Genomic DNA, 288,358 nt, shown 5'->3' with positions numbered 1-288,358 from the left:
ACAAAATGGTGGACTCCCGTAACGCTTAAGGTTCGCGAACCGGGGCGCTCACCAGTTCGCGTACCGGGTCGCTCCCTGGGAAGCGCACCATCAAAAAAGGTGGGAAAGTAGTTTACAGAAAAGCGACTGGAGACAATTTCACCAAATATAGATTACCTCATATTACATACCAATGCCTACCATTTTCACAAATTTGATTGAAATTCCATTTAACCATTTAGCCTGTAGACCTCTCTAAATACCCTGAGGTAAATTACTTCACAAAACACATCTGAAGTGTTGGAATTGACAACCAATTAAAATGTTACTTTCATTTTCTACTTTTTTTACCTGACATTTGATTGGTTATGTACCTGAATATATATAAAGAAAGAGAGAGAAACACAGCCATTTTGACTACTACTTCCTGAATTACATTGCAAGATCATTTTCACTCACAACTTAAACTTGTTTTTAGAAGGTGAGATATTATTTTATAAATTTGAAAACATTTTCAGATAGTTATATACTATCCCTCTGTAAGAGTTAGACATTGAGAAAGGCTTCTTTATTATAATTATGGATTGATTTAGGTTTCTGTGGTATAATTATGAATTTACTTAGGCTTCTTCTACTATCCCTCTGTAAGAGTTAGACATTGAGAAAGGCTTCTTTATTATAATTATGGATTGATTTAGGTTTCTGTGGTATAATTATGAATTTACTTAGGCTTCTTCACAGGCACTTTTTAATAGTACTACTTCACGCCTGAAACCATACAGTGCCCATAGATTACTTCTCTGTTATAAACTCACAAGTACCTGTCTGAACTTAAACCCAACAGTGCCCTATCACTACTGATATATTTATTTTTTATGCAAATTACAGCAATAAAATGGAAGGTGAGCAGAATGTTTCCTTCGAAATTGTTCTGGACAGCAACAATGAACAAGTTATGGAACCCATTGATGACTTAGAATTCATGGATGAGTCACGGGACTATGAATTACTTCAATGTGTAGAATCTGTCGATCATTCACTCCATTATGATGACGGTCAAATGTGGGAACTTATGTTCACTCAACAAGAGGACATATCGGACAGTCAAATGCTAGACGTTCTATTAAATTTTGAAAAACAATCTGAAAAATAAAATTGTATGTAATATTAAAAAATTGTTTGAGTCTTTAATCATTTTTATATGTAATTCATAAACTAGTTAAATGTTAGAAATGTTATTAAATTTTGAAACACAATCACAATAATAAATAATTGCTTAAAAAATAAAAAAAATAAAAAATAATCAACAAAACCAACAATCAATTAACATTCAGTATTTGAAAAGTCTATCATTCATTTTTCATTATAGTACGCTGCCCAGAACGCTTCCCGGTTCGCGAACCGGGCGCTACCCACGCAAAAAAACAAAAAAAGAAATTATTTTTTTTTTGCCCCGCGGGGCCCTTTTAAAGCCTCCACATTAAACCTAGGGGGTCAGGGAGGATATACTATGCCCCCTTATGGTCATTTCCCCCTTTGTTTTGGCCTCCTCTTGTCTCTCAATCCTACCGAGAGACAAGATGGCGGCCGCTCCGGACTGTTTAGAATGTTGACAGACACCGGAGAGCCAATCAGCTTCGCTACGCGAAGTTCCGGTACGCGTAAAGTCCGCGAACCGGAGCGCTGCCCAGAGCGCGCTTACAGATATATATCTTTTTTTAAACGTTAATTTCTCAAAATCCACTGAAGCACATATATTGAGACCTAGCAAAGGCACATCGGGCTACCAGTCCCTACAATTTTGCCAAGTTTCGTGCAAATCCATTCAGCCGTTCGGGCTAAAAGTGAGGCCAACGCCCTATGGAAAACTCAATGTTAAAAACACGTTTGGGACCCCCCTTTTTTCTCGGCCCCCCCTTGACGAACCCCCAAATTTCCAGGGGCTGCTCAGAAACAAAATGTTCCATTTTCCAGAAAATTTCAGCCAATTCCGTCCACAAACGCCAAAGTTATTAGACATAGAATTTTCAAAAACCCCATAGGGAAAAAATCCTAACTATATATACCTACTGGCGACCGCCAGTAGGTAATATATATATATATATATATATATATATATATATATATTCACCACAAATGCCTCTTGCATTGGAGAGTCACACACGATGTCCTGCCCTCCGGCTTATTCTTGCAGTCAGTCTTTCCAAATGCGCGTTTGTTTTTTGTAGCTTGCCTACGCGTTTCAGGGTCACAGCCCCTTCTTCTTGGGCGGCGAGTCATCACACAAGAGCCAGCACATTTGGTTTTTCGAACTTTATTGACATGCCTACCTCATGGGTGTGTCCGTTTGGCGCCCATGGCATTGTGGGGCATGTAGTTCAAGGTGCCAGCGATTGATCCAGTTTGCAGATAATTCAGGTGTGATTTCTCGCAAATATTATTTCTTTAAAGTCTCTTAGTGAGTTGCACACTTGTAAGGCTGACTAATGTGCATTTGGAACATCGTACCGTTCACAGGCTGAAGGTTCAGTACTGACGGCTTCATCCAGCTGGGACACTCCTTTCGCTCAGCCGGTGATGGTGCCCTCTCCCACGGCTGAGGACCGCCGCGTAAGTTTATTCACCACAAATGCCTCTTGCATTGGAGAGTCACACACGATGTCCTGCCCTCCGGCTTATTCTTGCAGTCAGTCTTTCCAAATGCGCGTTTGTTTTTTGTAGCTTGCCTACGCGTTTCAGGGTCACAGCCCCTTCTTCTTGGGCGGCGAGTCATCACACAAGAGCCAGCACATTTGGTTTTTCGAACTTTATTGACATGCCTACCTCATGGGTGTGTCCGTTTGGCGCCCATGGCATTGTGGGGCATGTAGTTCAAGGTGCCAGCGATTGATCCAGTTTGCAGATAATTCAGGTGTGATTTCTCGCAAATATTATTTCTTTAAAGTCTCTTAGTGAGTTGCACACTTGTAAGGCTGACTAATGTGCATTTGGAACATCGTACCGTTCACAGGCTGAAGGTTCAGTACTGACGGCTTCATCCAGCTGGGACACTCCTTTCGCTCAGCCGGTGATGGTGCCCTCTCCCACGGCTGAGGACCGCCGCGTAAGTTTATTCACCACAAGTGCCTCTTGCATTGGAGAGTCACACACGATGTCCTGCCCTCCGGCTTATTCTTGCAGTCAGTCTTTCCAAATGCGCGTTTGTTTTTTGTAGCTTGCCTACGCGTTTCAGGGTCACAGCCCCTTCTTCTTGGGCGGCGAGTCATCACACAAGAGCCAGCACATTTGGTTTTTCGAACTTTATTGACATGCCTACCTCATGGGTGTGTCCGTTTGGCGCCCATGGCATTGTGGGGCATGTAGTTCAAGGTGCCAGCGATTGATCCAGTTTGCAGATAATTCAGGTGTGATTTCTCGCAAATATTATTTCTTTAAAGTCTCTTAGTGAGTTGCACACTTGTAAGGCTGACTAATGTGCATTTGGAACATCGTACCGTTCACAGGCTGAAGGTTCAGTACTGACGGCTTCATCCAGCTGGGACACTCCTTTCGCTCAGCCGGTGATGGTGCCCTCTCCCACGGCTGAGGACCGCCGCGTAAGTTTATTCACCACAAATGCCTCTTGCATTGGAGAGTCACACACGATGTCCTGCCCTCCGGCTTATTCTTGCAGTCAGTCTTTCCAAATGCGCGTTTGTTTTTTGTAGCTTGCCTACGCGTTTCAGGGTCACAGCCCCTTCTTCTTGGGCGGTGAGTCATCACACAAGAGCCAGCCCATTTGGTTTTTCGAACTTTATTGACATGCCTACCTCATGGGTGTGTCCGTTTGGCGCCCATGGCATTGTGGGGCATGTAGTTCAAGGTGCCAGCGATTGATCCAGTTTGCAGATAATTCAGGTGTGATTTCTCGCAAATATTATTTCTTTAAAGACTCTTAGTGAGTTGCACACTTGTAAGGCTGACTAATGTGCATTTGGAACATCGTACCGTTCACAGGCTGAAGGTTCAGTACTGACGGCTTCATTCCAGCTGGGACACTCCTTTCGCTCAGCCGGTGATGGTGCCCTCTCCCACGGCTGAGGACCGCCGCGTAAGTTTATTCACCACAAATGCCTCTTGCATTGGAGAGTCACACACGATGTCCTGCCCTCCGGCTTATTCTTGCAGTCAGTCTTTCCAAATGCGCGTTTGTTTTTTGTAGCTTGCCTACGCGTTTCAGGGTCACAGCCCCTTCTTCTTGGGCGGCGAGTCATCACACAAGAGCCAGCACATTTGGTTTTTCGAACTTTATTGACATGCCTACCTCATGGGTGTGTCCGTTTGGCGCCCATGGCATTGTGGGGCATGTAGTTCAAGGTGCCAGCGATTGATCCAGTTTGCAGATAATTCAGGTGTGATTTCTCGCAAATATTATTTCTTTAAAGTCTCTTAGTGAGTTGCACACTTGTAAGGCTGACTAATGTGCATTTGGAACATCGTACCGTTCACAGGCTGAAGGTTCAGTACTGATGGCTTCATCCAGCTGGGACACTCCTTTTGCTCAGCCGGTGATGGTGCCCTCTCCCACGGCTGAGGACCGCCGCGTAAGTTTATTCACCACAAATGCCTCTTGCATTGGAGAGTCACACACGATGTCCTGCCCTCCGGCTTATTCTTGCAGTCAGTCTTTCCAAATGCGCGTTTGTTTTTTGTAGCTTGCCTACGCGTTTCAGGGTCACAGCCCCTTCTTCTTGGGCGGCGAGTCATCACACAAGAGCCAGCACATTTGGTTTTTCGAACTTTATTGACATGCCTACCTCATGGGTGTGTCCGTTTGGCGCCCATGGCATTGTGGGGCATGTAGTTCAAGGTGCCAGCGATTGATCCAGTTTGCAGATAATTCAGGTGTGATTTCTCGCAAATATTATTTCTTTAAAGTCTCTTAGTGAGTTGCACACTTGTAAGGCTGACTAATGTGCATTTGGAACATCGTACCGTTCACAGGCTGAAGGTTCAGTACTGACGGCTTCATCCAGCTGGGACACTCCTTTCGCTCAGCCGGTGATGGTGCCCTCTCCCACGGCTGAGGACCGCCGCGTAAGTTTATTCACCACAAATGCCTCTTGCATTGGAGAGTCACACACGATGTCCTGCCCTCCGGCTTATTCTTGCAGTCAGTCTTTCCAAATGCGCGTTTGTTTTTTGTAGCTTGCCTACGCGTTTCAGGGTCACAGCCCCTTCTTCTTGGGCGGCGAGTCATCACACAAGAGCCAGCACATTTGGTTTTTCGAACTTTGAATAAACTTACGCGGCGGTCCTCAGCCGTGGGAGAGGGCACCAGCTGGATGAAGCCGTCAGTACTGAACCTTCAGCCTGTGAACGGTACGATGTTCCAAATGCACATTAGTCAGCCTTACAAGTGTGCAACTCACTAAGAGACTTTAAAGAAATAATATTTGCGAGAAATCACACCTGAATTATCTGCAAACTGGATCAATCGCTGGCACCTTGAACTACATGCCCCACAATGCCATGGGCGCCAAACGGACACACCCATGAGGTAGGCATGTCAATAAAGTTCGAAAAACCAAATGTGCTGGCTCTTGTGTGATGACTCGCCGCCCAAGAAGAAGGGGCTGTGACCCTGAAACGCGTAGGCAAGCTACAAAAAACAAACGCGCATTTGGAAAGACTGACTGCAAGAATAAGCCGGAGGGCAGGACATCGTGTGTGACTCTCCAATGCAAGAGGCATTTGTGGTGAATATATATATATATATATATATATATATACATGCACATATATCCATATATACAGGCATACATTTAAAATACTACATTTACTTAACATTATCTATGGCAGGACCACCACCCTATGCTCTTCTCCCCACCCTGTTTCCCCTCTGCTGGGAGCATGCAGCCAAACTCCCCCTGTGCTGCCTGATGGAAACTGAATAAATAACTTAATTTTTGCATTCTTCTGAAGCGCCCATGTAAGGAGATCATGTCGTACAATTCACCTTAAAATTGCAATGACTTGACCTCTGTCCCAAAAACTGGGATATTTATTCAAAATGAACAAATGTGCAGGGGCTGCAGGACAGTCCACCAAAGATGAGGACAGGACGTCTGGTCACCCTACAGATGGATTAGTGATTCTTTTTAGGTCGAGCTTGATCGACCTGTTATATCTCTTCTGAGGGGTTTGGCACACCCACCAATTGCCATTGGCTGTTATCTGGGTCGTATAAAAATGCTGGCTTGTAATTGGTGCATTTGCTTAAATTTCCCTCCTTTGTAGGCTTAGCTCCCTCGCTGGTGATTTCACTAGGAGATCATTTTGTTTGGCCATCACACTGTACAGGGGTGATGGCCTCTCCTCTCTCCTCCCTCCTGTCTGATTTATTTATATTTGTTTTTGTCTGCACTCTGCACGGCTGCCTGCATGCCTGAAATAAGAGCACATGAGTGCCGTGTTTTATTGGCAAATTATTTCACTATATTATTCCCAATGCCGGGGGCATTTTTTATTGTCCTGAATCCTTTTTGTTATATTTTGTTGAGATGTAAATTAATGTGTATTTATATTTAAAATATATATATGTGCGTATGTTCGCTGTATAGTCTCGCAACTGCCTCTACATACCTTGCACATTGGAATTGTGAATCTCAGTGGCGTGGAGAAAAGACTGCTTCGTTGATTTGTTTATTTTTTGATGAAAAACTTTGTTTCTGATTGGCCGCAAATGTCCCAGCTTATTTTCAGTGGTTGCCTTCTTCAATAGTGGTAGATGATTGGCTGTTAAGCTTTGCAGGGCGGGCGGACTCGCCCTCATACCACCTCTTTTTTTTGCAGAAGATATCCATTAGGGTCGCCGTCTTCTCTTTCCTATAAAGCTGCTGCCAGAAAGGAGGATCTCATAGAGGTGCTCCAAGAATATGAGTATGAGCGAGATCAACCAGAGAACCTCTCATCTGGTTAGCATGGTACATAGGAGGATGTCCTGACTTAACAAGTAGGTGAAAAAGATGAGAGCCAAGATCTCATGAGCTTCCCACGACCCCCCTCACCAGCAGGTAGTGGCAAAGGTCACTCTAGTAGTAGACCTGTAAGTAGGGTGGTAGGAGACCATTGAGGACAACCTTGCCCAAATCTGCCTGCAGGAGAGAAAACTTGAACTTGAGGAGAGGAGACTAGACCTAGAAGAGAGAAGGGTTAATCTGGGCCTAGAGCCCAAGAATGGTTCGAAGTAAAGTTAATGGGGTCAGGGAAGAACCTTGTGGCCCTATAATTGCAAAGGCTATAGTTCCCAGTTACAAAGATGGAAATAACACATATAAAATGGGGTGCAGCTTTTGAGAGAGCCTGTAACACGAGAAGAGTAGGTCATCAACACTAGGGCTTACTACTGTGGGAATTACTACCAGGTAAGGGCAGAAATGGGACGTCTGACCCTAGATGGAGAGGTAGCTGAGTCCTATCATCACATGAAAGGCTCCCTCAAAGAAGGGTGTAGACTCACAACAGAGGAGTGCAGGATCAGATTTAGGGAAACCCATAATGAATAAAGCCAAACTTGAGTAGATTTTTTTGACTCCTCAGTTAAGGCACAAGAAGGCTGGATTAAAGGTAACCATGTGGATACATATGGAGGGCTATATAATCTATTGATTAAAAATAACTTTCTAACAAATTGTTCCGAAGAAGAATTATGACAGCATCTGGTAGAATATGAGTTATCATCTCCTAGAGAGGTGGGAGACATTGCAAATAAATGTTTCATATCCAGCGTTACCCAGAACAGGGTTCAAGGTGGAGGTTACTCCTAGAAGGGTTCTCAAACTTGGGGAGGAAGGTGAGCACTGACAAGGATAAAAAGACAGTCTTCTTCAGGCCCTCAAAAAATTACATATAGGTGGGCCCAAAGACTCTTACCAGTCCAAAGGAAATGGGTATCAGGGTAAAAAGTGGGATCTCAAGAAGCCTGGTAGGTGCTTTGTCTGTAATCAGCTAAGGCAGAAGAAGGGTGATGCAATTTGCACCAAGAAGTCCCACAGGTATGAATATGGCAGCCTGTGGTTAGACCGCTGCAGGGGCCTGGTGCTCGCAATCCCGCCCGGCTCACTGTTGCCAGCCTGAGTACTCCCGCTCAGTCAATCTGACTCACCAGGTCTCCGGCTCCATACACAGACTTACCTGCATCTCTGAGTGAGGATTTCTTCATATCTCTCTGCCTCCGGTCGTAGGGTCTCACCTCGCAGCCGGCAGCCCTGGGGACAGGCTTAGGCTGAGTTGGGGCTCAGTTTGGCTCTGCTGAGGCATCATGGACCAGAGTGTGGCGGCGTGACGTTGGCCCTTTGTAAACACACATCTCACCCTGAATGTCATTTAGGTGGGGGGAAATCGGCTTTGAGCAGTTCAAGCATTCTAGTCTGTGCCCTCCCCAAGTGTTAAGAAGGATTAGCTCTGCATCTTGATTGCAGAGCAACATTGTTACAAGTATGAACTCCCAGTTACAGTACCTTTGCTGTAGAACAGACCCCTCTTGGGTCAACAGTCTTAGCTGGACTGCGAGTAAACAGATGGTGGGTGGCAAGAATTGAGGTGATACAGAAAAGGAGGCCCCGGAAACAAAGAAAGGGAGGTGGCAGAGGTGCTATAAGGATTTTGGGTGGAATGCCCATCAAGGGTTCAAAGAAACTTTCCCGAGCACGGGCTGATGCCTCCCACAAGCCGGAGAAAAGATAAGATGCGTAATACCGGTCAAAGAGGGCAACAGCTCTCTGAATACCCATATGAATCAGTGCTGGCCTCTGATCTCAGTGGGAGTATGTTATCTGTAGTCATGGACTTTACAGCTACTCCTTTCCAACAGAGAGTCATGCATGGCAACCTTCTAGGGGATGAAGCTCAACAAGGGTAGGGTCACATGCTGGAAGCATTTGAGCAATGTGTAATCGTTCCCACTCCCTCATTTGAGGCAGAAGATGAACTACAATGGGATTCTGATTGGAAGCAGCTCACTCCAACAAAATCTCTCCCCTGGGTGCACCCCCTGTCTATGCCATCTTCATTCTCTGATTTGGAGGTGGGGACATCCATTTGCTGTTGCCCAACCCTGGCTGTTCCGCCACAAGATTTCCTGACCTTGGGGGCTATCTATATTCTCCCCATACAACACAGAAGGGACTATCGGAAGCACTCCTTAGCTCTAAAGGCGGTACATCCTAAGACCCAAGTGGTTCTCTGGAACCTTTCTAAAAACATTGATATTGTTCAGTCATGACTTGGAGTAGTCGAAGCTTTCCAGTCAGCTCTTCAGAAAGTAGTGGAAACTAATACCTCAGAGATTACCCAACAGCAAAGGCATATCACCAATGTATCTTCAAGGTTGCAGGACTTGGAAAATCGGTCCTAGAGGAAGAACTTGTGGGTGCTAGGGATCCCCGAGGGGGCTGTAGGGGATAACCCAATGGCTTCATTGTTAGTCTGTTTCAAGAAGTCTTCCCTGCATTGAATGACTGGGATATGGATTGTATGATTTAACAGGCACACCAATTCTCTTTTCGACTTTTCATGAAGCCCTCTAGGTATCTTCAGGCCATATTAAGCTACATTGGCAATTTCATCCTCTGCAAGAGATCTTCAGGGCCGCAACTCCTAAGCAGCCACTGAAAGCTAGCAGCATCAAATTCTTTGTCCAATCAGATTTCTACCACCTGTCATTAGGCACTGGCCACTCTGTGAGCACATTCCAGCAATACAGAAACTTGGGACCCTTGTCTCACTTACGGAGCCTGCAACTTTTCAGATGGCCAGACCTTTTATTGTTATGATAGTGCAAAGGCCCAGGAACTGGTAACTAAGTGGCAACCACAGGGCTGAGGACATTTTGTCTTGTTGTGCCTTTTTTCCCCCTTTCTCTCTTTCTTTTCTCTCTCTCTTTTTCATGATCCTTCCACATCCATGGGGAGTGGAAGTGGGGAGGAGAAGAAGGGGTAGAAGAGGTGGCAGGAAGAGAAGTCTTAGGATGAAGAAGGTAGAATGATTTCCCTCTTTGCGCAGGGAAAAGTTATAGTTAAGGATAAGCTCCAGGGCGGGGGGGCGTAGCTTGGCCGGCTGCAAGATGGCCGCACTCTAAGTGGGCTCTGCCGGCCAAGCATTTTAATCCGCCACTATCCTGCAGTTGTCGCCGCACCTGCCACACATCTACGCCTGCTTTTAGACTCACCTACTGATCCTGTTCTGGCGTTCCTGGGTGCTCCTCCGGCAGTGACCTGGATCCTGTGGCTGGCGCTGGGCACTCCTCGCTGAGCGACTGCCCGCGCCCCTTCCCGGGTCGACATCGATTGTGGGACGTGGTGCATCAGAGCTCCAGGCTGCAGTCCAACTTGTGCTATGCGGTAAGCCGCGCCTTTGCTGGGGACCCCCTGGTGGGGTTGGGGGCTGCTCGCTGCATGGCCTGCCTTGTGGCACCGTGGCCTGGTTGCGGCCTGATCCTCGGCCTGGTTGCGGCCTGGTCCCCGGCTCTGGCCCTGTGTGGGCGCGGCGCTGCCGGGGCTGCACCCCATGCGTGTGTCTCGCCTCCCCTGCTCCTTCCGCTGGCGCCTCTCCCTCGGCGGGCACTGGCTGCTGCTCTCCGTGAGCCCCCACTATTCCATACTGTGAAGGCCAGCCTGTCACTGCGCCTCTACTGCCTCCGGTGCTCTCAACGTTGGGCCTTGCTGTGCTGCTGCTCCCGGCCTTGGCTGCTCCGTGGTGGGAGGTTGAGTGACTGCAGCCTTGCGCCCCCCCCGGGTTCGCATCGTGTTAAGGACCGGTTCTGCGCCTTTGTTTGCTGTCACAGTGGTCTACTGCGCCCCCCCATTGTGGTGAGACGCCTCGGGCCGCACCTGCTTTTGTGAGTCCTGGGCAGCCCCTGGACTCGGACGGCAGCTGTTTGGGCCCATCTGTGTCTCGCCTAGCCTCAGCCCTCCTTGAAGCCTGGAACTCTGTCACTTGATCGCATATTAACCCTCTGGCGCCTCCTGCTACTGTTTGGGGTGGGCTGGGCCTCTCTCCCCCAGGCCCGGACCAAGGAGAGACGATCCCGCCACCCATCTCCCAAAAGCCTCCTGCTTTGGTTCATTGCTCCCCCCAGCTTGGTTGGAGCCTCCCAGTTCTGCGGGGCCTGCACAGGACTTGTCCCCACCTCCAGTCACTCCAGTTTGGAGCGACCTCGCACTGTGGCGCACTCAGGGCTTCTTCCTTTCTTCCCATGCTGGTGGTGCTCGGGTGCTGTCTGCTCTTCTGGCTTCACACGTGAATAGCTTACCTCCATCTGTGTCCCACGCAGTGTTGGGGCGACGGCCCTTGTGTGCTCCCCTCGCCGGTCTCTCCGCCTCTTACTGCTGATTGCCTGTTGACTCTCCTGTGTCTGTGACTCCATCTTCACTCTGTGCGCCTCTTGGCTCTACAGTGCTGCGTTCCGCCATGGGGAAATCAGACCCGAAGCAGCCTAAGATCGTCTTTGAACTCCGAAAATCCTCTCGCCAGGACGGCGCGGGCTCGGAGGGTGCTGAGTCAGCCCGGTCGACAGATCCCCCCCCTAGCCGAGATGACGACCTCAAGGCGATAATCCTTGAAGTTAAGTCAACCCTCACCGGCATCGCCTCTCAACTGGATCAGCTATCTGCTCGCCTGGATTCGGAATAGGCCCGAGTTGACTCCCACGACAACAGTCTCCTTCATGTTGAGACCCGGGTTTCCGACGCGGGGGATGCAGGTACCCAGGTAGACAGAAGCTGCTCCAGATGGATAAGATCCTGGCCATCATTTGTGAGAAGAACGAAGATTTAGAGGCTCGCTCCCGCCAGAGTAACCTCCGCCTCACAGGCCTTCCCGAGTCCACCAATATTTCTAGGATGGAGGACTTTATCGAGAAACTCATCAAGGAACTCTTTGGGATATCCTCTCCCCCTTCTTTGTCGTGGAGCGAGCCCATCGGTCCCTAGGCCCGCGGCCTGGCGCTGGTCTGCTGCCCTGTCCCATAGTGGCGAAAATCCTGAACTTTCGAGATCGCGACGCCATTCTCGAGGCGGCGCCCGACAAGGGCATCATCACGCACCAGGACAATACTCTTTCCTTTTATCCTGATTATACCTTGACCATCCAGGCCGCTAGGAGAGAGTTTCTGCCAGGTAAACGCATCCTCTAAAAGCATAAGGTCCCCTACTCCCTGGCCTATCCGGCGAAGCTGAGGGTCCGCCAAGGCTCCAAGACACTTATTTTTCCTGACCTGCGGGAGGCACTTGCTTTTGCTAAGACTGGATAAGGAATCCAAATCCAAATCCTCTCCCCCCGAGTCTTCACTCAAAGCTACCAACCGCTTAAGTGATAATGACTAACTGTGTGGACTGGGGTCATTCTTGTTTCACATGCGCATTGTTCTTGTCATTGTTTTCTTCTCCTCGGTAGGAATATTTCCTTTTCTCATCTGCGGGGGCATAGGACTTTTGCTTCAAGGACTAAAGAGACCATATACCTCCCATTTTAGTTCGTCATAAGTTGGTGCTAGCTGCAGTAGCTATTTTGACTGTCTGTGCAGGCAATACCTTTTTGTTCAGTATGATTTCTGTTCTCGATGCTGCGATTCACCCGTGCTTGGCCACCCTGCTTTACAGCAGGGATGTTCGTCGAGTCCTGCCATGCCCTCCCTGGGATTATTCCCACTTCTGATGTTCTGTCACCCTCTCAAAGTTTTGGGTTCCTGGGGTGGGGCGGGGATTCTCTCAACCTGATTGGGGGGTTGTAGTGGGTGGGCGGTCCCCACAGGGCCTCTTGGTTTTAGGTTCTCGTGTAGGAATTGGTGTGGGGACATGGGGGGTGGGGCATTGTTCTGTCCCTCTAATCAGGTGGCGGCTCCACTTTGCCGCTGTATTGTTGCTCCATATTGCATCTGCATGTTCTACTTTTGACACTGTACCATGCTTGACGCCTTGGTTAATCGCTCTTGTTTTTATTTGTCATGTTTTATACACTGTGTTATGCTCACTGCTTTGGCTTCCAACATTCAGTGCTGCTTGCTATGTCCTATTGTGCTGTCTAACTTGTTCTGCTCCTTTGGTTCCAGGTCACCCTGTTGTTCCTTTGATCGCATTCTCTCCCACTATGTCATCTCCCCTTAGTGTTGCCTGGGGCCCAGCCGTCACACACCCCGTAAAGATCTACATTCTTGGCACTGTTTATCCGCTAATTGCTGGCTTACCTCGCACCTACGGTCGCGCTTGCTCTGCCCATCTGCGGCGCATCCCTGGCGACTTCCACTCCCCCCGGTCCGTACAGTTGAACACCATACCTCTCCTCCTCTTCTCCTGGGGTTGGCTGTGCTCATTTGGGATGTCCCGCCACTGCTGCGCCTGCTGTCAATCCCATGACTGTTCCCTCATGGCTGAGCTGGTATGTTGGTCCTGGAATATCCAGGGCTTGAATGATCATCGTAAAGCCCGTCTGATCCACGCCCATTTACAGTGCCATAAAGTTGATCTATGTCTCCTTCAGGAGACCCACCTGTTGCCGGGGACTATCTCCAAACTTCGCTCCAGGTATTGGGGTGAATCTTACTCTGCCACCTATTCCTCATACTCCAGGGGCGTCTCTATTCTTATGCGTCGGGGTCTCCCTTGACAGACGGACAGAGCAATCCTTAACCCGGAGAGCAGATATGAGATTTTACATGGCTTGCTTCTGGCACAACATGTTACAGTTGCTGCTGTTTATGGCCCCAACTGCGACCCAAGTTTGGCACCTCATCTCTTCTTGCGGTCCAGCGGCGATAATCTGGGGTGGTGACTTTAATGTTACTCCTTCTGCTGCTCTGGAACGGTCGGGCTCCCACTCCTTTCACCCGCGTGCCGCTGCGGCCTTTTCAGCCATATGCACCGAAAATGCCCTCTATGACGTTTGGCGACATTCCTTTCCCGAGGTGCGGGAGGGCACTTGCTTCACTGGCGCGCGGGGCTGCTGGTCTCATATAGATTTTTGGCTGACCTCCCCGGACATTCTATTGTGGCTCTCCGACGTGAGGCACATGGCCCACACTTTCTCCGACGATGCTCCTGTCCAACTCCGTATACATCCTCCTCATTTTCCGAAGCGGGCTTACACCTGGCGCCTCTCCCCTGCAGCCCTCTGAGACCCCGTCTTTTGTGCAGACATCCAGACCGCGATCACCACTTATTTTGACCTCAACGTGGGCTCTGGAAAGAGGGGCCCACCTCCGAAATAGCAAAAAGGTGGAACCACCAAGCTCCCACCCTCCGAGCACATCATACCTGCACCAAGAGCCTCAACTGATAACTCCCTCCAGCTTCACTGACACAATATTGACACCTAAAATATCGACCTACGCAAATATCAAGACACTAAAATCACATACAAAAATATTGACTACATATGCTTACCATTAAAAATTCAAAATTATTGATTTAAAAAAATCTTAAATAAAACTGATATAACTAATATCGAATACAAAAATATTGTAAATAAAAATATTGCAAAAACTTAAACAGAATTTGACAATACCGAAACTCAATTTTGACAACATAAATAGCATTAAAAAATCACTTACATAGCTAAACATAAAATACACACATTATATATATATATATATAGAAACCTACTAAAACATACCACATATGTTAATATCAATTAGTTCAAATAAAACATATAATATAATTTGTTTAAGTCAAAATTGCATTTCTAAAATATATATCATAACACAAACATATATATTAAATTTAAATTAAAACATTTTTAACAAATAAGATTCACTTCCATTAAAAATTTACTAAACATGTGTTAAACGCAGTAACTGTTTTTTGAACATAATAAACATGCATATTTCTTAACATATATACATATAAGGCCTGGTTACGAAGGGGGTTGGACCGCAACCGACATCTCATCGGTTGCGGTCGGACCGATGTATGCTGTTGCTGTCCAATTAACGCATTACAATGCATGCGGTCGGAGGCCGAAGTTGGAGGGACCGTCCATTGCTCTTCTGTCAGTGTGTCAGAAACAGTTCAGAATCCCTTAAAGACGCCGACTTCACCACCAGGATTATGATGTTGGGTTCCAACAGCCATTCCAAGTCAGCCTTTCCAACATGGAAAGGCTGTCAGAAAGGAACATTAGGGACCCAAGCAGGGCCTCCTTCCCTCCTGGCCCCCCGCATTTGGGCCTGGGAGTCACCTATGGTGCCCCCTAAACATCCCTGCACCATGTGGCAGGCACTGTGAGGTGCCTGCCACACAGTGCTGGGATGTTTGAAAACAGCAATTTATCAATGGAAGCTTTTGCTGTGGGCCTTTTCTGCCCGTTGCACAAGCTTCCATTGAAAAATTGATGTTTCAGACCACCCTATGAAAGTCACATCCAAATTGGGATGTCGGAACCGCCCACTTAAGGACTAGATTGTAGTCGGTCGGCAGTCCAGTCCAGACCACCTCATTAGGATACGACCGAACACTGTTCGGTCACATTTCCATATTTCACTAGGGGAGCATGCATTATGGCCGGAAAACCGTCTGTAATGCATGCTCCCATAGTGAAATGGGAGGTGCAGATCATCATCAATGAGGTGCCTGCCACATGGTGCAGTGATGTTAGAAAACATGCATTTTTCAATGCAGGCTTGTGCTGCGGGCCTTTCCCACTCGCCACACAAGCTTCCATTGAAAAATGGATGTCTCCAACCGCCCTAAATGTGGGCGCATCCACATACCGTGCTCGGAACTGCCGACCTGAGGTTGAGCGGATCCCAATCCACAATGGTGTCAGGCGTAAATTAGCACATGTGTATTTATTCAAAATCTATACCAATATATACAAATTTTATTTACTCCTCTTTTTTAAAATACTGCAATCAAACTTAAGTAACTAAAGATTCTACACTACACTTTAACAATTAACTTTTCCAACTACATTAAAACTGCAGTCACAAAAATTAGAAGACCCTTAACCCTAATAATTTATTATTTATACACCAATATAACTTAATTCAGGGAAAGTGCTGAACACCAAACCCTACAAAGTAATTATCTTTACTCAGATTCAGATTAGCTTTATTCGATTTTTGTAATTTAAAATCATAAAAGCAACAATACATATATATACAACATTACATTTCATCCTGCAATAAATAACATTTATCTTAAGATAGGATTAAATCATTATTATGAATCAGCTAATCATTGAATTACGATTTTTTAAAACATTTTTTAAAAATCCAATCATCACCATAGTGCAAGTAATATTTCCCAGTTGCTGCAAACTAAGAAACGCAGGTTTGCATTGCCGCCAAGCACCTTGCCTCAAATACTGTTTAATCCATCTTTTTCGCTCCCTCTCGTACAGTTTGCAAAACAGTACTACATGAAAGGTGGATTGCAATGACATGTTATCACAGGGGCAAAGAGCTATGGTTCTGGACCAATCATTTTTACTTGGAAATGTGACCAGCCGGTGAAATAAATTAAACCTAAATCTGGTCAAGATGAATCGGTCAAAGCCCACGATACTCATGGTTAGATACGGTTGTATTGTATAGGTTGTCAGCAACAATTGGTGATCAATTACTGTTTTCTTCGTTATCTCCCCTGCACATCTTAGTAAGTCGAAATGGGCCATGCATAACCTCTTCAGTTCTTTTTTCGAAACATTCCTAAATAAATCCGGCTTACTAAATAGCTCAGGCCGTTGGAGGTCAGTTAATGTTTTCCTAATATACTCGAGCCAGATAATGCGCTTCGCATTATCTAGACCCATGATGTCCCTAATAATATCCTGGTTTAGGCCAAGAGCTTCTGAGACCCATACTCTGTGCCAGAGCAGGATAGGTTGCAATTTAATCAGGTCAGTAATGTGGTCCATCCCTAATTCCGCATGACAATTAAAAACCGAGGTGCCCTTTGGGAGTGCTAACAGGTATCTAAAAAATTTGTTTTCTTCAAACTGTAACAATGATGTATCCTGGTATCCCTAGATCCCTGCCCCATACAATGCGATGCTTCTGCATTTGGCAACATACATTTTTAGCATGATTTCAGGGGGTCTTTTGCCCAGCTTAGAGGAGAAGATCTTCAGTGCTGCTATTGATGGTTTAAAAGATAGGGTCCTGTTCTTAACCTCAGGTCCCCAGGTGCCAGAACCATCAATTAATACCCCCAAGTATGGGAAGGTTTTAATGTATTCAATTTCAAGTCCTGAGACTTTCCCGTAGCACGACCTTTGCCACAACGCATCACATATGATTTCTTTGCATTGATGTGAAGGCCCCTTGCTTCCATGAATTCTAAATATTTTGTAAGGGCCTTCTGTGCACCCACCTTCGTTCTTGCCATCAATACCGAGTCATCCGCGTACAAAAGTGATACAATCTGCTTGTTTCCAAACCTTGGGGAGTTGATTTTGCTGGCCTCCAGTTCAGCCTCAAGGTTATTCGTATAAAGGGAAAAAAGAAAAGGGGCCAGCACACAGCCTTGTCTCACGCCTTTTTCTATTCTAAAGGACCCCGTGCACTCCCCCCTCAGCCCGTGTCTTACTTTGGCCGTTGCCCCTGAATAGAGCTGCCGTAGAAATAATACAATGGCTGGCTCGACTTCCATCTTCTCAAGTATTTGCCACAATTTAGTCTGCATAACGCAATCAAAGGCGGCAGAGAGGTCGACAAAAATTGCATAAAGACATCCCTCTTTAGCCCGAGTATATTTAGCTTGAAGCAAAACAAAGTTTAGGACCTCCTCTACGGTGCCCATCCCTACCCGGAAGCCATACTGGACGGGGCTTAAAATGTCATGCTCCTCGGCCCACGATTGCATTTTATTTAAGACCACTCTCCCTACCATTTTCATGAGGGAGTCTAATAGGGATATTGGTCTATAGTTAGATGGACTCTGCCTTTCCCCCTTTTTATATATTGGTATTATGACCAATTCTGACTACGTACCGATAAGCTTTTAGCACAACAAGCCTTGATGACCCGTGTGCAAAGTGGGCCCCATAAATCTGTATTTAGTTTGTAAATATCATTAGGGATCCCATCTGGTCCCGGGGCTTTATTATTTTTACTGGCATGTAGTGCTAAGTGTACTTCTTCAAGGGAAATCTCCATAGCTAATGGATGATGGCCACCCCCTTTCGGCGGATACCCTCTTTCCTTGTCCTCGTTTGTGGGTTGTCCCTGCGTGTTACTATAGACCTTTGAGAAAAAAATCGATCCAGGTTTTTTCATCTATGGCAATCTCTATCCTTGCCGCCTCCTTTTTAGTAAAAAAGGGTGCATTGACTGCCTGCCAGAAGGATCTGGAGTCTCTACACTGTGAAGCACTCAACAGATTCTGCCACGCTAGATCTTTGATTTCCTTCTTTCGTTGGCACCTTACCTGGGTGTACACTTTCCTACAGTTTTTTATTACGTCATGTTCCCTTGGTTTGTTACTTAGGGCCACCTTAAGGGCAGTATACGCCTTAGTGCACTGAGAATCAAACCAGCCCATCCCTTTATTAGAGTTATTACTCTGTACCCTGGTTAACTTGTCCTGAATGATGCTAGTGATATTACTAAAAGCCTCCAGGGCTTGTTCATAAGAAGAATTCTCATCCAGACAGACCAAAATGTGTTTAAGAGGCGTAGTTATAATTTCATTAGATTTTTTAATTGGATCTACAATGCTCCATTTTAATGCCAGTCAATTTGGCGTGCTATAGCGATATTTTGTGTCCAGATCAGGGACTCAATAGTAGATACGCTAATAAGCTCTGAGGTGCTTATAGTCACGCTAAGGGGGAGATGATCACTTAGCCCAATTATGGGAATGTCAAAATCTTCCACACAATTAGACAATCTATTTGGTACAATCACAAAGTCTATGACAGAGTGAAGCCCCCTAGCAAAGAATGTGGCACTAAATTCAACTTTAGGAGAACACAGCATATTAGCAAATCCAAGGTCGAAATTGGCCATTATACCATTTATGATCTCTCCTCTCTCAGTATGCATAACGTGACTCCTACCCACGTTTTCTCCCCTTCCATAATCCTCAAACCCACATGTTTCATGCTCACATATATTCATATTGAAATCCCCTACCCACATCAATATGGTATTTTCCCCCTTAGACAGGTTATGGCCACTTAATTCCACCTGTAATTTGTGCAAGACTTCTGCAAAATCCTCGTTCTTTATGTTGTTATAGAAATTAACTATTAGTAGCTCTACACGATGGTTTAGAATAACAGAAACCAGTTGAAAATAATGTGAACAATTTCTACTAGCAATCTTGACAACTTTTAACAAATTGGACACATAAATGCATATCCCTCCTTTATGCCTACCGTACAGAGAACGTACTGCTGGAATATGGAAAGTTTTAAAGCCATCAAGGTGTTTCTCATTTATAAGCCAACTTTCCTGTATACATAGGATGTCAATATCTTGCACGAACTCCCCCCAAATTGTATTATGTACTTTGCTCTCTAGCCCACACACGTTCCAGGAAACAATCCTCACTTGGCCACCCCGCTGCCTAGGGGAAAACTGTTTTGACCATGATTTTTCATTGTCGGGGCTCACCCGCTGAAGTTCTGACAATAATCCAATCCTTATAACTTCTTGCTCATACTTGCGTTCTTTACTATTCGGAGTCAATAGTGATGTGCCTTCGCTATCCCCTACAGTGGGTGTAGTCCTGAGTGAGTTATCCAGTAGTAAATTTTCTTTAATAGTAACTGTTTCCAGCGTGGGGGAACTTAACAGAGTAGGCACTTCTCCTATTACTATATTGCCCTGGGTTGCATGATCAAACGAGACATACAGTTTTGGAGTCTTCCCCAACAGCGCGCCATGTGTGGATATCTGTGTTTCTTTATTTTCCTCATCACCCAGTCAATCACAGTCATTAGGACCGGAAAGTGCTGCAAACCTGTTTAGTCCTTCAAAAACTGGGACATAACCCACATATCCCCGCTGTATGTGGTGTGGATTACATGAAGGACTCTTTCTAGGATATCCCCATCCCTGGTTTACTTGTGGGTGCGGCATCCTGTTGTATCCCCACCCATTACCTCTATTGGGGTTTATTCTGTTCAAATCTCTGTAAAAATACTCAAGAGGAAGGATCTCATTGCCTTGTCTCCCTGTCCCTGCATAAAACATGACCTCTCTAAGGATTCTCCCCACTGGTTCAGGGTTATTAAAATTCACTATAACACAGTCCCCTGTTTTATTCTTTCGTGTCCTACCCACCCAAGCCACCCTTCGTACCATTATGATATTATGGCATATCTTACTACCCTCAGTGGTGTTATTTGCAATCCAATGAGCCACCTTATTTTTGAGCTGACCATGGTTCTCCCTTGTTCCTTTATTCAATACCGGTACATTTCCAAGAACTAATACCAGAGGTGAGGATTCAGGCGGAAAATAATTACAGGCAACGGAACCTGATCTTCCAATTGAGCACACCTATTGTATGCCCCCTTATTCTCAATTGGTTTCACTATTGATGTGTTTTGTGATTTATTTTCAATGAATTTATTTCCTGCAGATTTTTGCGGGTGGCCAATATTATTTCGATCTTTAGCTACTACCTTAGGAACTGTACAGATAGCTGGCGTAGCTTCAGATGCTATGGTATTGCAATGCTCAGACATACTGTCCTTATTAGGTTCTGGTGGTACTAAGATGTCCAGCTTTCGTGTATTTTCCAGAATTGTTTCGCTTAGGGCATCAAGTTTCCCGTTAATGACCCTTAGTCTTTCTATCAGGGGAAGAGTGAAAGATCTTAATAGTTGTGTCATATTAGAAAATTACATTTTGGATAATGTCATATCTAACTCTTTCTCTTTCCCCGTTCTTTGTGCCATATTTTGTAGCTGTGGGCCCAGGGTATCCGTGGCAATAGGACCTTTAACTGTTTGGTTAGGTTTAGTGGAGGCTTTTTTAGGGGTAGGTATACGTGGTTTATATGACAATTTAATGATTTTATGTTTCCTGCCCAAATGGCGGCCCCCTACCCTCTTTCTTTTAACAACTTGCTTGGAGCAAGTAGGTACTATAGATTGTAAGTCAGTGGCCTGTATACTTTTCCTGGCCACTATCGGGTGGAAGCCCTCTGAAGATAGACTACTGCATGAGGAAATGTTCAAAGGTGATAGCTCAGCGTCCAAGTCAATAGATTTATCTTCATGTGATGCCCCTTCTTGATCGTTAGAGCTTGGCGTAACTAAACTTTTTGGTCCATCATGGACTGGTGTAACAGCATTTTTCAAATCCCCTAGCGAGGAGCGCTTAGCACCCATAATTTCATGTGATAGGCGTTTTTCGGCGAGTGCAATCTCTCTGTCAAAAACCCCAACAGCTCTTATGAAAAAGTCATCCAATGTTCCGTTCAAGATTCCCCCAGGTCATGTGGTGCTGCGTTTCCCCCCCCCTTCTAGGGATGCGAGCCTTAATCAGTTACTATATATGATGGTGGCGTACAAAGTTAATGGGTAGGAAATCTTACCACGGAGGTGGAAGCCTTGAAGGTGGGGCCCAGCCCAGCCTTAACCGGCCCTGGACGGCCGTAGACGGCCCGCCCTTTGCCCCGGTTTCGCCCGGCGTCCCGCGAGGGGGGGCTGACGCTCCTCTTATGCGCCTCCTGGCGCGGTCAACAGCTAGGCGGCCCGCATGGGCCTCTGGGGGTTGAAGTCCCCTGGCCTGCTCTCCACTCGGCGGTCGCACTCCGTAGCTGGCAAAAGGAATGGGACAGCGGGAGACAGGCGGGTGACCTGGGCATGTGGCTCCGGTGCGAGCAAACAAACGGCAAACAAAGGTGGACAGAAAAAAGCCTCACGGGCCTCACGGGCTCAACGGAGTCTGCAGGTAGGCTTGTGGCTTGTGGCAAACTTTTCCCCAATCTAACTAAATCTGGAGAAGGTTCTGGACACTAAACCCTAAGAAATTACTATTCCTACTGAAAAATCACTAAATTCAAAGTAAGTGCTGGACACTAAACCTTAAACATTACTATTCGTAATCAAATATCAGTACATTCAAGGAAAGTGCTGGACACTAAGGGGCTAATTATGATTTCGAGCAGAATCACTTTTGCCCAACAGCAACTCGATCATGAGACAGACCAACACCGGGTTGGTGGTCCAGACCACCTCATTAGGATGCAACCGAACACTGCTCGGTCACATTCCTATATTTCACTAGAGGAGCATGCATTGCGGCCACAAAACCATTTGTGATGCATGCTACCATAATAGGGAGGTGCAGTTCATCATCATCAATGAGGTGCCTGCCACACAGTGCAGGGATGTTTGAAAACATACATACATTTTTCATTGCAGGCTTATGCTGCGGACCTTTTCTACCTGCCACACTAACTTCCATTGAAAAATAGATGTTTACCACTGCCCTAAGGGTGGGCGCATCCGCATACCACAGTCGGAACCGCTGACCTGAGGTCGGGCGGTTCTCAATCAGCAATGGTGTGAGGCATAAATTAGCCCCTGTATGTTTAATTAAAATATATAACAATACATACAAATTGTATTTACTCCTCTTTTGTAATATACTGTAATAAAACATAAGTAACAAAAGATTCTACACTCTACACTTTAACAATTAACTTTTCCAACTATATTAAAACTATAGTCACAAAACTTAGTAGACGCTAAACCCTACAAATGTATTTTTCCTACTCCAATATAACTAAATTAAGGGAAAGTGCTGAACACTAAACCCTACAAAGTAATTATCCTTACTCCAATCTAACTAAATCTGGAGAAGGTTCTGGACACTAAACCCTAAAAAATTAATATTCCTACTGCTTCGAAGTAAGTGCTGGTCACTTAACCCTTAAAAATTACTATTCCTACTTCAATATCATTAAATTCAGGGAAAGTGCTGGAAACTAAACCTTAAAACTTACTATTCCTACTCAAATATTATTAAATTCAAGGAAAGTGCTGGACACTAAGGGCCAGATGTAGGTGGCCAAATAGTAAGCGCTAACGCTGAAATTTGCAGAATTTCAGCGTTTGCGATGGCTATTTGGCAGCGAGCAATATTGGTAAGTTGAAACCTACTAGCAAAATAAGGAATCGCAAAATTGCGATTCCTTATTTTGCTCTTGCATTTAAGGAATCGTAAATTGCGATTACTTACATGCAGTTTAAGTAGCACAAAAGAAAGTGCACTTTAGCCTTAAGGAATCGCTAATTACCACCAACTTCAAGTTGGTGGTAATAAACGATTTTCTGTAAAAAAAAAGAACTTTTTGCTATTTTTTAAGTGCCATGTGGCACACATTCATGCCCTTAGGGCATGTATGTGCGCCACATGTCCACACATGCACATTTTAGGGGTGCAACAGGGTGTTCATTTGGAACCCTGGCACCCTTGAAATTGTGCCCGCAATTTTCGAGTGCCTCTTGGTGACTCGCAAATTGCGGGAGCAATTCCGAATTCATTCCTATGGGCCTCTTGGACCATAGGAATGAATGGGAAGGTATTCCTTAATTTTGAATCGCAATTTGCGATTCACAATTAAGGAATATTAAGGAATCACAAAAAATATTGCGATTCCTACCTACATGGCATTATTAGCGATTCCCTAAAAATTGCTATTAAAGAATCGCAAACATGCATTTAACTACATCTGGCCCTCAGTAGCTTATTATGATGTCAGGCGAATCACTTCCGCCCGAAACGGATTCGGTCATGGTACCAACCGACACCCGGTCAGCGGTCCCGACTGCCTCATTAGGATGCGACCGAACACTGTTTGGTCAAATTCCTATATTTCATTAGGGAAGAATGCATTACGGCAGTAAAACCGTCCATAATGCATAGTGAAATGGGAGGTGCAGTTCATCACAGCACTCCGTGGCAGGCACTTCACGGTGCCTGCAACAAGGTGCAGGTATCAGTCAGAGGCAGTGCACCAAAGGAGGCCTGTGGGCCCCCAAACACACTTTCCTACATGGTTTCCATGTCTGACAAACCAAAACCATGATCGTAATCTCAAGGGCGGAAAGAGCTGCCCTTGATATTACAGGCTGGATTCCGACTGGTGACCAGACTCTCAAGAGCCCATCAATGTCGGACAGACACCGTTGAGGGAAAGAAACTGCGCACTGTTTCGCAATCCCAATTAGGATGTGACCCCACATAGGGCCCCATTATGATGTCGGGCACAGTTTCCTCCGCCCGACATCATCTCATTCAAGGGACCAACAAACACCTGGTCGGAGGTCCCGACCAACTAGGATGTGACCAAACACTGTTCTGTCACATTCCTATACTTTACAATGGAAGCATGCATCCCAGCGGAATGCATGCTCCCATTGTAAAATCAGAGGTGCAGGTACCTTAAGTTGCCTGCCATGGGGTACAGAGATCAATGGGGGGCACAATAGGTGCCCCCTCGGCCTCCAACTGGAGAAGATACACCCATGGGGCCCTGCTTGCGGTCCCCCAATGTCCAGTTCTAACGGCCTTTCTGTGTCAGACAGGCCGGCCCAGAAAGGCTGCCAAATCCCGGCATCGTAATCCTAAGGGCGGAAAGAGACGCCCTTAGGATTACTGACAGCATTCTGACTGACAGATGGGCTCTCTGAGCCCATCCAAAGCCAGTCGGAATGACCAGTTAGATTCATTTCCGTAATGAGATGGGTGGAAAGGAATCCGACTGGAAAATGATGATGCAGTCGGAGAGGCTCCGACCAACGCTCAGAGCCTTTTCTGACAGCATTGTAATCAGGCCCATAGTGCGGCCATAAACTTCAATTCTTCAATGGGAGTTTGTGAATCGGGCTGAAAATACCCGCAGAACAAGCTCCCATTGAAAAATGGAATTTTGAAAACATACCTGCACTATGTGGGAGGTCCCTCAAGGTGCCTGCCACACTGCGCATGGTGCAGGGATGTTGAGGGGGCACCACAGGGGCCCCATGAGGGCAGTATGTGGAGGGCAAGGGTGAAGGGTCCCCCAATTGCACTTTCTGACAACCTTTCCATGTTGGAAAGGCCAACATGGAATGGCTGTCGGACATCAACATCATAATAGCAACAACAGAAATGTCGTCCTTAAGGGATTATGCTGCCTTTCCAACTAGAACCACGTCAGAATCTCCTGCAGGTTTAAACTATGAAGGAGTTCGGACTTTAAACCTACCTTGTTGGGTGGAAAGCCTCTGACCGCTGGTCGGAGGCTTTCTAGCCAACATTGTAATCGGCCCATAACAATACAAAAAATATTTTCCTCAAATATATAAAAACAAAAATACTCATAAAATGTTTCTAAATTTACCCCCAAAAATTAAAACTACAAATAATATAACCTACTTTTAAAAAAAATCTCAATTTGTTAAATTTAAAAAAAAAAGTTTTTATCTTATTAAAAAATTTCTAAATTTCTTTAAATATGAATAAACTGCCCAATATATGGGCTGATTAGGATGTTGGTCAGAGTTCCCTTTGACTGGCATCCCTGCTGTTTCCAAACTGACTGACCTCGGGTCGGCGGTCCAAAACTGCAATTATGATGTGCCCGCACATCTTTGCGGTCACAGATTTCCGTTTCCATATGGGAACAAGCAGCCAGAGAGAAATGGGAGTCACTGTAAATCCCTGCTCCATGTGGCAGGCACCTGACGGTGCCCTGCCATACGGTGCAGGGATTCACAGGGGGACACCATAGGTGCCCCCTTGACCCCCAAATGAAGGCCCGGGAGCGAGGGGGGGCATGCAAGGTGCTCCCAAAGTCGTTTTCCAACAGGCTTTGCATGTTGGAAAGCCTGACATGGAAAGCCTGTCAGAAGCTAACATCATAATCCCAATGGCGGAACCAGCATGTGTAAGGGATTATGTAACGGTTCCGCCTGGCTGACAGTGGAACCCTCACAACTTAGGGCACCCCCACACTTAGGACCCAGAACCCTGCCTTCAGGACTGAAAGGCCTGCCTTAGGGGTGACATCAATTTTAAGTGTAGTGACCTCAGATATAGGGAAACCTATTTCTGTGATAAGTGGGGCTACCACCAGCTTACACAGGCTGCAATGGCAGGCCTGGAGTCAAAATTTGAGTGGTCTCTCATGGGTTGCATAATACATGCCGCAGTCCATGGGAGACCCCTGGTGCACCTATGCCCTGGGTACCTTAGTACCGTATTCCAGGGACTTATAAGAGTACACCAGTAGCCAGTCTGGAGGGTACCTAGTTACTCACCATGCCCAATTTAGCGAAGAAGCACTGAGATGGGGGTCCTGATTAGCAGGATCCCATTCAGACTAGTCAGAAAAACATAAAGAAACCAGAAAAAAGTGGGTGTGACCATGAAAGCAGATCCTACTTTCCTACAGCTGCCAAAAGGTGGAATATTCAAACTTACTCCCTCACCCAAACACAAGCACTTGGGTAATCTTTGTAGACTGAAGGGACAAATGGAGAAGGCAGCAAAAGGTAGAAGTACCTAGCTTCCCCAGCAAGGAACACCAGCACTAATGAAAGCTTCATAGAATGATGGGCAAGTGGCAATGTCATGAAAATGACGAAGCACCAAGCTCGCCCACCCTGGAAAACTAGTGCCAGGGCAAGCTTCCCTGGCTAAAAGGCCAGGCAGTAAAGCTGCCAAACACTGAACAGCCAATCTCTTTCAACCCTAGGACACAAATCCTAGGGAAACATAGACACAAGGACCTTGCCACCAAAAATCTTCCTCCTGATCCCAGAACACCAGTGCTAGAGCAAGCTTCATGGGCTGAAGGGCCCTTCTGAATGGCCATAATTCCCGCCATTCCAAAAGCACTGTTACTGGGAACATCTTCACTGACTGAAGGGTTTGATGGTGAAGACATCAAAATGCAGAACTGCAAAGCTCCTTCCTCCACCGTAGAACACGAGCACCAGACCAGCTTGATGAAATTAAAGGCATGGCAGAGAAACAACAAAGGGTGGATCTGCCAACCTGCCTCACACTCTGAAACACCAGCACCTGGGCAAGGTTTAAAGACTGCGTGCTCAGCAGTGAAGCTGCCAAAATGTGCAATGGCTAATCTTAGCTTCATGGAAAGAAGAGACTGGTTGTGTAGCCCCCAAGCTCCACCCCACACCAGAAATCCAGCACCAAAGTAAAGTTTAAAGATGTAATGGCCCATGGACAAAGCATACAAAAGGCGGCAATACCAAAATATCCTCACCTCAAACACCAGCGCCTTGTGTAATCATCAAGGTGACCCCACTTAGGAACAATTTCTTAGGGCAAGCTTCCTGGAATGAAGAACCTGATGGCGAAGCAACCACCAGTCAAAACTGGAAGCTTTTCTCCACTCCAGAGGACCAGTGCCAGGTCAAGCTTTATGGACTGAAAGAGGGCAGAACCTCCAAGTTGCACCCAACCCGGAACACTAGAATTCCAAATGCCAAGATCTTGCCCACCTCAGAACACTGGTGCTGGGGCAAGCTTCACAGACTAAAGTATTATGCAGCAAAGCCACCAAAAAGTTAAACCACCATGGTGACCACTACCCCTGAACACCAGTGCTGAGACAAGCTTCACAGAATGAAAGGATGTGATGGAACCGCCAAGAATTCAACACCCTGGAACACCAACGCTGTGGCAAGTTTTATGGAATCAATGACTCAGCAAACAAAGCCACGAAAGCTTCCCTACACCCCAGAACACTAGTTGTCACAACCTAAATCAACTGAAGGTCACAGCAGCTAAGTTGCTAAAATGTGGGTCTGCCAAACTCCCCCCCTCAGAACATTAGCACTAGGCCAAACTTTACAGATGGAAGGCCCTGTGGCAAAACTGCCAAAAGATGGTACCACCAAATCGCACCCCCCGTCCAACTCAACAGAACACCAGTGCCAGAGTAAGCTTTACAGACTGAATGGCCCAATGGCAAAGTTGTCAAAATGTGGAACCGCCAAGCTCCCAAAAACCATGGAATGCCACTACCAGCGCAAGCGTCAAATAATGAATGGCACAGCAGCAAACCGGGCGAACTCTGGACTTGTCAAAGTCACCTTGGAATATGAGTGCCGTGACAAGTTTAACAAATTGAAAGAACAGTGGTTTAGTTGCAAAGCACCCCCCTACCCTGAAACATAAGGCCAGTGCAAGCTTGACGGACTGCCGGATCCGGTGTCAAAGCCACAAAAAGGCAAAAGTGCGAAGCTCTTTCCACTAAGAAACACCAACACTAAGGCATGCTTCACAGACTGAACAGCCCGTTTGTGAAACTATAGAAGGCAGAACTATCAAGCTGTACTCCACCCCAGAACACCAACAATAGGATACGCTGCAGGGACTGATGGCCCAAGCAGAGAAACCGTCAAATGTTGATCTGTCAAATTCCCCTTCACTCCAGTGCAATGATGCAGGAGACTGAAGAACCCGAATATGAAACTGCCAAAAGGCAAAACTTTTAAGCTCTCCCAGACCCTGGTACACTGATGCCAATGCACCTTTCACAGACTGATACCACCAAAGATAAAACTGCCAGGCTCCCGCTCCCTATAGGACACAAAAGCCAATCCAGGATTCACGGGCTGAATGGCCTGGGTGTGAAACTGCCACAGGTAGTACCCTCAAGCCCCTCCCCCCGCCACCAACAGGACAAGCTTTTATTTCATTTCAGCAGGCTTTATTTTGACAATGCATGTCATGAAAGCAATACAGTACCATGAGAAAAAAGAAGGCATAGGTAAACAGGAATATTTGCCATTCAATCAACAATATATGAAAGCCTAAATGTTACAATTATACATAATTTAAGTAATATTCGCATGTGAAATGCATAATTGAATATCATAAGATCGCAAACAATGAAATATACAATAAAGGTAAATGAAAATAGTAAAAAACAGATAAAAACCATAAACATATAAAATGCAATGAATAGGAGCTTGTCATGAACGATTACAGTGCAAAAGGGTTACAGATTAATACCATCAAGGCACTAACTAAAGGAAAGCTAGGGATTTCTAGATTATGTTGGTGGTGGTATTGATAACCTCTAACACCTTGTAGTCCACATCCAGCCTGGGAACTAAGAGACTGAACATGCGAAGAGAGGGCGGGAGTTGGTCATTAGAATTCTCAATGCGTAAGAGCTGCTACTTGTCCCCAGAGACTTACATACAGGTTTCAACCATTTTTTGTGGGGACCTACATATGCAGGACAGACAATCAGAACATGGAAAATGCTTTCCCTTGAAGCAGAACAAAAGCGGCAGCAAACGTCTGATTTTGAATTGCATATATTAGTGTAGGGTTTTAATGAAGGCGATCCAGCCCTGAGTTGGAAATAGATTTTTCTATGTAGGGGTACAGATATAATGTCCCAATATGCTTCCTGGGACGGTTAGATTTGAATTAAAGGAGCTTCCCAGTCAAAGATGAACTTTCTAAGAGAGATGGTTAGCCAATACAAGTATTTCAGTTTTTTTTGCAGAGGAAATAGGAGCTCCGGTAGGATTGTCCCATAGTTCCTTCAGATCGAGGATCATCAGTGTGTTTTCGACATAAAGGAGCCAGTCGATCCTATGGGAACAGACGGCGTCCATGACGTCCCTTCTGGCTGTGGCAACTCAGGGGTGGACTAGAGTCTTCACCAATATAAAAGTGGATGAAGTCTAACTTTGTTGGCTACCGATTTCCTACCAAGGTCTGGCAACAGCAGTTTGGCGGTTGTGCTTGGCAGAAGGCCTGTTGAGTGCCTCAGAAATTTGTTCACAGAAACAGTAAGAGTACCTACGTTAGAGAAGCCCCATAATTGTTATGTTATGTTATGTTATGTTATGTTATGTTAAAAAAAAATTGTTACCGCGCACGGTCACCAATTGGTTTCATGGCGCTCAGAGACAAGTAGAGAGAAGGAGCAGGTGAGTAAGGGACTATTCATAAGCTAATTGGAACAGATACGTTTCAAGTTTTTACGGAAAGTGATGTAGTCAGGAGTAAGCCGGATTGGAAGGGGGAAGGAGTTCCAGGTAGAAGGAGCAAGGAAGGAGAAACAGGCACCGCCATGTTTCTTCCGTTTGAACCTGGGGGTGATCAGAAGATTGTGAGCAGAGGACCTGAGATGCCGTGAGGAAATGTGACGGTTAAGGCTAAGAGAAATAAAGGCAGGAGCAAGAGCAGATAGAGATTTGAAAACGGTGCAGCCCAATTTAAAGATACAGCGGGACGCGACCGGGGGCCAGTGCAGTTTTTTCAACAAGGGCTTGACATGTTGGTACTTAGGTTGTTGAAAGACCAATCTGGCCGCCTGGTTTTGTGCCAGCTGAAGCCGATGAAGGTGGTACGCGGGGATCCCCACATACAGGCAATTCGCATAGTCAATGCGTGAAGTGACCAGGGCCATAATAACAAGTATGAGAGCCTCTGGGGATAAAAACCTTCAGATTTTGCCAATTCTGCGTAGGTGGTAAAAGCAGGCCGAGGTAACGGAGTTGATTTGAGGCCTCATCGACAGATCACTTGAAATGATGACACCAAGGCTCTTCACGGACTTGACTGGGCAGGGGGGGGGGGCCAAGAGCTGGGGGCCAGAAGTTAGAACTCCAAGGGTTTGTGGGCCCACCGGTCAGGACCAACTCAGTCTTGCTGGGGTTGAGCTTCAGCTGGCTGAAGTTCATCCACTCATAGATGGTAAGCATGATCGATTGAAAATTAGAGCAAGAGAGAGGCTAGTTAATCTTAAGAGAGACATTCAGGATTTCTTATTATTCGACAAGAAAGAGGAAATAATGGAATTCACTTTTTTAAATAGTTTAGCAGGGATAGGTACTGGAATGTTAGAAATAGTATGTAGTACTATGGGTGATAGCATCATCTTTATAGTATCCAAGCGTCCCCAACAAGACAACTAAAGGAGATGCCATTTAGTGGTTAATTCCGATACCCTTTGTATACATTTATTGATACATAATGTATAACTGTATCTGAAACTGAGGAAGTGAAGTGTAATCCTAAATACTTAATGTGTGTAGGGCTCCATGTGAAATTAGAAGCATTAAAGTCTGATTTAAAAGTATATTTGGTTAAGGGCAGAATCTCACATTTATCATTGTTTAGTTTATATCCAGAAATAAGGGAGTATGAACGTACTTCATCTAAAAAAGCCGGAATTGAATCTTCTGGTCTTGACATAAAAAGTAGAATATCATCAGAAGACGGCTGTAATGCCAGAAACCGGTCCCCGGAAGCTTGTTTCCTTTCCAGTGAAAGAATTGGCTTGGTAGTTTGGTCTGCCCTGTTCCCATGATGCACTGGGCCAGGGACAGACTAATTTGCATATAGCCAGGTTCTGAACTGGGATGGTGCAGTGAGCTAAAAAACGGTGATGGATCAAGTCCTGATCTGTTGACTGGGTAGGAGTGTTCTGCATTGATTCGGAATACTCTGTCCATCACCACCCCCTTTACTGTATCGTTTTGGCCACCATAAGCGTGGTAGGGTATACTCGGATGCGAGTCCCTTGCTCACTGCACCATCAGGATTCAAGCAAGCCGGGCCGAAGACGGCTGTAATGCCAGAAACCGGTCCCCGGAAGCTTGTTTCCTTTCCAGTGAAAGAATTGGCTTGGTAGTTTGGTCTGCCCTGTTCCCATGATGCACTGGGCCAGGGACAGACTAATTTGCATATAGCCAGGTTCTGAACTGGGATGGTGCAGTGAGCTAAAAAACGGTGATGGATCAAGCCCTGATCTGTTGACTGGGTAGGAGTGTTCTGCATTGATTCGGAATACTCTGTCCATCACCACCCCCTTTACTGTATCGTTTTGGCCACCATAAGCGTGGTAGGGTATACTCGGATGCGAGTCCCTTGCTCACTGCACCATCAGGATTCAAGCCAGCCGGGCCGAAGACGGCTGTAATGCCAGAAACCGGTCCCCGGAAGCTTGTTTCCTTTCCAGTGAAAGAATTGGCTTGGTAGTTTGGTCTGCCCTGTTCCCATGATGCACTGGGCCAGGGACAGACTAATTTGCATATAGCCAGGTTCTGAACTGGGATGGTGCAGTGAGCTAAAAAACGGTGATGGATCAAGCCCTGATCTGTTGACTGGGTAGGAGTGTTCTGCATTGATTCGGAATACTCTGTCCATCACCACCCCCTTTACTGTATCGTTTTGGCCACCATAAGCGTGGTAGGGTATACTCGGATGCGAGTCCCTTGCTCACTGCACCATCAGGATTCAAGCAAGCCGGGCCGAAGACGGCTGTAATGCCAGAAACCGGTCTCCGGACGCTTGTTTCCTTTCCAGTGAAAGAATTGGCTTGGTAGTTTGGTCTGCCCTGTTCCCATGATGCACTGGGCCAGGGACAGACTAATTTGCATATAGCCAGGTTCTGAACTGGGATGGTGCAGTGAGCTAAAAAACGGTGATGGATCAAGCCCTGATCTGTTGACTGGGTAGGAGTGTTCTGCATTGATTCGGAATACTCTGTCCATCACCACCCCCTTTACTGTATCGTATTTCTATCTAGGACCCTAATTCAATATTCCTGAATTATGACCTTATATGGCTATAATAAATAATATCCTTATAAAGGCATGAGATTCATATCCATATTTAGTAATAGCCCATGCAGTTCAAATACAGCAAGGCTACTCCCCTAGACTCCTAGAAAGTACAACGCGTTCTTTAAACAAACCAATCCTCAGCAACCTGGGAATTCCCCTTGCTTTTGTTTTGATTTGTCCAAGAACTCCTGTGAGCACTGAAAGAACGGCCAGTTCTTAGTGACATCTTTATTGATGTCTTATGTCCAACCTTACGTCAAACCCGGCACCTTTCAGGTATAAATATACCAACGTTGCCTTAAGCAAACACACGGTGGTTTGGAGCAGAGCGGCTATCTACTTGCCCGAGAGCCCAGTTGAAGCGAGAGCCCATGGACGCCGCCCCTCCCTTTTGACGCACTGAGAAAGACGCTGTCTTTTTGTCCAGCCGAGAAAATCCAGCTCCGGTGTTTTCAGCCGCCCTGCGGGTTGCTGGGATATCGATTCCTGAGAGAGAGATACCAGACTTCCTGCTTTCTATTACCCAGGTACGGAGCTGATGAAACACTTAAAGAGAATTCTTGCTTCAGATTCTTGGCAAAAACCAACTTAACTTAAACTGCTGCTTACTTACTCCTTCCCACGTATTAGGCTTAGATCAGGTACACTGGGGTAGGCGTATTTAGAAGCACCAGTTGAGTACGTTAGTCAATGTATTTATGTATGTATATACTTTATCTATTTTAAAGTATCATATGGCTAAGAAACCATATCAATGCTTTTACAGTATTATTTTATAATACTCCTTTTACTGTACGCACTTTACTTTATACTAAGTATTGCAATTTGGCAATTCATTTCTCTTGCATGAGAAAGAAGACTGCTCAATAAATAACACCTTTTATTGAAAACGCCCGTCTTTCTATTCTCTGCACTCTGGTGAAACTAAGTATGCACGATTGACTGAGTAAAATAGCTGTCTATTGTTTTCACATGACTCTAGAGATACACTTTTATTCTGAGGGAGCGAAGTTGTCATGTTTTATGGTTGTCAGAAGCTAATCCCTTCTTGTCTATCAAGGGAAGTTAAACTCCTCCTTGTTTATTCGAGAAAGTTTCTAGTGACCTCTGAGCTAGCTGGCAAAACTAATTAAGTCTAATATAGTCAGTAGAGACCTAGTCGACCTCAGTCCTACGTCTACACTGCTGTTTATATTATTCCAATGCGCAGAGCCTATTGGGAATATAGGAACTACACTACAGAGGTGAAGGTAGCTGTAAACACCGGATCTAACAGAAGGGCATTGTTGAAACGCCATTTTCGAGGAGCATTACCTCTAGGCAGAATATCAAGACCAATTGAGACAGGGGCATGATCGGACAGTAGGATAGGACTAATGTCTACATTTGTGAGGCTTACGAAATATTGTGAGAAACAAATATATAATCAATTCGTGATTGAGTACGATGAGTTGGAGAGTAGAAAATATATTCCCTAGTTGTCGGGTTGCAGAAACGCCATGCATCAAGGAGTTTATGTTGAGTAATTGTATGAACAAAAGATGTATGGGGTTTATTAGGGACAAAAGAAACTGTAGAACATCTGTCTGTAAACGGATCATAGATCTGATTACTGTCACCAGCCAATATAAAATTGTATTTCATGCCATGAGTAATTTGCTTAGCCAGTGTGTGCCAAAAAGAGGCATCACCACCAGTGGGAGCATAAACATTAAGAAAGAGACTGGAACACCTTTGAGAGACATTTTAACATTCAACTATCTGCCATTAGCATCTGATTTCTGTGATAAAAGTTTAACAGAAAGTGATTTGCGAAAAAGTATCATAACTCCATTACGTTTGCGATCTCCTTGAGAAAAGAAGACTTCCCCAACCCAATTTCTTTTTAGTTTTAAAGATTCAGCTTCCGTAAGATGCGTTTCTTGCAGAAAAGCTATATCAGCACTCATTTTAGCTAAATGAGATAAAACTCTTTGTCTTTTTATGGGAGAGTTTAATCCCCTAACGTTCCATGAGATCAATTTTAAAGACATAGGATTTCAGAAAAGGAATGGAAAAGGAGCATGAAGTGAAAGTCCGACTCATGAAAGTGACAGTGGAGAATATAGGAAGAGGAACAATAGAGAAAGATAACCATTTCAATTACAGCGTGAAAGAGGATAAAATTTTCAGACATCTTAAACCAAAAGTGGAAACTAGAAAGGACAATATAGCACAAAAAACATAATCTAAATAAGTAATATAAGATTAAGTAAACAATAAGATTTGAAAATATAGCAAAAAGCATATTGACAGACATACGTGTGTAAAGAAAGATGAATATATTAAGGACACCTAAAGTGAAGAGAACAGAGAAATACATTACCGAACAAAGAATAAAAAACGAAACAAATAACATGCCTACATAAATACTTGAATTTGCATCTATAAAAAAAAGCATAAGCATGAGAATGCAAGAGGATTTGGGAATACTGAAGACATCAAATAAGCAAAAAACCAGGGTATGTGAGACAAACCAAAGAACAAAAGACAAGACTAAACAAATAACCAAAAATAAAGCAAATAACATACCTACACAGAGGGAACTAGAATGCGGGGACGGGTGGAACCATATCGAATAGACCGAAGGAGGACCACACCATGACAAGACTTAACTGTGAAGCGTAACATAACATGGTTAACATTAATTTAGAAACCGAACATTAAACATGAAAACAATAGAAAGAAAAACTAGAACTAAGATTCTGTTAAGGAAACGTTACCAGCATAAGCATGAGGCTAACATCATAGAAACTTCATTCAGCAGAAAAATAACATCTCACATATACGGACCAAACAAATCATGTAATATGAGATGAGGGGGAGCCCGAAGAGTCCATGTTAACCGTCTTTTGCGAGTTTATGAAACTTTGCCGATGAACTGGATCTTCATATGTTGTTGTTCTGTTGTTATAAGTAACCTTAAAAAGGCAAGGGTGAAAAAGACCATATCTAGCACCCATGGAGCGAAGGTCAGCTCTCATGTTAAGAAAGGCTTTACGTCTGGCAGCTGTAGCTCTAGCGTAGTCTTGTGCAAAGAACAGGGTGGAACCAGACCATGAGATGTGTTGCATAGGTTTAACTTCTGCCAGCACTTTCAGCAAGTCAGTATAATCTAGAAAATAGAGAATGACACCTCTTTGTCTTTGTGAAGATGACGTTGTAGTAGGAGCTCGTCCCAACCTATGAGCACGTTGTATATTAAGTGTAGTATCTTCTGGCATATGCAGAATTTTAGAAAGGAATGATGTGAAGAATGACAGAGAGTCCGTACCTTCGGCCCCTCCACCAGGTCATAAATACGCATGTTGTTCCTTCTATTGCGCTTTTCAAGGTCCTCGACCTGCTTTTGGAGTGTTGAAGCCTGAGAATGCAGAAAAGTGACACTCTTAGTAGTTTCGTTGAGGGAAGAAACATTGTGTTCTACTGCTGTAAGTCTGGTATCCATTTGCGACCAATTATCGGAGAGGATTTGTAATTTAGAATTTGTCTCCTCCATAAAGGGTCTGAGGGCCCCTATCTCCTGTAATAATAGCTCCATTGAGACTGGAGAAGCAGGTTTAGGTGGTGAGGGAGGATCTTTTTTTAAGCGTTTCACATTAGACTTTTCTGATGCTCCTTGTGAGGAATCCATTATTGCGGTGGTATGCTCTACTTCAGTTAATCCTGAGTCCTCCAGCTTGGAAAGTTGTGAAAAAAGTGTTGAATTCTTAATAAAATAGCATTGTCATTTTTGTGTGCTGTGACTAGATCCTTTTGTTCTGCCCATGAACACGAAAGATAAGCAAAAGAAAAAGTCTTGAAAATGGCTTCAGAGAAAGTTGGCACAAAATGGACAGATGAGGTAACAGCTTCAGTTTGGGAAAGGTAACATTTTAAAATGGAAACAAAGCAGCTAGGCTTGGTAATGTATCCTTCATGAGCTATGAGATATGAGCAGGCATTAAGGACCATGGACTACTACAACCTTTGCTACAAACATAACTGTTTTGCCCCTTCAAATATGCATTTCGTCCTCGTGAAATGAGCCACGTAGGTCAACAATCGAATCATTTAAGATATTAGAAACATGGGGGCAAAAGACAAAAAAGTAGTCCCTTATTGTGATATCGTAGAGTAAAGTAAATTAGCACATTCATAAATTGCCAGAGCGCTTGAGGTATTACCATGAGGTATTCGTGGAGGTTCCCCAAAATGGCGGTCGATTCTTTATCTCCTCAGCAAATGTAAGGTAATGAAAAAACGTTGGGTAAAAATGCCCCCTCGGATTTCCTTTAATGAGGCCCGGAGAGTATTTATGTTTCTAAATCGCAGGTAGGCATATATGCGTGACTCGTTCTCTCCATATTTCAAACAGCAGGGTGCTCGTATCCCAGAAGGGACATTTAAGATGGCGGCCGCAATGCCGCGAGCTCACGTCGGGATGTTTTACCAGTAAAAAACCTCGTTCCGCGGTGTTGAAAGTACACTTCAGGTTTCAGCGCATCTTGTTTTGCAGCACTTCACAGACGCGCTTGCCTGTTCGGCTTCACTCGCAGTTTCGCTGACATGGGAGTCTGCCTCACCAGTGCCGGGAGCCTCAAATAGTCGCCACCATGCTCACCGGGCGCCAAGCCACGCCCCCAACTGTAAACGTTTTAATTATTCATTAACCTGCTGAAGATTTTTTTATTATTAGTGAATTGTTACACCACCAAAAGGTAAACCAACAAATACAATATTCAACTTCAGCTGGTCGTAATGGAGCCTTCAGTAGGCAGCATTGCAAAATATGATGCCTGCACATTACTGCCAAGGGATGACGGGTAATGTATAACCTATTGGCCTAAGAGCTTATCTTATGTTTACTGTTGATTGTGTTAAAATGTATAATTATGAGGTGGAGGAAAAGACCCAAACATGGCACGTGCTTAAGGGCCCTACCATTAATTCAGCAATGGCGTTGGAGCTATTGTCAGCTGCAAGAAAGCTTTGGAAGATGGAAACCATCTACTCTAATTTCCTTTGTGTGATAACTAATGATTTGTGGAATTTACCATTAAAGCCAGATTTACAACTTGAAACTCATCTTGCTGCTTGACCTATGGCATCCATCTAGGCTCGTGTGGCAGGTGCAGCTAAAGTGACAGGCATACCTCTGCATTTCAAATTTTTTAGGCGGGTTAAATACCAGTTCCTTACTCAAAGATGGGTTCCAGTTCACCATGTAAGAACAAGAGAAGGGCCAAGTTATCTCCTAATTTTTTCCTCTGCTGAGTTTCCCCCTTTTATCCGATGTACCTTCTCATGACTACTCTCCCATTTCCCATCTTGCATTCTTATGGGTTATATGAGACCAGTTGACCATCCTGTCCAGACACTGTAAGCCATATGTACAATGAAGAGGTGAAGAGAGGCATTAGCCTTCCTGGCTCAATGTCTCTCTCCGCCACTTCTGAAACGCAAGGCTGCACCATATTAACAAGAATGTGGTGCAGCCTTGCGTTTTCCCCTGCAGTGAGGCTAAGTTTACCAACTTAGCGCCAACGCAGGCACTCTTGCACCATAGTGCAAGGGTGTCTGCATGGAGGGGAGGATTGTTTATGCGTAGGAAGGTGCCCCTTCCAGCACATGAACAATCCTAAAATACCATTTTGTCACTTTCATGTTTGCTGCTTCATGCAGCACACATGCAAATGACAAAATTGCATTTTTTTAATAGATTGTTTATGTACAGGAAGGGACACCTTCCTGTACATAAACAATGCATGTCAATATGCTTTTCTGTGTGTGCTGCACAAAGCAGCACACATGGAAAAAGCAAAAACAAGTAGAAATAATGCATTTCTCCTCATTTCGCCAACTTAAGACAAGGATTTACCTGGTCTTAATTTTGGCGCTGCCTCCTATGTACACCACCCTTGTACATAGGGTGCAGCATCAAAATGAATGGGTGTTGCGGTGGAATGCCCACTGCAACACCTACTGCCCACCCCTTTCACTTTCAGAAAGGGGGCCTTATTTAAAAGGCAGCATTAAGCCACAGTAAATGGCTTAATGCTGCTTTGTAAATAAGGCACAGTCCATATCGCCACCACGTCAGTAATAGGGGCTTGTACATATGCCCCTGTGTTTCTTCACTGTTCCATGGATCAGCTGGAAGAAGGGAAATCCTGCCCTGTACATGAAATTGCCCCACCTTTTCCATGCCTATGTGAAGATTTGACATGGCAACCAGCTCATGGTGTGACAAAGTACTAACCTCTGGCCTCCTACTGCCCATCCCTGGTAGAATTTATAAGAATTTCGGTGAGAATAATAGCAGGTCGAGTGCAGTTCACAAGCTCATCAAAACAAATAATAGTGTAGACTCAAGACGCCATATTTATGGTAGAGCGCTGGAAGCGGCAGTATGTTCCACATAAGCCATATGATGCTGTGTATGGTACCCTGCACTGCTCCCTTGAAACAGGATTTGGTAAAGTCCATATCTTCTCTCCTCAAAGGTCTCTGGAAGTACTACAGCAAATCAAGGAGATGTTACTGCTAAATAGTAATGGGCCTAATTCGGAGACCTATTGTAAGGCTCATTTGGAGGTAAAAGAGAATGTGTCAAAATGATATCCTACCAAAGGATACCATAAACGAGTCATCAAACGCGTGAGAAAGAGGGTGAGGTTCTGTCCATGTGAGGGAATACTGACACCAAAAAAAGGCACCATTTAATACTATGACTGGCGGGACTTCCAGGTCCAGGTTCCTTTTGGTTCGAGTGGAGCTACTGCAATCACCTGATCTTGCTCCAGCCTCCGCAGCACTATAAAGACCACTCTCAGCTCCTGCATCACAAATCGCACCTGGGCAAAGCCCAGGACATGGGCTGGTCATTCCTGTCCCCGTCCACGCCAGGAAGATGCAGATGGTCTACCCCCTCTGGTTTTATCACTGGATGTTGCCGAGCCCCCCCAACTCTATCAACGGCTGTGCATATAGTTACACTCACAGTCTTTGGATATGATACTGATTATACCCCTTTGATGGACCTCATTCAGGGTATAACTTGGTTTATTTTCAGGGTCAAAGAGCTAGGATTGGGGTGTACAGAGAGACATTACTATTTGCAGCACGTGAGTGGAGTGGCAACTAAACAGAAATGCACGCTATACCTTCAACTGAGGTTTTGTATTGTCTTTAAGTGCTTGTTTTTGCGGCATTATCTCTGGGGGGATAACAGATGAACTTACATAATTTTTGCCTACTGGTGCATAATGCGGATATTGGGACATTACACGTGTGGAAATTTCATTTTGTAAAATTACCCTAACAACAAAAAAGTATTAAGAAACAGCATCACATGCCCACTTCAAAAACTTTGTAACTACAACTGAAAAACAATCTACTCCAGTTGGTGTCTGTCCTCACTTATCTAAACTCATCTATGTAAGTCAGTAAGCTAAAGAGTGATATAAGAGATCAAAAAATATAGACGTTAAATAATATGTATAACACCTAAGGATTACACGAAAGATCACGTTGCAACTGTATTCAAACCATATTAAAGGAAACTCTCCCTGTAGGGTTACAGTGGAATATTAGGTTACACATGTGTAAGACCACTCGGTTTCCCCAGAATGGCTAGTTTACTGTTGAAGTCATACAAAGGCAATTTAAAAGTCAGCGAAAATTTTTTTAAGTCAACTTGTCAGTCGGGAAAAAGCCACGCAGCTGACTTAGTTATCTAATTTCCTCCCTTGTATATTTAAGATAGCAGAATATAAGTGGTGAAGTTATAAATCATTAGGTCCCAACTAAACAAACTATACACTAGATCTCATGCACACACAATGTATGACTATCCAATATTTAGAGTAGGTGAAAAAGGACCACACCTGTTCTAGTACATATTAGAAAATTTTAATGGCAGATTCATAAATGGTGGAACGCATTTTGTTAACATTATGTTATCTTGGGGTTATGTTAGGTCTGCCTGAAAATGGAACACAGGTTACATATATAGCACTTGTTAATTCTACAGTGAATAATGGTTAGTATGGAATTACTCACGATAAAAATGCACACAGATTTAAGACTTCATAAAAATATATACATCTCGAATTGGAAGTCACAATAAAAATTTCTCTGTGTCAAAGTAATGGAATTGATTGTCCAGGTTACATGTTTAACCATCTGAATATAGTGCAAGGGATTCTGAAACCCTGTATTAAAACCCATCTCTAAGTTCTTTATAATCTTCGACTTGCGATGCAAGAAGTCACCAATTATTTTTTTAAAAGACGTCAGAACTCAACTGTTGTAACTTCTTACAGTTGAGTTCTTATATCACAATGCCTGCTGCCAGCAGCCAGGGGAAAGGTAGGTCTGGCCATGGGCTTATTTAAAGCAGTAGTTAAAGGCAGCAAAGGAAACATGTACTTTCATTCTTCCTGTCTGTTTATCTAGCTGATCAGTGACAAACAAAAAGGAGATATTCATAGAAACATTTTGTTATTGTACTCCTTATGTAAGTAGAGCAGAAAAGGTTGAATCTTTATGCATGCTATGTGAGAAAGTCATCCTGTTTGCCTGGTCAACCCCATAGTGTCTGGCCGATACCAATGGTAACAGACTCTGAATGCGCCCTGGGCTCTGCTAACCAGGCCCAGGGTTACTGCTATGATGAAAAAGGTACAAGATAATTAGGTATAATTGCAATTGGCTTTGACAGACCCTGTACATTCCTAGTATAGAATAGGGCAAAAAAGATTCAAACTACCTATAAGTTCTTAGTATATAATAGAGCAGGAAAGCTTAGAGGCCCAGTCGATTTTCTTCACTCAGTGTGCCCTAGTGTGTTGCTTGCTGTTACTTTTATAGTCAGACTGTCTCTGACAATAAATTTGCATGTAAATCGACTTTGGTGGTACAGGTACTTCCCAAGTGATAATCTACCTTATTGTTATATATAAGTCATCCCTGAGGTCCCACCTAGGTGCTCCATAGGGGTGGAGCACCATGTAACTATAAGCAAGGACATTATAAAATATGTTTTATATGCTCTTGTGAGGGAAGAACTGCCAATTCCATTTATTTTTGTTGTAGATAATTAGCTCCATAGGCTAACATTGGGATATTTTATTGGAATAGAAATATGGCTAGGAAAATAGCTAAGATGTCATTCAAAGACTTAAAATATTGGCTATGATAAATCCAACAAGTTGTCAGTGTTAAATGTATCATGACTGGTTTAGCAAATATGTTATAGACTTTCATTTCTGTGACCCAAAAGCCAGCTTTCTAGCAGCCTCCCCTGATTGGTCAGCCTTAACAGGCTTAGCCGGGCTGCTTCGATGAGGTAATAAGTGACCGCAGAGAGTGGAGGTTATCTGATGGGGAGAGCTCTGCAGAAGATAGGCCAAGGCAGGGGTTGGGTAAATCAAGCTGGGCTTCAAAGGAGAGCAAGACAGCAAGGAATGACCCCCCCCCTCTGTTGTCCTGGACCCCCAGTCAGATGGCAGGCTCTAGGGACGGAATATGCAGGGGCTGAGTAGGGGGTGTTCATGAAAATGAGTCACTCCAAGTTATTGGTTTAGATAGGTCTTGCTCCAAAGGACAGAAAATCACCATCTTGAATTTTAAAGTGCAGAGCTTTGTGGGACAAGAATATGCCACACTTTGGAGGAAGCAGCCATGTTTTTGGGTGGCACCTTGCACCTCATTGGATGGGGTTGCCCCCTGCCTGTCACTCCAGATCATTGACTACAAGTTTGAGAGATGCACAGCAACTCAGTTCTGAGTTCGAGTTTTGAATTTGATGCCTAAAACTACAAGAAGAAAGACTGCCGTACTGGAACCCTTGTCTGCACCCCAAAAGACTGCAATCTGAAGGACTGCCCCTGCTTCACACTTGGAACTACACCCCTGAGGACCTTGCCTTGCTTCAAAAAGGATTAACGAGTGGACTCTCTGAAAGCAACAGGTTAACAGCGCTTCCATGCACCATCTCCCTCAAGAAGCCTTGGATTTGTGTTTTGGACACTTTGAACCCTTAGGAGGAACTTCAGGAACAAGCTCTAGAAGTTTGGAGAAACTTTTGGAAAAAGCTCCATCAGTGGACCGACTCGCCGTCGATAGTCAAGACAATCAATCAATGTCAAGCGTTACCTGGCAAGGATTTCAGGTCCTTCCTGCTGAAAGCTCTGGAGCTCAATTCTTCCAGGGATAGACCAGGAGCTACTGTGGAACCAAGCCGATGAACCCTCTGTGAATAGCCTGATGAAGTGCCTTGCACGACGTGAATGTACATTTTTGACACTAAGGGCCTCATTACGATGGCATGCGGACTTTGTCTGCCCTCCACCGTAATGGTTAAAGGGACCGACCGCCAGAGGTGCTGCAGTTCCGCTAGGCCAATTAGGATGTGACCGCCACCCTGGCAGTCACATCCTGCATATTTTACATTGCGGTGGGCAGTGCTGTAAGCAGCACCCACCTCAATGCAAAGTATGCATGTTGTGCATTTGCATGCACAAAGTGACAGGCCACGCGCGGTGCCTGCCACCTTGTGCATGCCAATGAAGGGGGTACCCCCCAAGTGCACACCTCCAACACCCGAGGGTCCGCAATGGGCCCCCAAGCCAACGACCGCATGCCTTTCCATGGCGACATAGCCGCCATGGAAAGACCCAATTCCGCACACATCATAATAGGGTGGGCGGTGCCTGCTAGGCACCGCCACCATATTATGGCCAGGGACTGCTCTGCAGGCAATCGTAACGATTGCCTGAGTGTGGAAAAGCAGCGATGGTCTTTCCATCTGCCGCGGTGCCCCCGCCATATTACAATGGCGGGGGTAAATGGCGGGCGGGCGGGGAAAGATCTTGGGCGGATCGCCACTGCCAGTCAGGCGGTGGCAATCTTCCCAGCATCATAATGGCCCTCTTAGTGTATCTGTCCAGGGCTCCATCGCGGTCGACTTCAAACTTTAGCTTTACCCCGGTCAAGCGCAACCAGATGTCCTAAGATGGCGCTATATGTTTTTAAGCACTAGTTACAGTTTTATAATTCTTTTCTCCGGTTCCTCACGTTGGACTTTTGTCATTTTGTTGTCATTTTAAAGATAAGAATATTTCCTAATTTTTATAAATTGGAGTGGCCAGCCAACAAGGGCTGAGCCAGGGGCTAAGGTTTTGAGACCTTGACTTGACCATATACTTGGTTGGTGGCCGTATTGCTAGTGGTAGGTCTCTACCTGCACCTACTAATAAACCACCATCCCACATGCTGCTACACATTTTAAGCTCCTGCACTTTTTTTCTAAAAAGACTCACTCACTTGTAATACACTGATCATAATATATTTTTGCAACAACTATCTAACAGCTTTTTCATACATATAATTTTGCGCTTGAGGGTCTACTTTCATACTTCATGTTTGCAATCATGCTCTCTCTTTAATATGAAAAGTTACATACTAAAGGGTCTCATTTTGGAGTTTTTCCCATAGGTAAATGCCGCAAGCCTTCCTGCTGCACTGCCTTATGGCAAAAGAAAAGGGCAGGAATGCGCCTTATCTATCAGATATGGCACATTCCTATCCTTTTTCTCTGCACTGGTGCACAATGGTCTGCCATGCGCCAATGCAGGCACATTTGCACCATGATGCAAGGGCACCTGCATTGCAGGGATGATTATTTTTGTGCAGGAAGGGAAACCTTGATGCACAAAACACTTTTTTCTGCAGCACATATAGAAAAAGGAAAAACGAGGAGAAATTAAGATATTTCTCCTTGCTGTGACTCCCTTACGCCTCCCCTGGGTAGGCATCATTTTTTGGTGCTGCCTCAGAGTTACGATTTCTCGTAAATCTGGAGGCATAGTCAAAAACGCATGGATGCTACACCCACTGCAAGTCCCTTTAGCATGGAAAACTGTGTTAAAGGGAACAATATCTAAAATCAGCATTAGGTCAGAAACAATGGCTTACTGCTACCTAGTAAATATGGAGCAGGCTCCTGCGCCACCGGGCATCAGAAAAAGTGACACACCAGCAGTGCAAGGAACTTATAAATACATTGATAAGGATTTAAGTGGTTGGTGGGAAAGGTAAGGATGTGACCATATATTATGGGGGATAAAGTACCCCTTGCCGTACATGATATGGATATTGCAAGTCACCGTGGAGTTCCATAATCGTATATAGGAACTCAGCAGTCAACTTTGTTCCTCTATACGGTTATGGAACTCCTCTGTGACTTGCATTATCCTTATAATGTATGGCATGGGGAACTTTATCCATTGTATAATAGGAGACTTCTTATTCACCCAGTCATCTATTATTCAGAAATGAAGTCACAACTAAACTGTAGTAACTTATTACAGTTAAGTTCTGATGTCATAATGCCTACTGCCTGAAACCGAGGGGAAAGGTAGGTTATGTCACAGAACATAAATAAAGCAGCATTTTAAAGAACGAAAACAAATTGCTACTTTTCATTTTTCTGCTCTGTTTTCTAGCTTATTAGTAAAAAGCAGAAAGAAGATATTTATGGCAACAAATTTGTTTTTTGCGCTTCTTCGGTAATTATAGAAAGGGTAGAACGTTTATGAACATTCTGAGCTACTGCACCTTTTTTGAAAAAAAACCGACTTATATTAAAAGGATTCTAATAGATGTTAGCAGCAAATATCTAGCAGGTTGTTGATGTGTTCAATTTAGCACTCCAGATTGTATTTTAATTTTGTATGTTTGTAAACATGCTCTCTCTTTCATATGAAAGAGATGCAGATCAAGGATTTGATTGGTTAGTGGGACAGGTGATGATGTGACCATGTATTATGAAAAATAAAGTACTGCCTGACATACATGATAAGACTATTGCGAGTCACCTCTGACTTCCATAGCCTATATGGTCATAGAACACTTAATTGACTTGCAATACCCTTATAATGTACGTCCAGGGTGTTTTATTCCACATATGAGGTATTATATGACAATGTATTAATAATGCACTTTTTATGAAGCTGTTAGGTTAAATGGTAGATACTAGGCTATGTTATGCACCCTTAAATTCACCAGAACTTTTGACAGCTGATACAGAAATACAATTTCACATTTTTATAAACAAACTTTTGTTTTTTGTTTGGTCATTCAAGGAGATACTTATGGCACCCTCAAGACATTCACGTGATGTTTTAAAGAAACAATTCCCACTTGTGTGTCTTACTTCAGAACGTCGCCTTTGAGCAGGTTCTACGGATTGCTCGTCTGATTCACTTCCAGGAACGTCATCATATGGGATTGGCACTGGGGGCTGTTGCATAGAAATGCCCTCATCACTGAATCTGATTAAATCCTCTACAGGCTGGTCTTGTATAGGAATGCCCTCGTCACTGAATCTGATTAAATCCTCTACAGGCTGGTCTTGCATAGCAGCGCGCTTGTCTCTGAATGTGATTAAACGTGATAAACCAGGGACTCGTAAAGGCTTAGGCGCTTCCGTTAAGTCTTCAAAGGGCACCAAGCCAAGGCGTGCATAATCACGTTGTCTGTAATACAAATAAAGTACAGTATTTTTGTTAAATGAAATATATGTTGATATTTAAAGAGAAATATATGTATAAAATAAACATTGTCTGGAAACAGTAAAAAAGAAGTTATGTTTGCAAACCAAATAGTCAATAAGATTTAACTTGTTATGGAGACAATTGATGGAAGGATGGACCGATAAACAGATAGATAGATAGATAGATAGATAGATAGATAGATAGATAGATAGATAGATAGATAGATAGATAGCTAGATAGATAGATAGATAGATAGATAGATAGATAGATAGATAGATAGATAGATAGATAGATAGATAAATTGATTTAAGCCACATCAATGCATATACATGTGGCCCTGATGGAGCAAGGTGGCAAAACAAAATTTTGTGTATAGCCCTTGTAAAGTCAATGTTCCATAATGTTAACATTTACTAATGGTGTGTTGTGGTGAAATAATCAACAAAGTATAAGATGCACACAAATGCACACATGGGAATACTAATTTTGCCTGCATGAAGCAATATAATTAACTAATTTGTATTGTTATTGTGATGTGAAGTAATGCACAGCTTAAAAATAAATAAACGCAGCATGAATGTGCCTATTGTACATGTTATTGTGCCAGAAAGTCATCGAATATGTAAGTATGAAATGCATTTATGTGGCTTACTTGCTAGATAATAACTAATGGGGAAACATTAGTACGGTGGGAGGTAAACAGAAGGGCTTTAGTTCCATATTTAACATGAATTTGTGTTTGTTTCTATGATAGTTCCAAAAGTGGCCTCTGAGTCCTAGTGAAAACATGGCTGCTTTGGTAAACTGCGAGCAAGTGCCGGACTGCGCATGCGCACCCAAAGCCTGCAAGTGAGAGTGAACTGCCTGTGCTCGGATGGGAAGTTCAAGGCTACTGTGCCCTGGAAGTCAGGATGGTTGCCAAAACATGGACAGTCGAGTGTTCTGAACGTGGGAAAGAAAAGTGAAGTTACCAGTCAAGGAAGTGACTAGGCCAAAGACTGTCCTAAACAATACCCTTTTATTAAATCGCTGATTCACCATGCATATGATGTTGTAATGGTGAGGAGATGCTCACCCATCCCAAATTTGTCCAATCTGAACCCGAGTTGGTGATGTTAGATACTTTTTAGATAGATTAAGTTAGGAAATTAGTGTATAAAACCCCTTGATTTTGCTTAGAGAGGGTCGCTCTTTTGATTTCATCTCGAAGTGCTGTCGGATTGCAGATCGATTCCTGGATGTAAGATACTTTGATTTATTTCTTGTTTGCTTTGCAGGACTGACGGATAAGATGAGGGCGTTAGTTAGGGATGTTAAGAAAGAATGAATTTGGAACTATCTCTTCTTTGCTAGACTTTCAACTGATTTATAAAATAAATGACTATTTTTCCGAGCTCTAAATAAAATGATTATTCTGAATTAAAGTACAAGATTTTTACTGAATAAAGAATTAATTAATGCCTAAATGTCAGACATACTAAAAGTTGGCTTTTAATAAAATTAGGAAAATAGAATATTAAAGCTGGTCTTGTAATTTTTCCTACGCCTGATTTTCTTTCTAGCAGATCCATTGCCACTCTGGTGGTGTGTCTGAATAAAATTCATTGTTTGATAACACCATGACAAATTGCTTAAACTATAGATGTAAATAAATGAATAGTTAAATAGGTTTAGACACCCTGCCAATGTTACAGCATTACTCCTTTGTATTTCACCAATCCCTGAAGTCAAATTAAATGAACCAGAGAAAGTGTGCAGTGTTATGGGCCGCACTAGAGAATAAATGTGTGTCCGGAGGTTTCAGGGAAATGGTGAGGCTGATTTAAAATTCATTTTTGGAGTTCCGCTGTAGCAGTTATTACTTGGTAGCAGAGTAGTGGTTGCTAAGGAAATTAGCTAGGGTTATGTATAATGTACTATATAGAATTTAATGTACAAAATTATGAATTAACATCTGTTGGGTTCGTATTACGTTATATGTAGTCCTGAAAAGGCTTCCAAGTGTTGCATGAAGCTAGTGCCTCTGTCTGCAGGCAGAGGAAGTGTGACAAGTAAAGTCGCACAGTGCATTGGTCTGTTTCACAGAAGTAGTATTGTCATATACTGCGGAGGTATTGTCGCATATCACTGTTTAGGGACATTAGGAGTGAAAGGATACATGTATAGAGAGGACAGTCTATAAAATCTTAGCCTTCAACTTATTGCTGGGAGAGTAGTAGGACTTAACCCGAGCTTGATAGAAGGGCAAAGGAGTGGTGTCTACTTTACTAACGATAGAGAAATTCTGTGGTGGGCTAGAGGTAAGTGCTGCCTACTGGAAATGCAGAATTATAGTATTATGAATAGGGATTTCTGTGTAAAAGTGTGTAAATGAAATAGCAATATGTGTTCTTGTGAAACTCTGGGTTAGACTCTAAGGAGGTGGAAAAGATCTCTGTAAGTGTTTTTCCTGGAGAAACGGGCTCGTTATTGCCTGATAGAAGGGTAAGGTAGAGGGTAGTGCTACTTTATCGACGAGTCTAAAATTCTGTGGAGGTAAGCGCTGTCTACTCTACATACAGAATACTTGTGTGATTGAGGAAATGATATCACTTTATTTAGCGAAACAGGCAAATGGTTTTGTTTTCTGTAAGTTACTAACGGATTTGTAAAATATCTTGTAAATACGGCTTCTCGATAAACCTTGTAAAGGAGGGGTCAGTCGGCACTGCAGAAGGTGGCGCGCAGGTGATGTCAAAAGTGTCGTGAAGGGATTGGTCCTTGTGACCAAGACAGAGTAAGGGCTGATTGGTGCATCAGCGAAGGCAGCAAAGTAATTGGTTAGTGTCAGACTCTCGATTGTATTTTTTACACAGGAACAGAGATGCTAATTCCCAAATCCACCCCAACAGCAACTTGGAGCTTGATACAACAAGTCTCCACAGAGGCTATTATGGGGGAAGGGGGATATTGGATAAAATAACAAAAGAGAAAGAGAGAAGAGACGTTTCTGGTGAGTTTCTTCAGTAGTCCGCCCTGCAGACCGCTTGCTGAAGACCTGTAACCAAGAATTACATCAGTATACTTCTACTACTTCTATGGCTTCTTAAACTCTTATCTCTCACTACCTTACCCTCTAACTTCCAGAACTCTGCTCCTCTTCTAGTTGTGTGCGTGCGTTCTTAATGCGTGTTGTTTTCTAATGGCAGAAGGTTTCTGTCTGCAATTATAAGATACACCTATTAGATAACCTTTTATTCCTATACTGCCTCTTATTTTCCTATAGAGCCTTACTTACTTATTTATCTATTTCTCCTTGTATCTTTCCTTTCTTTATCTCTTGCTCTCTGCCTTATCTGTTTTTTTGTTCCTTTCTGGCACACCTGTAATGCATTAATACTTATTAGTCACCTAACCCTCTTATTACTTTTGTTGTTGTTTATGTTCTTATGAACTACTAACTTACTGTGCTTTTCTTTGTGGTTTTTCTTATTAGTAATAATTCTTCTGCATTTCTTGTATTTTCTCTTTCAGTATTTGGTCGTTTTTGCTCAAGAAGCTAACTGGAAAAGAATTACTTCTTGCCTTGGGTGAGTATCTGTCTTGTTTTAATAACCTTGTTGATTTGAACACAATGACTCTTTTACTTTAATATATATTTAACCATTTCTCGCGTTTCCTCTGTTTACATTAGAATTGGCTAAACTGCATACTGATTCCACTGTTTCGAATCGAGTATTAGTTCATTTTCTGTTCATTTACGCTTTCTTAGAAATTCAAGTACTTATGATTTTAAGACGAGATAGCCATTAATCACTTAGCTCTGGTTTTCGTCTTCGTCAACCTTTTCTCAAGACTGCTGAGGGAAACACTTGTGACTCGACGTCTCCTCTTCGAAATCACGCTACTCGAGCTTTCTTCAAAGCAGCACTCGGGTTCAGAAAGGTTTGCTGCGAAACCCTATCCTCTCTGACTAATTTATTTTAACAATTAACAACGTTGACTCTCTGACTAGAAATTACGGACACTTCTGTAACGCTTCCGTTCACGGTCAAATCCTCGGTGAAGTGCGCAGTTCTCCAGCAGCGCGCGCTCCTCACCAGGATTCGCCAGCGTTCTCTGCAAAGACTAGAACGCTACTGGCTACTCGATTCTGGCGGCCTTCTCAGGCGCCATTTTCGAGTTAAATCTGTCCAAGTCGCGTACCTGAGCCTTTCTTGCGTTAATGACCCTATTTGCAACTGGGGAGGCCTGACAGTACCCTCCAACAAGGTAGATTCTCCCCTCCGGGGTTTGGTTGGAAATTGTCGATGAAAGGCCTTCACTAATCTTGGAGCATGAACATCATCTTCTCGTTCCCAAGATCTTTCCTCAGGCCCATAGCCTTTCCAGTCTACAAGATAATACAACTCTCCCCTTAATTCTTTCGAGTCAAGGATCTCTTTGACTTCAAACTCTGTACCAGTCTCTAGCTGCAAGGGCCTCGGAGGTAAGTTTTTTCGCAAGTTCTCTGGTGCCTTTTTCAGTAAGGATATGTGGAAAACTGGATGGATTTTCAACTTGGATGGTAATTGAATTAGATAGGTCACCGAGTTTACCTTTTCTTCTACCTGATATGGACCTATAAACCTCGGTTGAAATTTTCGGTTCCCTTTTAGTCTTAGATTTTTTGTACTTAACCATACCTTGTCTCCTACTTCTAACTGAGGTCCTGCTCGCCTCTTCCTGTCTGCATAGATCTTGTATTTTTCCTTAGCTTTTCTTAGATTTTCGATTGCACTCTGATGCACTTGCTCTAATTGTGTCACTACCTCCTCTACTGCTGGAACTGAGATTTCCACCTGTCTGAGAGTCGAATTTGGGTGCCTACCATAGTTCATGAAGAAAGGGGAAAACCCTGTGGAAACATTTCCTGCATTGTTATGAGCAAACTCTGCAGCCCAAAGATAGTCTGACCAGTTACCTCCTTGTTTCAAAAGAAACAATCTCAGATACTGTTCAAGTTCTTGGTTCACTCTCTCGGTTTGACCGTCCGTTTCTGGATGATAACTGGTGGAAAACCGGACTTCTGTACCCAATCCTTCCATGAATGATTTCCAAAAGTGGGAAATAAACTGGGGACCTCTGTCCGTTATCACTATTTTCGGGATTCCATGGATTCTCACTATCTGAGCGCTGAAATGAGCCGCCAACTGTTTAGCTGTCGGCACTCCTTTCAGGGCGGAAAAGTGAGCCATCTTAGAAAAAGAATCTACCACTACTAAAATGGTGTTATACCCCTGACTAAGTGGTAAATCTGTGATGAGGTCCAGTGTAACAGTGTGCCAAGGATACGGTGGAGTGGGCAGGGGTAGGAGCAACCCTTTTGGGGCCTGTCTTTCGGATTTTCCCTGAGCGCAAATCTCGCAAGTTTTAACATACTGCTCTATATCTCGAGACATTCCAGGCCACCAATAGTGTCGCTGGACCAGTTCCTTGGTCTTTGTCTCCCCTTTGTGTCCAGCCAATTTTGCATCATGACTTTCTTTCATTATTTGTTGCTGCAATTCTTTGGTGGGAATATATAAAGCTCCTTGGTAGTATGGTAACTGAGCACGAATCTCTCCTCCTTCTTTCCTTGCCCAATCTTCCATTGCCTTCCCATCCATTGCTTCTGAGATTCCTTGCTCTAAATCAACTGAAGAGATTGCTCCAATAATTTTTTCACTGGGGATAATTGACTGATCTCTTATTGGCGTCTTTTGATTTTCGGTATCAATTCGAGAGAGAGCGTCTGCTTTTCCATTTTGGGCTCCTGGTCGATAAGTAATGATGAAGTCATAATCAGCGAAATACAGTGACCATCGTAATTGTCTTGGGGTCAAGGTTCTCGCTGTTTTCAAAAATTTTAAATTTCTATGATCTGTGTACACGGTGACTTGATGCTGTGCTCCCATCAGGTGGTGTCTCCAATCCTTGAATGCGTCCTTTATGGCCAACAACTCTTTCTCAGTTATGGTATAGTTAACTTCTGCCGGGGTTAACTTCCTTGATCTATAAGCAACTGGATGTAGTTGCCCCGTTAACTTGTTTCGTTGAGATAAGACTCCTCCCACGGCTTGATCGGAGGCGTCCGTCTCCACAAAGAAAGGCTCTGTTGGATCTGCGTGTTGTAGGATTGGGGCTGTAGTAAAACTTTTCTTTAGGGTTTTGAAGGCTTCTTCTGCATCAGTCGTCCATTCGAATTTTGTCCCTTTCTTTAACAGTCTAGTGAGTGGCAGAATCTTGTGTGAAAACTCATTAATGAATCTCCGGTAAAAATTGGCGAAGCCAATAAAACTTTGCACTTCCTTGACGCTCTCTGGAGACTTCCAATTAGTCACAGCTTCGATTTTCTTTTGGTCCATTAATATGCCAGTGGGCGAGATTACAAAACCTAAAAATTCGACCTGTACCACCCCAAAGGCACATTTTTCTAGCTTTACAAACAACTTGTTTTCTCTTAGCTTCTGCAAAACCCCTCGGACTTGATCTTGATGCTTTTCTTCATCCATGGAATATATTAAGATGTCGTCGATATATACGATGGCACACTGATCAATGAATTCCTTCAATACATCGTTGATGAAGTGCTGGAAGGCCGCAGGCGCATTGCATAGACCATAGGGCATTACCTGATATTCAAATAGGCCGAATCTTGTTCTGAAGGCTGTTTTCCATTCATCTCCCTCTTTCATTCTCACGAGATGGTATGCCCCCCTCAAGTCTAGTTTGGTGTAGATCTTTGCCCCCTTTACTTGGTCTAGTAACACCGATATCAAGGGCAATGGGTAACGATTCTTTTTGGTGATTTTATTGATCGCTCTGTAGTCAATGCAAGTCCTCAAATCTCCTTCCCTTTTTGGCACAAAAAACAGAGGCGAGGAGACTGGGGACTGCGATGGCCTGATGAACCCATTTGCCAAATATTTGTCCAAATATTCCCTCAAATGGTGATGTTCCTTCTCCGTGAGGGCATATACTCGACTACAAGGCAAGTTCGAACCTGGTTCCAATTCTATCTTACAGTCGTAAGGTCTGTGTGGTGGTAGTTGCTCAGCCTCCACCTCATTGAAGACATCTTTGAAATCCTGGTATTCTTCTGGTATTTCTTGTACATGGATTACACAAATGGACTCCCCGGTTTGACATAACATGTGTGCAGGATTTACTTCTCGTTCTGGTTGTTGATCTCTAAAACAGTTTTCCAAACAGTAGCTCGATTCCATTTTAACTGTTCTTGTACTCCAATTTATGTTGGGGTTATGCTCGGTGAGCCAGGGAAGCCCAAGAATTAACTGGAATTGGGGAGCATCTATTAAGTTAAACTGGATTGTTTCTTCATGTCCGTCATTAGAGATCAGATGTATTAATTCAGTGTGACTGACTATTGGACCCGAAGATAAGTTGGTGCCATCCACTGCTCGGACTGGTTCACTTCTTAACTTCTTGATGGCCTTGATACCCACTTTCCTCGCAAATTTTAGATCACAAAAATTTCCGGTGGCTCCTGAATCCACCATCACGGAGACTTCCATTAGCGTCACGTGTCTAAATCTGATCTCCATAGATAAGGTTAAATGTGGAGCCGCTGATTGCAGGGTATTTGCCACTCGGTGTTCTTTTGGAGTTTGGTCTGAGATCGCATCCACCTGTTCAACTCCTCCAACAGATGGTGCTGCTAGTTTTCCTTCGGCTTGAAGTTCACTTTAGGTTTCTTTGGGCAGTTACGCACAAAATGCCCTCCGGATCCACAATACATGCAAAGATTGCTGGTTCTTCTTTTCTCCTTTTCTTCTTTAGTAAGTGGACCCCGTATGGTTCCTATCTGCATAGGTTCGACGCCTTGTGACCCTTCGTAACTCCGTCCTCCTTCCGACCTGACTCGATCGAATCTGGGAACCACCGCTCTGAAATCCTTCTTCCTTTCTCCTTTTCTTTCCCCTTGACGGAAATCGATTTCCAACACCAAGTCGACTAATGCAGAGATTTCTGTGGGTCTGTTTGGTATTCCAGCTAACACATCCTTCAATTCGTCCTTCAAACCACGATAAAATACTGCTGCCCTTTTACTCTCTGGCCAGTTTGTTTCCACCACAAGCTTGTTGAACTGAGCCAAATAAGAGACCACATCACGATTCCCCTGTTTCAAATCAAGCAACTCGTTGTCTACAGCCTGAGATATTCGTCTTCTGTCGAAGATACGGAGAAACTCTTCCTTGAAATTCTCATAATTCCTCAATATTGGGTCATTCTTTGTTATTAGAGGCAAAGACCAAGAGGCTGCATCCCCACTTAAATACGATAGTACAAAGGCAACTCGAGACTGCGCATCTGGGAAAATGGAAGGACGGCACAGGAAATGCAGCGAACATTGAGTGATAAATATCTGGGCCTTTTGTGGATCCCCACTAAAACGCTCTGGTGCCGCTAAAGGTATGACAGGAGATAGGGAATGAATTACCTGAGTGGTCGTTCTAGTTGTCCCCTCTACTAATGGAACGTGAGTGTCTGACCCAGAACCAAAAGGCTGTCTAACTCTTTGTGCTAGTTCTGCAGTTTCTTTTCTTGAGTTTACTATCTCCATTCTGAGGTTCTGGTTTTCCTCCCGGACTGCGCTCAACTCTTTTTGTATGGAATCTAGTATGGTTCCTAATCCCTGCAAATCTATACCCTCTGCCATCTCTGTTCGGGTGTAAGATGCAACTTGGGCACTTCACTCTGTCAGACTCTCGATTGTATTTTTTACACAGGAACAGAGATGCTAATTCCCAAATCCACCCCAACAGCAACTTGGAGCTTGATACAACAAGTCTCCACAGAGGCTATTATGGGGGAAGGGGGATATTGGATAAAATAACAAAAGAGAAAGAGAGAAGAGACGTTTCTGGTGAGTTTCTTCAGTAGTCCGCCCTGCAGACCGCTTGCTGAAGACCTGTAACCAAGAATTACATCAGTATACTTCTACTACTTCTATGGCTTCTTAAACTCTTATCTCTCACTACCTTACCCTCTAACTTCCAGAACTCTGCTCCTCTTCTAGTTGTGTGCGTGCGTTCTTAATGCGTGTTGTTTTCTAATGGCAGAAGGTTTCTGTCTGCAATTATAAGATACACCTATTAGATAACCTTTTATTCCTATACTGCCTCTTATTTTCCTATAGAGCCTTACTTACTTATTTATCTATTTCTCCTTGTATCTTTCCTTTCTTTATCTCTTGCTCTCTGCCTTATCTGTTTTTTTGTTCCTTTCTGGCACACCTGTAATGCATTAATACTTATTAGTCACCTAACCCTCTTATTACTTTTGTTGTTGTTTATGTTCTTATGAACTACTAACTTACTGTGCTTTTCTTTGTGGTTTTTCTTATTAGTAATAATTCTTCTGCATTTCTTGTATTTTCTCTTTCAGTATTTGGTCGTTTTTGCTCAAGAAGCTAACTGGAAAAGAATTACTTCTTGCCTTGGGTGAGTATCTGTCTTGTTTTAATAACCTTGTTGATTTGAACACAATGACTCTTTTACTTTAATATATATTTAACCATTTCTCGCGTTTCCTCTGTTTACATTAGAATTGGCTAAACTGCATACTGATGCCACTGTTTCGAATCGAGTATTAGTTCATTTTCTGTTCATTTACGCTTTCTTAGAAATTCAAGTACTTATGATTTTAAGACGAGATAGCCATTAATCACTTAGCTCTGGTTTTCGTCTTCGTCAACCTTTTCTCAAGACTGCTGAGGGAAACACTTGTGACTCGACGTCTCCTCTTCGAAATCACGCTACTCGAGCTTTCTTCAAAGCAGCACTCGGGTTCAGAAAGGTTTGCTGCGAAACCCTATCCTCTCTGACTAATTTATTTTAACAATTAACAACGTTGACTCTCTGACTAGAAATTACGGACACTTCTGTAACGCTTCCGTTCACGGTCAAATCCTCGGTGAAGTGCGCAGTTCTCCAGCAGCGCGCGCTCCTCACCAGGATTCGCCAGCGTTCTCTGCAAAGACTAGAACGCTACTGGCTACTCGATTCTGGCGGCCTTCTCAGGCGCCATTTTCGAGTTAAATCTGTCCAAGTCGCGTACCTGAGCCTTTCTTGCGTTAATGACCCTATTTGCAACTGGGGAGGCCTGACAGTTAGGCACTAAGAAGACGTATCTTGTTCTAATTGGTATGCTAGTGTAAACCGCGCATAGATAGACTGGTGTTACGGAGCAGCAACAGAAGAGTACGCAATCTTTTGAAAGCAGGAAATTTACTGAAAATGGCTTACTATTATTATGACGGAGACAAGAAGAAACCTTCATGGTTTAAAAAACTGAAAAACATTTTTGAAAAAGACAAAGAGATAATTACGAGGGAGGGAAAACATTTCCTTTGCCAACAACTCCTGCTTCCTATATGATGTCAACATTTGGTTATCATACGTGTGTTTGGTTGGAGAATTGGGTAGGGTATACTCAGGATGATGGTGTGTTAGCTTTTCCAGAAGGAGGATCTTTTGACTTGGCAGTTTTAAGAAATTTGAGAGACAGGATGATGCAGCTTGAACCAAGACCTAGACCGACTCAATTTGAGGCACTGGTTGAATGGGAAGATGAGATGCATGAAAGGGAGAGCGAGAGGTTAAGTAGGCATATTAGACCAAGAGGTAGAGGTCGAGATTTATGGGGAGAAACATATGAGAGTAGAATGCGTAGATGGAGAAACGGTAACATGTGTGATGGCATGTATCCAGTTAGATTAATGGATAAATATGAGGGACAGAAATGCACAGAAACGAAAAAAAATATGGAGATTGGGAACCAAAGTTATGGTGAAAGCGCGCAAGAGGATGCTGTATTTGAGGAAATATTAAATAGGAAACATCCACCGTATCAACCAGGTTCTTTATGGACTACCCCGAATGCTCTAATAGCAGATGAAAGAATTAGTGAAACTCCGAGACAACCATCACATTTCCGAGAATTCCCTGAAAGAGTAGAAACAAGATATATTCCAAGTACAACGAATGGTGAGGTTAGAATTACAGGTACTCCTGTACAAATAAATGACTCGCACAAAACTGTGCTAAGTACTGAAAAACAAAATAATGTACAACCAGATATTTCTGATTATGAACGTTCTGCACATGAATTGATCCAAAATCTTACGAAAAATAGGGAAGCAGTGACTGTCCCGGTAACAATAGGGCCTGTAATACTAGTGTTTGAGAATCAAAGAATAAAAGAGCCAAGCTTGACAGTTCCATTGCAACATAGTTTACAGAAAGTAAAAGAAAATATTTATCCTGATTTGTCAGAAATAAAGAGGAATACCAATGTGAATCCACCTGAATTGACTTTTAATCAGAATTCGTCATACAGATACCCGACTGGAGCAGAATCTGACTCTGCAACACCAGAGAAAAGTGTAGATAAAATAGATTTAACGCAAACACCTGTAGGACAATCAGATAGAGAATTGAGTGACTGGATTAAAACTTTAAAATTAAAAGAGCATGAATCAAAAGTGTTGGATGTGGCAAAACTAAAAGTAGATATAGAAGAATTAATTATTGGAACTATTGGAACAGACAGACTAAAAATGTACCAGGATGATGAGCTTATGTTTATGTGTAAAAGCACAACATGGAAAGCCAAAACGGTGTATGATCAGTTGGAAGAATTGGCAAGTGAATTTGGAATAGAATTTTCAAAAATTAAATCATTGTAGAAATCATATAGAGTAGATTTTGCAGAAAAATACATTGAGAACATGAATACTACTGGGAAGTTAGCACAAATAACAGAGCTGATTGTACTGATGCGAAAATGGGGAGATGTGAGTACATGGAGGGTTAAGTGGGCAAAGAAGAAAGAAGAAAATAGTGATAAATCCACATTAGCTTGTCCAATTAAGGAAAAGGAGACAGTGACAACTGAGTTTCCCATGAGATAGATACCTGGAGGAGGATATGTACATGTTCCTTGGAGCAGACAAGATATAATGTCATTTACAAATGATTTTCCTAGGTTGAGAGAGAAACCAGTGGAATGGTATCGACAAGTAGACAGATTTGTAAAAGTGTCAAAAGTTTTATCGATCAATTTGGATGGATTGTTTGGCATAGTGGTGCCAGCAGACTTATGGACAGAATGCAAAATAGCTGTAGATTGGCCAAGGGAAGAGTATCCAGAGATAAAGTAACAGGAGTTCCAACACCAGATGTAATGCGAAAGTATGAACAAGTGATAGTATGGCTGAAAAATAAGATACCTCCAAAAGAAACTGATTTGGTAAAAATAGACAGGACCACACAAGAGCCAAAGGAATCTGTACATTCATTTTATGAAAGATTGCTGTTAGTTTTTAAACAGTATAGCGGTTATGAAGAACTAAATGAAAAATATATGAGCCATTTTATATATAGATTTGTATATGGTTTGAGACCAGAAATTTCAGACATGATTAGACACAGCATGATAGGATGGCAGTCGAGCTCAGTAGACAAAGTATTGAGACAGGCGAAATATTGCAGTGAAGAAATTGATGCAAAATAGAAAAAGTTGAAAGAAAAGGTCATGTGGGTACAAGTGAAGGTAGAGGAACAACAAGTAGCACAAATGGAGAGTAAAAATGCAGGAAATCAAGGAAATGTTAAGGTTAAACCTAAATTAGTAGGAAATATTGACGAATTGAAGAAGAAGTTCCTCTGTTTTAATTGTGGCAAATTGGGACATTGGAAGAAGGAATGTAAATGTCCGCCGAGAACTAATGTGGATAATACATAATTGAATCCGCAGGAGCAGTTTGAGGTAAATCATCAACAACTGCAACAACAGCAGATAGCAAATCAGCAAAGTCAGGTGCCACAACCGCCACTGCCACACAGTGTAAACCAGCAGAGATACAGTTCAGAGACAGGATTCAGAGGAGGTGAGCAGGTAAAAAGACCGCAAAGAGTAAATGCGTGTCCTCAGTATTGGTTACAAGAGGAGGGTAGCAGTTAGTCGGATGAAAGTTTCTGACGGTGCCTGAGAGAGGAAGAAGAGTGTGTGCTTGGAGCCACTCCTGAGGTAGATCAGTCTGGTCCATTTGTGAGCGGAAAAGTGAATGATGTAGAAATAACTTTTCTAGTGGACACTGGTGCTACCCATTCTACTGTTAGATCAGTGGAAGTTCAAAATCTTCCTCTCTCGGGAGAGTCGATCCAAGTTGTAGGTGTAGCTAATAGACAGATAAAAACTCCCTTGACAAAACCAGTTGAAGTAGAAATTGGAACTTTCAAAGATATGCATCGATTTGTGGTGTGCGATAGTAGTCCTGTTAATTTGTTAGGAAGGGATATTTTGTGTAAAATGAACTGTGACATATATTGTTCTCTGGATGGCATAGAATTCCAAACCCCAGATGAGGATAGTTTGTATAAAATGACAATGCTCATGATTGAGGCAGAGCAGAACAAGCTATTTCCTGTTTTTTACCGAGAAAAGATTCCTGTTGAACTGAAAGAGGTAAGGAAAGAAGGAGTATGGGATTTCACTGGAAAAGATATAGGATTGATGAAAGGTGTTGATCCTGTAAAAGTCACAGTAAAGGAAGGTGCAAGTTACCCAAATATTCCTCAGTATAAAATGACTGCGGAAGTAATTGACGGAATAACTCCAGTGATTGACAAAATGATTGAGCAGGGAATACTGAGAGAAATAGAAAGCATTCCTTGTAATTCACCAATCAAGGGATTGAAAAAGCCTAATGGAACATTTAGAATTGTGCAAGACCTTACAAAGGTTAATAAAATTGTTGTCCCATGTTTCCCGATTGTTCCGAATCCAGCAGTGATTCTGTACCAAATTCCCCATGATGCAGAATGGTACACTGTGATTGACTTGTACAATGCGTTCTTTACTGTTCCATTGCATCCAGAAAGCAAACCAATTTTTGCGCTCCAATTCCAGAATCGTATCTTGGCATGGTGTAGAATTCTGCAAGGGTACACTGAGAGTTCATCGATTTTTAATCAGCTGCTAAAGAAATCATTAGAAAATTTGAGCATGCCTGGAGAGTCTGTGTTAGTACAATACATTGTTGATCTTTTGGTTGCATAGAAAACAAAGGATGCATGTGTAATGGACACGGAAGCATTGTTGAATCATTTGGCAGAGGAAGGACATAAAGTGTCTCCATCAAAATTGCAGTTTTGTCAAAATGAAGTTCAATATTTGGGTCAGAAGATTGCTAAAGGAATCCGTCAAGTCCCAATAGAAAGAATCAAAATGATACAAGGAATGCAGCCACCTAAAACTCAAAGACAGGTGAGAATGTTCTTGGGAATGGTAGGTTATTGTAGACAGTGGATTAGTGGATTCTTATTGATTGCAATACCATTATAGAGACTGACAAAAGCAGATATCAGAGACCCCATCGTTTTGACCAAAACAGAGATGGAAGCTTTTGAACAGCTGAAAACAAAACTGTGTGAAGCACCAGCTTTAGGAATGCCTGATTCTGAGAATGGATTTGAACTGTACTGCAGTGAGCGAGAAGGATGTGCATTGTCAGTGTTGGTTCAGAGACATGGAAAATTGAGAAAACCAATTGCGTATTTCTCAGCTGTTTTAGACCCTGTTGCAAAAGCTTTGCCAGGTTGTCTGAAAGCAGTAGCAGCTACTAGTGTAAGTTTGGAACAAAGTGAAGGAATAGTGATGGGATTTCCTGTGAGGGTGTATGTACCTCATTCTGTGGAGATTCTCCTCACTAGGGCCAAAACACAGTATATGACCAACACCAGAAGGACCCGATATGAGAAAATAATTTTGGGAGCTGAAAATGTAACAATTATCAGGTGTGTAAATGTTAACCCCTCTACATTCCTACCTGACACCATTGAGGCAGAAGTGAAAGGTGAGCTTGTTCACAAATGTTTGCATGTTCTTGAATATTGCACAAACCCAGACCAGATATCAGAGATGAACCTTTGCCTGAATCAGATTTTGTGATGTTTGTGGATGGATCATGCTTGAGAACGGCGAGTGGTATTCTAAGTGATACTTATGCCGTTTGTACTGCGGCAGAAGTGTTGGAAGCATCTTGTCTGAAAGGAATTCATTCTGCTCAAGTAGCGGAGCTGATTGCTTTGATACGAGAAAGTGAATTGGGAAAAGAGGTAAAGGTAACTATAGTGAATGATAGTCAATATGGTTACGGAGTTGTTCATGATTATGGACAGCTTTGGTCCCAAAGAGGTTATTTAACTTCTGCAAGAACACCTATCCGGAATGCTGAATTTGTAAAAACACTAATAGATGTAACTCATTTACTGGAGAAAATAGCTGTTGTAAAATGTTCAGCCCAAAAAAGAGTGAGGATTACATTACCCGTGGAAATAATTTTGTGGATGCAATTGCAAAGCACTGTGCGAAATATCAAATTTCAATCAACCGAGAAAAGCTTAAAGAACATGTTCCGAGTCCTCTAATGCTAACCACTGTAGTTGATACTTGACAGGAAGTGAAACAGATACAGGAAGAGGCAGAAGCAGAAGAAAAAGATATTTGGCTAAAAGCAGGATGCAGACAAAGAGAGGAAGATGAAATTTGGGTTTACAAAGATGAAAGACCAGTAATGCCCGATAGCATGATTTCAGACATGGCCCGAATGTACCATGGTCAGGCCCACATTGGTAGAGATGCCATGATTCGTCTCTTTAGGTAGACTTGGTATAATCCCAAGTTCAGGATGATTGCTAAAAGCTTGTGCCAAAGGTGTTTAGTATGCCAGCAATTCAATCCAAACAGGAGAACTGTTGTAAGCCTGGGAACCATAGGACGGGAGCGTGGTCCATTTACAACGGTTCAGATGGATTTTGTGGAGTTGCCTCCATGAAACAGGATATTAGGTATATTCTTGTAATAATCTGTTTGTTCTCCCAATGGGTGGAAGCTTTCCCCACGAGAAGGAATGATGGGTTGCCTGTTGCTAAACTGTTTTACGTGAGATAATACCATGTTACGGTTTCCCAGTGACGATTGAGTCAGATCGTGGACCTCATTTCCAAAACGAGCTCATGCAAATGATCTGTGAAGCTCTGGACATTCGCCAGAAGCTGCATTGTGCTTACAGACCTGAGGCTTCAGGGGTAGTGGACCAGGTGAATGGAACAATTAAAAACAGAATTGCAAAAATGTGTTTGGCAACAGGACTTAAGTGGCCAGATGCTTTACCGCTTGTCCTGATGACATTAAGAAGTATTCCTGACAAGAAAACCGGACTAAGTCCACATGAGATTTTGATGGGCAGGGTGATGAGGCAGGCCTCTGTACCTGTTGATAAGTTGTTGACAATTAATGATGACATCATACTGGATTACTGCAAAAATCTGTCTGATGTGGTAACTTCTGTGCTCCACCAGGTGGAAACTGAGTCAAATTTCAAAGAGGAAAATCCAGCTCATGATCTGGTCCCTGGAGACTGGGTTCGAGTGAAAGTGCATCGCAGGAGAAATTGCCTGGTACCTCAGTGGCAGAAACCATGCCAGGTTATCTTGGTCAGTACTACTGCAGTCAAGTGTGCTGGAATGAAGAGGTGGGTGCATGCGAGCCACACCATTCGTGTGCCTTCACCTGAATACCCGTACGACGGTGAAAGTACAACTGACTCTGATTCTGAAGCTGAACCAGAAAGAACTCCAGATACTGAAGATCGACAGGAACTTCGACATCTGGAAGTATCAGAAGCCAGTTATGCGTCTGAAGGTGAAGGTGAAAGGGAGGTTGTGGAGATACCAGATTCTGAGGATCAATCTGAAGATCGAGAATTGGTAAAGACAGACGTCAGTAAAGATGCAAAAGGAAGTGAAGACAAAGTTGTTGAAGAAGAGAAAACTGAAGAGCAATCTGAAAACTCTGAAAGCAGGAACGGAAATCCTGAGACTGGGAAGAGGAAGTAACTCACAATAAGGATGAGATTCCAAGTACCAGTTATGAAGGTGTTCCTAACAGAGTAACAGAAAAGAAAGTTGAGTCTGATGAAGACAAAGACATTGTGAAAATTATAATCAATGATACAGTTGAAGATACTGAAAGTGAAACCGAGGACAGTGCAGATGAAACTGCATTAAGGAAAAGCCCAAGGAAAAGAGCTTGGGGAGTGGAGCATAACACAGTAGAGCCAAAGACTAAGAAAATCTGTAAAGGAGATAATTGGCCAAAGGAAACTGCTGGATTGAAATTTAAACTAGTGAACAGAGCAAAAGAGACAGAAGAGCAAGTGAATGAAATCACTAGCCAGAAAGAAACACTGGGAAAAAAATTAGAAATTGTCCAAGGACCAAAAAGAGTAAGGCGACCAAACCAGAAGTATTAATCACCTGAGTGGACATACATTTTCCTACCACCCATTGTTGAAGTTAATAGGAGCCAAGAAAACCTGTACTACCCAAAGATGATTGGAAAAACTGAGTAAAGAAGTCAACTTAGGGAAAAGAGATGCTCAAGTATATGATAATAAGTAAAAATTCTAAAGTCCTGTGAGACGGATATTGTAAATATAGAAGAAGTCGGAGTTGACATAAGGTTGAAGAAAACCTGTTAGAAAAACTAACTATAGTATAATTTAGAATAGAATTGACATAAGGTCAAAGAAAACCTGTTAGTGAATTGAGTGGTGTATAATTCATAGGTGACGCTAGGTCAAAGAAATTGTGTTAGAGAAAAATGGCTATCAGTAATCATAAAACAAAATGTTCTATTTTTTGAAAATGGTGTAGATGCTGCTCTATAGGCATGGGATTATTGATAATATTATGGGTAATTGTAGCTATTGTTATTCCTTTCCAAGATAGTTTAACAAAATTGAAACCAAATGTGAGTTTAAATAAGCCAAGTGAGAAAGAAAAGTTCATGAGATTAATGTGTACAAACCAGAGGTGCATCAGTATGTCTTAAGTGACTACACAAAGAATACCTTTTCAAAGTTATTACTTGAGTATATTAAAACTATGAATGTTGATGATTGTTATGTTTGTGTAAAATTGCCAGCATCAGTGTCAGAAGGGGTGACCTATCACCACCTTCCTCTCACATATGGAGTGACTTGTAGTGTAATTGCAAGCTTGTTTTATCAAACTGGGAAATTGGAATATCATTATTCCAATGTAGATGACATTTTTGCAGAATTAAAAATTGACAGTGCATTTAACAAAAGGAAACCTGCAAAATAGATGGGAGAGTATTTCCTAGAATTAGAGGAGTTGACATATGAACATGCTTTTAATAATAATTTGACATGTAAAATGAGAGTTGAAGAGAAAACATTTTTTAATATGGTTGAAGAAAGAAGGGTTGCTTACAAACGAAGTGAGAAAATAAAACATGGGGAATCTCAATACTGGACATTTAATGATGAGAATCTTGATGATAAAAATGTGAATGTGACTATAAACATAGATACTCCAATTTTAGGGAAAGTTTGTATTATATGTGACAATACGATGTAAAATAATTATTTTGTGGGTGCAAGTCAATGCAAAGACACTTATAGAATTATAGGGGGTTGGGGATTTAAAGGAGGAGATGATCCTGTTTATCCGGGTATATATTTCAACTGTGGGAACAGAGCTTACTATAGAGGTTACCTGACCATTGGTATGGGACCTGATATGTGGGCTTGGTCTTTCCTAAAAATTTTCATGTAGATAGAGGTGCTAATGGAAAGCATGAGATAGGCAAAGTCTTAAGTCAAAAAAGAAGAGAGAGTGTAATGGAAATAATAGGTGATGACTTTGGAGCACTGATACCAGCAGTGGGAATTTCGTTTAATGCAAATAAAATCCGAAAATTGTCCACAATAGTTGATCGTCTGTCAACAGAGACCGCAGGAGGATTCCTGATGGTTGATACTGAAATGGTTGCTATGAGAGCTATGGTAATGCAAAATCGACTTGCCCTTGATATAATTTTAGCAAAAGAGGGAGGAGTCTGTGGAATTTTAAAAGTGCAACATTGTTGTACTTATATTCTAGATAAAAGTCAAAATCCTGAGAAGTATATAACAAATATTACAGATTTACATAGAGAAATTGAACCACTGGAGGTTGAAGGTGTTCTTGAAAAATTAGGTAAAAGTTTTTCAGCAATTAAGCATTGGTTCCAAGAAATAGGTAGTTCAATTATAAGTAAAATACTAATTCCAATAACAATTTTAGTGATAGTGATTTTCCTGATAAGATTATGCTGTATATGCAAAGGTAGGAGAGATTTTAAAAAAGCAATAAAAAAGACAATTCAAGAATGAAATGCAAGGGAAAGAGAAAATAATGAAATAGAAATGGAAGAAATTAGAGAGAAGATTTTTAAAGAAACAAAAGAGAAAGATACTAGAGTGTAGATTGTACTAATATGAAGAATTCAAAACATGTTCTGCTAACTTTTTCACAATTTTGAGAGATGTTTGGTGATAAAATCACCAGATGAGGGAATTGATGGAGCAAGGTGGCAAACCTAAATTTTGTGTACCCGTTGTAAAGTCAATGCTCCATAACGTTAACATTTACTAACGGTGTGTTGTGGTGAAATAATCAACAATAGTATAAGATGCACACAAATGCACACGTGGGAATACTAATTTTGCCTGCATGAAGCAATATAATTAACTAATTTGGATTGTTTTTGTGCTTAAAAATAAAGAAACGCAGCATGAATGTGTGAATCATTTGGCAGAGGAGGGACATAAAGTGTCTCCATCAAAATTGCAGTTTTGTCAAAATGAAGTTCAATATTTGGGTCACAAGATTGCTAAAGGAATCCATCAAGTCACAATAGAAAGAATCAAAATGATACAAGGAATGCAGCCATCTAAAACTCAAAGACAGGTGAGACTGTTCTTGGGAATGGTAGGTTATTGTAGACAGTGAATTAGTGGATTCTTATTGATTGCAAAATCATTACAGAGACTGACAAAAGCAGATATCAGAGACCCCATCGTTTTGACCAAAACAGAGATGGAAGCTTTTGAACAGCTGAAAACAAAACTGTGTGAAGCACCAGCTTTAGGTATGCCTGATTATGAGAATGAATTTGAACTGTACTGCAGTGAGCGAGAAGGATGTGCATTGTCAGTGTTGGTTCAGAGACATGGAAAATTGAGAAAACCAATTGCATATTTCTCAGCTGTTTTAGACCCTGTTGCAGAAGCTTTTCCAGGTTGTCTGAAAGCAGTAGCAGCTACTAGTGTAAGTTTGGAACAAAGTGAAGGAATAGTGATGGGATTTCCTGTGAGGGTGTATGTACCTCATTCTGTGGAGATTCTCCTCACTAGGGCCAAAACACAGTATATGACCAACAGCAGAATGACCCGATATGAGAAAATAATTTGGGGAGCTGAAAATGTAACAATTAACAGGTGTGTAAATGTTAACCTCTCTACATTGCTACCTGACACCATTGAGGGAGAAGTGAAAGGTGAGCTTGTTCACAAATGTTTGCATGTACTTGAATATTGCACAAATCCCAGACCAGATATCAGAGATAAACCTTTGCCTGAATCAGATTTTGTGATGTTTGTGGATGGATCATGCTTGAGAACGGAGAGTGGTATTCTAAGTGATGCTTATGCCGTTTGCACTGCGGCAGAAGTGTTGGAAGCATCTTGTCTGAAAGGAATTCATTCTGCTCAAGTAGCGGAGCTGATTGCTTTGATACGAGCATGTGAATTGGGAAAAAGAGGTAAAGGTAACCATAGTGAATGATAGTCAATATGGTTACGGAGTTGTTCATGATTATGGACAGCTTTGGTCCCAAAGAGGTTATTTAACTTCTGCAGGAACACCTATCTGGAATGCTGAATTTGTAAAAACACTAATAGATGTAACTCATTTACCGGAGAAAATAGCTGTTGTAAAATGTTCAGCCCATAAAAGAGTGAGGATTACATTACTCGTGGAAATAATTATGTGGATGCAATTGCAAAGCACTGTGCGAAATATCAAATTTCAATCAATCGAGAAAAGCCTAAAGAACATGTTCCGAGTCCTTTAATGCTAACCACTGTAGTTGATACTTGGCAGGAAGTGAAACAGATTCAGGAAGAGGCAGAAGCAGAAAAAAACGATATTTGGCTAAAAGCAGGATGCAGACAAAGAGAGGAAGATGACATTTGGGTTTACAAAGATGAAAGACCAGTAATGCCCGATAGCATGATTTCAGACATGGCCCGAATGTACCATGGTCAGGCCCACATTGGTAGAGATGCCATGATTCGTCTCTTTAGGCAGACTTGGTATAATCCCAAGTTCAGGATAATTGCTGAAAGCTTGTGCCAAAGGTGTTTAGTATGCCAGCAATTCAATCCAAACAGGAGAACTGTTGTAAGCCAGGGAACCATAGGACGGGAGGGTGGTCCATTTACAAGGGTTCAGATGGATTTTGTGGAGTTGCATCCATGCAACAGGCTTAGGTATATTCTTGTAATAATCTGTTTGTTCTCCCGATGGGTAGAAGCTTTCCCCACGAGAAGGAATGATGGGTTGCCTGTTGCTAAACTGTTTTTACGTGAGATAATACCACCTTACGGTTTCCCAGTGACGATTGAGTCAGATCGTGGGCCTCATTTCCAAAACGAGCTCATGCAAATGATCTGTGAAGCTCTGGACATTCGCCAGAAGCTGCATTGGGCTTACAGACCTGAGGCTTCAGGGGTAGTGGAGAAGGTGAATGGAACAATTAAAAACAGAATTGCCAAAATGTGTTTGGCAACAGGACTTAAGTGGCCAGATGCTTTACCGCTTGTCCTGATGACATTAAGAAGTATTCCTGACAAGAAAACCGGACTAAGTCCACATGAGATTTTGATGGGCAGGGTGATGAGGCAGGCCTATGTACCTGTTGATAAGTTGTTGACAATTACTGATGATATCATACTGGATTACTGCAAAAATCTGTCTGATGTGGTAACTTCTGTGCTCCACCAGGTGGGAACTGAGTCAAATTCCAAAGAGAAAAATCCAGCTCATGATCTGGTCCCTGGAGACTGGGTTCGAGTGAAAGTGCATCGCAGGAGAAATTGCCTGGTACCTCGGTGGCAGAAACCAAGCCAGGTTATCTTGGTCAGTACTACTGCAGTCAAGTGTGCTGGAATGAAGAGGTGGGTGCATGCGAGCCACACCATTCGTGTGCCTGCAGCTGAATACCCGCACGACGGTGAAAGCACAACTGACTCTGATTCTGAAGCTGAACCAGAAAGAACTCCAGATACTGAAGTTCGACAGGAACGTCGACATCTGGAAGTATCAGAAGCCAGTTATGCGTCTGAAGGTGAAGGTGAAAGGGAGGTTGTGGAGATACCAGATTCTGAGGATCAATCTGAAGATCGAGAATTGGTAAAGACAGACGTCAGAAAAGACGCAAAAGGAAGTGAAGACAAAGTGGTCGAAGAAGAGAAAACTGAAGAGCAATCTGAAAACTCTGAAAGCAGGAACGTAAATCCTGAGACTGGGGAAGAGGAAGTAACTCACGATAAGTATGAGATTCCAAGTACCAGTTATGAAGGTGTTCCTAACAGAGTAACAGAAAAGAAAGTTGAGTCTGATGAAGACAAAGACATTGTGAAAATTATAATCCATGATTCAGTTGAAGATACTGAAAGTGAAACCGATGACAGTGCAGATAAAACTGCATTAAGAAAAATCTAAAGGGAAAGAGATTGGAGAGTGGAGCATAACACAGTAGAGCCAAAGACTAAAAAAATCTGTAAAGGAGATAATTGGCCAAAGGAAACTGGTGGATTGAAATTTAAACTAGTGAACAGAGCCAAAGAGACAGAAGAGCAAGTGAATGAGATCACTAGCCAGAAAGAAACACTGGGAAAGAAAATAGAAATTGTCCAAGGACCAAAAGGAGTAAGGCGACCAAACCAGAAGTATAAATCACCTGAGTGGATATATATTGTCCTACCACCCATTGTTAAAGTTAATAGAAGCCAAGAAAACCTGCCCTACCCAAAGATGATTGGAAAAACTGAGTAAAGAAGTCAACTTAGGTAAAAGAGATGATCAAGTATATGATAATAAGTAAAATTCTAAAGTCCTGTGAGACGGATATTGTAAATATAGAAGAGGTCGGAGTTGACATAAGGTTGAAGAAAACCTGTTAGAAAAACTAACTATAGTATAATTTAGAATAGAATTGACATAAGGTCAAAGAAAACCTGTTAGTGAATTGAGTGGTGTATAATTCATAGGTGACGCTAGGTCAAAGAAATTGTGTTCGAGAAAAATAGCTATCAGTAATCATAAAACAAAATGTTCTAATTTTTTTAAATGGTGTAGATGCTGCTCTATATGCATGGATTATTGATAATATTATGGGTAATTGTAGCTATTGTTATTCCTTTCCAAGATAGTTTAACAAAATTGAAACCAAATGTGAGTTTAAATAAGCCAAGTGAGAAAGAAACGTTCATGAGATTAATGTGTACAAACCAGAGGTGCATCAGGATAAGTCTTAAGTGACTACACAAAGAATACTTTTTCAAAGTTATTACTTGAGTATATTAAAACTATGAATGTTGATGATTGTTATGTTTGTGTAAAATTGCCAGCGTCAGTGTCAGAAGGGGTGACCTATCACCACCTTCCTCTCACATATGGAGTGACTTGTAGTGTAATTGCAAGCTTGTTTTATCAAACTGGGAAATTGGAATATCATTATTCCAATGTAGATGACATTTTTGCAGAATTAAAAATTGACAGTGCATTGAACAAAAGGAAACCTGCAAAATAGATGGCAGAGTATTTCCTAGAATTAGAGGAGTTGACATATGAATATGCTTTTAATAATAATTTGACATGTAAAATGAGAGTTGAAGAGAAAACATTTTTGAATATGGTTGAAGAAAGAAGGGTTGCTTACAAACGAAGTGAGAAAATAAAACATGGGAAATCTAAATACTGGACATTTAATGATGAGAATCTTGATGATAAAAATGTGAATGTGGCTATAAACATAGATACTCCAATGTTAGGGAAATTTTGTATTAGAAGTGACAATATGATGTAAGATAATTATTTTGTGGGTGCAAGTCAATGCAAAGACACTTATAGAATTATAGGGGGTTGGGAATTTAAAGGAGGAGATGATCCTGTTTTTCCAGGTATATATTTCATCTGTGGGAACAGAGCTTACTATAGAGGTTACCTGACCTTGGTATGGGACCTGTTATGTGGGCTTGGTCTTTCCTAAAAATTTTCATGTAGATAGAGGTACTAATGGAAAGCATGAGATAGGCAAAGTCTTAAGTCGAAAAAGAAGAGAGAGTGTAATGGAAATAATAGGTGATGTCTTCGGAGCACTGATACCAGCAGTGGGAATTTCGTTTAATGCAAATAAAATCCGAAAATTGTCCACAATAGTTGATCGTCTGTCAACAGAGACCGCAGGAGGATTCCTGATGGTTGATACTGAAATGGTTGCTATGAGAGCTATGCTAATGCAAAATCGACTTGCCGTTGATATAATTTTAGCAAAAGAGGGAGGAGTCTGTGGAATTTTAAAAGTGCAACATTGTTGTACTTATATTCCAGATAAAAGTCAAAATCCTGAGAAGTATATACCAAATATTACAGATTTACATAGAGAAATTGAACCACTGGAGCTTGAAGGTGTTCTTGAAAAATTAGGTACAAGTTTTTCCGCAATTAAGCATTGGTTCCAAGAAATAGGTAGTTCAATTATAGGTAAAATACTAATTCCAATAACAATTAGGGATTTTCCTGATAAGATTATGCTGTATATGCAAAGGTAGGAGAGATTTTAGAAAAGCAATAAAGCAATAAAGAAGACAATTCAAGAACAAAATGCAAGTGAAAGAGAAAATAATGAAATAGAAATGGAAGAAATCAGAGAGAAGATTTTTAAAGAAACAAAAGAGAAAGATACTAGAGTGTAGATTGTACTAACATGAAGAATTCAAAATATGTTCTGCTAAATTTTCCAACATTTTGAGAGATGTTTGGTGATAAAATCACCAGATGAGGGAATTGATGGAGCAAGGTGGCAAAACTAAATTTTGTGTACCCGTTGTAAAGGCAATGCTCCATAACGTTAACATTTACTAATGGTATGTTGTGGTGAAATAATCAACAATAGTATAAGATGCACACAAATGCACACGTGGGAATACTCACTTTTCCTGCATGAAGCACCATAATTAACTAATTTAGATTGTTTTTGTTCTTAAAAATAAATAAATGCAGCATGAATGAGTGAATCATTTGGCAGAGGAGGGACATAAACTGTCTCCATCAAAAATTCAATTTTGTCAAAATGAAGTTCAATATTTGGGTCACAAGATTGCTAAAGGAATCCGTCAAGTCACAATAGAAAGAATCAAAATGATACAAGGAATACAGCCACCTAATACTCAAAGACAGGTGAGAATGTTCTTGGGAATGGTAGGTTATTGTAGACAGTGGATTAGTGGATTCTTATTGATTGCAAAACCATTACAGAGACGGACAAAAGCAGATATCAGAGACCCCATCGTTTTGACCAAAACAGAGATGGAAGCTTTTTTACAGCTGAAAACAAAACTGTGTAGCACCCGCTATAGGAATGCATGATTATGAGAATGAATTTGAACTGTACTGCAGTGAGCGAGAAGGATGTGCATTGTCAGTGATGGTTCAGAGACATGGAAAATTGAGAAAACCAATTGCGTATTTCTCAGCTGTTTTAGAACCTGTTGCAAAAGCTTTGCCAGGTTGTCTGAAAGCAGTAGCAGCTACTAGTGTAAGTTTGGAACAAAGTGAAGGAATAGTGATGGGATTTCCTGTGAGGGTTATGTACCTCATTCTGTGGAGATTCTCCTCACTAGGGCCAAAACACAGTATATGACCAACAGCAGAATGACCCGATATGAGAAAATAATTTTGGGAGCTGAAAATGTAACAATTACCAGGTGTGTATATGCAAAGGTAGGAGAGATTTTAGAAAAGCAATAAAGAAGACAATTCAAGAACGAAATGCAAGGGAAAGAGAAAATAATGATTACTTTGGAAATTGCTGTGCCTGGAGCTGGGACCCTGGTCTGCTGTTTGTACCTTTTGCCTTCATCCTAACTGCTCGCGGAACCCGCTGCGCGGGTCCCGCTTCGTGTGGGGCTCCTTGTGGGAGGTTGACCCTGCAGGGCTGCGAGCATGTTGCGGCGCAGGACTACAAGTCCCAGGAGCGCCAGCAACCCCCAACCGCTACCACCTGGGACGCTCTCCCTGCAGCTCCTCCCTGCAATCCTCACAGTGAAAAGCTGTCTACGTTGGCTGTTCGGCGGATTACTTTGGAAATTGCTGTGCCTGGAGCTGGGACCCTGGTCTGCTGTTTGTACCTTTTGCCTTCATCCTAACTGCTCGCGGAACCCGCTGCGCGGGTCCCGCTTCGTGTGGGGCTCCTTGTGGGAGGTTGACCCTGCAGGGCTGCGAGCGTGTTGCGGCGCAGGACTACAAGTCCCAGGAGCGCCAGCAACCCCCAACCGCTACCACCTGGGACGCTCTCCCTGCAGCTCCTCCCTGCAATCCTCACAGTGAAAAGCTGTCTACGTTGGCTGTTCGGCAGATTACTTTGGAAATTGCTGTGCCTGGAGCTGGGACCCTGGTCTGCTGTTTGTACCTTTTGCCTTCATCCTAACTGCTCGCGGAACCCGCTGCGCGGGTCCCGCTTCGTGTGGGGCTCCTTGTGGGAGGTTGACCCTGCAGGGCTGCGAGCCTGTTGCGGCGCAGGACTACAAGTCCCAGGAGCGCCAGCAACCCCCAACCGCTACCACCTGGGACGCTCTCCCTGCAGCTCCTCCCTGCAATCCTCACAGTGAAAAGCTGTCTACGTTGGCTGTTCGGCGGATTACTTTGGAAATTACTGTGCCTGGAGCTGGGACCCTGGTCTGCTGTTTGTACCTTTTGCCTTCATCCTAACTGCTCGCGGGTCCCGCTTCGTGTGGGGCTCCTTGTGGGAGGTTGACCCTGCAGGGCTGCGAGCGTGTTGCGGCGCAGGACTACAAGTCCCAGGAGCGCCAGCAACCCCCAACCGCTACCACCTGGGACGCTCTCCCTGCAGGCTCCTCCTCTTTTTTAACTGGATTGTATATCAGTAGCAGACGTGTCCCGCTGCGCGGGAGCGCGCGGGAGCGTGCCCGGGAGAAGCCCGGGAGAAGGGCGGGACCGTCTGTGGCCGTCAGGGGCCGAAGGAGGCCGGGCGGGGCCACCCCATTAACGGTTAGGGTTAAGTAAATCACCCTCGTAAACTTTTGTGACTGCACCGACTTATTTAAACTTGTGTTTTATCTATTTAGTGTGATAAAGTATTAATTGCATTGTTGTAGAGGGTTGCTAACAATGTCACTAACACAAAACAGTACAAGCCTGGTCCCTCCCCAGGCTGAGGGTGGAGTAACCATCCTTGGCCCTCTAGATAAGTTTTTTAATCGTGTTACTCAGGATATTGATAAGGAAATTACTCTAGCAGAGAAACGTGCCGAGCGCAGGTTGTCAATCGAGATTCTTAAGAATTCTGTGGACAAACGTTTACCACAAGTTTTCCCGGCACTGGTTACTCCCTTGTCGTCCACAAATCTGCCTGTTGTGACTGAAGTACCTAATGTATCTCCTATAATTTTGGGGACTGAAATTTCCCCTTTGTCCATAACCCCTTCTATAAATCTTACAGATTCCCCAAACTGTATGGCTGAAACCAGTGTGCCCATTAGTGTGCTTACTTTAAAATCAGGCGCGAAAAGAAAAAGGAATACCGCTCCGAGGAAATGTTATTCCCTTAAACCCCCAACTAAAGTCAGGAAAGTAGCAAAAAACACCCTGTCCACACGAAAGGAAAATAAAGAGATCAGTGAAAGTACTGACCTACTAAATAAGGAGGGAATTGCTCCTGTAGTGAGTTTAAGTGTTACCACCAATGACCCCCAGGGGAAGGGATTGATTGCCTCCCCGGTACATCCACTGATACCTGACCTGGAAAAATTACTAAGGTCACTTTTGGCACCCATAGAGGATAAAGTTAACAAGGTAATTAGTCGCTTGGATCATTTGGAACAGGCCACCCTTGATAATTTTTTCTCTACAAAGTCTCTAATTAAATCCCAATTTAGGTTAAATGAGAGTAGTAGGTGTCAGGAAATGGCAGGAAAGGAGAAAAACTCATCTACTGTAGGAACAAAATCTCCCATAGCTAGCACTGTAAATGGGTCCAAGAAAAAGGGACCAAACCAATTGATTAATCTTACAGGGTTAGCCTGCTCGGTAATCAGTTCAGGGGAAATAACTACTAACGTCTTAGACCAGGAGCCCAAGGGTAAAATCTTGGAATGTCCGCAAGGTAGCACGTGTGTCTCTACTAATCTCCAGCCCCGTTTAAGCACTCCTAAACCCCACCAAAATGTTGGAGTTGTGGCTAACAATGGTCCTAGGCCAAGTAAAGTTCCACGCAATAACACCCAGTTAACATCACATATATCTATATCTCGTCTAAATGTCCCAGCTACTACACAACCTCTCCCCCTTCCAGTGAAGCCGTCTCACAAGATACCTTCTATGAATCTCACCCCGGATTCCTATCCCTACGTAGCGGTACTTACGAATGTACCACCCCTCGTAGTTGGACAGAGAGAATCCTTCCAGATGCTCAAAAACAAGGTAATGCACTGGTTAAGGGTAAACAGACCACTACCAGGGGAAGTGGATGGGCTAATAATAGGGGTAAGAAGGACTGACTGGATTGGTTATACTCCTAAAAATTCGGGGGGGGGATTGTATTGTTATTAATTTTCAAGACCCGAGGGTGGCAGGTTGGATAACGAGGCAGGGATGGGGAACAAGTAGTGGTGGAATTGTCATCGTGGACCTCACGTTTTTTTACCCAAGGCAAACTCGTTCCCAAGTAGTTATGCCTAGGAACTCAAGCAGCTCCAATAGTTTTTCGCTGGTTGGGGTTGCTCCATCTATCACTCCACTGCAATGGCAAACCTATGGCAATGGCCAAAATTTTAATCATTTGGAAAGCATGCAATGTTTGGGCTGGGGTTGCTGACCAAAACTTGACTCTTGGGGTAGTTGGGGGGGTACATTTTGCTGGAACTTATGTCGGAACTTGGATGTACCTATACAAAATGTTAGTGCTGTTCTAAAAGAAGTAAATGTTGGCCAAGAGATTGTATCTAATGTAGCAACCATTGGGGAGCCTGGGCAAGAACCGGGGATAAGGGAACCACCTGCATTAAGTATTAATGACTCTTTAGATGTTGAGCAAAATACTCGGGATAATGATTACAACGGGGGTGAGTGTGATGTTGTCCCTGTGATCACCCCCATATCCACCCCTATATCCACCTCTATAAGATCGCTATCCAAGGATGGATTTATTGTGGGGAGTTTTTTATCCTGGAACGTTGCAGGACTGGGGAGCAAGTTGACATTACAACCTTGGATTGATTTCATCAATGGGTATGAACTTTGTTTCTTTCAGGAGACATGGGCTTGTGACCCTATCTATTTTCCAGGTTATTTAAACTTCTCAATTCCAGCAAGTAGAGGTCCCAGGGGTAGACCCATGGGAGGCCTCACTGTTTGGATTAGGCAGAGTTTGGATATTACGATGAAAATGTGTGATTTGGGTTGTAGAGATATTTTAATGTTGCGATTCTCCTCTGTAAAGCGGGGGGTAATAGATTTCTACAACGTCTATGCTAGAGGATCCAGCACCGGGAGCTCCTCCACTTTAGAGGCCTTGTCCTCCTTTTTGCAAACCAAGTCCCACGGAAATCGAGTAATAATAGCAGGGGACTTAAACAGGACCTTTGAACCCATAGATAGTGCTGAAAATCCCTTGGGGCAGGAGGAAGATAATCTTTGGGGAGTGCCTCCTTTGAATTTAGCCCCCGTTAAACGCTGGACAAAGGATATACTTCTCCTAAATGCTTTGTGTTTGGAACATGGCATGAGGGCTCTTAATGGGAGAACAAAGGGAGATAGGGAGGGAGTGTGTACATTTGATAATGGACACAATAGAAGTAGGATAGACTATGTTATATGTAGTCTTAACCTCTGGCAGTGGGTTTGTGATATGGAAATTAAGAGCAGAATAGAAAGTGATCACAACCCCCTCTGTGTGTCTCACACATGGTGGAAGTCTGGCCATTCTGATTTGAGGGCAACCGAAGGTTTGCCCCCAGATATCTCAAATGATATGCGTAGATTAAGGTGGCCCCGTGTTTTGGTAAATTAAGCATCTATGGATTACATTGGTTCTGAGGTGGATAATGCTCTTGCCGCCATGGAACTAGTAAGTTCCATAGTCCCTGGATCTAGGGCAATTACTGATATACACAATAATCTCTTTGCTCTTTTAAGACATTTTATGAGAGTACACAAGGGAAATGTCTTAGCTCCACTTAAACCAGCTAGGTGGTTTAACCAAGAGTGCAGGGTAGCTAGATTAACCTTGGGTAGCGCTATCAGAAATAAGGACAGGGCAGCAATTAGGGCAGCAAGGAAGCAATATAACCTAAGCATTTCCACGGCAAAAAAAATATGGGACGAAAAGTTCTGGGCTGATTTAAAGGAGGCCTCTGGAGTAAAGGACTCAAGGTTTTTTTGGAAGATAGTGAAGTGGGGCAGAGGGGGCATACCAAACAAACCAGATAATAACGTCCCAGAGTCTGCTTGGGTGAACTATTTTAGGCCCCAATATGCAGAGTCAAATGAGAAGGTGGGGGGGGGAAGTAATTCCAGTTGTATTCTCTAGAGATAATCTCTTTTCCACCAAAGAAGTTGAACTTGCAATAAGTTCTGCGCAAGGGGGTAGGGCCCCGGGTATAGACGGGATACCTTCGGATGTTTTTAAACACAATAAAAAAAGGTGGGTCAGGTACGTGTTCCTGCTGGGGAACGCTATTGCAAAAGGCGCGCAAGTCCCAGACCAATGGAAGGGAGCCATAATTATACCGATATATAAAAAGGGAGATCGATCCCTCCCGGCTAATTATAGGCCTATAAGCTTGATTGCCACTATCCAAAAAGTAATTGGCAAGATGGTGGCAAACAGACTTATGGAATGGGTGGATGAAACCACCTCTCTTTCCCCCTTCCAGGCAGGCTTTCGGAGGGCCACCAGCACTGTTGATCAAGTGTTCCGATTTACTATGTTGCGGTGGGGCACGGTACTTCTTGGCAGGGGCAGCCTGTATGTCGCCTTTGTCGACTTGAGGGCTGCATTCGACTTAGTCCCAAGATGTAAGCTTTGGTCGGTTTTAAACAATATAGGTATCCCAGCAGAATTGCTCACATTAATCATGAGGTTGCATGAGAGCAATTTTGCCAAAGTTCAGTGGGGGTTGGATGGACAATCTTCTATCGATTTTCCGGTAGAACGAGGGGTTCGTCAGGGTTGTGCAATGGCACCCTTGCTTTTTACATTGTATATTAATGGGATAGTTGGCAGGATCCAAGACGCCAGTGTGGATGCTCCTTCGTTAGCGGGCCTCAGGGTACCGATCCTGATGTTCGCTGACGATACGTTGATCATGTCTAAGACTCCCGTTGGATTGCAGCGTGCTTTAGATATTTTTGACGGGTTCTGCCTGGAACATGGTCTTGAAGTTAACTTAGGCAAGACCAAGTTAATGGTCTTGTGCCGAGGACGAAAACCTCGTCCCAGGATAAAGATGAATAACACTATGCTTGAGGTAGTTAGCGAGTTCACCTATTTAGGAGTACAAATAGCTACCAACCAGGGTTGGTCCCGTCACATAGAAAAAGCAGTTCTGAAACACCTGCACATTTCGGGGGCTCTACGGGTGGAGCATAAGAAATCAAAAACAAAGCCCATAAAACCTGTCCTTGCTGTATATGATGCTAAAGCACTAGGCTCGGCTCTATATGGGGCAGAGCTGCGGGGTCATGAAAAGCTTACCTCCCTGCAGATAGCAGAGAACAGGTTTCTCAGGGGAATCACTGGACTTCCCCAGAGTACCCCGCTAATCCCCCTAAATCTTGATCTTGGGAGAAGAACTGTTAGCGATCGAGCTCGATTACGTCCCATCCTATATTGGAGACGACTTTGGTCCACTCCCGAGATTAGGCACTACGCAGATGGTTTTTTAGCAGTTATTAAACTCGATACCTTCCACAAAATACCATGGCTGAAAAACCTGAGGGTCATGCTGGCCGAACTGGGTCTTTCCAATTTATGGAACAACCCAGCGGGGGAAGCGTTCCCAAGCAAAAATATACTTAAAATCTTATATTGGGACTGGATAGATGGCAGGCTATGGAGGGGGGTTAAATCCGCCTCAATGGGAGGTCGCTTTCTGGAATTCACAATGTGTCCTGTGTTAGAACAGTACTGGGATAGTATTACTGTCCCAATGGACAGGAAACTGTTTTTCCAGTTAAGATCTGGCTCCCTCCCCTTGAGATATTTAACAGGCAGGTGGAAGAGTATGAATACCCTGTGCTGCCCAGCATGTGGTGCAGCTAACGAAAGCGTGGGTCACTTCCTATTCGCTTGTAATGCCTACGTCATACCAAGAAGGGCTTGGCTAGTTCCAGTTTGCAAAAATATTGGGACAAATAGTGCTGCTGAGGCACTGAGAATCATCTGTACCAGCATAGAGGCTCCTATTGTTATGGGTATAGCCAAATATCTGGGTCGGGCCTGGCACATTAGGCGGAAAGCACTTTCCATTAATCCGATTTGATAATTGTTTTACTGTGTGATATTTCTACAGTATTTAAAAAGCTTGCATAACTGTTTTATAAAAATGTATTTTGCCTAAAATGTAACTAAATTATTAACTGCATTGTTTTAATATGTTTGTTATGCTTTTATGAGTATGCAACTCGAATAAAGCTTTATGAATTGAAAATAATGAAATAGAAATGGAAGAAATTAGAGAGAAGATTTTTAAAGAAACAAAAGAGAAAGATACTAGAGTGTAGATTGTACTAATATGAAGAATTCAAAACATGTTCTGCTAAATTTTTCAAAATTTTGAGAGATGTTTGGTGATAAAATCACCAGATGAGGGAATTGATGGAGCAAGGTGGCAAAAATAAATGTTGTGTACCCGTTGTAAAGTCAATGCTCCATAACGTTAATATTTACTAATGGTGTGTTGTGGTGAAATAATCAACAATAGTATAAGATGCACACAAATGCACACATGGGAATACTAATTTTGCCTGCATGAAGCAATATAATTAACTAATGTGGATTGTTTTTGTGCTTAAAATTAAATAAACGCAGCATGAATGTGCTTATTGTACATGTTATTGTGCCAGAAAGTCGTCGGATATGTGAGTATGAAACGCATTTATGTGGCTTACTTGCTAGGTAATAACTAATGGGGAAACATTAGTACAGTGGGAGGTAAACAGAAGGGCTTTAGTTCCATATTTAACATGAATTTGTGTTTGTTTCTATGATAGTTCCAAAAGTGGCCTCTGAGGCCTAGTGAAAACATGGCTGCTTTGGTAAACTGCGAGCAAGTGCCGGACTGCGCATGCGCACCCAAAGCCTGCAAGTGAGAGTGAACTGCCTGTGCTCGGATGGGAAGTTCATGGCTACTGTGCCCTGGAAGTAAGGATGGTTGCCAAAACATGGACAGTCGAGTGTTCTGAACATGGGAAAGAAACGTGAAGTTACTAGTCAAGGAAGTGACTAGGCCAAAGACTGTCCTAAACAATATCCTTTTATTAAATGGCTGATTCACCGTGAATACGATGTTGTAATGGTGAGGAGATGCTCACCCATCCCAAATTTGTCCAATCAGAACCCGAGTTGGTGATGTTAGATACTTTTTAGATAGATTAAGTTAGGAAATTAGTGTATAAAACCCCCTGATTTTGCTTAGTCAGGGTCGCTCTTTTGATTTCATCTCGAAGTGCTGCTGGATTGCAGAAAATGGAATATTAAAGCTGGTCATGTAATTTTTCCTATGCTGATTTTCTTTCTAGCAGATCCATTGCCAATATGGTGGTGCGTCTGAATAAAATTCATTGTTTGATAAAACCATGGTAAATTGCTTAAACTATAGATGTAAATAAATGAATAGTTAAATAGGTTTAGACTCTCTGCCAACGTTACAGCATTATTCCTTTGTATTTCACCAATTCCTGAAGTCAAATTAAATGAACCAGAGAAAGTGTGCAATGTTATAGGCCCCACTGGAGAATAAACGTGTGTCCGGAGGTTTCAGGGAAATGGTGAGGCTGATTTAAAATTTATTTTTGGAGTTCCGCTGTAGCAGCCCCAGGCCAAGCTCTTCCGGTGCTGCTGCATCACTCTTGCTACTGTCTTTTCCTTGCGTTTTTCTTGCTTTTTGAGTGCCCTTTCCTTGCTTTTCCCCTCGTTTTCACTTCTTTCTACTTGCTTTTTCCTGACCTTTAATTGACTTTTCCTTGTTAGGTCGAGCCCTGAGCCAGCGTGCAAGCGCTGCTCTGGGGTTGATCTGGGGTAGTTGAGTATGGGAGAGAAGCCACTCCCACTCCCTGCCCAACTTTTTCATTGGCTTGTCTCTTTGTCCTACACTAAATGCTGCCTTCCATTGGTTTATAGGCCTGTTAGTCCCTGCCTATGACGGCCTTGTCGTCATTTGTATCCTTACATGGCTACAGGCTCCTTCACTTTGAGTTCTTTTTTCTCCCCATGCCTACTCACCCTCTCCCACAGTCCATGCGTTCTTGCCCCTCCCAGCACTCCTGTTGTCCGTGCCCCCCTCACCCCCACCCGCCCGTTTGTAATGCAATACGTCTTGTGTATAATTTGAGTTCTATTGCATTGAAAATGCTTGTTTAAGGTCTCCCTCAGTTTCTTTGATCAGGGGTCACAGTTCTGAAAGTGAAAGCGGTGGCTGCGGGTCAGGCAGAGCATTGCAAACAGGTGTTAAAAGTGGGAAGAAGCGAATAATACAAAGCAGAAGAGAGGTGAGCCGAGGCAAGCCATGCAGAAGGGAATGTGAAGTGGAGGCAGAGGGGAACATCAGCAAAGGTATTTAGTAACCATGAGGTTATGCAAGGACAGGGTAATCTGTAGGGTTGAAAGTCCCTTGAACAGTACGTGTTCAATACCCTGCTCCTCATTTTGTCATTCTTACTTAACTGGTATGTTTTTCTGTGCATGAGACGTATGTTTCGAATTTCCTGTCCAATGCTCACCGGGATTCTGGCTATTTCTCGCCACGAGTGGTAGATTGTGTTGAAAATAGGAGTTCAAAGATGGTGGTGCCTTTTTATCATAGGAGACTTCAGACTCATTCATTCATTTATAACTTTATTCGGTTAATAAGTGGTAACCATAAAAATGTACACAAAAGATTTCATTACAAGTAGAATACATCATAAAATTACCTTACAAAAAGGGGAAGCAATCACAAATAGATGACAGTAATTAAAAGTGAGATTCCTCACATACAAATTGATTTCCGCAATCTAAAGACTCATGACCAGGCCATGACACAACTGGTCGTGTGTTCCTGCCCATCAACAGTTGCGAGGTACACCTTTTTATGTCCCCGCACCCTAGCAGGAGGACTGCCTAAGTGCCCTTTTCTGTATAAATCTTTGTAACCTGCCAAGACTGGGCTTTCCTCGGTACCTCGGAAGTGTACGAGAGCAGGGTGGGTTGGGGTGTGTGTGTGTGTTTTCCCATTTGCTGCAAGCCCTGGTGCAAGCAAGGAAGGTAGTTCCTTTCACTGCTGTTGCAAAATTATTTATATGTGCCCCACAGGGCCATAGACCCGGGTGCCATTGAACCTGCTGCACTAAAGGGAGGAATGCCCCTGCTTCCCCTACATATGAAGCAATTCCCCCCCCACTGTGTGAGTGGGGGTACTCAGGGGCCTGGTCTATTCTGGGCTGAAGGTGGTAAAGGGCTGCTCTCCATTTGACCCTCTCTCACACTCACCAGGTTGCTCCGGAGAACATGTCGAGCTGTGAAGTGAGTGTGCCGCAGAGTAAATATGTGTCCATTCTGTGCACTCAAGCCTCCTGCCCGAAATCCACGCTCCTCCTGCGCTTTACTTTCTAAAAGGGCCCGCTGGATCGCAAACACGTTGCACTACTGTAAACATGGGCAATCCAGGTCGCCAGGGGTTTAACTGGGATGCAGAAAGTAGGGGGTGTCTTTGAAACGGGCAGGGCTTATATAATTAAGGGCGTGGCTTAACCATATACACTAAAATTCGCTCTTAGAGTGCCACCGTACCCACACATTTGCATATAATCGCAACAGCAACTGGTAAACGTGACCATTGCTCTGTGCACTTTCCTTATTTATTTTTTTAAACATCTTTATTCACCGTTTTACAGCCAATGTTACCCACCTCCTACCCCCGCCCCCCTCCCCTGATCAGACAGTACAAAAAAAAGAGAATACATTTCCTCCAAGAAAAAAAAAAAGGAATAAAAAATAAAGTTGCTATTTACAAAAACGGTAAACAAATAAAACATGTATATCCATGTTACAGATTTTCCCTCTTCCTGTTACTCTTTAAATATTTTTTTTCTCCCCTTTCTTTCTGTGCACTTTCCAAAGAGACCAAGGATAGGATCAGCACATGTTCTGAGCATCTTTTTCACCTTGACAGGCACTCGCACTGCCTTCAGCCAGAACTCAATTGCACCCTGTTGTAAACACATGAATGCCACTCCGTTGGAATGATGCACCACAGGACTTGTGCCTTCTCCATGCTTTTCCTCTATATTCACTGCTTTCTCCTTGCCTTTTCTCCAATTTTTCAATGCCATCTCCTTCCTTTCCCTTCATTTTCACTGCTTTCTCCTTGCCTTTACCCCTGTTTTTTTATTGACTTCTCCTTAGTTTCTCTTAGTTTTTATTGCTTTCTTCTTTTTTCCCCTCATTGCCACTCCTGCCTTCCACCTTTTTCCTGCCTAGCCTCTTTAATCCCCTCCGAGCGCCCCTCCCTTGTCAGAGAACATACTTAATGGGGGTGTAGCGTGAACCCCATTGAGCAAGTTTCAGGCCCAGTTATCCCTGTCGCTCTTGCTTTTTTCCCTGTATATTGAGTGTCTTCTCCTTGCTTTAATCTTGTTTTTACTGCTTTCTCTATGTTTTTCCCCCGTTTATTAAGCACTTCTCCTTGCTTTTGCCCGTTTTCACTGCTTTCTCCTAGCCTTTTCCCTTGTTTTTGAGTACCTTCTCCTTGCTTTCCCCTTCATTTTCCTTGCTCTCTCCTTGCTTTTTCCCTGTGTTTTCAGTGCTTTCTCCATGCTCTCCCCTAATTTTTACCTGTGTTCTCCTTACTCCCCCCTTTTGAGTGCCTTCTCCTTGGTGTACCTTCATTTTCATTCGTTTCTTCTTGTTTTTCCCTCATTTTTTAAGTGCCTTCTCCTTGCTTTTCCCTCATTGGCATTGCTTTCTCCTTGATTTTTCCCTCATTGCTTCTCCTGCCTGCTGCTTTTTCCTTCCTCCGCCTAACCCTGCCCTTTGCCTCTAACGCCCCTGTTAGAGGCAGTTGAAGTGGAGGTAATTGAAGTAGAGGTGATTATTACGATCTGTGGCTTTAGTATAGATGCAAAGCTATGGAAGATGTCAATAAAATTGATGAAATAATTCAATTCACCCCTACTACAAACCAATCAGAAATAGCTTTCTTGGACGTTCAAATAGAGATTGTGGATAACCAGCTAACCACGTCCACCTATACTAAAGCCACAGATCGTAATAATTACCTCCACTTCAACAGCTTTCATCAAATGAGCCTGAAAAAAACACCTACCATACTCACAATTACTGAGAGCGAGAAGAATTGCCTCTACCGAAGATTTGTTCAATAAAAACAGTACCAAAATTCTCGATACGTTTCATCAAAGAGGCTACCCAAAACACATCTGAGAAGCAGCAGAAAATAAAGTAAAAAACAAAGAGCGATCAGAACTCTTGAAACCTAAACCTCAACTTTCAAACACAGACACCAGAGCGGTATTTGTCTCTAAATATTCGGTGCAAAGCTTGAAAATCAAAGAATCAATTCACAAACATTGGGCACTCTTACAAGTAGAAAGAGATTTTAACAACATCTTTGAGAAGTTTCCCATATTTGCGTATCAGCGTTCCAGAAACATTCAAAAACTAAACTCTTGAAAGCACCTAGAAGTACTACCACTTCCACCTACAAGGGAACTTTGCCATGCCACAACTGTGGCCATTTTAACAGCATAATTAGAGGCAACAATATACCACATCCCACTCAAGGTACTCCCATAAAACTCAAGGTGAACGCCAAATGTGATTCATCCAATGTTACCTATCTACTCAAATGCCCTTGTGGCCTCCCATATGTGGGAAAAACTGAGAGCAAAATTAAAACGAGATTGACTGAACATCGCAGTAACATTCGCACCGGAAACCTGAAATCTTGTGTATCTGCACACTATATTACCAACTCATGCAATGTCAGTCAAATTCGTTTTTTAATTCTGGAAGTGATCGAAAAAACGACTAACAGAGACAATAACAAGCATCTACTACAACGCGAATTGTACTAGATGCACAAATTGAAAGTTCTACAACCAAAAGGACTCAATGAAAGATTGAAATATAGTTGTTTTCTATAATTCTTTTCTCACTGTCTGCGACCTTTGACTTTATTTCTCTCGAAATTTTGGTTTGATATTTATACACGTCACACCACTCCTAAGCATTTCTTATTGTTTCTGCTTTCTTCTTATTGTTCCTGCCTTCCTATTGTTCATTGTTCCTGCCTTCTTCCCACTGTCATCCTCGACATTGTATTAATTTTTACATCTTTTCTCGTCCTCAGATTTGTTTTTCATACATCTGTTCCTTTGTCCTTCTTCTCTTTCTATTTTCTGAATACTACTTGAATTCTTTCTTCGGATCCAATTTTTCCTGGTTCACTCTATATAATTTTTCATTACCACCTTTATTCCCTTGGTGCCTGTTCAATTGACTTTTGACCTAATGCGGCGTTCTCTTTTGTAAGACAGCGTCTTTGTTCATCACATTGAGTTCATATGACTTCAGCTGTATTTTACTGTTTTTCAGTTTTTTATTATTACCCTGTTGTACCCTTAGCCGTATTAGTGTTATAAGCGTTTTTTGTTTACTACTTTAGGTGTATCTTGTATACATTTTTAGCGCTCACTACACCAGTCTCATTTCCATTTCTAGGACTCCAGCATCGCGCTGAGCATGATACTCGTATACATTTCTAGCACCAGCCCTATTTCTTTTTCTATTGCCCCAGCATCTCACCGAGCATCATCTTTTAACCGGGTCGTTCGGGACCACCCTTTGGCTACACTGTGGGAAGCTTTTCACTAATTGTTCAAACAATTTTGGGAGCTGGTAAGCAATATGTTGGTGTTTCTGTTTTCACTCGATGTGCCGATTTTACACTGGGCTTCACTTCACTGCTGCAGATTTAAAGCACGCTTTCCTACCGCACAGCAGCCCGAGCACCTAGTTGCGTTTTGACCCAGACGGCATTTTTTATGTCCACGAAGGGGGAACTATCGCCCGTTTTCGCGCTCACTTCCATTCCTTTATGATTTTAACAGTGATCACACTTTATGTTCCCACTTACTAAGCTTCGATGTACACATTTGCACCATTTTTTCACCAGGCAGAGCATCCCAATCACCCCGTTTTTATTAACGGTTGAGCTATCTACACTCTTATGCTCTTTTATTCACTCCCCCTCGGTTATGTAGTATTGTTTTCATTTCACTCGTTCTTTCTCTTTTGATTAGTTTATTAGACGGCATTCTGTGTTCATATAAATCAGCGTCAGACTGTTATTTATGTTTTTTACAGATTCCGCCTGATGAGGTGCTATGCACGAAATGCATAGGGGATATTGCCCACCATTGTAAATTTTCATATATTTGGATTTTGATGAACTGTTATATTCGCATCACTGAAAAACATGGATTTAAAATCATATGTGGAAATATGATGATGATAAAAGAAATCTATTTGAATTAAAACAGAAGATTACCAATCACAAACTTGCATTGGACTAGTTTCTGTATCAATATATTATGCGCTTATGCGCCCTCGGAATGCACAAGGTTAGACCTTACACGGAGTAAGGCTCTCTTTTCATAAACTATGATGAGGAGTCCATGGAGGACATTTTTGATAAAAAGCTAGTTGCCAAATTAGATAAAGCTCTTTCTTCCTCCCTGTTGCGGATAACACAGAAATTACAACTTCTGGTTGCCCCTGCCTCTACCCTTCCTCCCTCAGGATCACCCTCAGCCCCAGGCCCCCTCCCGCCTGCGGACCCCCTGGGTGCCCCATGGCCTCATGCACATACATATTCAAAGGTATGCAAGTCCAAGGAGCTCACCAAAGATGGTGCCCCTGCCCTCCACGGTCTTCTCCTCTTCCTATTCTTGATACCACTACTGATACAGACATGGACACGGACTCATCACAGGAATCTAGACCTCACAAATGCGCTAAAAAGGGTAATCACTCTTCCTCTCCTGTACAACCCTCTTCCTTCATGTTTGATCCCTCAGACATTGTCCACCCTCAGTCCTCTGACTGGATCCCCCCTCTGCAGTGGCAGAATACATGCAAACTCATTTGCGTAAGGGTTTTGATAAGGAGGTTAGAACTCGTCTGAAATCGGAATGCCCCCTTCCAGACTTGGCTCACAAGGTGGCTCTATCTCTGGACATAGACTCTGCTATGACCACTTTTCTAAAAAAAGTACAAAAAAGATCCTAAGAAGGGGATTGATCACGCCCTCTGGGCGTGCCAAGGTAAGGTTCTTGACCTTTTGGACCCTTTAGCCAAAATTCTTGAGTTAGCCCTCCAGGCACAGGAGACAGGGGCCGCTATTGGCTGGTTGGCCGCAAAGGGAGATGTTTCATGGGTAAAGGAGCTGAACGGAGACTAGAGTGTGTTAACGCAGGTTTTATTAGAATAGACAGATGTTTCCTTCTCCTTGTCAGTCTTTCGGGGCTACTAAGTCCTAGCTCCGCTTTATGCACTGGGCTTCTTTCTCTCCCGGACTCTCGATGTACGCGCTCCCTCCTCATCTTGCGGTGGGTCTCAGGGGGTTCTTTGTCCATGTGCCGGGGTACATAAACAAAAGAGACAAGAGCATGAGTCAGGCGTCGTTTCTGATTTTTTTATCCTAGTGACTGGGAGGGTAGTGAGGGGACACCTGAGCACTCGTGCACACAAGAAGTCAAATGAAAAAAAAAGGACCACGTGTGTAGTGCTCTAAACTTGACGCCCATAACTATTGTGAAAACCAACAGACTTTAACAAAATGCTGCTTCGGGGCTACGGGGGTACGCTATCCCACCTCCCGATCCAGCCTGCGATTCGGTTGCGTACCTGTATGAGCTACACACCTCCAGGTGCTTGGCTGGGCGGTTCGCGGGGTTGTTGCATCCTGGCTCTGCCGGTGTCCCAGGTGACACGGCCTTCCGGTCCTCTTTCCTCTCGACTCCGATCCCTCCGTACAGCACAGTCTTCTCTCCTTCCGGTTCATCTTCCTCCTTGGTGTACTGCCATGGGCTCCTACGGATATCCTTCTTCTTTATGGCTCCCTCGGAAGATACGTCAGGGGGCGGAGTCATGTTCCTCATGATTCCCCAGTCAGCATCGCCGCTGGCAAGTTTATCATCCAGGCCAGAGAGATTTCTGGGATCTGTGGTCCAGGCATCCTGTCGGGAAGAAAGAAGAGGCGGAGAGGGAGGTATAGCGCTCCACCAGTTGTCATGGTTCATACGTTTCTCCGGTGACAGGTCGACTATGTCACAGGAGATTTGTATGTTGGGTAACGCTAACTGCGCTTTGGCCTCTGGATGCCGCACGTCTGTACTGCTTAGAATCGATCCACAATTGGTGGAGTTGGCCTCGTCTGAAACAGGCCCTTTGGCTGAAGGGCAACTTTTGGGCGAAAAGTTCTATAAATCTCAAGCTTCTGTTAAGAGAGTGCTCCATCAGGTCTCTGGTAGGGCCGGCCGTGGCAGAGGACGCCCGACCGTCCGCTAGACCAACTCAAGTCCTAAGAGAGGCTTCGCCCCCAGTCACAGAGGTTACACCCAGGAGCCCGAGCAGGCCGGCTTCTACCCCTCCAGGTCTTGTGGTTACAAGGGTTGCTTCAACAGAGGTGTTAACTGTGGATACAAGAACTTCAACTCCCAGTCGTCTGGTAAGTCCTGTATGTCCCTCAATACCCCTAGGGGGCAGGTCGTTGCACTTTGTTGTCAATTGGTCAAGTCTCACAACAGATGTGTGGGTCCTTCAGACTGTTCAAGGCTATCAAATAGAACTTTTGCATTCCCCCTGTGAGGTGCCCCCCCCTCGTCCTCTCCTTTTTCCCTTCAAGAACAGATTTTTATAGACTCCGAACTACAAGAGCTTTTGGCCAAACGAGCTATTGCCGTAGGACCCTTCATCCCCAGAGGGTTTTGCAGCAACAACTTTTTGGTTCAGAAGAAGGGACGAGGTCAGCGACTAGTCTTCAACTTAAGAGACTTCAACCCTTGTGTAGTCTACAGGCATTTCAAGATGGAGGGTATCCATCTTCTGAGAGATCTCCTGCAGGAGGGGGACTGGATGGTCCGGCTGGACCTGAAGGATGCCTATCTTACAGTTTCAGTTTGCCCCTAACATCAAAAATTCTTGCAGTTTCAATGGAAAGGGCAGTAGTACTGCTATCGTACTCTCCCCTTTGGCCTGTCATCAGCCCCATAGGTCTTCACCAAACTCCTGAGACCAGTGGCGCAAAATCAGACTCTTCTCCTCACCCACTTAGAGTGGATGATGTCCCAGCTAAGGAATCTGGGCTTCGTCATCAACATCAAGAAGTCAATGATAATCCAGAGAACAAATAGAATTTCTGGGTTTTCTGATAAATTCTGTTTCTGCCCAACTTCTCCTACCTCTGAGCAAGATCAGATCTATCAGGAGGGAGATCAAGTCCACTCTGTCCAATCAGATGATTTCTTTATGAGTTCTGGCAATAACTGTGGGCCTGTTGGCTTCATCAATCCAAGTCATCTTCCCCGGGCCCCTTGCATTACCGGGCCCTTCAAAGACTCAAGATTTACTACATTCAGAAGAAATTGAACTACGACCATCTCATTCCCTTATCCCCAGAAGCTCGGGAGGAACTTTGTTGGTGGCTGGAACACATGACAGCCTGAAATGGTTGGGCAATCTTCGGCGCTGCCCCGGACGTGGTTGTCGAGTCTGATGGCATCCGATGGGGTTGGGGCGCTCGGTGTGGAGACTTTGCCACAGGGGGACGTTGTGCCTCAGACGAGTTAAAATTGCACATAAACTGTCTCGAATTGCTAGCCGCCTCATTTGCGATCGGGTCAATTTCCCCTCTGAAGAGCAATTGTTGCATCCTCGTCCGTATGGACAAAGTGTCAGCGGTGAGATATATCCAGTCCCGTATGTTGGTCAATGTAGTAAAGGAGTTCTGGCATCTCTGTCTGGATCACAAGATCACTGTCATAGCAGAATACCCTCCGGGGAAACTCAATCAGGTAGCGGATTGGAACTCCTGGTTCCTCAGGGACTACAGCGATTGGAAGCTTCACCCCATTCTGTTTGCCCAGACCATGAGTATGTGAGGCCCCTGCAAAATAGATCTATTTACCTCTCGCCTCAACGCACAGCTCCCTTTATTCTACAGTTGGAGACCGGATCCATGACGATGGGAACAAATGCATTTCTTCACCATTGGGGGCAGCAGAGGAACTTCGCATTTCCTCCGTTCGCCTTGATCCCGAGAGTGGTGGCCTTTGTCCGTCGGCAGACGGCTTCCATAGTGTTGGTGACACCTTTGTGGAAGACTCAATCATGGTTTCCCACACTATTGGAGTTGTCTGTTTATCTTCCGTTTCAACTCCCGATATTCCCGACGCTTCTCCAGGACTCAGTGGGGGCCTGCCATCCACTGGTCCTGCAGAACCAACTAACTCTGATGGTGGGGACGCTCTCAGGAGACATGAGAGCATTGCAGGCCTTTCACAGGCAGCTGCCGGCTTCATACAACAGGCTTGGGCTCCATCCACCCGAAAGCGGTATTCAGTTTCCTGGAAGAGATGGGTAGGTTGGTGCCTTCAACGGCAGGTGGATCCCTTGGGATCAGATGTGACTGAGATTTTAAACTTCCTTACTGAATGTGCGGAATCAGGCCTTCCCTACAGATCGGTTAACAATTTCAGATCCGCTATCTCAGCAGGCAACGATCATATTGATGGCAAACCTGTGGGGATGCATCCCCTGGTATGTAAATTGCTTAAGGGTGTCAGGGTGGCTTATCCCCCTTGTCCCTGGTATTCTACCCTATGGGATGTTTCCAAAGTCCGAATAATGCAGATCTTTCACTGAAACAATTATCTGCCAAGCTTACCATGTTGCTATGTCTAATCTCCTGTCGCAGGGTGTCTGATGTGCGAGCTTTGGATCTAGCAGGCAGAATGGTTTCTCCACAGGGTGTTTCTTTCATGATCACGAGACGGACAAAAACTATGTCACGTTCGGTGGAGTAACCTTCTTTCCCTCATAAACTATGTGTTTTGCAATGCTTGAAACGTTATGAAGAACGTACTCTGGCACACAGGTTGGACCCGTTGGGTCAGTTGTTAATATCGGTTCAGAAACCGCTAAAACCAGTCTCTGCTGCCACTTTAGCTGGATGGGTTAGATGGGTGATGTCAGAAGCAGGTATTGACATTTCAGTATATGGTGCCCATTCTGCAAGAGGAGCTTTGGCCTCCAAAGCATACATGTTGGGATATCGTTTAAAAGATATCCTGAAGGCAGCTGACTGGTCTACTGATTCTATATTTAAGGTTTTTCACGATAAGCCTATATTTCATGTTTCTTCTGTTGTTATTGATGATCTTTGAACAAGCATAATCAGAAGCCTCCGGTCCTGCTATGGAGTACAACATTTTCCAGCTTTCGCGACAAGAATTTTAGATTCTATTAAGGACACGGAGGCGAGGATTATCCCACCCGTTGGGACTGTTTATTTCAGCTGTTAAGTTGTTTGATGGTTATGTTCATAACAGTATTAAATGCCCACCCTATGAGAATCGAATTTGTGGGTTCCCTTGCTCAACCTTGTTTCTGTTTTAGGAAATGATTCCAACAAGAACTGATGGGCTACTCTGGATGGAGACGGATCATCCCTGTGAGAGAAGCGGATGACCTCGAGATCTGTGGATTATATTCTCAGTTGAGAATGGAAAAAGAACTGTTACCTCTCCGTTGAGAGTTGAGACTTTGTTTGGGTTCGTACTTATGGATTGAGTTCACGCAAAGAAAGAGGAAGCCAGGATGGTGCCTCTCTATTTTGTATACTTTGTGATGTTGCTATTGGCTATGATAAGGAGGCGTGGTTCAAAGCCTCATGGGTAATGATGTTTTTACCTTGTGTAGTTTTACTTTCATTGGCTGCTGTGAGTTCAGTAAAGAACTGGAGACAGCATAATCCTCGCCTCCGTGTCCTTAATAGAATCTAAAATTCTTGTCGCGATAGCTGGAAAATTTTGTATTCAAGCTTTACAGACAGACTGAGGGAGGAGGTGGGCGCAGCCATGGCCAGGCTCCTGGGGAGCAGGAGGACTGTAGCTCCCCAAGACCCTTCATTGGAGGACCAGACACCTAATACCTCCCGTCTGGCTAAACACTTATAAAGTCTCAATGGCAAGACCTATTGGCTATGCAAATGCTTGTTTAAGTCCCTTCTTCTTGCTTTCTCCTCGTTTTAAAAATAAAAAAGCAGTTAGCAGCTCCACCGCCTTCAGACCCCCACAGGTGATTTGTCGCCCTTTATAAATCATTTCTTGATTTATTTAAAATGACTATTTATTTTGAGGAACTGTACTAATAAACATACATTATAAAATGTGTTTTAACAGTGCAAAGATCAAATTACAGTTTATTGTCAACAGACGAAAACAACTATCCATAATATCTCTTTAAGTGAGTTTACCTTAGTGAAGAAACTTAACCCTCAACAGCCCAAGTTTGCCGAAAATACTTTTAATTAAAACAAACATGAAAAAATATCATGACATAAAACATGCTATCTGTCATCTATCATCATTGTTGAGGGAAGGGAGGGAAATTATGACCTACTCGCAGTTTTGCCTCTCATACATCATGGCACCTCCCCACACTCAACTCTATGGTGATAGATATCATACTTCACTCTGCACATATGTATATACACTATATATATCAGTATGCACTTGAGAGCCTAACTTCAGATGTTATGGAATAACGAATGCCAAATTAAAGTATAAATCCATTGGCGGATTTTAATAGGCATGGTCTTTATACTAATAACTAGATGTAAGCTACAGAGAAAATTCCATACAATGTTGGAAAATTCTGTGCACTATATTTTAAAATAAAAATACATTTTTGGGAATATTGACAGTGTTTGGTTGTCTGTAGCAAAAGGAAAAATACCTAATTCTGTAGTTACCAATGTAGAAAAAAACCATGCTTTGCTTTTTCTGCAATAGGGAAGACTGTTGGAAATTAGATCTTCAAGCTTAAGCCAATAGGCACCAACAGAAAATTTAATTTTCAGGGTTTTTTCTAAATTGAAAAAGAATCCATGATCCTGAAGAACTCCTTGTATAGTCTGTACTTATGGTTGTGCCTATGACACAGATGATGCCTTTATTAGAAGATAGTTAAGGTAAGCAAATCGATGAATTCCTTGATTATGTAAAAATGCAACCAGGAGGGGCCAACTCCTTTTTGAGCACTCTAGAAGTGAAGGAAAATTCAGTCAGTCAATCATTTTTATCCCGCTAATAAGAATTCATCAAAAACCCGAATGTGGTGCAGAAATTACTATCTGATATTGCTCATAGGCCGATTGGGGAATCACAATTTGATATCTTACCTCCGTTATTTTTAGCCAAGTCTTTCTGCAACCAGCAAGCATCTTATGTCACCGTCTGCTCTGTGCAGAATCAAATGGCAAAATATGCCCTGAAATAATCCATTATGTCTTGAATATCAACCAAGGGAGGGTTGAGCATCTCTACTCTTTACTTACTTCACAAACTTTTTTTATTTATTTTTTATTTATTCAGGTCAGCAAAAAAGAATACAGACTTACATAGCATAGATACCAATATTACACAATTTACATATTATAGTGACATTTCACGTGTTGACATGTACATCCTATTCTGTTGTCTTTTTAAGTATATTACCCAGCTACATCCATGTACCTAATCACGACGTGTCCCAAGTGTCCTCAGCCTACATGTTTTATGCTCCACCACACCCGTTTTCCTCATCTCCCTTCTCCTCAGTAGTTCCATAGAAGCACCACATTTAAATGTTACTAATGTGCTGTATTATACATTCATTCGTCAGTTTGTGTGGATCGGAGGTATTGTACAAGTGGTTCCCTAAAATTACTTGGTCTAGAGGCCTGCGGCAATTTTTCTGCATATGTCTCCAGTGTCTCTTGGCAATAAGTCATGTCTGCAACCCAGTCCTGGTATCTCAGTGGGCGCCTGCTCCTCTAATGTAGGGTTATGAATCTCTTGGCCAGCACTAATGCCAATGCCAGAAACGTATGCCTCCGGACCAACTGGATCTTGTGCATCCCCAACAGGCAAACTAACGGCTCATTGGGTATCTCCTCCGACAGCATTAGAGCTAGTGTGTCAGTCCCCTCTTTCCAATATGATTGGAGCTGGGGGCATGCTCACGCCATGTGCAAGAAATCCGCACCAGGAGTGCCACATCTTTGGCATTTGTCCTCTATTCATAACCCATATTTGTGCAGTTATGCAGGTGTGTAATAATCTGCAAGTTGCAGTTCCGTCTAAGCATCTGCATCTGCACACAACCCTACTCCCAGTCCTCTTTAGTGATAGAATTGCCCAGTACCTCCTCCCATCTCTGTAGTGTTTTATTTTGTGCACGGATCTGCTCACTCTGGGCCACATTATACAGGCATGTTACTAAGTGTTGGCATGTAGGTGACGTCAACAGGATCTGCAGTGCATTAAGTGTCTGCGGTTTGCCTGGAAATGAAGGGTATAGTGCCATCACCGCCATACGCAGGTGCAAGTAGGCGAATATCTTTAAAGGTGTGCAGTGTGCTCTAACGGAGACATTAGACTGCGATATGAATTGGCGATGCGATAATATATTACTCATAGTGCTAAGGGCCATTTCACACAGTAAGGGCAGCATGTTCTTTTCTTGCATTACCGTTAATTGAGGATAGTGGGACATGGGCAACTCTGGTGCGTATACTGGAAGTTTCTGTGCACGTTTGGGTAGCATATGCCATGCTTGCTATGTACATTGCACAGGATGGATCGCAGTTCTCGGGATGGTCTGTCTCGGGTTTGATATAAAGGTAATCAATGGAGTCGGCTTTACACTTTCCTGTTCCACTGCTATGTGTGGTATATGGCCATGCGGGTGTAACCAGTAATGAGTGTGTTACGCATGCGCACTTTAAAAATTAGAATTGCAAATCTGGTGCTCCAAAACCCCCTTGAATATATGGTTTGGTCAGGTCGTTCCATCCCACTCTCGCCTGCTTCCCTGCCCACGTAAGTCTTAACATGGCAGTGCGCAGTTTGGTGCATTTTGATTGAATAAGCCATATCAGTATGTTCATAAATAAGTAGAGGAACCTTGGTAGTACAATCATCTTTTGTATGGCTATTCTGTCAGCTATTGAAAGCGGTAATTTAATCCACCCCTCTATCTGGTCCTCTAATTTGGATATAGCTCTGCCATAGTTTCCTCGGATCACCATTTCCAGATCCCGGTGTATCCAGGTGCCAAGATATTTCACAGGTTCAGACTGCCATTACAATGGGTAATCCAAATTTGGCTCTGTTGTGATAGTGGTTAGTGGTATCACCACTGATTTATCCCAGCTAATACTGAGTCCCGAATAGTTTTCGAATTTGATGTATTCTCTAATGGGTTTGTTTAGGTTGGTGTCCGGATGTCGTGCATAGAGGACCATATCATCAGCATACAATGATCTACTGACTGGTCGAAGATGGAATTGCAGTGCAGTGTCCGCATGTTTTTGGCATATTTTACATGCCAGGGGTTCTAACGCTAAAGTGAGAAGAAGCAGCGAAAGTGGGCACCCCTGCCTAGTCCCATGGCCTATCCTAATCGGGTCTGATGTAGTGCCATTGACTCTTATGCTTGCACTTGGCTCCATATACAGTAGCGCAATCCAGTGCAAAAATGGTTCAGAAAAACCCATTCTACGTGGCACCATAAACATAAATGACCATTCCATGGAATCGAAAGCTTTTGCTGCATCTAGTAGAGCTGCAGCAGCTGGCAAGTCTAGGTTCAAGTGGTGAAACATTGCAAATATTGTCCTCAAATTTTGCATGGTGGATCTTGTTGGTATAAATCCAGCCTGATCTGGCAAGACCAACTTGTGCATCAGAGGTTGTATCCGTGTTGCAATAATTTTAGCTACAATTTTAGTGTCTATGTTTATTAAGGACAGGGGACGATAAGATTCACATTTTAATGGGTCTTTATCTGGCTTGGCGAGAGTAATCAACAGCGCTTCACGTAGAGACACCGGCAATAAGCCTTCTTCATAGGCCTCCTCATACATCTCAGCCAGATGTGGGATTAATAAGTCCCGGTAAACATTATAGAACTCCCCAGGGAGTCCATCCAAACCAGGTGCCTTATTATTTGGGAGAGAGTTAATTGCCTCTTTTATCTCGTCCGCAGTAATATGATGACAAAGAAATTCACGGTGTTCATTCGACAACCATGCTACGGCAATGTCATCTAAATATTGGTGTATCTCAGGTGGAGACATGTTAGACCGTGTTGAATAGATACTGGTGTAGTATTCTGAAAAACAGTCCAGAATCGATGTGGTGTCATACGTAGGATAACCCTGCATGTCTGTTATTTAAGTTATGTAGGACATTGTGTGCACAGGGCGTAATTTGTTTGAAAGCGCTCGTACTGGTCGCCTACCCTACCCGTAGCTTCACGCTGTATGTCTGCGCGAGATATACTTTATCTTGTCATATGCAAATTCAAGATAGGTATCTAGTTTCAGCCTAATTTCGGCCAGTATCTTGAGGTCCTGTGTGGTCGTGAATTCTGTTTCTAACTGTTGAATGTCTCGTTCAACCCTGGTCAACTGCTGTTGAATGTCTTTTAAAATACCTGCATGTTTGCCAAGATAGTGACCGCGAATCGTGACTTGAAAGGCTTCCCATAATGTCATTGCACTACTCACAGATCCCACATTGTGTTCAAAGTAGTCTACTATGTCTTTGTATAGTTCGGAGCACAATTCTTGGCCCAGCAGCGCACTTTGTTGTAAGCGCCCTGTGAACTGCCGCAGAGTGTGCGTGGGGATAGCAGGCTCAAGTCGAACTGGTGCATGTTCTGACAGTGTCCTAGGCATGTGTTCGATAGACATGGTCCACGTGCAGACCTCCTGCGTGGCTATCCAGAAATCAATTCTGGACCATGTACCATGGGTTGTATATATGCAAGTGCCCTCTTTTAGGCCTGGGTGGTCCATGCGCCAGATATCTAACATTGCATATTCCTCCATGCCTTCTCTAAGCGCCTTTGCTGCCTGTCTCCCATACCTTGGTTTACCTGTGGACCTGTTATGGGATGGGTCTAAACATGTATTTAAGTCCTCACCCCATATGACTGCTGTGGGGCGATAGGGTACGCAGTGTAGCCCATATTTGTGCAAAGAAAGCTAGGTCGTCTGTGTTTGGACCATATTTCGTGACGATAGTCAGGGTTGTGCCTCCAAAGTTTCCCTGGACTATAACATAGTAATGTGAAGGGAGTGCTTCTCCTAATAAGGAGCGTATTGCCTCTAGCATATGTAGAATATGAAGCTGCCATACGATAGGAAACCCATCTTGCACCTATTCTACCTTCTGTGTGATTGGTAAGGTGTGTCACCTAAATACAGGCGATATCTAGCTTGTGGCGGTCTAAATATGCAAGATCCCTGTGGATTTTCAGCGGATTTTGTAGGCCTCGGACATTCCATGTCATAAGTGTCAGTGGTCTTGTGTTAGGGGAACTGTGAGCCATACTTTATAGCGTAGCTGGATTGGGCTTGTCGATATCTTGTGTGCATGTCCCAAGTATTGCCTGTGGTACCTGCTGTACTTTTGCCAACCATGTTTCTTGAATGTTCACCCCTCCCTCCCCCCTCCCACTTCGCCGTCCCAATTCCAGGAAAGAAAATCCCCCAAAAACTGTAACAGTCCTGCCTCCCCCTTTCCCATCCCCATAAAGGAACTTTAAATTGATGTGGTGCATACAGGTTGGCGGAAGCTGCCAGCCAGGGTACCCCGGTGAGAAAAATATCACACGGGTGGTCGTTTTTTTAAGCATAATGTCTAATGCACACTTTAAACCTGCAGCTAACAGGAGGGCCGTGGGTCTGCCCAGTCTCATCATTGTCCACAAGTGTCTCCATAACTTACTGAATGTGTTTGTGCATAACACACATGATCTTGACTATGTTAAGTTAGCCCCAGCAATATATTTAACACTTATCTGTGTCTTGTAGGTTGCATAGTCTTGTTCTTTGAGTTTACATCTCGCATAGGCTCACAATCAGTTCAGAGAGGGCAAATTTGTTAGTCAATATCTGAGGTGCCCGTCTGCTCTTCCGGCCTCCCCTCTGTGATTTCCTGCGGGTAGTCTGGGATCCTTTCTGTTGTAAAAATGTAAGCATGTCCTTAGGCTCAGTGTACATTGTGGTCTTGCCTCCGTCTGTTACTCGCAGTCGAGCCGGGTAGATCATTGCATATGGTATATTTTGGTCACAAAGCTTTTTTTTTTACTTGCAAGTACTTTTTCCGTTCTTCTTGGACTTGTTGCGTAAAGTCGGGGTAGATGGAGATGTCCATTCCTTCATGTTTTAAGCTACCCAATTCTCTAGCCTTGCGGACCGTGGCATCGCGGTATCAACAGTTTAAAAGTTTGGCTATGATCAGCCGGTGTCTGGCACCCGGCGGAGGTGGCGGGGCCAGAGACCTGTGTGATCATTCAATGATAAATGCATCTGAAAAGATTTCCCTGCCCAGCAGTGTTGTTAGCAGATTTTCAATATATTTTTCCATTGGCCCGGAGTTCGTTGTCTCTGCAATTCCCATAAATCACAGATTATTTCTCTGCGAGCATGCTTCAGAGTCTTCGGGCCTTGCCATTAGGACTGCCAGAGTTGTGTCCATCTTCCCCTGCCTTGTGTCCATTTGTTGTTGTCCATCTTCAGCTTCGGAAATTTTACGTTCCGCCATGTCTATGCGTTACGTATGTCTGTCCAGCTGTTCGGACATCCGATCCACTCTATATTGGATAGGGCGGCTTGTATTGTGGAAAACATAGAGTGCACATCTCCAACAGCTTCAGCGCCCACAGTCGGCGCAGCACTCTGCACAGTTTGCTGGTCATCCTGGCTGTTCTCAGATACCTTTTTTGGCTGTTCGAATTGGAACTTTGATTGAGTTCTGACCAGTTTCCCCATGTCTTTGCTATATGTTGCATGGGGAATCATGCCTGTGGGACTACACAGTCAATGTGCACGGAATGCAGAATTTTCTAGTAGAAAGATTGGCCAGACCAACATGTCTGCACTACTGTGGCACGCCCAAGGCCGCCAAGTCTGCAGTGTTCAACCTGGTTTAAGTGGCAACCCAGCATAGACCTTTACCTCCAAAGCTAGGATGAGAACGAGTTCGCTGGGGGGGAGACAAACCTCTGAGCTCCCAGCAAATCAGAAATCGATAACTCCACAATGCCCTCCCGGCGAATTTGTCTGCCCCAGTTCTAAGTGAATATGCTCCATAGGTCTGCGCTGAGGGAAGCGGCCTTCGTGCCCTTGACACAAGCAGGGAGGTCTTGTAATTGCGAATGTTAATGCCTGATTTTTGTCGCTACATGTGCTCTCTTGTTTAGTCCATTCAGGGCCTGTTTACCTGCCATGAAGCAGTATTGAAAGAGGACAGAATCGCGTATTTGGAGTTTCCACTGTCCCGGCCACAGATCCACACCAGCGGCGCGCAATCCACTATTCCTGTGCTCTCAGGGGGGTCCCTCAGGCTGTTCCTGCATTCACCTGCAGCTGCTAGTTTCCTCCTCCATGTGCCGGAGCACCAGCAGCAATGTAGGCGGTTTTAATAATGTAGCTCCTGTTTGCCCGCAGCTTTGTGCCACTCTCACCTCTGCTTTGCGCTGCAACGTGTCTCGGACTGCAGGCCCGTTGCTGCAGCCGGGGCTTCAGTAGTAACGTAGGCAGTTTGTTTTTCTTTGCCCGTTCCCACCAATGTCACCCCCAGTGCAGTCGTGTGTCGTGCAGCGTCCCGAGCGCCAGGCCCACCACCTCTGCCGCCAGCCCCACGCTAGGACGCCCCCACCTTCTCCATGTCCAGATCACTGGTTCCGGTAGTTCTACACCGTCTGCCCCCAGGGCACCTTCTCTGTCAGAACTGCTTCCCACTGAGGAGAGCAGCTTCAGCTCCCTCACCGATCTCCACCAGAGACTGAGCCCGCTGTCTCCATGTGTAGATTCAGCTGCCTCAGCCACTGGATCTCAGTCGCACGGCCAGGCACAGCTTGAACCCGCAGTTTCACTTTTGGTCACGCTCCGTAGGCCTCACCTCAGCAGCGCGTCCGCGCATCGTTGTCTTGGTTCTGGGCTGGTCTGGACAGCAAAAATAGACTTCCCAGAAAGCCGTCGGCTTCCAACGTTTTTATTTCATACATTTAGAACATTTGCAGGTTTTTGGTGAAGGATAAATTCAGGATGTTAAAGCGGCCGAAAGAGCTCGCTCAGAAAGCGGCCATCTTCAGGCATGGCTAGCTCCGCCCCGCTACTTTAAGAACTTTATTTCACATTGTTTGTGGTGTATAAAAAGTGCATACAACACAATTAATACAAGCATATTGCAAAGTCCATATATCTTAAAACAATCAAAGTAAAAATGCACACTAGGGGCCCAATACAATGCCGTAGAAAATGGCCCCAACCATCGGTCAGAGCCGTTCCTACGGCATTGTAGTCACCTGTTTGGATTAATTTTCAACTGACACATTTTAATAGAGTTGGTCAGAAATTAATCCAAACAGGAGTTCTGAATGGCTTACAATGGGCTCGGAGAGCCCGTCTGCCGTTCGGGAAGTGGCGTACAATCCCAAGGGCAGCTCTTTCAGCCCGAGGGAGTACGACAGCAGATTCCCAAAGCCTTCCGGTGCCGGCCTTTCGACACAGAATGGCTGTGGGAATCTGACTTTTGGGGCCCTCAGCAGGGCCCCCATGGGTGCAAGGCCTTCGGATGGCAGCCTTGGTGGCAACAATAGTGCCCCCCTTTGATCTCTGCACCTGGTGGCAGGCACATTGAGGTGCCTGCCACAGGGTGCAGGGTTGAACTGCACCTCATCTCTTTACAATGAGAGCATGCATTCTGGTCGGAATGCATGCTCCCATTGTAAATAATAGGATTATGACCGAACAGTGTTCAGTCGCATCCTACTTGGTGCGTCATCGAACCGGGCCACAGGTAGTAAAACATCTAAAAAAAATAAACAAAGTTCCTATATGCCTAACAACTTTCACCCTTGTGTTATCAATTAATCCTCATAAAACCTGATCTAGTGTTCAGGGGCTTTTAGCCAATAGCCCTATACGTTACCTTAAAACATTTTGGCTCAGCAATTCATAGTTATCTATTCATGGGACTTTATACAACTTGTTTTCCCTAATCATAATACAAGAGAGGGAGTTATAATGAATCAAAAACAGTTAATTTCGGCTTCCCTGGAGGCCAATAAAGGTCGTAAGCTTAGGACACATATTCTCTATTCCATAGGTCTAATGTTCTTTCCTGTGTTTCAAGGATGACCAAAGAAAAGTAGCAAGTACACAGCACACCAAAGGATCCACAAGCTATTGGAAGTGTAAAAGTGCTAGCCTATGATGAGGAAAGATAGCACTGTGCAAGTAAATACATATTCTTTTCCTTTGACGAAAGGAGAATGAGAAAAAGAATATGTGCTGAACTGACTAAACAGATGTGTCCTCACAGGGGCAGAGGGACTCACTTTTGTGTGAGTGGGTATCTTCCGGAAATCCCAACATAAGTGGTATAAAATTTGAACAAAAATGAACCAGAATAAAATGATACTGCAAATTATGCACAAAAGCCAAATAAAATTGAGTATCAGTGTTCACTGTTGGATACTTGTTATATACACTAACACTCTTTGGGTGTTTACTTTCCATCCTTCTAATGGCAGCAACATTTGCCAGAAAAATCTGCTTCAATTTAGCCTTAGGAAAGTTAACACATAATTCAAGGCAAGCCAAGCTTGACAGCGTGGAACCTACATATCCGTTCCAGGGAATCTTGTTAGCAAGATTCAATATAAGACAGTCTCATAACACTGCCTGGTCTAAAGGGACTGTCTCCCTCCTCCAAATGGACTTTAACAGTAACAGGGGGGCTAGGCAAATTGCATCACTAATATATGGGAGTCCCAACTCACTATGGCAGATATAATTTGAGCAACTTTGGGGCAAAGATAGCAATCTTTTGGCAAAAGCATATTCCACTTATTGCCTGGGGTCTATGTCCGTCATACCCGACACTGCTGCCCATAAGTTGCTATAGCCTTTTTTTGCCACATAAATGTGTAAAAGTTCAGGGACAGGCTTATTCCCCAACTTCTTTGTAATATTAAAACGTGCTGCAATACATCTATCAAAGTAAAGGGCTCTATTTAAACCCATATATTTCCATACAAGTACCCCATCAAAAAGTATGCCAAGATATCAAAACTAATCTGCCACCTCTATTCTGTGATGGGCTAAATGGACAACTGGGGGTTTCTTCAAGGGTGACCCCATAATCAAAACATATGATTTTGATTTGTTCACACGTAAATCCAAAGTGTCCATAACTCTAGTATACTCCTCTATGAGACTCTGCATTGCCCTGGGAGTTCTAACTAAAAGCACTCCATCATCTGCATGGAGAAGTATTGGGAAGGGGGCCGCTTCAATATAAGAGTCATCCTTGGGACATTTACCTAAACCCACTCCATTGGTGTAAAAAGAGAACAGGAATGGAGCAAGCGTACAGCTCTGTCTCCCTCAACACCTGATGCAAAATGGTTTTGTGCATGCCCCCTCTCTTCCCAACTGGACACAGGCTGTTGCCCCTGTATAAAGCTTCCTAATAAAAAAAAAAAAAACTTTATTCGGTTATAAAAATATATAAGCATAAAAGCACATACATATAATCATACATTCCAAATATACCATTAGGAATATGTTAAAAATGAGAAACATCATAAAAAATAAATCACACTATGATTGATTTTCTCCGTCTAAAAACACTTTTTAAAAACACAGACACCGAGAATACAACCATAATTGTCTCTAATTGCTGGAGTATCAAAAGAGCAGGGAGGCAAAGCCTCATTCCTGATTCTTTTAGTATAGGAACAATCCATTTTTTCTTGGCAAGGTATAAAATTTACAGAAAAATAATACATGCATCGTTTACTGATCAGATGTGTCATCACAGGGGCATTTACAAAGCAATTTTGTCCAATCATTGACTACGGGGAAACTAAATATTCTGTGTATGGAACCCATGCGAAACCTTGTTAGCAGAAATTGGTCATAATCTTTCATTGGCAGGCGTATGTATAGCTAAAGACAGAAGGTAGAGTAAGATTGTGTGCCTGAACCGAGATGTTATTTATTTCGGCACACTGTCTTTGTCCGGCCAGAAAATTCAGACAAGTGGACTTAAGATTTTTCTGCTCATTTCAACCATAGTAGATGGTTTGTCAAAAAATGTGTGTAAACCTAATTTATTTAAATTTTTTTTAAATAGGACATCCATCCAATCCTTGTTGCTCCATCCATGCCCATTCTATTCACTAAAATTCCCCTATTAAAATGTGTCTCCTCTGTGGTCCATATCCTGTGCCATAGGAGGACAGGTTGAATCTTTATTATATCTTCGATATAAGTCAGTCCTACTGCCGCATGGCATACACAAGAGGAGGTACTATTGGGGACCATCAATAAAAATTTTAAAAACATGTTTTCAGCAACCTGGATTGAGCCCACATCTGCATATCCCAATATGCCCATATGCCTGCGCCATATGTAACAACGCTAACACATTTTGCCTTATAGATTCCACAGCAGGACGTCTACCCAGTATCCTGCTGAAGTTGGAAAGAGCCGACAAGGTCTTAATGTAGAGCAACCTCCTTGTTCTTACTGCCTGCACCCAGGACCCCGTACAATCAAACAGTATCCCCAGAAAAGAGAATGTCTTTGTAATATCAATCCGCTTATGATCGATAAAATAGATTTCCTCTTAAAACATCCTGGCCCACAATTTATTACATATGTTTTTGATGTATTTATAATGAGACATGTATCTAACATGTGGGTTTCAAAGCTGGAGACTACCTTTTGCAATCCCAATGGAGTACGCGCCATTAATACCACGTCATCCGCGTATAGTAATGTGGGAATGGGCCGCTTACCAGCCTGAGGCAGATCATTACAGTCTTCAACTAGAACTTTTTCGATACTATTTATGTACATGGTAAAAAGGAAGGGTGCAAGAACACACCCTTGCCTGACACCTCGTTTGACTTCAAAGTGACTTGTACATTCGCTTCTATCCCAAACCTAACCCATGCCCTAGCCCCTAAGTAAAACTCTCTAATAAAGGAAATTAAAAAGGAATCGATGCCCATTTCTTCTAGGGTAAGCCAAATTTTTCTGTGGTTTACACAATCAAAGGCCGTTGAGAGATCAACGAAGGCCAAATACAAGGGCCCCTTTTTGTCATTGGTATACTTATTCAATAGAATATTTAAATGTAATCCATGTTCTATGGTACCTAATTGTAGGTTGCTGATCACTGAGTGTTCTTCCACCCAGTCTTGTAACCTGTTTAATATAACTCGGCTCATAATTTTTAAAGTCGAGTCTAATAGTGATATAGGTCGTTAACAGGCCGGATTGTTTCTGTCCCCTTTTTTGTATATTGGTACGATAATAGACTCATACCATGTTGTAATGAAGCCAGTTGGGATTGAAGCATTAAATACTTGAGTAAGTAACGGGCCCCATAAGGCAATGTTAGTTTTAAAAACATCAGCTGGAATGCCGTCAGACCACGCAGCCTTCTCTTCTAGGCTTGACTCAATCCCTAGATCAACCTCGGTTGAATAATGTGGCATTCCCTATGTCACTAAGCCTCAGACCTCGTTTCTCTCTAGCAACCAGATGTAATAGATCCGAGTCACCCTCGGTAATCACAATCTCGGGTAATTGGGAAGTTGTTGCATCATACAAAAGTGAAAAGTACTCGATCCACCTATTCTCGGGGATAGCGACCTCAATTGTTGATGCCACCTTATCTTTAAGGAATGGTGCATTAACAGCCCTCCAGAAAGCACAGGGAACTTTAGTAATTGATGCATCATGAAGCTCTGTCCAGGCCTCAGCTTTCAGTTTGTCCTTTCTATCTTTTAGGGCCAGCGTATATTCTTTCCGTGCCCTTCTAATTTTATCTGTCTTCAAGGTTACCATGCAAAGCATGTTTTAGATTTCTGGGGTTCTACCAAGCCTTCTTCCCTTTAGATTTACACTTTTGCTTAATACTGATAGTAATAGCCTTTTTTATATAGTCTGTGATTACAATAAAGTTATCAATAACGTCCTTAGGTGGGGCATTTTCCTCCAGGCATATCATGATTGCATCCTTAAAATTAGTTACCACCCCTGCCGCAAAGACTGAGGGCATCACCTTCTCCCAACTCAGACTGTCACTATTCTGTCTGGATAAGGAGATATGTTCAAGAATAGTGTTTGGGCCATTGGCTTTGCCTGCAGTTTGTTCAAATAGTGTTATTCCAACACTCTGCGGAAGATGGTCACTCAGTGCAATTTGATGTTGGGTAAAGTCTTCCACAATAGACCCGTAGCGATTGGAAACCAAAATGAAGTCTATTATGGAGCCTGATCCGTGCCCATTAAATGTGGGGACCAGATGCACCGGGGGACAGCTGAGAGCATTAGCAAAACCCAGGTCAAGATCAAATACTAATTAGTTTAAACATTCTCCATATGATGTATGTGGGAAATATGGAAAAAATCTCCATATCTTACGTTAAACCACAGTTCCCATTATCAAAATGTTGGCAGAGGGCCGTATTGAAATCTCCACCCCATAGCGTGATCACATCTTTGTTCCCCAGGTCCTGCAGCTTATATCATTGTCCACGTATAGCCTTCAGTATACCGTCTCGTAAACCTTGTGTAATGTTATTGTAGTAATTCACAAGTACTACTGAACAGTTAGTATTGACCTTCAAGCTAACAATTTGATAAAAATTGTCCTCCCGTGTCAGGTCTATTTTTACAAATGTAGCTAAATTAGAAATATACGTGCACAAACCCCCCTTTGCTCTACCATAAACAGAGGCTGTTGCATTAGTGTGAAGAGTTCTGTAACCATTAATGTGACATGGTTCTGTCACCCAAGTTTCTTGAAGGCTAAAAACATCAAATTACTGAATAAATTGATACCATATTACAACATTCATTTTTGATTTTAAGCCAGCAGTGTCCCAGAACATGAAATTACATTTACCCTTCCCTGTGGGAGCTTTCACAGTTACCAAACTTTCTGCATTACTCAAACCAGGAGTGGTATCCCTACATGTCAAATGTGGAACATCAACTATAACAGGTTTCTCTAATATCGCCCTAGATAATTAGTCAACCTCTTGCCTATACGCCGGCACTTCATTATTATGTATTTCCATACCTCCACTAACTCCTTTATCGGTCTCAACCATAAATTTCATTGATATTTGGTCTATACAAAGAGCTTTTATATTTTTTGCGGATTCCCTCGGCCAGGCTTTCCCAAATGGTTTTGGAACTTCCCACAGGTTCGCAAACTCATTCCCAATTTGTCAATCTACTTCTTCCAGATTCTGCAGTATATGAAAACTATTTCAAGTGGGTATGCCATAACCTAAACTGGGCAATGTCCACCGAGCAGCATTTCTCTGTGTCCCAAAACCAAAATGACTAGGTTTATAAAAGTTACCTAGTGGAACAATATTAATATGGTCTCCACCTATTGGAATATTGTGTACCCTGTCTAAAATTGCCTTGGTCAAATGAGGGGTTTTAAAATTCAAAATTACACAATCTCTCTCATTATTTTTCGGTCCCCTTCCTATCCAATCCCACCCTTCTAGACATTTTAAATTCCTTAAACATGTACTTGCACATGCATCAACGTAGGCTTTTGCGATTCCTAAATAGCGATTTTTAAGGAATCGCTATTTAGGAATCGCAAAAGCCTATGCATGTAGGAATTGCTATAAAACTAGTGATTCTTAAACATTCCTTAATTGCTACTCGCAAATTGGTAGTCGCAATTAAGGAATGAATTGGAGATTGCATGAGCACTTTGCAAGTACGAGTAGGTACTCGCAAATTGCTCATGCAATTTCAAGGGTGCAAGGGTGTCAAAATGACACCCTGTTGCACCCCTGAAGTTGATCTCTGCACACATGAAACTTTGAAAAATGCACAAAAGTGCATTTTTAAAAGTTTTTGCAAATTACCATGAAGTTCAACTTCATGGTAATTTGCTACTCCTATTAGAGAAATCGGAAATAAGTCATCCCCCCGCAAGTTAAGGCATGGGGTTCCACAGGGCTCAAGTTTGAGCCCCACGCTGTTTAATATTTATATGGAGCCTTTGGCACATATTGTGGAATCGTATGGTGTGGATATCGTCACATACGCTGACGATACCCAACTAATAATTCAACTTGCCAATAACCAACCTGAGGAAGCCATTAATTTCTCCAACTGTATGCGGGCAGTGGCTGGGTGGATGAACAACAACTGCCTTCGCCTTAATGGCGAAAAAACTGAGCTGCTAGTGATCGGTAAATCGTCATCTACCTGGTCGCAGGTCTGGTGGCCGATGGAACTAGGGCCTATCCCCCGCCCAGCAGAGGCTGTAAGAAACCTGGGAATCATGATCAATACGGAGTTGTCCTTCAAGCAACAAATCAATAAAATCACTGGTAAATGCTTTGGAATTCTTAAAACCCTCCGCAAAGTTCTTGACCTGCTCCCCTTTGGTGTCAGGAAGAAACTTATCCACGCCCTAGTCACGCCGCATCTGGACTATGGCAATGCCCTTCTCCTTGGCCTGAGCAAAAAAGGCATTCAACAACTTCAGTGTGTCCAAAATGCCGCCGCCCGCTTAGTATTAAACCTTCCACGTAGGGCATCCGGTACAACGGCATTACGCAAACTTCATTGGCTCCCCATTGCGGAGCGTATTAAATTTAAGGCACTATGCATGGCTCATCGCATTGCTCAGGGAAAAGGCCCCAAATACCTGCAAAGACTCCTTATCACCCATCGCCCTACCCGAAATCTTAGATCCGCTGGAGCGATGTTATTCAAACTCCCCCGCGTTTATAAGTCCAGAATGGGAGGTAGCTCATTCCGCTTCTTGGCTAGCAAGCATTGGAATGGCCTCCCTCTGAATCTTCGGATGGAGCCCTCCGAAACAAGATTCAGACAGAATCTAAAAACTCATCTTTTTCCAAAGTAAGTGTATCCAGACACTTCGGGGACTTATTGCATCTTGGTTTCAGCTTCATTTGGGAGCAGCAGTTTTTCAGCGCGGGGACACACCGTCACAGGTGTAACCAGGCGCTTAAGAAATGGTCTTATTATTATTATTATTATTAATGTTTTAACTTTCATGCATTGCATTTAAGGAATCTCAATTTGGGATTCCTTAAATGCAATTGCAATTTAAGGAATCGCAATTTAGAGATTCCTTAAATTGCGATTTTTGCATTTGGGATGATGCATCCCAAATGCAAAAATACCGATGGCAAAGGGGCGGATTCTGAGAATCTGTCTGTTTCCGACCGGTTTTTGGTTTGATGCATATGCCTGGTAGTCTATTAAGCCAGTTCTGGTTCTCAACCATGATAACAACTTATTTCTTAGGCTTTCCAGTGACTCATCAGACCCTTTATGAACCCTTGGGACGTTGGATAGGACCACAACGTACAGAGTTGCAGCCGGGGGAAGATCTATATATGGCACTACTTTCTCAAACTCCATACTTCTCGGAGCATCTACCATTCTAGACCCACTATGCTTCTCATATTGATTATTATCACGTCCATTGACAGCAGATGGTCTAGTACTAGTCACTATATACCCATTCCTATTTCCAGTTTTACAAGGCGGACTTTGGGTATGACTTTGTAAGTTTTTGCCCGGTTCTGGAGTAATGTTATCTGTTACAAGGGGAGTAACCTGGGATTGTAGTGGGGTTACACCTTGACTACGGGATTTGATCACAGCTTCTTCTATAGCTCCCAATATTACGCTTAATTTCCCAAGAATATCCCTAAGATAAATATCTAACGCGTCCAGTTTATTTTTTATTCCATTTAAAACTTTATTCTGCAACCGCGCCTCTGGTCTGGGTAGAACTTTTGTCTTCCCACTTTGTTTGTTTTGTGCCAATGTCCTGCCCTTTTCTGTTGCTTTTAATTGTGGTGAGGTTACTGCAGCCACATCCATTATAATATGTTCCTTGTCCTGCTTTTGGGGTTCATCTGGATTTTGGGATCGCTTAGGGGGGGGCTGAGGATCACTCTCTGGGTCAGTACAATCAATATGGTCGGAGATATTAACCACACAAACATTGATGGCATCAGATCCATCTATATTGCCCGATTTTACTAATTGGGGATCCAATAATATTTATTATTCATTATTAACACAGGTGGGTACAATGAGGCCTTCTATACTGTTGAATTTATCTGACGTCATAGCCTCTTCCACATTTAATATTTGTTTATCAATAGCACCCTTTGCACCAGTAAGATAATTCTTTAGCGATAGGCATGGCCCTTCCCCTGCTTTTCCCAGTTTCTTATTAGACACTGCACTTGCTGTTTTTCGTTTCCCCATATTGGATGTGAACAATACACTTGAGAACTTTTACAATAAATACCGCCCACAAGAGAGTGCCACTCAAGCCCACTCGAGTCCAGAGTACCTTGCATATAAAGGTGGCTTCTACAGGCTATTTGGATGTTAGTGTTCCCAAAGGAAACGTCCGCACTATTCTTTAGAAAACATATATATATATTTGCAAATGGTACACGAAGAATTACCAAAGAACATTCACAACAATCAGTATCTCTTGGGTGCTAAAGAAATTCCAGGCACCTACTACCCAAAGGTGCTATAGGCAGACACAGGATGTGCATGCCACTTAAACGTTTGAAAGAAGTTCTAATTACAGCACTCCAAATACATGTATATATGTCAGTTTTGGGCTTCGGTATCTTGCCCTCAGCACAAAAAACAGTTTAAGGCTGTTATTATACAATAGTCTAACAAGCTAGAGCACGAATCACAATAGATGAAAAAGGGGTCCGCAATTCTCAAGACACATTCAATTGAAGTCCGAGTCAGTTCTCTTCAATATATTCTTTATTCAAATTTCATAAAAAGTTCTCCCAGCACGTAAATCGCCAACACGTGTTTCGTCTCACACTGAGACTTCATCAAGGCTGGAAATATTAAATACAAATATTTATTTTACACAAATATACACTATTTACATATTAAAAGAAGAAGTAATGTGCATTGTCACAATACATAATACTAATCAATATCAACATTTTATGAACACTACAAACAAATCCAAGACATCAGTCCATTCTTATTTCATATATAAACATGATTTTAGTACAGTTCATGATCCTGACAGAAAAGAGGTTATATACCGAATCATGGTAGGACAAAGCACAGATATGCTCTAAATGCCTAAGAAAAAAGATTACTATAGATACAACACAACATGTGGTTAGCTTAACTAAAGTTCTATACTCAAGGACATTTGATTATTGAGTACACCAAAGAGTAATAAGTAAAAAGTGGAAACCCACCATAGATAAGGTGAAGGAATGTCGTGTTGATGTAAAAGAGTTGTAAAGCGCACTGCAGTCACCAAGTGATGGAACACCTAAGAAAATAAGGTCCAGTATTAACACGTGAGATCTTGTAACCAAATACACGTTAATGTCAAGAGACCATGTACCACCATATCAATGGATCAATAGAGGCGATACTGCATAAAAGTCAGAATAGAAATATATAGAGACAAGGAAAATCATGACGTACAAAGAAACCAATTCAGATATGGACGCGCAAAAGTCAACAGGGTTATTCAATACATGCCATAATAGATGGGATATAATGTTTACTCGGGGCATGAGTTTGCATGCAAAAGCCGATTGATCAAAAAAGAATCATAAATCTTATCTCACCATCTAGTTTTAACAGTAGAACTTGGGGCTGCAGTGCGTGGCAATAGTATGCTTGTTAGGAAATTTTGGAGAGCTGCACCATCAATCCTTATTCGAAGAAGTGACTGAAATGACCCAATTGTACATATGGAAAGAGCAAAAATAAAGAGCATATTGCAAAGTCAGCCACAAAACACCACAATTGACTGATTAGATTTCAGAGTCTACTAGACATAAGGGATATGTATTGTACAACCTAGAGACGAAAGTAGACATTCAACAGAGCTACATAATAAACACAGCACAGTATGAACCTTGGATATAGGAAAAAGCTTCTAACACAGTCAAACACATCCCAAGGTATGCGCATGCATATTAAGACACTAAAGCCTATAGCAGTCAATCGGCTAATAGTCGTATAAAGAAGCAATAGATTTGAATAAAGCAATTGAGTATATTAACTCAGTTTATTAGCGGCGTCAATTGGAATGCTATCTAAACCATGCAAGATAACGCTTGTGGTAAGGAATTTACTCAAAGAACTTGAAAGGCTGTTTGACATGCAAGAAAATATGAATCAATAACATTCGTATTGCAGAGAATATAATGACCCGTCCCTATCTAATATCGTCTTAGCATATCATGGGCAGCTGAGGGATCACATTCACAATAATATACCATCCCATATATAAGCACGGGATACCAGTTTGGTGATGCAGATATTTCGCACTATTATATTTCCGCTAGGTATATTAGCGGGCAGGCGTATCACGTACATATATAGTTAGTTTTATCTGTAAAGAACCCAATAGCAAGTTTAGACAAATATCACAAACACGGCATATCAACCCCATAACATGTCGCCTTCAGTCTCCAAAAGTAGAGACAGTACTCACCCTCAATGGGTGAAAAAACGGGCTTTTACGGTATACGTCCCTTGTAGAAAACACATTCGGTTGGTTGACAATCAGCAAACCGATATTTAAGTAGTGGTTGTGTCTGCAACCATGATAAGTTTCAACCCATAGATAGGGAGATAAGAGGGTAATATATTACCCAAGTGTTCGAAGGCTGAAGATACTGCATCCTTAACATAACCATTACAAATTTAAAAGAAAATCCCTCTTGACGCTTACCAGGAAGAAAGCCAATGTTGTGTCCAAATCGATGGGCCCGCACCAACAAACAGTCTTGCTGTGCTGATGACATTATATATACTGAATACTTGAAGTCACCCTGAGCCATGTGATGCGGAAATCGGACTCATGGCATAGAAATAGAAAGTAGACTACGTAGCGATCGCCTGTTCATCCCGAGTGAACTATGGCAGCCATATTAAAGCATGTTACGTCTTTCAGCGTGCAAGGGACAGAATATAAGAATCCTGACGAATATCATCAAATGGGAAATCAATACGGGAGGCATACCCAGATGGTTCTGGAATTTACTCATTTTGCATTGAACAACAACTTTTTCATTCACAACGATGTATGGTATCATCAACATTCAGGTGTAGCAATGGGGGCGAAATTTTCGCCTTCCTTTGCTAACATCTATATGGGATTCTTCGAAGAGTTCCATATATGGAGATATGGTCCAATTGATTTGTCCAACCGCATTATATTTTGGTGTTGTTTTATAGACGATATTTTCCTAATATGGGCAGGGGATGAAGTTTCACTCAATGAGTTTGTTAAGTATATTAACAACAATACATATAACCTCAGCTTCACCTCCAATTACAGCAGAAACAATGTAGATTTCCTAGACATCACCGTATATGTCAACAATGGAAAACTTGAAAGCAAACTATTCAGAAAAGTCACCGTGTGCAACTCGGTTTTGCATGCTAGTAGTGCCCACCCCACCTCTCAGATTACAGCTATTCCGTTCAGTGAAATGACTGGAATACGCCGGAACTGCAGTTCTGAGAACAATTTCCAGAAGGAGATAACACTTTTGAAAGAACGCTTCTCTGTAAGAGGATATGATAAGTCCACATTAGACAAAGCACACAATCGCATTAACAAAATACCCAGATCGGAAACTCTCAAGCGAAGGGGAAAGAAATCCTCTAACAAGGATGATAAGGTATCTTTTATCACTCAGTTTAACTCATATAGCAATCAGATATTCAGAACTCTCAACAAACATTGGAAGATCCTTAAAATGGATCCTGACCTCGGGACATACCTGACAACTAAACCTAAAATCATATATAAGAGGGGAAAGAGCCTCAGGAATATCATAAGCCCCTCCACCGTAAGTAAAAGTGTCCAACCAGTCTCCACTAACGCATGGATGCCTACCAAACCCAAAGGTTTCTTTAAATGTACCCAATGTTGCATATGTCAGTTCGCTGATGATAAAAAGAAACATTTCACATATAACACCAAGGAAACACACCACATCAATCAATTTATTAATTGCAATACTAAGTTTACTGTATACTGCATTGTTTGTCATTGTGGACAGATATATGTTGGTAGCTCGATTAGACCTCTTAAAGAGAGAATTCAAGAACACATACGGGCGATCCGTAATAATAACAGAAGCTATCCCTTAGCAGTTCACTATAATGCGGTACATGCTGGATCAGAAATACTTGCAATTAATTTTCATGGTATTGCTGTGGCCAAGGTCAATCCTAAAGGAGGGGATAGAGTGACTGACTTGAGGAGATTAGAATCACAATGGCTAATCAAATTGAGAGCAGTAGACAGAGGTCTAAACATTGATCGAGAACTGCATGTATTTCTTAATGATTAACAACCTATATACATGTTCTCACTTATACTTCTTTCATTGATTGCAAAACTGTGTTTGAACATCCCTACTTTGCATATGTACAGTATTTCTCTGCTGCCTACTATTGTTCCCAAAAAAATGTGTTTAAACCTGTGTACTATGTACAGGAATAATACCCTTCACCTGTTGAACAAGACCGTCAACTATGATTTGAGGGTGAAATATTGGCATATGCCCTTTTTCTTCTGTGTTTTCTCTGTCATATATTTGGGGCACCACTGCATATATCCACATGTTGTCTACGCTCTAATGCATAGCTATGAGCCTTACATAATGATTTCGACCTCGCCGCATTGGCATGATAACATTTGATTTACTTTGTCTTAATTTGAAGGGAGTAACTCTGAGATGATACCAATAACTTCCCTCCGTATTTTTTAGATTGGTTTTATAATTGGCTAACGAATTTGTGCCGGATTTTTGTTATTTGTTGCTTGTGCCTCCCATATTGATTTCCCATTTGATGATATTCGTCAGGATTCTTATATTCTGTCCCTTGCACGCTGAAAGACGTAACATGCTTTAATATGGCTGCCATAGTTCACTCGGGATGAACAGGCGATAGCTACGTAGTCTACTTTCTATTTCTATGCCATGAGTCCGATTTCCGCATCACATGGCTCAGGGTGACTTCAAGTATTCAGTATATATAATGTTGTCCGCACAGCAAGACTGTTTGTTGGTGCGGGCCCATCGATTTTGACACAACATTGGCTTTCTTCCTGGTAAGCGTCAAGAGGGATTTTCTTTTAAATTTGTAATGGTTATGTTAAGGATGCAGTATCTTCAGCCTTCGAACACTTGGGTAATATATTACCCTCTTATCTCTCTATCTATAGATTGCAACTTATCATGGTTGCAGACACAACCACTACTTAAATATCGGTTTGCTGATTGTCAACCAACCTAATGTGTTTTCTACAAGGGACGTATACCGTAAAAGCCCGTTTTTTCACCCATTGAGGTGAGTACTGTCTCTACTTTTGGAGACTGAAGGCGACATGTCATGGGGTTGATATGCCGTGTTTGTGATATTTGTCTAAACTTGCTATTGGGTTCTTTACAGATAAAACTAACTATATATGTACGTGATACGCCTGCCCGCTAATATACCTAGCGGAAATATAATAGTGCGAAATATCTGCATCACCAAACTGGTATCCCGTGCTTATATATGGGATGGTATATTATTGTGAATGTGATCCCTCAGCTGCCCATGATATGCTAAGACGATATTAAATAGGGAGGGGTCATGATATTCTCTGCAATACGAATGTTATTGATTCATATTTTCTTGCATGTCAAACAGCCTTTCAAGTTCTTTGAGTAAATTCGTTACCATATATGTTATCTTGCATGGTTTAGATAGCATTCCAATTGACGCCGCTAATAAACTGAGTTAATATACTCAATTGCTTTATTCAAATCTATTGCTTCTTTATACGACTATTAGCCGATTGACTGCTATAGGCTTTAGTGTCTTAATATGCATGCGCATACCTTGGGATGTGTTTGACTGTGTTAGAAGCTTTTTCCTATATCCAAGGTTCATACTGTGCTGTGTTTATTATGTAGCTCTGTTGAATGTCTACTTTCGTCTCTAGGTTGTACAATACATATCCCTTTATGTCTAGTAGACTCTGAAATCTAATCAGGCAATTGTGGTGTTTTGTGGCTGACTTTGCAATATGCTCTTTATTTTTGCTCTTTCCATATGTACAATTGGGTCATTTCAGTCACTTCTTCGAATAAGGATTGATGGTGCAGCTCTCCAAAATTCCCTAACAAGCATAATATTGCCACGCACTGCAGCCCCAAGTTCTACTGTTAAAACTAGATTCATGATTCTTTTTTGATCAATCGGCTTTTGCATGCAAACTCATGCCCCGAGTAAACGTTATATCCCATCTATTATGGCACTTATTGAATAACCCTGTTGATTTTTGCGCGTCCGTATCTGAATTGGTTTCTTTGTACGTCATGATTTTCCTTGTCTCTATATATTTCTATTCTGACTTTTATGCAGTATCGCCTCTATTGATCCATTGATATGGTGGTACATGGTCTCTTGACATTAACGTGTATTTGGTTACAAGATCTCACGTGTCAATACTGGACCTTATTTTCTAAGGTGTTCCATCACTTGGTGACTGCAGTGCGCTTTACAACTCTTTTACATCAACACGACATTCCTTCACCTTATCTATGGTGGGTTTCCACTTTTTACTTATTACTCTTTGGTTTACTCAATAATCAAATGTCCTTGAGTATAGAATCTATACCTTTCGGTGAATTTTTACGAATCCGCCGGAACTGTACTGATATTGGCTCATTCCATAAACATGGAGATGCACTCAAAGAAAGGCTACTTAAGAGGGGTTACCCGGATCGCCTCGTGCGACATGCTTACAAAAGAGCCAAATATTACGACAGATCTGCACTCCTACAGGGTAACACACGGGCCAAACAAAATCGGATCACATGTGTGATTAATCACTCTACATTGAATTTTAAGATCCGGAATATTATCAATAAAAACTGGAGAATCTTGAATACTGATGAGAGCGTTCCTCCACTGCCTCTCCCCATGCTCGCATACAGAAGGAACAGAAATTTGCGTGACATGCTGGTGCATACCAGGCCACTGACAAAAAACTCACAGTCCGACAATCAGCTCTCCGTTACGGGACTGCCAGTGGTTGTGGGCAATCACAGATGTGGCTCCTGCCACGCCTGTGACTCAGCTATTACATCTGACACAATTAAATACAATGAAAAACAGATTAAACTGCGATTTCTTACAAACTGTCGTAGTAGTAATATTGTATATATTCTTTTCTGTGGCTGTGGTTTGGCTTATGTGGGTGAGACGGGTCGTGAGTTTCGCGTCCGTTTCAGCAAACACAAGTCTGCCATTAGGACCAAAAAGTTGTCGGCACCTTTAGTCCAACACTGTCTTGAAAAATCTCATAAGGAAAATGAGATTAAATGGTCCATTTTGGAAAAGGTTACACCCAAAATGGGGCAATCAAATGAAATCACTCGGAAAAAACGTGAAACCTTTTGGATCTACCTCTTGGATAGCGTAAAACGAGGCTTGAATGAAGAATTGTCTTGGCATGTGACCAAGTAAATACTTCACCTCTTGATTCATTTGTTCATTAGCTCTAGATATTCACGTACAGTCTTTAGGCTACACCCTTTTGACCATGGTCTCTTCCTTACAGGTGCCTTGGACGATATTGTGATTCGTATCATTAAGTGTCTTATATGGGAACACTGCCCATCCTTTTATACACTCTGCATATATGACCTATATATGTGATAATTTTGAAAAATTTGGGTTTTTATTGTTTATGTAGGTTTTTTCTTTTCCCCATGTTATTTTCTAGGTACACGATTCCCCAGCTAAAGAGGAATCTTTAATCCATTGTTGTTGTCCTTTACGAGACACGTCCTCTTTTTCCTTGAGTTGGTGGACTCACTCGTCTTTGGAGTTCTCCCCTAGTAAGATGGAGTTTTCGTCATAGTCCTATTTTTATGTTCATTATTGGAGGCACCTTCAGTACGCCAATACCATGCGATCTCTCGCGAGATTTCCGACCCTTAAAGATGGTTTAAATAGGTACAGCTGATCCACCCGAATGTTTGTCGGGACTTTCGTCAACGGTGAGGGTCAACGTCGTGTCGTTTCGAAAAACAAGGTAGGCGAACCGCATGAGTAACTCGTTTTATCGTTGTAGGCACTGTCGGAGTAAATTCTCTGATGCTAAAATAATAGGAGACGTTGTTATCAGCGGCTCGGATGGCTTGGCATTTCGAGCTTAGAAAGGTCTAATTATTTTATAATATGCCCTTCAGATATTCTATCCTACGATATTAGGGGACCTTAGAGGCATCCCCCTTGTTTTTAGGTTAACAATATATGCTGCGAGATGTGGTACAATACCTATGAGGTCTCGTAACTGTGACCACTAGACTTCGTGTACACCTCGCCTGTCGACTCCCTTCTCCCTGTTTACTAACATTTCCCGATATTCTCATGTTTCAGGGTTGCAGGACTTTGAAATACCCACTACCTATGAATTGGACTATCGTCGCCCACATAAGTAAGATCACGCATAATCATATGGCGTAGTCACCTTCCATTTGGATGCAAATGTTTAAGTGTACTTTGCCAGCTAATTTAGATCTTCCTATCCACTCCAGATTATGAAGTAACGGAATTCAGTCCCCTCGCCGGCCACACATACCGGAGTCGTAATATCCCGGCACCAGACAGAAGATACAGTTAAACAGAGATTCAAGCACCATCCCGGTATGTCAATTAGGGTCTCAAAAAAACCTCTTTAAAGAGGTGCAGCCTTATATAATATATAGATTCAACCTTATCACCCTTAACTAGTCTTATCTTTAGTGCTTATATCGTGATACAAATAATCTTTCTTGCAGCCACGTAGATGAGATACAGTGCGTGCATAGCTCTGACATGAAGTTTTGAAGTTCTGACATTTTCTGCTTCCGCTGTGAGCAGTGTTACTGGTAAGGTTTCCACCTCTGAATACATAAGAGATTTAACGAGTTCCCCCATAGTAATGCCTCCTTGATTTCACCGACATTTTCACAGGCGACAGGATTTCTTGGAGTTGTATTATGAGCAGACTAATTTATATACTGTGTGCCATCATGTGCCCAATTCCCCTTCGCAGTATGTAAGTCTCTGTCCTTTCTGCTTTGTCTTTTGAGAATGCGATTTATGACACAGTTTCCTTTATCAGGTCAATAATATGTAAAGGTTTATTTGTGTACATATGTTCTGAAGTTGTGTATAACTTGTTCTCTATGGTCACGTTGATGAGCCCCCGTGGTTTAACTAAACAGTGAATGTATTTTTTATGAATCATTTTTACTTGGTGATGTTGGTTTGGTGACAGATTTCTTTTTTATACATATTTTTCAGATCCCCTGGTATTTACACTAATATGATGAATAAGGTCCTGATGAAGGTGGCCTAGAGCCGCCGAAACGCGCGTAGACCCGCTACAAGGGCCGAAGATTACATCTTGAGGCCCCAACAACAACAATAGCATTTTTTGATCTTGCTAATTATAACCCAGTTCCTTTTTTCAATCTGATTATGTGGTTTGATTGTGGTATGACTGTTAGCACGCAAGTATGTTGATTGGTATGATTGATACCAAGGGGTATTTTTCTTGTTGTTTATATTTATGACTTTTTGTGTTATTTCTGATTTTTTGAAGTATATGACTGCATATCTTTTATGTAATCTCTGATTTAAAACAGTATTTATATGAACTTATATTTTAAAAAAAGGAAAAATAAAATATATATATTTTTTTGAATAATTCCTGTTTAGTACAAATCTTTTCTGTCACCCATTTTTGATATTTATAGATGTATGCACATAATTGATATATATGGCCATGTAGGAACAACCCCTTACATTATAGGTACATGGTCTCTTGACATTAACGTGTATTTGGTTACAAGAACTCACGTGTTAATACTGGACCTTATTTTCTTAGGTGTTCCATCACTTGGTGACTGCAGTGCGCTTTACAACTCTTTTACATCAACACGACATTCCTTCACCTTATCTATGGTGGGTTTCCACTTTTTACTTATTACTCTTTGGTGTACTCAATAATCAAATGTCCTTGAGTATAGAACTTTAGTTAAGCTAACCACATGTGTTGTATCTATAGTAATCTTTTTTCTTAGGCATTTAGAGCATATCTGTGCTTTGTCCTACCATGATTCGGTATATAACCTCTTTTCTGTCAGGATCATGAACTGTACTAAAATCATGTTTATATATGAAATAAGAATGGACTGATGTCTTGGATTTGTTTGTAGTGTTCATAAAATGTTGATATTGATTAGTATTATGTATTGTGACAATGCACATTACTTCTTCTTTTAATATGTAAATAGTGTATATTTGTGTAAAATAAATATTTGTATTTAATATTTCCAGCCTTGATGAAGTCTCTGTGTGAGACGAAACATGTGTTGGCGATTTACGTGCTGGGAGAACTTTTTATGATATTTGAATAAAGAATATATTGAAGAGAACTGACTCGGACTTCAATTGAATGTGTCTTGAGAATTGCGGACCCCTTTTTCATCTATTGTGATTCGTGCTCTAGCTTGTTAGACTATTGTATAATAACAGCCTTAAACAGTTTTTTGTGCTGAGGGCAAGATACCGGAGCCCAAAACTGACATATACACATGTATTTGGAGTGCTGTAATTAGAACTTCTTTCAAACGTATAAAGGTGGCTTTCAGTTCAATCCACTTTCAGACATAATACACAGTACCTTCAGATGATATTCTGATGAGAGCAACCAAGAGCTATGGCCCAACCCAGCCTCTTTCAGCCGCTGACAGGCGTGGACAGGCCCGGAAGCCCGGGCACGTCCGTGCGTGTTTCGCGCTGCGGACGTCTCCGAGCCTATTTAGTGCCTCCCGGCACTGGAAGGAGACGCTGGAGTGGTGCGCCGGCCATGAATGCCGGGAGTTGTGGTCTGGACCCTGCCCGCATGTAGTCCTGCGGGAGGGTCGTCAAGCAGGAGCGGTATGGGCAGGTAATGGCAATAAAGAAGCTCTGCCTGGTGAATAGTCGCCCTCCGTGGAACTGCCAACAAAAGACAACGGTGTCCTGCGCTGTGGGAGTCTCCGAGCCTATTTACGCGCCTCCTGGCGCTGGAAGGTGACGCTGGAGTGGGGCGCGGGCCGTGAATGCTGGGAGTTGTGGTCCGGACCCTGCCCTCGTGTAGTCCTGCCGGAGGGTCATCAAGCAAGAGCAGTATGGGCAGGTAATGGCAGTAAAGAAGCTCTGCCTGGTGAGTAGTCGTCCTCCATGGAACTGCCAACAAAAACCAACGGTGTCTCGCGCTGCGGGAGTCTCCGAGCCAATTTACGCACCTCCTGGCGCTAGAAGGTGACGCTGGAGTGGTGCGACTGCCGTGAATGCCGGGAGTTGTGGTCCGGACCCTGCCCGTGAGTAGTCCTGTGGGAGGGTCATAAAGCAGGAGCGGTATGGGCAGGTAATGGCAGTAAAGAAGCTCTGCCAGGTGAGTAGTCGCCCTCCATGGAAATGCCAACAAAAAAACAAGTGTCCCGCTCTGCGGGAGTCTCCGAGCCTATTTATGCGCCTTCTGGCACTGGAAGGTGATGCTGGAGTGGTTCGCCGGCCGTGAATGCCGGGAGTTGTGGTCCGGACCCTGCCCGCGTGTAGTACTGCAGGAGGGTAGTGAAGCAGGCGCAGTTTGGGCAGGTAATGGCAGTAAAGAAGCTCTGCCTGGTGAGTAGTCGCCCTCCGTGGGACTGCCAACAAAAAACAACGGTGTCCCGCGCTGCGGGAGTCTCCGAGCCTATTTACACACCTCCTGGCGCCGGGAGGTGACACTGGAGTGGTGCGCCGGCCGTGAATGCCGGGAGTTGTGGTCCGGACGCTGCCCACGTGTAGTCCTGTGGGAGGGTCGTCAAGCAGGAGCGGTATGGGCAGGTAATGGCAGTAAAGAAGCTCTGCATGGTGAGTAGTCGCCCTCCACGGAACTGCCAACAAAAAACAACGGTGTCTCCTAATAAAATTAATTATCACTAGGTTAATTCCCATAAACTCCGTAATTTCCCATAGGTCGCTGTGGACCACGCAATCGAAGGTGCATAATCCGTGCAAAGATGGTCCTACTTCACCACTGTATACTTGGCAACCGCTATGCTTAAATTAAGACATTGATCAACGGTCCCTTTTCCCTTTCTGAGCCCATACTGAGCAATTTTCAGACCACTTCTCTCCTCATTCCAATCCCCCAATCTATTTAAAAAGTAAACGTCCCATCAGTTTAGCTGTACTATCAATCAGAGGTGTTATTGTAGTTTTTTGAGGTTGCTCTTATCCCCCTTTTTAATACGGGAATACTTGTTGAATTGAAGCAGGGTCCCGTTATACAATTTAAATGCCTTCTGACAATTCTGTCCCACACCTGAAGCATGAGACCCTCATATGGCCCCACGAGCCAGCATATAGGATGTTGTTAACACAGTAGGCCCTATGCCACTCTGATTAAATCACAACACATCTCCTCTGCTAAGGACACCAACCCCAGCTCCGTCTTCTTGGTAAACAAACTCATTGACCCCCCACTCTTTTGTTGTCCCTGGAGTGTGATTCTCTTCTCACGAACACTGACCACAAAAACAGGGAACATTTCGAGCTAAGAGGAGCACATGGAGTGCACTGAGGTGGGGGCCAGGTGCAATCTTTCAATTCCTTCAATATTATTGTATTTTGCTAGCTTCAAGTATCTAAAGACAAGCAAATTGGAGTGAGAACATGACCTATAACCCTTTGTAATCTTCTGCTTTCTTATAACAATTCTGTGAAGTGATATATATTGATTCTGATAAATGTACAAATCGTGGTATGATTGACATCAAACACCTATCATGTGACAGACTTGTGGTCAAAAATAAAAATAAAAAGTATAAAAAGCCCTATAACATCTGGTGACCACAAAATCGGGTTAAATAGCCCCAGCCAGCAAGGGAACGCAATCTGTTCCCTGTGACCACGGACAGAGATTGGCCTTCGGTGCCTCTTCCTGACTGTTCAGACACAGCACACATGGGTAAGTCAAAGAAAAAGATTCTCTTTATCTTCTCCTGCTGCGCTATTTTGCCTGTATTTTCAGTTAAGCATCTGTGGGTGCAATCCCTATGCAAAGCACAGTTCCTTGCATTAAAGTGGTGTCTTTCCATATTAAAACGACCCTCCTTCTTTAAACACGTATAAACAGGCACTGAGCCAGGAGTTAGTGCTAAGAATTGTTTGACAGTTAGGAAATTGTGGGTTTTCATTTTACAAATATATATGCATATTTTTTCATATTGTCTGTCTGAAATAAGATAGGACACCTATCTATTATTTAGCACTAATAGGTAAGGGAAAACAGCGCCTTGCGTTCTCCAGCTCTTGCAGGTTCTGGAAGAGCCAAAACCCCAACATAATTGTCAGCTCACGTCTTGTGAGCGGCACGGGAGTTGTAGGGGTTATACAGGGATCAGAAACTTCAAGCTTTTGTGAGTGATCACCAGCATATACATTTCAGCACACGCAGGACAGATAGTGAGCATTGGTACATATATATTTAACTAATGACAGGACAGGACAGTTAATATAGATAAAAAGGGTAGCATTTGAACAAGGTTATTTTTGTCTGCGTAGCTACAGAAAAAGAAAAATGTCTCTCTCACAGAAAGTTCCTGCAGTGGTTTCCTGTTCTTTTCGGGTGAACAGAAACATAATAAACTCATTTATTGTAACTTTTTTAAACATTGAACACAAATACGTTCTTTCTGTCTCCATTCAGGCTAAAGCGCACAATGTTGCCTCTCTTTTATTCCAAAGAAAGCATATATAACTTGTTTCACATTTATATACTCAGCTTGTGATTATTTTTGTGTTCAAATCTTCTATTTGATTATATTGTGGTTTCTTTTACAAAGACCGGTGTCTGGTGCATGGAGTCAGAACGATTGCTAAATTGTTAGAGAGATAAATAACTAGCTTTATCAAAGTATTTGCTATATGCATATTGTTAGTCTTTGAGTCCCCCGTGAATATTATTGCTACAGAAGCACACCCTGCCATACTCCGTCCCCCTCCTGCCCACGTTTTGTTAAGGTCATGATGTAAAAGCACGTTGCCAGCTTCTTTAACATACATGTCTAGTCCCATAGTGTACAACAGGATTTGTGCACGTAATAAATAATAATACACAACAAATTAGTTAACTACTTTTGCACATACTACACAACAGAGCAGTTGCAGTTTATAATACTCCCACAGACACAATCCGTCCACTAACTGAATATCAGAGCGATCTTGTTTCAGTAGCGTGGGACATATTGGAAGTTCAGGTTACACCAACGTCAGAAGTAAGGACATCTGCACTGAGCCTGATAGAATTACGAGGCACAGCTCATACACATCCCACGCCCACACCGCTTCCAGATACTACACGTCCAGATCTTGTCTGGCCACACTATTCACAGAATTCTTCCACTGCAAATGACTCATGCTACACCCCATTCCTATATTCATCAGTTTCCTCAGTAATAATTAGCGATTGTTGGGACTCCTCCTCAGGATCAACCTATTCAGTGAAACCCACAGAGGACGCCAGCAGTCCTGACCTCACCCTCCCAGACACGCCAACATCATCAACATCTAACTTCAACAGTATAATAGAGCAAGAAGACTCTCAGAACACCCATTCACCACTGCTGCAAACACTCTAAGGGGCACGGAGCCAGAGGGGGAGCACGTGCCTGCCCCAGAGAGAGATATCCTTATGCAGAACAATACTAAGGAATGAGCGCAGAATCAGTTGACTCAGGGGCACCACAGATTGTTGTGTACAATATTAACGGACACATTATTGGTATTTCTGAGGATCACCCTTCTTCCTTCACTCCGGTCACACCCTTAACTAGCGCTGTCCTCTTTACCATGTTTCAAGGCCTGGGAATTGGCGTAACACAGGAATAACAAGTCAGACTGACAATAGTTCCCAACCACATTTACCAGCTACATCCCAGGACAGCTTTTTAAATACAAAAATAAGTATGGCCACCCCACTACAGCACGTATTAAAAAACTTCACAGGGCAGGTACAGCACATCATTAAACACTGTATGGATCTGTACAAACACACAAAGAACTTGACACACCTCTGTCCTCCTGAAGGTACATTTGATCGTGCCACACTAAATCATGCCACAAAATTCTTAGAAGCGAAATACTCCGGCTGCGTACAAAACGTAAAGACACCTTAGCACTGTGGTGCATCTTTAAAGAAAATGCAGAGTCAACACTGATGCCCACCGCCCCTCCCCTGCATATCCCATAAGTGGTGCCTATCCCAAACATATTATCAATTCAGATTTAGAGCCAACACCAAATGACAAAACAGCTGTGGGTCACTCTGGCCTTTTTTCAGAAGAGCCCATTGCTGTACAACATTAAAGTTTGCTGGACCACGTCCAAACACTGCCACCTCTTACTGCCCAAAGCCCAATAACAGAAAAAAGATGCCAGGACTATCAGGTCAAATAGATGCACAATTCACCCTGAAGCTCACACCAGCACAAAATAATGCAGCACAACAGCAAGATGAAGATGAAAGGAGCGATAGTTCTTCCAACATATCGCATCAAACTTCTCACAGCTCACGCTCTGGTTCCAACACATTCCTCACTGATGAACACCAACAACTACAAAGTCTGCATCGCCAATGCAATGCACAATTCCCCATCAGTACACTGTCCCAGCGTCAGGATACAACTTCCATGCTGGACCTTCCAAATACCGATAGGGAGGCCAGGGATAGCAGGCAAGAATACCCTGAGCCATTTTCCCATCAACACTTCACCAAATGGAGAAACAGGCAGGATTCAAACAAAAGTACAGATAGCATCATACTAGGCAAAGACCACACAGAATTCTACACAAGATGCGGTCTCCAAGCCCCACTGGCGGAGCTGCAGCTGTCAGGCACCTGTCGATGAAAGTAGAACAAATGCATGACCAACTCACTGAACTACTCGGTGATGTAGACCTCACACCTCATTCTAATGATGAAAGGGCTGACACTCCACCACAGCGGGCACTGCAGATACACATTCCCCGGGAAACATAGGGTGCTACAATGCTACAAAACAATGAAGCACCTGTTTCAGGCATGCCCCACACAGGTGTAACATTTAGTCATGACAACCACCCTGCTATAAGTCAGCAAGCACCCCCACAGACAGTACAGCCAGTCATAACAGACACCTTTGGCCCACCAATACCGTGCACACTTACCTGCATGAACATCACACCACAAAGAGAGCATCCAGACGCAGAGGAACAAAAAGAGAAAAGAAGGAGGAAAATAGAGATAGAACGATTATAGGTGCTAGAAACACATGGTAGACCGGACATATCATATGATTTTTCAGGCACCGCCTCTATGAGCTCTATTTGACAGAGTAATAGCTATAACATGGTGCTCAGCAAACAAACAGCCTCACCCTACACCAAATTTTCGCCAAATTAGATAATAACACTCAGAGAGGATTCTGACTTTTATGTTGATCCCTTCACTGATAATCTGGCATGTTGAACAGAAAGCCAACCACAGATGATCCCATGGCCACAAACTGGGTCCTATGATCCACAAAATATGGCAACAGAAGAAGATTGCATCCTACATGGGGAGGGAGATAAAGACTGGGACTACGGTTACATAGGGGGCAAGCCCAAAAATATGGCAGAAATATTCATGACCCTATCATGCACACCCGACCCACAGCAGCAAGCACTAGGGTAACACGCCAAATGCCACTACTGTTAAAAAATGCCAATGCCCCCCTCCCATCTATGTCCCATGGTCACAAAAAGACAGAGACAATTTGAAGAAACAACTCCCACCCCTCACAGAGGTTGCCAGAAAATGGATAGCAGCCTTAGAAAAGCAAACTGCAGGTGTCAACTTAGGAACAGGGGATGTCTAAAGTCTGCTTATCTCCCTTATTGGAGAAGACGCAGAAGATATACTCATAAACGTCAATAACAAAATTACAATAACTGGCACAGAATATGATGGTGAAGCATTTAATAAAATAGGGCACGCATCTGGTCCCAATTGCACAGCAAATTCCCAGATATCCCAGACATCGGGTCCCTAATGTCACTAACAATGCAACACAATGAGGACCCAGCACACTACATTTCTAGAATGAAGGTAAAACGGCATCATGAATTAGGAGAAAAATGGAAAGCAACTGGAGGGAATAGTAGGTTTTTCTAACACACAGTAAAAAATGACTACCCACTGCCGTGCAGGATAAGTTAGATGGGATAGTAGCAATGGAATGCAAACCATGGCCTGAAACACAAGATCACATTATTCACTTCTGTAAAGAGAAGCAGGAACCGGACAGGAACAGGCAATTAGCAATTGAAAATGCAGCAGCCAAGCTAGTACAGCAGAAACTTAATAAGAAAAAAGATGCTCCAGGTACAGTCATGTTCGCAACACCAGTAAACCAGAAAACTGCTGTTGCAGGATTTCCACAGAATTCCCTTAATGCGTTAGCAGGTAACACCAAGGGAGGTGCACCATACATACGAGCATAGCTCGCCTATAATAATGAACAACAACAGCCATATTATGGTAACCAGCAGAATAGGCGTAGGAACTCAGGGATGCAGGGCAGAGGTAGAGGATTGGGTCAACAAAGGGCAGCAGAACAGCCAGGACCCCCGTATGCTTTTACTGTCATAGACTAGGACACTTCATAAGAGATTGTCACACCAAAATGCAGAATGAAGGATGGGAAGTGTTTAGGGGACACCAACAACAGGCCCCCACCCAATATCAGCAACAGCAGCAAATGCAGCCACAGTCAGGTCAGCCCCAAATAATATATTCCTACCTCCCGCCAGCACAGCAGCAGCCCATGCAACAACAATTACAATTACAAGCACCTGCAATTATCCAATTACAGGTACCAACTCCACAAGCACAGCCACAAATACAGCAACCACAAACACCTGTATATCAAATGATGCCCCAAGCACAAGCATTTGTACCTCAGGGAGGCACAGTGATATCTTCCACCAACCCATTTGCGCAGGGCACCATCCAGTAGTACCAGGCTGGAGGATATCACAGTTAGGACAGCCTACAGACAACTCTTGTGTGCCCAGTTTTCCCGTGTACAACAGATGTTATGAAGGACCCCATTGATTTTGTCACGATAAACAATAACACATAAAGCTTTCTCATTGACACAGGTGTTACTTATTCCTGTATTACAGGAGGAGCACTGCCCATTTCAGATCTGATAGCGGACACAGAAGGCCTCTCTGGGGCAATACCTAGGGTCCCTTTCACCAAAGCCAGTACCAATAGAAATAGGAGGTAAATACATGGAACAACGTCTGCTCTATTCACCACTGTCTCCAGTGAATCTCCTGGGACGTGACCTCATGGCAAAATTAAATATGACTATCCACTTTGATGAAATGGGCACAATGATTTGCTCTATTCCAGGTACACCTTTGGCCAGGATGATGGCAGTCACTGTGGACTCCTCCTTAAAGGATCAAATAAGAGCCCGCCCAGTAGATGAAAAAGCATTCTCCACTGCAGTGCACATCATTGTTGCCACCACACCAGAAATAAATGGCCACACTGTCAAACTTCCAAAACAATATCTCTTTCGCCCACTCTCACAGCACTCCCAAATGCCCGACAAGCACATGATCTTAGATATACACTGTCTTGAAATAACACCCACCTATGGAGCATTCCAAGCAATTGACAACAACGCCCACACCTTGGCCTGCGTCATTTTCCTTCAACCAGGACGGTTAGTAAGGGACATCCTAGACGACCAACTATTCGGAACCCCGTAGCTTTAACTAATTAAATTGTCTATTAATATAAAGTCTCTCTTTCAGGGACCATAGAAATAAGAACACCTACTCCTGCCCAACACTTTGACTCCATACGTGACGCTGACCTAGCTCAGGTATCAAGCAACCTTTGAACCACTGGTCCAAATGATGTAGGCCTCATTCACTCTGCTACCCCATTCAGAATTACACTAAAGAAAGGCACCATTTTACCAAGAGTGCGCCAGTATCCTTTGTCCAAGGAGGCAGAGGAGGGTATCGCCTCAACTATACAAGCATTACTGGATCGATCAGGGAGTAATATACCCCTGCACATCTCCTTGCAATACATGCCTGATCCTGTACGCAAACATAAGACTAATCAATGGCGTCTACTACACAATTTACGTCCACTTAACAACATTGTGGTAAAAGAATTGCCAATTGTCCCTGACCCCTTAGTGGTGCTCACCAATATTCACCTAGATGCAGAATATTTTTCCGTCAGTGACCCGAAAATGCCTTTTTCAGTGTCCCACTATACCCCGATAATATCTGTTCTCATTTTCATTTAAAAATATTAAATTGACCTACACCAGGTTAGCCCAAGGCTATTTTGAATACCCCAGTGTCTTAAACAGAGCTGTCAAAGATGTTTTTATCAAATTTCCAATGTGACAGCACCTTGCTGCAGTAGGTCGACAACATATTACTCTGCAGTCCCACAGAGCAACAATGTGGAAAGGATACAATAGCACTGCTCACAACATTAGCACAGAGAGGATACAAGGTTGACAAACAGAAACTTCCATACGGCCAGAAAGTAGTACACTACTTTGGACAGTTGCTCACAGCATCAGGAAGACGAGTCACCCCAGATAGAATTGAAGCTATAAAATGCACCACTGAGCCACAAACAGTCAAGGACGTGCAGAAATTCAGAGGATTAGTGAATTATGTTTGCCAGTGTGTGTTTGATTTCTCGACCATCACTGCCCCACTGCTGAAAGCTGTTAAAATGGCTAAAGACAGACATAACAACATTTATTGGACACCTGAAATGAAGACAGCCTTCACTTCACTGAAAGATGAAATTACAAATGCTTCAGTGTTAGGCTCCCCTGGCTTCACCAAGGAATTTTACTCACTGCGACGGTCAAGTCATGACAGCAGTCCTCACCCAGAAATACCTCATGGGCCACAAACCAATTGCCTACTTCAGTGGCATACTAGATTCTGTAATGAAAGGACACTACCCCTGCGAACAAGCACTAGCAGTAGCAGCATTGGTAGCTGAGAAACGTACCCCCATAGTCATGGAATCCCCAATGACACTGTATACTGAACATGCTGTTTTTGCCATAATGCAGAAAGCTAAAACAACTCTTACCACTCAAAGAGTATCAGGTTACCCAGTCATACTATCCTTGCCCTCTCTGAAAGTAGTTAAGTGCCACACAGTAAACCCTGCCACGTTCTTTGTCCTTTCCATTGCGACCCTCATGATTGTGCCACATACTGTCCAGATAAGTCAGGAGCAGCAAAGGAGGACCCATTGCCAGACAGTACTGTGTACTTTGTTGATGGCTCCTCTACCATTAGTCAAAAGACAGGGATCAGGGGGGGGCGTGGCCAAGGAGCGCGAGATGGCGGCTGCTGGATAGATTAGCTCCGTCCTGAAACTCCTCTCCTCGACTATCCGACACAGACATCCGCTCTTCTAACCTCGGACTTGTAACCGGAGCCCCGGCTGCCTCAGCCGACGCCTTGAGCACCGGTATCTTGAAATCTGGCTTCCGGAATTCGCGGCCTCCACATGAGCAGCAGCCGGGCAGTGGCTTATACGCAGCAGCCAAAAGCGCATTGACACACAGTGCACCAGCGGGAGGCCTGATCAGAACAATGCATTTCCCCCTGAGACCTCCTATATGGGTGAGAGCGCCCACTCATCCTGCTCAACACGGGTGGAGCGCACACTACCAACATCCAGGCTCTGTGCCCCTGATATTGTGGTGTTTGCCCAGGACCTTCGCCGAGAGCGCCCTGCCAATTCCGACTTGCCCAGACAAACATCGGTTGCCCTCACGTTTCGTGACTGCGCTACGCCTGCGCTACTGGCACACTCCATCCTGGGGAGTAGTGGTGGTGAAAGCCCTCAAGAACACAAGTGACTCAGCCCCAGCGGCCTGGTGCCACTGTAAACAAGCGCTGTGGAGGTACTGAGGTGGTACTGGAAGACTGAAGCGCGACTGAGGGTTTGAATTTTGCTGGAGCAGCTGGGGCTGCGCCTCCCTCATGGATCGCTACAGCCTGGCTCCTGGCGTTGGGTGTGCGTGAGGCCCAAATACGCTGTTAGACTACCCTGAGGGGCCGTGGTTGTTGACCTGTTACTCTTGGATCCCGCCGTCCTCACCCCAACGAGGACACTGTCAGCACAGGAGCTAGATACGACCCACGATTCACCGCCGGGGTACACCACGAACCACGAGTGGTGAAGCTAGTCAAAGAAGATGTGGACAAAGGGGTCGAGAACGATCCAGCAGAATAAGCTGGACCACTACACACTACCAAAGGCCTCACCCCAAGACCAGTGGACCAAGGATAAGGCGGGTGGTGGTACGGAGGAACAGCCCTCGGAACTCACACTCAAAGATGTCATGGAGATCATTTCTGGGGTGCGGCCATCTATGGAACAGCTAATGGACATACGCCCCACGGACGTCAGGTTAATACGGACAGGCCTATCGAAGATAAGCAAAAAGGTTAAGCAACTGGAAATCACCGCCATGAGCCTGGTAGATGACACTTCCCACCTGCACACTGAGATACGCGAATTGCAGTCCTTTCGTAAGTTTGCTGAGAGTAAGCTCAACGATTATGAGGGACGCACTCACCACAATAATATACGCATTCTGGGAGTGCCGAAACGGGCGGAGGGGCAGGCCCCAGACCTCTTTGTTGAAGAACTTCTACTTACCCTCCTCCAACCTAAGGTACTGTCAAAATTCTTTGTGATCGAAATGGCACACAGGGTCCTGGGAGGGGACGACCGAAGCCTGGGGCTCCTCCACGACTGATACTAGCACACGCGCTGAACTACAGCGACTGGGACACCATTCTTCAAAATGCTAGAGCAGGCCCACCGCTTAAGTACGAAAACGCTACGATCACCTTTCTTCCGTATTTCACGCAGGTGGTCCAAAGGCAACGCCGTTTGTTCCTGGCGGTGAAGAAGACGCTCTGGGACAAGGAGTTTAACTTTGCTATGCTATGCTGTTCCCTGCGCATCTCCGGGTGGAATCCAGTGGTAAAGCCTGGTTCTTTGATACCCCAGAATCGGCATAAGACTGGCTAGAGGATTTGGCGTGGAGTCCAAGACCATTCTCCCGGCCAGAGAGACTAGTGGCTTTGACTGGATAAGGAAGGGCCACATGCCGGAGGTGCGTCAGACCTCATTACCGCGGCCCGTCTTGTTCTAAATCAGCCCTCTCGCACCCCCTCCAAACCCCTCTTGAACACCCTGCATTGGCTTCCCATTAAGCAAAGGGTGAAGTACAAGACTTGTTGCATTATATACAAGTGTCTCCAGAAGAAAGGCCCTGTGTATTTGTCTAACAGATTTTTTCCCTATAAACCTTTGAGATCCTTGAGATCTAGTGAACAAGCCCTGCTGCAGGTTCCGAGAGCAAAAAAGGCTAGACAGGGTGGTAGAGCCCTCTCAATTGCTGGCCCGACGCTGTGGAACAGCCTCCCACTTTCCTTGAGACTTTGCAAGGAGTATCTCCCGTTCAGAAAACAGTTAAAAACCTTTTTATTCCAAAACTAGTGTACATTTTATATACTTACTGCTATGCGCTGGAAGGTTGCCAAAGGCGCGGAGATACTCCTTTGGGAGGTGATCCTAGCGCGTTATAAACCCGCAAATAAATAAATAAATAAATAAATTATGTAGCTGTATGGCCCCCTACATCAGCGGGGGCCTCAGGTATTGATTCATGGAGGTTGTCACTGCCTCACGGGTCCTGATACCAACTGACAGTGAATGACTCTAATGACTTGTCCCTTTCGAAAAGTGGATGAGTCTCTGATCGTTTTGGGAGGGGAGGGGGGATGTAGCGGCTCTTTCACATTTCTACTTTAAGTTTTGTACTTGGGCGACAGATCACTCTACAAGTTGGAATCATGGGCAGTTTCAGGCCCAGAGTGCGGGGGGCAGGAAGGGGGGTTGTTGGGATTGAGGTAATGTTGTTTGTTTTCTTTGTTTTAAATCAGCATGAGCAGAAATCACTACTGGGGGGGAACTGAAGACTCCATATCACACACAAGCAAATGCATGGGGACTGCAATCTTAAATTCTTGAGCTGGAATGTGAACGGCTTATAGGACAAGATCAAGAGATGTGTAGTGCTTCAATACATTAGGAGACACGCCCCAGACGTGGTCCTCCTACAGGAGGCCCACCTAGTGGGCAATAGTTGCAAGGCACTCAATAGATGGGGCTACAAGCTAGTGGCACAGGCAGGCTTCACCGCTGGCTCCTGAGGTGTGGGTATATTGATGCAGGGCTCCCTTCCCTTCATTGTCAAGTCCACATGGGCAGACGGCCTTGGACGATACATTGGTGTCATCGGACAGTTGGACGGGTGCACAATCACCTACCTGTATGTCTATCTTTGTCCCACCGGGACTGCAATCTCACCCGTTCAAAGACCTTGGGGCAGTGCTGCTCTCCCTGCCAGAGGGCCTTTTGTGTATGGAAGGGGACTTTAACTCTGTGGTCTCTGGTATGCTGGATAGACATCCCCCGCGAGACATCGGCGCAGCAGACGCATGGTTGCCTGATTTTCTGGAGACACTTGGCCTAACTGATACATGAAGGATATTTCCCCAGACAATGTCCAACACACGTTCTACTCATGGGCACACAATAGCTTCTCCCGTCTTGATTACGTAATCGTCCCTGCAACACAGTTGACATCTATTCGAAAAACGAGACATTTGGCGAGAGGCATATCCAACCACTCTCCGGTTTGGGCTCATGTGGCACTGGGGCGGGGTGGGGAGGGCAGAATAGCCCAAATCAACCTGTGGCATCCCTGAGACCCTTGGACACGTAAGGCTCTGCTACAGGCTATGGAGCAACTAGGGCACCGTTGACGCCTCCCAGACGTTATGGGAGGCATTTAAAACAGACATCTTAGGACAGTTGCTTTCCCAAATAGCTGGGGCACGTAAAGAGAGGATAAAGGACCTAGGAATAATAGAGAGCGAAATCCTTAGACTGGAAGAGGAACTAGAAGGGAGAGTAACGCAGGAAAAGGTCCATGCCTTACAGCTCAAGCAGGACGAATACAAGGCCACAGCATTGGAGAGAGCAAAATCCCTGGCAATAGAAACAGAGGGAATGGTATACGACCTGGGTGACAAAGCCGGGAAGCTACTAGCGTGGCTGGACAAGAAAAAAAGGGCATCTAGACTGGTACCGGAGATAGCTGACTGTACTGGTTTATTGATCACAGACCCACAGGCCATCGCTGACACGTTTGCCACACATTATGGCGATACTTATGGCACACGCACCAGCTACACGGAAGAAGACTCTCAATCCATGCTAAGGGATATCGCCCTTCCTACCCTGCAAACTGAGGAGCGAGCACTCTAGACAGTGACTTCACAAATTATGCGATAGCAATGGCAATTAGAAGCCTCCAGACAAGCGGGGGTCTGGGCCCCAATGGCCTTCCAATTGAGTTGTACAAATTAGCGCCTGACAAACTGGCCCCTTATCTGCGATCCATGTTCATTGAAAGTAGGGAAAGGGGGGTTCTACCACTTGACCAGCACACAGCCACGATCGTCACAATCCATTTAAGACGGCAAACCTAGTTTGCAGGTGCATCGTATGGACCAATCTCCCTTCTTAATGCTAAACCAAAAATTCTTGCTAAATTACTGGCTAATCACCTAGTTAAAATAATAGGTGACCTGGTGCACCCAGACCAGTCAGGCTTCATGCCCCACTGCAACACAGCCCTGAATCTGCGGAGAGTGCATGGCGCGAAGGGACGGCTAAGCACGATACAAGAACCGATAATCATAGTCTTGTTAGATGCCACAATGGCATTCGGCACTATAGAATGGCCCTACCTCTTCGCTGTGCTCACGAAGATGGGATTTGGGGACGGGTTTGTCCAGTGGGTTCGGCACCTACACTATAAACCCTTGGACAGGTTGTGGTGAATATTAAAAAGTCAGCACTCTTTGCATTAGGACGGGGTACCCAACAGGGCTGCCCGCTCTCTCCCCTCCTGTTCGCCCTGGTGCTGGAACCCCTAATGGCATGGATCCGGAGGGACTCTGTTATACGGGGATTGAAGTGGGCTCCGTCATAGGAGGACGGTATCTCGCTATATGCAGATGATATCCTCCTTTTCCTAGCAGCTCCGACTAAATCGCTGATTGCGGTTTTTGATATCATCTTAATCTTCGGTAGATTCTCCGGTTACTCCATTAACTGGGGCAAGTCTCTCATTTACGTTTTGCATGGGGGCCACCCCATTGTCCCTAAGGACTGTCCCATCCAAATCACCACTGAGGGCATTAAATACTTAGGAATCATTGTGACATCTGACACCCACCTCCTCACCTCTGCTACAGCCGTAACCTCCTCCCGCCACTGCGCAGGCTGAAAAGGGACATTGCCACATGGGAGGCACTCCTTCTCTCGCTGCTGGGCAGGGCTGCACTTTTCAAGATCATGTCCCTGCCTCACTTTCTTTATGTGCTACAAAACTTCCCAGACCCAGTGCCCATGATTTACTTTAAGGAAATTGAGAGTATGCAGAGGGAATTACTGTGGGGAGGGAAGCCTCAAATAACGTTTCACAAATTCGCCCTTAATTGGTACGATGGTGGAATCAGCCTCCCAAACCTTAAGAAGTATTACTGGGTGGCACACCTTGCAGCCATCAACCATGGCACCTACCAAAGTGTAGATGATCCGGGGTATGCTATGGACCGGTGGCTTCTCCCCGGCGGGAACTACTACAGGGCGCACTACTCTAGGCCGAAGCGCTTTCCCATGACTGGACCGACGAAACACTCAGCGCATGACTGGCATACAGCCACTAGGAGCCTGGGTTGGGGGTGGAAACTGACATCAGCCACGCCTCTTCGGGACTCTGAGATTCTAGGTAATCTTTGGAAGTCAAAGGGATTTGACAAGTGTGATCTCATCGGGATCTCGAGCATCTGGGATTTATGGGTGGGAGAGTGGTGGTGGTGACCTTTGCCTATCTACAGCAGAAGTATGAACTCGCCAACACAGAGCTTCCACTACCTCCAGGTCCGCCACGCACTGCAGGCACACATACCCAGCGGCACTTCTCTTCCAGACTGCACGCCTCTAGAGGACAGGATGCTTGATGGCAACCTGCCAGAAAAAATTATCTCCATCAATTACAAGAAGATTATGAGTAACGCAGTTGAACCCCTTCAGGTACCTAGGGCAAAATGGGAGACGGCCTCGAACTGGATGACGAGGAATGGCAGGAGGTATTATCCTCCCAAGAGAAGTGGCTATATCGGCAAAGCTACGCCTAGTTCAGCTAAAATTTCTGCCTAGGGTATATATCACTGGGCCCTGTCTGGTCCGAATGGAGAGGGCGGATGAGGGTGCATTCAGACAGCAATGTGGCTCTGAAGGGACATTTATGCACATAATATGTGAGTGTGACCTCATTCAGAGATACTTGCGTCAAATCCACATAGTACTAGGTGAAGTATTGGGTCCTGATATCTGCCTCGAGGCAAAGAGATGCCTGTTAAATGTATAGAAACCCACAGACCTGGGAGAAGGGGCCAGATTTGGGTAACGCTGGGACTTATGTTGGCTAAATGAACATAGCACAGCAGTGGGGAGCCACCAATCCCCCTGCCCTTGCGGACTGGAAGAAAAACATGGATTGGTGCATGTTCTGGGACAAAACGGTTTATGTTGCAAAGGGGTGCCTGAAGAAATGGTCGTTAATTTGGGGGGCCTTGAACACATACCGTGGTGAGATCTGCAGCCCATCGCATAGCACTATTCTTGACGACTTGTCCTCACCATAAACTGTATCATTTACAGCTCTGTAATTTTGTTCTGAATGCAATTCTGTATTGTCAAACTGTCGTCAAATGAACTCCTCCTGCCTATAATTTACCCCTATACCTTTGCCTCAGTGCTGATTTTTGTTTGTTACATGTTAATAAAAAGAATTATAAAAAAAAAAAAACAGGGATCAGGTATACAAGAGCAGCAGTGGTTAGAGCACAACAAAAGGACTCCTCTGACTCCCTAGACATTATATAACAATTAACATTACCTTCACAATACTAAAAACAAGCAGCAGAACTAGTGGCATTTATTGCCACCTTGAGTAATCGGACAGAGAAACACATCACTGTTTATTCAGGCTCGTGCATATGTAACGACAATAACACATTCCAGCATCTTGCGATGGAAAAGGTGTGGCTTTCTCAAATCCGATGGCACATTTGTTAGGCACAGACAGTTATGAAGAGCTAATAGACGCACTGACACTGCGAGCTCAGGTGCAGTACACACAAATGTCCAAAACTTTGTATCTAGGGGTAAAGCTCTGGCAGACTAGGCAGCTAAAGCCACCTCCAGGGCACCCCAACCTGCACCACTACCTCCACCTCCACCTCCAGAAACCCCGCATGCCCCAATTGAGCTTGCCTAACACGCACCTGCGACTGTACAACAGGATGAAGAAAGTGCAGATGAAGACCCTCCTGATTTAACGTCTCCTTACACTATTGAGAGTACAAAACAATAGATCACATGGCGCAATTACACCTCAGAGAAATACAGGAAAGTGCACCCCTTCAAGAGAAAGAGCTATGGAAGAAGGGGGGAGTACAACAAGATCCCTCAGATTTTATCTACAGACAAATAATGACAGGGAAACCTTTTATCGTTGTATAGTATGCACTGAATAAAGCTTATCTTGACTTGACTTGACAGGGAAACCTGTCATGCCACAGGCCTTATTACAAGTAGCGCTAAACCAGTTACACCTTCCCACACATGTTTCCTGAGATAATATGTCCACCACCCTACAGACTGACTGGTTTATCCCCAATACCCATGAATTAATTCAGTTTTTTGTCAATAAATGCCTCATTAGTCAGCAGTACTCACCAAACCCCACTATGAAAACAGTTGCTTCTACAATACCAAAACCAAAAGGCCCTTTGCCCTTTCAAATAACACCACATCGACTATGTGGACATGATTGATCGCTGCCAAAATGATCGATATCTCATTGTGGTGGTATGTCCATTCTCACAATGGATCGAAGCTAGACCATGTGTCCACTCACTGCGATGCCAAAGCAGCAGCTAATTTCCTGCTTAGTGAGGTCATTTCGCGCTGGGGTTTGCCAGACTCAATCCGTTCTGAGAACAGCAGCCAATTTTCAAACGCCATTTTTGCCCTTCTCACAACAATGTTAGGAATTAAATATAAATTGACATCAACATATCACCCACAAAGTAATGGCATTTGTGAATGCCGTAACGGCCTGCTCAAAGATAAAATAAGCAAGAGAAGTGCCACAATTGGAAAGAATTGGCTCTATTGCCTAACAATTGCCCTGTTTTACAATCAGGAATACTCCCAGTTCTGACCACCGCCTAACCCCCCACCAGCTTGTCACTGGTCCATCAATAAATGTGTCAATCCCCTCAACAAGACCCAAACTAGATAGTGAAAGTTCTTCTGAAATTGTGAAATCTGAAATGTTTGAATAGTTATGCGCACTCACACGCTGTGCAGTTCCTCTCGACCCAGATATCAAAGGGCAAGGACAAGAGCTAGGTTTCCCTAGGTGCCACCAGAGCTAGGGTTCAAAAACTACAGCTAGGCAATTTGCCATAAAAGGGTCATTTTTCACTGCGAAATTGAGGTGCGACCATGTTGCATTTTGTGCCGTTTCGTGTCGCAGGCACTAGGCCGACCCACACAAGATAGGTACCATTTTTCTCAGAAGACTTTGGGGAACGCGGGGTAAGTGGAAATTTGTGGATCCACGCAGATTCTAGAACTTTCCACCACAAAAATGTGAGGAAAATATGTTTTTTTTGGTCAATTTTTTAGGTTTGCAAGGGATTCTGGGTAACAGAACCTGGTGGGGGGCAGTCAAGTTACCCCATCCTGGATTCCCCTGGGTGTCTACTTTTTAAAAATGTATCAGTTTGCTAGGTTTCCGTAGGTGCCAGCAGAGCAAGGGTACATAAACTACAGCTAGGCACTTTACCAAAAAAGGGTCCTTTTCCACTGCGAAAATTGAGGTATGACCACGTTGTGTTTTGTGTCGTTTCCTGTCATGGGCACAAGGCCGACCCACACAAGTGAGGTACCATTTTTATCGGGAGACTTAGGGTAATTCAGATTGGTAAATCAACTGTTATTACCTATTGAGTTTAGATGCATTTCTCCCTTCCAAATGAAAGATATTGTGTAAAAAAGCAGTCATTTTGAAAAAATTACCAATAATTCTCATGCTAGTATGAGCATTCCCAATTTTGAAAATGTGCAAATATGTACTGTTTCTACACTGTATAATTTGTACCCATTTAAGAAATATATAGGTGTCTTTCATACCTATATTTCCATGTATAAATTTTCGAAGAATAATTGCTCTAAACCCGGTACATAATGAAATACCATTGCAAGTTGCTGCGCAGTTTTTGGCTCTGGGTTCGTCAGGTTCTTGGTGAACCTACAAGCCCTATATATCCCCACAACCAGGAAGGTCCAGCAAATGTAACAGTATATTGCTTTCACAGAGTGGTCATAATTGTAAGAAGTTACAGGTGAAAGCGTTGACACAATAGGCTATTTGTCCCACTAATTTTCATTTTTTCCAATATTTAACTGTTAGTTTCTATAAAGAAACCTTCATGGATTCAGACAAATGACCCCCTTCTGAATTCAGAATTTTGTCTACTTTTCCAAAATGTATAGCTTACCAGGATCCATTACTGCTTTCATACTCATTTTTACCATTAACTGGAAGGAGGTTGGAAGTACTAAAAATAGCAAAAATAGGCTATGTCCAAGAAAACTGCCAAAACTGTGTGAAAAATGTTGGTTCTCCGACAAAAGACTGCCATTCCCTAAAAGCTGGAAAATGGTGATTTCAGTCCCACAAACCCTTTTTTGATAACATTTGCAGGGAAAACCCCAGAGGCTTTCATTTGCAGCCCGTTTTTCCCATTTTACTGTATTTTGCTTAATTTCTGGGACCCCTCCAAGGGAATCCACAAACCCTGGGTACTTTTAGAATCCCCATGATGTTGGAAGAAAAGGACGCAAAATTGGCGTGGATACCTTATGTGGTCAAAAAGTAACAGGGACCTAAGCACCCACTACCCCAAATAGCCAAAAAAAAGGCTAAGCACAGGAGGGGAAAAGGCCTAGCAGCGAAGGGGTTAAAAGGTTGTTATTCACTGCACGTATGTCACAGCAGTGAGAAACAAAGCTTGTTTTTCACTGATGTGACGTAACAATCCTCAATCCTGGAGCACCCCTCCCTCAGCAAATGTTTATTTTAGTTTGAAAAGTCTATTCAGAATATAGGGCAGGTTTGAAGAACATATACCAAATAAAATTGTCCATGGCTCACTGTGCTTATGGGGGATGTTTTTCACCAAGGAGTTCAAAGTGCCACTAAAGGCAACTAGAGATTCCCTTTCAGTGCCTCTTTCATGTTACTCCTTGGTAAATAAAATATCCATCATTCAATCTTCAATTCTATATTCATCCTGTTCTATCTTGGAAGCAGAGATTGACATTCTGAACAGACTTGACTACAAGATAATTGTCATCCTGGAGCAATGCAAGTGCTATCAGCAACGTCTCCAACATAAGAAGAATAGTTGGAAATCTCCTCAGAAGGGTTCAATTTCCATATCATTAAAAATGCAAATGCATTTTTTTTGTGGAAACTTTATTTATACTTTCCTCAAAACAAATATACCATTGTCAGTCTATAGACATACATGGTAACTAATACAGTATACAACATTTACTGTCCTGAGCCATAGAGGGAGCCCTTGTCATAGCGTCATACACAGCAATCTCACATACTTTGATATGATCGCCTCCTTTGATCCCGTGGTGACCCCACCCGGAGAGAACTGGTCTGTCTGTGAGCTCGCCGATGTTTGTGCCAGTAGGTGAGACCTAAACGGTTACCATATTTCGAGCGGTCTAGACATGGGGGGTTGCAATGGGGCATATAGGTCACTGTTGGTATTACAGTAGGACATGCTGAACATCCATCCCGTCAACATCGGTGAGCGTTTTACTCCCCCAATGTAGTGCGACTTCTCTCTTGGCTAACAACAACACTAATGCGCAAAAGCGCCAAGTGGGAGGAGTTCAATGTATCCCAGCAGTGCAAAAAAAAATGCAAATGTATAGAGGAGGGCTGTAACTGGAGGAGGCCACATCAATGCCAGATTTTCAGAAGAACCACTGACTATGTACATAATTTCTATTTACATCCGCTGTATTAATTGCATTCAAAGTGGACATCATGAACAACTGCATGACACTGGTCCATGTGGACAATCGTTAGATTAGTCCTGGTCTGGGCTCTCCTCAGATTGTGCAAAAGCTGCCAAAAGCCACCAAGGACTACAGTTATCATAGAATGAAGCATGAATTGAATATTTAGACCAAATGCCAAAAAAAGACTTTCTTAAAAGCCCAAATGGCACACTCATGAAGAAAACCGTCAATTATGAATAAGGTCCAAGAGAAAAAATGTCCTACTGGGAGGTAAAAGAAATGGTCATGTGTGTATGAGCACTTTATTGTTCTTATATTGCTGTGTCTGATAGTAACCTATGTTAAATACTGACTTGGGCCATGGAAATCTTCACAGACAAGATTATGTAATGTGGATTTTATGTCTTGCTGGAATTCCCAAACTAAGTGGAATTGGATCGATTTTCCAGTAGCTCAGTTGAAATAGTTTAAAGTGAGTATGATTTTCTTAAGTTCAGACAATGTACAAGTTAGCCGTTTGACTATAAAAAAACATGCAAAAGTATCACACACATCGTCCCTCCTCCAACAGACTGTTCAACAAAAACATCACGAAGTTTGAAAAGTTGTCACATTTTGTGTTCTTCAAGGTTTGTTGAAAATTAAGTGCAAACATCTGCTGTTGCTGTATTTTTTTATCAATATATTTCCCTTCACATGGAAGTGATGGTCGATCAAAAATAACATATATATATATATATATATATATATATATATATATTCACTGAAAAAACCATAGGTTATAGACCATATATAGTTAGGAATTAGCATTTACAAAACCTTGAAAATTCACTGAAAAAACCATAGGTTATAGACCATATATAGTTAGGAATTAGCATTTAAAAAACCTTATTTTACTCACACAAAACCATTGAAATTCCATATATAGTTAGTTGCACTAACTATATATTGCGCACCCGCAATCCACTGCTGATCATGTCACATATTACATCATTCATGACATGGTCAGTGACATCACTGATGACATCACTGATGACATCTCAAATGACATCACTGATGACATCACTGATGACAACATCCAGTGACTGTATTTTTCTGTAAAGTTAAATATGTCTTGAGTGGATGTATAAGTGTCTGGATGAAGGATTTAGTAGGTGCATGACTGACTGTATGAGTGAGTGATTAAATGTGTCTCACTGAATGCATGGGTTAGTGACTAAACTGTCTTAATTTGTGCATCATTATGTCTGTTGTTCTGTAAACTGCTGCATGTGTTGATCATTAGCTATACGAGAGGCTATATGTGTTATTAATTGGTTGCCCAAGTATTTCTATGGGAGATTGAGTTTGTGTGGGGGTAGCTGGAAGGTGTGAGACTCTATGCATAGATGTGTGAGCAGTTTATTCACTAGGTGTATGAGTTCAAGAGTGCATGTGGAAACAGCTACATGGGCAGTTGACTGTGTGCATGAGTGTATTGATGAGTGAATGGATATCTCAATGCTACATGTCATAGTAAGTACATATGTAAAACACAGTACATGTGAGAGTTGGCATATATAAATAACTGTGCATGAGAGCCACTGAATGAGTGAGTGGTTGTATCGATCATTGTGAACTTGTATCAGGGATTGTATAAGAGAGTAAATATGTGTTAGTATATGTTTCAATAAGTAAGGTGTGTTTAACTGTATAGTTGAAGAAATGGAGGTGAGATTGTTTCTTTGCATAACTGACTGGGTGTGTGAGTAACTCCATGGATGAGTGGCAGTGTGTGAGTGTCTGTATACACTGAGTGTATCTAAGGTTATATTAGAGTCTGAAGAGGTTTATCGTATTAGCACAAGAATGATGTCAAATGAGATGTCATCAGTGATGTCATCAGTGATGTCATTTGAGATGTCATCAGTGATGTCATCAGTGATGTCACTGACCATGTCATGAATGATGTAATATGTGACATGATCAGCAGTGGATTGCGGGTGCGCAATATATAGTTAGTGCAACTAACTATATATGGAATTTCAATGGTTTTGTGTGAGTAAAATAAGGTTTTTTAAATGCTAATTCCTAACTATATATGGTCTATAACCTATGGTTTTTTCAGTGAATTTTCAAGGTTTTGTAAATGCTAATTCCTAACTATATATGGTCTATAACCTATGGTTTTTTCAGTGAATTTCAATGGTTTTTTAATAGCAAATATCATAAGCTGTCGAATGTCAAGTACGTGGTAAGTAAAAACATTTTCGTGTTTATGCACACTGATCTGCTTTGAATGCTGCCCCCCACCCCTCATTTCTATTAGGAGTACTCTCTCTTTGCAGATAGTGAAGGGTAGTTAACGCAGCCCTTTGCCCCCTTTGTAATCCGTCGTGCCTGCTTCTCTCTCCATTTGATTGATTGTTCTCTTTGGTTCATTCTCTATTTACAAACAAGCACAGAGTCGCAATACTCTGTTTAGTCTTTGCAGATAGCGAAAAATCGTGTAAAAAAACAAAAGGAATCGAGCAAAATCAGTAGGCCACTAATGGGATCTCTTTTTGACCTCGCTAAAATAGAAACATTAGGAACAACCTGTTGAAAATAGCAATGCGTATGTACATAAGCGGCGTTCATTTGTGTTCACAGTACCCCTTGTTGATTGTTTCAATCGAGCATTGAATTGTTCGAAGTTAATTCTCTTAAGGATCTTCTCTACCTGCAAACGAGGAAGAATAGGAATATTCTCTCTCCCTTTGCAGATAGTGAAGGGTAGGTAACGCAAGCCTTTAACACGTCGTACCTATTTCATTCCTCATTGATTGATTGATTGTCCGAACATTGACTGTTTGGGAATTAGTTCTTTTTGGAGGTATTCCCTGTTTGCAAATAAACGTAGGAAAATCTTTGCAAGTAGTGAAAGGGTACGTAATGCGGACCTTTCTCCCCCGTTGTAATCTGTCATGCCTATCTACTCCCCACTGATTGATGCACCTTTTTCACCCGGACCATTTACTAGAGATACGTCATCTGGCCCGACCAGAGAGCACCCCTAGTGAAAAGGACATATGCAATAATAACGAAGTGATCACTGTATCCTGTTAACAGAAACTTTACCATGAAACAACCTGGAAAGAAAAAAATAGGAAAACGAAAATCAGTAGGCCACTGATGAACATGAACTTTTATTAAACAACGAACAAAGAAACGATAACATAACGTAATGATAAAACCTATTAATGTCCTAGAAACAAGAAAACGTTAAAATATGCCAGTGGTGAGAGACCAGAAAAACAGTAAGAGAAACCAAATCACCCCTCGCTGTCCCACCGCCTGCCACGCCAAAAAAATCGATAGACTAGGGAAAATGCAAGTCAGTAGAACATCCGCCCCCACTCTGGAAACTTCCAAGGTGGGGCAGGGTTCCGGCTACGCCCAGCCGGGAGCAGCCCATATAAGGCAGGTCCTGCTGCCACGCCTCGGCCAGGAGATCCTAACGTAGGGTGTAGCCAGAGGAGAGGCCGAGGCCAGCGGGACCCGGCCAGGGGATTGCCTTTACAACGCTGAACAGTTGCAGGGGGGGGGAATGTCTCCTCGACCCTCCCCTCTCTCTCCCAGTCCGGCCGCGGTGGCCCTTGAGAGTTGCAGGTAGTCCCGCCACATGCTCTTCCGGTCCGGCCACCAACGGTCGGGGGGCCGAGGCCGACGGGATCCGGCTGCAGCCGATAAACCAAGAAACCCGTTCATGGGGCCAGAGCCAGGGGCGTCCGGCCGACATCCACCGGAAGCCCGGCCCGAAGACGGACGGGACACTTCTTTCTTTTATAATGGCTGCGACAACACTGGGGGGGGATGTCTTGCACATGCCTCCGACCCCCCCCCCCCTCGTCCTCATCGCCTGGTCCGGCCATAACAAATCTCAAGCGAGACGCCGTGGGGTGCACTGGGAGGGAGAGACGGTGCGAACAGGCCTCTCCTGCCTCCCCAGGTGGAGGCTTCCCAGCTGCACCCTCAGCGCTCCAGGCGCCCGGAAAAGGGTTCTTCCACTGTGGCCATGCTGCAACGTCTCGCCCGGCAGGGTGGAGCCCGTCCGCTCATGTGACCCCGCGATCGCCGGTAGCTGCCGAACTCTCAAAATGGCGGTCGACCTGGCAAGAGCGGGCCCAGCATAAAGAAATGGCCCGGTCACTGGTTGACTCCACCACCGTAGTCCTCCACGACCTTGAAAATTCTAGAGGAGCCGCGGGAGTCTCCGACCCCCGATGGGGAATGACTGCCATGATCGCCCGTGGAGTGACGAAACTGTATCCGCGGGACGTCGGCGCTCCCATGCTGGCGCCAGCCTCACTTTGAATTACTAGAATCCTGCAGACCTCACTTCCGGTGAAAGCACAGTGTGACCCGGTAGGAAAAATTATTGCACCCCCTCCCCTTTTTGACTGATAGTTCAAACCACCGATCCTTTCCTTTGCCCTTTTAACGGAACTTTGGACTGCCTCCCCCTCTTTTACATTTTCTAGAGAAAACAAAACATTAACCACTACATTAGCATAGCAGTTGACACCAGAACTGTTTTCAAATTGAAAACCAACAACATCTTCAACAGAATCCTTTTTGTTTCTGCTGTGACCCTGCTACAGCACAGGCATTGTCCCCAGCAGTAATTCTGCAATGCCGGTAAGAATAGCTGTGGTGCCTACTGGACTCACTCACCCCCGCGGCGCCCCACGCCGTTTTTTGCTGGGCGGCAACTTACTAGACATCACTTTCGTGCCATCTAGATTTCAGCGCGTTCTGCTGCCTTGGAACTATTCGCACAACAGACCGCTACTGACAAGAATATTTCATTATTGGTGCTGTCAATTTCAATAAATCTATTGGATAATTCAAAAGAAATTGCCACGGTCTCTTCGTTGTTTAAATGTTTTTACTGTTTTTGTTTTCTTGTATATATTTATATGTTATTAAAGTTTTATATTCCTACTACTTTGTTGGAGTGCTATATATTTTTAATGTGACACATAATTGTAAAAACTTTGATGTACAAAGAGTCATTCCTGGAATCTTCCGCTTCAGGCTCGGTCCCCTCCCCAATCACAATACAGGATGGTTTTCAGATAGTAGGAACACGTGTGGTGTGACGGATCTCATCGGGTGTGGGCCTTGATCTACTATAACTCCTTTGAAGAGGGGTGATTCTTTACAGCTGGGGCCATAAACTACATCTGCAGGGCTAGCTGATAGCCTGGACAATCGGACACAGAGAAAGAGGAGTGTCAGAGGGTGCGGTAGTGAATAGGGCGAAAGGGAGGTGTCGGGCGGGCACAGAGTGTGATTCTCAGGGAAGAGCAGCGCAGATGGGGGGAGGTTTATTGCCCATGCATAAGACAGAGAGCGGTGGTGACCAGTGCCTAGGGAAGATGCTTGCGTGGGTGAGGAGCCATGCTACGAATCGACAGCGTGCAGAGAGTGGGTCTGGTCAAGACATCTAAAATGGCTGCCGTGCACGACAAAAGTGTGGCATTTCAAAAAAGGCAAGATGGCGCAGACAATGTTTTTCAACACTTCCTCATTTCCTTCGAATCGAACGTTAACAGACGTTGGGGCATATTACCAAAGTTAAGCGATATTTATCGCTAACGATGCTTACCAACCAATTTTTTACCACTAAGCATCGTCAGAAATTATCGAAGATAAACCTTGCTATTATCAAGGTTTATCGCAAATGCGATAATAAACGGCCGCAATGCATGAATATCGCTAAAAACTCAGCGATATTCATGCATTACCGAGCTAATGCTCTTAGCCATGTTATCCACCTCCCATTGGATAACATGGCTAAGAACTGCTCAGGGCAGGTGTTACTTTTTGGAGATATTCGCGCTTAGCGCGAATATCTCCAAAAGTTGGTAATAGGAGATAGATATCTTGCATGTTGTAATGCAAGTTATTGTGGTATATGGAACTCATACCATAATCTCTCAGGAAAGCAGAAACATCCTTTTGGGACCGCCTAGAAAGGCCTAGGGGGTGAGGAGTACTCTACTTTGCCCCCTTTTCACGTTCCGAACTATTTTATTTTACTCTCTTCTGTAATTACACAAAATAACAGCGATAAGATGCATCGGAGACACACAGTGAGAGAAAGGAGGCCGGAGATGAAGAAGAGATGTCAAATACACATTGGAGATAATATAGTGGCAGAAGGCAAGTAAATATGAGTAAACTTACCATGTAACATAAAAATGTTGCACTCTATACTATAAGTCTCATTTTATACTACAATCACTTCACTACAACCTCATAAATTAAAAATAAAAATGAATAATGTCTCAAACAATTTTTGATTTCTAAATATAAATTTATTCTTCAGAATTTTCTAAATTTGAAAGAACTAGTAACATGTCCTCATCAGCAATGTCCTCATTAAAAGTCTCCAATGATGATTCTTGTAACTCTATGGTCTCCAAACACTCGATAAATTCGCCATCAAGAGATTGATCAAAAAAATCATTCAAGTCATCTCCTCCCTGTGACAATATTTCATTATTGGTGCTGTCAATTTCAATCAATGTAGTGGAATCATTCAAGTCATCTTCTCGTGACAATATTTCATTACTGGTGCTCTCAATTTCAATCAATGTAGTGGAATCATTCAAGTCATCTCCTCCTTGTGACAATATTTCATTATTGGTGCTGTCCATTTCAATCAATCTAATGGAATCATACAAGTCATCTCCTCCTTGTGACAATATTTCATTATTGGTGCTCTCAATTTCAATCAATGTAGTGGAATCATTCAAGTCATCTCCTTGTGACAATATTTCATTCTTGGTGCTGTCCATTTCAATCAATCTAATGGAATCATACAAGTCATGTCCTCCTTGTGACAATATTTCATTATTGGTGCTCTCAATTTCAATCAATGTAGTGGACAATTCAAAAGAAATTGCCACGGTCTCTTCATTGTGAGCCATTTTATTTTGAAATTGCTTGCTGTAAATTGCAGAAAAAAATAATCACTTTCATTTATCGTTTTTAGTAATACATAATATAAAACTAACTTCATCAAGTATTTAGTATAACAGAAGGACTGCAAATAAATAACAGAAAACATTTTTCAAATTATCTTCAAGTGTACAACATAGTTCCCCTTACAAATTAACAACTCACCTTTTTAAAAGTAGCAGAAGTGTTAGTACTGTGTAAATCAAACACCAGAAATTCACCACCAAAAATTCCTCACAAATGTACCTCAGACAGTAGTATCACAAAATGGCTGTGGTTTCCTCTCATTTGACATATATACATAACCAATTAACTTTCATCACACACAAATACAAAACCAAAGTAACATTTTAATTGGTTCTAAATTTCAACACTTTCAAATGTGTTTTCCCCATGCAATTTTCCATAGGACATTTACATACGTCTACAGCCTGAATGGCTGAACGGAATTACACCAAACTTGACAAAATGGTACATCAAACCTAAGAGGTCAGGAAGGATCTACTATGCCCCCTTATGGTCATTTCCCCCTTCGCTTTGGCCTCCTCTTGTCTCTCAATCCTACCGAGAGACAAGATGGCGGCCGCTACGGACTGTTTGGAATGTTGACAGACGCCGGAGAACCAATCAGCTTCGCAAAGCTCCGTAACGCGAAAAGTACGCGAAGCGGAGCGCTGTTACAGATATATATCTTTTTTTGAACGTTAATTTCTCAAAATCCACTGGAGCACATATATTGAGACCTAGCAAAGGCACATCGGGCTACCAGTCCCTAATATTTTGCCAAGTTTCGTGCAAATCCATTCAGCCGTTCGATTATTATTATTTTTTATTTTTTTTGCCCCGCGGAGCCCTTTTAAAACCTCCACATCAAACGTAGGGGGTCAGCGAGGATCTACTATTCCCCCTTATGGTCATTTGCCCCTTCGCTTTGGCCTCCTCTTGTCTCTCGATCCTACCGAGAGACAAGATGGCGGCCGCTACGGACTGTTTGGAATGTTGACAGACGCCGGAGAACCAATCAGCTTCGCTTCACAAAGCTCCGTTGCGCGAAAAGTCCGCGAACCAGAGCGCTGCCCGGTCCGCTGTTACAGATATATATCTTTTTTTAAACGTTAATTTCTCAAAATCCACTGTAGCACATATATTGAGACCTACAAAAGGCACATCGGGCTACCAGTCCCTACAATTTTGCCAAGTTTCATGCAAATCCATTCAGCCGTTCGGGCTAAAAGTGAGGCCAACCGCCCTATGGAAAACTCAATGTTAAAAACACGTTTTGGGACCCCCCTTTTTTCTCAGCCCCCCCTTGACGAACACCCCCCAAACTTTCAAGGGCTGCTCAGAAACGAAATGTTCCATTTTCCTGAAAATTTCAGCCAATTCCGTCCACAAACGCCAAAGTTATTAGACATAGAATTTTCAAAAATCCCATAGAGAAAAAATCCTAACTATATATACCTACTGGCGACCGCCAGTAGGTAATATATATATATATATATATATATTACCTACTGGCGGTCGCCAGTAGGTATATATAGTTAGGATCTTTTCTCTATGGGATTTTTGAAAATTCTATGTCTAATAACTTTGGCGTTTGTGGACGGAATTGGCTGAAATTTTCAGGAAAATGGAACATTTTGTTTCTGAGCAGCCCCTGAAAATTGGGGGGGTGTTCGTCTAGGGGGGGTCGAGAAAAAAGGGGGGTCCCAAAACGTGTTTTTAACATTGAGTTTTCCATAGGGCGGTTGGCCTCACTTTTAGCCCGAACGGCTGAATGGATTTGCACGAAACTTGGCAAAATTGTAGGGACTGGTAGCCCGATGTGCCTTTTGTAGGTCTCAATATATGTGCTACAGTGGATTTTGAGAAATTAACGTTTAAAAAAGATATATATCTGTAACAGCGGACCGGGCAGCGCTCCAGTACGCGTACTTTTCGCGCAACGGAGCTTTCTGAAGCGAAGCTGATTGGTTCTCCGGCGTCTGTAAACATTCCAAACAGTCCGTAGCGGCCGCCATCTTGTCTCTCGGTAGGATCGAGAGACACGAGGAGGGCAAAGCGAAGGGGCAAATGACCATAAGGGGGCATAGTAGATCCTCGCTGACCCCCTAGGTTTGATGTGGAGGTTTTAAAAGGGCCCCGCGGGGCAAAAAAAAATAATAATAATAATAATCGAACGGCTGAATGGATTTGCAGGAAACTTGGTAAAATATTAGGGACTGGTAGCCCGATGTGCCTTTGCTAGGTCTCAATATATGTGCTCCAGTGGATTTTGAGAAATTAACGTTCAAAAAAAGATATATATCTGTAACAGCGCTCCGCTTTGCGTAACGGAGGTTTGCGAAGCTGATTGGTCATTCTGTCACTGGGCTATAGTTGGGCTACATCTGGCTGATATTTGGGCTACATTTGTTTTTTTTGTCTCTGGCGGCCATCTTTGGGCTACATTGGGCTACATTGGGCTTCATTGGGCTTCATTGGGCTACATTGGGCTACATTTGGGCTCCAACATATATATAGGCCAATGTAGCCCAATATATATTTTTCAAAGTTAATTTTCGTAAAAACCACTGGAGCATATATCTTGAGACATAGCAAAGGCACATCGGGCTACCAGTCCCTACAATTTTGCCAAGTTTCGTGGAAATCCATTCAGCCGTTCGAGCTAAAAGTGAGTCCAACCGCCCTATGGAAATGAAGGAAATGAATGGGTAATTTGTAATTAGCAAATAGCTCATCGCAAACTAGGAATGGTAAAGAATCGCTATTTATTCCTTAAAGTTCGCTATTTAGGAAATGCAAAAAACTTTGATGATACATATGGCGGTTCATCTCGAACAAGATAAGAAGCATAGGGATAGATTTATGATGACTGGCGCATCACCAGGGATGTGTTAGTCATTCTGTGCCGCTGTTCCGTCACCTATGGTGTGCTGCATTTACAATGCGGCGCATCATGGGGCAAAACAGCACAGATGCGTGATGTATCTGTGCCGTAAAGGTGGCGCATTGCTGGAGTTGTATCGCAAGTGTGATGAAGCTCCAGCAAGGGTCGGGGGTGCCCCGTCGCAGGGTTTCTGTTCTCACAGAGAACTGTGCACAGAGGATTGGAACCTCGGCGAATTAGGGTGCCCCAAAACTCACGTTAGTAATCAAAAACCCCTTAGCAAGCTAGGTACAGTGTCACATTGGATATAACAAACTCTAAATGTTTAGACAATCCAGAATATGAACTTATAGTACCTCAGGATACGTGGAACTCATGAACAGTCGGTCGTTATATATTTCTTAGAAACCAGAACATGGAGTTAAGAAGAACACGTGTATTTGAAATGTTTATTTACTAATGCCGTCTTCTCAGGCGTAGTATCTTAGATAATACAAGTACACATATTATCAGTAGCAAAATTACCAGCATAGTTACTAGTACATAAAAAGCGAATGGTGACAGTATGTTAACATGCTGTAAATGAATAAGAGTTATCAACACTTATAAGCAGCCACGGGCCGTGGAGGGAGTTACGGTGGGGCAGGGAGGCGGGGAGGGGGAGGGGCAGGGTGGAGAGGGCTCCACCCTGCCCCTCCCCCTCCCCGCCTCCCTGCCCCACCGTAACTCCCTCCACGGCCCGCGGCTGCTTATATCTCACCCTCCCTAATACACATATTATATTATTTGCTAAGAAGGTCTGTTTGTGTTGGTTTAGGGCGTGCCCATACTTTAGTGTCTTAGATTTGAAGGAATCACATCAGCATACACCAGCTCTCTCTTCATGTGAACCGCATCAACTGTTGTGTATGTGTGTTCGGCAAAGCAATATAAAACCCGCCTCATGCCCAGAATTGGCAGAAGCTGCACTTATGTTATGAGTATGAAGTCGTGCAGATGAGACCTCATAACAATTCTGTATTGTGTTGTTCTTGAAACTTCAGCACTCGCTGTACAGATATAGTTTAACAAGCAAAGCAGATAGTAGAGCAATAACATATTATTCTCATGTAAACCACGATGAACTACTAGGTTGAAAGCTAAAGCAACAACTAAGTGTTGTGTGCAGAAGTTGCAAAAAAGGAAAAATGGCGTTTAAACCGGTAATGAGCCCATGCTAACTTAACACGGTGTAAAGATATCCAGGACCTAGATGACACCTCCCCATGATCCGGAAACGAACTGAATAAGATAATAGAAGTGCCATCTCATGAGAGCAGATTGCAACTTTATATGTGGACGGTCCGCAAGGTAAAACATTAAAAACTAGGAAAATTTAATGCTAAAGAAAAATAAAACAGCCAAGTACTTTATCGAGTCTTAAGCCAATAGGCAAGCTAAATAATAAAAACTTGACAAATAAGTCAATGAATTGTCAATGAAATGCTAGTACTCAGCATATCAAACATGAAAAAGGTCTATGACATAACTGTGTATGCAAAATAAGCTGCAACAGCCTCCAATAGGAAGTCACCGTCTTCATCCGAAAAGAGTTCAGCCATCCAATTTAAAAGCGGAAAAGAACATACGTGCTCTCCCAGCACCGGATCCTCTATCACCATCAGAGGACAGCTCGGTGGGTTTTCAAGAAAGCTCTGTTCCAAGAAAGACTGTGTTGCCGCCAGTAAATTCCAGGGACCAATTAGTACATGCATCAATGCCACAGCCATAATCCTTTCGCCAGGACAAACCAACTCGTGAGTAATGATAGGAGTCATCAGCTGATTAAAGTCGACGTCAGGAGAAACCGGTCCGCAGAGACACAAATCAATGGCCCAATCGAAATCACAGGTCAGGCAGTGAAATACAGGCTGGACACAGGTGAAGTAGGAGAATCGAAAAGATAATCCATATGCCGTGCTTAATATCGCCAACGGCATTGTGCCATAATATTCTAGCATGCGATTGCGGAACAGTGTCAGCAGCTGCAGGGCGGGAGCTTGCACAGGAGGGACATCCATATTTAAAAATGTAAAAAAGCACAAGAGCGTCCGCTGGTAATGCAAGTAAAAATGGCAATCCACGAAGCACAGTGGAGAAAATAGAATGAAAGAAAGCAGGGATGACTCCAAAGATTTTCTCAAATGAAGTCACGAGACCACTGGTAACAACTTTAAAAAAGTGCGCCAGGGCCTTTGTGGAGGACGCGTTAAAGATAGTGCGAACCATCTTGCTGAAATGCAAAGGCGAATCAGTATTGAAAAAGGTCTGCACCTCTGTACGGGTGTTCGCTATGTGAAGCACGAAAGTTTCACGGGCCGAACTCAAGGCCACCTCTCTCTGAGACAAAAGAGCTCTTATTCTTGCCATGCCGTTGAAATCTGCTCCCAAGGTTGGTATTTGTGGCCAGATTGAAAACTCCCTATGTTCATGTGTGGGAGGAAATAGAACATTTCTGCAGCAAATAACCCGTTCACTTACTGTTACGATAAAAGGAATACTTTTAATTAACCCAGAACAATCTTCATTATTGAGCATCAAATAACTACCATTTTCCAACAACTTGAACGTGGGGATGATAGCAGGAACTGGCGTGCCTTGCAACACGCAAGCCATATTTGGTCGGTGTTTGTTGCATGAACCGTGTAACTGTATGTGCCTACACATTAGTGAATGATCTGGCGTCTCAGTGCATTCCTCTCCATTCAGATAAACTTCTTGATCATCTTTGAAACATCTGTATGTGTATGGAAGCGACCAGACCTCATGAAGAAAAGCACTACCTAAAGGTTCATAACGACCTATTGGTATATATTTCATACAATTTGAAAACTTATATAAAGCAAAAGGCAGCGTTATTAAACCATGGATAAGGCACGTTGCCAAAAAACCCGCAATCCTCTGCTGATGATGTCACTGAGCATGTCATGAATGATGTAATATGTGACATCATCAGCAGTGGATTACGGGTAATAGTATCTCTAGTTTACTCCCCTATAGCTGTCTTTCTTTTAACATAAGTGTCTGTTTCCTTCCCTTATACTTACTGTTTTTGGTTCGCTTCCGGTTCGCGTACCGGCGAGCGAACTGGGAAGCGTACTACGAGAAATAGAGGTTGGCACAGTTCCAAATATTGTACCAATTTTTTAATAACGGGGAGGTAGTTCTGAAAAGAACTTTTTTTTTTATTGTTTTTGTTGTTTTATATTTTTTTTATTATTTTTCTGAATTTTTTTTTACTTTTTTTGAATTTTTCTGAACAGTTTTATATTTTTTGGGGTTTTTCTTGCAGGGGGCAATGAAAACGATTCATTGTAAAGGGCTCAACAGGAGCAACAAAACAAAAAAAAAGTATTTATTATTTGGGGCGTTTCGTACAAACTTGCATATGATAGTCAATAGCTCTGTTGATCAGAGTGATGCTTCTTTCTCCGTAGCAAATGAATCCACTGCAATGTACGCAGACGTGTTTTACTTCATGAAATCTCGTTTGAATATTTGGCACCATCTCCCTGCCCTCTGGTCCCGTTACTTCCGGTACAACAGATCTTCTGGCCATAATAGGGAGATTATCTAGGTCGTTACGAAACTGTGCAGCACTGTAGTTGTTAGGATGCCACCTAGTCATATGGCGATGCATTGTGTAGTTTCCGAAACTGTATTTTTTGTCGGTCCCTCTGGACAGTCTATCTTGACATATAAGGCAAGTTACGTATCTTGCATTTACTTTTTTCTGACCTTTGGGAATTTTAAAAAATTGCCAAATGAAGTTTTCTTTCCGGTGAGACGTCCTGGGCTCCTCAGGTAAAAAGTGCCTCTCTTCGTGCTCGTTGTCCTGTTCCTCTTCTTCCTCTTCTTCCTCTTCTTGCTGAATTATAACTTGAGCAGGTGGTCCACTCTTCCTTGGAGGTGGTGGAGGTGGTGGGGAAGCACCAGCTGAAGCTACTAAAGAAGCCATTGCTCACTGGTAACAAAGGGTCTTTCTCTCACAATGATGAAAGTCAGAGTGAGGAAAGAAGGAGGGATTTTCATCATTTGGGAAAAACAATAGTTCTCAACCAATGAAAAGTGTTCATTTTAGATTATATGACCTAGTCTTACATCATTAGGAAACCAAAAGTGAAATGAACTAATGAAAAGTGTTATTACCAAGTCACATGACCTGCTGTGTTTACGTTAAGCGCTTTGCAGGGCCTCCCGCTTTGCTTCCAGAAACCTGTGCTTTGCGACTCGGTAAGCGTACCAGTTCGCTAACCTTGCACGTCATATGACGTATCACGCGACAACGTGAAACGTCATGCGGACGGGAGGCGTCACGATGTTGTTTTCTAACGCGGCAGTTGCGGTAAAGAAACGTTTACCGGCTCGCGGTCTATTTCGCGGCATCAAGGTCAGCTAACGGGAAGCTTCCCGATTCGCGAAGCGGGAACGAAGAAAAAAAAATATTAAAAAAAAAAATTATTAATAAACATATAAAATATATTTTTGGATTTAAAGAAGAATACATTTTACAGCTACAGATATTAGCTGTTAAAAAACCAATGAAATTCACTGAAAAAACCATAGGTTATAGACCATATATAGTTAGGAATTAGCATTTACAAAACCTTGAAAATTCACTGAAAAAACCATAGGTTATAGACCATATATAGTTAGGAATTAGCATTTAGAAAACCTTATTTTACTCACACAAAACCATTGAAATTCCATATATAGTTAGTTGCACTAACTATATATCGCGCACCCGCAATCCACTGCTGATGATGTCACATATTACATCATTCATGACATGGTCAGTGACATCACTGATGACATCTCAAATGACATCACTGATGACATCACTGATGACATCTCATTTGACATCAATGACCACATCACTGATGATATCATTCATGTGACAATACAATGCATCTCCTCACATTTTAATATAACCTCTGTTTCACCCAGTGTTAAATACAGAGTATAATTTTTGAAACCATTGACACACCAATACTAGTTACTACATACGCACTCACTGATTCCTATGTCTACACACACATTCACTCATTCACCCATACAATCATTCATACACACAATCACTCATCTTTACAACACTATCATATGCACTCATACACCTATACAGACACTCACAGTCTGCCACTCATCCATGGAGTTACTCACACACCTAGTCAGTCCTGTAAAGAATCAATGACACTTCCATTTTCTTGTCTATACAGTTAAACATAGAGCACCTTACATTTTCAAACATATACTAACACACACTTACCTTCTTATACAATCATTGATACAAGTACACATTGATCTGCACAGAGTCACACACCTCCCAGCCAGCCACACACACACTCAGTCTCCCATACAAATACTTGGACAATCAATCAGTAACCCATATAGTTAATCATATAGCTACTGATCAACACATGCAGCAGTTTACAGAACAACAGACATAATGATGCACAAATTAAGACAGTTTAGTCACTAACCCATGCACTCAGTGAGACACATTTAATCACTCACTCATACATTCAGTCATGCACCTACTAAATCCTTTGTCCAGACACTTATACTTCCACTCATTCTTCAATATGTAAGACACATTTTAACTTTACAGAAACATACAGTCACTGGATGTTGTCATCAGTGATGTCATCAGTGATGTCATCAGTGATGTCATTTGAGATGTCATCAGTGATGTCATCAGTGATGTCACTGACCATGTCATGAATGATGTAATATGTGACATCATCAGCAGTGGATTGCGGGTGCGCGATATATAGTTAGTGCAACTAACTATATATGGAATTTCAATGGTTTTGTGTGAGTAAAATAAGGTTTTCTAAATGCTAATTCCTAACTATATATGGTCTATAACCTATGGTTTTTTCAGTGAATTTTCAAGGTTTTGTAAATGCTAATTCCTAACTATATATGGTCTATAACCTATGGTTTTTTCAGTGAATATATATATATATGTATATATATATATTCGATCCATCACCCCCTCCAACGGCGAGAGTGAAGAGGCCAACACAGGAGAACAGGTGGAAACAGCGTTTATTCCATTCGAGCAGGTAGTAGATTTCTGTGTCACCCGCTGTAGTGCAAATGCATTTCGGCTTCTGATTAGCCTTCGTCAGCGCCACGGGTGTAGCAGCTGCCGGTGGTGGCACTAATTGCTGATACAAATACCACGCCCCACCTTGTTAGTCCAGCCTAGTCCCGCCCCTTCTGGCCCCGATACCAATCGCAATTGTCCTTGGTAAGTCGCATCATGTACCGCGACTACCAATCCCAGAATGCAGTTCGTATGTTCATTTCTGGTGATGGTTGCGTGGGGATGGGAAAATGCTGTGATGGTAAAGTACAGTCTCCACACTCTGCCGCCTTAGAACAAACCGTTCCCTCCTGTCTCCAACCGTCTCAACCTCCACGTGTCTGGTGTCCTTCAAAGCGGGGACAGGATGAAATGCTATCCTGCCCAAGGCGAAGCCACAAAGTCTTCTTACACCGCTACAATGTCTCCCAGGTTAGGAGGTGGGTTCTGACATATCCCGGTACCCCAGGTAAACCCAATACACCACCGAAGCAGCACCCAGTAGGTCAGAGCCAACTTTGTGAGACGGGGGCCCCTTTGCGCGGTACTGGAATCCGTGCTTTTTGTAAATTCGATCCATCACCCCCTCCAACGGCGAGAGTGAAGAGGCCAACACAGGAGAACAGGTGGAAACAGCGTTTATTCCATTCGAGCAGGTAGTAGGTATATATATATATATATATATATATTCACAGAAAAAACCATAGGTTATAGACCATATATAGTTAGGAATTAGCATTTACAAAACCTTGAAAATTCACTGAAAAAACCATAGGTTATAGACCATATATAGTTAGGAATTAGCATTTAAAAAACCTTATTTTACTCACACAAAACCATTGAAATTCCATATATAGTTAGTTGCACTAACTATATATCGCGCACCCGCAATCCACTGCTGATGATGTCACATATTACATCATTCATGACATGGTCAGTGACATCACTGATGACATCACTGATGACATCTCAAATGACATCACTGATGACATCACTGATGACATCTCATTTGACATCATTCTTGTGCTAATACGATAAACCTCTTCAGACTCTAATATAACCTTAGATACACTCAGTGTATACAGACACTCACACACTGTCACTCATCCATGGAGTTACTCACACACCTAGTCTGTCATGCAAAGAAACAATCTCACCTCCATTTCCTCAACTATACAGTTATACACACCTTACTTATTCAAACATATACTAACATATTTACTCTCTTATACAATCCCTGATACAAGTTCCCAATGATCCATACAGCCACTCACACATTCAGTGGCTCTCATGCACAGTTATTTATATATGCCAACTCTCACATGTACTGTGTTTTACATATGTACTTACTATGACATGTAGCATTGAGATATCCTTTCACTCATCAATACACTCATGCACACAGTCAACTGCCCATGTAGCTGTTTCCACATGCACTCTTGAACTCATACACCTAGTGAATCAACTGCTCACACATCTATGCACAGAGTCACACAACTCCCAGCCACCCCCACACAAACTCAATCTCCCATACAAATACTTGGGCAACCAATCAATAACACATATAGCCTCTCGTATAGCTAATGATCAACACATGCAGCAGTTTACATCACAACAGACATACTGATGCACACATTCAGACAGTTTAGTCACTAACCCATGCATTTAGTACGACACATTTATTCACTCACTCATACAGTCAGTCACGCACCTACTAAATCCTTCATCCAGACACTTATACATCCACTCATTCTTCAATATATCAAACATATTTAAACTTTACAGAAACACACAGTCACTGGATGATGTCATCAGTGATGTCATCAGTGATGTCATTTGAGATGTCATCAGTGATGTCATCAGTGATGTCACTGACCATGTCATGAATGATGTAATATGTGACATCATCAGCAGTGGATTGCGGGTGCGCGATATATAGTTAGTGCAACTAACTATATATGGAATTTCAATGGTTTTGTGTGAGTAAAATAAGGTTTTTTAAATGCTAATTCCTAACTATATATGGTCTATAACCTATGGTTTTTTCAGTGAATTTTCAAGGTTTTGTAAATGCTAATTCCTAACTATATATGGTCTATAACCTATGGTTTTTTCTGTGAATTTCATTGGTTTTTTAACAGCTAATATCTGTAGCTGTAAAATGTATTCTTCTTTAAATCCAAAAATATATTTTATATGTTTATGAATAATTTTTTTTTAAAATATTTTTTTTTCTTCGTTCCCGCTTCGCGAATCGGGAAGCTTCCCGTTAGCTGACCTTGATGCCGCGAAATAGACCGCGAGCCGGTAAACGTTTCTTTACCGCAAGTGCCGCGTTAGAAAACAACATCGTGACGCCTCCCGTCCGCATGACGTTCCACGTTGTCGCTTGATACGTCATATGACGTGCTACGTTAGCAAACTGGTACGCGAAGCGAGTGCCAAAGCGCAGGTTTCTAGAAGCAAACCGGGAGGCCCTGCAAAGCGCTTAACGTAAACACAGCAAGTCATGTGACTTGGTAATAACACTTTTCATTGGTTCATTTCACTTTTGGTTTCCTAATGATGTAAGACTAGGTCATATAATCTAAAATGAACACTTTTGATTGGTTGAGAACTCTTGTTTTTCCCAAATGATGAAAATCCCTCCTTCTTTCCTCACTCTGACTTTCATCATTGTGAGAGAAAGACCCTTTGTGATCACTGAGCAATGGCTTCTTTAGTAGCTTCAGCTGGTGCTTCCCCACCACCTCCACCACATCCAAGGAAGAGTGGACCACCTGCTCAAGTTGTAATTCAACAAGAAGAAGAAGAAGAGGAACAGGAGGACGAGCACGAAGAGAGGCAGTTTTTGCCTGAGCAGCCCAAGACGTCTCACCGGAAAGAAAACTTCATTTGGCAATTTTTTAAAATTCCCAAAGGTCAGAAAAAAGTAAATGCAAGATACGTAACTTGCCTTATATGTCAAGATAGACTGTCCAGAGGGACCGACAAAAAATACAGTTTCGGAAACTACACAATGCATCGCCATATGACTAGGTGGCATCCTAACAACTACAGTGCTGCACAGTTTCGGAACGACCTAGATAATCTCCCTATTATGGCCAGAAGATCTGTTGTACCGGAAGTAACGGGACCAGAGGGCAGGGAGATGGTGCCAAATATACAAATGAGATTTGGTGAAGTAAAACACACCTGCGTATTTTGCGATGGATTCATTTCCTACGGAGAAAGAAGCATCACTCTGATCAACAGAGCTATTGACTATCATATGCAAGTTTGTCCGAAACGCCCAAAATAATAAATACTTCTTTTTTTTGTTTTGTTGCTCCTGTTGAGCCCTTTACAATGAATCGTTTTCATTGCCCCCTCCAAGAAAAACCCAAAAAAATATAAAACTGTTCCGAAAAATTCAAAAACAGTAAAAAAATGTTCAGAAAAATAAAAAAAAAGTTCTTTTCAGAACTACCTCCCCGTTATTAAAAAATTGGTACAATATTTGGAACTGTGCCAACCTCTATTTCTCTTAGTTCGCTTCCTAGTTCGCTCGCTGGTACGCGAACTGGAAGCGAACCAAAAACAGTAAGTATAAGGGAAGGAAACACACACTTATGTTAAAAGAAAGACAGCTATAGGGGAGTAAACTAGAGATACTATTACCCATAATCCACTACTGATGATGTCACATATTACATCATTCATGACATGCTCAGTGACATCATCAGCAGAGGATTGCGGGTTTTTTGGCAACATGCCTTATCCACGGTTTAATAACGCTGCCTTTTGCTTTATATAAGTTTTCAAATTGTATGAAATATATACCAATAGGTCTTTATGAACCTTTAGGTAGTGCTTTTGTTCATGAGGTCTGGTCGCTTCCATACACATACAGATGTTTCAAAGATGATCAAGAAGTTTATCTGAATGGAGAGGAATGCACTGAGACGCCAGATCATTCACTAATGTGTAGGCACATACAGTTACACGATTCATGCAACAAACACCGACCAAATATGGCTTGCGTGTTGCAAGGCACGCCAGTTCCTGCTATCATCCCCACGTTCAAGTTGTTGGAAAATGGTAGTTATTTGATGCTCAATAATGAAGATTGTTCTGAGTTAATTAAAAAGTATTCCTTTTATCGTAACAGTAAGTGAACGGGTTATTTGCTGCAGAAATGTTCTATTTCCTCCCACACATGAACATAGGGAGTTTTCAATCTGGCCACAAATACCAACCTTGGGACACGTTTCAACGGCATGACAAGAATAAGAGCTCTTTTGTCTCAGAGAGAGGTGGCCTTGAGTTCGGCCCGTGAAACTTTCGTACTTCACATAGCGAACACCCGTACACAGGTTTGCCTTTCAATTTCAGCAACATGTTTCCGACTATCTTTAACGCATCCTACACAAAATCCCTGGCACACTTTTTTAAAGTTGTTACCAGTGGTCTCGTGACTTCATTTGAGAAAATCTTTGGAGTCATCCCTGCTCCCTTTCATTCCATTTTCTCCACTCTGCTTCGTGGATTGCATTTTTACTTGCATTACCAGCGGACGCTCTTGTGCTTTTTTACATTTTTAAATATGGATGTCCCTCCTATGCAACCTCCGACCCTGCAGCTGCTGACACTGTTCCACAATCGCATGCTAGAATATTATGGCACAATGCCGTTGGCGATATTAAGCACGGCATATGGATTATCTTTTCGGTTCTCCTACTTCACCTGTGTCCAGCCTGTATTTCACTGCCTGACCTGTGATTTCGATTGGGCCATTGATTTGTGTCTCTGCGGACCGGTTTCTCCTGACGTCGACTTTAATCAGCTGATGACTCCTATCATTACTCACGAGTTGATTTGTCCTGGCGAAAGGATTATGGCTGTGGCATTGATGCATGGACTACTTGGTCCCTGGAATTTACTGGCGGCAGCACAGTCTTTCTTGGAACACAGCTTTCTTGAAAACCCACCGAGCTGTCCTCTGATGGTGATAGAGGATCCGGTGCTGGGAGAGCACGTATGTTCTTTTCCGCTTTTAAATTGGATGGCTGAACTGTTTTCGGATGAAGACGGTGACTTCCTAATGGAGGCTGTTGCAGCTTATTTTGCATACACAGTTATGTCATAGACCTTTTTCATGTTTGATATGCTGAGTACTAGCATTTCATTGACAATTCATTGACTTATTTGTCAATTTTTTATTATTTACCTTGCCTATTGGCTTAAGACTCGATAAAGTACTTGGCTGTTTTATTTTTCTTTAGCATTGAATTTTCCTAGTTTTTAATGCTTTACCTTGCGGACCGTCCACATATAAACTTGCAATCTGCTCTCATGAGATGGCACTTCTATTATCTTATTCAGTTCGTTTCCGGATCATGAGGAGGTGTCATCTAGGTCCTGGATATCTTTACACCGTGTTAAGTTAGCATGGGCTCATTACCGGTTTAAACGCCATTTTTCCTTTTTTGCAACTTCTGCACACGACACTTAGTTGTTGCTTTAGCTTTCCACCTAGTAGTTCATCGTGGTTTACATGAGAATAATATGTTATTGGTCTACTATCTGCTTTACTTGTTAAACTATATCTGTACAGCGAGTGCTAAAGTTTCAAGAACAACACGATACAGAATTGTTATGAGGTCTGATCTCCACGACTTCATACTCATAACATAAGTGCAACTTCTGCCAATTCTGGGCATGAGGCGGGTTTTATATTGCTTTGCCGAACACACATACACAACAGTTGATGCGGTTCACATGAAGAGAGAGCTGGTGTATGCTGATGTGATTCCTTCAAATGTAAGACACTAAAGTATGGGCACGCCCTAAACCAACACAAAGAGACCTTCTTAGCAAATAATATAATATGTGTATTAGGGAGGGTGAGATATAAGCAGCCGCGGGCCGTGGAGGGAGTTACGATGGGGCAGGGAGGCGGGGAGGGGGAGAAGCAGGGTGGAGCCCTCTCTACCTTGCCCCTCCCACTCCCCGCCTCCCTGCCCCACCGTAACTCCCTCCACGGCCCGCGGCTGCTTATAAGTGTTGCTAACTCTTATTCATTTACAGCATGTTAACATACTGTCACCATTCGCTTTTTATGTACTAGTAACTATGCTGGTAATTTTGCTACTGATAATATGTGTACTTGTATTCTCCACCCTGCTTCTCCCCCTCCCCGCCTCCCTGCCTCACCGTAACTCCCTCCACGGCCCGCGGCTGCTTATAAGTGTTGCTAACTCTTATTCATTTACAGCATGTTAACATACTATCACCATTCACTTTTTATGTACTAGTAACTATGCTGGTAATTTTGCTACTGATAATATGTGTACTTTTATTATCTAAGGTACTACGCCTGAGAAGACGGCATTAGTAAATAAACATTTCAAATACACATGTGTTCTTCTTAACTCCATGTTCTGGTTTCTAAGAAATATATAACGACCGACTGTTCATGAGTTCCACGTATCCTGAGGTACTATAAGTTCATATTCTGGATTGTCTAAACATTGAGAGTTTGTTATATCCAATGTGACACTGTACCTAGCTTGCTAAATAGTTTTTGATTACTAACGTGAGTTTTGGGACACCCTAATTCGCCGAGGTTCCAATCCTCTGTCCACAGTTCTGTGTGAGAACAGAAACCCTGCGACAGGGGCACCCCCGACCCTTGCTGGAGCTTCATCACACTTGCGATACAACTCCAGCAATGCGCCACCTTTACGGCACAGATACATCACGCATCTGTGCTGTTTTTGCCCCATGATGCGCCGCATTGTAAATGCAGCACACCATAGGTGACGGAACAGCGGCACAGAATGACTAACACATCCCTGGTGATGCGCCAGTCATCATAAATCTATCCCTATGCTTCTTATCTTGTTAGAGATGAACCGCCATATGTATCATAAAAGTTATTTGCATTTCCTAAATAGCGAACTTTAAGGAATAAATAGCGATTCTTTACCATTCCTAGTTTGCGATGAGCTATTTGCTAATTAGCCGAATGTAGCCCAATGAAGCCCAATGTAGCCCAATGTAGCCCAAAGATGGCCGCCAGACACACAAAAAAACAAATGTAGCCCAAATATCAGCCAGATGTAGCCCAACTATAGCCCAGTGACAGAATGACCAATCAGCTTCGCAAACCTCCGTTACGCGAAGCGGAGCGCTGTTACAGATATATATCTTTTTTTGAACGTTAATTTCTCAAAATCCACTGGAGCACATATATTGAGACCTAGCAAAGGCACATCGGGCTACCAGTCCCTAATATTTTGCCAAGTTTCGTGCAAATCCATTCAGCCGTTCAATTATTATTTTTATTATTTTTTTTTGCCCCGCGGGGCCCTTTTAAAACCTCCACATCAAACCTAGGGGGTCAGCGAGGATCTACTATGCCCCCTTATAGTTATTTCCCCCTTTGTTTTGACCTCCTCTTGTCTCTCGATCCTACCGAGAGACAAGATGGCGGCCGCTACGGACTGTTTGGAATGTTGACAGACGCCGGAGAACCAATCAGCTTCGCTTCACAAAGCTCCGTTGCGCGAAAAGTCCGCGAACCAGAGCGCTAACCGGTCCGCTGTTACAGATATATATCTTTTTTTAAACGTTAATTTCTCAAAATCCACTGGAGCACATATATTGAGACCTACAAAAGGCACATCGGGCTACCAGTCCCTACAATTTTGCCAAGTTTCGTGCAAATCCATTCAGCCGTTCGGGCTAAAAGTGAGGCCAACCGCCCTATGGAAAACTCAATGTTAAAAACACGTTTTGGGACCCCCCTTTTTTCTCGGCCCCCACTGGACGAACCCCCCCCAAATTTTCAAGGGCTGCTCAGAAACAAAATGTGCCATTTTCCTGAAAATTTCAGCCGATTCCGTCCACAAACGCCAAAGTTATTAGACATAGAATTTTCAAAAAACCCATAGAGAAAAAATCCTAACTATATATACCTACTGGCGACCGCCAGTAGGTAATATATATATATATATATATATATATATATATATATATATATATATATATATATATATATATATATATATATATATCATCACACTTTTCCTTTGACTAGAAAGGATATCGGGCGCACTCCCTTTGAATTTCCACAATTTCATTTATTTTTAAACTATTCAGGCAAATGAAAGCATTCGATCAACACGTTTCGATGCTGCAAGCATCTTGGTCACGATCAACTTCCTGCATCTTTTTTACAACATTTAAAGCATTCACATGATTATTGCATCATTTCCTCTGCTCAGTTGCTAAGCATTGTGGTTATTGTAGTTTATTATAAAATCAGTCTCTGGGACAGTTATGTTTCTAGTTCATTGGAAAATAATGGTGCCTTATTTTCAGCTAATTGTTTATTAGGGGTTGAAGTTTCATTTCCCCATCTTTTCCATTCTCATTTCTATCCCTCCAGTGGGATTTGTTAGTTCTTTTATCATTAGGTGGAAAAGTGTTTATAATTCTGCTGTGTCCATTTTCATATGACTCTTCATTCCTACTTTTTCTATGAGTTTTGTTTGTCCCTCATATTATTTATCAAAGATGAATGTATAACTCCTCCGATTGATTAAGGCCGTACGGACTTAGAGTTCTGAAATTTATTATGTGGCGTGACTCCTTTTGTCTTAAGGATTTTTCTCGGTCACCCCCTCGTATGTGTTTTGGTATCGTTTCTATGCCAAAGAATTTCAATTTCAGCCAGTCTCCATTGTGTGCCTGCTCCATATGTTTGGCAACTGCATTCGCTCGATCTTTATGCGTGGTTGCTCTAGCATGTTCCATGATGCGTTTCTTTAGTTCACCCTTCGTGCTTCCCACATACATTAGTGGGCATGGACACTCTATTCCATAGATGGTGAATTCCGTCTTACAGGTGATTAGTTGACGTATTTGCCACGTCTTGTTGTTTGGCATCTTAACCTCTTTAGTTTGTTTTGCGATTTGGCACATTTTGCATCCATAGCACTTGATGAAACCAGTGGTTTTGAGCCAATCCTTTTTGTTGTCTTTTTTCGTTTTGCAATGACTGTGGATTAAATTATCCTTCAAGTTTGGAGCTCTTCGGTAGGTTACCGTCGGGTGTTTTCCTACTATTTTGCCGACTGTGTCATCCAGATGTAATATTTTCCAGTTTTTTCTCAGGATATTTATAAATACTTTGCTGCCTTCTGAGAAATCCGTAATTAGTCTGATTGGTTCTTGTTCCTCTTTGTTTTTGATTTGTTTTTTTAGGCACTCCGCTCTGGGTTTTGCATTTGCCCTCTTCCAACATTGTTCTAACCAATGATGATCAAATTGAAATAAAGATGGCGGATAAAGGAGGAAATATAGTGGTGTGGGAAAAGAGTGCCTACATCACACGGTAGATCAACTGACGAAAGCCCATGCTGAAACGCGTCTTGATGTGCTGAGTGTTTCCCAATAAAATCTTAGTGGAAACCACCCCTGCGAGTGCCACGTTCCTTGTCAGGTTGAGTGCCTGAGGATGTTGGGAGCAATATATATATATATAAAAATATATATATATATAATTCGATTGCAGAGTAGCCCCATGAAGAAAAGCCACAAGAAATTATTTTACTCGCATTTATTCTTTCCATCACTTGCCAGCAGACGAACTTGAAGGTACAGGTCACATCAGTTCTTGATATTTGCCAGATGCATTTCAGGATACCAAAATCCTTTCTTCCGTGGCTCAGGCAGGGGAAATGAAAGCACTCTCGTAATTTGCACTTTTAACTTGTTACCTCAGTGGGTGTGGCTTCTGTGCAAAGCTCTCTGGTCGTTGTAGTGCTTTTATTAATTGTTCCTCTTGTGAGGGAGGCTTTCTGTCCCATATTCCGCCTATTTAAATTATTATCCAAGTGGAAAGGTGAAACTGTCTCTCCCTTTCATCTGCCCTGCTTTGCAATGATGAAAAACGAGTTTCAAGCAGCGTCGTTCTGCAGCGCGCTGCTCCCCTTCTTTCCAAGCTGCAGGCTGTACTCTGAAGCCTACATGGACCCGCCTTCAGGCGGTGAGCTTGTCCTCGTGGCTGGGCAAAGCCATAAACATAATTCGATTGCAGAGTAGCCCCATGAAGACAAGCCACAAGAAATTATTTTACTCACATTTATTCTTTCCATCACTTGCCAGCAGACGAACTTGAAGGTACAGGTCACATCAGTTCTTGATATTTGCCAGATGCATTTCAGGATACCAAAATCCTTTCTTCAGTGGCTCAGGCAGGGGAAATGAAAGCACTCTCGTAATTTGCACTTTTAACTTGTTACCTCAGTGGGTGTGGCTTCTGTGCAAAGCTCTCTGGTCGTTGTAGTGCTTTTATTAATTGTTCCTCTTGTGAGGGGGGCTTTCTGTCCCATATTCCGCCTATTTAAATTATAATCCAAGTGGAAAGGTGAAACTGTCTCTCCCTTTCATCTGCCCTGCTTTGCAATGATGAAAAACGAGTTTCAAGCAGCGTCGTTCTGCAGCGCGCTGCTCCCCTTCTTTCCAAGCTGCAGGCTGTACTCTGAAGCCTACATGGACCCGCCTTCAGGCGGTGAGCTTGTCCTCGTGGCTGGGCAAAGCCATAAACATAATTCGATTGCAGAGTAGCCCCATGAAGACAAGCCACAAGAAATTATTTTTCTCGCATTTATTCTTTCCATCACTTGCCAGCAGACGAACTTGAAGGTACAGGTCACATCAGTTCTTGATATTTGCCAGATGCATTTCAGGATACCAAAATCCTTTCTTCAGTGGCTCAGGCAGGGGAAATGAAAGCACTCTCGTAATTTGCACTTTTAACTTGTTACCTCAGTGGGTGTGGCTTCTGTGCAAAGCTCTCTGGTCGTTGTAGTGCTTTTATTAATTGTTCCTCTTGTGAGGGAGGCTTTCTGTCCCATATTCCGCCTATTTAAATTATTACGACGAGGACAAGCTCACCGCCTGAAGGCGGGTCCATGTAGGCTTCAGAGTACAGCCTGCAGCTTGGAAAGAAGGGGAGCAGCGCGCTGCAGAACGACGCTGCTTGAAACTCGTTTTTCATCATTGCAAAGCAGGGCAGATGAAAGGGAGAGACAGTTTCACCTTTCCACTTGGATAATAATTTAAATAGGCGGAATATGGGACAGAAAGCCTCCCTCACAAGAGGAACAATTAATAAAAGCACTACAACGACCAGAGAGCTTTGCACAGAAGCCACACCCACTGAGGTAACAAGTTAAAAGTGCAAATTACGAGAGTGCTTTCATTTCCCCTGCCTGAGCCACTGAAGAAAGGATTTTGGTATCCTGAAATGCATCTGGCAAATATCAAGAACTGATGTGACCTGTACCTTCAAGTTCGTCTGCTGGCAAGTGATGGAAAGAATAAATGCGAGTAAAATAATTTCTTGTGGCTTGTCTTCATGGGGCTACTCTGCAATCGAATTATATATATATATATATATATATATATATATATATATATAACCTACTGGCGGTCGCCAGTAGGTAGTTATAGTTAGGACCTAGTTTCCATAGGAAATCCTCAACATTCTATTTGGATTAACTTTGGCCCTGGTGGATGAATCTTTGCGAATTTCTCAAAGAAGATGGCTCGGTCCGCTGCGCTCCTTCCCTGAAAGTTTGGGGGGGAATGGTGAAGTGGGGGCTGAGATAAAAGGGGGGTCCCAAAACGTGTTTTCTCCATGTTATTTTCCATAGGACGTTTAGACACGGCTACAGGTTGAACGGCTGAATGGATTTATAAGAAATTTGGCAAAACTGTAGAGTCCGGCTCGCAGATTACGCTTTTTTTGGAATGGTGTAAATCTGTTCAGTAGTTGCTGAGAAAATTAAAGTTAAAGTCAATTATATATCTATAAGCGCGCACGGGTGCGCGCACTCAAGCGGCTGTGCGCGAGCGGAATTTTTTTTTGCTGCGTGACGTCTGTTAACGTTCGATTCGAAGGAAATCAGGAAGTGTTGACTGCCATTTTGTCACTGCGAGTAAATATATTGTCATTTAAAAGCGTTGGAACATGGAAAGGGGAGAAGGTAGAGATTGTTTTGCTGCGTAGGTTCTCTCAGGGTGTGCAGTAAGGCCCTTAAACGCGAAAATATATATATTTTTTTTTTTAAGTTGCGGGGTGCGCGAACTCGGGCGCGCAAACATTTTTACAAGAGTGTGAAAATGGAGATAAATCAGAAGTTTGAGTGCTTTGATATAAGGTGGCTCTGAAAAGAGCCCTTGTGTTAATTGAGTTTTTTCTGCATTTATAAGTAAGTACCGATGCAGAGTCTGATGTTGCAGAGGAAGATTCTGTTTCCCTCATCCGTGAAATGAACACCATCTGTCCTATAGATGTCTTGCATGTGGTAACGCAAGTTGTTGTGGTAAATAGAGCCCATGCTATAATCTCTGAGGAAAGCAGAAACAGATTTATTAACATGTCTCCTTGCTTTCTCAATTTGTGCACAATGTTGATTGGACCAATTCCATTTCTGTCTTTGGCATATATTGGAATATACCAAGGCAGTTCGAGGAAAAAGTGTCATCAATTGTCGAAAAGTGTCTTTTAGAAGCATTTCCAGACCTACCCCAGTCAATGTGCCTAGATCGTTCCCACCACAGTGCACAATTATAAGGTCTGGTTCTGGGAGATGCATAAAAGTTTTCACCAATGGTATTAATTGGTGACATCTTAATCCTCTTTGCCCAATCCACGTTATCTGCACATTTGGTAAATCAAGGTTGGAAATTCGTCTGCTTGCTGCATATTTTCCACTCCAGTGAATATAGCTGTGTCCTAAAAGCCAAACCTTCATTTTCAAGGCAGATGCACTCGTACTCCGATGGGTTCTGGAAGTGGAATGGCAGTTAAAAGCTGAAAGTCAGGATAAAAAAATGGATGAAGCTTGGTGTGGTTGAAAAACGAAAAATGATTGGTTGATTCTAATACGTGAAGATTGAAGACTACGTTGCATGTTAATGTTATGTAAAAGAAAAAGTAGTATTGGGTGTGAAAAAAATGACATGTAACAGAGCTGTGGATAGGCAGGTGTTTCTGGAGGGAAAACAGTGTTGTTAGTTTGCTGTAGAACGTTGAGATATGAACTTTTGACCTGTGCCTTCAGCCAGGTGCAGAATGAGGTGTTACCATGGAAACACTCAGAGATGGCAGTGGGTGATGGGTGACTTTTATGTGACATTGAAAATATTGTGAGGGACAACCAACAGAAATGTAAATTTGAATACAAAATTTTGCGGGAGGAAATATGATTGGCTGAAGAGACATATATGAGTCTGTATTGACTGGATATCTGTGCCATTGAATTTTGGTTGCAGTGATAGCAGCATAATTGAGACTTCCGTCAAACGAATATCTATTTTGTGACTGTCACTGTTGTACATCGTACAAAGCATTGATAAAGGTAAGTCTGTAACTGTTTGTTTTGTCATGTACCGAAAAATATGGTTTACTCACAAACAATGATTGATTTTCCTCATAGTTTGAAACTAAACTCATTTTTGGCTGTCATAATGTGTTGTATTTCTAAAACTATTTTTAATTTAAATGTGAAATATGAAGTTTAAAATATGTTTAATATAAAGAGTAATTATTTGTGTGATTTTGAAGCCTTTATATATAATGAGAGAAGTTGTTTATGAAGTGAAAAAATGATATTAGCAGAGAGACAGATAATGCAGATAGAGAGAGAAATGGTAAATTACATGTGATACCGTCGTGAAAAAATGTTAATGGTTAATGAATTCGTAAACTTTCTGTCACACAACAAAATTAGAGTGCGGTTTCTGGACGCGGCCTGCATTGGTGGGTGTAGGGTGAGAGGGGCAGGTGGTTGAGTGAAATAAAATGAAAAGTTGGTATATTACATGTGATACCGTGTTGCAAAAGTGGTAATGTTTAATGAATTCTTAAAGTTTGTGTCAGACGACAAAATTATAGTGCGGTTTGTGGCCGCGGCCTGCGATGGTGGGCGAAGGGTGAGAAGGGCAGGTGGTCGAGTAAAATAAAATGAAAAGTTGGTACATTACATGTGATATCGTCTTGAAAAAGTGGTAATGCTTAATGAATTCTTAAACTTTCTGACAGACGACAAAATTACATTGTAGTTTGTGGCCGCGGCTTGCACTGCTGGGGTGAGAGGGGGAGGTGGTCGAGTAAAATAAAATGAAAAGTTCTGACCATGAGGTTGTACACAGTTTTGTGCAGTAAATGTGTTCGTAAATTGAGGTACCAAACGGAGTATAAAAATATCTCTCTCACTCCTGCTGTTTGACTGCATCTTCATCTCCCTTCTGTTTTCCGTCTCCGTTGCCCTGTGTTATCTTATTGTGTGTGTGTCTGTCTGTGTCTGCCTTCAGTCCGGGTTGAGGAACTTTGCTGTGGAGGCACACACAGATAGTCTCATCAAAGTGGTTGGAACGTTTTGAAAAAACTATTTATATAATTGAAATGCTTTTTTGAAACGCTAGTGAATGTTTTCTTTCACAATTACCGCTCGGTTGTTTCCATAGAGCAGAGGGTATGTTGTATTTCACTACTTAGTGCCTCTGCATCTGCACTCTGTTCTCTGGTGGCTGGCGGAGAAGTGTTTGTTATTGTGGAGATTAAAGCGTGATAAGGAGTGAAATACGACATAGCGTCTGGTCTGTAGAAGCGTGGGAGCAGTGATTAACACTGAGAGAAGCGGAACTGCGGTAGTGCTTGGTAAGAGTAATAAATTATTTTTTTACAGAGGTACAACTGTCTGCATGGTGCGCGACCTACTAAGAAAGGGTTCACGGGCTGTTATAGGCCTGTGGGTTCTAGTATGAGTAAATCAGGTCGACAAAAGAAAATATTAAGTTAGTACAGCTGAAGTTACGTGGAACACATGAATACTGTTTCAATATACAATCATTTTAGTTGAGATTATGGATTAAAAGAGAGAACGTGTATATTTGAAATGTTTATTCAGAAATGCACTGTTTTCAAGGCAAGTTTCTTATCGAATACGAGTACAGACATTGCAAAAAACAAAGTAATCGGTATAGCCACTAGTACATAAAATACAAACGGTATAGTTGATGAAAAATGAATATGGTTTAGCAAAATTAATTATACACTCTTATGAGGAAGTATATGGGGCAGATTTATGAAGGCCTTGCGTCGCCGGTGCGTCACTTTTAACATGGGAAAAAGTGACACACCGGCGGCGCAAGGCCTTCATAAATAAGGCTCATTATATGTTAATAAATGGAAGAAGGTCTCTGGCCTTTCAGTTTAGGAACGATACATGAAAATGCTAGTGGTTAGACAATATGTCTTTATCAATGAGCTCTCTGCATGCGAAGCACTATCACGTTTCTGTTATGCTATTGTGTAAGGGGAAAAAAACGCGCCAAAACCGACAAAATGGCGAGAGGTGCATGTATGTAATGTGTTGGATCGTTGGCAAATCAGTGTTGAGAAGAACTACTGTATTGAGATATCTTTTGAAGGTTGCAGTATTGCATTTGAAGTACAGTACGAAAAACAATGGAAATATTATTGAAAGAACATATTTTTCTCTTATGTATTAAAAAATATTTTAGTTTATGGAAAATTAAAGGAGCAGAGGTGTGTGAGGCGGAAATAAGCAGTTCCAATGCGAAATGGCGTTTACAGTTATAAAAAACTCATTCTATATTTACACATTAATTAGGGCACATGTAGCATATATTACCGAGTTTTGCTTCGAGTACGTTTGAAAGAACATAAGATAAGATATACAATAGAATTGTTGAGATTAGACTTTAATAAAAAATAAAGTTCAAAATCGAGTAGCTGAAGAAAAAAAATTTAGTCCACAGAAAAGATCAAAATTTAACCAGCAGGAAATCATAATGTCCACTGTTAGTAAAGCCAATAGGTCTGTTCATGTTAAGAAAATATCCAAGAAAACGTGAAAAAGATAGGGAGGCAAAACGAAATGTGGACGTCAATGGCTTGTATAACAGTCATCCAAGTATTGTATAGGCGAAGTAGGCAGCAACTGCTTCTAACAGGAAGTCACTGTTATGATCCGAAAACATGTCAGCCATCCAATTGAAAAGAGGAAAGCAGCATTCATGATCTGTTATTATCGGAGCCTCTAGTACCATCAGAGGACAGCTCGGTGGGTTTTCAATGTAGCTGTCTGTCAGGAAATCTTGCGCCGCTGCGAATATATTCCAATGACCTAGAACTCCTTGTATCGCTGCAAAGGCCATAATCCCTCCGTTGCAACATAGCTGTTCATGATCAATTAACGGATTCATGAGATGATTGTAATTCACTTCAGGAGGTACCAAGTTGCAGAGACATAAGTCCAGGGCCCACATGAAATCACAGCTCAGGCAATGAAATACAGGCTGTACACAGGTGAAATAGGAATATCGAAATGATAATCGATATGAAGTATTCAGAGTCGAGAGTGCTAAGATGCCGTAGTAGTCAAGCATCTTCTGGCGAAATAGTTCTAAGTGTTCCGGCTTGTTTGCGAAGACAGGAGGGACATCCATTTTGAAATAAACGAGATGGGAACACAAACGTCGCAGCACTGGCAGTTCAACAGGAAGTCCACAGAAATAGGTCGCAGAGCATGGAGTGAAGAGTAGCAGAATGACTTGATATAATTTTTGGCAGTCCGGTCACTAAACCATTGCTTAGTAGTTATAAAAAAAATAGCCTGTCTTGAAGTGGAGGATGCGTTTAAAATTAAGGGAGTCACCTCAGTAAATTGTAAAGGAAGGCCACTCTTTTATAAGGAATGGTGTTGTCTGTGAATATTAGCTAAGTGAAAGATATGTTCGCGAACAGATGCTACGCTAACTTCTTTTTGTGGCAATAAGGCTGTTGTTCATGTCTTGTGATTCAAGGCCGGAATTCGCTGCCAGATGGAAACATCAAGGTTCAAATGCGTGGGGTAGATAAACTACATTCTTAAAGGGAAGCAAATGCAGAGTGATTTTTACCGCGTAAGCTTTGTCGTTTAAAAAGTCATAGTGATTTTCATTATATGTAAAAAATAATATCACTGATGAAGAATGAAAAAAAATCGTTATAATAATAGGCACTGGTGTATTTTTGGAAAGATATGCAACATTACAGGGATTCCACTTAAATAAGTCATGTAATTGAAAGTGCCTGCATGTGGACGACTAAATACATGTTTAGGCGTTTAATATGCAGCTTTGAAAAAAAACGTGTGTATGGTTTAAAAATGAAATGTAAAGGTTTAAAGCAGGAGTTTCCAAAGCGGTCGTGGAGGGCCAGATGTATGGTAGATTAAAAAAATTACTACATGTTTTTCAATTGAGTTATCTAAAAAATATGTTTCATTATCTACTGTGTAGTTTTTCAGCATGTTGCTTATTGTTTGAGTTTTACTATTGCTGTGTCTTATACATTTTCAAGGGGCGGATCTAGGGTCATGGTGGCCGTGGGCAGGGAGCGTAGGTAGGGGGCCCTGTAACAGGGGGTCCGGGCGGGGCGGAGTGCGGAGCCCAGTGAAGAGGGGGGGGTCAGGGTGTTTGGAAGTGGAACAGAGCCAGAGGACGCGTAATTCTTGGCATGGGCCATCACAGAAACATGTATCTATTGTCAGAGAATTATTATATTAAGGATATATATTGGCATGGTGGCCCCTGGGGTTTGGTGATCCAGTGCAGGTGTACAGCTTGCATATGCCTAAGGCCAGCTCTGTATTTTCTGTGTATGCAGTTGTTGTCCGTTACATGGGTTTTTACAAAACGTGTGTGTGGTGAAAATGAAATGTAAAGGTTTAAAGCAGGAGTTTCCAAAGCGGTCCTGGAGGGCCAGATGCATGGCAGATTAAAAAAATTACTACATGTTTTTCAATGGGGTTATCTTAAACATATGTTTCTTTATCTACTGTGCAGCTTTTCTGCATGTTGCCTATTCTTTGATTTTTACTGTTGCTGTGTCTTATACATTTTCCAGGGGCGGGTATAGGGTCATGGCAGCCCTGGGCAGGGAGCGTAGGTAGGGGGCTCTGTAACAGGGGGTTTGGGCGGGGCGGAGCGTGCAGCCCACTGAATAGGGGGGGGTGGATCAAGGTGTTTGGAAGTGGAACAGAGCCAGAGCACGCCAAATTCCTGCCATGGGCCGCTACGCAAATATGTATGCATCCTTAGAGGATTATTATATTAAGGATATATATTAATATGGTGGCTCCTGGGGTTTGGTGGTCCTGTGCAGGTGTACTGCTTGCATATGCCCAAGGTTGGCCCTGTATTTTCTGTCTATGCACTTGTTCTGCGTCACATGGGCTTTTAGTTCTGAAGGCCTTGTGTCGCTGGTGCATCAGTTTTAACATGGGAAAAAGTGACATATCTGTGGCGCAATGGTTTCATAAATGAGACATTTTGTATCTTATTGTAATGATAGAGAATCTTGGTGAATTTATCTGATATGCTTGTTTTTTGCTATAATGGCTCTATGTTGTGTAAGAAATAAGTCTGTAATAAGTTAATTAAATTTTATTATTTTCTTTTTTACAGTGTTTGGTGGTGAAAAGCAACAACCTGCCATCTGAATTACACAATTTGAGGAATTATATTCTTTTTTTCAGGTGAGTTGGTATTTTTGCATAGGCAATTTTTTTGGGTGCACATGAAAATAATGAAGAAGATTTTTTTTAATGTTTGTAAAATTTCATTTTGAAATATGATTTTATTTTGAATTATTCACATGGGTTGTATCTGCTTATACTAGATATGTATTTTGAGATATTCTCCACTGACAGTTGAAATTATCTTTTAATGGGCTTGGTGCATGTGTTGTTTTTGATGGAGTTCCGATTTATGGATCATTGGGGTATAATTCTTTCATGTTTCCATTACTTAAATCTTGTGAAGTGCTCATGATTTTTGAAATCTTGTTGCATTATGTTTGGCAGTCTTTCTCCTGTATTTACAGAGAGGTATTATGATATGGTTCTAGGTGTGATGGGTATCTTTCCTGCATATCTGTGATTATACTATGTATAGGTATTGTTTTACATATTCATGCAGAGGTTTATTATGAGGTTGTTCTTCATGCTTAGTATGACATTTTGTATATGCTATGACATTTACATGGTGAGTATGCTGTTGAAACATAAAAGGAACTGTCTCTGTGGAAAGTAGTAATCTGTTAAGTGAATGCTATGGTTTGTATAGTGTGAGCCTTCTCTTCAGAGTGCATATAGTTTACATAGCTCTTTGTACTGGTGAACTGAAAAAAATGGGTCTCTAAAAATTAATTCTACAGTTAATCAATATTTGTGATATCTAGAAAATCTAAAAAGAAATTTTACCGTAAAATGTCTTTTAAGAACAGTAATTATTTCATGGAAAAAAAAGATCAGTGTTAATGTTTAGGGTTATATTGCCAATTTCTTTTCAAAACAAGCGGAACGTGGTATCTTAATATATATACAGTTAATAAGTTAGAAATTATAAAAATATATGTAGTTTAAAAATTAGTAAAGGTACTTTTAAGTTATACATTTATGAAAAAAGATATAATTTAGTCTGTATATTTTTTTAAAAGGATACAGAAGAATAAACTGAGTCTAGTTATGGAGAATTCCTCAGAAGAGAAACAAATTCATTTTGAAATCATTAACGAAGTGATGGAGGAAATTTTAGATGCAGTCTTTGAAGAGGAAATAGATGAAAATAATGATTTTATGGACATGTCTTTAGACTCAGCTTACTTAGAGATGGTAGAAGGAGATGAGGACTTTGGACTTGAAGAAGTTACTGATGATATAATGCTGGAAGTTCTACTAGATTATGAACTTTTCAATGAATACAATTTTTTTTGATAGTAAAGCATTCTTGAAGACAGTTTTTTTGTCCTATTCATCGATGATGTGCTTTATGAGAGTGATAAGACATGTTCTCATGAAGTGTAAAAGAGATTGTAGTAAAAAAGGTTAAAACATCTACGATGACCCATAGTTCTTGAAAAAAGTGTACTGTTTGTATGCTTTAAAAATTAGAATTAAAAACTGTCTATAATGTTAAAACAGATATGGAGTGCGATAAAATTAAGAACCAACATTTACTACAGGATTTCCTACTCTGTTCAGAGACTTTCTGTTATTTTCTTTATTCTACCTAGAAAATGAATCTGTGGTTTAAATTTGTACGTTATATGCTAGTAGTCAACTATAATATTTGTTATGTTTGTGTTTTACAGATTGAGAATTTCATCAAAATCTTAAATTAAGATGCCGACCAGAACTGAAAAAAGAAAGCTCTATAAACGGACTTACAATTTGAAGAAGAAAGGAATTGAAGAAGTATCAAAAGAACATAGGACGGATAAAAAGAAGAGTGCTTCTGGTAAGCAAACCAAAAAGTTTTTGAGAGCAATATGTGGAAGGAAAAATGTTAGTATTGAAGTCCACAAGGAAAAAAGTATAGCAGTATCGAGAAGGAGACATGGAACCAAAGATAAAAATGTTTCTGGAATCAGCAGACAGGAAAATCTGTACAGTAAAACTCGGATGAATCAATTTAGCCAAATCAGGAAGCGTATGTTTTACAACAGAGTAGTTTCTAATTTATTACAAAAGGAGAAAGTTTCTAAAAGAAGATCTGCTTTTCTTAAGAAGAAACAATATATAGAGGGTATTGTTGAGCGCGCGTTTGAGACAAAAAGAAAATTATTTATTTTAGTACTTAATAGAATAAATACGCTAAATAAGGCAATACGAGTTTTAAAAGCTAAAAGTAAATGGAAGAGACACATAAATAGGAGTAATTTTTGTAAAGTGTTTTCTGGGAAGTGGATGCATACTTCAACTTCTGAACCATTTTTTAATGAAGAGAGTTACTTTCAAAGTAACGATTTGTTGCATGCAGTTGACACCAGTGGTCGAGGATATGAGGTGAAGGAGGGATGTGTAATTGAGAAAGAGAAAATTGTGGTTAGAAATGCAGAAGAGGTGATGGCTGGAGAAGCTTCAGGGGGACGTCCTAATGTTCCTGTTTACAGTTGGAATTGAAGTAGCATTTGCAGTGTACGACAGGATTGAATTGATTTCTTTCGCAATTTCTTACGTAAGTACACTAAAGAAAGTCTTAGAAAAAAAATTGTTATGTTGCAAGAATTAGATCATTGCAGAGTGCGAGAAAAAATAGGTCTGCAAGGTCATTCTCTGGCTTGTCTTTCTAAAAAAATATGCCAGAGTGTGTTTTATCACTTCAGGATGTTACCAGTGCATCATACTAAAATGAGAAAATTAGTGAGAAAGTTGTATTATGCAAAAAGTCCAGCACTTAAACTTAAACAGTTAAATAGTGCTCTTTTGCATGGATGTGAATTAGATGTTAAGAAGATTTGTGCAGAAATTGAGGTAAGTTATTTTGGTCCAGAGGAAGATAATGCAGAAACTGATATAATTATAGAAGGAAATGTGTTAGAAAATGTTGGACATGTTAATATTGAAAATTTTGAACAGGAAATAATAAAGTTTAAGGTAATTGCAGGTGAGAAACCAAATTTTTCTTGTGTCTGTTGTCGATGCATTCATTACAAAAGTCAAACTAGGTTAGTTGATTTATATTTAAAAAGTGAAGATGAAAGTAATGGTCAATGGAAAGATTTTGCAACTTATTTGTTGGTGGAAAATTATTTTGATTTGGGTTTTGAGCAACGTATTTGTAAATATTGTTATAATAAATTAAATGAAAACAATGCCTGCTAGAGCTGTTCATGATAATCTAGAGTTGATAAATATTCCATCAGAATTGATGGATTTAAATACTTATGAGACTATTCTGATCCAATGTGTACATCCTTTTCAGGCTATTGTTCGTATGGAGCCTAAGACTGGTAAATTAAATCCTTCAGATTTACAAAGAGGATTAAAGGGTAGAGTTGTATATTTGCCACTTGATTTAAAAAAAAATATGGAAACAATTGGTGTTGAAAATGTAGAAGAGGAACCTCTAGTTATTCTAGTTAATGGTGTACCTACAAAGAGTAAGAAAATCTGGCAAGATTTAGTGGATGTTAGAAAAGTCAAAAAGGCAACGTTGTATTTAGTTCAAAACAATAAGTACTATAAAGATGTATACGTAGAAGAAGAAGATGTAAGTGAAAAAGAGGAGAGTGATTTGTCTATTGGACAAATTGAAAAAGTTGACCTATCCAGAAGTGAAGAAATTTATGAACATTACAGTGTTCATCCACTGCATTCCAAAGAAGCAATAGGGAATGCTTTTGAATTATTTCAGATGAAAAAGGCGAAAGGAAATCCTATTAGTGTGTGGGAAGAAAGTTTGGAAGGTCGTTGTTTCCCACAGTTATTCCCTACAGGTGAAGGTACACGATATGATGATCGACCTATGCAGATTCCTGCATCTGAATACCGGACAACAAGATTATATGCAGAAGATCCGAGGTTTCGCCAATGCATTCCATATTTGTTTCATCTTCTGTTTGAGAGTGACTTATCTGGTCTCTCTTATGCAGTAAACCATATCTTAAAAAGTGGAGTTCATCTGCATAATATTTCAGCAAAGGAATTTATGGATAAAGTGCAACAGAAAGATAGTGTTTTGGATTCACATCTAATTAATTTAATGGCTTGTCAGCGTGGTACAAATGAGTATTGGTACCGTCGTCATGGAGATTTGAAGTGCATGCTTAGAAACTTAGGAGCACCATCATGGTTTTTAACTCTAAGCTGTGCAGAGTATGCTTGGGAAGATTTACTTGAATTTCTTCAGGAGGCGAATGCAAACATAGAAAATATTAACTACAAGACACCCGGAGAACTGTGTTCGTTAGATCCGATTAATGTTTGCAGATATTTTAATCATAGATTTGAAGCTATGATGTCTTTTCTTACAAACAAGAAAAATCCGCCTCTTGGTGAAGTACTGGATTTCTTTTGGAGAAAAGAATACCAAGCAAGAGGTGCTCCTCATATTCATATGCTGTTATGGATCAAGGATGCTCCTAAATTTGGAAGAGACTCGGATGAGACTGTACTGTCTTTTATTGAACAGTATGCCACTTGTGACATACCTAATAGTACAACTGATAAGGACTTAAGAGGAAAAGTGTTACGCTTTCAAAGTCATCGTTGTGGAAAATATTGTCGGCGAAAATTCAAATCAAAGAGTAAATTCTACACCAAATATCGTTTTGGATTTGCACGACCGGTACTTTCAAAAGGAAGAGTCAACAATTTGATGTCATCTTTGCGACATAACATCAGAAGAAGGTCACCTAAAAATACGTACAATTTAAGAAGAGGTGAAGAATCCAAATATATAAATGACTATAACCCAGTCATTTTGTCCATGTGGAATGCTAACATGGACATACAATATGTTGCAGACAACTCTATTGCTGTGGCTCGATATGTAACGTCTTACATCACAAAATCTGAAAAGACGGAACTGAAGGAGATGTGGGAAGACATTTCTCATGAAAAGAGCCTAAGCAAGAAATTGTATACGTACAGTTTGAAGATGTTGTCTCATCGAGAAATTGGAGCATATGAATGTTGTGACCGATTATCATCAGCAAGTCTTTATGCTAAATCAAGGACTATTCTCTGGGTGAGTTTGGGTCTTGCAGAAACACGAAACCGTGTTCTAAAACCTGTGCAAGAAATTGAATATTTAGCCCAGAAAGAACCAAACAGTACAGACATTCTGAAAACAAATATGTTGGATACATACTATCCAAATAGAAGTACTCTTCTAGAAAACATTTGTCTGTATGAAATACTTCAAAACTACACTTTTAAAAGGAATGTTACAGAGAACATTGATAAAGGTGTATACGCTGTAATTGGACAAGAAGGATGTCTGGTGAAACAAAGAAAAGGACACTTGATTAATCATCGGAAACTGAGTTGCGAAACACCTGACAAAAGAGAAGTTTACTATTTTGCTCTTTTGCAACTCTTTAAACCATGGCGTAGAGAAGAGGAACTACTTGGGGAGTTTGATAGTTATGAAGATTCATTCAACGCTTCTAAAAGTAGTATTGAATGTCCTGTTTTTAGTAATTATCTCCAAATGTTGAATGATGAAATAGAGCAAGAAGCGACAATTGCAGCGGAGATTGCTAGAGATAGTTCACAAGATAGTCAAAGTTCGGCTTCATTAAGTCAAGATCCACTGGGACAACCAATTATCCAAAATGAAGCAGCCACCGCCATGGATGAGGTGGAAAGAGCAATGCAGCAAGGTCAAGAGGAAGCAATCAACTTAGAAGAATTAAAGAAGCAATTTAATGTTGAGCAAAGACAGATATATGATGAAGTGACAGAGCACATTGAGCATGGCTTTCGTCATGAGAGAAAAGATTGCTCATGTATGTCATTTCAACCTATTCGATTATATGTAAGTGGAGAAGCTGCAACTGGTAAAAGTTTCCTAATTAAAGGAATTACTACATATTTACAGCAAAGAACTCAGTCAACACTGTCGTGTGTTGTTACTGCTCCAACTGGATTGGCAGCACATAATATTAAAGGTATTACTTTACATCGTTTACTGATGCTGCCAGTGGAACATGAAAATAAATTACAATATCACAAGCTATCTGGAGAAGCTTGTTTTGAAGTTTCTAGAGTGCTTAAAAAAATTAAACTTCTTATTATTGATGAAGTAAGCATGGTATCTAATTTAATGCTTGCTTTTGTGCATTTAAGAATGCAACAGATACTTAAGACAGAGTATGATGTGTTATTTGGAGGTAAACATGTCATAGTTTTTGGAGATCTACTCCAACTAACTCCAGTGAAAGGACAACCTGTATTTGAAACTGTTATGCATGAGGAGACTAGAAAGTGCCTGGGCAGTATTGGAAATGTTAATATATGGTCACATTTCAAATATACTGAACTGATTCAAAATATGCGACAGGCAAAGGATACTAAATATGGAAATATTCTTCAAGATATAAGGATTGGAAAACTAACTGAAGAAGCGAAACACACTCTACGAACACGATTACTTTCCAAGCTGTTTCCTAATGAAGATAATGTACCTGAGAAAATATATAGTAAAGAGGTAGCAGATAAATCAGTGATATGCTTGATGCCAACTGTGAAAGAATGTTCAGTTTTTAATGACAAAATGTTGAATTTAGAAAATCAAGAAATTAGGAAACTGGAAGCTAAAGATAGAATAGAGCATGAAGGTAGTACTATTGTTTTGTCTGAAAAGTTGAAGTTAAAATTGGATTCTCTTCAAAAAAGTATATCTAAAACTGCTGGTTTAGAGAAAAATCTGTATGTATGTTTAAATTGTCGGATAATTTTAAGGAGAAATTTACATGTAGAAAGAGGATTGGTAAATGGAGCAATGGGTAATGTTGTTGGTTTTGTCAATTATACAAATAGAGATGAGATTGAATTTTTAAGAATAAAATTTGATGGAATTGAGGAAGTTCAGAAAATTAGTCGCTGTTCAAATCGTTTTTTGCTTGTGAAAGACTTATATGTCCGTCGGAAGCAATTTCCAATTTGTTTGGCATATGCAGTGACTATTCACAAATCTCAAGGTTTAAGTGTAGATTGTGCTTTGGTAAATATTGGAAGCACTGTATTCAAAGAGGGTATGGCATATGTTGCTTTATCGCGAGTTAGAACTTTATGTGGACTTTATTTAATTGATTATGATGAGACAAAGATTAGTGCAGATTTAAATTGTGTGAAGGAGTATAATAGGTTAAGAAGAGAATATGCTCCAAGTTTACCTCAATATCCTTTAATCGAAAGGCGTATGGTTGGTCAGAAAAGGAAAAATGAGGAGAAATGTGCTGAAGTAGTTGAGAAACGACGAAAAAAAGATGTAGCTGTTGTTGGTAGGCATAAGAAAACGGTTAGTATTGAAGAGATTGTTGGATTTAAGTTTGAAAACAGGTCTGGTGTCAACTGTTATGCAAATGTAGTAGTTAATGTTGTTTTTTTTCTAAAAAATGTTAAGGAACAGATTGTAGAAAATCAAGAGCAAACATTTTGCTATTCCTTAAATTCTATATTTGAAAAATGTAGTAGTGGTGAAAGTGAAGTAGGAAGTGTTTCAGAACTAAGGAATGTTTTAGACATATGTGCAGGAGTAAATCAATTTTCACAGAATATTCAGCAAGATTGTCAGGAATTTATTATGTATATGTTTACAGTTTTGGAAGATGAAGGTGTAGATATTGATAATCTTTTTGGCCTTTCTTATAAATGGGAACATAAGTGTGATAATTGCTCCTTTTCAAGTAGTACTGATATACACAGTGAAAGATTTATATATTTAACATTACCAGACTGTAAAGAAGTGTCTTTTAATAAACTAGTAAAAGATGCGCATCAGAACATGGTCTGTTCTCAATGTAAGTCTGAAATGTTATCAACTTTATTTATCCATAGATATGGACAATATGTAATATTAATGTTTCAACGATGCAGAGCTGATGGGAGTAAATTGTCAACTTTAATTAAAAATTTTGTGGCTACTCAAGTATCTATTTCTAGAAGAACATTTGTAACTGTAGCCATCATTTTTCATGAAGGGCCTTCCACATCATCAGGACATTATACAGCTTATTTGAAGTGTGGAAGTGGCTGGACGCTTTGCAATGATACCCAATTGACTTTTAAGAAACGTTTGCCTTTTGCCTTAACTAACTCCTATCTGCTATTTTTGGAACCCAAATTTCAGTAGTATCACTTGCTGTAGGAAGATTAATACTGTAAAGATATGAAACTTTCTTGTTTACAAATATCATGTGACTGAGGGTCTACAAATCTATAAATTAAATTTGTGTTTGGTATAGTGATAACATCAGGTAGAAATTTAGTTAATGTTTGATGGTATAAAACATGTTACACATTGTTACTGTAAAGGTTCACAAAAGAATAGATAAGATTAAGATTAAGAAATTTCAGAAAAAAACTACTTAACTCATAGTATTTGGCCATGTGGAAAAATATGAGAGAAGAAAATGAGTACTTTAGATAATTATTTTAGAACATATATGGACGCAAGTTTTTGGGAGAGGTATTTAAAAGATAATGAGTTAACTTATACAATTTGGCCACGCGAAAAGGTATGAGAGAAGAAAATGTATAGTTAAGATAGATTTTTATAGGAGATACTTGCACAGTGTTTTTTGAGATATATTTAAAAATAGGTCGTATAGTTTAATTAGTTAGTAACTGTGGAAGATGTAGTGTGCTTAGTCAAGAAATTGCGAATTTGAGAAAAACATTTAAGATATGTTTTTTTCAGGTATTTATAATATGTATGGAGATTTTGGATGGGTTTTTTAAACACAATCATTTTGATTGTGTTTTTTTTCCCCGCTGTTATATGATGATTAATATTGAAATCACTGTTTATAGTGAAAATCAATGTATTCTGAGGACAGCAAAAATAAACCATTTAATATGTTGTTTGAGTTATATTTGTTACATTGAATTTAGAAATATGTATTAAAATATATTTTTTTACTGTCTTCCACAGATATTATATTTATAAGGTAAGTACAACTAATAACATCCGAGAGTTTTCTCTGCCTCTCTCTTATTGACTCCTACTTTTTTTTATTTTATGAAATGTACATTATAATCTTATTTTTACTTTTCTTCCACAGGTACTACGTTTTTAAAAGAAATTTACCTTACTTTTTTACTATTTTTTAGGTAAGTATAAAAAATAAAGAAACTTTTACATCACTGTGTCATTTCTTTGTCTATCCTGCTTAAAGCAATGTCATGTTTAATATAAGCACTTCCACATAGGATTGGGTGCATTGTTATAAGGCATGCTTTAACAGTGATTTAATGAAATGAGCGACATTTTACTGAGTGAGTTCAGCAACACTGATATATGAAAACATTGGTGGGAAATGATATTAAATGTTACATATTGTTCTTTCCAGGAGTTTAAGTCCTTTGCTACAGTGGCAATTCTGCCTCAGCATTAGGGGGCCGGGGGGCTGAGTGGTACTTCTATGCTCATGATAGAGGTACTCCTTCATGAGCCACGGTTGAGATCTGTTCATGATACAGTGGTTCTGTCATGGCTCTGCTTAGTCAATAGAACGTGTCATGGAGGTACAATATTAGTGCTGTGCAAGCACAGCGGCAAGCCCATGACAAAACTGGTCTATTCTGAGGACAGCTGAGGCAATGCTCGTGATGGAGCGGCTCTGTCATGAGCATGGAAGGACTTAACAGGTGTTAAAAAAACATGTGGGGTCTCTTCAAAGAGAGTGTTGGTTGTAATTTAAAGGGCACTTTAAAACACATTGTAGCAGCTTTATGTTGAAGTTGCGTCTCTTTGCGCCACAATTTCGTCAGTTTATTTAATACAATGACAGTGGAAATAATGTACCATATTTACAACGTTATGGATCTAGGAGATATGTCACATTCTAAAGCCCGCGAAATGAACAGGGGTTCTGCCCATATTACCCTCCCATACCTGGGCAAGGAACATCAATTAGATGAAAAAGTAGAACAAAAAAGGTATAAAGGGATAAATTAAACAACACTACTTCATAACAGGAAACAATTTAATAACCTGTTTTTTTCAAATGTTCTTTTCTGCCAATAAATGATTATAATTTTAACACAGGACAAAATATTGGGTCAAAAAACCGGGGGGGGGGAAAAGAACCAGACTATATACAGTAATCAAAAAAGAAGTAATTACATTCTAAAGCCCTGCACCATAAGGAAGTGTTCCTCTGAAGGAATGCGTCTTGAAAGTGGCTGACTGTAATGCATGATATTTCACTCAGTGACTTTCAGACCAATGCTGTTTCAAAACTGTGCATGTGCTTGAAGCAGGCGTAGGTATTGACGCAGTATTGTGAATATAGTGCATTGGTGAGCCTTGCTGGAGCTGCATCACACTTGTGATGCAACTCTAGCAATGTATTACTTTTTGAGCACAGATGTGTTACGCATGTATGGTGTTTTTGTACCATGGTGCGCTACATTTCAAATGTGGCACACCATGGGTAACGGAGCACTAGCATACTGTGGTGCACATTAACTGGTGCATATCTGGGTATGAAGTAGTTAACATAAATCTGCCCCATAGGTTACAAATCCGCGTTTAGTAGAGTGTTCGGCCTTTGTAGTGTTATGTTTTTTCTGTTATTCTATGTAGGTATGTAATATTGCAAGATTTTTGTCACGAAAAAGAAGCCATGAGTATTGGGTTTGTGAAAGATTGCAAGATTTTTAAAATTAAAAAGCAAGAACCATGGCATTGTTTAATATAGCATTGTAAATACTTATCTTTAATAATGATGAGAGAGTAAAAAAAGGTTAACCTGATGTTTTAAAGTTATTCACAGGCTTCTTTAGAGGAAGTGTTCTATATGATTGTAGCGTGGGTGTTTGACTTTTTTATAGGTAATAGAATGCATTTTGTATGCTGTAGCAGGAGGAGTACTACATACTTGAATATTCTTCAGTGCTTATTTTCATTTTGTAAGTGGTATTGAGACCGACACAGAACTTCAATGGATCGGAGGGGCTGTTCCTGTGCATCTGGAGGACTGCCAAGCCGTTGCAGCAGTGGGAGTGAGGCCTCTCACAGGGGCGTAGCGCAGCTCCTTTTGATGCTCACAATTGCAGATAACAGGGTAGAGATGTCCGTGGAATTTTCCACGGTGTTAGTGCTTCAACATCAAGGGGAACACATATCTGTTAGAAAATCCTGTAATAATCTCAGTATTTCACATTATCGCGTGAAAAGAAAATCTTCCGAAAGATGTTGAACGTTGTTCTCTTTTAAGAGTAGAAAAGATAGTGAGGGAAGTGGGTGGAGTGCTCCGTGTAAATTGCAGAATAGAAACTACTAAGAACCAATTGGAAGTGTTGTTTTCAAGTCACATGACTTCACATGCACGTCTCAGGACGTGTACGCGGTGACAGTATCTGGTCACGTACGTCATTTGGAAGTAGAGGTCTAAATCAGCGAAGTTTCAAAACGTGAAAAGGAGTAAATCTAAACTCATCCGGATTTTATATATCTTCTGAGCTCGATTCAAGCATACAATTGTTAAAGTATAAAACCTTTTATATTTTTTTTAAAAATACCAAGGTGTGTACATTCGGTCACGCAGGAAAGTTTAAAAAGACATTGGGCTCCATTTAATGAAAATGTTCATAATAATAAAAAAGAAGCCTAGGTTTAGTCTCTTTGACGTAGTATAAGTTCATTGATGGGTCTATGAAGAAATTTAATAAGTTGCAATTGCAAAGTTTTCACGAAATATATAGGCGGGTGCGCGCACACGGTCGCGCACAAACGAAAGCCAAAAAGGCGGAGATAAACCCACTTTATAATATGCTCCTGGAGCTCTTTTTGGTACAATGAGTTAGTTCTGAAAAGAACTTTTTTTTTTTTTTAAACAAGTGTTTTGGATTTTTGAAACTTGCAAGAACATTTTCAGTTGTGACACAAGATCAAAATGAAATGAAGAAATTTATCTTTTCTCGGGGCATTTATGACTCTCAATTTTTAGTTTAATAAGAATGAGGCTCTGCTCTCCGTACAGAAGAATTTCTCCACACTCGTTGCATTTCATGTGCACCTTTGCAAGATATGGTCTCAAGTCCATCACAGCACTCGATGGAGATACAGGTCGTCCACCAGAAGATGTGCTGGCCACCTCTGATGGTAATAGCGTGGCCAGGGCTCTTGTCGATGCCTGTGCAAATTCCACAGGGTGCACTTGTTTGACATGCCGCACCATGGTATATATGGAAAAGGAATATTTTTTTGGATTTCCTCTTGAGAGAACCGATTTGCATATCGTGCAGGTAACTTTTGGCGCATTCACTTTCTTTTGTTCTTCAGGATAAGTGAAAAATTGCCAAATAAAAGATTCCTTTTTTCTTTTTAAAGGTAGTCGCTCATTTTCTTCAGATTCGGAAGATGAATGCGGAACAGCAGCCATTTCAGCAAAGTCTTTCGAAAGATGTTGAACGTTGTTCTCTTTTGAGAGTAGAGAGTAGAAAAGATAGTGAGGGAAGTGGGTGGAGTGCTCCGTGTAAATTGCAGAATAGAAACTACTAAGAACCAATTGGAAGTGTTGTTTTCAAGTCACATGACTTCACATGCGCGTCTCAGGACGTTTACGCGGTGATAGTATCTGGTCACGTACGTCATTTGGAAGTAGCGGTCTAATTCAGCGAAGTTTCAAAACGTGAAAAGGAGTAAATCCAAACACATCCGGATATTATATATCTTCTGAGCTCGATTCAAGCATACAATTGTTAAACTATAAAATCTTTTATATTTTTTAAAAAAATACGAAGGTGTGTACATTCGGTCCCGCACGAAAGTTTAAAAAGACATTCGGCTCCATTTAATGAAAATGTTCATAATAATAAAAAAGAAGTCTAGGTTTAGTCTCTTTGACGTACTATAAGTTCTTTGATGGGTCTATGAAGAAGTTCAGATTGCAAAGTTTTCACGAAATATATAGGTGGGTGCGCGCACACGGTCGCGCACGTGAGCCTGGAAATGCGATATCCATTTTATTGAGAACTGTTGCCGAGAGTGCGCACACCGGGTCGCGCACGAAAGTTTAGAAAGGCTATTTTTATTTACAGACAAATTTTAATGCGTTCAAAAAAAGGCAAGGTACAGACTTTCTAATTCTGTATCGTTTTACAAGGAGTCTCTATGCAACTTGAACAGTAAAGAAAACGGCTTGTTTCCGAAAAAAATATTGCCAGAACTTTATTGACAAAAGTATAGGTTGTATACATGAGATATTTCTGAATTAGCATTTTAAAAACCAATGAAATTCACTGAAAAAAACCATAGGTTTTACACACGTTATAGTTAGGAAGTAGCATTTAGAAAACCTATGAAATTCACTGAAAAAACCATAGGTTTTACACACGTTATAGTTAGGAATTAGCATTTACAAAACCTATGAAATTCACTGAAAAAACCATAGGTTTGACACCAGTTATAGTTAGCTGGAAATTTTACTGATATAAAACCAATGAAATTCCACGTTATAGTTATTTGGACTCACTATAACTTGCGCGTGTAATGCACTGCTGATGACGTCACATATTACATCACTCATGACATCACTGATGACACCATCCTTGTGACACAGTGACAGACCTCCTTTCACTGTAATCTAACCCTTGAAACACATATTCAAAAATAGAAACTAACATTTTCAAAAAAATGGAGATACCCATACCAGTTACAACAACCAATTCAATAATTCCACCATCTATATACACATGCACTAATTCACCAACAGTTCTATATAGTCACTCATACATATATTCACTAATCATATGTAGTGATACACCTACACATCCTGTTACACACTGACAGTCATCCAAAAGTTATTCACACACATACTCACACATGCAAATAAACTATTGAACATCCATTTAGTTGCATAAACAGCTATACACACTACCACTTTACTTCTAAGGAAACTTACACATACTTACTCTCTTAAAAAATCACTTATAGAAACACATACTAATTTAAACAGGAACTCTTACAATCCCTCACTCTCACCTATACTCACTTATATACATCAATATTCACATATACTAAATTAAAACATATGTAGTTACTGATAAAGACACTAAGAGGACAGTCATTCACTCACTAACACAGACATATACACACTAATCCACCCATACAGTCCTTCACATATGCTGTCTTCAAAACACATACAAACAGAGACTCAGTCATTCTTGCATCTATGTAGTAAGTAATACCCCCACCAAACCATGCAAACACTCATACTGATACTAAGAAAAATATCTAATAACCTATATACATACACATGTACCTACTCATCAACCCATGCAGCCACTTATACACAAAGTGAAACACTAATACATATATTTTAATATTTAAGCATTACTCAGTAATATATGTATTCACTAAGATATTCAATAATATATACATATATAACACATATTTATTTTTCAGAAAGACACACATTCACTGGATGGTGTCATCAGTGATGTCATGAGTGATGTAATATGTGACGTCATCAGCAGTGCATTACACGCGCAAGTTATAGTGAGTCCAAATAACTATAACGTGGAATTTCATTGGTTTTTTATCAGTAAAATTTCCAGCTAACTATAACTGGTGTCAAACCTATGTTTTTTTCAGTGAATTTCATAGGTTTTGTAAATGCTACTTCCTAACTATAACATGTGTAAAACCTATGGTTTTTTCAGTGAATATATATATATATATATATATATATATATATATATATATATATATATCCATTTTGAGCCCCCATATGGCTAAACTCTCTTAAAGTATCATTCACATTCCGGCTTAGCCTACAGGTGGGACACAGAACAGGGTAATGGGTTAGCATTTTCATCCATTAGCTTTTGTTTTATTCATGCTATTCATAATTTGGTAAAGCCCACACAACCATTTGGAATTTTGAAAGTCATGCATTGTGAATAAAGGAATGTCGTTGTGTCACCTTTCAGTTCACTTTGGAAAAGAGTGTTTACAGAGAGAGAAGAGAGTCCTTCTCTAGGCATTCCCTGGAGCAAGTAGAGCCTACAGCAGACCTTGATGCCTGCCTGCTTCCCGTGCCACCTCCCATGAGGCTTGGTGATCTGTTCAGGCACCATCTCCTCCTGCACAATTTAGTCCATATGGCGACTCACCGTTGCTTGGAAGAGGTTATGACACAGCCACCACAAACACAGCTCCATTTGTAGCACTCAGCATTGGACTGGTATCTGAGGCACCCTCTGGCACCAGACACCAACCCCGCTGTAATTACATTATTCTTGGAAACGGTAAAACGAGGGAGAACCATGACAGTTATAGAGCGCATATAGCACTCTACTTGTAGTGGTGCATCATACTCATAGTTTAATGCACCAGCATATATATTCAGTATCATTATGTATTCTGTTAAAAATGCATTTATTCCCCACATTGTCAAGCAGTGCAATGTGCACATTTTATATATATATTACCTACTGGCGGTCGCCAGTAGGTATATATAGTTAGGATTTTTTCCCTATGGGATTTTTGAAAATTCTATGTCTAATAACTTTGGCGTTTGTGGACGGAATTGGCTGAAATTTTCAGCAAAATGGAACATTTTGTTTCTGAGCAGCCACTGGAAATTTGGGGGGAGTTGGTCCAGGGGGGGCCGAGAAAAAAGGGGGGTCCCAAAACGTGTTTTTAACATTGAGTTTTCCATAGGGCGGTTAGCCTCATTTTTAGCCCGAACGGCTGAATGGATTTGCACGAAACTTGGCAAATTTGTAGGGACTGGTAGCCCGATGTGCCTTTTGTAGGTCTCAATATATGTGCTCCAGTGGATTTTGAGAAATTAACGTTCAAAAAAAGATATATATCTAGAGCCGCGCCTGGAGCGCTCCCACGTACGCGTACAGGGGAGCGCTCCAGGCGCGCCACGCGATCTGCGCACGGCAAGCTGATTGGTTCTCGGGTGTCTATAAACATTCGAAACAGTCCGCAGCGGCCGCCATCTTGTGTCTCGGTAGGATTGAGACACAAGAGGTGGCAAAAATCAAAGGGGGAAATGAGCAAGAGGGGGCAGGGTACACACCCCCTGACCCCCTAGGTTACATGTGGGGGCCATAAAAGGCTCCCGCGGGTGAAAAAAAAAAGAAAAAAAAATTCGATTTTCGCGGGGGTGAGCGCCCGGTACGCGCACCGGGGAGCGTACGGGGGAGCGTACCATGGAGATTAAAAATGACAGACTTTAAAAAAAATAAAGCTTCTTTTTAAAAATTGGAGGTAGTTCTGAAAAGAACTTTTTTTTTCATTTTGTTGTTTTATATATATTTTTTTTTTGTTTTTTTTGTTTTATATTTTTTTAGACTTTTTAAAACAATTTTATATTTTTTTTGTATTTTTTTCAAGGGAAAAACAAAAACAAGGATTCCAAAACTGCTCAACAGGAGCAAAAAAAATTGAAAATTTAGGGACTGGAAGAGCAGCGGTGTTGCTGTTTCTTTAGGGCAATCAGTTCAACACTCTGCTCCCCATAGCAGAGCAGTTCGTCACACTCTGCGCACAAAAATTTGATGCCCGCAAACACCGGCTGAATGTTAGGGATCATTCTTCCACGGGGTGGTCCCGAAGGTGTTGCTCCACCAGTGGAGGTGCTGCCGCCATCTGTTGGTACATTCCGTGCCAGCTCTCTGACACTCTCCCTGGCAAAGTTGTTAGGGTGTCTTCTTTTGACATGCCGGATCAAATTGGCATTGCCAAAACTATATTTTTTCAGAGGATTGCCTCTGGATAAACTACTCCCACATATTTTGCATGTTACTTTGGGAGCGTTCACTTTTTTCTGTCCTTCTGGGATGTCGTAAAATTTCCAAATGAAATGGGTTTTTTTCTTTTGCTGAGGAGGGTCCTCATCCAAAAATCCCTCTGAATCACTGCTGGATGACTCTCTTGCAGCCATTGCTGGAGATCAGAAAAGTAGGAGATAGAGTAGACACAACAGCTCTTGCTCTCTCCAAGTACAAAGCAATAGTGAGAGAAATGGGTGGGTTTCACACAATTTGGAAAAAAAAAAGTTCTGAACCAATGAAAAGTGTTATTTTAAAGTCACATGGTTTGACGCGCTTACGCTACGCGCCCGGGGCGCGTCCCGGGCGTGTATCGTAAGCGCATCGGGGCGCTTACGTTGCGCGATCGTATGCGCTTCCGGGTGCGCTTACGCGGTGCGTCATAAGACGCATCTCGCGGCTACGCGATACGTGTCTTATGACGCAAGGCGTGGCGGCTACGCGATACGTCACGATGTTGTTTTCGTTCTCGACAATAGCGCTTCCGGGACGCGCATTAGTACGCGCCTCGGGGCGCGCCGCCAGATTGCGCTTACCCGTGCGTTCACCTGTCCGCGCCCCGGGAGCGCACTAAAAATAATATTAAAAAAAAATAAAAAAATTATAAAATATAAAATTAGATTTAAAATGTATTATTTTTATAAAGATTTGCTATTAAAAAACCTATGAAATTCACTGAAAAAACCATAGGTTATAGACCATATATAGTTAGGAATTAGCATTTACAAAACCTTGAAAATTCACTGAAAAAACCATAGGTTATAGACCATATATAGTTAGGAATTAGCATTTAAAAAACCTTATTTTACTCACACAAAACCATTGAAATTCCATATATAGTTAGTTGCAGTAACTATATATCGCGCACCCGCAATCCACTGCTGATCATGTCACATATTACATCATTCATGACATGGTCAGTGACATCACTGATGACATCACTGATGACATCTCAAATGACATCACTGATGACATCACTGATGACATCTCAAATGACATCAGTGATGACATCATGACACACCAATACCAGTTACTACATACGCACTCACTGATTCCTACGTCTACACACACATTCACTCATTCACCCATACAATCACTCATAAATACAGTCACTCATTATTACAACACTATCATATGCACTCATACACCTAGTCAGTCCTGTGAAGAATCAATCACACTTCGATTTCCTCATCTATACAGTTAAACACAGAACACCATACTTTTCACACATAAACTAACACATACTTACTCTCTTATACAATCACTGATACAAGTACACATTGATATGCACAGTCACACACCTCCCAGCCAGCCACACACACACTCAGTCTTCCATACATCCACTCATTCTTCAATATGTAAAACATATTTAAACTTTACAAAAACACACAGACACTAGATGATGTCATCAGTGATGTCACTGACCATGTCATGAATGATGTAATATGTGACATGATCAGCAGTGGATTGCGGGTGCGCGATATATAGTTACTGCAACTAACTATATATGGAATTTCAATGGTTTTGTGTGAGTAAAATAAGGTTTTTTAAATGCTAATTCCTAACTATATATGGTCTATAACCTATGGTTTTTTCAGTGAATTTTCAAGGTTTTGTAAATGCTAATTCCTAACTATATATGGTCTATAACCTATGGTTTTTTCAGTGAATATATATATATATATATATATATATATATATATATATATATATATATATATATCAAAGAAAAAGGTTGCCCATGTGAGGAGTCACTCACATCAGGATTACACACCAAACCGCAGGCAGCAGTGTGGACAGCATGCATCACGTGTTTCAAAAGCCATACGCGTTTCGAGCAATTTGGACGCTCTTGATCACTGGCAAACACAGGCAGGAAGCGGTTTGTGAAGAACGTTGCTTTTATTGAAGATAAAGAGCCCCACCCATGTGGGCGTACCTATTAGCATGCTGGTAGTTATAGTCCAAAATTTTGCTAATATCAGACTCCATCAGTTCTCTTGCCGAGTGGCCACAAATCCTGCCTTATGTTGTAAATTAAAATTCCCTGTTGGGTGAAATGCGCAGATACATCGCTGTACCTCACCGCCCAATGTCACTGCGGGCAAGGCTCCTGATGTCCTTAGAGCGCTGGTGATTCCCAGCCCTCGGGGTCCGCCTGCAAGCGTCGGGACTCCTCGCGGCCGAGCGAGCCGCTATTACATCAAAGAAAAAGGTTGCCCATGTGAGGAGTCACTCACATCAGGATTACACACCAAACCGCAGGCAGCAGTGTGGACAGCATGCATCACGCGTTTCAAAAGCCATACGCGTTTCGAGCAATTTGGACGCTCTTGATCACTGGCAAACAGAGGCAGGAAGCGGTTTGTGAAGAACGTTGCTTTTATTGAAGATAAAGAGCCCCACCCATGTGGGCGTACCTATTAGCATGCTGGTAGTTATAGTCCAAAATGTTGCTAATATCAGACTCCATCAGTTCTCTTGCCGAGTGGCCACAAATCCTGCCTTATGTTGTAAATTAAAATTCCCTGTTGGGTGAAATGCGCAGATACATCGCTGTACCTCACCGCCCAATGTCACTGCGGGCGAGGCTCCTGATGTCCTTAGAGCGCTGGTGATTCCCAGCCCTCGGGGTCCGCCTGCAAGCGTCGGGACTCCTCGCGGCCGAGCGAGCCGCTATTACATCAAAGAAAAAGGTTGCCCAGGTGAGGAGTCACTCACATCAGGATTACACACCAAACCGCAGGCAGCAGTGTGGACACCATGCATCACGCGTTTCAAAAGCCATATGCGTTTCGAGCAATTTGGACGCTCTTGATCACTGGCAAACACAGGCAGGAAGCGGTTTGTGAAGAACGTTGCTTTTATTGAAGATAAAGAGCCCCACCCATGTGGGCGTACCTATTAGCATGCTGGTAGTTATAGTCCAAAATTTTGCTAATATCAGACTCCATCAGTTCTCTTGCCGAGTGGCCACAAATCCTGCCTTATGTTGTAAATTAAAGTTCCCTGTTGGGTGAAATGCGCAGATACATCGCTGTACCTCACCGCCCAATGTCACTGCGGGCGAGGCTCCTGATGTCCTTAGAGCGCTGGTGATTCCCAGCCCTCGGGGTCCGCCTGCAAGCGTCGGGACTCCTCGCGGCCGAGCGAGCCGCTATTACATCAAAGAAAAAGGTTGCCCATGTGAGGAGTCACTCACATCAGGATTACACACCAAACCGCAGGCAGCAGTGTGGACAGCATGCATCACGCGTTTCAAAAGCCATACGCGTTTCGAGCAATTTGGACGCTCTTGATCACTGGCAAACACAGGCAGGAAGCGGTTTGTGAAGAACGTTGCTTTTATTGAAGATAAAGAGCCCCACCCATGTGGGCGTACCTATTAGCATGCTGGTAGTTATAGTCCACACTGCTGCCTGCGGTTTGGTGTGTAATCCTGATGTGTGTGACTCCTCACATGGGCAACCTTTTCTTTGATGTAATAGCGGCTCGCTCGGCCGCGAGGAGTCCCGACGCTTGCAGGCGGACCCCGAGGGCTGGGAATCACCAGCGCTCTAAGGACATCAGGAGCCTCGCCCGCAGTGACATTGGGCAGTGAGGTACAGCGATGTATCTGCGCATTTCAACCAACAGGGAATTTTAATTTACAACATAAGGCAGGATTTGTGGCCACTCGGCAAGAGAACTGATGGAGTCTGATATTAGCAAAATTTTGGACTACAACTACCAGCATGCTAATAGGTACGCCCACATGGGTGGGGCTCTTTATCTTCAATAAAAGCAACGTTCTTCATAAACCGCTTCCTGCCTGTGTTTGCCAGTGATCAAGAGCGTCCAAATTGCTCGAAACGCGTATGGCTTTTGAAACGCGTGATGCATGCTGTCCACACTGCTGCCTGCGGTTTGGTGTGTAATCCTGATGTGAGTGACTCCTCACATGGGCAACCTTTTCTTTGATGTAATAGCGGCTCGCTCGGCCGCGAGGAGTCCCGACGCTTGAAGGCGGACCCCGAGGGCTGGGAATCACCAGCGCTCTAAGGACATCAGGAGCCTCGCCCGCAGTGACATTGGGCGGTGAGGTTCAGCGATGTATCTGCGCATTTCACCCAACAGGGAATTTTAATTTACAACATAAGGCAGGATTTGTGGCCACTCGGCAAGAGAACTGATGGAGTCTGATATTAGCAAAATTTTGGACTACAACTACCGGCATGCTAATAGGTACGCCCACATGGGTGGGGCTCTTTATCTTCAATAAAAGCAACGTTCTTCATAAACCGCTTCCTGCCTGTGTTTGCCAGTGATCAAGAGCGTCCAAATTGCTCGAAACGCGTATGGCTTTTGAAACGCGTGATGCATGCTGTCCACACTGCTGCCTGCGGTTTGGTGTGTAATCCTGATGTGAGTGACTCCTCACATGGGCAACATTTTCTTTGATGTAATAGCGGCTCGCTCGGCCGCGAGGAGTCCCGACGCTTGCAGGCGGACCCCGAGGGCTGGTAATCACCAGCGCTCTAAGGACATCAGGAGCCTCGCCCGCAGTGACATTGGGAGGTGAGGTACAGCGATGTATCTGCGCATTTCACCCAACAGGGAATTTTAATTTACAACATAAGGCAGGATTTGTGGCCACTCGGCAAGAGAACTGATGGAGTCTGATATTAGCAAAATTTTGGACTACAACTACCAGCATGCTAATAGGTACGCCCACATGGGTGGGGCTCTTTATCTTCAATAAAAGCAACGTTCTTCATAAACCGCTTCCTGCCTGTGTTTGCCAGTGATCAAGAGCGTCCAAATTGCTCGAAACGCGTATGGCTTTTGAAACGCGTGATGCATGCTGTCCACACTGCTGCCTGCGGTTTGGTTTGTAATCAGGATGTGAGTGACTCCTCACATGGGAAACCTTTTCTTTGATGTAATAGCGGCTCGCTCGGCCGCGAGGAGTCCCGACGCTTGCAGGCGGACCCCGAGGGCTGGGAATCACCAGCGCTCTAAGGACATCAGGAGCCTCACCCGCAGTGACATTGGGCGGTGAGGTACAGCGATGTATCTGCGCATTTCACCCAACAGGGAATTTTAATTTACAACATAAGGCAGGATTTGTGGCCACTCGGCAAGAGAACTGATGGAGTCTGATATTAGCAAAATTTTGGACTACAACTACCAGCATGCTAATAGGTACGCCCACATGGGTGGGGCTCTTTATCTTCAATAAAAGCAACGTTCTTCATAAACCGCTTCCTGCCTGTGTTTGCCAGTGATCAAGAGCGTCCAAATTGCTCGAAACGCGTATGGCTTTTGAAACGCGTGATGCATGCTGTCCACACTGCTGCCTGCGGTTTGGTGTGTAATCCTGATGTGAGTGACTCCTCACATGGGCAACCTTTTCTTTGATATATATATATATATATATATATATATAATTCACATGTAACAAAACACCCATGTCTGAAGACACTATATTCATATTAATGTAATTGTGTGTTTTAAGTTGGCTGTAGTTTAGGCCAGAAGCTGCAAGTTGTTTACGAGTTAGTTTTACTCTCAGCTACTGAAGAAATAATTAAATGTATATTTTGAATGTGCCGGGCTAGTGTGCTTTCCTCCCATTGCAGGTATGAAGAACAACGTCATTATTTCAGCTAGGGAGTTACTTGTAATGTCTTTGACCAGCCTGAGAAGTGATGGGGAGTATATCTTCTGTTCTTGGCCTATCTACACTCCCAAGTCATAAGAAGCAAAGAGATTTAATTAAAGAAGTCACGGAAAAACACTGAACCTTTGGAAACTTTCGAGAAATTAAACAAAATTGTCACGTGATACTCACAGGAGGTGGCTGAATTATCCTCTTTGTTTTATGCGCAGGGACAGGAACGGCAGACTTCTAGATTTTGGAGGAGAGAGCATCTTAAAACGAGCTCTATAGCTGTAGCTATTTGATCAATTTTTGGCGTGAGTACTTGGTAGGAAGTCTATACGTGCTGACACCTTCGAAAGCAGAGACAGGGGAGCCACCTAGAATCATCGCTAATGAGAGTAGTGTAGGGAAAGATATTTCATGCTTTCTTTCCTGATGAAAAGGGACTTGGACTCTGCCTCCATCTTAGGGTGCGTGCTAATCTTGGAGTTCATAATTTTGTGTCTTTTTTGTCAAATTAGAGTGTGTTTAGATACAATTATTTTTGGCCTTATAATAAAAATCCATAATTGGAATTCAGAGTTTGTGGTACTTAAAGCATAATGAATTTGTAAGTATAATTTGACATGTATGTGTCTCCCCTCGACAACTTTAGCAGGCAAATAAAAGACCATCTGAGCCGAACTTGAATAATAAGACAAGGCCTAAGTTTGGCTCAATCAACAGGTATAAGCGTGGTTCTACTAGGAATAGATTGAGGGGCCCATTGCACAAGGAATGCTGACGTCACCTGCAGCAGCCTCTGCATGGAGAAACCCCTCCAACCGCGAGTAGCCCGGTAAGGTGAAATCTTACATCAAAAGGCACCCTGCTTCCGGCCGCTCTGCACCCTGGAGAAGAGGACCTGAGGTGCACCAAAATCCTGAGCCTTCCACCTTACCTGCCCAGCTCTTACCTCCTCCCATAAAACTTCCTGGACTGAGCCTGCAGCCAAAATCCCAAAAGGGCAACCTCTATAGGATTGCCTTGAGCTCTCGACCTCTCCTAAGCACCCTGCATTTGGCCAACCCTGCACCGCTGGTGTTGTGGGCTTGGTGCTGAGCCCCTTTGCCCTGACTTTAACCCCCAGGAGCTTGGCTCCTGAAACCAAGTGGGCCGCCTGTGAGCAGATCTCAACTGAGATGCCCCCTGGGCCCTTTGGTTAACATTGGGCCCTTGCACTCTGCACCCGGCTGCTCCAGTGCCGCTGGTGGTGCAATTTGAGTGCCTATCTGGACCTTTGGGAACCTTGGTCCGAACCGCCGAAAGCCATACTTGTACATCGTTTACTTACCTGTAAAACGTTTTCACTTGTTTTCCCAGAGGGTCCAATGTTACGAGTTTTATTCCTAAAAATGTCATTGACTTTCTGTTTTGTATGAAAGGAAAGTAACTTTGGTTTAACTTAAAAATTGTTGGTATTACCTGTAAGGGACTAACCCTAGTATATGATATCTTGGCATATCACCGCAAATACTCAGAGTAACTGAAAATAAATCCAACATTAATCAAATGTAATCTTTCTTTTGAAATGTTTTAAAAGTAATACAAACTTGTAAACGATTCCAATCCAATCCACAATTGCATTACTGCATACAGCCTTGCCTTTGAAAGAATTTCTTACTTTCTGGTGCCAAGTCCTGCTTGGTTCTACATAATAAACTATAAGTATGTCTTTTTATACTTACCTAATTGGGCTGGATTCTGTTTCTAAGTGTGTGCCATCAGCCTTAATTGAGTGAATACAATAAATGCTTAAGTCACCCTCCTGATAGGCCTAACTGCTCACCCACACTACCACAAAGAGAGCTGTTAGTACTTATCTAATTATCCTCTGCTATAACTCTGGGGACTCCCTGGACTCTGTGCACACTATACTTTACCTTGGTATAGCATATACAGAACCAGCTTCCTACTGAGGCTGCACCTGGTTCCAAAAGCTGCCCGGAAGATGATTGTCACCTCAAAGTTGAACTATGTGAATGGTCTATATTTCGGTCTGCTGTCCTACTTATTGCATCATCTGCAGATCATTAAAAATGCTGCTGTGCGTCTTATCTATAAAGTTCCATTAGGCCAGTCAGTGTCTGCCTATCTATTCCTGCTGCACTAGCTACCTATTGCTAGTGCATCAAATTCAAGGCATAGTTACTGCCCACAGAACCCTGGAGCAGAAGGCTCTGTTGTACTTTAGAAGAAGGCTTGAGGCCTACTGCCAGGGCAGATCCTTGAGGTCTAATACCTTAAATCTCTTGCATGCCCCGAGGGTATGCAAGACTAGGCGAGGTGGAAGATTCTTCACATTCTTAACGGCAAAACATTTGAACTTGCTTCCGGCTGCTCTTCGTTTTTCACCATCTGAAACTGCCTTTAGGAAAAGTTTGAATACTTAATTCTAATGCTTATGCCGGTTGTTCAGGGGTGGGATGTTTGTGTGTCTACGGTCCTTCTGCTAGCGCTGGAAGGCTTCCTTAGAAGTGCATATTCTATTGTATTGTACTGTTTATGCTGGAGGAAATTCAGCTGGCTCCACCAGGCGACCTGTCTTGAGGACACAGCTGCCCTGGGTAGAGAAAACAGTCAGGGGTGGCTTCCAGACTCAGGGAAAAAGCTCTCTGTGAGTCAAGGTCATCATGTTTTTTTGATTTTAATAAACAAACTCACAGTTTGGTTATTTCTTTTTTGAAAGTAGAGAATGTTGACAAGCAGGCGCATCTAACATGATATCCAGTCGGCAAACCTTCTGTGCTTTCAGCAGAGCTGCTTTAGTGATGACTTCAATGGCACAGAGATCCAAGCCAACCCAAAATGCATCTCAAAATAGGGTGGGTGGCCTACAGCAAGGGAGTGGGGGCCGTACCCTAGGTTGAGCCGGCAGGACAGTGGTCTACCTCCTTGGTCTAAACGACATCCTGGCTCTTAATCTTTACTTACTGGAATTTAGAAGCTTGTGCTTTGTTTTCTTCCGCACCGATGCCCCATGGTTTTAGATATGGTTGTAAATGCTTTGATAACCCCTTGCATTCGCTTATTTATAATTCACGTTTATTTAATTATACACTTTTGTAGCATGCTCACAGCACTGGCTGACTGCATCAAAGAATAGGGAAGGGAAGGTGGAGAGATCGGAAGGAAGGTTGAGTTGAGGGCAGTCTGACAGAGTAGCGTTGTGACCTCCAAACCATAACTGTGCATAACAGATGGCTCTTTAAGACCTCTGATGCTCGGCTTTGGGTGTGAGTTGGGCTGATGGGAGTTAAAAAGTGACAAATCTTTTAAATGTAAGGATCGCCTCCCAACAAGAGTTTGTAGGAGGCTATTGGTAAAATGTTCATCAAGCCTGTTATCACATCATATGATACAGTACCTTGGTATGTACATGGCAGCCGCATCGTCGTCATCAATTTGTATGGCACCAGCCTAAAAAAAAAGAGACACTCTTCCATTAGATTACCATAGAGTAAAAAATCAGTACTAAAGACTAAACTCTAACTGGAATATTTTAAGAAAACGCCCACACACATACACACACACATAGTGTGTATTTGTTATCATATTTATGTAAACATTTATTTATCCAGAAGCCATTCTCCTTCATTTTCCACTCTGTAGAAAAAGAGGTAATAGGCCTAAAGCAGAAGAACGAAACACTATGGCTCTTATCACTGGCCGAAGAAAAACAGGCAAACATTATCTTAGTATCAGCATAAGGAAAGTGTGAGCCTTGCAAATGAATATAATGCAGCAATTTTTAGATTTATGCAAGCAATGATGCAGCAATGAGCTCATGATCCTAGGTAGAGTGCCTGAGAAAGTTCACCAACACAGCTAATGGAGCGGACCCTGAGTTGGAAGAGTGCTGCTGCCTTCCTCCAAAGACATAAAACTGTGTGACTCTATTCATGGGGGAACAAGGCTGTTCTGCAAACAAATAAGGCAGCAGGAACTTAAGGGTGCAAAGTGTTTTAGCTCCATGAAGTACTTCACAGGTGGCAAGATCCCACCTTAGAACACAGGGTCGTAAAATATATACCATCTAACATGCAAAAACATCCATACACTAATTATCTTCATCCGCTGGAGCTTTTTACTTACCTGGATAATTTTAAAATCATCCTAAGTGCATTTGTGGGAATAGGAGTCTTCGCTGAGTGGAGGTGTAAAGGGACCATTTTGTATGCTTACTCTGCCACTGATGGCCAGGTCCAACCATATTCACAGTGAGCTCTTGGCTCTCCCAAAAAAGAGACAGATCATATGAAACTGCTAGGCCACTTTCCATCCAAAGATCAAAACATACAACCCCTGGTGTGCCCCACTGCAAAGGAGTTGAGGTTAATGTTACACAGTAATCTACAGAACCCAGGTCTAGGCATACCTTGACACCCAATGTGCCCAAATGAAAACAACAAACAGTGACAGATGTAAACGCTTGAACTCATGATATCAGTGGTAGTTATTACGTGTTGGGAAACTACTATGCACAGACACTGAAGAAATACGAAATATATTGAAGAACAAGATTTCTTGGAGTACGTAAAATCAATTTAAAGAGCTAATCACATACACCCAATTTAAATATAGGACGGACTGATTTGCTCTGGGAAATCTAGGTGTCAACATTTAATATGAATATTTATTTTAAAGGTGAATCCATCCAAAGTTATGCAAAAGGGACGCTTTTAGAACGTTTTGGGAGTAAGCAAAAATAAAAATGGTTATCAAATAATTCTGTAATGATGACAGGATACGAAATACAGAGGTCGTAGTTTATTTGTATAACAGGATCCCACAGGCGAGCATCAGCGTGCATGCAAGCACGAAGGAGTCTCTCACAGTACCGCAACTGTTATTATTCACAGAAGGTCCCGTGCCAACGGGCAGCACGCGACGGGACAAACCATAGTGCCACTCGCACCGGCGGGAAAGCGAGCGGGAAAGGATACTATATATCTACTTTTGTAAAATGGAAAAGATAAGAAAAAGAAAGAAGAAAGACAAAGAAAGAACAAGATGAAGAAAACAAAATAGAGAAAGAGGAAGAGAGAGAGAAAGAAAAACAAGAGAGAGAGAGAGAGAGAGAGAGAGAGAGAGAGAGAGAGAGAGAGAGTAGAATACAATAGAACAAAGAGAAGAACAAATAGAAAATGGCGAAAATATATCAACGGTATCTGGCTGGTAATTTTATCACTCTACCACTTTTTCTCGCCTCAAGCATGATACACTGAGGACGACCAAGATCACACTCCTCAAGTACACGTGCACGTTTCTCTTCCACTTCATTGTTTACATGTTTTCTTAAACCAGAATTCTTATTAACCTTTACCACTTTGTTCATGTTCCACCAGTTATCTCCATTGACACGTATTGCACTTCCACATATTTCGTTTATAACCACTGGCTCACTGTATTTAGGCATGCCTTTTTTAACAAAAGACGGTTTCTTTATCTTCACTACATCACCCACTACCAAGTCTTTTTCTGAAGCATGTTTTCTTTTGTCAAAATACATTTTTTGCTTGTTTTGCACCTGATGGACCCTGTTTCTAACTCTAGTGTCCAATTCCTGGAGTGATTCTTTATTCTTAAACCATTTTGACATCCATGCAGGGGTGAATTCAGTGGAAGGTTTTCTTCCTCTTAATAATTTGAAAGGTGAAGACCCAGTGGATGAGTGTTGCGTGGTCCTATAAAACCACAACATGCTTCTCACCGCTGCAGGTATGTCTTTGTTATTTTGTAAGGCCCATCTTATGCAATCACCAATGACTCTGTTATGCCTTTCCACAAGACCGTTAGTCTGTGGATGGTAAAGTGAGGTTTTTAGATGTGAAATGGAAGAGTCTTTAAGAAACTCTTCGACATCAGACGATGAAAATTGTACGCCATTGTTAGAGAATACTGTTTTTGGAAAACCTTCTCTCATGAAGACCTCTTTCATGAATTCAATAACCTCCTTTGAGTCAACTTTGGAAACAAATCTAACCTCTGGCCATTTGGAATAATAATCCATAAGGACAATGGTGAATTTGGATTTTTGAGGTAGAACGTTAAAAGGACCTAACACATCTATTCCCAACTTCTTCCAAGGTCTTTCAGGATAAGGAATGGGAGTTAGTGGCGGATTTGCAATGCGGAGGCCTTTATCACTGGTAGCACATATCGGACATTCAAGTACCATGTCATCTATGTCTCTGTCCATTTTGGGCCACCAGAAGTACTCGACGATAGTAGAGCTGCTTGGCGGCTCTGAGAAACCTGAAGGATGAACTGCTGCTGTTGCTGGACATCGGAGTCGGGAGAAATGCTGGATAAGGAGAGGAGCGAGACAGCAAACCCTCAGACTGTGCAGGTAAAAGCGCAAAAAAGGGAGATTCATTAGTGGGAGAAACTGAACTTACAATGATGACAGTCAATCCTACCTCAGTGTGGAGTGCTCTAATGGAAGAGAATGAGACCCGGGACTTGTCGCCATCTACCGCTAATGAGACATCAGAGGCTGGAAGGGACCCAGCCATGATTGAGGGGGCTGACTTTGCACTGAATTACATTATAACGAACAAAGAGGGAGGAATAGACACACAACCCAAACCCCAAACAAATTACCCATAATGCAAAACCTCTCTGAGGATCCTTTGCAAAGTAAGGTAGGGGAGAATATTATTTTGGCAAGACTCAGACAGGAGGCCCACAACCAAAACAGCAGGGACCTAATTGTAAAAATCTACTAATCAAAATAGGCAACATATGAGAGATATGGAATTGGAGGCGACAGATTATTTTTACTCATTGTCAGATGATACGGAATCAGTAGTGGAATCAGCAATGGATTCCCCAGCCCTGACGAGTTCAAGTGATGGGAGAGCTAGAGTCTACCAGATACCAGCAGGAGAGACTCTGCCGCAACTATGAGGAAAACTAATAGGGCAGGCGGTCTCCCTGGCCATGGCCTTGGCAAAGGGGATAAAATGCAAGAACTGAACTGGGATTATTCACCATCCTGTTTGCTTATTGGAGGTTTGGGGGAGCAAACAGTGGGCTCAGGAAACACCTCTACCACAACCCTGGCTACCATTTTACAATCAGTTTTGGCCCATTGGGAGGAGACTAGGCAAGATAATATTCGCTCCCAGGCAGCTATTCATAAGGTGCAGGGGTATGTGCAGAAGATTGCTAAAGTCTGGGGCGAGATCTCAGATCGGCTAACCACGCTGGAGACAAGAACTGAAAATCTTGAGACGGATATTGTGGCAACACAGCTCCAGACTGAATCACATGAGGTGAGATTAACTGATGTCAGGTGGAAGCTGGAAGATCAAGAAAATCGCTAGTGCAGGGACAATTTAAGATTTTTGGGTATACCAGAGGATAAAGGGTCCACGGACATCCACTTCTATGTGGTTGATTTACTAGCGGAAGCCTTTCCCGAGCTGGTAGGGTGGAACTGGACCCATGAAACCAACCGAGCTCCCTGAGTTCCTATGGTAGCAAAACATCCTAATGGAGCAGATAGTAAGCATAGAACCGCACTAGTCTATTTTGGGAACTACCTTCTCTGGCAGATCATATTTGAGAAGGCTAGACCGGATAAGAAGTGTCAACTGGATGGCATAGAGTTCTCCACATGGCCAGACTTCAGTCATGTAACCGTAGAAAGACGCTGGCAGATACAACAGATGATCAACTTGGTACAGGCGAAGGGGGCACAGGCCTAGGGGGGTGCAGCTCCAGGAGGGGCTTGGGGAGGTTCAAAGGGGGAAAAAGCCTGACAAGGTACATGGAAACTAGGACAATAAAAAAAATATGAGAGGCAATCAAAATAGATGGGAGCTTTTAGCAATTAGCTATGGAAAAAATATGGATATGCTCGGTAAATGTAGGAGGGCTGAATGATATGAAGAAAAGAGCTAGGGTATATGAGATCCTACGGTTCTGGAATTTGTTTACAGGAGACTCATATCCCATTGAACAATAAGGACCAATTGCAGAATAGAGGCTATGAATTGATAATTTGCCCTTCACAAACGACGATGATGAGGGAGTAACTATATTCATCAGGCAGCATGTGGGTATTGTGAAGCGCACAATGGCAGATAAATGGGTTAAGATGGGCCATTGCTACGTTAAGTACAGGGCTTACGATCGCAACTATTTATGGCTCAAACCAAGACGATTCGAGAATCTGGGGCGATCTTGAGGTCGAGCTTGCTTCTTGGCCAACTCCATTAATAGTATGTGAGGATGTTAATGTTCATCTTGGGATCTCTCGAGATACTGGTCTACAATATAAGGGTAGGAAACCACAGGTTTATCAGGCTTTAAACTGTTTTAAGGACAGTCATGGGCTGTCGGATGTCTGGGTGTATAAAAATACTATAGATCGTGGATATACCTATTTTTCATATCCGCATCAGAAATATGTACGGCTAGATTCTTTTAAGGCTCCTTTTAGGATGTTGGATGAAATGACAATAACTAAATTACCCTAAATTTTTGCTGACCATAACCCACTTCTTTTGGAAAAAACTCAACAGGATACAGAGGGGGGAAGCAATGTCGTTGGACCTTTGATAAAAACTCTTTATTGATGTGGTATTTCAGTGTTATATTAGAAAATGTGTTAGAGAATGTTTTTATATGAACCGGTTCAGCGCCCCACTTATTAGAGTGTGGGACACCTTTAAAGTGGGATTGAGGGTTCAAGTGATAAGTTATGTATGTCAACAACATAAGGAGCGTTGTGATAAGGTTAATTCTTTAATGGTGTGTTTAGCACAATTGGAGATAGAGCATACTCAACTGGTTGGTCAAGGGTGACAGGACAGGAGATAGTAAATGAGGTGAGAATTAAAATAGCTGTCCTTAAATCAGAAATAAATTGTCTTTTTCAGCTCCAAGTTGCACAGTCATACCAGGCATATCAGAAAGAAATGTATGAGTATGTGGGAGCGGCTGGTAGATTATTCTCTCTTCAAACTAGACAGAGGACAGCTAGAAATAGCATAACTTAAATACAGAATAATCAAGGGCAGTATGAGACAAACCCTGCAAAGATTATGTTTTTCTTTTAACAGTTTTATCAGAAATTACATCAAGCAGATTACATTGATTTGGTGCAATTGCCTCCCGGTGATGGGTGTACAACGCTGAATAAGATTGATGACCATATGCAGCTAGAACTGGAAGCAGAATTTACGCTGGATGAAATAATAACTGTTGTAAATTCCTTATCTTCAGGGAAGGCTTCTGGACCATGTACAATTCCAATTGAGCTTTATAAGCTGCTTCAACATGATCTGGCTCCGTTATTACATGATCTCTTTTTGGATGTGCAATATCGAGGAATTCCACCTAAGTCGTGGCAGGAAACTGATATAATAGTCTTCCCCAAGAAGGGGAAATCATCAGAGTTGCCCAGTTCGTATCGCCCCATCTCCTTGATAAACTCTGATGCCAAGATCTATTGAAAGACTCTAGCTAACCGACTGCAGAAGGTCATAGCCAAACTAGTCTCACAGAAGTCATAGCCAAACTAGTTTCACCATGGCACCATGGCTTTATACCAGGCCGAGGAAGTACCGATCACATAAGACGGGTGATCTCTTCATTGGATATAGCAGAGGCAAACAGGGATGAAATGGCTGTGATCCTATTAGATGCAGAGAAGGCTTTTGATCGTGTAGCTTGGCAATACCTCTGGGATTCGCTTGCAGAGCGGGGATTCGGACCTCGTTTAATTACAGCCATCTCGGTGATGTATTATAGACCTATCGCAAAGTTACAGGTGATGGAAAGCGCATCTGGGGCGATAGAGGTAGCTAGGGGAACAAGACAGGGTTGTCCATGCTCCCCAATTCTTTTTGCTATCTATTTAGACACTTTTATTATTCAAATGCTCTTGAACCCCAGGATCAAACCAATAATAACTAATGGTTATGAAACAAAGTTATTGGCCTACGTGGAGGATATTGCTATCAATACACCGGAACCAGAGCTAGCAATTAAAGAAATTGAGAGGATGGCGGAGGAATTTGGGAGCAGATCAGGATATCTGCTTAATAAGGCAAAACATAGATAGTAAGTACAAAGCATTACAATATTCAAGATCAGCAGCACATTGAATCAGCAGTATATCTGGGGATTAGGATAGGATTTGATCCGGATGCGCTATGGTCAAATAATCTTGACCCAGTGCTGGATGATGTAGGTAGAGAGCTAAAGCGGATAGACAAATTGCAGTTAACAATAGCTGGTATAATAATTATACTGAAAATGAAAGTGTTCCCAAGAATCTTATACCTGCTCCTCTCTCTCCCCCTAGAACTGACGGACACTGCAGTCCAGAAAATGGATTCTATGTTTTCGAACTTTGTATGGCATTATCAGAAAACTAGGAGTGCACTAAGACTGCTGACACTTTCACAGGATCGAGGAGGTTGGACTGCCCCAAATTTGCTATTTTATTTTTGGGCAGTAACTTTACAGCAGATGGGGGCCTTGCTCACAATAGGCAGGCCCAGGAAATAAGATGACCTACCCGCTATCTATCACTTAGCCATAGGCAAGGAAGCTACAGGTTTGTTTTTAAAACAACTTGAACCCAGTTGTTATAAAAAGACCCAGTTCAAATGTCTAAAAGCGACCTGGAAGGTGTGGACTAAAGGCAGTAGAGCAGTGAAAATCCCAAAATATAATGGGTATACCCCCCTATGGGGCTCTTCAGCTTTTCCAACGGCAATATATGATGGTATGGCTAGAGGGTGGGAATGGGCTGTCATAGATAGGATTACTAGTCTGCATAATGACAAACTAGAGACCATAACCTTCTCCAAATTAGCCCAGCAAATGTGGATATATATTAGTTCTCAGTTTAAGTATGTTCAAATCTGGGGCTGCCTGAGAGCCCTGGCCAAAGGATCTTTTAAACTCGGGGCAATACCAGTGTTGGATATGAATTATCAGGGGGATGCGAGGATTGGGGACTATTATAAAATTCTGATAAAAACTCCACCCGATAACTTGGAAAAAGTAGAGACAAATGGGCTGAAAAACTGGGGGATGATGAGGTAGACCTGGAGATTCCATTGGAATGAGGTAAAAAGATTTTTCTCTCTGCAAATCTCAAGTCTCAGCATTATAAGACTCTGTTCAATTTGTATTATACTTCTGGGAAGCTGTTTAACTGGGGGAAACGTGAAAATGATAATTGTCCAAGGTGTCAATCCAGCCCAGTTGATATTATACATATGTTTTGCACATGTAGTAAATTGGTTTCTTTAAAAAATGGTATGGAAAAGCTTAGGTAGCAAAAAATTAATAAGCAGATTACTTTAAACCCATCATTAATGTTATTTGTATATGACAGTCGAGCTGGCCTATCACCGTCTCAAAAAGATTTTGTATTTATTACAGTGGCGGTAGCTAGACTATTGATAGCCACAGCTTGGAAGGATTCTGAATTCCCCGTGTATACAGCATGGTTTCATCTGCTTTTGAATATATATAATCAGGAAATGGTCATATATAGGAACAAGGGGAAGGGAGCTAGGGAGAAAGGATATAGGATCTGGTCACCTTTGATCTAATGATTTAACAGAAAGTGTGAGGTAGGACGGATATAGATACGTTTTGTTTTATACATTGTCTATAATATGAAGAGTGGGAAGATGGATTCCGACTATGGATCTTGCTTCTGATATGTTTTTCTCTATATAGTGTTTTATGTTACCCTCCACAAGAATCCGACAAGTGCTATTAGAATGAGTGCTTTAAAGCTGCAGTCAACCACTAAGGATTATTGTTGTATAAATACCTAAAGCTCTGATGGATTTGAATTTGGAATGTTTATATTTTGTACCTTGTGGCAAAATAAAAAATAAAAAAAATAATGTAAAAAAAATTCTCTGGGGACGGTAAAGCGGTTCCCTTCTGCGTCCTATGGTGTCTGGCCGGCAGGGTGGGTTACATGCTTTTTAAAGCAGGTCTCTTTTGTTTCACTTTTTGTCCCTTTTGCATCCCAGGTCTCTAGTCAGCAGAGAGGGGAGCAAGGGTTTCTGAAGGTGTCTGCATTAGGACCTTTTTCTGTTCTCGCCTCCACTCACTGTTTCTACCGTACCAATAGCAGTCATTTTTTTTTGGTTCTTTATTGGCATTAAGTTCTTGCACTTTGGTCCCCATCAGAGATGCTTGTCTTTTTGGTTCCCATTCATTCCAGATTCCATGTGCCAGCATTGCTATTTGGAATTTCATGCTAAGGTCGTCAAGTTGTGCACCTGTTTTCATGGGGCCTTCTTGTGTGTGGACTGAGGTCTTGAATGCTCCAAGTTTGGACTGTAAGGATATTCCAGAAATATTATGTATTTGGATTGTTTGAAATAAATTGTGGGGTAGTTTCTGCACATATTGCCTTTAGGAACCCTAGCGGGATAAATGCTGAATTTCCTTTGATTGATAGCATTAATCAAATGTATATGATATATCCTATTTATTATATAGATATTGATGTAATACATGCGATGTCCATAAACCTCTTTCTGTTCACTGTAAAAAAAAACAATCAGGGCACAAGAACAATGTATACAACATTTTCAGCTTAGCACATCCAATAATATGGACCATTATCGGGATAGAGATTCATAAAATCACACACAATCCAGTAAAATTAAAAATAATTTCATTTTAGAATTTATCAGTGGGAACAACTAATGAAATAACCAACGCACATCTGCCCCATGTAGTGCAAGATATTTTAGAACAGGAAAAACGTAAAGATCACGTGAAAGTCATAAGACAATGTGATCATGAGTAGAAGACAACAACGCCACAAAAGGCTTAAGCAAAATGACTCATGCCTTGGTGTTAGCTGTACCCCTCAATCAGTATTATATACAAGACTTCCTTCCAGTCCAAATTAATTTACAAAAAGGCGCAAATTGAATGTGTGAGGACACAAGAAGGTTCATGGTCCAAGATAAGCAGCACAAAAAAAGATAAAAGATCTATTTAATAAGAGGCAGGACGTCCCAATGTCTCCAGCAGCTGCAATCAAGATGTAAAAAAGTGCACATTTTTTTAGCTGTAGTGCACAGAGGGAAACGGCCACTACAACGTGGCCGTTTCAACCAAAACATTAACCACGCATCCATTACAACGCATGCGTGGTTACAACGAAAGCCTTTACCACGCATACGTTTACTACGAGGTACGTAGTAAAGGCATGTGTGGTAAAGGTTACAATTAAAAAAAGGGGGTGGGGGGGCTTCCCCCCCCCCAAAAAAACACTAACCTTTAGTCGAGTTGTACAGGCAATCGGCGTATTAGAGGAAGGAAACGGCCGTTTCTTATTTACTACGTATGACGTCACCACGAAAAAATACGTGGAGAAGGATATGCGTGAAAATAGCATTCCGTTGTAACGCATGCGTGGTAAAGGCATGCGTTACAACGGAGTTCGTTGTAAGAACATACAACCGTGCACACAAAATCTGGCTTTTTTCTAAGGAAATGCGACAAGCATACTAGGCAAAACAACATTATTACTACTCTCAGTAGCAATCATTAATATTCTGTGGGAAGCCTTATGGCATTATTAATGGCCCTTACAAGAGCCAATAAGAAGACAGATATAGACTCCTTGTTGTGGAGAAACGCAGAGCGAACAGCAATAGAAGTCCCAGGCAACAATGTGGACAAAACAGCAAAAAAGGATGACAAGAGCCTGGAAAGTAGGAGAAAGTAGAGTAGCAGAATAAATCTCTGCTGGCCAAACCCAGTAGGTTAGGATAAACCTGCAAAAAAAGGAACACTGTGAGGGAACTATGTGGAAGGCAACGGTCGAGATCAAAGTGACATAAAAAATAAGAAGAAATATAGAAAATAAGACCCACCTTCTTGGAAGAGTGAGAAAGATAATACACTCACCTTAAAGTCTTCAATACATTTTCAGATTTCCAGTACCCTGAAACTATGAAAATTCAGATGTGATTGGAAAATAATGAGGCATCATCCTATCCTGTATAAAACTCATTGAATGGGAGAATCAGCCATGTGATCCACTGCTTTGAAGTAGAACGTGCTGAAGGTGGCAGCTCGAGTTTACATTTGCATTTCAGAGGATGTTTTCCAGCCTCAAACAAATGATGAAAGCCTTGGAAGCCTTGGCACCAATGGTGGAGGTACCCACAAAGAGAAAAGCATCAACTGATGAACGAAAATAAACACTCTGGCCTATTTATTTAAAAAGATTCAATCTGTCCGAGACTCTCTATCTCTCTTAACACACCATCAGGAGCAATTAACTCTCAAAACAAGCATACAGTGGTGTCACTTCGAATCTATATGTCTGAAAGACCTCACCTGTATTATTCCCAAATTCTAGCCTACCTATTACCATTAAGATTTATTACCAGGGGACATCACCAAAGAAACCTTTACCATTTTTGCTGAGAAATGGAGTATAATAATGCGCACCTCTCTCTCTGGATCATCCTGGAACCTCTAAAATGTGGTTAAGTAACACCTATTCAACTGAAATTGAACTTTAAGTTCAGTCTTCCTTTCAAATAATGACCTATAGCCAACCTCCTATACTTGAGCAAAGCTACCAAAAAATGTTTGTTACCACTGACATAAAGTTGCCAAATCCCCTACCTTGGTGTACATGAGTTGTCCACTCAGGTTGTACTGTTAACACAACTACGGTGAAAGTCCTGCACAAATTTCACAGGATGAGGTTAAGTGCATCTCTTGGGACTTTTATGTCACATGGTGCCATTTCACATGATTTAACTGTGGGCCCCTACTGTAGGCTCTGGAGACCCTTGTGGAAACCTGCTGAACTGGTTCACTGTGGTTACGTTCGGGGCACAGACGGAGAGGGCAGGGTCTCATATACCTGAGTGTGTACCGGGTGAGTTGAGGCCAATACCGCATACAGGGCAGGTGTGCCAAATTCACCTTGTCTATATGGAGGTAATATGTTTAATATATAATTTATAACATATCTTAATTTTGGATGCATGGATGCAGTAGCTGAATAAGGTCCTGAAGAAAGCCGGGGTCAGTGACCTGTGAGGCTGAAACTAGTCGACCGTTTTTTCATCTAAAAGCAGCGGCTTATTTGTTTTATGTCGCCACTGCAACTTTTTAATAGGCCTGGGAGAGATATTCAGAATAAAGGATCTTTTCTTTATCCCCCATATCCTTTTTAACCACACTAGCACTTGCACTGCACATTTTCTTTATTCTCCATCATACAGTCAATTGATTTGGTAAGCTAGAGAGTTCCATGCGGACATTGTACCCTATCACTCCCTTCTGTGTCAAGAGGGTTGAGTGTCAAGGGACAAATAAAGATATTCAAATGATGACACTGGCCACATGGGGCAGTTGATGGAGATCTGGCTAGTCCGTATGGTTCTCTAGTTTAGCTTTCCTCAAGCTCTCTTTCTTTCCTTTCCGTTTTGTTGTCAGTAATGACCACCAGATTTCTTTGTGATATATTAGTTTGAAATGAGACAATCTCTCAAGGGGGCACAACTTAGCCACAAAGAATATGGCTGCTCCTTGTACAGTTCTGGGGGCCCTTCCCTGTGTGTCTCCCATATGGCACGATCGAGCACTGCTCAGGGGGTTGTCCCTAAGATACCCTCCCTTGCGGCTCAAATGTCATCCCAGATTCTTCACCCCCAGTGTGTCAACTGCAGAGTCCTCAGCATGACCTACAGCTTCCCAGGCCCCAAGACACAGCGGCTGAGCGTAGCAAACTTCGGAGCACAATGGAAATCCAGGAGGTGCTAGTGTTGCCAAGCGTATCAAAGCTAGTAATCTGCCTTCTGGGGTCTTCTCCTACTTCTGCCACTGCTTGGCCCAACGGCCACTCCTCACTGCACCTCCAGCTTCTCAAGCCACTCCGCTGACTCCTTGTTTGGCCCATGGCTCACCACAAACTGACGCTGTGTGCAGAGGACAATCTACAGGGGAACGTCGCAGCTACACTCCGCCTTTCATTCTTGCTACCTGACGGGGTCCAAGACTCTACCTACCCCAGTGCCTGTAATGGGGGCCATCTGCAACAGGGTAGCCCTGGTATCCAGGGGTGTTGGTATTGCCATGTGCTTCCAAGCCAGAAAGCCTACTCCCAGGCCTACCCTGCTTAGTGGCCCTACTGCAAAGCATCACAGCTATCTCCAGCCAACCTGCCAGTGATCTTCTACAGCTCCCTCACATCACGATCTCTCCTTTGGGCACAAAACCGGTAGTTGGTATTCTTTGTTGGTTTGGGAGGATATGGTGCTGTCCTATTGTTGATTTACAGAAAACCACCTTCTGGGTCCCTTGAGCCCTCCCCGAGCTCTATTGGCCCACACCTCCTGTTTGACCTTCACATTTTCTGCCACACTAGCCCAGTCCGGCCCGGATGCAGTGAGACCTCTCTTTTGGCTTTAATTTAGCTGACAGCAAACTACATCTCATCCCCTCCCCCGGAAGTGCTGGTGCTTCGGTCCACTCACCTACTGGCAAGCCTCCTCCGGGGCATGAGTCATCGTATGTGTCATCGCCCGCTACTGCCTAGTGTTCTGCCTACCACATCTTTATTTCTGTCTATCCCAGGATGATAGGGGAGAATCCTGCTTCTAGACCACCCCCGACCCTTCTGTTCTCCTCTCACATATTTCTCACAATTGCTGGACTAATGCAGAGAAAGGCACAGTTCATCACACTCCTCTTCTCCGTCAAGTGCGTACTCCATGTCTGGAAAGCACAAATGTCCAGCAAAAATTGCAAAGTCAACTTACCTTTGCAGGAGTCACGAGATTCAAGCAGGCTGCTGATATGCTACCCATATGATGGCCTCTGGTGTGAAGGTTAAATCCATTATGGCTGAGCACAAACTACGACCCCCATGGTCAAATATGCCAGGTCAGAAGTAAATAAGGATTAAGGAGCTTACGACAATTAATGGTAAAAATGTTGCATCTCTGCCACAGACTGGATATGACCTATAAACTTCTAGACAAGCTAGATCTCAGAGTGACAGAGGCCAGGACATGGAGCTCAAAATTATTGAATACTCAAAAAAGTTTGCAGACTTGGAAGACAGGAACAAAATTCAGATCTTTGCCTTCTCGGAGACTGAGGACATTAAATATGTTTTAGATTTCCTCCAAACATTTCTCCCAGACCTTACTTGTTCAACACTCACGCCACCCCTGAAGGTACAATGTGCACATCGGATGGCATCCCATACCACCTCAGGCCATTTTGTCAGTGGTGTGTTAACATGGCCTCAACACCTATAAGGATCACCGGACTCTGCTGACTACCTCCTATGAAACTCAAATTTCCAGTAAGAAGTTTCTAACCTTACGCCCCCTCTCAGTATGCATGATCAGCACTTTGGACTGTTGGATCTAGCGCTCATGATTTTCCCCATGATTGGCTGGGCCATAGAAATTCATGACCCAGCGGAGTTAAATCTTTGACTTGAATAAAAGAGTACCCAACTTGTAATCATGGATAAGTCCCAATACTCTTCTGAGGACCCCATTGAGCCTGTCTTGATCCGAGCCCCTGGCGTTAAAAGGCCTGGGGAGAGAGCAAGGCAGGCTTAAGACTTGCTTAGCTAAGACTGATAGAGATAAATCCATCTCCCCCTGAAACCCTGATGTCCATGGGACCATAGCCTTCTGCTGATTTTTTCCACATGGAGACTCTCTCCACACCTCACACCTCCTACCTCTCATATGACTGTGGATTGCTTCTCTTCATCCTAGGTAGGACAGGCTCGACATCGTGGTAGCCTCTACTAACCCATTCATGGATTGTTGGTGGAAGCCTTTTTGTTAGGTCCTGTTTTAGATACCTACCTGTTTCTCTATTGCAGATCTCTACATGCCCCTTCCTCCGCGGTCCATCGACATGGCCCATAATCATCTAATGGATCTACACATATGGGGCCCGATTCACAGAACTAACTTAAGACAAAATCCTAAATTTACTACCATTTTGGTATTCACAAAAAGCACTTACTCCTTTTTGTATTCACAGAAGGCACTTACTCATTTTGGTATTCACAGAAGGCACTTACTCATTTTGGTATTCACAGAAGTTAGGAGTCCTAACAATAGGACTCCTAAATGCCCTCTGTGAATACCGAAAGTCTTAAAGTTAGGATTTTTCTCAATTTAGGAGTAGCTAAGTTAGGACTCCTAACTTTATGACTCCTAAATTAAGAAAAATCCTAACTTTAAGACTTTCGGTATACACAGAAGGCATTTAGGAGTCCTAAAGTTAGGACTCCTAACTTCTGTGAATACTGAAATGAGTAAGTGCCTTCTGTGAATACATAAATGAGTAACTACTTTCTGTGAATACCAAAATGGTAGTATGTTTAGGATTTTGTCTTAAGTTAGTTCTGTGAATCGGTCCCATGGACTCTTATTGCCAACAGTTTGACCTACTTTGTAAAGTGGAAAAATACACTAACATCCCTCTGCTTTAAGCACCAGGACAAAGTCTTGATACAGAAGACGCCCCTTTCCTCCTGGAATTTGACAAACTGAAACAAGATAAGGTGTGTAGGTTATCTCGCACACCAGCTTGGATGAACCCTCCCAGACCGGCGTTTCACCCAGTACACACTCTTTGGAAAAATAGAGTGGCCACACTTATCCATAAGACGTTATTGGTGCGATTTTTCAAGACTTGGATTGATGCACACAGTCAGTATGCCTTTGTCTGGCTATGTGTATTGGACTACTCTTTAGTGGTGGGCTCTGTTTATGCCCTAATAGGCACTAAACAGCAGTGGGTTCTGAAATTGACCAGGCTTTTGAATGAATTTGGCCATTACCCTGTTATCAGAGGCGGAGACTGGAATATTGTGCTGGAACCCCTACTGGACAAGTCGGGCAGCTCTGATCGCCTATATTCATGGGACCCATCCTTAGTGCTGTTATGGCTGACTTTTCCCTCCTTAACCCATGGCCTTTGCTGCACCCTTAGGACAGAGATTATAACTACATATCGCCAGCCCATGTACAGAATCCAAGTTAGACAGCTTCCCAGGTAGATATCAAAGTGGGGAGTGTCTCTGATCATACTCTGATTGCCATCTTCCTGGATCTGTGCTTCGTGTCACGCAAATTCCAAAAGTGGCATGTGTACATCTCTGAATTAAGGATACCAGATAATGAACGGAAGTCACCTTCTTGTCTCACAGAATACCTGGAACTCAAGGGCCCAACTGCTCCCTTGAAACAGGGTAGCTAGCAAGTTTTACCTTAGAGGAGTACTTAAGAAGGAATCCAATGTTGTACGAAGGAGTGCAGAACTCAACCAACTGGCTCTGGAGAGAAAGCCAAATCCCTACAGGTGATTATAGAGGGCACCGGATGCCGACCCTCTTACGCTCTCTTCTCAACACAAAATATGAACTGAACACAGACTATACCATGCTTGCAGAGTCAGCACTCATAAGGATTAAACAGAAACATGATGAACAATGTGAAAAAGCAGGCAAGTTTCTTGCTCTACAGTTCTGACATAGAGGTGAGGACAGAGTTTCTGGCTCCCCAGGATGCTTCTGGCTCCATGCTATCCCGCTCAGATCTCATCATGCTTTAATTTGCCAACTTCATCGCCAATCTCTATTGATCAGACTGACTGTCTGGACAATACCATAAAAGAGGACTTCTTTCTGTCATGTCTTTTCTTTTTTGAGCTGCCCATCCACTTTTGGGAGGAGCTGGAACAGGATATTATGAAAGAAAAGTTGGGGTAGACTCTCAAGCATATGGCAAAGGAGACGGCATCCAGAGAACATGGATTCCCTGTAGAATTCTACAAAATCACACAGTTTGTAACTGTACCCCTCCCTACAGAAATATTTTGGGAGGCTAAAGCTTCAGGCTTCCTGTAAGAGGAATTTAATAAAGCTCCTATCGCGCTCACTCATTAGCAGGACAGGGACCCATTTTTTGTTTAGGTAAATCTCACTCTATCTCACTCTTGTACTGTTACATTAAAATCTTTGCCAAGGTTCAGGATAATGAACAGGGAACATGGATCAATCTCCTGGGTCATGAAAACCAAGTGGGATTTGTGCCGGGCCATTCCTCCCATAATCATCTATTCACCCTGCAGCATGTTTTTTGGCAACCAGATTGGATTTAGACGCCAAATTGTAACTCTACTAAGATGCCGAAAAGATGTTAGACCAAGTGAATGGCCCTTTTTTTTATATTCTGCATCGCTTCAGCATCCGTCCAAGTTTCTTGGATATGGTTCGCTGTCTTTATCCTGCTCCAAAGGCTCAGGTACTTTGGAATGGCTTCCTCTCCGAACATAAATACATCAGACATGGCACGAAGCAGGGTTGACCTCTGACGCCCCTACTTTTCCTTCTGGCCTTTGAACCATTGGTCATACACTTGTCCACCTCAATATACAGGGTATCCTCTCCAGTGGGGGTTTCAAACTGTTGCCATATGGACAATGTACTCTTGACATCAAGTAATCCAGAGACCTCTGTGTCAGCCTTTGTGACACTTATGGAAGATTTCTCTACCTTCTCCTGGTACAGGATCAATGGGACAAAATGGAAGTCAAGCCTGTGACGCCCACCACCATAGTGTCTTCACTTCAACAACTGCCAGCGAAATGGACCCCCAGGGGCTGAAATTGCTAGGGATAAAGTTTAGCACTGACTTTCCCCCCATGGTCAGAGATAATATCCTCCCACTTCTGTTTGAGAAGACAAAAGCGGAATTTAACACTTGAAGATCCCTCCAGCTCTCATTGTGGGGCAGGGTACAAACGATCTAAAGGGTGGTGGCCCCTAGGTTCAATTATGTTTTCTTAATGCTCTCATTTAATATACCTAGTCATAAAAAGTGCTGTGGGCATCATTTAATTGGTACCTACACTAAATGATGCCAACAGCCCTTTGAATACATATATAAGACTTACCCTCAACCCCATGGGCTTAAAGGGTTGTTCTTGTTACATATTCCATTTAAAATACCGTCAAGCCATTTGAAACAAATCGATATGACCATTTGACATCCTACCTGTAACGCTACCCCACCTCGATTGGTGGCAGCCAAGCTATATATAGGCCACGACCTCTGTAGACTTCCGCCTCCCTCACCTTTGGTCCTATTACAGGGCTTATCACATCTCCCAGATGGCTAACCACCTGAACCCCCATATGGAACTTCTTCTTTGGGTTACAATAAAGCATAAGACTACACAAGAAGGTGGAAACCTTGTCGCTTCGATATGCTGATCACAAATTTACATCTGACCCCAACAACCCATCCTACCGGAAAAGCACAGATCTGGAAGAAGATACACAAGCTACTCTGAGAAGAAGGGCTTACCAACCCAAAAGCTCAGTTAGTGAACAATGCAGCTTTGACCATTGACAGCATTTTTTAAGTAGACAATATCTTGATGGAAGAAGTTATGAACACGTTCGCACAACTCTATAATACGCCCAGTCAGCCAGGATCCTATTTCTGGAGATTCTTAAAAATTTTGCACTACTTTCACTCGATGCCCAAGACACGTAAATGACTCCACACATCATCACTGCTATGTGCTTACTTGGTTCGATGGGCCACCACAAGAAATTGATCAAATGACTATGTGACCTGCTAATCACCATTCTCTGCATCGCTGGGACTACTTCTCTTACTCCGGTGGCAACACTGGCTTACCATCTTATATTCTCTGACACAACGGGCGCATCTTATGGTTCACCACATCACAGAGCTCCAAGAAGCTCAGGTGAAATTCAGTTACTTTAAAATTCTGCATTATTGCCACTTGTCATCAGATGTACTCTTTCTGGGAGAAATTAGCACCATTCTCCAACTGCTGGAGTTGTGCCTCCCCTCAGAGTGATATTCTACATATTCTATGATCCTGCCCAATGCATCAGCTCTATTGAACCCTCAGCTGCTCAACCTCAGTCGCACTCATACTGTTACATGACTTTTCGGAGTGTCCCCTCCATAACTAGACATGAAAAAGGCAGGCTTTCTACAGCCTTGGCGAGGGGAAAATGTGTATTTTTCAGAACTGGTCAAAGCCCATAGCCCCCACTCTTGAGGACATGATGGATAGAATGGAACAGACAGTTTCACACAAGCACTTGATTTGCAAGTTGAATGGCCAATCACAACATTTCTTAGACATTTGTGGCACTTTTCTGTAACTACATCACTGATACCATCTGACCTACTCCATGATATACATGAGGGAGTCTACATTTTCGTTGTCTATTTCTAGATCACCAGTAAATGTGTTATTCCTCTTAGTACACTGCACTTAAACTAGTGGGTGCTTATTTCCTCTCTCAACCTTGGACTTTTGTCTTCTTGTATCTTTATATTTTGTACATTGCCGACTCTACATGTAGACATTGTTGGGACCAGGTTCCCTGCTTATGTTGTGTGAGCAATCAGCAGGGTTTTGTACCTAGTCATCCAAGGCCTACTTACTTATTGTTACCCTGTTGTTCTATTTCTCTGTGCATTACGTGCACAACAGAGAAAATAACAATGTACTGGATCTCATATTCTGTCCTATTAATAAAAATGTTCCAAGCAGGAGAATGCCTCTCCAGGATAACAGAGTCGGACTAAGACCGTAGCATTGCTGAATGGTTTTCCAATGTTGAATTGCTCAACAGTACTGGGACGGAGAGCAAATTGCCTGGTCACAGATACCCAATGGGCCAATGTGAGAAAGATATCTGAGACGTAGGAAATCAGCAGATTGTGCTGGCTGTTTTTCCTTTTTGATTCAGGAAATCTTATTTTACGGGTGTTCAAGAGTGCAGGAAGTAACATCAGTGCTTAATCATAGAAAATCTGTGGTTTGAGAAGGAGTACAAGAGGACTTCTCAAAATTGAATAAAAATCCCATTCCTCCAGGAAAGAGATTTTTAACTAGAGATGGCATCTCAGGGCGGTGGGGTTGTTACATGAAGACTACATTTCCCAGATATATGTTGAGACAGATACCTCGGTAGGGAAGATGGCCCATAACTGCAGGGAGAATCTTGGGGAAGTGCCAAGGGGCAGAAAATAGGTTGAGGGGAATACAGGGAAGCTCACACATCTGATTCCTGCATGAGACTTTTAGGAGGGGTAAATGTGTATAACCTATATAGATGGAAAAATACATGGCTTATGTTGAGTGTGAACATCCAGTCGCGGATAAAGAATGTGTCCCTTGGAAGGTGAATGCCTTCCATTTTGAAATTTGGTAGACCACAAACCAGTTTAATGACCAGCGGTTTATGACAGGTCTCACACTTTTTCTTTTTTCATGATGAGGAAGAGAGACCTTCAGAAACCTTCTTTAAATTGCACCTTTCTTGAACATGCCAAGAACATCCTGATTTACCAGGACTGAATCTTGCGGGGGAAAAAAACGGTGTAGGATGTTTTACCTAATGGGCAGGGTGCCAAAAGTCTATTTCATCATCAGCCACTGTTTATAGACCCAGAGGTCAAAGGTGATAGAGTGCAAGAGAGAAAGAAAGTGAGCAGAAGGGCTGTCACACAAGGAAAAGTGCCTGGAGGGGAGACTGGATCAGAGCATTAAGGTCTTACCTTGAAAGTGAGGCGAAATAAAGGATTACTTGAAGAATACATGTGATGTACCTCAATTGAACTTAGATTGACCCTCTCCATGATGGAAAAAGCCTGAAGTTCAGAAGAGAGGGGGTGCCCACAGTTGGGGAAGAAAGGTCAGACGAGCAGAATCCCTAGCATTTAATTATAGCTTGAGCTAATCAAGATTGGTAAAGGTAGAGACATATTTACTTATTGATTTGCTTTATTTCTTAATGAAGGATGGAAGTAAAAGAATATGTTTGCTCCCTTTGGTTCTACGTGAAGAAAGACAGATCCAGGAGGATGAGAGTTTGCAGATGCCTTCCATTGTAAGTGTCAAAGTTGCATTCTTAAGGGAATTTGTGACTTTCTTGAGAGCATCCAGGAGCAATGAGAGATCCAGAGATGTACAGAACTTGGTCTTGATGTTAATGTTAATGATCACTTGTAGAGCGCACTTACACCGGGTGGCTTCTTGGCGCTAATAGGCTCAATGAGCTGTCCAGAATTTGTTAGTAGTGTGCTGGCAGAAATAGCGTAGTCGTCCAAGAATAATGTACTGACCAGAGTTGTTTAGTTATATGCTTGCAAAAAATAGCCAGGTCTTAAGAGATTTCCTAAATTGCAACATGTCAGTACTGGATTGTACTTCCTAAGGAGGGGAATTCCAAAATGTAGGTGCAAGGACCGCAAAGCTGCACCCTCCTTGACGTACTCGCTTAAACCTTGGGATAGTGAGAAGTGAGAGGTGAGCAGATCGGAGATTACGTGAGGGAATATGCCTAACTATCAGGCTGTTAATGAATGTTGGGCTATTGCCGTGCAAAGCTTTGAAAACAAGACAGCCCGTTTTAAAGGCGCAACGTTGAAAAATAGGGAGCCAATGTAATTTCCACAGCAGGGGTGTAACTGGTTTGCCATTTTGGTTGACGAAAGACCAGCCGGGCTGCCTGGTTTTGAACCAGCTGCAGCCATTTAAATAGGTAGAGCGGCATTCCCAGGTACACAGAGTTGGCATAATCCAGATGGGACAAAACTGTAGCAATTATAATCTAGATCAGTGCATCATGAGTGAAAAAATGGTGTATCTTCCTGATCTTACGGAGCTAGAAGAAGCACTTAGAGTTCACTGTGCCAACCTGAAATTTCAACGTAAGTTCGTTGTTGAGGGAGACTCCCAACATTTTGGCTGAGGAAGAAGGGGAAGGAGAAGGACCTAGCTCTGGGGGCCAATAATGCGGGCCCCGGAACTTATGACTATCTCCGGTCAGAACAAGTTCTGTCTTACCCGGATTTAGTTTAAGATGATTGTGGTCCATCCACTGCGGTATATATAACATTGTGGTCTGAAAATCCATCACAGAACTATGAGAGCCGTCAATCTTGAAGACCAGCTGTAGGTTATCTGCATAGTTAAAGACTGTCACTTTCCTTTCCTTCAGAGATTGAATCAGGGGGGGATGTAGATATTAAACAAATGAGGGGAGAGTGCCGAGTCCTGAGGGACAAGCAATTTTACTTCAGGGGGCCCAAAAGAGCCCTTGCCGGACAGCCTGCGACCGATCGTCCAAAAAGAGGTGAGCCAGCAAGCGGCTACCCCTTGAATGCCAGCAAGTTTGACACGGTCGGCCAGAATAACATGGTCGACCGTGTCAAAAGCGGCAGATAGATCCAGCAGTACCAGTGCCTGAGGAGAACCTTTATCAGCATGATCCCGGAGAGTATCCAGAACGGCCAGAATAACAGTTTCGGTGGAATGGGCCGGCCGAAACCCTGCCTAGTAGGGGTCCAAATACTTTGACTCTTCCAGAAAATTGGAGAGGCACTTGGCTACATGGGACTCTAATACCTTTGATAGAAAAGGGAGCAGAGAGATCGGGCGATAGTTAGAAAGAAGCAAAGGATCTGCTCCTGTTTTTTTTTAAAGAGGTACCACTGTGGCTTTCTGAAAAGCCATAGGGACTTGACCAGATAACAAGGACTCATTCAGGAGAGTGAGTACAGGATCTGGAACAGCTGCAAGGCAGTCCTTAAGTATATGGGGCGGACAACAATCAGAGGGGGCACCTGATTTAACCTTCACCAACAGAATATGAAGGGTTTCCATATTAATACAGGGAAATTGACTTAGGATACTAGTATTTTGGCACAGGAAAGAGGAATTCAACGCGGGAAGATGTTTGGGAATATTAGCCTTAATAGCAGTGATTTTGTCAATGAAGTAATCATTGAGAGAATTACACAGTACTTGAGTGGGCAAAACCTTCAATAGAATCCTCTCCGGATTGGATAGTTCATTTACTATATTAAATATTTCCTTAGAGCTCCTTTTGGACTTGAGTATACGTGTGGAAAAATGGCAGGTTTTAGCAGTAAGGATACTCTTTTTATATTTTTTCCTGGCTGCAGTATATAAAGATTTTTTATCAGGACAATACTTAGATCGCCACTGTCTCTCCAGTTGGCGCAGCGCCAGTTTCTGGTGTTTTAACTTTGATACCACGAAAGAGGGAAATTGATTCTCTTTAGGGGGCTTTGAACAGAGATTTTTCGGGAAGGAGAGTAGGCTTAGATCAATGTGAAGAATAAGACAGATCCTTCTCAGTACATTGGTGGGGGAGAGTGCCATAGGTCAAGGCTTGGGGAGAAGGGGACCATTCTGGAGAGGTTGAGTATAGAAGGTCCATTGGTTCAAGCAAGGGTTCATCTTTCATGTCCTAAATTGAGAATGAGGGGGCATTGGATGAGAAAAGTAGGTTTGAGGTGGTGGAAAGTTGCACAGAATGTGACCTGACAGCTGAGAAGGAAAGAATCTTTGGCATCACATAGGACACTGTCAGCACCATCATTAACACGTGGAGAGGGAGAAGATTTATCCAAATCAGCAAAAACATTCACTGTGAAAAAGATCCAGCAGCCATGGGGATTGCTGAGCCCCCTGTCTAACTTTGCCTTTGCCTTTTACTCTGGGAAAGGGTTTCTTGAGGCACTTGTGTTTGCAAGCAGTAGAATAGAAGTAGGAAGGCAAAGCGTTTGGGGATGACCCTGCAGAAAGGGCATATTGTGGAAAGAACAAATCTGCAATCCAAGCTTAAAATCAAAAACAACATTTAGTAACGGTTAATTTGTGTAAATTGCTAGAGGTTTTCGCAATGAAATGAATCATTGACAGATGACAATATTGGATGTATTTGGGAACAAGAGAAGATGGTGGCATGGTTTGAATCCATAACTTTAAAAAAAATAAAAGGTCAATCTCTGAAAGTTATCTTGCCTTAACTAGATTCTCAGGTCACAGTGATTCTTAGGTAAGCTTTTACTGCGGTGCAACGCAGGAGTTCATGCAATGCAAGCTAGCACAAAGCAGGGAAGTGACATAATATGCATTTGGTGCTGTACGTTTATCTCAGCACAGCACGATGTGCTGTATTGTGCATATTAACATATAAAGCATACAGACAGGATATCACTGCATTGGGACAATAGAAACAACCACCACCATAGGCTCTAACCCATACCTATTAAACTGATGGAAAGTAGTGAAAATGAGTTCCTGCACTAAGTTCATACAAAATTGTGCAAAATGACAGCAAGTGTAAAAGTTTCACGTTTCGAGACACAAAAAATTCTACTATCTCCAAAAAGTGAAAAGGAGGTTGTAATACATTGAAAGAGCCTGCAAATCCTGGAATTGGACAGGTATGACTGGGAGAATGTTGTGCAAGGGAAAACCTTCAAAGTGATGTTAAGGCTACTTAAAGAAATTGCACCCTCCCTTGAGCCAGCTGAAGGAATGTTACTTGGAATATACGATTACATTAAATGGCTGGAAATTCTGCTTCTTCGGGTATCAGGCTCCTTGATCTTATCTAGTACAAGTGCTGAAGTAAAAGTTGTATCACAAAGCCGGTTCCACCCGCTAATATAGCATACTTCTATAGAAACCAAAAACACACACAACAAGTGTTTAAGAAATCTTTGATGCAAAATACTGCTTCACTAATATAACCAAGTACCCAGGTAGTGCACATGACTAGTACACATTCAAGCCTGCACCATCAATCAACACTTTGAAAGTGGAGTATGGACTACGACTTCTAGTAGATGTGTACTATGCACATGGCCATAAGACCTATAAGTAGATGGCAGGTCAAATGAAACATGTCTAATCTGCACTCAATTCCCTATCATAGGCGAGCATGGCTACAACTTGGCTAATGGCACCAATTACAAATTCAAAGGCTGTAACCTGTTTGGGAACACTCAAATCTAGATTCTGATGCTTGGACCTCTTTGGTGGCAAATTGCTCTAATGCCTCACCAATGGCAGTATACAGAATTATTTTTGATGTTGTACATTACATAATTTAGCTGTGCAAAGTTGATGGCCTCCTGAGAATTGTTCCCATAGCACTGTGCAACCACATGAGCACAACACCATACAGGGCCCATCACTGACATAGAAAGGCTGTTAGACCTGGCACTATTGGCTTGGGTCTCCATTCCATTTTTTGCTGTTGCCCATGTGTTTTTGCTGTGTTGGATGCTTTGGGCACTGTGCCACTGCGATCCAGTGTCACAGTACAAGTGCTCCCCATTGTAAATTGATGTGTTAATCAGTGGTTTCATGTTTGGCTATTTTGGTTTACTTGTCAGACCCTAGTCTAGCGCACTGAGTGTGCCCAGGGCGTGTAAATCCAAATGCTGCTAGTGGGCCTGCAGCACTGGTTGTGCCACCCACAGAAGCAGCCTTGTAAAATGTGTCTAAGGTCTGCCATTGCAGAGCCTGCGTGCAGTCTGGTACTGTCATGCTGACTGGACAAGTGCACCCACTTGCCAGTCCCTAAACCTTACCTTTTCTTCATATTAGTCACCCCTATGGTAGGCCCAAGGGCAGGGTGCATTGTAAGTATAAGTTAGGACAAGCCCTGATGTGTGTGGCATGTCCTAATAGTGAATTACAGTCTTTTTTGTTTTTCACTATTGCAAGGCTACCTGTTCTTCATAGACCAGAATGGGCTGTTAGAATTGTTACACTTTATAATCCCAACAGGCTCAGAGAACATGGTAGAAATTCAAGTTTAGTATGCCTGAACACAGAATAATAAAATACATCTTTTAGTGAAGTTTATTTTAATATTCTGTGTTTGCAAATACCACTTTTAGAAAGTAGGTTTTTGCTTGTCTAACTATTCAAACCAGCCTCTGCTAGTTTGTGTATTCCTATGTCTGATTTCTGTGAGTGACAGGGCTGGGAAATTCCAGGAGACAGGCTGAGTTACCCAGTGGTGAAAGGAGAGATCTTCATCTTGATGGGAGGGAGGAGTGCACCTGAACTCTGAATAGGGCTGTGCCTGATTTCCACAATGCTGGCTCCACCCCCTGGGGAGAGGCTGATGTCACTGCCCTGCACACTGAAAGAAGAGAAGGATTTCTGCAAACATAGTGCTCCAGGACTGTACTTGCCTTCTACAATGCTGGCTCCACCTCCTGTGGGGCATCTGATGTGCATGCCCTGGACTGCGAAAGGAAAGGAGAAGTCTGCTAAACAGAGTGCTTTAGAACTGGTTTGGACTAGGCAACGGCCCCTCTCCCCTCAGAGAACAAAGGATTTCTAGGTATAAATATTGGGACCCTGCTCCCATGAAATTAGATCACTTTGGACTACAAGAAGAAACATTTACTGAGGGGAGGAACCTGAAGAAACTGAGGAGAGACTATTCCCAAGCTGAAGTGCTGCTTGGGGGATTGGCCTGCAGTGGTTGCCTTACTGCCAAAGGAAGGAGAAAGGAACTTTGTAACTTTGCTTTCAACTTGTGAAGGATCTCCAAGGGCTTGGAAAAGAGCTTGCCTCCTGCTGAAGTCTCAGGGACAACAGACTTCACCCCCCAGCTCCCCAGAGTACTTTTGGAAGTGCCAGCTGATGTTTTGGGCCTCCTGAGGAACTGAGTGTTGCAAGGAGCTGGAAGCGCGACTCACCCAGAAGAAGCGTGTCTCCATCGCTGTGCCTGCCGTCGCAACTCTGGAGAATGGAGGGTGTCGCCGCTGGAACTGTCGCACTGCACCACATCGGAGAGAAGCGTGCCGCAACGAAGAGGCAGCGTGTCTCCAACGCTGCTGGTGCCCTCGCAACTCTGAAGAAGGAGGGTGTCAGTGCTGGAGCTGTCGCACTGCACCGCATCAGGAAAAGAATCTCGCAACGAGGTCGGAGCGTGACGCTGTCGCTGTGCCTGCCGTTGCAACTCCGGAGGAGAAGGGCATCGTCGCTGGAACTTTCGCACTGCACCTCGTATCCCCGACAAGCGTGCCGCCGTCAGAGCTGCTGCCTTCGCATCTTGAATGTCGCCGCTGTAGTTGTCGCATCGAGCGGAAGCTTCACGCATTGTGGGAGAAGAGTGTCGCCGCTGGAGCTGCTGCCGCCGCATCTTGGATATCGCCGCTGTAGTCCACACATCAGACCGAGAACTTCTCGCATCCCCGAGAAGGGTGCCGCTTGTGGAAGATCTTCACGTCTTTATTTCTTTGTATCTGAACTTTGCCGCATTTCCCATTGCTGCGACATTGCTTGTCGTGGAAGCGCAACGCAACTTAAGGTGCATTGGCGCAGAGTGTCACATCTAAGAACTGAACTGAACTAAGCTTAAATCTACCATCTAAACCCCTTTGATGCTTGTGAAGGAACGGTTCCGTCATGAGCGCCGGTTGGGCTGTGCTTATGACGGAACCGTTCCGTCACGGCCCCGCCCGTTTTCTAGAACCTTCAGCACAGCGCGAAAATTCGCGCCGCGCTGAAGGTGTTAAAGTAATCATAGTGTGTATTTTTGTCGTTTATGGTCTTGTGGTAACTCTATATAAAGTCTACTTATTTTTTATATAAAACCTGTGTGGTGTCCATTTGTAGTGTCGTTACTGGGTTACTGTATGCGGTCACAACTGCTTAACTTTCAAATGCCTCTGAAATAAGCCTTGACTGCTCGTGCCACGCAACCTAGAGGGTGAGCAGGGGTTATTTTAGGAGTGTAATCCCCTTGTCCTGACTAGAGGAGAGGGTCCCTATTTGTCACAAGTACCTACCTGTGCCAACCAGAGACCCCCAAATCTAACATTGGTAGGCAGCGGAAGGGATTCTGGATTTGCATTTGTGACTCATGTTCAGTTACTGGTGAACACTACTTAGTGAGTGCAAACCATAACGATACTGTATACTTTTTGGTAGATTTCTTTTTGATTTTTGGACTGCCTATTTTTGAGAAATGCCTAATTCAGTAGAGAGAGCAGAGTCTGTAGCCTTCCTTAATTGCAAATGGGATGAGGGGAGTCTGGAATGCTACACAGTAAAGCAGATGAAGTACTTTTGCAAGAAATTCAATGTTTCCACTTCTGGATTTAAAGTGAAGGAAGAATTCTACAAGGCGCTGAGGGCCTGGGTAGAAGCAAGGAAAACTCCTGTGATTGAGGAGAATGAATTGGCAATTATGCAACAAGAAGGGCCAGTGGACCTAGGAGGGAGGAAAGTACCCCACCCGCATGTAGCAGTGCTTCTAACAAAAGTCTGTCTCCAGAGGATCTGGAGGACAGAGAGAGATCAAGAAGGCATGAAATGGAGATGACCAGGTTCAAGGTGGATAGGCAGTTGGAATTAGAAAATAGAAAGTTAGATCTTGAGGAAAAGAAAATGCAGTTTGAGCATGAAAAAGTTTTGAGGGAGTTGGAGTTTAAAACTAAAAGTTTAGAAGTTACTCCCTCTGGTGGCAGCGTACCGTCAGTACATACAGAAAGTAGAGTCTATATTCCCAAGGATGTGGTGAAAGAGTTTTACAAAAATTATGATATTGGTCAGTGGTTCAGAGCCTATGAGGTAGCCATGTCTTCCCCCCGGGTCCCTAAGAGAGATTGGGGAGTGGGGTTGTGGGGAAGGTTCCTTAGTGAGGGGCGGAATACATTGTTAGACCTGCCTTCTGATGTCCACAACTCATACAGCTACATGAAAGAAGCATTGATGTCTAGATATGGTTTGACACCTGAGCTCTATAGGCAAAGGTTCAGGAAATGCAAAAAGCTAGAAAACAGTACTTGGGTTGAATATGTCACTTTCTTTTGCAGAGCATTGGATGGTAGGGTAAAAAGCAGCAAGATTAATGATTTTCAAGGTCTCTTTAATTTATTGCATTGTTTTCCAGAGCTGCACCAGCATCTGATAGATAGCAAGCTGACTAACCCTAGGAAGCTTGCTGAGGAGGCGGACCGCTGGGTCAGTACCAGGGTCCACAAGGGTCACATGGGAGACTCAGCCAAAGGTGGGCAAGGTCCCCAGCAGAAGAGTGGGGGGGACACGGGTAAACAGAAGGAGTTCCACAAAGGGCCCCAAAGTAGTCCCCAAGGGAACCCGTGAAAGGTTCCCAGCCTCCCCCTGAGAGAAAGCAAGGGTCCCGACACGTAGTCCTGTTCCCCAGGGACCCCTGAAATGTTACAAGTGTGGTGATCTGGGTCATAAGGCGAATGATACCAGGTGCCACCTGTTTGGTAAATAAGCACCCACTGGTGCTCCGCCCGGCAGATGGCTAGTGTAGCGTTCGGGGAGGAGATTATTGTCCAAGCTGGGGGGGTCCCGCACAGATGACCCTAGTCTCTTTAGGAGACAGTGAGATGGTCTCAGAGGCTCAGCTGCCTAGGAACACTAAGAAATATGGGCAGCGAGTGACCGTCAATGACCAAAAGGTGGAGGCTCTTAGAGATACAGGAGCCTGTGTGACAGCTGTCAAGTGTCACCTGGTGTCTCAAGAGCAGATTGTCCCTCATGCATTTTTCCGAGATATTAACGCCAACATCACAGAGAGTCATTGTCCAATGGCTCAGGTTCCCTTCGTGTGTGGTGGGGGGTTCTCTGGTACTCTTCCGGTAGCTGTGGGCCCGCCATGCCTGTTGACTGTTTGTTTGGAAATGATTTGGAGAGCTACCCTTGGTAAAAGGTGCAAAAAACAACTCACTTGAAGATGGTTGGACTGCCTGACTGGGCGTGCGTGACCACCTGGTCAATGTCAGCCAGTAGGGGTTCTCAAGAGGACCTGGAGCCTGGGAGGGAGGCCCAGGAAACTGCAGAAGAGAGAAGTGGCGAGGGGCATGGGAAACCAGCCCCCGTAGTTCCCACGGCCTAGGAGGAGGTAGACCCTGAGGGGGATGTCCTGGAGCCTACCGGGGAACAGACATTCTGAACTGGGAGATCTGCCTGAGCTGACCCATTGGCAGCAACAAGGAGGTCCCTCCAGGGAACACTTCTGCAAGGAGCAGAGAGAGTGCCCTTCTTTTGTGGGCTTGCGGCAACAGGCTGTAAGCCAGGCAGCAGGTGATCAGTCAGGATCACATTGGATCTACTGGGAGAAAGGTCTCCTGTATAGTGAGCCTAAGGTTTCTGAACCTGGGTCAGCCCGTGTGCTGGTGGTACCCCAGAAGTTCAGAGCCTTCCTACTGGGGCTGGCTCATGATGTGCCATTAGCAGGACATTTGAGGCAGGACAACACCTTTGAGAGGCTTGTCACACACTTTCATTGGCCCCAAATGCGCAAAAGTTCTGATACTCATTGCAAGACTTGTCAGACTTGCCAGGCAAGTGGAAAGAGTGGGAGGAAGCACAAGGCTCCTCTCCAGCCATTCCCTGTGGTCAGTACCCCCTTAGAGCGCGTGGGGATCGACATTGTGGGGCCACAGGACCCCAAGACAGCCAAGAGCAACAGGTTCATCCTGGTCTTGGTGGACCATGCCACCCGGTACCCGGAATCCATACATCTGAGGACAGTGACGGTCCCCGTGGTGGGACGAGCACTGATGGGAATTTTCTCCTGAGTGGGATTCCCTCGCGAGGTAGTGTCTGACCGGGAGACCAACTTCATTTCCAAGTATATGAAGTCCCTGTGGCAGAGTGCGGTGTAACTTACAAGTTCACCACTCCTTACCACCCCCAAGGACATGGGTTGGTTGAAAGGTTCAACCGGACCCTGAAGGGCATGATTATGGGTCTTGAGGAACCCATGAGGCGTAAGTGGGACGTCCTCTTACCATGCCTGTTGTTTGCATACCAGGAGGTGCCACAGAAATCTCTAGGGTTCAGTCCCTTTGAGCTTTTCTATGGACACCCGGGCAGAGGACCTCTGAGTTTGGTTAAAGAAGGCTGGGAGCAATCTCCCAAGAAACCTTCCCAGGATGTATATAGCTACATGCTGGCCTTCAGGAACCAGACTAGGCGTTTCAGGCAACTCACTAAGGCGAATCTGGAAGCCAGCCAGGAGGAGATGAAGCGCTGGTATGACCAGAATGCCACTCTGGTAAAGCTTCAACCTGGCCAGAAAGTGTGGGTCATGGCCCCAGTGGAGCCCTGTGCGCTCCAAGATAAGTGGACTGGACCATTTGAGGTTGAGGAGCGCAAGAGTCCAGTTACCTACTTGGTGGACTTGCGTTCTCCTAGGAACCCCTTGAGGGTCCTACATGTCAACCGCCTTAAGCCCCACTTAGAGAGGTCTGAAGTGGGCATGCTCTTGGCAACAGATGCTGGGATGGAGGAGGAGACTGAGCCTCTTCCTGACGTCCTTTCAGCCTCAGAGCAAGATGGGTCAGTGGATGGTGTTAACTTCTCTTCCACCCTGACCCCTGAGCAACAGAATGACTGCCGCCAGTTGCTGGGACAGTTTTCTGATCTGTTTTCCCTGGTTCCTGGTGTCACAGATTGGTGCGTCCATGATGTGGACACAGGAGACAGCTTATCTGTGAAGCACAAGTCTTACAGGGTAACTGACAGGGTGAGGGCTTGCATCAAAGAGGAGGTCTCAAAGATGCTTGCACTAGGGGTGATTGAGTCCTCAAGCAGTCCTTGGGCCAACCCAGTGGTCTTGGTCCCGAAGGCTGCAGCGCCGGGTGCCACACCCGAACTCCGGTTCTATGTGGACTACAGAAGGCTCAATTCAGTCACAAAGACTGACGCGCACCCCATCCCCAGAGCTGATGAGCTCATTGATTGGCTAGGGGCTGCACTGTACATCAGCACGTTTGATTTGACGTCCGGGTACTGGCAGATCGCCTTGACTGATGGGGCAAAGGAGAGGTCAGGATTCTCCACACCAGATGGGCATTTTCAGTTCCGTGTTATGCCCTTTGGGATGAAGAATGCCCCTGCCACCTTTCAGAGGTTGGTCAACCAGGTGTTGGTTGGACTGGATGAGTTCAGTGCCGCCTACCTGGATGACATCGCAGTGTTCAGTGCCAGTTGGGAGAAACATCTGCGCCACCTCCGGGAATTGTTGATGGCACTGCGAAAGGCAGGCCTCACGATCAAGACGAGTAAGTGCCAGATCGGGCAGTGTTCTGTGGTGTACTTGGGACACCAAGTTGGGAGCGTCCAGGTGGCGCCCCTACAACCCAAGATTGAAACCATCCTGGCTTGGGAGCCACCCAAAACCCAGACAGAGGTGAGAACCTTTTTAGGACTCACAGGGTATTACAGGAGGTTTGTCAAGGGCTATGGCAACATTGTTGCACCCTTGACAGAGCTGACTTCCAGGAAGCAGCCCAAGAAAGTGATTTGGACTGACACCTGTCAGAAAGTCTTTGAGGCCCTGAAAGCTGCCATGTGCACGGCGCCCGTGCCCCTGGCCTCCAACTTCTCAAGAGAGGTCGTTTTCCAGACAAGACGAATCAGAGCATGGTGTGGGGGTTGTTGAATGAAGAGGGCTTAGATCAACCTGTAGCCTTTATCAGTAGAAGGTTACTTCCACGGGAACAGAGGTGGAGTGCTATTGAGCGTGAGGCATTTGCTGTGGTCTGGGCACTGAAGAAGCTGAGACCATACCTGTTTGGGACTCACTTCCGGGTTCAGACAGACCACAGACCCCTCTGATGGTTGATGCAGATGAGGGGTGAGAATCCAAAGCTGTTGAGGTGGTCCATCTCCCTACAGGGGATGGACTTTACGGTGGAACACCGCCCTGGAAAAGAACACACCAACGCTGATGGTCTGTCCAGATTTTTCCGCCTTAGTGAAGAGAACACCCAGGAGTTAGGGTAGTTCTCCCCACTATTCAGCTGGAGGGGACACTTGTTAGACCTGGCACCATTGGCGTGGGTCTCCCTTCCATTTTTTGCTGTTGCCTCGTGTGTTTTTGCTGGGTTAGATGCTTTGGGCACTGTGCCACTGCTACCCAGTGCCACAGTGCAAGTGCTCCCTATTGTAAATTGATGTGTTAATCAGTGGTTTGATGTTTGCCTATTTTGGTTTACTTGTCAGACCCTAGTCTAGTGCTCTGATTGTGCCCAGGGCGTGTAAATCCAAATGCTGCTATTGTGCCTGCAGCACTGGTTGTGCCACCCACAGACGCAGCCTTGTAAAATGTGTCCAAGGTCTGCCATTGCAGAGCCTGCGTGCAGACTGGTACTGTCATGCTGACTGGGCAAGTGCACAAACTTGCCAGTCCCTAAACCTTACCTTTTCTTCATATTTATCACCCCTATGGTAGGCCCAAGGGCAGGGTGCATTGTAAGTATAAGTTAGGACAAGCCCTGATGAGTGTGGCATGTCCTAATAGTGAATTACAGTCTTTTATGTTTTTCACTATTGCAAGGCTACCTGTTCTCCATAGGCCAGAATGGGCTGTTAGAATTGTTACACTTTATAATCCTAACAGGCTCAGAGAACATGGTAGAAATTCGAGTTTAGTATGCCTGAACTCAGAATAATAAAATACATCTTGTAGTGAAGTTTATTTTAATATTCTGTGTTTGCAAATACCACTTTTAGAAAGTAGGTATTTGCTTGTCTAAAAATTCAAACCTGCCTCTGCTAGTTTGTGTATTCCTATGTCTGGTTTCTGTGAGTGACAGGGCTGGGGAATTCCAGGAGACAGGCTGAGTTACCCAGTGGTGAATAGAGAGATCTGCATCTTGATGGGAGGGAGGAGTGCACCTGAACTCTGAATAGGGCTGTGCCAGCCTTCCACAATGCTGGCTCCACCCCCTGGGAAGCGGCTGATGTCTCTGCCCTGCACACTGAAAGAAGAGAAAGAGTCCTGCAAACAGAGTGCTCCAGGACTGTACTTGCCTTCCACAATGCTGGCTCCACCTCCTGTGGGGCGTCTGATGTGCATGCCCTGCACTGGGAAAGGAAAGGAGACGTCTGCTAAACAGAGTGCTTTAGAACTGGTTTGGACTGGGCAAAGGCCCCTCTCCCCTCAGAGAACAAAGGATTTCTGTGTATAAATATTGGGACCATGCTCCCATGAAATTAGATCACTTTGGACTACAAGAAGAAACCTTTACTGAGGAGAGGAACCTGAAGAAACTGAGGAGAGACTATTGCCAAGCTGAAGTGCTGCTTGGGGGATTGGACTGCAGTGGTTGTCTTACTTCCAAAGGAAGGAGAAAGGAACTTTGTAACTTTGCTTTCAACTTGTAAAGGATCTCCAAGGGCTTGGAAAAGAGCTTGCCTCCTGCTGAAGTATCAGGGACAACAGACCAGGCACTGCCCGTGCCGGGCGTTATACTGGGGAGGTGACGTCAGGCAGGGGAGGGTCAGGGTGGGGGGTTGTAAAATGCGGGATATGCATCATTAGAGGTAAGTACCGATCAAAATAAATAAAATGAATTTCGTTGCCCACGCTGCATCACATTTGGCGATGCAGCGTGGGCAACGAAATTCATTTTATTTATTTGTATCGGTATTTACCTCTCATGGTCCATATCCCGCATTTTACAACCCCCCGCCCTGACACTCCCTTGCCTGACGTCACCGCCCCAGTATAACTCCCGGCACGGGCCGTGCCTGCAACAGACTTCACCCCCCAGCTCCCCAGAGTACTTTTGGAAGTACCAGCTGATGATTTGGGCCTCCTGAGGAACTGCGTGTCGCAAGGAGCTGGAAGCGCGACTCAACCAGAAGAAGCGTGTCGCCGTGCCTGTGCCTGCCGTCGAAACTCCGGAGAAAGGAGGGTGTCGCTGCTGGAACTGTCGCACTGCTCCGTATCGGAGAGAAGCGTGCCGCAACGAAGAGGAAGCGTGTCGCCGTCACTGCTGCTGCCGTCGCAACTCCGAAGGAGGGTGTCGCTGCAGAAGCTGTCGCACTGCACCGCATCAGGAGAAGAATCTCGCAATGAGGTCGGAGCGTGATGCCATAGCTGTGCCTGCCGTCGCAACTCCGGAGAAGGAGGGTGTCGCCGCTGGAACTGTCGAACTGCACTGCACTGCATCAATCAAGAGCACCTCGCATCCCCGAGAAGCGCACTGCCATCGGAGCTGATGCCGTCGCATCTTGAATGTCACCGCTGTAGTTGTCGCATCGAGCGGAAACTTCATGCATTGTGGCAGAAGAGCGTCACCGCTGGAGCTGCTGCCATAGCATCTTGGATGTCCCCGCTGTAGTCCACGCATCAGACTGAGAACTTCTCGCATCCCCGAGAAGTGTGCCGCATCTGGAAGATCTTCACGTCTTCATTTCTTTGTATCTGAACTTTGCCGCATTTCCCATCGCTGCGACATTGCTTGTCGTGGAAGCGCAACGCAACTTAAGGTACATTGACGCAGAGTGTCGTATCTAAGAAGTGAACTGAACTAAGCTTAACCGCTACCGCGTTTTCCCGCTGTGCGCTGATTTTTAAAAATCGTGCTGTTTATGACAAAGCCAGCTCGTCATCCGCGTAGCGCAGGTAACGCCCATGACGAGCTGGCTTTGTCATTAGCGTCGAAGGGGTTAAATCTACCATCTTAAAGTAATCATAGTGTGTATTTTTGTCGTTTATGGTCTTGTGGTAACTCTATACAAAGTCTACTTATTTTTTATATAAAACCTGTGTGGTGTCCATTTGTAGTGTTGTCACTCGGTTACTGTATGTGGTCACAACTGCTTAACTTACAAACGCCTCTGAAATAAGCCTTGACTGCTCGCGCCACGCAACCTAGAAGGAGAGCAGGGGTTATTTTAGGAGTGTAATCCCCCTGTCCTGACTAGAGGAGAGGGTTTCTATTTGTCACAAGTACCTACCTGTGCCAACCAGAGACCCCCAAATCAAACAAATGCAAACCTGGGCAAACAATAGGAAATTGCCAAGATAATCTTTTGTTGTAAATTGAACGCAAAGAGTAATACATTGACAGCATGTATCACTGATCATAAATGTTTGATCTTCCTGCTGCTACACATCAATATGAACATACTCATAAGAAATAATGACCAATCAAATAAAGATGAGTCTATCCCTCATTCACTGGCACACACAAATACCAGTGCCATGCATCTGACCCCGCCTCATTCCATTGTAGTCTAATTTTCTTCACTACTGCCAAACAATACAGTATGGAGCTACTTGACCTTCTTCAGTAGCCTGCCCATCTATGGTTGATCTTGCATACCCCATGGCCTATAGATTAATTATGGAGAGGGGGCCCAGGGCCGCTTTTGGCACTGGGGGCGCCCATGGCGACAATGTTTTTTGGCGGCCTCTAATGACCACCTCCGCCAGTGAAGTTTTCCCAGTTAATATATATTAATTTATTTGTGAATATATTCTTTTTATAATTGTTGTATATATTTTGAACTCATACATTTTATTTCTGACATTTAAATTGTGATTATTATGGTATATATATCTATATATATAACAACCAGTTCATGAGGAAGAGAGGCTCTGACACAGCACGTCAACTGTTGAACCACTGTTCATTCCAGAAGTTTAGCCAAAGTGACGCGTTCTGGCCGCGGCACCGGCCTTTTTCACACAAACAGGGCGCCAAATTGGGATCATCTTATATAATGTCAAACAGAGCACGTGACGCATGGTATGAAAAAACGCTGCAAATGCAGCTGTCTTTTAAATTTGATTTGATCAGTATCAACGTAGTTTAACATTGTCCATGGCAACCCCGTAACTGTTAAAAATACCAAAAGTACTGCATGGTATAAATGCAATACCTCTAGTGACTGCACACATCGATGTTTACTACGGGAAGACCCCTGGTTAACTACCTAAGACCAGTGTCGGGTCTTCGCAGTGAACCTTTAATTCATGCAACACACCCAGCAGTGCACAAGAATGACGCAGAAATCATTGAATCCGGGTCGCGCTCAGTGCCTGGTGTAAATACAGCGTGCCCAAAACAATTCTTAAAAGAACGGAACATTATAAACATTTGAAATTCATCCGTGCTCATTTGGAGGCGTTACACTTTATGCGTGCAAGTAACAAAAGCTTCTTTCTCCACTCCTGCTTCCAAGCGCCGCCGCCAACAAAATATCAAATGTAAAATTTAGCCCACCTGGTTTGTGACTGTATTGCGCCCATACATCCGAATCGAAACAAAGGACGCGAAAAGTTTCCGGCGGTGCTAGCAACCCCGTCTTCTCAGCAAATGCCGCGAGCCCCTCTCCCAAGTGCTCCAATTACCACGACGTGCTACACCTGCAGTCTCGGCTCTCGAGCGCCTTCCGATGCTCCGGCTGCAGGCAGCCTTCAGTGAACCTAGGAACAGCTCGGGGGGCTATGTATTATATTTTAGTGAATTTAAAATTTTTAAGCGTATACTTTATGAACTACCTGGCTAACTGCAGTCCGATCGCTCTGAGATCCTGCACGTTAAGGGACAACGCTGTCAATAAAAGATTCGCTTGAAATTAAATCATTTCCCTTGACCATCAGTACCATGTTCACCGTGGACTGGACTAGGCACGATTGATTACAACTGCCCATCGTTTACCAACTATTTTTGGATTGAATTTCCACCTTGAGCAGATAATTCTCATCTTGAGGTGCATCGCCCAACTGATCTGGAATTGCGACACCTTCTAATTTTAATTGGTGCTTCCCTGCCCCACCCCTTCCCTACAACCGTCCTGAAGAAGACCCGCAGCAGAGGTCGTGACCTTCCCTTATTGCGCCAGGGTCGAAACGTCGACGATCCCCCCAGTTACTCCTTTAAGCCTACACCTGCCCCTTCCTGTCCCCTTGTATATTATTGTATATAGATTGTAAATGGGTAGGCTTTACATGTGCAATGTACATATAATTTCTCTGTTGCACTAAATTACCTTGAAATCCTTTTCCTTCACTTGAGCACCAACTTTGTTTTCTTTCCTTTCTTTCTTTGCTCAAATTTTATGAATTTGTAAATAAATTGCAGTAGAAATTGTCGTATACATTGTTGTGTTGGGTTTCCTGTTTTCTTGAGCTGAATTAAGCCAATAATACATCTCCTTGTGTTTGTATGTTCAGATTTAGTCTGATTTTGTTTTTTGATTGTGAAGAAATAATATTCATATCATTAATTGTGCTTAAATTGTGTATCTAGGACCACTTTTTTCATATATATATACAGTTACCCAGGTCCTATTGATCTTTTGGGTCTACCCCATTGTTATCAATGACACCTGCAGTCTCGGCTCTCGAGCGCCTTCCGATGCTCCGGCTGCAGGCAGCCTTCAGTGAACCTAGGAACAGCTCGGGGGGCTATGTATTATATTTTAGTGAATTTAAAAATTTTAAGCGTATACTTTTATAGAATAATTATCGTATGTATTTATTAATATTATTATAGAACTGTTTTTTTTAATTTGCACGTTTTTCAAGATTGAAATAAAAAATAATTAAATGTATATATTTTTTCTTTATTTATTGGCATTTTGATATATCAAACAGTACAATAGAAACAGTCATGCTTTCGGGAGAAACAGTGACACGTGTATCAAGCCGAAGGATATATTTGTGCTGGAAGGCATATCAGTGGAGATACAGTTACAGTAAAGCCGTCAACAGGGTTCAAGTCATCAGAGAGTAATGTAGTAAGTTATGGTTTACACGTTCTCAAACAGAGACAGAATAAAGGTGAGGGACATTGAGTTAAAGGGTTTAGCATATCTAACTGTGGACCCCGATACCAATGGAGTAATTTTATCCGTCCCAGGCGGATCAGCTTCTCTTCGGAGGAAGGCAGTGAAGGGATCCCAAATATCCTTGGGGTATGTTCTAAGTGATATGAGTTCCCAATATGCGAAGAACTGCTCCATACAGTAGGACACGTCAGATAGCCAGGTTGTAATCGTTGTGGTTGGCTTTCTGCCCCAGTGTATTTCAGTGGTGGCTGGTTACATTTGAATGTGGTGAGACAGACAAGTTTGGGATGGGTGACCTGTGGTGAGTGGGCCTAGCGCGCGAGCTCGACTGTTGTCAGGGGGTTCTGAGAAGTTTCCCCCCCAAGAATTCTTTTTTTAAAAAAGAGTTGCAAATGGTGCATTTCAAACAAATTTGAGAAAGCAAGAAGTTAAGGCAATTAAAGAAGTTCCTTTAATTAATCATAAAAATGGGGACTCCTCACCATGATTCGCACTTTTCCTATCTACCAAAACAATAATAGGAATGCTTTGAAATAGGCTAAACCACATTGATATCAATTCCTACACACTAAACGAGTGTCTTGTCAGCATATACCCACAGTAGCTACGCAATGCACACAAGTCAAGAGCAGCAGCAACTGAAATTCGTTCTGCGCACACTTGAAGAAAAGCTTAAATGAACTAATTCAAAGACGTCTTTTAACCCTTTCCAAGCGTTGGACGGCCCCTGGCCATCCGATGTCACGGTGGGCGTGTGCGGAGGGCGGCCGGGGGCTGTCCTGACGACACCAAGTCATAAATCACCCGCAACGTGGCGGAATTCCAGCCGCAGTCAACGGGTTAAACCATACCAAAAGTCCATCCCTGTGACTGCACACTTCCCTGCCTTTTTAGGTCTCGCCTATAGGTGAGATTATAGTAAGCGGAAAAGAAAAGTCTACTTAGCTGCGGATCACATACAGATCATGTGAGCTATGCGCGTGCACCTCATCGCCAGCCACATCACACACCACCATTTATCTGTGCCTCAGCATTAGACTTCAAAGGCTGCCGCTCCACCTCCCCCGCCATCAGACTTGAAAGGAAGGCACTCGAGACCTTTTTTTTTCTACATGGCTTGTTACTTATTTCCTGTCGTTCTCTGGCTCACATTTTACTTTCTTCTCTGACTCATGCTTTTTTCGTCGGATCGTGCATTTCTTTCCCCACTCTTTTGACTGCTAGTGCTTTTTTCCCCACTCTTGTCGGCTCAAGCATTTTTCCCCCACTCTTTTGTCAGATCGAGAATCTCCTCCCCCACTCTTTCGTTGGCTCGTGCTCCCCCCACACTTTTTAAGTGCATTTTTCCCTCACGCCTGACACTGCTGCACGACTCACACTGTTGCACGCCTCACACTGCTGCACGCCACACACTGCTGCACGCCACACACTGCTGCACGCCTCACACTCCTGCACGCTGCTGCATTACTCACACTGCTGCATGCTGCACACTGCTGCACACCTCACACTGCTGCATGCCTCATACTGCTGCACGCCTCACACTGCTGCACACCTCACACTGCTGCACACCTCACACTGCTGCACGCCTCACACTGCTGCATGCCAAACACTGCTGCACACCACACACTACTGCACGCCACATACTGCTGCACGCCTCACACTCCTGCACACTGCACACTGCTGCATTACTCACACTGCCACACGCCTCACACTGCTGCACGCCTCACACTGCTGCCGGCCTCATACTGCTGCACGCCTCACACTGCTGCATGCCTCACACTGCTGTACGCCTCACACTGCCGCATGCCTCACACTGCTGCATGCTGTACACTGCTGCAGGACACACTGCTGTACGCCACACACTGCCGCACATCTCACACTGCCGCACACCTCACAATGCTGCACGCTTCACACTGCTGCATGCTGCACACTGCTGCACGCCTCACACTGCTGCATGCCTCACACTGCTGCACGCCACACTGCTGCACGCCACACCCTGCTGCACACCACACCCTGCCACGCCGCACACTACTGCATGCCACACACTGCTGCACGCCTCACACTGCTGCACACCTCACACTGCTGCATTACTCACACTGCTGCATGCTGCACACTGCTGCACGCCGCACACTGCTGCACGCCTCACACTGCTGCATGCTGCACACCACTGCACAACACACTGCTGCATGCCACACACTGCTGCATGCCACACACTGCTGCACGCCACACACTGCTGCACACCTCACACTGCTGCACGCCTCACACTGCTGCATGCTGCACAATGCTGCATGACACACTGCTGCACGCAACACACTGCTGTATGCCACACACTAATGCACGCCACACACTGCTGCATGCCACACACTGCTGCATTCCACATACTGCTGCACATCTTACACTGCTGCAAGCCTCACACTTCTGCACGCCACACACTGCTGCATGCCTCACACTGCTGCAGGCCTCACACTGCTGCACGCCTCAATCTGCTACATGCCTCACACTGCTGCACGCCTCACACTGCTGAACGCCACACACTGCTGCATGCCTCACACTGCTGCACACCTCACAGTGCTACATGCTGCACACTGCTGCATGCTGCACACTGCTGCACGCCACACACTACTGCACGCCACACACTACTGCATGCCACACACTTCTGCACGCCTCACACTGCTGCATGCCTCACACTGCCTCATGCTGCACACTGCTGCATGTCTCACACTGCTGCACGCCTCACACTGCTGCACATCTCACACTGCTGCACGTCTCACACTGCTGCATGACTCACACTGCTGCACACGGCTGCATTACTCACACTGCTGCATGCTGCACACTGCTGCGCGCCACACACTGCTGCACGCCACACACTGCTGCATGCCTCACGCTGCTGCATGCCTCACACTTCTGCATGCCTCACACTGCTGCACACCTCACACTGCTGCACACCAAACACTGCTGCATGCCACACACTGCTAAACGCCTCACACTGCTGCACACCTCACACTGCTGCACGCCACACACTGCTGCACGCCACACACTGCTGCACGCCACACACTGCTAAAGCCTCACATTGCTGCACACCTCACACTGCTGCATGCCTCACACTGCTACACGCTGCACACTGCTGCATTACTCACAATGCTGCATGCTGCACACTGCCGCATGCCTCACACTGCTGCACGCCTCACACTGCTGCATTACTCACACTGCTGCATGCCGCACACTGCTGAACGCCACACACTGTTCCACGCCACACACTGCTGCATACCTTAAATTGCTGCAGGCCTCACACTGCTGCACACCTCACACTGCTGCATGCCACACTGCTGCATGCCTCTCACTGCTGCATGCCTCACACTGCTGCACACCACACACTGTTGCATGCCACACACTACTGCACGCCACACACAGCTAAACGCCTCACACTGCTGATTGCCTCACAGTGCTGCACACCTCTCACTGCTGCACGCCTTACACTGCTGCACCCTGCACACTTCTGCATTACTCACACTGCTGCATGCTGCACACTGCTGCATGCCTCACAGTGCTGCACGCCTCGCACTGCTGAATGTCTCACATTGCAGCACGCCTAACATTGCGGAACGCCTCACACTGCTGCACGGCTCACACTGCTGCATGCCACACACTGCTGCATGCCATACTGCTGCACGCCTCACACTGCTGCACGCCTCACACTGCTGCACACTGCTGCATTACTCACACTGCTGTACGCTGCACACTGCCACACGCCTCACACTGCTGCATGCCTCACACTGCTGTATGCTGCACACTGCTGCACGACACACTGCTGCACACCACACACTGCTGCATGCCACACACAGCTAAACGCCTCCCACTGCTGATTGCCTCACAGTGCTGCACACCTCTCACTGCTGCACGCCTTACACTGCTGCACCCTGCACACTTCTGCATTACTCACACTGCTGCATGCTGCACTCTGCTGCACGCCTCACAGTGCTGCACGCCACACACTGCTGCACGCCACACACTGCTGCAGGCCTCACACTGCTGCACACTGCTGCATTCCTCACACTTCTGCATGCTGCACACTGCTGCACGCCACACACTGCTGCACGCCACACACTGCTGCATGCCTCACACTGCTGCATGTCTCACACTGCTGCATGCCTCACACAGCTGCTCGCCACACACTGATGCATGCCACACACTGCTAAATGCCTCACACTGCTGCACACCTCACACTGCTGCACGCCACATACTGCTGCAAGCCACACACTGCTAAACACCTCACACTGCTGCACGCCTCACACTGCTGCATGCCTCACACTGCTACACGCTACACACTGCTGCATTACTCACACTGCTGCATGCTGCACACTGCCACATGCCTCACACTGCTGCACGCCTCACACTGCTGCATGCCTCACACTGCTGCACACTGCTGCATTATTCACACTGCTGCATGCTGCACACTGCTGAACGCCACACACTGTTGCACGCCACACACTGCTGCATACCTTACACTGCTGCACGCCTCACACTGCTGCACACCTCACACTGCTGCATGCCACACTGCTGCAAACCTCACACTGCTGCATGCCACACTGCTGCATGCCTCATACTGCTGCACACCACACACTGCTGTATGCCACACACTGCTGCACGCCACACATAGCTAAACGCCTCACACTGCTGATTGCCTCACAGTGCTGCACACCTCTCACTGCTGCACGCCTTACACTGCTGCACCCTGCACACTTCTGCATTACTCACACTGCTGCATGCTGCACACTGCTGCACGCCTCACACTGCTGCATGCTTCACACTGCTGCACGCCTCACACTGCTGCACGCCTCACACTGCTGCATGCCTCACACTGCTGCACAAGTCACACTGCTGCACGCCTCACATTGCAGCACGCCTCACACTGCTGCATGCCTCACACTGCTGCAAACCTCACACTGCTGCACGCCTCACATTGCAGCACGCCTCACATTGCTGAATGCCTCACACTGCTGCACGCCTCACACTGCTGCATGCCTCACACTGCTGCACGACACACTGCTGCACGCCACACCCTGCTGCACACCACACCCTGCTGCACGCCACACACTACTGCATGCCACACACTGCTGCACGCCTCACACTGCTGCACACCTCACACTGCTGCACACTGCTGCATTACTCACACTGCTGCATGCTGCAGACTGCTGCACGCCGCACACTGCTGCACGCCTCACACTGCTGCATGCTGCACACCACTGCACGACACACTGCTGCATGCTACACACTGCTGCATGCCACACACTGCTGCACGCCACACACTGCTGCACACCTCACACTGCTGCACGCCTCACACTGCTGCATGCTGCACAATGCTGCATGACACACTGCTGCACGCAACACACTGCTGTATGCCACACACTAATGCACGCCACACACTGCTGCATGCCACACACTGCTGCATTCCACATACTGCTGCACGTCTCACACTGCTGCAAGCCTCACACTTCTGCACGCCACACACTGCTGCATGCCTCACACTGCTGCAGGGCTCACACTGCTGCACGCCTCACACTGCTACATGCCTCACACTGCTGCACGCCTCACACTGCTGCACGCCACACACTGCTGCATGCCTCACACTGCTGTACTCCTCACAGTGCTACATGCTGCACACTGCTGCATGCTGCACACTGCTGCACGCCACACACTGCTGCACGCCACACACTACTGCATGCCACACACTGCTGCACGCCTCACACTGCTGCATGCCTCACACTGCCTCACGCTGCACACAGCTGCACGCCTCTCACTGCTGCACGTCTCACATTGCTGCACGTCTCACACTGCTGCACGCCTCACACTGCTGCACATCTCACACTGCTGCACGTCTCACACTGCTGCACGACTCACACTGCTGCACACAGCTGCATTACTCACACTGCTGCACGCCGCACACTGCTGCACGCCACACACTGCTGCACGCCACACACTGCTGCATGCCTCATGCTGCTGCATGCCTCACACTTCTGCATGCCTCATACTGCTGCACGCCTCGCACTGCTGCACACCACACACTGCTGCATGCCACACACTGCTAAACGCCTCACACTGCTGCACACCTCACACTGCTGCACGCCACACACTGCTGCACGCCACACACTGCTAAATGCCTCACATTGCTGCACACCTCACACTGCTGCATTCCTCACACTGCTAAACGCTGCACACTGATGCATTACTCACACTGCTGCATGCTGCACACTGCCGCATGCCTCACACTGCTGCATGCCTCACACTGCTGCACGCCTCACACTGCTGCACACTGCTGCATTACTCACACTGCTGCATGCTGCACACTGCTGAACTCCACACACTGTTGCACGCCACACACTGCTGCATACCTTACACTGCTGCACGCCTCACACTGCTGCACACCTCACACTGCTGCATGCCACACTGCTGCACGCCTCACACTGCTGCATGCCTCACACTGCTGCACACCACACACTGCTGCATGCCACACACTGCTGCACGCCACACACAGCTAAACGCCTCACACTGCTGATTGCCTCACAGTGCTGCACACCTCTCACTGCTGCACGCCTTACACTGCTGCACCCTGCACACTTCTGCATTGCTCACACTGCTGCATGCTGCACACTGCTGCACGCCTCACAGTGCTGCACGCCTCGCACTGCTGCATGCCTCACACTGCTGCACGCCTCACACTGCTGCACGCCTCACACTGCTGCATGACTCACACTGCTGCACACCTCACACTGCGGCACGCCTCACATTGCAGCACGCCTCACATTGCTGAACGCCTCACACTGCTGCACGCCTCACACTGCTGCATGCCACACACTGCTGCATGCCATACTGCTGCACGCCTCACACTGCTGCACGCCTCACACTGCTGCACACTGCTGCATTACTCACACTGCTGCACGCTGCACACTGCCACACGCCTCACACTGCTGCATGCCTCACACTGCTGCATGCTGCACACTGCTGCACGACACACTGCTGCACACCACACACTGCTGCATGCCACACACAGCTAAACGCCTCACACTGCTGATTGCCTCACAGTGCTGCACACCTCTCACTGCTGCACGCCTTACACTGCTGCACCCTGCACACTTCTGCATTACTCACACTGCTGCATGCTGCACTCTGCTGCACGCCTCACAGTGCTGCACGCCACACACTGCTTCACGCCACACACTGCTGCACGCCTCACACTGCTGCACGCTGCTGCATGCCTCACACTTCTGCATGCTGCACACTGCTGCACGCCACTCACTGCTGCACGCCACACACTGCTGCATGCCTCACACTGCTGCATGCCTCACACTGCTGCACGCCTCACACTGCTGCATGCCACACACTGCTGCATGCCACACACTGCTAAACGCCTCACACTGCTGCACACCTCACACTGCTGCACGCCACATACTGCTGCACGCCACACACTGCTAAACACCTCACACTGCTGCACGGCTCACACTGCTGCATGCCTCACACTGCTACACGCTGCACACTGCTTCATTACTCACACTGCTGCATGCTGCACACTGCCGCATGCCTCACACTGCTGCACGCCTCACACTGCTGCACGCCTCACACTGCTGCACTCTGCTGCATTACTCACACTGCTGCATGCTGCACACTGCTGAACGCCACACACTGTTGCACGCCACACACTGCTGCATACCTTACACTGCTGCACACCTCACACTGCTGCACACCTCACACTGCTGCATGCCACACTGTGCACACCTCACACTGCTGCATGCCACACTGCTGCATGCCTCACACTGCTGCATGCCGCATACTGCTGCACACCACACACTGTTGTATGCCACACACTGCTGCACGCCACACACAGCTAAACGCCTCACACTGCTGATTGCCTCACAGTGCTGCACACCTCTCACTGCTGCACGCCTTACACTGCTGCACCCTGCACACTTCTGCATTACTCACACTGCTGTATGCTGCACACTGCTGCACGCCTCACACTGCTGCATGCCTCACACTGCTGCACACCTCACACTGCTGCACGCCTCACACTGCTGTATGCCTCACACTGCTGCACACCTCACACTGCTGCACGCCTCACATTGCAGCACGCCTCACATTGCTGAACGCCTCACACTGCTGCACGCCTCACACTGCCGCATGCCACACACTGCTGCATGCCATACTGCTGCACGCCTCACACTGCTGCATGCCTCACACTGCTGCACACTGCTGCATTTCTCACACTGCTGCACGCTGCACACTGCCACACGCCTCACACTGCTGCATGCCTCACACTGCTGCATGCTGCACACTGCTGCACGACACACTGCTGCACACCACACACTGCTGCATGCCTCACATTGCTGCACACCTCACACTGCTGCAAGCATCACACTGCTGCATGCCTCACACTGCTGCACGCCTCGCACTCTGCACGCTACACACTGCTGCAGTACTCACACTGCTGCATGCTGCACACTGCCGCACGCCTCACTCTGCTGTACGCCTCATACCGCTGCACGCCTCACACTGCTACAAACTGCTGCATTACTCAAACTGCTGCATGCTGCACACTGCTGCACGCCACACACTGCTGCACGCCACACACTATTGCACACCTCACACTGCTGCCTGCCTCACACTGCTCCATACCTTACACTGCTGCATGCCTCACACTGCTGCACGCCTCACACTGCTGCATGCCACACTGCTGCACGACTCATACTGCTGCATTACTCACACTGCTGCATGCTGCACACTGCTGCATGAAACAATGCTGCATGCCTCACACTGCTGCATGCCACACACTGCTGCACACCACACACTGCTGCATGCCACACACTGCTGCATGCCACACACTGCTGCACGCCTTACACTGCTGCACGCCTCACACTGCTGCACGCCACACACTGCTGCGTGCTGCACACTGCTGTATTACTCCCTATGCTGCATGCTGCACACTGCTGCACACCTCACACTGCTGCACGCCTCACACTGCTGCATGCTGCACACTGCTGTATTACTCACACTGCTGCACGCCACACACTGCTGCACGACACACACTGCTGCACGCCTTACACTGCTGCATGCCTCACATTGCTGCATGCCTCACACTGCTGCACGCCACACAACACCACCACATCACTCAGGGACACCACCATATCATTCTAGGACACCACCACATCACTCTATGACACCACCACATCACTCTAGGACACCACCACATCACTCAGGGACACCACCACATCACTCAGGGGCAGCACCACATCACTCAGGGACACCACCACATCACTCACAGACACCACCACATCACTCAGGAACAGCAACACATCACTCAGGAACACCACCACATCACTTCGGGACACCACCACATCACTCTGGGACACCACCACATCACTCTGGGACACCACCACATCACTCAGGGACACCACCACATCACTCTAATACACCACCACATCACTCAGCCCAACCACATCATCACTCAGCACCTCCACAGCATCACTCAGCACCACAACAGCACTGTCCTTGCTTGCTACCAACAAGCATTGCCATAGCCAATAGGACTCGCATTAGGAACGTGTAAGCTATTGGCTTTGTGAATAACAATGCTATTAATTTATATATTTTCAAAGCGAACACATATTTAAAAAAATTATCATTTACAATACCAATAGCACACACTTTCCTAATGCGAGACCTATTGCATTGCAAATGCTTTTTATGATGTAAGGAAGCATACAAGTCCCCCCTGACCTTTGGCCACCTATGCGAAGCAGGAGATGCGGTCTACAAAGTTATTGGAAATGTTTTAAAATCAAAATGAAGGAATAATTTCCATTGTTTACTTACCTGCGTGTTTCTTTCGGCTCGTCTTGAATGTCTCCATTGCGTCTTTCAATTGCAGCGCCAGGGACGTGCTGATCACATCCGTATCAGGAATCAGGTTAGAGCTGAGCTTTAACCCTCTTGTCACTCCTGCTCCATCCTGAGTCCTGATAGGGCCTGGGGCGATTTTGTCTCACCGCCCATGCATGCATTAATTCTAAGACATGCTGTGCTGCAAAGCGCATGCGCAGCAAGTCTATGGGTTGCAAATGTGTGAAGGGGGCTGAAATGAAACGTGCTCTTCACACTTGCGCAAAACATGGACCTGAAGCACACCCTGCCCTGTGTTGCTCCTCTGTGACCTTCCGTTGACACCTGCACAGAAATAAAAGCAAAACGAATAGACAAATCTGTCAGTTTGTCCCTTCGCATTTCTGGAGGCTGGAAATGCAGAGAGTAGCTTATCTCTCCTGCGTGCTGGTGATGGGAGGTCACCACCCTTGCGCCCCTATGGACCAGCCACCACTGGTGTATTTCTACCCTGCGTTTCGCTAACAGGAGTAGCATGGCCGTAAGCCGGTGATATGAGCTGGGTACGTCTTTCATATAACCAAGCAAGCCAACTTAAGGATCGAAAGGTGGTCCATACCATTGATGTGAGATAACATGAGGTAAACCTCTCCAGAAGGCAGCTCCTTTGGGGTAGTTCCAAGCTACGTGTAAAAAAGTGGCTTGTGATGTGTAGCATCTGGCACAATGGGAATCTGAGGCCAACCCCATTTTGAAAAGTTGTTGCGGTGTATGGTGTAGTTTATGTTTAGTCTATGTATGTATTTAAAGTGAATAAGATGCAGTTGGTAATTGGGAGATAGCACTTCTAGTTGGCCGCAGCAACAGGGCCACAGTGTATTTGATAGGAAGGATGAGAATCAGCAAGGAGCACTGCATGTGGTTGTAAAGGCTGGTGATTAATTTATGCAGAGATGAACAGGTTTACATATGTTCCAGTGCTGAAAGAGGCAGGGGTGGGCAAGGAAGATAGACTGAAGTGTGCAACAAGTGGGTATAAATCTGGGAGAACTGTGAGGCCCTCCTCACAGGTGCGCCTTATGACACCCTTATTGTGTAACTGGGGCATTATGGGTTTATGAACAAGCCGGCTAGAGGGAGCAAAGGAGAATATCAATCCAGACTGCTTCCGTAGCCCATCACATCCCACAGCACAGATTTGACTGTGTCAACTTCCGTTGTGGATGCTTTGTAGGAGAATAATACTGTTGATAGTGGCCAGGGGGTGGCACGATCACTTTCTATGGCCAAGTGCAGTTGTAATGGTGTTGGATGAAGCCTATATTGCTGCATGTCAGGTGCTTCCAGACCACCCTGTGAGTGTGGCAGCATAAGGAGTTCATAAGAGGCCCGCAGCTGTCTGCACGCTTATATCAATGTTATCACACTTGGCCACAAACACTTAAAGAATTGAGCGGTGAGTGTAAGGGGGACATGAATGAAAAGTTAGAGTCATTTCAGGAGTATTACCATTTTTTAAATTGCTATGCTGCCTGCAATTGATAAAGGGTGTTTGGACTATCTGAATATGATCTTCCAGCCAGTCAATTGTATGGACAGTTGATACGCCATAACTCATCAGGATCACTGCTGAGCCATATTCCCAGATACTTAATTGGGTCCTTCGCCAATTTGAATGGATATTCAGTGTGGAAAGGTAGCATAAAGTCTGTTTATGGGTAAATTAAAGATGTGGGCCAGTTTATTTGGACGCCGGAGTATCTTCCAAATCTTGCATTTTAATGGAGCCAGATTCATCTGCGGGTCACACGCGTAAAGAGTAATGTTGTCCGTGTACAGCGAGACAACCAAGCCTCTAGATGTAAAGCCTATACCTCTATTTGCATGATGCTACTGGAACATGGCAGGAAGAGGCTCTGTAGCAATGGTTAAAAAAATGCGCCAAGAGCCGATATCCCTACACTCGAGTCTTAAACAGTGTTATAACTACAGAAAACCACACCAGGAATTACAAATAAGGTTTTTCCACGAACTACACAAGAAATCTTTTTGAACACTTCAGTTCATTCCACCATTGAATAACATCTTTTGCACTTACCTTCGCTTTTATGAAAGAATCCGACCTAGTCCTGGTCCTGAGGAGAACCCCCAAAGAAAAATAGGGTTCAGAAACGCGTCGACCATACACACCTAGCTGCAACCAACATCACTTCACTGAGTAAATACAGTGTGCAAACAAGACATTACGTCTGTTATAATATAAATAACGTCTAGCTGTCCATAGCAGGTTTCAGCAATGTCAAATATAAATAAGTCTGTCCCTCTATTTTTTCCTTTTCAAATTTAGGACTGGTCGTTTATGTTGCCAAAGTGTCTTTGTTGTATAATTGTCCAATGGTTATTGTATTGTATTTATTATTGATGTCTTGTTGAATGGTCACATGTATGTCTGTTTTCTATGACATGAGTTTGACGTAATTTTTTCATGTATGTTGTATGAATGAATATATAAAGAAAAGGTGAAGTAAAAACACCAAACCCACTTAACGTGTTTTTTATTTTGGTCTAAAGCTTTATTCGATATAATTGATATCATAAAAGCATTACATATACATTAAAACAGTTAAAAAAGTGAACATAGCAAATACATAATTATGTACAACACTTTACATATTTAGCTCGATAAGACAGTATGAAATGCACTCAGCTAAGATAGGATAGTCTATTAAGTCTAATACGCCATGCCCTTCCTAGAAACTTAGCTATTGCAATAGCAAACAGGGGACGAGGGTCAGTTTTTAGTATCCTTAAGGCCTCCCTATGCGACCTAGTCCCAAGGGCTCTACAAAGGGGCTTCAGCCATCTACTACGGGGGGCTGAATAAGCCAAGCATTCAAACAGCAGATGGGGAACTGTCTCTAGTCTGTATGAACAGCTAGGGCAAATAGGGGAGGTCTGAGACGGGACCTTCCAGTTGGCAGTCACAGTACCCACTGGCAGGACACCTACCCTGAATTTGTAATAGAGGGCCCTATCCCAAGGAGCTGTGATGGAGTCCAAATATGGCTCCCGCAAATGCACTTCTTTTACCAGGAGAAATTCAGTTGATGACCTACAAAAGTTAACATCATTTTTTCTGCCCTCAGCCACCCAGGACCAGAATAGCTTTTTTAGTATCAGCTTTGGCGGGGCAGATCTGTTATCCCAATCATCCTCAAGGTCCAAATTAATTAGGAGATGTTTAACTTCCCTTAGCCACTGAATCTTGGCCCAGCCAGGCGATGCAAGGATCTCTTTTAAACCATCTGCATAACTGGACAATTTAGGGACTCTCCAGATACGGGCCCATAGTAAAAGCGGGCGCAGCCTCGCTTGATCACTAATCGAACGAATGCCCATGTCTAGTAGAAGAGGAAGAGTTGTGGTACTATGGGGAAGGGCCATTAGATCTTTAAGAAATTTATTTTCGGAGCGGGCCAACTGGTCCACCTTCTGTACACCCCATAATTCAGCACCATAGAGAGCTGCACTAACACCCTGCGCCCTATAGATGTCCAGAGCCGGTGCTATTGGTTTATAGGAGGAGCCACGATGTTTCTTAAGAAGGGCGCCTGTCACTCTCTTATGGGACAGCAACATCTTTTGCAGATGATTTTTCCAACTCATGGAGTCGCAGAGACGGATGCCAAGATAGTCGAACTCCTTGACCCTCTCGAGTGGGACTTGATCAAGTGTAGGTGATATAACTGTTTTCTTTGGGGGATGTAAGACCAGGAACTTCGTCTTACCCGTGTTTATGACCAGACCTCTCAAATCGCAGAAGGTCTTAAAGCTATTTAGCAGGCTCTGTAGCCCCACTGGTGTCTTAGAGATCAGGAAGGTGTCATCTGCAAATAAGAGGGTGGATATTTTCTTACCCGCCAGGGAAGGGGCATCTGCTGGATGTTGTAGCAGATGTTCCACCACTCCGTTAACATATAACGAAAACAGAGTGGGGGCCAAAACACAACCCTGGCGGACACCTCTATTTACAGGGATTTGTGGTGTTTTTTGTCCCTGGACACCCCACCTAATCTGGGCAAAGTTGTCTGCGTGGAACTTTATCAGCATATCCAACAAATAAGGGGGAATTCCCAGTGCGTCGAGAACACTCCAAAGCTGCTCACGTGGGACCAGGTCAAAGGCAGTCCTTAGATCTATAAATGCCAGGTACAGGCTGCCTTTGCCCAGAACAACCACTTTCCAGTATAACATCAGCAGCCGGAGTGCTTGTTCGATTGTCCCCGTGCCGGTTCTAAAACCGGCTTGGAAATCTGACAAGATGTTGTTCTCTTCAACCCACTGCGTGATTCTTGCTAAGACAACCTTGCCTGCCACCTTCTGCGAACTATCAAGGAGGCTTATGGGGCGATAATTGGCAGGGTCGTCCCTGTCTCCTTTCTTAAAGACAGGGACGACCTCTGCTCCCCTCCAAGAATCTGGTAAGGCCGCACCAGCCAAACCAGCATTCATAACGGAAGCAATGAGTCTCCCCCACTCGGCCAAATTGACACGGAGTAGATCCCCTGGTAGGCCATCCGGGCCTGCCGCCTTATTCGGGACCTGGCACTTAATCGCCCATTCTACTTCTTTGCTTGTGAAGTGGCAGTCCTCAGTGGGCTCCGGTTTGCACACGGCATACTGACCCACCTCGGTTAACCCGTGGGCCTCGCTCACTGCATAAAGCTTGGAAAAGTGGTCAAGCCATGCTCCCTCAGTTATGTTACACGTTATGAGCGTGTCCGTAGGTTTGTCCTTATTTCTTATTAGGTTCCAGAAGCCTTTGTGATCCTTCCTAAGGCTGGCTGCCAAAAGATCCTGCCAAAACAAATTCTCATGGTCAGCCTTGGCCTTTGCTAAAGTCTTTCTATAGTGGCGCCTAGCGGAGCTGATCTGGGCCCCATCCTTGGCTTTTACCGCCCTGATCCGTTCTTTTTTGGCGACACTACAGGCGTGCGAGAACCAGCCCGTGCTGCGCATCGGTCTATTGTTTGTGGTGTGCCTTGAGGTTGGAGGGTAAGCCACAAAAAGTTCCCCCAGCGCAGTGGATACTTCAAGGAACAATTTGGGACCCTCAAGATCATGATCAATGGGTCCTAATAGGTCTAACCGTGATGCAATGTTAGACATTATAGATTTGGCCTCCTCGATCTTGGCATCATTTGTCACAAAGGTATTCCATTTTAGCCGTCTGGCACAATTAGAGGGAATTACTTCTTGTGTTGTTTTCCAGACGTGAGGGATTAGGGCTGAGGGAGCGCCCATAATAAGGGAAGATAAGGACAGGGATAGGGGATTGTGGTCGCTGACCGGAGACTGCATAACTTCCATATCAGTTAAGTGCGCCCAGAGGCTATAGTTCAATAGGATGAAGTCAATACGCGAGGAATGACCCACTCTATTGTAAGTGTGAGCTCCTGACTGGTCTGACTTAGTTCTGCCATTGGTGGCCCTAAGGCCGTATTCCAGGCAGAGTGCGTTAAGATCAATAGCATTTTGAGACCAGCTTCTAATAGGGGCCAGTGAGAGGGGTGGAATGCCTCTCCTGGCGTCATCCTCCCAGGTGCCCAATATGTCTTCACTGGCCAGGGGTTCAAATGTGCAGTTGAAATCCCCTGCAAGTATCACTAATGCGTCGGGCGCACAGGAACTAAGACCCTCTTCAATACCCGTAGATGACAATTTTGATGTTCCCCCCCGTGCTCCCCTAACATAGATATTAAAGACTTCGAGCCTATTCCCCCCCTGTGGCCTTCTGACAGAAATTCTCTGTAGATCCGGTGATTTATTAGCAAACTGCCTAATAGAAAGACCCAACGAGATATTTGCCCAAATAAGGAGGCCACCAGAAGGACGGCCTTTCCCTCCCTGTGACTGTGTTGCGGGAACAAAATATGTGGTAAAACCCACCTTATGGTGTGGTTCCAGACACCAGGTTTCCTGGTATAGGCACAACCCGAAATCTTCAATAAAAGAGTTCCAATCGGGTAGGTCTATATTCCGAGCCAGGCCTGCTATATTCCAACTAAGTATTTTCAGAACCTCTCCCTCGGTTCTCTTTGGGCCCTGCGCCTGGTCATTTACGGGGTGAACCAATACAGTACTAGGGGTTATGCTAGGGGTTATGCTAGGAACGGTACTAGAGAGCTCAACTGGAGTCAGTACAACAGTCGCAATTCCAGGCATCGCCGCCCAAGAGGGAAGTAACTCTCCCCCCATAGTCGGCAGCGATGGTGGAATGAGACTGCCACTGGGCTGAGATCCTCCAGTGCTAACGGCCAGTTCAAAGGGGGGAAGTTCTGGGGGAAAGTCTGGGGGAAAGTCTGGGGGAAAAGATCCCTCCAGCTGTGGCCTGCCTGTTACAAACAGAACCCTAGAGAGGAGGTTACCCTTGGCATTATCATAAGGTGGAGCTACCAAGCTTAGTTTGTTGTTGAGGGGCTCAGGGATTATATCAACTAGCCGAGTTTCGGCAGGTCTACCCTCATTAAGCGTGACCCTATTTTCTGGCACATTGTATTTTGCAGGGATGCATCGAGGTTGCATAGCAGTAGAAAGCTGTGAGGAGGGAGGTAAGTCTTCGGAAAAAACTGGACAAGGGACGTTGTTAATGAGTCAATCGACATCTTCGAGACAGCCAAATCTATTGTAGGTAGGTGCCCCATCCCACCTCCCTTGTGGGCCCTGCCAGCAATCTACTGGATCACCCCATGCATGATTTCTAGACAAAGGCCAATTCCCCCCGTTTTTAGGATGTGAGGGCGGGGATAAAAGTAGGTTAAGGGTCTAGCTACTATGGACGAATTTCCCCCGCGATCATTCCATGTGCATATATAGTGTGCTGTGTTGGGGTCATCAAAAGAAACGATTACACAGTCACCTGGAATTGATTTAAAGGAGGTGCCTATCCATGGTACCCTACGCACCATGAGAATTTTACTTCTCAGGTGGGTGGGTAACGGCCTGTTTTCGTTTAGCCAGTGTGTTACCTTGTTTCTTAGTGACCCAAAGTTTTCCTGCTGGTGGTATGCAATCTCCGGGACACCTGTTAACACCACAACATAAGGTCTAACATCCGGGGGGAGGTCGATATAACCCCCACGAAGTTTCTCCTTATGTTTCACCCCCTGTGTCTTTGGATAACAAGACTTTTGTTCTTTAGCTCTTGTGGGTGCTGGGGCCTTTGTAACTGGTGCAGGTTGTACAAGCGATTGTTTTGGTAACTCCTTTGGGCCATTTATATTATTACTTAAAGCAACCTTAAGACGGGGTTTAGGAATGGGTTTAGTTACAGGGACCACAGGGGTAGGGACTATAGATATTGGTGTATGATGGGTTGGGCCAGGTGTGCTAATCGGTTTATGCTCAGTTATGCTAAGAGTTGCTAAAGTTAGTATACTCTTTTCCGTCTCTAGCAGTTGATTCTCTATGCGCGATAATCTAACTTCCAGGGGGGGTAGAAGTTTCTTTAGTGTTTCCCAGACAATCATTAAGAATTCCACATCTCTCCCCCCTATCACACACACAGGGACCCCCTCATTTTCGCCCTCTATTACTAAATCCTGCTCCCCCTCTATACCCGCCCGACCAGTTTCTGCAATAATTAAGGAGTTATGGGCCGTAGGTGGTAATGGTTGTGGAGGAAGGTGGGGCAGTGTAGTGGACACCCCTCCTGTTGTAGGTTTAACACTCGTGGGGATCTGGGCCTTTGCTACCTTGGCCTTCTTCCTAGAGTAGGCAGATGTAGTTTGACGTTTACGTTTTTGGACAATACCCTCTTTAATTGTAATAGGATTCCTCCCTCCCTCCCCCTTGGGGTTGGATGATGTATCTATAGGGGATCCCTTTGCCAGCTCCATCACACCCGTAGGAGGGGTGAGATTGGGGCTTGGAGAAAATGGTAACCCTCCCATAGGAGCGGGAAGAGGGGAAACCGGTATCTGATGGACATCTGCATGCGTCATGGTAGGGGCAATACCTACCCGACGTTCAGGAGTTTTGGCTAAGGCAAGATGGCCTAAGGATGACTTCCTCACTAGAGTCAATTCCTGGGAAATTCGTCTAGCTACATCAAGGTCCATAGAGACTCTCTGCTGCATTTGATTAATTTCCACATCAATGGCCGTGTTGGTTCTAGTAATAAAGTCATCAAGAGTCCCATTCAGCTTCTTTCCTTTAGCTGCCCTGTTTCGGCACTCACGCACAGACATTATGACTACACTTAAAATTACTAAAAAAACAAATAGGAAACAACAGATGTGATGGTTAGGCAATCAATGATGGAACCAAGGGGAGAGGCCCGGTCCGGTCTCTAACGTTCTCTTACGGCCTCAAACGGCCCGCCCTTTGCCCGGGCTTAGCCCCGGGTGCTCCCGCGCGCTCCCGCGCAGCGTGGGTCTCTGTAACTTGAGGGCAAAAGGACGTGAGGACGTAAGAGTGAGGGTGGGGCGGGGCGGTCAGGGAGAGCGGGCCCGGTGTCTCGGCCTCAGGGTTACCGGGACTCCTGGGAAAGCGAGTCCCGGTTCCAACGCTCGCAGCCCTGCAGCCCTGTCACTCACCCAGCAGGGGCCAAACACGGGTAAAATCAGCTGTGCGATGCGGGACCCGCGAAGCGGGTTCCGCGAGAAGTGGTGCTGGTCCTGAGTCAATAGCGGCAACAACAAGGGTCTCTAAAGGCGTCCCACGAAGCAGCGGCAAGCAAGGTCCTTAAAAAGAGTGAGGGTGGGGCGGGGCGGTCAGGGAGAGCGGGCCCGGTGTCTCGGCCTCAGGGTTACCGGGACTCCTGGGAAAGCGAGTCCCGGTTCCAACGCTCGCTGCCCTGCAGCCCTGTCACTCACCCAGCAGGGGCCAATCACGGGTAAAATCAGCTGTGCGATGCGGAACCCGCGAAGCGGGTTCCGCGAGAAGTGGTGCTGGTCCTGAGTCAATAGTGGCAACAACAAGGGTATCTGAAGGCGTCCCACGAAGCAGCGGCAAGCAAGGTCCTTAAAAAGAGTGAGGGTGGGGCGGGGCGGTCAGGGAGGGCGGGCCCGGTGTCTCGGCCTCAGGGTTACCGGGACTCCTGGGAAAGCGAGTCCCGGTTCCAACGCTCGCAGCCCTGCAGCCCTGTCACTCACCCAGCAGGGGCCAAACACGGGTAAAATCAGCTGTGTGATGCGGGACCCACGAAGCGGGTTCCGCAAGAAGTGGTGCTGGTCCTGAGTCAATAGCGGCAACAACAAGGGTCTCTGAAGGTGTCCCACGAAGCAGCGGCAAGCAAGGTCCTTAAAAAGAGTGAGGGTGGGGTGGGGCGTTCAGGGAGAGCGGGCCCGGTGTCTCGGCCTCAGGGTTACCGGGACTCCTGGGAAAGCGAGTCCCGGTTCCAACGCTCGCAGCTCTGCAGCCCTGTCACTCACCCAGCAGGGGCCAAACATGGGTAATATCAGCTGTGCGATGCGGGACCCGCGAAGCGGGTTCGGCGAGAAGTGGTGCTGGTCCTGAGTCAATAGCGGCAACAACATGGGTCTCTGAAGGCGTGTTGAAAGAGGCTTTCTTGAAATAGATCCATATGAACAGCACGTCAAAACAATCTTCTATTAATAGTTTGATTGGTGGCCTAGTTTTGGCAGATATATAGGCCCAATTCCTCATTGTTATTAAATTATCAGCAGGCAGGGCACTGATTACATGAGTGATTTCCTCCGCCGTAATGGGGGAGTTTAAATATTCAGGGTGAGCATCGTCTAACCAGAGCAGTTGTATGGTATCTAAATAGGCCGTTAGCTTATCTGCGCTAGGAATTGGGGTGGCTTCATATAGATGAGCATAAAAATAGGACATTACACCTAACAGCTCAGATGGGGAAGAAATAAGGTGAGAATCTGCATCCCAAAGTTCTGTCACATGGGTAGAGGCATGTGGTTTGCTGAGGAGCCCAGTAATTGTTTTGCCTGGGTGGTCTTCCTCGTCGTACCAGTGAGCCTGGGCCTCTTTGCCCAGGTAGTTAGATTCTCAGGACACTTTATCCTGAAATTCTGACATTTTGTCTCAGATGTTTGCCAGTGAGGAGTCGTTTTGGGTGCAGAAAAAGTCTGAATCTGGAGCACAAATATAATTCTTGAAACAAGATAACGTCCCTCGAATCACCTTGAGAACTCTGGACTGCTCAGCAATGCAAACGGCCTGTATGACCAGCTTGAAAGCCTCCCACAATGTGGAGGGTGACTGTACTGAACCCACATTGTGTTCGAAGTATTCAGCAATTGCTGACCTGACCTTCTGAAGGCCACGTCTGACAATCCAATGGAAGGCAAATGCCAAGAGAAAGCAGGGGAAAGTGTGTGGTGAATTTGTCATCCTGACAAATGAGACGCCTGCTCTCAAAGGAGGGTTTTTATTGCTTTGCATCGTTTTTACCCACGATGAGGGCGATCATGAGAAATGAGAGGCCAGCAGGTGCTCAATGGAGGGGGTGAGAGATGGCTTGCGATAAATGAGTTGTGTCAGTAAAGGAATGTACATGTGCCTTGCACTCCTCCTCTCCTCGCTACCTGGCGAATAAACTGAAACTCTCTGGAGGCTCTAGACCATCTCCTAATGCGAAAACATTTCTGCTTGAACCTCCCACATTCAAGAAGGAAAGATCGATGGCCCAAAATTCTAAAGGTGTATGACACTTTCTCCGTGCCAGTCGCGTCAGAGAAGCCGTACCACCCTCTGGTTACTAGGTTGGTCCCGTCCCTTACCCGCTTCTCCCCTATGTCGCAGCTTGAGGCTCTGGCTGAGATCGAAAAATGCAAATCAGGGGCCCCTGACGACCCATGCCAACCCAAACTATGGAAAAGGATATCTCTGATTCTGTCAGATACACTTACCCACATCTGGAATATATCCCTTGCGACCGGAGTATTTTTCTGATGCTTGGAAACATGCCACTCTGCTTCCCTTGAAAAAAAAAACCAATGGAGCCATTGAAGATTTTAGCAATCTCAGGCCAATCTTGCTCCTACCTGCGCCAGGCAAAATGCTGGAGATATTGGCAGGGCTTTACGTCAGCACTTTCAAAGACCAACACATCCTCAATGAAGATAACCTTTTCTATCATCATATACTGTCTTGGAAGCGGTATATAGATGACATTTTTGTCATCTGGCAAGGAAACCAAAGAAACTTACTGGACTTCCATATCTGGCTCAACCAGAGAGATGATTGCCTCAAATTCACGTATTGTGCAGATAATAAGAACATCGACTTTCTAGATGTAACCATCTATGCTGAGGATAACACTCTCAAAACCCGTACCTTTTTCAAAACAACCGCAAAAAACAGCCTTCTCTCTTTCAAAAGTTTCCACCCCAGACCCTTTAGAGAGAACCTACCATACAGCCAATTTTTGAGGTTGCGACGAAATTGTAGCGACACCACTGAATACCAAATACAAGCGAACGAACTCTGCCACAAACTGGAAACTCGAGACTATCCAAAGAAAATCATTAATAAATGCAAAAAACGTGCAAGGAATCAGAGCAGAGAAGCACTTCTTGAGACTGTACCCAAGAAACCAGCGGAAGATGTCCTCACATGTGTGACGACGTACAGCCCAATGACGAACAACATAAAGAAGATCATCAATAAAAATTGGAGAATACTAACATCGGGCAACCTCAAATGGCCAAAACCAACGTTTGCGAACAAAAGAACGAGAAACCTAAAGGATATACTAGTACACACAAGACCTGCCCCTAGGATACCGAGAGAACAGTCCAATCTCTGGGGCAATCCGCAAGTGACAGGACACTACCCGTGCGGCACATGCTCTGTATGCAGCCTCACAAAGCCAACAAAGGAACTGCAGCTGTTACCCAACCTCAAATGGACTCTAAAAAACCACACGAATTGTAATACCACCCACGTGATCTATATGATTACCTGTCCATGCGGGCTGAATTACAACGGCATGACATGCAGAAAAATAAAACAAAGATTGTGTGAACACAGGAGTAATGTGAAATGTAAGAAAAGCACCACAAAAATGGCCACACATTATTTGGAGAACCACCATACCGTGGATGATTTGCAATGGGTAATCCTTGAAACCCTGGCAAGAAAAGACAGGAACGCAGAAAAAATCCTCTTTGAGAAGGAACAGAGATGGGTGCACAGGCTTAAAACGGACAGCGAAGGGCTGAATGATAATATTCCGTGGCTCAGCCTGGCGAGGAGATAAAAGTAACCTCACTTTGATCTAAAAACACCCTTCCAATAGAGATCGTTTTCAGGAAATATATATCTATTCTAGGAAGTAGAACTGAACAGAGTATCACAGATTCCATATTATGACAGGATACAACTGTGAAATACAGATGAAACTTGATTCACAGTTCACCTACGAAGAAATTGTTACCATTTGATAGAAACGACTGGTGCATAACAGCAACACCACCCCCCTTTTTTTCCTGAGGAAATAATTAGGAAGAAGGTCAGTTTTTAATGACACCTATTCGTTACCAATGGGAAGATAACCCTGATCTACCGGCCAATCAGTAATTCCCGCGGTAACATGTCCGAATGACCAATGTTACTAATATTATTGTATCTGACCCAAACTGTCTTAGAAAACCTGCAATACTGCATCCGTTACCGTAACGAAGTCCCGAGTTCGAAAGTTGACTCGCTAGGTCACCATGACAACCCACCAGAGGACCAATAGGAGAACGGAACACTAGCACACCCGCCCATATGACAACCCGGAAACATTGGGTACTGTTTCCGGTTTGACATGAGCGGCGCGCACAGTAGACGCCAGGGACGGGCACAAGAGGTAGTGGAGTATACCGAATGAGATCTCCGAAAAACTGCAAGTATACGGGAAGTAATGATACTAATCAATCTGTTTCCTTCCCTAGTCCCCCTGAAGCTCAATCATTCCGACTGGAGCGCAATAATTATATGCGCGAGGTAACAATATCGCATGAAAGCTCTACCTGCGACCGCAATACGATGGGGTCACACTTGTAAACAGTGCTCACATAATGATACTTTTCATGTCATCATCATGTAGTGATACTCGCTCCGGTACCATTCAAACGGTAGACGGGTTTAATGCAATGGTGAACATCCACACTGAAATGAACCCCTTTTTTAATGAACAGACAACATGATATATTAATACGGCACCATAAAATAGTATTAAGACCAGCACGCACGAAACGAATGCAAGCATGCTATAGACCTCTGCATGGGTATGGAGAGCCCCAAGAGAGAGTTGACATTGCCATGATTGATAACCGGTCATTAAGGTATTGCCATTTTTTAGTTGTTTAACACTCTATCAAAGGACAAATAGATGTAGCAGATTTCTGCTAGGTATGTGTCCCCCTGTACCCCTTTCCCTTGTGTGTGTTGCAAAACTATTGTGTTTACTTTCCACAGGTACACTGAGACCTCCATAACAAGAATAACAGGTCAACAACCTTTATTTATCACTTTTTCGAGCACCAACTTTATATTATTTTCACGTTATTCACTTAACGGTCCTGATGAATGCCTGTAAGTCCTAAACCAGGCAGTATGGCAGAAACATGTCAACCATTTTAGAACTTTCCTTCCCACTATTCTTCTTCAGACTCTAAGTGCATTTACTACTCATAATCCAGTTCCAACGTGCACCATACTAAGAGTTACCGGACCCGAAAACCAGACTAATAAAAGACTCCCTGGTTTTAGTGGCCCCTTTTAAAACCATTTTAGAATCCCCTTTCACTGGCTCACTACTGCATCAACCTTGGGTAAGAACCTCCTGGTGGAGGCTGCATAACTTGATCGACCTGATGATTATGCACACACGTGATTTAAAAGCGGAGAACCAAGATATACCGCTTTAAACGACAATATACCCATCACGTGCATGAGGGTCATTTTAGATCGGGACACTCCATTTCCTGTAATTTACCTGCATACCGAAGGTTGTACAGGACAAGTGATCCATTCCCACACTTTGATAAAGATATTGACTTTGGAAACTGAATGGATCAACATTCTACCTCCCCCCGCACTTGATTAAAAGATATTGGTTCAACGCCAACTGAACGTTTTCATTGAATGCAATGCCACCCTGCATGAAACACAGTCGGGCCTTCGGCCTGGCTTCAGCACTGAAACTGCTCTCATTGAGGTTGCAGAGTCTGTGAGGTGGGCACTAGATTCAGGGGCATCAGCAATGCTGGTGCTCCTGGATCTATCCGCAGCTTTCGATACGGTTGATCATGCCAGATTGCTGCAGAGACTGGAAAGCATTGGCCTAGGGGGTAAGGGGCTGGCCTGGATGCAGTCTTATCTGTGCAACCGCTCCCAGAAGGTTGCTCTTCGTCCTTATACATCTAAACCCAAACCTCTTTGGTGTGGCGTCCCTTAGGGCTCAGCCCTAAGCCCCCTACTTTTTAATGTTTATCTGGCCCCTCTTTTTACCTTAATAGCAAACTGGGGTGTCAAAGCGATTTCGTATGCCGATGACACACAGTTGGTCTTTTCCTACAAAAAGCAGTCAGAGGAAGCTTTTGCCAATTTTAAGTGCTGTCTTCGTGAAAATGCTATTTTGATGAACACAAACAAATTAAAACTAAACGCAGGGAAAACAGAGGTGATCTTCTTTGGAAAAGGTCAAGTGCCTGCATCTGATCTATGGTGGCCAACCAAAATGGGGCCCCCACCGCTCCCTAGCACTAGTGCAAAAAATTTGGGAGTAAGATGGGATGATGGCCTTTCTTTCTTAGCTCATATTCAACAGGTAACGTCGGGGTGCCTAAACAAACTAAGAAATCTCCGTAAGTTTCTGGATTTGCTGCCAGCAGATTGCCATAAAGCAGTAGTCCATGCCACTCTGATTATTATTTTTTTAAATTTGTTTATTGATATTGTGACAACATACAGTCTTAAGGCACATTAAGAGCATATTAAGGACATACATATTACAACAATCGAGCATTGTGGACGTTACAGTGTAATAAAACCGTACAGCTCGTCATCCACCCGTACAATACAACAGATACAGTCTGAGTGCGCATAGTGTTCACCATCGTCCCTCTCTGACTTACATTATTATACAGTGTGTGGCGGTCCATCTTCCCGTGTGTACCCAGCGTCCAGTGTAGAGTGTGGCTCTCCCTGTTCGCCCGCCCCCTGTGTGACCTAGCCCTCTAGGTACAGCGCCCAGTAGTTTTTAGGTCTATTACGTGGTGGTAGTAATTCACTATAATGTTCAGATTGTGTGCAGCAATACAACATATCGTTAGACCATTGAGCCAGTGTGGGGGGGGCTCGCATCCAAGTGAGAGCCACGCACCTTTTTGTCACTATGAAAGCCATATCTACCAGGCAGCGTGCCACAGGGGGAACTTTCCTTGAGTATCCTAATATGGCCAGCAGTGGAGATGGGGACAGTGATAGATTAGTAACCCTATTTATTTCGCCATACACCTCATGCCAGAAGTCTGCCACTCTCTGGCATTGCCAAGCTAGATGTATGAAATCGGCCTTCGGGGCTCTGCATCTTTCGCAGCCTGTGTTGTCACGCAAACCATATCTAAATAGGCGTTCCGGGGTATAATAAACCCTATTTAAAAATTTAAAATATAACAATCTATGTCTGCCATTAAGGGAAACCTTACGGACACTAGCACAACAATATTTCCACGTGTCTTCGGGCAATTCAATATCTAAATCCGCCTGCCAAGCCAGCCGCGGTTTAGTGTAATCCGCCGTCCTCTCGGCAAGAGTGATACGGTATAGGTTAGTGATCAGTTTGTTTGAGGTTTTGGCCGTAACTATATATTTATATGCCAGTACAACTTGGGGTTCCACCATTTCCTCACCTAGCAGTTCTCTCAATGCATGTCGAACTCTGTGATATTGGAAACGCAGGAGCATCTGAGTCCCGACGCCTTCCTTCGGAGTAAGATCGTCCCATGCGCAAGCTCTTTCGGACACAAAAAGGTCTTCCATGGTAACTACATTCAATGCCGAGAGTGCTTCTGTCACTGCCCTATCTCTGCAGGGGGCAAGCCACGTGCACCACTCCGTCCTCGCCTCTGGGGCATACAACAATGAGCATGCCTGGGCGTCCATAAGGTGATACCATGCGTGCGTAACAACGTTCAAGGAGTCCAGAATGCCCCTACGCCTATCTCTAGGCCTAGACAGTAATGCCGGCAGCAGCGTCGGAGCAGCCACCAGAGTCTCAATTCTCAAATGAGGAGCATCTGCAGGACCATGTGTCCATCCGTACGCATGCGCCCCCTATGCCACCCTGTAATAAAGTTCAAAATCCGGGCGTTAAGTCCTCCATTCTCATATGATCGAATGAGGATGTTCCAGGCAACCCTGGGCTGTTTCCCAGCCCACACTAGCCGTAATACTAATACATGGAGCTGTCGAAAAAATGCGCTCGATAACACAATAGGAATGTTACTAAAAAAGAATAAAAAGCGAGGCAGCACAACCATTTTCAGCAATGATATCCGTCCCACGAGAGACAAGGGCAATGCGACCCATTTATCTATATCTTCCTCCAGTTTGGAGACTGCCACTCCATAGTTTTCCCTAAGAACTATGTCCGGATCTGTGTGCAGTTTAATGCCCAGGTAACGTACCGGGTCAGTATTCCACTGTATTGGGTAATCCGCATCCACTTTCTTTGTCGCAGGAGTGAGGGGGAACATAACGGTCTTGCCCCAAATTCACATGTATCCCCGATAAAGAGCTGAATAATACCACTTCCCTAAGCACCGTTGCTAGATTATCCTCCGAATGTCTCACATACAGTAAGGTATTGTCTGCATACGTGGATACAATTAATCTATACTTAGAGAAGCCGAGACCACGATGGCCATGATATTCTCGTAACGCGCACGCCGAAGGCTCCGCTACCAAGGCGTATAGAAGCGGCGACAGTGGGCTTCCCTGTCGGGTGCCTAGCTCTATTTCAAAAGGCTCAGTTGTAAGAGAACCTATGCGCACCGTGGCAACCGGGGAAGTATACAGCGTGTCCAATAGCTGAATAAAGAGGTCTCTCACACCCATACGTCGTAGCACTGTCTAAAAAGACGCCACAGCCGGGACGTTCTGTCTAGTGTACTGAAAGGCCGCAAACACTGTCCGGAGATTGTACGTCAAATTACGATTGGGCACAAAGCCCGCCTGTTCAGGGGCAACTAGTTTTGGGGTCAACGGGCTGAGTCGATTGGCAATAATCTTAGCAAATATCTTTACATCTACATTAAGCAACGATAGCGGCCTATAAGAGGCACAGTCGTCAGGGGGTTTTCCCGGCTTAAGGATAGCCACAATAATAGCTTCTCTCATAGTTGGCGGCATCTCTGCTGTTTCCGCCATCTCCTCTACGAGTGTCAGCAATTTAGGGATTAGGAGCTCCGAAAACGTCTTATAAAATGAGGCTGGGAATCCATCACTACCTGGGGTGCTTCCAGCTTTCATGGAAGACAACGCCCATACTACCTCCTCTCTCTCAAATGGTCTAGCCAAAAACTCTTGTTGTGTGTTATGCAGACCAGGCAGTTGGATGTGTGTCAAGTAATCTAAAATGCGCTCCTCTGAGGCCAGGCCCCTTGATTTGTATAGTGCTGCATAAAATTCTCTGAATTGTGCCGCTACTTGTCCCTCCAAAGAAAAACCAAAAGGTGATGATGGACGGAGCGTTGACAATACAAACACTCACCCCCAGTCAACTGATCTGGGTTTAATCCATCACCGTTCTTTAGCCTACTCTGCCACCCCAGTTCAGACACGCCATATGCAAATCAGTCTGACCCTGTGCCTCATGGGAACAGTCCAGCCCGAACTGCCAAGCCATGTCTTCCCTGGACCGGAATCAAGCTTCCCAGGACGGGTTCCTGGCATTACAGCCGTCTTCAGCCGGGCTTGCTTGACTCCAGTGGCAAAGTGAGCAAGGGACTCACGTCTGAGCATACCCTGCCAACTTAGGGCGAACAAAGAAAAACCAAAGGTGATGATGGACGGAGCGTTGACAATACAAACACTCACCCCCAGTCAACTGATCTGAGTTTAATCCATCACCGTTCTTTAGCTCACTCCGCCACCCCAGTTCAGACATGGCCATATGCAAATCAAAGTCAAAGTCAAAGTCAAAAGGCTTTATTTCGATAAAAACTTATCATAAAAGCTTCACATTAAAAACACACAATTTCATTTATGAAAAGAAAGAGGAAAATATAAAAATTTGATTACATTTAACCTTAGAATCTTAATTTTCAGATTAAAGAAGCACATCATAACACACCATAAATAGTTATTTAAAAAGAAAGTTAAACACTTCCTTTAAGCCTTTTGCTTCTAATGCACCAGGCCCATGATAAAAATTTGGAAAGGGCACAGACATACAGTGGGTGAGAGTCCGACATTAAAATACATAGTGCCTCAATATGATGCCTGGTTCCTAACAAACGGCACAATTGCTTAAGCCATCTTCTTCTTGGTTGAGCATACGCCTGGCATTCAAACAGAAAATATGCCACTGACTCTTGTCTAGATATGCAAATAGGGCAAAATTCTGAGGTCTGTGCTGGGGGTTTCCACCGAGATGTAAAGGCGTGCAGTGGAAGAGTCCCAGTCCTAAATTTAAAATAAAGGGTCCTGTCAAATGGTCTCTCAATAATGTCTAAGTAAAGTTCCCGAATCGGCAGATCCTTAAATTTCAAAAAGTCCTCCGTGAGTCTACCCAATGTACAGTTAGTGCTCCGTTGAGTCACAATCCAGCTCCAATACAAACTCTTAAGTGTTGCCTTTCGGAGGGAAGACCTATTTGCCCAGGCTTCACTTAGACTCAGGTTACACAGGAGGGCTTTCATATCTCTCAGCCATTTTATCCTGTGCCACCCCGGTAATGACATTACTTCAGAAAGCCCTTTAGCATGTTTGGCAAGCTCCGGGACTCGCCATAGCCGGGCCCATAAGAGTAAGTGCCGGAACTTTGCCAAATCTCCAATAGGGCGGCAGCCTAAATCAAGCATTAGTGGGGTCATAGAAGTACCCTGGGGAAGTGACATGATGGCCCTACAGAACTTCCTCTCAGATCTTGACAATTCGCTATTGTTACATGAGCCCCATAGCTCTGCCCCATTAAGAGCAGAGCTAACTCCCCTTGCTGCATAGATTTCAATGACAGGGGCTATAGGTCTAATTGCACAGGAGCGCTGCTCCTTCAAAAGAGCCCCTGTTACCCTCTTGTGGGCTAGCAGCATTTTATCTAAATGAGGAGTCCACTGCATATTGTGCGACAAACGGATGCCTAGGTAATCAAATACAACCACCCTCCTCAAAGGTACAGTGTTCAACTTTGGGGGACGCACAGATTTTTTGGGGGGATTCATCACAAGGTATTTTGTTTTATCGGTATTGATTACCAGGCCCCGTTCTGCACAAAAAGACTGGAAGTTATTGAGTAGTTTTTGAAGACCCATTGGGGATTTGGATAACAAGAGCGTGTCATCTGCAAAGAGAAGGGTGGGGATACGCTCCCCCGCATGGGATGGTTCATCTGATGGATCTTTCAGCAGATGCTCAACCACACCGTTGACATACAAGGAGAAGAGGGTGGGAGCTAGAACACATCCCTGGCGAACCCCTCTCTCTACCGGGATTCTGCTGGTTTTCTCGCCCTCTGTACCCCATCTTATCTGGGCAAAGCTGTTCTCATGGAGCCTTACAAGTAACAGTAGAATGTATTGTGGTATCCCCATGTCAGTAAGGACTATCCAGAGAGTCTCCCTAGGTACAAGGTCAAAGGCAGTCTTTAAATCGATAAAAGCGAGATAAAGACTGCCTTTGCCTATGACCACCACCTTCCAGTACACCAGCATCAATCTAAAGGCTTGTTCTATTGTGCCAGTGCCGGCTCTAAATCCTGCCTGGTAGTCAGAAAGGATGTTGTTTTCACTAATCCATTGTAATATTCTAACCAGCAGCACATTGCCGACTACTTTTTGGGTTATGTCCAACAGGTTTATAGGTCTATAATTCGACGGGTCGTCCCTAGCCCCTTTTTTAAAAATAGGGACGACCTCCGCCCCTTTCCAGGATGTGGGAATCGGTGCACCCCTGCAAATGGCAATAAGCAGGCAATGAATGAATTTCCCCCATTTCGGGATATCTGAACGAAGCAGGTCCCCGGGAATACCATCTGAGCTGGCCGCCTTTTGGGGCATGATTGTACTAATGGCATACTCTACTTCTTTTATTGAGAAGTCGGGGTCTACTAGATCTACCTCCCAGTCCTTTTGGGGCATAATAGTACCAATAGCATACTCTACTTTTTTTGTTGGAAAATCGGGGTTTATTAGAGCCACCTCCCAGCCCTGTTCATCCTTGGGTGTAACTGTGGTGTTATTTCCAGATTGGCGAGTATACAATTTAAAAAAGTGGTTAACCCACACTTGGCTAGTTATGTTACATGTTATGAGGTCGCTATCTGGTCTGTTTGTGGCTCTGATTGTATCCCAGAAACGCCTTGAATCTTTCCCAGAGCTTGCCTCTTTTAAAGTACGCCAGTACTCTTCTTCCCACTCCTTTTTTGCACTTGCCAATATTTGCTTATGCTCTTTCCTAGCTCCCTGTATCAGGGCTTGTGATTTGCCTTTAATAGCCTCAATCAAAAGAGATTTTGTGTGCCTGCATGCGGATGTATACCAATCATGCTTGCCCCTTGTATTCCGGGTTGCCGTGTTCTTACCCACACGCACCTTTTTCAAAAATACGTCCCCAATAGACCTAAGTGTTCCCTCAAAAATAGATGTGACCCTTCCAGTTGTTAACAGGGGCGGATCAATAATATCCAACTCCGTTTGTGAAGCTGTAAGCATTTCATCGATAGTGTTAAGTTTAGTTTCATCAGCTGAAACTTTATTCCACTTCAAGCGTCTCCCACAAGAGGAGACAGAAATTTTTTGAGCTTGCTTAGGGGGCTTTTCAAGTGTTTTGCTAGGCCAAGGGTTTTTAAGAGTCAGAGAAAGCGAATTATGATCGCTTTCTACAGTAGGTAAAACTACCATATCCTGTACTAATCTCCAAAGTGGAAAATCTATCAGAATGTAATCAATTCTTGAGGTGTGGTTGGATCTATTAAATGTAGCAGCACCCATGGGGTCTGAGTTTGTACGACCATTTGCGGCTCTTAAGCCAAACTCCAATGTTAGAGCATTTAACTGGATAGCACTTTGGGACCACCTTGTGATCTGAGGAATAGTTAGGGCTGGAATACCCCTTCTAGCATCATCCTCACCCAGGTTCAAAATGTCATCTGTTGCGAGAGGCTCATAGGTGCAGTTAAAGTCTCCCGCAACCAGGACTTGGGCACCAACATTATTATCTCTGAGCACTGTTTCAAGAATGGTCACTATCGGAGACATAGACCCATGTTTGGTACCTCTGACATATATATTAAACAAATCACGGGTTAACCCCCTACGGGGACCTCTCAAGGAGATTCCTAGATAGCCATTATAGGGGTTGAAGCAGCAGAATACAACTGGAAATGCCTGAAAGGGGAGGCACTGAGGCTCATCCTCATGCTTCGATTTATATGCTATAGAACCTTACCTGCATATTTATGACTTCTGGATACAATGTATTAACAGAGGTAGAGGTGTACATCCGTCACTGTACATGACCTGTTATGCTGCACTACTCACTAACGGTACAAAATGGGGTGGTGATGGACGGAGCATCTGAACCTATCAAACACTCACACCCAGTCAAAAGATCTGGGTTTGATCCATCACCGTTCTTTAGCCCACTCTGTCACCCCAGTTCAGACATGGCTATATGCAAATCAGTCTGACCCTGTGCCTCATGGGAAAATTCCAGCCCGAACTGCCAAGCCATGTCTTCCCTGGACCGGAATCAAGCTTCTCAGGAACGGTTTCTGGCATTACAGCCGTCTTCAGCCGGGCTTGCTTGACTCCAGTGGCAAAGTGAGAAAGGGACTCACGTCTGAGCATACCCTGCCAACTTAGGGCGAACAAAGAAAAACCAAAGGTGATGATGGACAGAGCGTTGACAATACAAACACTCACCCCCAGTCAACTGATCTGGGTTTAATCCATCACCATTCTTTAGCTCACTCCGCCACCCCAGTTCAGACATGGCCATATGCATATCAGTCTGACCCTGTGCCTCATGAGAACAGTCCAGCCCGAACTGCCAAGCCATGTCTTCCCTGGACCGGAATCAAGCTTCCCAGCTTCCCAGGACCGGTTTCTGGCATTACAGCCGTCTTCAGCCGGGCTTGCTTGACTCCAGTGGCAAAGCTACTTGTCCCTCCGACAAAACCTCTCCAGTGTGTTCATCTATCATCATAGGCACCATAGCTCCCTGTCTTCGTTGTTTCGCCATACGCGCCAGAACTGCACCTGGGCGCTCCCCCTCCCCATATGACCTAGCTATACCGTATTTCCCTAAGTGATTAACTTCCGCGTCTGCCTCCTTGTGATATTCGCGGAGTGTCAGAGCCAGTTCGCGATCAATGTCTAAGATAGAAGTTAGCAATCGTTTCGCTTCTATGTCTTTCAGCTTGGTTTCTAGAAAAGAGAGCCTAGCTCTGATCGACCTCAGAATTCCTCCATGCTTTGCTATTGCTAGCCCGTGCATGTATGCCTTAAAGGCCTCCCATACCATGAGGAAGGAGTCCACCGAGCCCACGTTATTTTCAAAGAATTCTTCGGCAGCAGTCGCCAACTCTTCTCTGAATGCAGCGTCTTGCAGCGAAAAAGGTGGCAGTTGCCAACTGAAAGGGAGCGGCCTATTCGTTATGGCTCTGATCTTAACCAGGACTGGTGAGTGATCAGAGTAAGTGCGAGGTAATGTCTGACATGACAACACCGCCGAGAGATAAGAAGTAGGTAATAGCCAATAATCTATCCGAGTGTGGATGTGATGTTGCGCAGAGTAGTGTGTGCATCCTCCTTGCGATGGGCATCTAGTTCTCCATACGTCCTGTAGTCCCAAACTAATTATCTCGGCCTCCAGTGCCCGTGAAGAGCACAACGGCTGTCTCATCGGTCTGTCCAATCTAGCCAAATTGGGCTGTCGCACCATATTAAAATCCCCGCCCCAGAGGACCTTGTCACTACACTTGTCCCTTATAGGAGTGGCCAAATTTAGGTAAAAAGAAGGGCAGTCATAATTCGGGCCATACGAGTTGACAACATGGAAAGACATGCCCTTTCCTACACATTTTGAAATGACATACCTCCCATCCAGATCCGTGAGCACTGGAGTCAGCGTCATATTCGACTTTGGGTTAACCCATGTGAGAACTCCCCTAGCGTGTGATGTGAACCCAGCAGCATGTATGTGCCTATGCAGTCCTCTGTATGACAGTGTTGGGCTGTGAGGTCTTAAATGTGTCTCTTGAAGAAGTGCCAGGTCTATAGAGTGTCTCATTAAATACTGCAGAACTCGCCTGACTTTCCTGTGATCGTTTAGACCGCGTACATTCCATGTCAGCAGTGTAATGGTGTCCTTATCATGTGCTATCTGCATAATGTCAGGTGGCATCGTGTGCGTGCAAAGTGAGTAGTCTGCCCATGTCCAGTGCTCTGTGCCAGAACTTACATCTGCATAACATTGTCTGCCTTTAAAATGCAACATATTAAGAAAACCCCAAAACTGTGCCCCATCCCCCTCCCACGCTTGCCCAACCCAAACATGGCCGCATCCCTTCCCGCCCCAGCCCCTACCCCTCTACTTCCCCAGCAAACAGTCTAGCAACATTACCCCTCTCCCCCCTCCCTCTCCCCTTTTCCCCAATGCTAATAGTGAAAAACAACATAACACATAGCATATATAAGTTACACAAAAAAGAGGGTCATTTGGAAAGGCGTGGATCACACACGGGGGCGTAGGTAGCTCGCTCATTAAGAGTCTATATCAATGTCTATTCTTCAACTCCGCTTCCATGTCCCGCCCCTCTGCCTCCATCAATAATAATGAATATAGGTGGGTAAGTAGTGCCCCCGAACCAACATAACCGTGCCCGCCGCAGTAAGGTACCAAAACATTCTGCCTCTATGACACTCAATCTCCCCGTTCCCCCCTTTGCCAATAACTTCAATCAGTAGGTGGCCAGCATTCCCATTATAGTTAGTGTATAGTAGCTAGCCATTACCAACTGAGCTGCCGGATCCCCAGATAATCTCTAGGTATACACACATTTGCAGTAATTAAATCAAAGGGGAAAAATCAACCAGTACTGTACTGTGAAAACATTTATGGTGATGGATATCTCACCCTTCCCCCTTCATCCTTTGTCTCAAGTCCCCTCTAATAATTCGCTGAACTTCTATATAATGCAGGTCTCCCACAGGGCTCCATACAACTCAGCAATGTCCCCATAACCACAAAGCCAGTGTCCCTACTCAACAAAAGTCATGTTAGCACGAATACTTCCCTTAGTAGTGGACCACTTCCTCAATCCTGTTTCTCCATGAAGCTGTCAGCAGCGTCTTCATTCTCTTCTTCTGCAGGAGCGTTCCGGTGGGCCCTGCGCCAGTCCTTCATGGCTTTCTGTAGTGCCCTCGGATCCATGAAGATGGTAGATCTCCCCTGTCTGTTGACCCTTAGCTTTGCAGGGTACAGCATCGCGTAATCAATCCCCATGTCTCGAAGTTGACGTTTCATGGGGACAAATTGGCGTCTCGCTTCCTGGACCCTCGCTGTGAAATCCGGAAACAATGACAAGGTAGAACCCTCATAGTTTAATGGTTGCTTCTCCCGCGCAATCTCAAAGCAATATCGCGGCCCCTATAATTGAGGAGCTTGGCTACTATAGGGCGCTTAGGGGCTCCCGGCTTCGGACGAGGTCCAAGAGTGCGGTGGGCTCTCTCTATGACGAACATTTCTGAGAATGCGTTATCCCCCAGCAGCTTCTTCAATAGGGATTCGACAAACAGCTCCATGTTTCCCATTTGTGTGTTCTCTGGAAGGCCAGTGATGCGTATATTGCATCTTCGCGAACGCGCCTCCAAATCCTCTGCCTTGTCCTGCAAGACTTGAATCACCTTACCACGTTGTTTATGCTCCGAATCCAGAGTCGTCTGCGCCTCCTCGACATCGCCTAATCGTCTTTCCGACATGTCTGTGCGCTCAGCATGTTTATTGAGCCTTTCCACCATCCGGTCCATTCGGTACGTGAGCGCATCCATCTTAGCTCCCAGAGAGGTGATACCGCCTTGTAAGTTCTTCTCCATTGCTAGTAGTATGCCTCGGATATCCGTCTCCACCGTCTCCCCATCTCCCAGGCTCCCAGCTCCATTTACCGTCTCATTTGAAGGGGGGTCCGTGGTCTTTGTTTTTTTAGTCGTATCAAAGGACAGTTTTGGTTGTGTGCGGTCTGGGCGGCCCATGGAGTCGCAGCTCTTTCCTCACCCAAGGACGTCAGCACACTAGGGATCCTTTCCACACCCTCTATTCAGAGCAGGATTTTACCATGCAGGGGGGGTCCGACGTCAGGTTCTCCCCCTACCAGAGGATATCTCTGCATTCAAGGAAAAGCGCGTCTTGTAGTGCTGCTGTTCCGCTTCTCAAGGCCAAGCACCGACGAGTAGACAAGCTCCGGCAGTGTGCCAAAACCCGCTCACTCCCCTCCAGATATAGTAAAGTCAAGGGCCCGGCAGCCTGTGGCAGCCCGGTTCCGATATCCGCCTGTTCAAAGGCCAACAGGGAAGGGTCGCAGAGAAAGATCAGGACTCAATATGGCGCTACTGGACCTGGATACTGCCAGTGCACTGATAAGGGAGCCAGGGCCTCAGGTCGTCGTCTGCACTCCCTCCACCAGGTGTCTTCCTGCAGCGCTCCGCTACCTCACTGCCTCAGCCTGATGTTAAAAGCGTGTATATTCCTAAGGCGCCCGTCCCCATCGCACCAGAAGACAAGGGCCGGGTCGCAGTCCTCCACCCAGAGCAGATCTCACGCCGGAAGGGCCCCTCACAGCTGTACCAGGGCCGCCATTTCACCGTGCAAGGACGGATGGTAGGCCTGACCGTCGCTCGGTCCCGTGAGAAGTCTGCCCAGAAGCTTCTCCTCCGTCTCTGTCTGCCCCAAGAATGGCGTGCTGTCAGGTGCCTCCGTAGAGATCCAGCAGCGCCCCAGCCCAACTCAGCACTGCAAGGCCGTGGCCGCCAGATCACGCCCCGCCTGTGCTCCTCCTCTCCGAATTGCCGCCCGACCCCCCCTGGGCCCCGCCACTCTCCTACCGGGTGTCAGGCAGGTATCTGGCCCCCTCAGCAGCGGGATCGGCCACAGTGCGTCTCAGTCCTGGCGCTGCAGGGATGCAAGGCCCAGATCTCCCGTCAGAGCCGGTCCCGAGTAGTGATCCGCAGCTGCCTCAGGTCCCGGCGAGCTCGTGTCATGTCCGTCTCTGCGCCGCAGCTCTCCGCAGCTTCACACATTGCGTGTGCACCGCTCTTTCGTCTGCCAACCAACGTGTACCTGCAAAAGTTACTTTTGGTGGCCGTAGGCAGTGGTCAGTCCCGAGGCCGGTGTTGCTCGCCTCAAAGCACCAGGCAGGCCGCTTTCTCCCACTCCACCATGCGCACGGTCCGAAAACTGCACTTTTCGGCAAGCTGCAATGCTGTAATTAACTCAGTGTATGCCTCATCCGTTCCGGTTTTATTTTCGGGCAGATTTTGGCACGAAGGTCTCCTCCACCTACGGGATAGTATTAAGGATTGTTATGTTGGCAGAGGAGCTGACGGACTAGGCGGCCATCACTGTTGCTTGCTAGCTCCGCCCACCATGCCACTGTGACTTCAAGACTGGACTACGTTAACTGCCTATATCTTGGTCTGCCGAAGAATGCAATCCAGCGGCTACAGATGGTGTAGAATGCGGCTGCGAGGCTGATCAAACATATCCCGTTTAAGCATCATGTCTCTCCGCCTCTACGCAATCTTCACTGGCTTCTAGTGGCAAGCAGGATTGAATTTAAGGCTTTGACCCTGGCTTACAGGGCACTCTGGGGAAAGTGCCCTAGTTATCTCAGATTGAGACTCCCCCAATATAAGCAAGCGCAGTCTCTGCTCTCGAATACGCTCAACTTGCTATCTGTCCCTAGATTCGCGAAGGCTCACCTTGGGGGGAGAGCTTTCTCGGCTAGAACAGCCAAATTGTGGATGCCCTACCACTTGCTATTCGCAATGCCAATTCAGAGCCCTGCTTTTAGGAGACAGCTAAAGACGTGGCTTTTTAATCAGTAATCTCCTCCACTGGTGCTTTCTTTTTCTGAATCACTTAGTGCACTTTTGCTGCTCACTAAGCGCCAGGACACCTCCCTGTGAGGTAGCTGTTTGCGCTATACAAAACTCAGTATTATTATTATTAATCCTTTTCAGGCAACACAGTGAGAATCTGGAACTCACTTCTGCCTCAGCTCCGGACCACCACCTCCTCCCAGGCCTTCAAAACGGACCTCAAAGTTCTCCTCCTCCAAAGACACCTCCAAATTTAATTCAAGCCCTCTCTACTATCTGTAGGAAGAACTCCCATTATTGAAAATTCTATTCTCCATGACTATGGAAGTGCCTTCCCAGTGTGTTCTTGTGGTTGGAGTGTTTGCCATTTATTGCAGTATTATCCTTGTACCTGTGTTTGGTACTCTTTTGTAACATACACACGCCACTTTTCTCTTGTAACACACTGTTTGCTACCTCTCACATTTGGTTTGCTTTAGATACTTGCACAAGTAACGTTTGTTCTTGTGCTTGAGTGTCTGCCATATATTGCAGTATTATACCTCTAATTGTACTTTTTTTTCTCAAGGACCTCAAGAACTTCCTCCCCATTTCCCTGCTCCCCTTCCCGGCGAAGGTCATTGAGAAAATCGCCAACATACACCTGACCCGCCACCTCGAGGACAACAACAAACAACACCTAGACCCGTCGCAATCCGGATTCAGACGGAACCACAGCACCGAGACAGCCCTCATTGCCGCCACAGACGACATCCAACGCCAACTAGACAACGGCGAAAACTCGGCCCTCATCCTCCTGGACCTGTCAGCCACCTTCGACACGGTCTGCCACCACACACTAAGAACACGCCTCCAAGAAGCCAGAATTCGGGAGAGAGCCCTGGACTGGACCACTTCCTTCCTCTCTGGCAGAACCCAGAGTGTCCGCATCTCACCCTACCGATTCGAGGCAACCAACCTCATCTGCGGCATCCCCCAGGGCTCATCCCTCAGCCCGACGCTGTTCAATATCTACATGGCCCCCTTTGCACAAGTGGCCCGCCAACAGGACCTGAACATCATCTCCTATGCCGACGACACCCAACTCATCCTCTCCCTTACCAAGGACCCGCATACCGCCAAAACCAACCTCCACGAGGGTATGAAGGCCGTGGTCGAGTGGATGAGGAGCAACCGCCTGAAGCTGAACTCAGTCAAGATGGAAGTCCTCACCCTACCCTGTCTGCCTGGGACGACTCCTGGTGGCCGACACACTAGGAACAGCACCGACGCACGCGGACCACGCACGCAACTTGGGATTCATCCTCGACTCCTCCCTCTCCATGTCCAAGCAGGTCAGCGCCGTCTCCTCCTCCTGCTACAACACCCTCTGCATGCTTCGCAGGATCTACAAAAGGATCCCGATCGAAACCAGAAGAACGGTAACCCAAGCCCTCGTTAGCAGCCGGCTGGACTACGGCGACGCAGCCACATCACCCCCCACCTTAGAGACCTTCACTGGCTCCCCATCAACAAGAGGATCACCTTCAAGCTCCTCACCCACGCACACAAAGCATTCCACAACTCCGGACCGACCTACCTGAACAACAGACTCAACTTCTACACCCCCGCCTTCGCCCTCGCCGCCATCCCGCGAATCCAGCGTACCACCTCCGGAGGCAGATCCTTCTCCTTCCTTGCTGCCAAGACCTGGAGCACCCTCCCCACCCACCTGTGGCAGACCCAGGACCTGCTCACCTTCAGGAAGCTCCTCAAGACCTGGCTCTTCAAGCAGTAGCAGCAGCCACCCCGCCGCCCATCAGCGCCTTGAAACTCTCACGGGTGAGTAGTGCGCTTTACAAATTCAGTGATTGACTGATTGATTGTAACCTGCACACATGTCACTTTTTCCTCCTGTGTTGCACCGTTTGCTACCTCATGTATTTTGTTTGCTCACAATGGTCACTTTTGCCTCATGTAACTTAACGTTTGCTTTTGTAATTTGTTCACTTGTAATTTTCTCCTCATGTATCATTACTGTTGCTATTGTGAAGCGCTCTGATGCCTTTGGGTAAAGCCCGTGCTATATTAAAAAGCATAAATAAATAAATAAATAAAATAAAATTGTGACACTTAGATGTAGTAAGTCTGGGCCCGCCACACCCTAGGGGAGATCACATTAGTGGGCACAAGCTGGCAACAGGGTTGCAATCCGGGGGTTAAGTACCTCGATAGAGCAGCAACAAGTCCTAAGTAGCAGGTAGACTGTCCGAAAAGTAAATGTTGTCCCAAATCTGGCAGGGGGCAATCTTAGCCACACCAGAATCACACAGGGTAGTAGGTGGCAAGATGATTGGGAGTGCGGAGCCAGGAGAACACCAAAGGTACACAAAATCACAAAAGTGTCTGCCCCTTCATAATATATAGATGGCTCATAAAGAGTCCATAATTTAAATAGAAGCAAACACTGAGCTCACTGCAACCAGAAGTGGAACAACACGAACAAAGAACATAGAACTAATATCACCCAAACTGATTTTTTATTTAAATAGTAGTGGTTTTTATTCTTTTTTTCATCTCTTTGTTTTTCAAGTGACTCCACATTTCATTTAACAATACATGTAATATTACAACACAAAATATAATAACAGTCTATTTACAAATTAATTTAGGCCCCGCAAAAAACACTCCATCAAACATTCAACACTTAAATACAACACCATACTCAGGCATACTAAACCACAATCATAACCATATATTCATCAAGACTTGTCCCTCCATCAAGGATTAAGATGTAGCACTCTCTCGGTCCCGCTGGGTATTCCTAGATCACAAAAGGAGAACCCCAGATGTAATTGCGAGACAATGAACACAACGCCAACGCGTGTTTCGGTGCAACGCCAGATTTATGGCAACACCTTAATCAGGGTGAGAAACCACCCAGTAGTGGAGACGGGGCCACAACACACCAACAAACAATTTAATTTTTGTATCTATCTCCTTTGAACCTCAGGCTTCAAACGAAGGCACTCAATGTATGTACCCAGGCCGCAGTATGATGTCTTCGTGGCTAGCTTTTACAATCCCTAATATGAAAGCGAGTGCATGATAGGCAGGCTTCCTCCATTAGTCAGGAAGTGTAGTCCGCGATTCAATTAGGTAAAGGCAAATCAGCTTTCCCCGTGAAGCTGGCAACATGTAGCGAGTCTCCAACTGTGGTTCTGGGTGGTCGCCCACAGCGGAATATGTATTTCTGCCCAAGCTCCTATGAATTTCTTACTCGAGGATTTCAAGATAAAATGCTAAATTTCTTAGTCTTCAAGTATACAAACAGAGTCATCTCGGAACGCCTCGCCGTGGGTCAGTTTCTTAATCAACAAAGGTACAACAGTATCCTGTTGCCCCTGATCCACATGTACCTGCAGGGCATCACATCGGACAACACCAAAGATGTCGGCAGCAGAGGTGGTGCAGTAAGAGGGTGCAACCAGGGAGGTAGGTTCATCAAATCATCAGCTAGTGCCCCACGGCCCTGGGGAAGCTCCCCCATGTGACTACCTGCAGGCCTACCCACAGCCGAGAAAGCTGTATGGTGTATGCAGTGTGTACAGCCAATAGTGGGTAGGTCACCATACATGGGACACCTCGGCCACACAGTGACAGCAGGCAGGTAGGGAAGAGGAGGGATGCCAGGAGAGTCAATGTGGCCTCCAATGGCAGCCCAACACCACCTCAATGCAGTCCATCGCTCACGACCGCCTGCGTCCCATGAGTGGTCACTCGAATGCAAGGCCTCAAACCGGGTACACAGCAGATGTTGTGATCATCAAATATTATTATACACAAAAGGAGGTCCCAGGGGTAATATTAAAGACTCTAACTGTTGAATCCCCTGAACAGAATTGACACCAACAAAAACCAACAGAGAGTCTACAAACACTAACAAAGTACCCAACAACAATTACAAAATATTACAGAAAACTATCTCATAAATGAGTTCCCATCAGTACACCATCGAGACCGCCCTTCATCATCTGGGATCTCTTTAGACACATGTGCCTGCTGCTGTTAGAGGTGAAAAAACCTGCACTGGCCTGATGACGAGCCATGTACTAGGAAAAACCACAGCAGTTATATAGGATGTGAAAAAAGGCGTGTCTGGTGGAATACTGAATAGCAGTGCAGTGAAAAGGTGTGGGTGAAAAGAATAAGAAAAGGGGTTCTAAAATTAGGTAGTGTTCAGGGACAACAAATTTAATAACCACCGTCACACTCCTAAATCAATAAAAACAGTGCAAATAAATGGCGTAACAAATAACCACTTAATAGTTGTATAAGGTCGACATGTTTCTGCAGTCTTAGAAGAGTCTCGAGATCTCGTGCTGCTTCCTCAGGACCAAATAGTGCTACTGCTAAATAACCAAAGTTAAATAAACCATATCACCTGAATAGTGTAGGTAACTGTGTAACCATCTTCCCATCCTAAATATAGAAAGAAAACGTATAAATATTCAAAAATAACTGGGTACTGTGTGAGGTATATACATGGCATGCAGTTTATGCATACAATAACATATAGAACCAGTCACATGGACTTATTGACCGGCACAGGGACTGTCTAAGTCAGTCGCCACTCAGCAAATTGAGTATCTTAACAAAGGTTCACTCACCCACTCGATGGGAAGGAAAAACCCCACCTCACCTGGCGCGAGCTCAGGTAGATGGATGCACCGCACTATAAAGAAGATAACATACATAATCATTAATGTAGATAACACCTGCTGGTACTCCCGGGCAAACCAGTCCAAGCATGCGCCACCTCTAGCGCCAAACAACACAACCCAAGCAGTCAACAATCTGGCTGATTACATCTCCGTATACCAAGATTGTGTTCAAAGGAGCTGTAAGCTACCACAGCCTCCCATTCAGGTTAAAGCATTTTTTAATTTATGCACGGTAGCAGTGTGATTATTCTCATCTCTGATGCTGCACCCTACAACAATGGCCATACTCCCCATAAGTCTTAAGGCAGACATGCTTCAATCTATACACATGTGAGGGCTACAAGCACTCGTTTCTGTCCCCAGCCGTTTCTGTGAACCAATGGCGAGATTGCGCTACCAAGTTCAATCACTCCCATTGCGCACCCGGTAGGCCTTATTCACACTCTCTGATGACAGTTACCAACCAGTAAAGCAAAGCAAATCAAGGCTGGACCGCTCACCTGTCCGTCGGTACACCGGTCGTCCCTCCGAGCTCTGTCTGGGGGAGGAACCGACTCGGTGTACCGGGAGGTCTAGAAGTAAACAAACTGCTTCCGCGTGAGGCTGTGGGCGTGTGCAGACGTCCGCCTGCCGCGGTGACATCACCCACAGCGCGGTGCGCGCTATGCCTGAAGGGAAATGTAGTTCCACACCCGTTCTGGAGGCATAATACACGGTTCGAATCCCGGCCGGGATCCATATTACAGCAATGTGCAATTTTCGTAGTAAATTGTAAATTTATGGTCATGTTAGCCCAATATTAAGCGCTGATATTATGAAAACACAATCTGCCATCATTGTCTTAATAAATTCTGGTATTGTGGTCATATTAGCCCAATATTGAGCGCTGATGTTGTCAAGGAGTGACAACGCAATCTGCCATCCTTGCTTAGAGGAGCAGGGCATATAGTCCCCACAACGAGTGCAACCCATCAAGTAACACCGCCAGGCTAAGCTTATCAGAACTGCACCACTACGATTGTAGAAAGTGTGCAAGTAAGAACAATGAGTCTAGGAGAAATGAGTGAATAAACTAAGCTGCTATCCCACCTTGGATTTCATGGTATTGGATGCTAAGTGTACTCCAGGTAGGGATGCCACGTTAAGTATGTTAAAGAGTTATTTGGAGAGATGCTCAAACATATGTTTCAGATGACACATGCACACAGGCTCACCACTCTTTTAGTGCCGGAGCTTACTCTAGACTAGACCCACTAGGTTCATAAAAATGTGTTGATCCAGATCTAAGGTACGTGGGAGGATGCCTCCTGTCTATAACGACATCCACGGAATTTCATCATTTAGCCCGCATACATCACTGCGAAGCCTATAAACCCATTTCTGTTCACACTTAAAAAGGAATTTAGAAGTGTCAGTAACAGAGGGAGGTATCCATGGTTGGTCCAATACAGTCCACGAGATGTCAGTGGGCTGGTGACCCACTTGTAAGAAGTGGTTTGTCAATTTCGTTGCTTGCTTACCACAACGGATTGAACTCTTATGCTCCGAAATTCTGGTTTTAATTTTTCTGGTGGTCATCCCCACATAGTTCAGCTTGCAGGGGCATGTTATTAGGTAAATTAGGTTCACGCTATTGCAGTTTGTGAACCTCCTCAATTGCCAAGGTCTGTCGGTGCCAATGTCAATGGTGAGTGTTTTCTTAGTTTGTGGACAAGCCGCGCAGCTACCACAAGGATGGTGTCCATTAACTGCTGGTAAGTCCCATAGGGTGCCAACCGATCGTGGAATTGCGGTTTTCGGTCTGGTATGAACCAGCTGGTCTCTCAAATTACAGCCTCTCTTAAAGGCAAACAAGGGGGGAGGTATTGTATCCATCCCGGTATTTAGGATCTTCCAGTGCTTGGACACGATATTTTTGATTTTATTGGACAGGGTACTGTATGTGTTCACACAGGTGATCCTCTCCTGTTGTACTTTCTGGGGAGGTATTTCTAACAGGCTTTCCCTGTTGTTATTAGCTGCCCGTTTCCTTGCCCGACTGATGAGATGTTTAGGATATTTCTTTTCCCGTAGATGGACTTCAAGAGTATGGGAGTGTTCACGAAAAGCTAACCTGGTCGAACAATTCCTCTGGATACGGAGAAATTGCCCAAAGGGTAAATTGTCCCTCAATGATTTTGGGTGGAAACTCTCATAGTTGAGCAAGGAGTTCCTTGCCATCGGTTTCCGATATAATTCGGATTGCAGGCCTCCTTGTGATGCAGAAATTAGCAAATCCAAAAATGGCAGTTGATGTTTGTGAAACTCAATCGTGAATTTAAGGAATTGATTCCTTTCGTTCAGCCATGTATGAAAGAGACGAAGGTCATCTACCGTACCCCGCCATACGACAAAGATGTCATCAATGTACCTCTTCCATACTCGCAGACACTGTAGATGGGGATTAGTGTCTGCGAGTACGTGTGTCTGTTCAAAAGTATGGACATACAGGTTAGCGAGACTGGGAGCAAAAACACTTCCCATGCTCGTCCCGCTAACCTGCAAATAGATGGAATCTTCATACTCGAAAAAATTCTCAGTCATGGCCAGAGTTGCCAAAGTCATGATAAAGCTGACTGGAGTGATAGAATTCAAATCTCTATTGGTCAAAAGACCTTCGATAACTTCCAGTGTCTCTGCTTGGGGGATAGATGTATACAAACTCTCTACATCAAAAGAAACTAAGAGGTCTAGATCAATATTGAACTCAATGTCTGGCAAGATCCTAAGGACATCATTAGTGTCCTTAAGGAAAGTAGGCATTTCTCTCACAATGGGCTGCAAGAAGACATCTACAAATGTAGACAGAGGTTCTAACAGCGAACCAATGCCCGAAATAATGGGTCTTCCTGGGGGGGGGGGGGCGTTGTGTCTTGTGAACTTTTGGCAATGTATAAAAGTACGGCATCTTAGGGTTGATAGTGCGGAGATATTCTGATTCCTTCTGTGTAATCCACCCTTCAGCAAGGCCTTCCTCGACTATGTGGCCTATGACCACAGTTAGTCTCTCAGTGGGGTCACAATCCAGTTTGCAATACGCCCTGGTATTATTCAATTGGCGCATACATTCATCACGATATGTGTCTGTATCCATGAGGACAATTGCCCCACCCTTGTCCGCTGGTTTAATAACCACGGACGTCAAATTGGCCAGTGTCATAACGGCATCCTGTTCCACTTTGGAAAGGTTCATAAAACAGTTTTGAGGTTGGAGATACAACTGTCTGAGATCATGGTCCACAGCCTCTTCAAATGTCTGTACCTTAGAGGGCAACCCGGCTAGACTCGGGTTGAAAGTAGAAGGTCTCTTAAGACCAGTGTTCTTGGTATCTGGTCCCTGTGACATAGAGGTTTTGTTCGCAAACAAATAGTGGAGCCTGATTTTCCTAAAAAATTTACCCATCTCTGTTTGTATGAGGAAAGGATCACCCTTGTTTGTTTGTACATATCCCAGCCCTTTATTTAAGACTTGTTCTTCAATCTGAGTTAGGGAATGATTACTCAAGTTAATCACAAGGCTGACGTTCCCGCCTGTTCCCGTGGGACCTTCTTGCCGTCCCTCAGTTCCATTGTTGCTGGGGCAAGGTTCCAACGCACTTGGCCTTGTGATTGGCTTCTCCGCCGGCCTTTCGGGCGTCCAAAGCCCTGCCCTAAAAAAGGCTGCTGATTGAAATCTGGGAATGCTTGTTGTGGTCCGTAAGGGCCTGGAGGAGGAAATGAAGGTGGGCCCCATGGTGATGGTTGCCACCAAGTAGGACAGGGCGGTTGGCTATAGTAGGAATTGTAACCCCTTCTGTTTCTCCTATTGTTGCCACGTCCCCTCGCACCCCCTTTAAAGCTGCCCTGGTTGGAAGAGTCAGAATCGGTGGATGTCTCATCCGAATTAGACGAGCCATAGGTGGAACCCCCTGTACGTCCGTTGTTATTAAAGGCTGCAGGGACATAATTGTCACCAGTGTAGGGATATATTGTCTCTGCGGAAAACTTGGCCAAGTCTTTCTTGAACTTTTCAAGTTTCTGCACCAGAATAGAATCCCTCAATTCTTTGCTCGTTTTGTTCCCTTCATCTTGTCCTTTATTAAACAGCTTGCCAGACAATGTAGTCCTGATCTGACCTTCCAGGGTCTGAATTTCAACCATAATTTCGTCTGCTTTCTTTTTGGCAGTTTTAATAATTAAAACTAGCCAATCCCTTGTGCACTTCCAAGCGATGAGATACCAGTCCCTACAGAAGTCTTTATTATCAAGGAACAGGCGAGGGGCATTATTGACTATCAACCCACTCGGAGCACAATTGCCCCTAAGGTATTCTGCCATAATAATACCATGGACGCAGACCCTTGCCTGGCTTTTCTTAAGTACAAGGATCTTTGCCCAGCCATCATCACTCGTCAATTGGACCGATGGTATATTGTCCAAAATACTCGGATTCTCTGCTAGTATGGAATCAATTTCTGCATCATCAAAGGCTAAACCATGATTGGTGGCCATTGGATCGGTGAAAGGGGCCCGAAGGTAACACACACTTAACCGATGAACCAGGGATGTAGAATGTGTCAGGTGTTGAAATGATGAAATAGTTACGGTACAGGAATATAGGACCTGCAGCGGAAGCTGCACAAAACTATTATACACAAAAGGAGGTCCCAGGGGTAATATTAAAGACTCTAACTGTTGAATCCCCTGAACAGAATTGACACCAACAAAAACCAACAGAGAGTCTACAAACACTAACAAAGTACCCAACAACAATTACAAAATATTACAGAAAACTATCTCATAAATGAGTTCCCATCAGTACACCATCGAGACCGCCCTTCATCATCTGGGATCTCTTTAGACACATGTGCCTGCTGCTGTTAGAGGTGAAAAAACCTGCACTGGCCTGATGACGAGCCATGTACTAGGAAAAACCACAGCAGTTATATAGGATGTGAAAAAAGGCGTGTCTGGTGGAATACTGAATAGCAGTGCAGTGAAAAGGTGTGGGTGAAAAGAATAAGAAAAGGGGTTCTAAAATTAGGTAGTGTTCAGGGACAACAAATTTAATAACCACCGTCACACTCCTAAATCAATAAAAACAGTGCAAATAAATGGCGTAACAAATAACCACTTAATAGTTGTATAAGGTCGACATGTTTCTGCAGTCTTAGAAGAGTCTCGAGATCTCGTGCTGCTTCCTCAGGACCAAATAGTGCTACTGCTAAATAACCAAAGTTAAATAAACCATATCACCTGAATAGTGTAGGTAACTGTGTAACCATCTTCCCATCCTAAATATAGAAAGAAAACGTATAAATATTCAAAAATAACTGGGTACTGTGTGAGGTATATACATGGCATGCAGTTTATGCATACAATAACATATAGAACCAGTCATATGGACTTATTGACCGGCACAGGGACTGTCTAAGTCAGTCGCCACTCAGCAAATTGAGTATATTAACAAAGGTTCACTCACCCACTCGATGGGAAGGAAAAACCCCACCTCACCTGGCGCGAGCTCAGGTAGATGGATGCACCGCACTATAAAGAAGATAACATACATAATCATTAATGTAGATAACACCTGCTGGTACTCCCGGGCAAACCAGTCCAAGCATGCGCCACCTCTAGCGCCAAACAACACAACCCAAGCAGTCAACAATCTGGCTGATTACATCTCCGTATACCAAGATTGTGTTCAAAGGAGCTGTAAGCTACCACAGCCTCCCATTCAGGTTAAAGCATTTTTTAATTTATGCACGGTAGCAGTGTGATTATTCTCATCTCTGATGCTGCACCCTACAACAATGGCCATACTCCCCATAAGTCTTAAGGCAGACATGCTTCAATCTATACACATGTGAGGGCTACAAGCACTCGTTTCTGTCCCCAGCCGTTTCTGTGAACCAATGGCGAGATTGCGCTACCAAGTTCAATCACTCCCATTGCGCACCCCGTAGGCCTTATTCACACTCTCTGATGACAGTTACCAACCAGTAAAGCAAAGCAAATCAAGGCTGGACCGCTCACCTGTCCGTCGGTACACCGGTCGTCCCTCCGAGCTCTGTCTGGGGGAGGAACCGACTCGGTGTACCGGGAGGTCTAGAAGTAAACAAACTGCTTCCGCGTGAGGCTGTGGGCGTGTGCAGACGTCCGCCTGCCGCGGTGACATCACCCACAGCGCGGTGCGCGCTATGCCTGAAGGGAAATGTAGTTCCACACCCGTTCTGGAGGCATAATACACGGTTCGAATCCCGGCCGGGATCCATATTACAGCAATGTGCAATTTTCTTAGTAAATTGTAAATTTATGGTCATGTTAGCCCAATATTAAGCGCTGATATTATGAAAACACAATCTGCCATCATTGTCTTAATAAATTCTGGTATTGTGGTCATATTAGCCCAATATTGAGCGCTGATGTTGTCAAGGAGTGACAACGCAATCTGCCATCCTTGCTTAGAGGAGCAGGGCATATAGTCCCCACAACGAGTGCAACCCATCAAGTAACACCGCCAGGCTAAGCTTATCAGAACTGCACCACTACGATTGTAGAAAGTGTGCAAGTAAGAACAATGAGTCTAGGAGAAATGAGTGAAAAAACTAAGCTGCTATCCCACCTTGGATTTCATGGTATTGGATGCTAAGTGTACTCCAGGTAGGGATGCCACGTTAAGTATGTTAAAGAGTTTTTTGGAGAGATGCTCAAACATATGTTTCAGATGACACATGCACACAGGCTCACCACTCTTTTAGTGCCGGAGCTTACTCTAGACTAGACCCACTAGGTTCATAAAAATGTGTTGATCCAGATCTGGATCAACACATTTTTATGAACCTAGTTCCAAGGTGGGATAGCAGCTTAGTTTTTTCACTCATTTCTCCTAGACTCATTGTTCTTACTTGCACACTTTCTACAATCGTAGTGGTGCAGTTCTGATAAGCTTAGCCTGGCGGTGTTACTTGATGGGTTGCACTCGTTGTGGGGACTATATGCCCTGCTCCTCTAAGCAAGGATGGCAGATTGCGTTGTCACTCCTTGACAACATCAGCGCTCAATATTGGGCTAATATGACCACAATACCAGAATTTATTAAGACAATGATGGCAGATTGTGTTTTCATAATATCAGCGCTTAATATTGGGCTAACATGACCATAAATTTACAATTTACTAAGAAAATTGCACATTGCTGTAATATGGATCCCGGCCGGGATTCGAACCGTGTATTATGCCTCCAGAACGGGTGTGGAACTACATTTCCCTTCAGGCATAGCGCGCACCGCGCTGTGGGTGATGTCACCGCGGCAGGCGGACGTCTGCACACGCCCACAGCCTCACGCGGAAGCAGTTTGTTTACTTCTAGACCTCCCGGTACACCGAGTCGGTTCCTCCCCCAGACAGAGCTCGGAGGGACGACCGGTGTACCGACGGACAGGTGAGCGGTCCAGCCTTGATTTGCTTT

General features: G+C 43.8%; 1 long non-coding RNA gene across 1 annotated transcript; it reads right to left on the bottom strand.

Moving 5' to 3' along the window:
• Positions 1-109,748: 109,748 nt before the first annotated feature.
• Positions 109,749-237,537, bottom strand: LOC144819799 (uncharacterized). The gene is made up of 3 exons (XR_013607572.1): positions 237,432-237,537; positions 200,882-200,934; positions 109,749-109,832 (listed from the first exon to the last, which is right to left on the bottom strand). It is a non-coding gene; the product is annotated as an uncharacterized LOC144819799 (long non-coding RNA).
• Between the last annotated feature and the right edge of the window lie 50,821 nt (positions 237,538-288,358).

Source organism: Lissotriton helveticus, chromosome 2_1 (assembly GCF_964261635.1).
Source record: "Lissotriton helveticus chromosome 2_1, aLisHel1.1, whole genome shotgun sequence".
Taxonomy (NCBI): domain Eukaryota; kingdom Metazoa; phylum Chordata; class Amphibia; order Caudata; family Salamandridae; genus Lissotriton; species Lissotriton helveticus.
This window is presented reverse-complemented; position numbering and strand designations above follow the sequence as displayed.